This window comes from Lissotriton helveticus, chromosome 5_2 (genome assembly GCF_964261635.1).
Source record: "Lissotriton helveticus chromosome 5_2, aLisHel1.1, whole genome shotgun sequence".
Lineage (NCBI taxonomy): Eukaryota > Metazoa > Chordata > Amphibia > Caudata > Salamandridae > Lissotriton > Lissotriton helveticus.
Window position 1 is genome coordinate 4,100,854 of NC_136066.1, and position 288,358 is coordinate 4,389,211.

Here is a 288,358-nt window from a genome sequence, read left to right on the forward strand (position 1 = left end):
GGGGAACCCGTCCTGGTTTTCCCTGTGAGATGGTCAGTTTCTGGGTATCTCCAAGGTGAAACCAGGCATCCCCAGCATCTGTGGGGGACCGTTGTAGAGATGAGGCAAGCTTAATGCCCAGAGTTGCTGAGTGTGTTACCTGGTTAGAGTAGGCACCGAGGCGAGAATTATCGAGTCCGTTTTGACCTAGGTCCCTTGCCCCAGGCAGCTCATTTTAGCCTACCTACTGGGTCCAGTCAAAGCACATTAGACCAGCTACCAGTCAGTGAAGACCTCACTGATTCACAGAAATCAGAACTTAATAGCATATTAAAACCCTATTCTCAAATGTTTTCAGACCTGCCCGGCCGAACACATTTGATAGAGCATAAAATTGAAGCAGAGACAGGAAAGAGTGTTAAACAGAAAGCCTACAGGATTCCAGCAGCGCAAAGACAAGATGTAAAAAGGGAAGTACAAGACATGCTCAAATTGGGGGTTATACGTCCATCTAGGAGTAACTGGTCGTCCCCCATAGTAATGATACCTAAACCGGACGGAACTACCAGGTTCTGTATGGACTTCCGGGCTTAAAAACAGTATTTCCTCATTTGATGCCTACCCCATTCCCAGAGTAGACGATCTAATAGAACGGATAGGGGAAGCCAGGTTTATCACAACGCTAGACCTCACAAAGGGGTACTGGCAGGTACCCCTTAGGGAAGAGGACAAATGCAAGACCGCCTTTTCTACCGAAGACGGGTTATTTGAATTCAACGTCCTTCCCTTTGGACTACATGGGTCGCCCGCTACATTCCAGCGGTTAATGAACACCATCCTCCATCCCTTTTCCTCCTTCTGTTCTGTCTATCTTGACGACATTGTTATTTTCAGTAACACCTGGTCAGATCACCTAACCCAAATAACTGCTATTCTGAGAGCCCTACACAATGCAGGTTTACACATAAACGCTAAAAAGTCAAGAGCTGCGTGTTCAAAAGTAAAATACCTGGGGTACATGTTGGGGGAGGGCGTCATAGCCCCTCAAGAGGAAAAGATAAAGGCCATTATGAACACCCCCTTTCCCAAAACTATAAGAAAAATAAGAGCCTTCCTAGGCCTTATAGGCTATTACAGGAGGTTCATAGACAACTTCGCAGTCATAGCCGGTCCTCTCACTGACCTCTTAAAAAAGGAAGTTAAACTCTCTGCCATTCTGAAACCTTCTGAAGAAGCCAAACAAGCCTTTAAGAGTCTCAAAGTGGCCATCACCTCCAGTCCTGATTCCTCCCAACTTTAATACACCTTTTTCCTTAGCCACTGACGCTTCCAACACCGGATTAGGTGCTGTATTCTCTCAAATCGGAGAGGACGGATTACAACATCCAGTCCTCTACATTAGTAGGAAACTACACCCTAGGGAGTGCAAATACCCCACGATAGAAAGGGAATGCCTCGCGATACGGTGGGCAAATTAAGGTACTACCTGGAAGGCAAACCTTTCGTACAATATACAGATCATGCCCCACTACAGTGGATGAATAGGACCAAAGCTCACCATCCACGAGTACTCAGGTGGTTCCATTTCCTACAGCCTTTTTCATTTACTATGAAACACCGAAAGGGCCTTGAGAATAGTAGCGCTGATTTCCTGTCCAGACACTCCCTAGTGTAAATAACCCTCTTCCTCACTGTTTCGGCACACCGTGGCACTACAGACTGTTTAGAAATTGTACAGCACAGTAGCACTGGTGTCCCCTGCACTCCGATGGTTTCCCTTAGGGCAAGTATAGAAAGAGACGCCTTTTCTGACGGTCTGTCCTTAATTCCTTTACCCGGCTGAGACCTGCGCTATTCCACCGCAGAAGATTTTAAACCGGCCCTGACAGTACCACCGGAGAAGTTACCTGAAGAGGACATAACCAGAGCAGAGACTGCACCGAGACAGAACCCTACGCCATCACGGATCCCAGGGACTTCCAAAGAGATAGACTGTCAACCAGATACAAAAAGACCTTAACAAAAATAAAACCTTACCTACCCAGATCTAGTCTACGTCCCCTTTCTGGGACCACGCCACACCACTCTATGCCGCTCTGCTCTGAACCACTCCACTACAGTCCACGCTACTCCAATGTACGCTACTCCAATGTACACCACTCCACGTCTTTCCACTCTACTCCACTCTATGACACACTGCATCACTCTTCTAACCACTCCACACTATACCGCTCTACGACACTCTAATCTATACCACAACACTCCACTGTATGACACACGGCTGAAGACTATTTCACTCCACTCTACAACGCATTACTCCACTGTATGCAGTTATATGCCACACCACACCACTTGACAACACTCCGCTCCAGTCTACGCCACACATTTTTAGTCACGTTAAGCAGCAGCCACGGTGCTGTACAACACGGCTAAAACACATTGGCAAAGCCAATAGGTCTTACATAGATGAGGCCTATCAGCTTTGCCAATGCTTTTCTTCTTTTAAACTTTGGTTGTCTGGGAGGTTGACGTCACCCAAAAGGGTGGTGTGGGCATGTTGGATGGATGAGGTGGCAAGGAGATGCGAGAATTCATCAATGAAGTCCTTGTTCTGCTTAGGAGGCCTGAAGAGGAGATGGAAGGCGGCGGTGTGGGTTGCAGAGTGAGAATCGGCACGTCCATGGAGTTCAATGTTATTTGCTGGTCTAGGGTGCAGTAGCAGGAGAGCTTACAGATGGCAGCGATGCGTCTTCCCTTACGTGCACGGTCCACACAATGGATGCTGTAGCCCGAGGGATGGATGACAAAGGTTAATCATGTTTCTGTACTATAGAGGGCATCAAACTTCTGCTAGGTGGTGAAGACTGCGATTATGGTGCGTGGAGTACTGAACAGCGAGCATGAACGAACATGAGATGAAATGTTTATTTTGTAGTTTGAGGGTGTGTGCTAGCTGGCGGGGTGGGATTGAGTTTGAGTCTGTGTGTTGTATAAATGCTATCAGAGTTCTGCATCGTCTACATCGCAGTAATTGTGGGGACTAGTAGTGTTGGGTCCTGGGTGAGGCACATGATTGTATCTGACCCGGTAAGTTTCTGTGGCGTTGGGGAGTTCTCGGCCAAGGTCCCTCCTGGTAGTAACAGGCCATGCCCTTGTGTGTGTAAAATTCCAATAAAAGTGCTCCCTATTCCCTTTTTCAATATTCATACACACATTTGTCTAGGGCTCCCGCAATCCCATTACAGACAAGTACCTTATCTCAGAACAGAAAAGGGGTTGAAACACTGGTCACGTTAAAAACGCTTTATTATAAAAGCAGCATGAGGGGTTAATTTGGAATTCACCATCCTGAGTACAAGACTCAATACATTTATATAAAAGTTTCAATATACATATTAAACAAATGCAAATGTTATCAAAAAAGTAATCTAAAAAGCGTGAGGTGCCACAAGAAATCCATGATCTTCACGGCTGGTCAAGATGGTAAAAGTTACTACGAGTGGTTTGGCCGGGGGCAGGAACCACTTTGTCCTTTCAGAACCTCGGCCCACGGAAAGCAGTAAGAGGCCCCCAAGCGGCACTCTTTAGTCTCGGGTAATCACATGACGACCCTTGTAACCATATCACGATCTCCAAGACAGGAAGCAGAATGAAGCCCGTACCAGGGGCTTCTCAGGCCCATCTCAGGATCTCCAGAATGAGGACTGAAGGAAGCCTTTGGGCAGAGGGATATCCTTGCGTTGTAGACATTGCTGGAAGAGAGCAAAGGTCAGCGTGGGTCAGCTCAAAGACACCAAGCAGAGGTGGAGGGATCAGGTGGTAAGTGGGGAGGGCATCTTAGAAAGAGGGGACAGAACTTACGGTCAGTTGGGCTAGGAAGAGCGAGTGAGGGTAGCAGGGAAGGAGAGGGGTAATACAACAGAAAGAGAAAGGACAGTAGTCTTCAGGAGGGCAAGCAGGAGAGAGAGGGCAAGTGTGAAAAAGTGGGTATAGGAGAGAGGGGATAGCAACAAGCTTAGGAGGCCGGCAGGGGTGGGGCGCGAGTGAAGCAGGGGGCGCGAGTGAAGCAGGGGGCGCGAGTGAAGCAGGGGGCGCGAGTGAAGCAGGGGGCGCGAGTGAAGCAGGGGGCGAGTGTGGTGGACTAGAGTGGCCTAGATGTTGGTGGAGTAGAGAGGCCTAGAGTAGAGAGGCCTAGAGTAGAGAGGCCTAGAGTAGAGAGGCCTAGAGTAGAGAGGCCTAGAGTAGAGTGGCCCAGCGTAGAGTGGCCCAGCGTAGAGTGGCCCAGCGTAGAGTGGCCCAGCGTAGAGTGGCCCAGCGTAGAGTGGCCCAGCGTAGAGTGGCCCAGCGTAGAGTGGCCCAGCGTAGAGTGGCCCAGCGTAGAGTGGCCCAGCGTAGAGTGGCCCAGCGTAGAGTGGCCCAGCGTAGAGTGGCCCAGCGTAGAGTGGCCCAGCGTAGAGTGGCCCAGCGTAGAGTGGCCCAGCGTAGAGTGGCCCAGCGTAGAGTGGCCCAGCGTAGAGTGGCCCAGCGTAGAGTGGCCTAGAGTAGAGTGGCCTAGAGTAGAGTGGCCTAGAGTAGAGTGGCCTAGAGTAGAGTGGCCCAGCGTAGAGTGGCCCAGCGTAGAGTGGCCCAGCGTAGAGTGGCCCAGCGTAGAGTGGCCCAGCGTAGAGTGGCCCAGCGTAGAGTGGCCCAGCGTAGAGTGGCCCAGCGTAGAGTGGCCCAGCGTAGAGTGGCCCAGCGTAGAGTGGCCCAGCGTAGAGTGGCCCAGCGTAGAGTGGCCTAGCGTAGAGTGGCCTAGCGTAGAGTGGCCTAGCGTAGAGTGGCCTAGCGTAGAGTGGCCTAGCGTAGAGTGGCCTAGCGTAGAGTGGCCTAGCGTAGAGTGGCCTAGCGTAGAGTGGCCTAGCGTAGAGTGGCCTAGCGTAGAGTGGCCTAGAGTAGAGTGGCCTAGAGTAGAGTGGCCTAGAGCAGAGTGGCCTAGAGCAGAGTGGCCTAGAGCAGAGTGGCCTAGAGCAGAGTGGCCTAGCGCAGAGTGGCCTAGCGCAGAGTGGCCTAGCGCAGAGTGGCCTAGCGCAGAGTGGCCTAGCGCAGAGTGGCCTAGCGTAGAGTGGCCTAGAGTAGAGTGGCCTAGAGTAGAGTGGCCTAGTGTAGAGTGGCCTAGTGTAGAGTGGCCTAGTGTAGAGTGGCCTAGTGTAGAGTGGCCTAGAGTAGAGTGGCCTAGAGTAGAGTGGCCTAGAGTAGAGTGGCCTAGAGTAGAGTGGCCTAGAGTAGAGTGGCCTAGAGTAGAGTGGCCTAGAGTAGTGTTGTGGAGTGGCGCAGAGTGGAGGGGCACAAACTAGCGTAGAGCTGAATGGATGGCATAGAGTAGACTGGAGTTGGATGTTGTAGAGTGGCCTAGAGTAAATTGGTGTAGAATGGACTGGCATACAGTGGGGATTTGAACAGTCTCATAGGGCAGAGTGTCGTAGAGTACAGTGTGGTAGAGCAGAGAGGCATTGAGAGGAGTGGCGTAGAGTAGCGTGGCGTAGAGTAGCGTGGCGTAGAGAGGCGTGGCGTAGAGAGGCGTGGCGTAGAGAGGCGTGGCGTAGAGAGGCGTGGCGTAGAGAGGCGTGGCGTAGAGAGGCGTGGCGTAGAGAGGCGTGGCGTAGAGAGGCGTGGCGTAGAGAGGCGTGGCGTAGAGAGGCGTGGCGTAGAGAGGCGTGGCGTAGAGAGGCGTGGCGTAGAGTAGCGTGGCGTAGAGTAGCGTAGAGAGGCGTGGTGTAGCGAGGGGTGGCGTAGAGTAGTACTGTTGCAGGATTAACTAACTAGAGCATTAATAGAGACAGCAGATGGGGTGAAAGCAACGTAAATAAGAAACCGTATGTCTGTGTGAAATGTGGGCAACCACATTGAACTAAAGAGAAAGAAAGGGAAGCCTATGGAAGCCAAACCATCGAAAGATTGCATTAAGAGTGAAAACAACTAATGGTATGCTAAAGGTGGGTTGTAAGACCACTGGATTGTAAACAATATCTCTCAAAGCACTGCGCATACTCTGTGTGAACGAGACCTCAAAAGGGGCAGTGGTCAGAGGGCAGCAGGGAGAGAGAGCAGCAGCAGCATAGACGGGAGTATGGAGAGAGATGGCAGGAGGGAGAGGGGCCGAGAGAGATGGAAGAATCACAGCATAGACAAAAGGTGGAGGACAGCAGGAAGAGAGGAGGGACGGCAGCAAGAAGAGAGGAGGGACGGCAGCAAGGAGAGATGGGGGACGGCAGCAAGAAGAGATGGGGGACGGCAGCAAGAAGAGATGGGGGACGGCAGCAAGGAGAAATGGGGACGGCAGCAAGGAGAGATGGGGGACGGCAGCAAGGAGAGATGGGGGACGGCAGCAAGGAGAGATGGGGGACGGCAGCAAGGAGAGATGGGGGACGGCAGCAAGGAGAGATGGGGGACGGCAGCAAGGAGAGATGGGGGACGGCAGCAAGGAGAGATGGGGGACGGCAGCAAGGAGAGATGGGGGACGGCAGCAAGGAGAGATGGGGGACGGCAGCAAGGAGAGATGGGGGACGGCAGCAAGGAGAGATGGGGGACGGCAGCAAGGAGAGATGGGGGACGGCAGCAAGGAGAGATGGGGGACGGCAGCAAGGAGAGATGGGGACGGCAGCAAGGAGAGAGGAGGGACGGCAGCAAGGAGAGAGGAGGGACGGCAGCAAGAAGAGAGGAGGGACGGCAGCAAGAAGAGAGGAGGGACGGCAGCAAGGAGAGATGGGGGACGGCAGCAAGGAGAGAGGAGGGACGGCAGCAAGGAGAGAGGAGGGACGACAGCAAGGAGAGATGGGGGACGACAGCAAGGAGAGATGGGGGACGACAGCAAGGAGAGATGGGGGATGACAGCAAGAAGAGAGGAGGGACGACAGCAAGGAGAGATGGGGGACGGCAGCAAGGAGAGATGGGGGACGGCAGCAAGGAGAGAGGAGGGACGGCAGCAAGGAGAGATGGGGGACGACAGCAAGGAGAGAGGAGGGACGACAGCAAGGAGAGAGGAGGGACGACAGCAAGGAGAGATGGGGGACGGCAGCAAGGAGAGATGGGGACGGCAGCAAGGAGAGATGGGGGACGACAGCAAGGAGAGATGGGGGACGGCAGCAAGGAGAGATGGGGGACGACAGCAAGGAGAGATGGGGGACGACAGCAAGGAGAGATGGGGGACGACAGCAAGGAGAGATGGGGGACGACAGCAAGGAGAGATGGGGGACGACAGCAAGGAGAGATGGGGGACGACAGCAAGGAGAGATGGGGGACGACAGCAAGGAGAGATGGGGGACGACAGCAAGGAGAGATGGGGACGGCAGCAAGGAGAGATGGGGGACGGCAGCAAGGAGAGATGGGGGACGGCAGCAAGGAGAGATGGGGGACGGCAGCAAGGAGAGATGGGGGACGGCAGCAAGGAGAGATGGGGGACGGCAGCAAGGAGAGATGGGGGACGGCAGCAAGGAGAGATGGGGGACGGCAGCAAGGAGAGATGGGGGACGGCAGCAGGGAGAGAGGAGGGACGACAGCAAGGAGAGAGGGGGGACGACAGCAAGGAGAGATGGGGGACGACAGCAAGGAGAGATGGGGGACGACAGCAAGGAGAGATGGGGGACGACAGCAAGGAGAGATGGGGGACGACAGCAAGGAGAGATGGGGACGACAGCAAGGAGAGATGGGGGACGGCAGCAGGAAGAGAGGTCAGACGGCAGCAAGGAGAGAGGAGGGACGACAGCAAGGAGAGATGGGGGACGACAGCAAGGAGAGATGGGGGACGGCAGCAAGGAGAGATGGGGACGGCAGCAAGGAGAGATGGGGGACGGCAGCAAGGAGAGATGGGGGACGACAGCAAGGAGAGATGGGGGACGACAGCAAGGAGAGATGGGGGACGGCAGCAAGGAGAGAGGAGGGACGACAGCAAGGAGAGAGGAGGGACGACAGCAAGGAGAGATGGGGGACGGCAGCAAGGAGAGATGGGGGACGACAGCAAGGAGAGATGGGGGACGACAGCAAGGAGAGATGGGGACGACAGCAAGGAGAGATGGGGACGACAGCAAGGAGAGATGGGGGACGACAGCAAGAAGAGATGGGGACGGCAGCAAGGAGAGATGGGGGACGACAGCAAGGAGAGATGGGGACGGCAGCAAGGAGAGATGGGGACGGCAGCAAGGAGAGATGGGGACGGCAGCAAGGAGAGATGGGGACGGCAGCAAGGAGAGATGGGGACGGCAGCAAGGAGAGATGGGGACGGCAGCAAGGAGAGATGGGGACGGCAGCAAGGAGAGATGGGGACGGCAGCAAGGAGAGATTGGGGACGGCAGCAAGGAGAGATGGGGACGGCAGCAAGGAGAGATGGGGACGGCAGCAAGGAGAGATGGGGGACGGCAGCAAGGAGAGATGGGGGACGGCAGCAAGGAGAGATGGGGGACGGCAGCAAGGAGAGAGGAGGGACGACAGCAAGGAGAGATGGGGGACGGCAGCAAGGAGAGAGGAGGGACGACAGCAAGAAGAGATGGGGACGGCAGCAAGGAGAGATGGGGGACGACAGCAAGGAGAGATGGGGGACGGCAGCAAGGAGAGATGGGGGACGACAGCAAGGAGAGATGGGGGACGGCAGCAAGGAGAGATGGGGGACGACAGCAAGGAGAGATGGGGGACGACAGCAAGGAGAGATGGGGGACGGCAGCAAGGAGAGATGGGGGACAGCAGCAAGGAGAGAGGAGGGACGACAGCAAGGAGAGAGGAGGGACGACAGCAAGGAGAGATGGGGGACGGCAGCAAGGAGAGAGGAGGGACGGCAGCAATAAGAGATGGGGACGGCAGCAAGGAGAGATGGGGGACGACAGCAAGGAGAGATGGGGGACGGCAGCAAGGAGCGAGGAGGGACGACAGCAAGGAGAGATGGGGGACGGCAGCAAGGAGAGAGGAGGGACGACAGCAAGGCGAGATGGGGGACGGCAGCAAGGAGAGATGGGGGACGACAGCAAGGAGAGATGGGGACGGCAGCAAGGAGAGATGGGGACGGCAGCAAGGAGAGATGGGGGACGACAGCAAGGAGAGATGGGGACGACAGCAAGGAGAGAGGAGGCTGAAGAGAGTGCAGGATAGAAAACGAGGGGCTGCAGAAAGGGATACAGAGGACATAGGGAAGGGATAGAGAGGACAGCAGGGAGGGAGATAGGCAGCAGTGGTGGAGAGGGACGGCAGTCGAGGGAGAAAGATGGCAGGAGGAGATAAAATAGCAGAGACCGGGGTGAAGCAGGAAGAGGAGGGCGGCAGAGTGAATAGCAGAGTGAGACTGCAGCGGGGGCAAACATAATGAAAGCAAGGGAGAACGGGAGAGGCATGGAGCGACAGAGTGCAACAAGGACAAGGAGGGATAACAGCAGTGAAAGGGAGGAAGGGGCAATCGAAGGAGAGCAGAATGGGGAAGGAGAGAGACAGGGGGCTGCAAAGGGAAAGAAAAAGACTAACAGGAGACAAGGAAGGAGGTCAACAGGAAAGGAGGAGGGAGGCCAGGTAGAAGGCTGCAGATACTGAGAGAAAGGGCAGCAGGAGTGAAGAAAAGAGCAATGGCGAGAGGAAGCAGCAAAGAGAGAGGGACGCAGAAAGAGAATAGAAGCATAGAAAGAGGGAAGCTGTGGAGGGGTAATAAAGGAGCATGGGTGGACACGAGGCTTGAGTAGGGTGTAATGTACCAGGGAGGAAGAGAACAGAGGGAGGGGAGAGAAACAAGGGTGCATGTCTTGCATGTAAGCTACAAGAAGCAGGCAATGGTATAAAGGGTGAATACAGGGTGGAAAAGGAGAAAGTGGAGGAGTCTGTACCACACCATAAACACGCAGCACAATGGTTACCTCCAGCAACTGCTTCAAGCGCGTGAGAGAACCCATCTGACCCGAGGAGGTGATCTTTTCAATCCTGCAGAGACAGAAAGAGGTCAGAGGGTGCAGAGGACAAAGAATTCTGTGCAGAGTGCAATCATCGGCTGTTGTACTTCATAAGGGGAGGATAATTGCTGCTTCTCTTTAGACTCAGGTTCTATAGTATGAAAGAGCTCAGAGTGAGATCTCTGCAGAGTGTAAGGTTCTGCTATAGGATAGAAGTGTGATCAAGCCAGGCTTGGGTCCGTAACTCCCCAGACTGGACCACCTCAATATTGAAATAAGCAAATAGGATATCTGAGGGGGTTATTTTGATTGGAGTTGAGATAAACCTCAGACCATTAATTCCAAAGTTTTTAAGCTTTATTTCGCTTAGTTTTGATATTTCAACAAAGACATTCATAAATCAAAAGAGAATGTCTTTTCAAAGAAACACATTAGTAAATCGCACAATTCAAACACGTTTGAAATATAACTATATACATTTACATAGTGCAAAAATAGTGAGAAAAAATAATATATGGAACGTTTTTGCAAACAAATAATAACAAATCAGTGATCACAAGATAAACATCAACAACTCATGTGTGCCAGCCTGAAATTAAACCAGTCCTACATTCATATTAACACCAGACACACACTCCTTTTCGAAACACGTGTTTCCTGTCCTGCCTGTGAGGGGATGGGGATACCTACCCTACGGGTGCGTGTTGTCAGAAGCTGCTGAGGGCATGAACATTGCTGCTGGTTTGGAAGCATAGTAGCAAGTTGGATTGATATTTCCCGCAGTATAAAGACAGAATTACAGGAAACAGATACGATTTGGGAGCAGCTAATGTTTTAAAGCGTCCGCTTCAATTATGGGTTTTTTCGATTTTAAGATAATGGACTGACACCACTGAGTTGTCCCACACGTCACATACATTTGAAGTTTTGATCACAATATACGATTTGAAGCAACGTTTCTGGACATCATTTCCTGTGGAGAAACTCCACACCACAATTAAGAGCCAAAATACTAAGTCCAAGTCCTGCAGAGAATCCCGGATTTGTTAGGAATTCGAAACGAGTTGGCTTGGAGCATGGGGGACTGTTGATGGGGTGTGTCGTGAGGAATGTTAAATATTTCCCTCAGCAGCTTCTGACAACACCCACCCGTAGGGTAGGTATCCCCAGGACAGGAAACACGTGTTTCGAAAATGAGTAACTGTCGGTCTGGTGTTAATATGAATGTAGGACTGGTTTAATTTCAGGCTTGCACACGAGTTATTGATGTTTTTCTTGTGATTAGTTATTATTTATTTGCAAAAACGTTCCATATATTTTTTCACACATTTTTTTTACACTATGTAAATGTTGTATTTAGTTCTATTTCAAACGTTTTTGAATTGTGCGATTTACTAATGTGGTGTTTCTTTGAAAAGAGATGCTCTATTGATTTATAAACGTCTTTGTTGAAATATCAAAAATAAGCGAAATAAAGCTTAAAAACGTTGGAATTAATGGTCTAAGGTTTATCACAAATCTAATCAAAATAACCCCCCCCCCAGACATCCTGTTTGCTTATTTCAATAGTATAGAAGATTGCAGAGCGAGGTCGCTGCTTCTCTGCAGAGTATAAGGTTCTGTTATAGTATAGAAGAGAACATAGATAGCTGCTTCTCTGCAGAGTATAAGGTTCTGCTATAGTGTAGTAGGGCACAGTGAGATCGCCGCTTCTCTGTAGAGTGTAAGGTTCTGCTATAGTATAGAAGAGCAGAGTTAAGGTTGCTGCCTTTCTGCAGCGTAAGGTTCTGCTATAGTATAGAAGAGCACAGCGTGAGAACAAGTTACTTACCTTCAGTAAAGATATATCTGTAAGAAACATAGGTCAGTAATAGATTCCTTACCTTAGAAGTACCCTAAGGCGTCAGACTGGATCCGGAAAGTTTTTTCGTCAGCAGTACCTCTGCGCGTCGGAAGGTGGCATCGGTCGGCTACGCGTTCGTCGTTGGCGTCGTGGTTGCCGGGATGATGTCGCATTAGCTACTAAGTCCCTGACGTCAGTTCTGTACACGACTTTCCGCGCCAGAAGCGCAGAGCCCTGCAAGACACTGACCACTGGTGCACAAAACTAGGGCCCTGAAAGGATGTACTTAACCCTAGAAATCAGTTCGCAGAACGGGGAGGATGGGTAGGGCGGTTAGGAATCTATAACCTAACCTATGTTTCTCACAGATCTATTATTACCGAAGGTAAGTAACTTGTTCATTTGAAAGAAACAGTTATAGATTCCTTACCTTAGAATAACTACCCCAGCAATACCAACCCCGGAGGTGGGTATGCGAATCAAGATCACACCAGAAATGCCTGGAGAACAGAACGGCCAAAAAAGCGGTCTCTCTGGACTTGGCTGTAATGTAAATGTAAATGTAAATGTAGTATACTTGTAAAGCGCACAGCTGCCCCAGCAACGGGGCGTCCCGGCGCTGTATAACTCTGGGGAACCCGTCCTGGCTTTCCCTGTGGGATGGTCCCTGCTGGGAGTCCCCAAGGTGGAGCCAGGCATCCCCGGAATTGGTGGGGCTGTTGTGGAGATTAGGCAAGCTAATGCCCAGAGTTGCCGAGTGGAACCCCTGATTAGAGTAAGCACCGAAGCGAGAATTATCAAGTCCGCTGACCAAGGTCCACGACCCTGCCGCGTCGGGAATTGAACCCTGGTCCCGGGCTGACTTCTGCTCTCAGGCCTGCTGCCTCTAACCAGTGAGCCACACTACTCCACTGTAAAGGCAGTAGTGTCTCGTAAATGTGTGCAGTGAAGCCCACATAGCTACCTGACAGATGTCATTTAGAGGGACTCCTCGTCCCAAAGCAGTAGTAGCTGCCGTTGCCCCGGTGGAATGGGCACATAGCCCCACTCGAGGCTCCTCCTTTGCCAGAGAACAGCAGGCTTTGATACACAAAACGACCCATCTGGAGATAGTCCGCTTGTGTACAGCCCGAACTTTCTTGGCACCTATGTAGCGAACAAAGAGCTGATCATCCACCCGGAATAGTTTGGTTCGATCCAGATAAAAGGAAAGCGCACGTTTTGGGTCCAGACGGTGGAGCCTCTCTTCCTCTTTTGAAGGATGCGGAGGCGGACAGAAGGTGGGCAAAGTGATGGTTTGCCCAATGTGAAAGGAGGTGACAACCTTGGGAAGGAAAGATGGATGAGTCCGGAGGACAACCTTGTCTGGATGTGCAGACAGAAAAGGAGGCTTGGATGAAAGAGACTGGAGCTCACTTCTTCTGGCAGATGTGATGGTCACCAGGAATGCAGTCTTAAGAGTTAAAAGTCTTAAAGGAAAGTAGTGAAGCGGCTCGAAGGGAAAGCACATTAAATAAGTCAAGACCAAATTCAAGTCCCACTGAGGCATATCAAAGGGAATAGGAGGAAAGAGAGGAGTTATGCCTTTTAATAAACGATTTACAACCGGGGACTTGAAAAGAGAAGGCTGATCTAGAAGCCGAAGAAAGGCAGAAATAGCCGAAAGATAGCCCTTCACAGTGCCCAGAGCAGAGCCCTGCTGGGCCAAAGAAAGGAGCAACAAGAGAACCTCAGAAAGAGGGGCAGAAAGGGGATCCACAGCCTTTCCTGTGCACCATGCCACAAATTTGTTCCACTGTCAGGCGTATACAGTTGTGACGGGGCGGTGAGCGCCCCCGACATGGAACAGGGGATTGCTACGGACTGGTGGTCCGCTATACCTTTGACACCCCTTTCTGTTCCTCTTGCACAGACTGCTGACACCGATCCAGAGGAATGGTTTCCCACGGAGGCGGAAACGGTGTGGTATGACCAGGAGGGAATGGTGCAGGGTCCCCTTAACTCAGGAACACGGAGACCCATGGCCCCGCCCCCTGATGACGACGCGGAACTAAAAGCCGGAAGAAACACCAAGAGGACGAACGGCGATTCCCAGGAGGTGGACGGAGTACTGGAGTGGAGACGGAGAGAAGACCCGACGAGCAGCAGAAACGAAGAGGACGAAGACGAGCGGAGCCCAGCTGATTCCATCAAGCCAGGAGGCCACCGATTCCGCGACTCGCCCTGCCACGGTCCCACGGGAGGAACGTGGCTGCACAAGGTACGGGGCAAAGTAGCGGCTGGGTGGGGCGTAGCGGACAGCCAGAGACCCTGTAGCCAGTGTATATAGCCTAAAGCCTCTGTGTCCCTTTCCCTTCACGAGCACTGTAGGCCCTGTATATAACTGCGCACTTGGTTTCCTTCACACCCGGCCCTATTACTATTGTTTGGAACGCCCCTTTGACCTCCGCTTTCTCCTGTCTTCTTTTCCGGTCCGGTCGGAGAGCGGCCAGCGAACCAGTAGAGCCAACCCTTTACACCGGCAAGACCAGACAGAGCGAGCCAGTCCATCGGCGAAGACAGCCTCAGCCTGGAGTACTCGGCCTTCCCTCGGAGAGTCAAAACGGAGTCAAGCGAGTTTGCCAAACTGAGAGAGACTAGCAAAAGGAGAAAAGCGTATCTCAAAATAAAACCTTCTTTACGAGCACTGTTCCCTGGCTCAGTCTCGCTTGATACAACTCCCCCTGACCCTGCCCCCTTACAACAGTCTTAGTGGAGGGACGCCCGCTGCCAAGATTACATCACTAACTTCGGGAGGCAAGTCAAATGATGTCAACTGCCGCAGCTCAATCTACACGCAAGGAGGTGGAGGCTGGGCAGGTTCGGGTGGAGGACCGTCCCCCTACTGCTGTAACAGAAGATCCTCCCTAGGAAGTTGGATCAGAGGATCGATGGCAATGTTGAGCAGCTCGGGATACCAGACTCTTCGTGCCCAATCCGGAGCCACCAGAATGACTTGGGCCCGGTCGTGCTTCATCTTCGTCAGCACTCTGGGCAGAAGTGGCATAGGCAGAAAGACGTACAACAGACCGCAACTCCACTCATGACGAAAAGCGTCTCCGAGCAAGTCGGCCTTGGAAATTCCAACGCGCAGAATTGCTGACATTCGGTGGCGAATAGATCTAACCAAGGCTCTCCCCACTGTTGAAAGAGACCTTGCACCACCTCCGAGTGAAGACGCCATTCGTGATCCATCATGCACCGGCGGCCAAGTTCGTCGCCCTGGCGTTCAGGGACCCTGGCAGGTGTTGAACCACCAGGGATATGCCCTGATGTTCTAGCCATCTCCTGAGGCGGAGGGCCTCTCGCCATAGGGTCCACGACCACACCGTGCCTTGTTTGTTGCAGTACCACATGGCAGTGGTGTGGTCTGTGAACACCTGCACTACTCTTCCCCGGACAAAGGGGAGGAATGCCTTGAGTGCGAGACGGATCGCCCGGAGCTCTAGAAGGTTGATATGGAGCCCTGACTCCGCCAGAGACCAGAGGCCTCTGATCTCCGCCTCTCCCATGTGGACGCCCTATCCCAGAATGGATGTGTCCGTCACCACTGTGTACTCTGGTTGGGGAAGGGAGAGGGATCTGCCGTTGACTCAATCCTGGTTCGTGAGCCACCACTGCAATTATTGTGCAGTACCCTCCGAGATCTGTACGCAATCGGACAGATTCCCCTGATGCTGTGCCCACTGGAACTTCAGGTCCCACTGCAGAGCCCGAATATGCCACCTGGCATGATCGATCAGCAGGATGCAGGAGGCCATCAGGCCCAGCAGCCTCAGGGTCATCCTGAAAGAAACCCGGGATAGAGGCTGAAAGATCGGAACCATAGCATGAATATCCCGGACTCGCTGTTCGGGAGGATAAACCCGAAACAGCGTTGTGTCCAGAACCGCTCTGATGAAGAGGATCTTCTGAGAGGGGATCAGGTGTGACTTCGGCACATTGATGGAGAACCCCAGCGAATGCAGGAGGTCGGCCATACTCAGGTCTGGAGGTGGGAGACGAAAGTCCGGGACGAGCCCGCCTTCAACAGCCAGTCGTCGAGATAGGGGAAGACTGGAACCCCTGATCTGCGCAGATGAGCTGCGACCCGAGGGGCGCTGGTGAGGCCAAAGGGGAGCACAGTAATCTGAAAGTGCTCGTGGCCTACCGTGAACCGCAGGTAACGCTGGTGTGCCGGCAGGACGGGAATGTAGAAATAAGCGTCCTGCAAGTCCAACGCTACCAACCAGTCTCCATGGTCGAGGGCAGACCAGACCTGAGCGAGCATCAACATCTTGAACTTATTCTACCGGAGGAAGCGGTTGACGTTCCTGAGATCCAAGATAGGACGCAAGCCCTTATCCTTCTTGGGTACCAGAAAGTAGTGGGAGTAACAACCACGACCTACTTCTGGGGCAGGAACGCGATCGATTGCTCCCTTTGCCACTAAGGAGCCGTGACTTCCTGTTGGAGAAAGCCCATGTGATCCTCTGACATACGGTGGTACTGGGGTGGCATGGCTGGAGGGTTAGCCACAAGGGGGAGGGAGTAGCCCCTTCAGACTATCTGCAAAACCCACCTATCCGACGTGATGGTGCGCCAGTGGGGGAGGTGATGGCGGATCCTTCCGCCCACTGGCGTTTGATGAGCCTGAATTGTCGGATTAGGAAGGTTTCGAGGCTGCTGCAGAGGGGGGGGTTGGTAAACTGGCCCGCTCGCTGGCCCCTTGAACCACGGCGGTGGTTCCCACGTCCCTGGCCGTGCGAAGGTTGGGGGAACTTGCGTCGGCTTGTGGCTCTGGGTGGAACGTAGTGGGGCACCCCTTGCGTAGCCACGAGAGGGGCAAAAAGCAGACTGCTCAGAGTGGCTGGAGAGGCCCAAGGACTTGGCCATAGCCCGTGAGTCCTTGAAACGCTCTAGAGCGGAGTCCGCTTTGTCGCCTAAAAGGCAACAGCCATCAAAGGGCATGTCCATAAGGGTATTCTGGACATCCCCAGAAAAGCCAGTCGATCTCATCCAGCGTAGCGTCTAAGGGCTACCGGCGTGGAAAATGTCTAAAGAGCGGTGGTATCCATCCCACAACGGATGGTAAACTTTGCTGCATCCCTCCCGGCGGCAACAGCTTGGGAGAGCACTGTCTGGGCCTCCTCCGGACACTGAGGCAGCACTTGATCAACAGTGTCCCACACAAAGTGGAATAACGGCCCAATAAACATGCGGTGTTCACCGACCGCATTACCAAGTTAGCAGAAGAGAAAATTTTCTTCCCAAGATGATCCAGCTTCTTGAATTCCCTATCTGGTGGAGCGGTATGGAATGCGCTCTTGGAGGTAGGGTGTTGGGAGAGGAAAGTGGGGTCGCCCGCAGCCGGGCGGTGGCGTCTGGCAATTATCCTATCCACGGGAGCCCCCGTGTTGGGCCTGGACTAGATGCCCAAAAGGACGTCTGTGAGGGCTTCATTGACCGGCAGCAGGGACTCCTAAGACCTCGCTTGTGGTTAAAGCACCTCTGTCAGGAGGTTAGTCCTGACATCCACTGTAGGGAGCTCGAGGTTGAGAGCCTCGACCGCCCTACGCAACACCACTGTGTATGACACTCCCTCCTCCGTAGTCACAGTAGGAGGAGACAACATGCCAAGGTCAGGGGAGGTATCAAGGCCACTGACATCCCCCAGGTCCACTCTCCAGTCCGGATCATACTCCAACTGTTCGGTCAAAAGGGTCACCTAACCCCTCCCATTCCTCCTCCTCATCCTCTGGGTGCCAATCTGGCCTAAAAAGGACCCCAGGAGTGAATAGGGGCACAAAAACCCTGCTTGGCGCCAGATCCAGCAACGCCGGTCTGGCTCCGTATCCACATAAGGATGGAGGCCGGGGTCTATGCCGGCCAGGGGCACTACCGGCGTCTAATGCGGGTGTGGTGCCGGAGGAAGCAGCGCCGTTGGAGGCGTAATAAGGTCAATCGGTGCTGATCCAGATCGAGGCCTGGATCCATGGGGGACCTCCGTTGCCAGAGCTGCTGACGGAGATGGCCTAGGCCCCCCAACCGAGTGGGCCCAAAGGCACGCCGGCGGGTTCGGGCTGCCCAAAGATGGCGCGCATCGCCTCGTAAAATTTACGAAGCTGGGCACTCCGGGTCCTGGGAAGGGAGGGAAACTGAGTCTGCTTTTCAGGATCTGCACGCGGAGCCGCGGGAAGGGAACTGCCCGCATCTCTCGTCGAGTCAGCCGACCGACAGGGAGAAGTCGAAGAGCGACAATGCTTCTTCGACTTACCTGACCCAGAGTGCAAAGACTTAAAGGATGAGTGATGATGGCTCCTTGATCGGTCCCTCGAACTCCCTCGCGACCGGGACCTCGAACGGCATGGAGCAGATTGCCGGCGCACTAGAAGCTTCCGGGACTGCTCCAGCAAAGCCTTCGGAGCCATGGACCGGCAGTCGGAGCGCGACTTGGGGTTGTGGTTGCGCTCCAAGCAAAAGAGGCACAGGCGGTACGTATCCGTAACAGACTTCAGACGAGAACAGGACCCGCAAGCCTTGAAGCTGGGCATCCCTACATTCTTTCAGATAAGATTGTTTAACCCCTTCGGTGCTGCGGACAGGCCCCGGCCATCCCACATGACGTTGGGCATGTGCGGAGGACAGCTGGGGGCCGTCCGAACCCCACCCACTGATTAGAACGCCCGCACAGCGGCGAAATTCATGCTGCGGTCAATGGGTTAAACGTTACACAGTCTAACTCATTGACTTTTAGCGCCAGTATGGTCCCTGAGGAGTGGCAGCGTGCTCTACAAGTACAAGAGTGGCAGGCGATGTTGCCATGGTGCGGACAGCTGATTTGCTACAGGCCTCCTTGGTGGGGTAGAGGTCCGCCACTACCTGGCAGCTGCTGAACTGAGGGTCAGAGTTGGCCTGACTGAGGAAGCCTGCCTCCCAGACTCGTGAACAAGGTGCTGGTCGAGGGTCTCTGGTCGACTCTTACCGTGGGAAGTAATCCTCCTTTATTAGCTGAATCAACTTCAAGAACTGGACCTGGTACTGCTTCATGAGCGCATTCCCGCACACCTGCAAGAGTGAAGAACAGATGAGACGTGGACATGGACAGAAGAGTCTCTGCACCCTACACATGCACACATTAGGACAACGCAAGATGAACCAACATCATCAGGAACCCTCACACACCTGCACATGGACGGAACAGTCTCTGCTCCCTACACACAGACACCCGAGGAGGAAAATGCAAGATGAGCCAACAGCATCAGGAACCTTCACACACCTGCACATGGACAGAAGAGTCTCAATGCTCCCTACACATGGACACCAGAGAAGGACAACAAAAGACGAGCCAACAGCAACAGGAAACCTCACACCTACACAGGATAGAAGAGTCTCAATGCTCCCAACACAGGGACACCTGCGGAGGACAACACAATATGAAGAACCAACAGCATCAGGAACCCTCACACACCTGCACATGGACAGAAGATTCTCTGTACTCTCTACCCACGGACACCTGAAAATGACAACGCAAGATGAGCCAAGAGCATCAGAAACCCTCACACACCTGCATATGGACTGAAGAGTCTCAATGCTCCCTACACACGGACACCTGAGAAGGTCAACGCAAGATAAGCCAGCAGCATCAGGAACCCTCACACACCTGTATATGGACAGAAGAGTCTCAATGCTCCCTACACACGGACACCTGAGAAGGTCAACGCAAGATAAGCCAGCAGCATCAGGAACCCTCACACACCTGTATATGGACAGAAGAGTCTCAATGCTCCCTATACACGGACACCTGAGAAGGTCAACACAATATGAAGAACCAACAGCATCAGGAACCTTCACACACCTGCACAAGGACAGAAGAGTCTCAATGCTCCCTACACAGGGACACCTGCGGAGGACAACAATATGAAGAACCAACAGCATCAGGAACCCTCACACACCTGCACATGGACAGAAGATTATCAATGCTCCCTACACACGGACACCAGAGAAGGACAACAAAAGATGAGCCAACAGCAACAGGAACCTTCACACACCTGCATATGGACTGAAGAGTCTCTGCTCACTACACACAGACACCTGAGGAGGTCAACGCAAGATAAACCAGCAGCATCAGGAACCCTCACACACCTGTATATGGACAGAAGAGTCTCAATGCTCCCTATACACGGACACCTGAGAAGGTCAACGCAAGATGAGCCAACAGCATCAGGAACCCTCGCACACCTGCACATGGACAGAAGAGTCTCAATGCTCCCTATACACGGACACCTGAGAAGGTCAACGCAAGATGAGCCAACAGCATCAGGAACCCTCACACACCTGCACAAGGACAGAAGAGTCTCAATGCTCCCTACACACAGACACCTGACGAGGACAACGCAAGATGAGCCAGCAGCATCAGGAACCCTCACACACCTGCACATGGACGGAGCAGTCTCTGCTCACTACACACAGACACCTGAGGAGGAAAATGCAAGATGAGCCAACAGCATCAGGAATCTTCACACACCTGCACATGGACAGAAGAGCCTCAATGCTCCCTACACACGGACACCAGAGAAGGACAACAAAAGACGAGCCAACAGCAACAGGAAACCTCACACCTACACAGGATAGAAGAGTCTCAATGCTCCCTACACAGGGACACCTGCGGAGGACAACACAATATGAAGAACCAACAGCATCAGGAACCCTCACACACCTGCACATGGACAGAAGATTCTCAGTACTCTCTACCCACGGACACCTGAAAATGACAACGCAAGATGAGCCAAGAGCATCAGGAACCCTCATACACCTGTACAGGGACAGAAGAGTCTCAATGCTCCCTACACACGGGCACCTGAGAAGGTCAACACAAGATGAGCCAATCGCATCTGGAACAGCGTATAAGAAGCATTTCTGCAGTGGCTTCTGGGGACATAATAAAAAATCCCTGAGATTCATGTCATCTGACAGTAAGGTCAGGTGTTGTTTCCCCTGGGACAGTGTTGAGGTTCTTAGCCACTCTAGGCATAACGTCCCAAACACTGTAATGATATCACCAACCCAGACTGTTCTCTTTGTACATAGCGCTGGCAAGGCCTATGGATACTAAACCCTTCGGTGGTACCCCTGAATCATGACTGACACCTATTTGTGTCGATAGGCCAGACCAACCATCCCTTCCAATTGGGGTGAGATGAATTGTACGAGCCATCATGTAGAATGTCATCTAATGTATCCTCACTATGTTATGTATAATTTGCCATCCCTCAAAGTGTTAAAGTGAGGGAATCCATGGTGTGTTCAAGTCTGTTGAACTGTGTCGTTCAGGAAAGTTATCTGATGTCGTATGAGGCATACTCTAAAGAAGGCCTAAATTCCCTGAACCTGCCAATCTTCAGTCCCTGAGACAGATTTTGTGTCTAAAGTGTCCTTCCAAGAGTCGAACCCCTGTACAGAGAGCTGGGAAAGAAAGAAGCAGAGTATATCGGTTTCGTGTTAGTGACCATATTTTTCGGTGCTGTTGTAGGTGCCATCTTATAATATAAAGTGGTCGGGTCTGATGTGTTAAACCCAGAAGAATAAGCAAACGTTTGTGCAAACTTAGCTGAACTACTTTTCGGAGGTGTTGGGCAATGTTCCCATTGATGGTAAGAAAAAACTTTATATGGGATGCTTACTTTGTGCAAGACATGAAGACCGTAATGTTGGTAACAAAACATGGTGTCAAAATTAGATGTATCATCATACAATTCATCGCTGAAAAATGCAGCAGATTGTTCTAAATCAGACAGCATACTATTTACAATTTCCAAAGTCCCAACTATCAGAGAAAGTACTGGAGGTAATGATGTCACTTAATTACATTTTAAACAAGTGTAGATTTTTTTAAAAGTTCAGTTGGAGCATATACATAATACGAAACCCTGTCCAATACTATTCCTTCAGGAGCTGGAACTACTGTAATGTTCACTAAGGAAAGCTCTCTCTGGTCACGGGTGTGTGATGATGCATGCGGTTTCAGGACCAAGTTCACGTGTTGTACTGCAATGCGTTCTGGAGGGTAATGTCCATTCAGGAGCAGAAAAAAAAAAGACAGTCACTACACCTATCCAGAGGATTAGGAACAGCAGAAATATAGCAATCCAGAGCTGTAGCCAGGGAGAAATAAGGTAAGTCTTGTGAGAAGTTGGCCTGATATATGATGTTTCCAATTCTGGAACCACCGTGTATCAGTCCAAGCTTTCCCTTATGGTGTCTGGTTGTAAGTCAACCTTGTAGACAAGCTATCTTAATGGTAGCATAGACTAAGCAGCCTTGAAGGCTTAACTCAAGAGGTCGTGTTAAGCGAGCTGTTTTACCAATCACAGTCCTGTAATATCAAATGAAAGGACACCACACAAGTATATATTATAAAAATATATGTATTTATTACTTAAAATAATCCCCAGTATTCTTTATGAACAAAGGGGCACAAGTGTTAAATCAAAAGCACAGTATAACATACAAAGTTGCACAATTATGGATGAGGGCGAGGGGCCACTCAGACCATATACTAAGAAAGTGGTATAAGAGATACCAATCGAACAGTGGTTAGGCCTAGGGCCTAGGGAATCGCTGGGAGCAGTCGGGACAAGCAATGCTGAAGTCGGGAAAAGCCTGCGGGATTTGGGTGCAGTGCTGAAAGCACACGCATGCACCAATGCAAGTCAATGGTGCGTAAAAGTTACACAAATAGAGTTTTAGGACACTTCTGCTGAACCTAGAAAAACAAAACTTAAGACACAGACACTAGAGGTGTGTACCAGTGTGGGAACACCGGCGTTGCAATGTTACCTCACCCACAGGAAGCGGGTGCACAGGGTCGAAGTAGTGTCGGGTTTCGTCACGCTGGTTCTTGGTGCTTGAAGCTGAAGAGGCTGCAGGCGCTGTGAAGGAGAAGTGTCCGGGGGGATCCAAGGGTGGATCGAAGTCGAAAAGTACCTGAAAGCAGAGGGGACAGAGTCTGGGTCACTCAGCAATGACCAGGGTGGAACCAGGATGGAACCAGGCAATGTCGGGCGCAATCAGGTGGTTGTCGAGGAGCTTCTCTCCGCTGTCAAGTGGGCTCTGGGGCATCTACGAAGTCCAGGAGCGGGTCACGATCTGTCCCACGAAGGCTCTCGCCGTCGGCGCTGCCGGCTTCAAGATTGGAGCAAACAACACTTGGCAAAAGCAATCCACGCGGAACTGGAAGATTGCTTCTCACTCGGACCAGGAGGGTCAGAGTGGGTACTCTTTTTCAGGGGAGTGGGTGCAAATCTGGAGCAACCAGAATCACAAGTCGTATTTCAGTTTTCGTCGGCACAGGGGCCACAAGCTAGCTGGCAAGTGACCGGGCCAACGCGTTGAGCCAAAAGAAGCAGAAGGGCCCCACGCGGCACTCGTCGAGTGTGGAGGGCTGAACTTCGGTGCAAGAGTGGCTCAGGGTTGGGGCTTCTCAAACCCCGGTGTACAGCTTCGAGGGTCACTCGTGGGCTGCACGGTCAGCGTCTCGTGGTCTTTTCAAGATGGCGTGCCCCACGCTTCCGGTCACCTCCACGGGTCTCAGCTCTGCAGGGACTGTGGATCGGGCTGTTAGAAGGCAGGCAAGCTTGATCTCGTCGATCTCTGTCGCTCGAGTTCCGGCGGGAACTGCAACAAAGCAGACGTCGAGGTGCTGGGTGGTGCCTGTTTGCACAGGGTGGTCACTCCTTGACCACAAGGGAGATTCTTCAGTCTTCTACGTTGAGTAGGATGTCGAAGGGTCCAGAGTTTCGTTTCTTATGTTTCATCAGGATAATCTGAAGTGCATTGGCACTGCTCCCACTCTTATTCGAATCTAGGGGGCTGGATTACCTGCTAGGTCCCCTCCTATGGGTGGGACCCAGGAAGGGGGTGGGTACACCCCTTTCCTTTGATCCAGGCCGCGCTGGGACGGGGGCTGGTGTGCCCCAGAACCGGTTTGGCCGGATTATGCAAGGGGCAGCCTTGTGCTCCCCAGGCAGTGTCTGGTTTCTTTCAAACCTCCCTGCTACAATCCACTATCTCCTGTCTGGGGTGGTGTGACACCTCTCTGCGACAGGAAACCCTTTGTCCAGGCCCCCTGGGCTGAGTTTCGGTCAGCTTCAGGGGGTCAGACTTGTGTCTGTGGCAGAAGCATCCATTTTGTGGATCTGAGGCTCTTTTAAAAATCAACCGCATTTCAGCAAAGTAACATGTCTTACCCCTCTAGAGGGGTGGAATGCTATCCCCGTCGCCAGAACTGGCGAGGGGATAGTATTCCAAATCGTATGACACCTTACACGACATGTTTTGATAAAGCCAAACCAAAGTTGCTATATAACCGCAAGGATTATAATGCACTTAATAGTATATGGTATGGCATTATCCTGAAACAGCTTAGGGATTTGTTCCCGACGGCTGCAGACAGGCTCAGCTCATGCTAGAGCTCCATCTCACATTAAACCACGCACTCTGCCTCCAGAATTGATAAGGCCTTCCATAAGAGTGGCTCACAGGTTTATATGTGTCCAGATATAGGTTTAGATATAGGTATACTATATCTAAGCAAGAGGTGATTACACCATCTTGCCCCAGCTGAGTGATCAGCCAGTTGTGTCAATTTAAGAACCAGCCAGGGGTGGCAAAAGATATGCTGCAGCCCCTGGTAGGCCTTGGTGGCACCTATGCCCTGAGCACCTATAGTGCATGGTACAGGGGCTGACAAGGAGTCCATTTCCAATTGTGGTATGTACTAAGGATGGGCGCAAAATCCGTTCCGCTCGCGGATTTTGCGAATTTTCGGTAAATTCGCGATCCGCGAACTCCCGCGAATTTGCCGAGAATTCGCAAATCCGCGAGCGGCGGATCCGGGCCCGGGGCAAAAGTTGAAGCCTGGCCTGTTGTAACTATTTTACGATGGCGCCGGCAAGCTGCCGGCGCCATCCTAAAATAGTTACTAAGTTAGCTTCAACAGGAAGCTCTAATAGATAAAATAAAGCAGGTGCTCGATTTTATCTATTAGAGCTTCCTGTTGAAGCTAATTTAGTAACTATTTTAGGATGGCGCTGGCAGCTTGCCGGCGCCATCGTAAAATAGTTACAACAGGCCAGGCAGGTGTGCCTTCTTCCCAAATCTACCGTCGAAAATCAGCTGTGATGCTGGACAGAGGCCTTTGCATCCTTTTAAACACACAAGAGGCATGTGCACTCGCATGGAAGCCCCGCCCACACACTCGCGGTGTGCACCGTCTTCCCGCCATTGACCCACCATGATGGACAGCTCACCTAAGGGACCCCTGCGCCCTTCGGGGCGATTGCATAGTAACACACACATGGTCGCTGGAACTAGTTGAAGCTCAAATGCAGTGACTCATTCATCAGCCCAAAAAACAATCGTGCTCGTCATCTAGGCTGGGCAGGTGTGCCTTCTTCCCAAATCTACCGTCGAAAATCAGCTGTGATGCTGGACAGAGGCCTTTGCATCCTTTTAAACACACAAGAGGCATGTGCACTCGCATGGAAGCCCCGCCCCAAATACGCGGATCCGCAAATACGCAAAATCCGCCGATTTTGTGGATCCACGATCCGCAAATCCGCGGATCGTGGATCCGCAAAATCCGCCCATGCCTAGTATGTACCTAGGGTACATGGAATCCATTTTACAGAGAGAGCAGATAGCCTGGGGCCCTGATTAGCAGGGAACCAGGCCAACTAAGTCAAAAACCAGCTAAACACAAGGCAAAAAATCTGGGGTAACCATAGTCAGGTAGCCACCTTCCTACATAACCCCCCCCCCAAACGAAAGGAGATAAGGCTATCCTTGGCCAGGTAAGCCTATATTGCCTGAGTGGCCATATAAGGAAGTACCTGCACTAGCATGGTTACCCCCTGTCTCATGGTCCACTAAGCAGTCCCTCACCCTTGGGGTATTAGAGGGTCTCCACCATAGGGAATCACTACCTTGGGTGTGTTTATGCAAAGTTAAAGGCTGGTTTGGATATGGAGTATTGAAGTGAGGCTCTACTAATTTAGGGCTCAGCTTCCTCCAATTATCTTCCACCATGTGTGCCTTTCTTTCTTCAACTGAGTTGAACTGTGCTCTCAGGGTCAACCTCTGGCTACCTAAAGCTGGAGGCTGGGTCCCTCTGTTTGGCTTGCTGGGGGGACAGTTCAGGTTTGGGCCCTTTGGGTCCCAGGTTTGGCTGTGCCCAACAGAATCCATCTGTGGGAGGTCCCTAACTATTTTTAAGGGGGCTCCCTCCGGAGTTTTTAAAGTTTTCACCTCACTAGGGCTACTAGTTTTGGTGCCCCTAATCTGTTGATGGGGGTGCTTTATTTGACAGGGGGCCCTCTGGGTCTAACTGTCCTTCTTGTCCTCTGCAGCCCTGGGCTGACTAAGGCAAGGTAGAGAGGGGCAGGTTACCTGCTCCAGACTGGGTCCCACCTGAGAAGGGTCCACTGACATCAGAGGCTCTGTCAGGCTAGGCCCAACCAACTCTGGGGCAGTTCCTTCATCAGGGGTAAGATCAGTTCCATGAGGAGGCTGATCCTTTCCTAAAGTCTGGTGAGGGGGAGATTTCTCGTCCTCCTCTGTGCTCTCAGTTTGTGTGAAGTTATCCATCATTTCCGGCTTCACAACACACATATCAGTTTCAGTTTGGGCTGTGGCCATCACAGCCCCACCAACCTTTTCAGGAGGGGACTCAGTTTGGGTTTCTGCTGTTATCATAACAGCTTTGCTATTCTGTTCAGGAAGAGCTTCTGCTAAAGAAGGGGCAGAGAGTTGCTCAGCCCTACCAACCTTTTCAGGAAGGACATCTTGAATTGGGGCTGTAGCCATTACAGCCCCACTAACCTTTCCATTGGAATTTACCATTCTAGAATGGGTTTCCTGTTCAACCTCAGCCCAGGCTGAGATTTCTAAATCATTACCAAGTAGGCAGTCTACAGGCACGTTTGGTGACACTGCCACTCTCTTTGGGCCAGTGACACCTCCCCAGCTGAGACTTACTACTGCCATGGGATGATTTGTTTGGATTCCATCAATGTTTGTTACCTGGTATGTGGCACCTGTTAAAAGTTGTTTAGAGGGGACTATACAATCAGCCGCCATGGTGATGCTAGCCCCTGTGTCTCTAAAAGCTTCAACTTTCAAACCATTGATGGTGGATTCTTGTCTATATTTGCTCAAGGTATTTGGGCAATCAGAGAAGTTGGCAAACGCCATGCCAGTCTCATAAACAAGATTATTTGGTGATGGGGACCTGGATAGGCCAGGGTCCACCTGTGCTCCAAAAGTAAACCCACCCAGGTTCCTGGGTGTGCTCCCACTTCCTGGGGGATTACTGCTGACAGTAACAGGAGGTGTTGGAACTGGCTTTGGAGGTATATTCTCTTTATTGCCATTATTGGGACAACAGTTGTCTGTTTAGTAATGCCCAACCTGCTTACAGACATGACAAGAAGGCTTTTTCTGAGTTGAAGAAGTGTCTTGGGACCCACCCCCATTCTTGGAGTTTTGGGGCCCTGGGGAAGTCTTTTCCTTACTTTTATCCCCACCCTTTTCTTGAGGCTTGGTAGACTCCTTCTTCTGGTTACTGTCCTGATTCTTAGGCCTAATCCTGGTTCTGACCCATTTATCTGCCCTCTTTCCCAATTCTTGGGGAGAGGTCAAATCTGAGTCCACCAGGTGCTGGTGTAAGAGCTGGTTCTGACAATTACTTAGGATCTGCTCCCTCATAATCAAATTATACAATCCTGTGAAGTCATGCATTTTGCTGCCATGTAGCCAACCCTCCAGAGCCTTAGTAGCACAATCTACAAAATCAGTCCAGTCCTGAGTCTGTGTCTTCTGGATGTCTCTGAACTTCAATCTGTACTGTTCAGTGGTTAAGCCAAATCCATCTATTAGAGCACTCTTCAGGACTTTGTAGTTTTGAGCATCCTCATGTCTGACAGTGAGGAGCTTATCTCTCCCTTTCTCTGAAAATGAGTACCATAAGATTGCTGCCCACTGTTCCTCAGGAACCTGCTGTACCATGCAGGCTCTCTCCAGAGCAGTCATCCCTTTTGTGGATGTCATCCCCTTCCTTGTAGGGGGGCACAATTTTTGTCAGGTTTCTACTATCATAGGACCTGGGTTTCTCTCTAGGAATTATGCTGCCACCAGTGGCATCTAAGCCACACAATTTCTGCTCTCTTGCCAAGGCAAGTCTAGCTTGAGCCAGGGCTACCTCCTCCCTCTCTATCTGGAGTTTGACAGCCCTCATCCTGGCTCTATGTTCTATCTTCTGAGAGGAAGTCATTCCTCTCTGAGATTCTCTTGAGGCACTAGAAATATGAGAGTCCCCTGATGGAGATCTCACTCTTCTGTTGCCTGGGAGAATGATATTTTGGGATCTGGGGAGGTGCTGGCCCTCTCCATTCCCAAGTAGGTTTAAGTTGGCCTGGTTAAGCCTGGCAACTATAACCTGGCTACCCCTCTGATCCTGATTTTCTGGGTCCTCTACATCTGAGTCCTCCTCCTCTACCTCCTCTTCTTCTTCCTCCTCTGGAGTGGTATCAGTTACAGGGGGGTTCACTCCATCTCCTAAGTCTAGGGGAGCTACACTCGCCTTAGCTAAGTCATCCTGTTCTAGAATGGCTATCAGGGTAGGAATGGTGGGACCTCTGCCCCTTTTTAGCCCTCTTGATATGCACAAGGCACACAAGTCTTTGTGGTAAGTTTGTCATAGCTGGAAGTTGCCTGGTAAGGTCAACTGTCACAGGCAGAGAGCTTGGAGCTTCACCTGTGCCAGACATGACTGCTAGTGTGGTGTAAGTGATGCACCTACCTACACTAAGTGTTTTCCTACTGTACCTTGCTAGTGAGTTGTAGTCAGGGTGTGCTAATCCCTTTAATCTACAACTACTAAGTTCAGTAGAACTTAATATGCTAAGCTTTTGATTTATATGTACCTAAGGTACTTGATGTGATCTTTCAATTTGATAAAAAGATTGCAATGGTAAAACAAAAGCAAGCTCAAATCCGCACCACTGCCACCAATGTGAGAAGTTGGCCTGATATATGATGTTTCCAATTCTGGAACCACCTTGTATCAGTCTAAACAATCCCTTATGGTGTCTGGTTGTAAGTCAACCTTGTAGACAAGCTATCTTAATAATAATAATCATAATCCACATTTGTAAAGCGCACAATCACCCGTAAGGGTCTCTAGGCGCTGGGGGCCGTCGGGAAGATTAAGCAAGCTATTGCCCAGAGTCACATGGTGCTGGACTGACCTGCCGCCGGAGCCAGGGATCGAACCCTGATCCCCAGATTCCAGCGTCAGTTGCCCTGGCCGCGGCGCCACACCTCAGCCCAGCACCATGTGACTCTAGGCAATAGCTTGCTTAATCTTCCCGACGGCCCCCAGCGCCTAGAGACCCTGGTAGCATAGACTAAGCAGCCTTGAAGGCTTAACTCAAGAGGTCGTGTTAAGCGAGCTGTTTTACCAATCACAGTCCTGTAATATCAAATGAAAGGACACCACACAAGTATATATTATAAAAATATATGTATTTATTACTTAAAATAATCCCCAGTATTCTTTATGAACAAAGGGGCACAAGCGTTAAATCAAAAGCACAGTATAACATACAAAGTTGCACAATTATGGATGAGGGCGAGGGGCCACTCAGACCATATACTAAGAAAGTGGTATAAGAGATACCAATCAAACAGTGGTTAGGCCTAGGGCCTAGGGAATCGCTGGGAGCAGTCAGGACAAGCAATGCTGAAGTCTGGAAAAGCCCGCGGGATTCGGGTGCAGTGTGGAAAGCACACGCATGCACCAATGCAAGTCAATGTTACGTAAAAGTTACACAAATAGAGTTTTAGGACACTTCCGCTGAACCTAGAAAGACAAAACTTAAGACACAGACCCTAGAGGTGTGTACCAGTGTGGGAACACCGGCGTTGCAATGTTACCTCACCCACAGGAAGCGGGTGCACAGGGTCGAAGTAGTGTCGGGTTTTGTCATGCTGGTTCTTGGTGCTGGAAGCTGAAGAGGCTGCAGGCGCTGTGAAGGAGAAGTGTCCGGGGGGATCCAAGGGTGGATCGAAGTTGAAAAGTACCTGAAAGCAGAGGGGACAGAGTCTGGGTCACTCAGCAGTGACCAGGGTGGAACCAGGATGGAACCAGGCAATGTCGGGCGCAATCAGGTGGTTGTCGAGGAGCTTCTCTCCGCTGTCACGTGGGCTCTGGGGCATCTACGAAGTCCAGGAGCGGGTCACGATCTGTCCCACGAAGGCTCTCGCCGTCGGCGCTGTCGGCTTCAAGATTGGAGCAAACAACACTTGGCAAAAGCAATCCACGCGGAACTGTAAGATTGCCTCTCACTCGGACCAGGAGGGTCAGAGTGGGTACTCCTTTTCAGGGGAGTGGGTGCAAATCTGGAGCAACCAGAATCACAAGTCGTATTTCAGTTTTCGTCGGCACAGGGGCCACAAGCTAGCTGGCAAGTGACCGGGCCAACGCGTTGAGCCAAAAGAAGCAGAAGGGCCCCACGCGGCACTCGTCGAGTGTGGAGGGCTGAACTTCGGTGCAAGAGTGGCTCAGGGTTGGGGCTTCTCAAACCCCGGTGTACAGCTTCGAGGGTCACTCGTGGGCTGCACGGTCAGCGTCTCGTGGTCTTTTCAAGATGGCGTGCCCCACGCTTCCGGTCGCCTCCACGGGTCTCAGCTCTGCAGGGACTGTGGATCGGGCTGTTAGAAGGCAGGCAAGCTTGATCTCGTCGATCTCTGTCGCTCGAGTTCCGGCGGGAACTGCAACAAAGCAGACGTCGAGGTGCTGGGTGGTGACTGTTTGCACAGGGTGGTCACTCCTTGACCACAAGGGAGATTCTTCAGTCTTCTACGTTGAGTAGGATGTCGAAGGGTCCAGAGTTTCGTTTCTTATGTTTCATCAGAATAATCTGAAGTGCATTGGCACTGCTCCCACTCTTATTCGAATCTAGGGGGCTGGATTACCTGCTAGGTCCCCTCCTATGGGTGGGACCCAGGAAGGGGGTGGGTACACCCCTTTCCTTTGATCCAGGCCGCGCTGGGACGGGGGCTGGTGTGCCCCAGAACCGGTTTGGCCGGATTATGCAAGGGGCAGCCTTGTGCTCCCCAGGCAGTGTCTGGTTTCTTTCAAACCTCCCTGCTACAATCCACTATCTCCTGTCTGGGGTGGTGTGACATCTCTCTGCGACTGGAAACCCTTTGTCCAGGCCCCCTTGGCTGAGTTTCGGTCAGCTTCAGGGGGTCAGACTTGTGTCTGTGGCAGAAGCATCCATTTTGTGGATCTGAGGCTCTTTTAAAAATCAACCGCATTTCAGCAAAGTAACATGTCTTACCCCTCTAGAGGGGTGGAATGCTATCCCCGTCGCCAGAACTGGCGAGGGGATAGTATTCCAAATCGTATGACACCTTACACGACATGTTTTGATAAAGCCAAACCAAAGTTGCTATATAACCACGAGGATTATAATGCACTTAATAGTATATGGTAGGGCTTTATCCTGAAACAGCTTAGGGATTTGTTCCTGACGGCTGCAGACAGGCTCAGCTCATGCTAGAGCTCCATCTCACATTAAACCACGCACTCTGCCTCCAGAATTGATAAGGCCTTCCATAGGAGTGGCTCACAGGTTTATATGTGTCCAGATATAGGTTTAGATATAGGTATACTATATCTAAGCAAGAGGTGATTACACCATCTTGCCCCAGCTGAGTGATCAGCCAGTTGTGTCAATTTAAGAACCAGCCAGGGGTGGCAGAAGATATGCTGCAGCCCCTGGTAGGCCTTGGTGGCACCTATGCCCTGAGCACCTATAGTGCATGGTACAGGGGCTGACAAGGAGTCCATTTCCAATTGTGGTGTGTACCTAGGGTACATGGAATCCATTTTACAGAGAGAGCAGATAGCCTGGGGCCCTGATTAGCAGGGAACCAGGCCAACTAAGTCAAAAACCAGCTAAACACAAGGCAAAAAATCTGGGGTAACCATAGTCAGGTAGCCACCTTCCTACAAGTCTTTTTCAACGAAAGGTAGAAATCACAGTCGTCTGTGGGAAACAGGCGGTGGCAGTAACTCTGGTTCACTTGGATCTAATAAGAAAGTATCGAAATCAATGAAGTAGCCAGACGCAGTTCGATCTATCTCTGGTTGCTCAGCAGGTTTTGTAGAACTGGCAGATGTCTCCTGTCGAGACATGTTGACATAGATGTTGGTATTAAGCCGAATTGAGATCTGTGTTTCATTTGTATTTTTTGTTGTTCAATTTCAACAGGTACGAGTTACATTCCATTGTTGGTAACTTCTTCACTTCTTATAGTAGAGTCTTCAAACGTTATTAATCTCTCTGCTTGAACTTCCTGTACGGTAGTGAGAGGAGATCTGGTGCTACACAGAAGCCCACATGGCCTACTATCTTGTATCGGCCACATAGTATGGTTTGATCAGATCAATTGAGACAAATCTCTTTTCATTTTTTTTGCCGGTAAAGGGTGGAAGTAGTACTGTTATTGTTTCTTTGACAGCCAGGACAGGTACAGATGCTCTGTAAGTTGGCCCAAATTCTTTGTCCACAATCTTTTCTCTGACCAGGTCCCCAATCTTCGGGATCCAGGCAGGTCTTGCCAGTACAACTTACACTTTCCCATGGGTGGGGTGTTTTACTTGGATGTTTCTTTGTAATGTCCGTAATTCATCGAGTTCCTGTAAAACAGCCAAACGATCATTGATGTAAAATGGTTTTTCATCCACCACTGTGCTGCCATAGTCGCAGTCGAGGTCAGGTACCCAAATTCTAATCCCGAACAGAACTTCGAATGGAGTTCGGCCGCCCATGGAACTTCTTGGCATGTTCTTAAGTGCCCTCTGGACCCCATATAGGTGATTGACCCAGCTACCATCCGAGCCCAACACCCTTGCTGTTAAGGAATGCTTTAAGTCTCGGTGCCATGCGTATATCCCTAAAAAGGCTTGCAAATCCTTGATAATAGTTAGGGTGTCGGCCGAGCGCTGAGGCCAAACCCACAGGTATATAGAGAATGAATCCACTGCCATCTACATGTACCTGTAAGCCCCATCTGATTGTAAGGAGCCGCAGTGGTTCAAATAGACACAAGCAAGTGGTCTTTCTGATATCAGTAATGGTGTTTACGGGTGGACGTGCTACAGTGGAACCCTAGATCTGCTGACAGATGTCACACTTAAGGACATAACCATGGTCTGTTTAGTAAGTCCTGTCCACTAGTAACGCTGCTTCAGTAATGAAATAGTTGCAGCAATACCTGAAGGTGCTGAACCCAGACCCTCGTGTGTAGCTAGAATTAAACCTAATCTGAGATCCATGTTTGATATTTCTCTATCCCCACTCCTAGAATTTGAGCATATGGAATATTTTGCGCATCTAACTTGTAGGAGTACTTGAGTGGGAACCCTTTTGGCAAGGCTGAGCTGTTGTTGCGTGTAGCATTCACAACTTATTATCTGTCTGTCTATCCTCTTACTAGAACAAGTGATTGCAGCAACAGCAGCAGTTCTCACTGTTGCCTTGGTGGCTTAATCAGCCAGTGAATTCCTTTCAACGTGCACGCCAACACGCTGATGACTCAATGTGTGACTTACATGAGCCCATGGCAAGCCTTTTTTCAGCTCTGCCACCTGTTCCCAAAGCAACTTGTGCTTTAATGTGCAATATTTGGAACCTCGAAACAGATTCTGTGCCCAATAGTGAAGATATTCATTATATGAATAGACACAGTAAAACGAATCACACAATGATTGTGGGGAATTCCTGATCAGTATTTTTTAGTGCCAGTACTAGGGCTTTTAGTTCTGCCAGCTGTGCAGAGCAATCTCCTAGAGTTTGCGTCTGTGTATTGCTAGGACTGAACTTTCCGTCCCACATACGTCCCTTTACCATCAGACATGCTGCGTTGTATTGCTTTTTACTTCCTACAGCAGGCTGGGCAGACCAGTAAGTGTAAATTATGTATTCATACTGATCTAGAGGCATTATTTCATTCAGGAGAGAATATTCTTGTTCGTACTGCAGAAAGGCTTGTGCTTTCAGTGTAGAATCAAATTTGTAGTCTACATCTGTTGCAGTGAGGGAATTAGCCCATTGTATCCATTGCGGATGCAGTGCTTTTGCGCTCTGAATGCTTCCTTTGGTAACAGCATTTAAGGTTTGTACCGGAGTTACGACAAGTATTTGTTTCCCCTGAGCTAATGCTCTTCCTCGAACTACAGCAGTCTGTACTGCTGTTAGTATCTTTTCAGTGGATGCAAAGCGCATCTCAGCGTTTGTATACAAATGTGATTTGTATGCAATGGGTACCGTTTCACCTTTATTGAAGGTCAGGTAAGTGTACCCGGATTGACCCGCACCAAATTTGTGGTGTTTACACGTGTGTGGAAGCTACAATGTCAGCTTATATGGAATGGAGAATTTGTGTGTGTTCCTGTGTCCAATATCGAACTGAAAAATCAGGACTGATTAGATCATAGAAAGGTTTTACTTTTTCTGCGTAATCCAAAATGTACATTCTGCCAAAATTTAGGAATACTAAAATGGATTGTAATCCTTTCAGAGTTTTTGGAGGTTGGAGCAGCACACATTTTTCTAAAAACAATTAGCTGCCAGGCTTTTCCCTTCACTTTATAATTCATATCCCAAATATAGGACACTGAGGTGAGCAAGTCTCGATTTTTAAAGTTAAATTCGTAGCCCACAGTGGCGAACCCCAAGATTATGTTGTTCACCCTGTGCAAGTAATCAAATAATTCATCATCCGTCCGAAAAATATTATCTACGTATGACAATGCCTCATCACAATTTTGAAGTTACTCTGTTACTCTTGCTGAGAACAACCCGGGGCTATTTTTTATACCCTTGGGGCAGTCTACAGAATTGGCTGAGAGCCAAGCGCTGAAAATGCTGTCAAATTTCTATTCTGGGAGATTTAACTATACACCTGGATGACCAAACAATTAAAAACAGTACTAATCTTGCTCCGACATGGCAGCCATAAACATAAACCTTCATAATCCTGGCCCTACACACAAGGCAGGCCACCTACTTGATCCTAGCTTTTCCAGCCTACCCGACATTCACTGCTCCCCCGCACTACCACTCTGCTGGTCTGACCACTTTCTGACCAGGTTCAGTCTAACACCTCTATGTCCTTCCTTCCTACTCGAAGGATACTAAAAAGAGACTGGAAAAAAAATTGACCTTATTGTCCTAAATAACATCTTGTGTTCCAACATACCCATTTTCGAATAAAGAGTGAATATGCTCTCGGACACCGTAAAAAACTGGCTTCTCAATGCCATAGACATTTTTCTTCCTCTTTCTAATAAAAAGATTAATAATCACAGTCTGCCTGCGCCCTGGTACACTGACACTCTAAGAACAGAGAAATCCAAGTGTAAAGCACAAGAACGGAAATGGAGAAGCGATTACGCTCTTGAATCCAAAAAAGTATGTAAAAAGGCCAAAAAAGATGTCAATCTCTGCAAATCAGCCGGTGCCGAATATGTCGCAATTACCATCTCTGATGCTCTGAACTGCTCCAAAACACTTTTTGGGATAGCCAAGGAGCTTGCTGGCTCATAGACCCTATCTAGGCATCCACCACTCAAACGTCAGTGTGAAGAACTCGCTTCCTTCTTCGTCCAGAAAGTTAAAATCTATTCAGATATTGTCAGCACACAATTTGATAACCCCCTCCTTTACTATCTGCCAATTCCCTTCAACCAGTATTTACATCATACATAGAGGACTATATCCTCTGTGACCAGGACAAAGTGCTTGATACTCCCTCAAACAACCTGGAAAGATGGACCCTACTCACTGCAGACTCCTTCCACAAAATCCCAGAGAGCATTAAGTGCTGGATCAGAGACTCTGCATTGCTCTGTATCACTGTTCACCTTGTCCTTTGGCACTATACTTCTACTTGATGGGGGACATTCCTACGCTACTCTCTTAATACCGACCAATATATGTTACACTTTGGTTTACTGATTCACTCTCCCGATGCCCCCACTCAGTGTTCTCTATACACTAAGACATTGGTATAAGCCATTCACACACCCAAGGTGTACCTGAACACCTCTGTAGTGGGATCAATGATTGGTGCCGTCTTATATTACCTGTTTACCTGTTTGTATATTGATATGTTTTATGTATGTTATTATTATCCTACCATGTCAGTGACTATTATATTGCTTCCGTTATCTCTGTTCATTCCTACTGCCCCTACCCTGTCTTTGTGAAGCGCTCTGATATCTGTAAGGATCTTGTTCGCGCTATATAAAACTTTGAATAAATAAATAAATAAATTAAATCCGGATCACCCAAGGACCCCCTACCTATTTCTGTGCTCAAGCAGCTTGAGCCACCATCTCTGCTTGCCATTATGAACCTTCTAAATGCTTCCCTACTTGAAGCCACAGTTCCACCTGACTTGAAGCACGCAATGGTGACCCCTCATAAAAAAGCCCAATGCCGACCTCGACTTACCTTCCAACTACCAGCCCATCTCTTTGCTGCTGGCCTTTTCAAGATTTTTGGAGAAACACATCCACTCCCAGCTCTCTAAATTTGTTGAAACCAACAAAATCCTCCATCACAATCTGGTTTCAGAGCACGTTTCTCCACGGAAACACCACTATTGGGGCTAACGGAAAGGCTACACCGCCATCTGGATGCTGGAGATACTGCTGCCCTTATTTTACTAGACCTAAGCGCAGCATTCAATACAGTATCTCACACTACACTAATCAATACGCTGAGGTCACTAGTAATTTGCGGCTCATCCCTAAAGTAGCTCGTCTCTTTCCTGGCTAACCACACCTTCCAAATCTTTTCCCTAATAGCCAGCTCCGACATCAATCCCTCCCCCCTCTGGGGTGCCTCAGGGCTCCATCCTTAGCCCACTACTCTTTAACCTATATGTAAAACCCTTAGCAGACATTGCGAAAGATGTTGGGCTGACTCTGTTCTCCTACGCAGACTACTCCCAAATTATCTTCTCTCTCTCCATGGAAAGTACAGAGAGATCATCCCCCTTCAGCTAGGCCTAAGGAAAACTGCATCATGGATGAATACTAATCATCTAAAACTTAACGGGGAGAAAACGGAGGTCGTGATCCTTGGTAAAAACAAAGATCTCTGGGGCCCACAACATTGGCCCTGTGAGATGGGAGCACTTCCTCGTCCCTCCAGTCAAGTACGCAATCTAGGCGTAACCATCGATGACTCGCTTACTATGCACCATCAAGCAGTTAAAGTAACTGCCACCTGTTTCACCATTTTGAAGTGGCTCATAAAGATAATCTGGATGCTGCCTGATTTCACCCAGAGAACAGTAGTCCAATCTCTTCTCACCTCAAGACTGGACTACGGAAACGTTCATTATCTCGGATCCAACAAGGCGGTGACTCGCAGCGTGCAGATGGTACAAAACTCTGCTGCAAGACTACTTTGCAGGGTTCCAAGAGCTACCTCCATCTCGAACCATCTGCGGGACTTGTATTGGCTCAGGATTGAGAACCGCATCAAGTTCAAAGCCCTGAGCTACATGGTCAAAATCAAAATAGGCACAGCTCCTCAGTACTTACAATCTCTAGTCAGCCCCTACGTGCCTACCCGCTGCCTTCGCTCCTCCACTCAAGGGAATTTCTCTGTACCCAGAATCAAACTATCTCGGATGGGAGATAGATCGATCGCCTACCTTGGTCCCTCACTATGGAACTCACTTCCTTTAGCCATCCAAAACGGTCTACGCCCTTTTTCGCAAACCTTTGAATCGGTAATCTCACAAAGCTGCTACACACTCTTTTGGCCTGCTCCGGCAGAGCGAGCGGGGCAAGCGGCAGGGCAAGGAGCACAGCAAAGTGCACAGCACGAGGAGTAAAGCAGGGGGAGAGGCAGCGCGAGGGGCAGCAAAGCAAGGTGCGGAGCACAAGGGGCAGGAGCAATGAGCACAGGAAAGAGGAGCGCAAGGAGCAGTAGCAAGGACCACACGAAAGTGCAGCGCAAGGAGTACAAGAAGGAGCACAGGAAAGAGCAGCGCAAGGAGCACAGGAAAGTGCAACACAAGGAGCACGGGAAAGCCACGCAAGAAGCACAGGAAAGCCACAAAAGGAGCAGAGCAAGGAGCACAGGAAAGAGCAAGGAGAACAGGAAAGAGCAGCGCTAGGAGCACAGCTAAGAGGAGCGCAAGGAGCACAGCAAAGAGGAGCGCAAGGAGCACAGCAAAGAGGAGCGCAAGGAGCAAAGCAAAGAGGAGCGCAAGGAGCAAAGCAAAGAGGAGCGCAAGGAGCACAGGAAAGGGGAGTGCAAGGAGCACAGGAAAGAGTGCAAGGAGCACAGGAAAGGGGAACCCAAGGAGCACAGGAAAGAGGAGTGCAAGGAGCACAGGAAAGAGGAGTGCAAGGAGCACAGGAAAGAGGAGTGCAAGGAGCACAAGAAAGCAGAGCAAGGAGCAGGCGCAAGGAGCAGCTAGTCTTCACCACCGGAGAGCGAGATTAGGAAACCAGTCCCACTCTCAATATCCACACACATATGAGCAAAGGATTACCCTGAAGATTTTTAGGAAAACCATCTGGTTCCCAATTTTGTATCAGGATTGGGTGCCACCTCTGCCTAGTTCTTACTCCTAGTGGGGTATTCAAAGATCTTGGAGTCGACGCCTCACTCACTTATTGTGACATGCTTCATCATCAGCGCCTATCCACACCCTGGTAAGGTGATACTACCAGGGCGGGCTCAACCATAGATGGAATGGGAGTTCTTAGTAAAGCAGGCTGGATAAACAAGGACCCAGAATGTTGATAAATTAAAAAATACCTCAAGGTAAAGGAGCACAAAAAAGCAGAGCAAGGCACAAGTAGCAGCTACTCACACCCCTCAACATTAATCCCTCGCAACCAGTGAGGCGTGAGGGATCATGGGCACTGGCCTGCTGTCCGTCTCTGGCCTGCTCTCTCCGCCTCTTGCCAGCTGTGCAAGAACCTACCTCTGCCAGGCGAGGTGAGGCAGTCGGCAGGAAAGCCCAGCTTCAAGCAGTAGAAGTGTTGGGCCTTCATCCTGTAGTCTGCCCCTGGCACACTAGACCGGTACGGAAGGAGGAAAAATTAAACAAAAAGGTACCCAAATAACCCAGAGCACAATCTTTGCCCGTCTCTCCTCCAGGACATGGAGCAGAGGATTGAAATATTAGGAAACAAGATTGCTTCTCACTGGGACCAATGAAATACATTGGGAGGCACCTCATGTTATATGTGGGAAGCTACAATTCAATGCTCTGTCAGGCAATGTCTGCAATATCCCGGAAGTAGAATGACATCTTGGCTTGTTTGATACAAGCAGGTGTCCAATGGAGTTGATCTAAGAGGATAAGCAAGGTTCAAACTGTTTTACTCAAGTAACACTCACAGATCGGCTGGAAACATTTGCAGAATTAGTGGTTCACGGAGTTAAGTGCATTTGAATCCCTATCCTTGGTTCTGAGTAAAGGAGGAAGCGGTGTGTGCCGTTCGGTATAACCTGTAAAGCTCGGCTTCCATGTGCCGTGTAAGGAGAGTTTAACAGAAGAATCTGAAAGTTTCCGGTTCAGGACTGGCAGAGTCTGTGGAAATCGGAAATAATTTCCGTTAGCATAAGCCAAAGCCATCTTGCTTGTGGCATCCATTTTGTTAGCTATGTAATTCTTCCGTCTTCACTGTTGCTTGCCTTTCTATTCTGCTTGTGTCATCAACTTTAGTTAACTCCTTCTGTACTGAGCCAAAGCAATGTATGTGCTGAGAAAAGGCCTGCAGCTGCTGAAATGCACCTGGTTAAAGATGTAACTGTCAGATATTTTGTGCTGCGTTGAACAGTTCTGTTCCCCCTCCCACTTTGCTGACTAAGTGATCTCCCATCTGCTCATGTTTGTCGGTAACTATTTCTGTGTAGGCCTGTACCTTCTATTTGCATCTACATGCTTACCCTGCAACAAAGTGTGTATATAAGCACCATGGGCTGTGTATTCAATGTACAACCTCCTGGAACACTTGAGGGTGTTGTATGGACGTGGTCCCACACATGAGTGATTAATAAAGGTGTTCTTTGAATTCCAGCTTCAGTGCCAATCTCTATTTTGTTGGTCTACGGACCAGTGGACAGAGAAGGGTGACCACTGCACCGGTGTGCTCATTAAAAGGCACATTTCCACAAGTCCATCAAAGGGAGCCCCTGAGACCTTCCTAAAGAGAGCACATAGTGACCAGAAACTGCAGCTGGTCCGCAAACACTACACACTCAGAGGCGAACCATGCAAACCATGCTCCAGGACACACAGTATCCACCTGGAGAGACAGCCGCAGCAACAGAGAACAGATGAAGCTCACCTCCAGGAAATCAAACAGCAGCGTGGCTGTCACATCCACCAAGGGCTCTGTGTTTAACATCTGAGCGAGCCACTGCCATCCGTGATTCAACCCATGAGGATGGCCCTGCAGGAGAGGATACAGGTACAGAGAGAGTGAGTCAGCAGTTTGCTCCATGGGACACTATAGACACTGAATGAGTCGTCATCATCAAGAATAACTTTATTCGGTTAAAGTTAACCATAAAAGTATAACATACATGAATAACACATGGAAAGTTTATATACATAAAAGTCCAATAAAACCATATAACTCACATATATAAAAAATTGCAGACAGGTTTAAAACACAATTCCTAAAATGTGATGCCAGCATTTGTTTAGATTTCGTATCGTTTGCTTATTAATAGTGCCATCCTGATATAATTTGAAACAGCTATAAAGGTTACTTCAGTAGACAAAGATCACAAAAAGTTAAAACCCTACTGAAAATTAAATGGTCTGATGACTTTTAAGAGTGGTATAAGAAACCGAACTCTTGGGTCCTTGTAAAGTGCGCACAAAAGGGTAAAGTGCAGGGTGCTTTGTTGGGACAGGTTGTCACAGGGGCAGGATGGAAGGTTATTGCACCATCCGGCCTGTTTAGGAAAGGTCCCTAAAAAATGCAATGTGCAAAGCCTAAATCTGGTCAACAGAAATCTGTAATGCACTGAATGAGTCCGCAGAATACCATCCCCTACAGGACACGGGTACAGAGAGTGAGTCAGCAGAATACCATCCCCTACAGGACACGGGTACAGAGAGTGAGTCAGCAGAATACTATCCCCTACAGGACACGGGTACAGAAGAGTGAGTCAGCAGAATACCATCCCCTACAGGACACGGGTACAGAGAGTGAGTCAGCAGAATACCATCCCCTACAGGACACGGGCACAGAGAGTGAGTCAAGCAGAATACCATCCCCTACAGGACACGGGTACAGAGAGTGAGTCCAGCAGCATAACGTCCCCTAGAGGAGATCGGTCCAGAGAGAGTAAGTCAGTTGTATACTACATGAGACACTAACCTTCGTCTAGAGGACATGGGTACAGAGAGAGAGTCAGCCAGCAGTACACTCCATGACACACTAGCCTTCCCCTAGAGGTCACGGGGGAGGGGGAGGGTGGGGAGAGAGAGACAGATAGACAGAGAGACAGCAGCATAAGACATGAGACGAGACGGACAGACAGACAGACAGAGACAGACAGAGAGAGAGAGAGAGAGAGAGATACTCCATGAGACACTTTCCTTCGACACAGGAAACAGTTACAGAGACAGTGAGTGTAAGAAAGTGACTCTGTATATTCTGGACCAAAGTAAGGTACAGTGTGTACAGAGGCAAAAACAACAGGTGATGGACAGAATGCAGAACATTGTCATACATTCACCCCAGTACAGAGATCTGGGCCTAAATCCATCTTTGTTTTGTACTCCACACCACCCCAGGTCAGACATGGCCATATGCAAATCAGCCTTGACCCTGTGCCTCATGGGAACAGTCCAGCCCGAACTGCCAAGCCACGTCTTTCCTGGACCGGAATCAAGCATCCAAGGACCGGTTTCTGGCTATCAGCCGTCATCAGCCTGGACAGCTTGACTCCAGTGGTGTGGAGAGCATGGGACTCACGTCTGAACATACCCATCCCACTCGGGGCGACAAAGGCAAAAACAACAGGTGATGGACAGAATGCAGAACATTGTCACACATTCACCCCAGTACAGAGATCTGGGCCTAAATCCATCGTTTTTTTGCACTCCACACCACCCCAGGTCCTTGGATGCTTGTTTCCAGTCCAGGGAGGACCTGGCTTGGCAGTTCGGGCTGGACTGTTCCCATGGGACATAGGGTCAAGACTGATTTGTATATGGCCGGGTTCAAACTGGAATGGCATGGTGAGCAAACAAACAATGGATTTAGGCCCAGATCTCTGTACAGGGGTGAATGTATGACATTGTTCTGCATTCTGTCCATCACCTGTTTTGCATTTGTCACCCCGAGTGGGACGGGTATGCTCAGACGTGAGTCCCGTGCTCTCCATGCCACTGGAATCAAGCTATCCAGGCTGAAGAGGGCTGAAAGCCCGAAACCGGTCCTTGGATGCTTGATTCCGGTCTGGGAAAGACATGGCTTGGTAGTTCGGACTGGACTGTTCCCATGGGGCACAGGGTCAAGACTGATTTGCATATGGCCGGGTTCAAACTGGAATGGCATGTTGAGCAAAGAAACGATGGATTTAGGCCCAGATCTCTGTACTGGGGTGAATGTATGACATTGTTCTGCATTCTGTCCATCACCTGTTGTTTTTACAGTGTGTACAGAGTCCACAGTGCCCAGAGGTTTGGCAGAGGCCAACGTTTGATATAACCTTACTCTCTAAAGTGGTAGCTTGGTCGAGCAGTAAGGCAGTATCAGAGGACAGTGTAAAGCATTTGTTGTACACACTCAGTCAGCAAATGGTCTCACACACTCAAGAACTGAACTCTAGGCCAATTGTGTTGTATCAAAAGATATCATTGTTTTATTTTAGAACCAACAAGGTATCAAAATATACTTTCTCAGAATAGATTACTTTAGTTAAAAACTTTTCAAATAGGCAATAGACTTTTTGATTACAATAGTTACAGTTTGCTGCAATAGGCAACACAATTTCAAACACAATGCAACATTGAGCTCAATGGGAATTTGTAATTAAATGCAATTAATTACTTTGTAGATTACTTTTCTAACCACAGGATTCAGTCCTGGGACATGTCCTGTAAACAGTTATGTAAAAGTGTTTTGGTTACAGTAGTGATTTTTTTTTAAGGAATATTATTGTATTTTAAAAGTTGACACTTAAAAACTTTTTCGCATAAAATCGCCAATGTTATCCTATGGGAGGAAATTCACATAGCAGGCAAGTAGTGTTCTAATCACTTTTTCTTACTCAGTGCTGGATCCTGCATCCAGCACTGGTGCATCTCCTGTGAAAGAATGCGTTTAAATCAAACAGGCGATTTTTAAGGATCGTACCTTTCGGGTTTTTACACCTCCCTTTGAATCTAAATCCCACCTCATCGAACAGGGAGTTCCGCAGGGTTCAGCACTGAGCCCCACGCTTTTCAACCTTTTTGTGCAGCCGCTGGCTGCTGTCGCCAAGCGTTGGGACCTTACTATGGTGTCCTACGCTGACGACACACAGCTTGCGGTGACACTTAGCGGCAACTCTGATCTTGAGGCCTCTAACTTCCGTGAGGGTCTCAGTGCGGTGGCTGGATGGATGACGGGGAATTGCCTGCAGCGCAATGCGAATAAAACCGAGGTATTGATCGTGGGTAAACAGAGCAGCCTCTGGGGCGACAGGTTTTGGCCAGGTGACCTCGGCCCTACCCAGAGTCCTGCCGTTGAGGTGAAAAATCTGGGTGTTTGGCTGGACTCGATGCTCAGTTTCTCTTGCCACACAAAAAAAGTCGCTGCGACTTGCTTTGGCACTTTACGTGGGCTTAGGCCGGTGTTGAAATTCTTTGATGCTCCGACTCGTCAACTGATTATTCAGGCAGTCATACTGTCCAGGCTCGATTATGCGAGCTCTTTGCTGCTTGGAGCCAATCAGGCAGAAATTCTGAGATTGCAGCGTGTTCAGAACGCTGCAGCCAGGGCCTTAGTTGGCCTTCCCAGATTCTGTTCTGCTAGAAGCACTATTGCCAAGCTCCACTGGCTGCCTGTGCCTCAGAGGATAGAATTTAAGACTTTATGCCTTTCTTTTAAGATTTTAAAACTTGCTTCTCCTCCGATTCTGGAGCACCTTATCCTCCCTTACACTCCCTCCCGCCAGCTGAGATCCTGTGGACAAAATTTAGCTATAGTCCCTCGATTTCTGAGAAGCAGGTCTGGTGGCCGCTCTTTTAGAGTGCTTGCCCCCAAATTGTGGAACTCCCTTCCTGCTTATATTCGTTCCATTGATGACCTCTTGTTATTCAGGAAGGCTGTAAAAACTTTTATCTTCCCAAATAGCTGTTAATTTTTCCCATTTTGTCATTCCTTTTTTTCTGTTCGTGTTGTGTTCCCTTCCAGGCGCAGCGCCGGGACGCCCCTTTGCTGGGGCAGCTGTGCGCTTAAAAAATGGAGTTAACATAACATAACATATTTGTAGTTTCTGATTACATACGGAGTGGAGGTCAGAGTGTGGGAATTTAGCACCATACTGGGGACATTTCTTAAAGGGAGTGCGTTCCATAGACGTCCGTCGTTGCCGGCGCGGGTAGGCCGGCAACATCCGAGCCCAACACCAGATGGCGATCTATGCAAAAGTGTACAATCTGCAGCTCATATGCCTCGAATATATCATTACTGAAGGTAAGCAACTTGTTCATGTGAAAGAAACAGTTCAATAAATTAATCAATCAATCACTTATTTGTAGAGCGCACTAATCACCCGTTAGGGTCTCAAGGCATTGAGCGGGGGTGGGAGAGGCGTGTAGTAGGTGAGACGCTTGTGGAGGTATACTGGTCCGTTGTGTTGTGCTATGTGGGCGAGGATCTTGAAGGTGATCCACTTCTTGACTGGGAGCCAGTGCAGGTCCTTCAGGTGGGCAGTGATGTAGCTGTGGCGGGGTATGTCGAGGATGAGGAGTGCGGAGGCGTTCTGTATGTGTTGGGAGTCTCTTCTGGAGTTTGGCCGGGGTTCCTGCATAGAGGGCGTGGCCGTAGTCTAGCCTGCTGCTGACGAGGGCCTGAGTGACGGTCCTTCTGGTCTCAGTGGGGATCCATCTGTAGATCTTGCGGAGCATGCACAGGGTGTTGAAGCAGGAGGAGAAGACTGAGTTGACTTGCTGGATCATTGAGATCGATGAGTGCAGGATGACTCACAGGTAGCGTGAGTGTGGGCGCGGCTCCCAGGGCGGCTAGCCACCAGGAGTCGTACCAGCCTGAGGGGGTGGATCTGAGGATGAGGACTTCTGTCTTGTCCGAGTTAAGTTTCAGACGGCTGGTCTGCATCCAGCTGGCGACTGCCTTTATTCCTTCATGGAGGTTGGTTTTGGCGGTGGCAGGGTTTGAGTGAGAGGATCAGTTGAGTGTCGTCGGCATAGGAGACTATGTTGAGGTTGTGCGAGCGGACGATGTTGGCGAGTGGTGTCATGTAGATGTTGAAGAGGGTACGGCTGAGGGATAATCCTTGGGGTACGCCGCAGATCTTGGTGGCTTCAGGGCGGGAGGCGGACCCTCTGGGTTCTGTCAGTGAGGAAGCAGGTGATCCAGTCCAGGGTTTTGTGGAGTAATCCTGCGTCGGGTAGGCGTGTGCATAGGGTGTGGTGGCAGACGGTGTCGAAGGCGACCAAGAGGTCCAGGAGGATGAGGGCAGCGGTTTCACCGTTGTCTAGTAGGTTTATGATGTCATCTGTGGCAGCTATGAGGGCGGTTTAGGTGCTGTGGTTGCGGCGGAAACCGGATTGGGACTAGTCCAGGATGTTGTTCTCCTCGAGGAAGTGGGTCAGTTGCTTGTTGACTATCTTTTCGATGACTTTTGCCGGGAACGGAAGAAGGGAGATGGGCCTGAAGTTCTTGAGGTCCTTTGGGTACACTGTGGGTTTCTTAAGTAGGGCATTGATCTGGGCGTGCTTCCAGCTTTCCGGGAAGGTGGCGGTCTCGAAGGAGCTGTTGATGATCTTCCGAAGTTTGGGAGCGATGATGCGGTTTGCTGTGAGGGCAGGGGTCGGTTGGTGACCTGGAGTGAATGGTGTTCATGGTCTTGATGGTATTGTCGTCGTTGATGTGGGTCCAGGAGAGCAGGTGGTTGGTGAGGCTGGGGGGCAGTGGTTCTGCAGTGTTGGCGGCTGTAGGGAGGGTCTGGGTGTTGAAGCTGTTGTGTATGTCTGCGATCTTGGGGTGAAAGAAGGTGGCTAGGGAGTCGCAGAGGGTGGTGATGAGCTGGTCTTCCATGACCTTGTTCCAGCTGCAGTAGGGGATCCGTAGCAGGTGGTGGTGCGTGGTGGGTTTCTTGAAGGTGAAGTGGACGCAGTAGTGGTCGGTCCAGTGGAGTTCGGTGGTGTGAATGAAGGGGACGTGGTTGCTGGGTGAGAGGATGGGGTCGAGCATGTGACCGGCGGTGTGGGTAGGGGTCATGACGAGCTGTTTAAGTCAGAGGTTGGCGAGGTTATCAAGCAGAGCGGCGGAGTTGCTGTCGTCGGCGTTCTTGTAGGAGAGTAGGGTCTGCAATCCTATGATCACCCAGATTTTTGCTTTTTGCTTCACTGGTTTACGACTTTCCCTGGCTGTGGGCCTGCTAATCAGACCCACAGTCTAGCTGTTCTCTCTATTCCAAATTGTACCCAGGTACTGAATTGGCACTGGGCCCTCTCCAAGTCCCTGTACCCAGGGCTGAGGTGCACCCAGAAGTCTCCCAGGGGCTGCAGCATGTATTATGCCACCCCTGGGCTGACTAACTAAAACAGACACAACTGGCTGCACGACAGCTGGGGCAAGGTGGTGTACTCACCCTTTGCTTTAGATATAGTATACCTATATCTAACCCTGAAATGGACACATATATTCCTATCAGTCACTCCTATGGCAGGCCTTATCAATCCTGAAGGCAGAGTGCTTGGAATAATGTGAGATGGTGCTCTGGCATGAGCTGAGCCCGTTTGCAGCTTGCGGAACCAAGTCCTAATAGCTGTTCCATGATAACGCATACCATATACTCTTAAGTGCATTATAATCCTCGCGGTTATATGCCAACTCTGGTATCGCTTTATCAAAACATGTCGAGTAAGGTGTCATACGAATTGGAATACTAACCCCTCGCCAATTCTGGCGACGGGGTTAGCATTCCACCCTTCTAGAGGGACACAACATGTATGTAGCTGTAACCCCGGTTAAAGTTAACTCAAGCCTCAGTTCCACAAAATGGATGCTGCCACCGCGACACAAGTCTGCCCTCCTGCTGCTGGGAGTCCTTCCAGCAACGGAGGCCTGGACAAAGGGTTTCCTGTCAGGGGCGGTGCCAGCACCATCCCAGACAGGATTTTGTGTATCCCAGGTAGGCAGGGCTTTAGAGGAAGGTGACTGCAAGTGGCACCCCGGTGCTCACTGTGCATAGGCCGGCTTGAACCAGTTCCAGGGGCACTCCAGCCCCTGATCTGGGGAAAAGCCCGCCAAAGGAGAGAGGTGTAACCACCCCCCTCCTAGTCCCAACCATAGGGCAGGACTTAGTCGCGTGCCAGCCCCCTTTCCCAGGATAAAGGTAGGAACTGGCCCCCTTCCAAATTAGATCATCTTTGAATCCTGAAACTACTTTCCACGAAAGGAACTCAAGACTTCTTCTCAAGATTTCTCCCTTGTGACTAAGGAGTAGTCACCCTGCAGCAGCAGGCACCATCCAAGCATCGCGGTCTGCTGTAAGTCTCTCCTCCGGATCAAGACTGCCCAGCTCGACGAGAACCGGCTTCCCTGGCACCACTGACCTCTACCTGCATCATCAGTCACGCTGAGATTCGTGGGTGTGACGAGACCTCGAGGGACCGGCCATCTTCAAGACTGCACGACGCTTGTCCAGCACGACCACCGAGTGACCCTCGACTGAGTGCTTTGGGGTAAGAGAAGCCCCGACTCTGAGCAGCTCCAGCACCGAAGTTCAGCCCCCTTGCATCCTCGAGATCTGCGTGGGGCCCTTCTGCTCTTTGCTGCTGTGAGAAGTTGGCCTGATGTGCAGTGTTCACTATTCTAGTGATCACTATATATCAGTCCAAACAACCCTTATTGATGATTGGTTGTAAGTCAACCTTATAGACCAGCTATCCTAGTAGCATGGATACGAGCAGTCTAAGGCTAAGACTCTAGAGGGCGTGTTAAGCCAGCTGTTTTACCATCACATTACCCCTTGAACACCCAGTGAAAGGACACCACACAAGTGTTATGAAAATAAACAATGTATTTATTAGAATCACAACAACCCTGTACTCTTTATGAGGACAGGGTGCTAAGCACACAACAAAACTCTTGTGAAAATACTTAAGTTAGCACGTTATACACAAATGCCCGAGGGGCACGAAAAACCATATACTCTAAAAGTGGAATGCAAAATTACTAGCAGGTAAGTACAGTACTAATAGGCTTTGGAATCGCTAGGACTTGACTAGGGAATCGTTAGATTACTTCTAGGAGACCTAGGGGACTCGGGTGCAGAGTGTGCACTCTCACGCGGGATGCGGGACAAAGTCTATGGAGGCTAGTAAAGGCAAAGTTAGTGTTCACGGGCGAACCCGACCTGGTAGGGAGAAAACGACAGTGGATCCTGACCCTTGGATAGTGAGGCTATGCTGGGACACCGAAGTGCCGAAGTTACCTAGCCCAGGGGCTGCAGCTGCATAGGTCTGAAAAGACGTCGGGAATCTCGTTGCCGGACCAGGAGCCTGGAAGAAGGAAGTTGCTGGCAGGCGACCAGTGGAGAAAAGTTCGATGGATCCAAGCCTGGATCAAGGAAGAAGGAAACCTGAAAGCAGAGGGGACCAAGTTCTTGAATCACTAGCCAGTGATTAAGTGGGCACCAGGATGGCACCGGGCGAAGTCACCGCAGTCAGGTGAGTGGGCGCTGCTGGGCTCTGCAGTCTCTCGGACCAGGAGGCGTTGTCGGCGACCAGGATGGAGGTGCGAGCTGTCCCACGAAGGTTCTTGCTGTCGACGTCGCTGGACCCAGGATTGGGCAACAAGTCTTGGCAAATGCAAGGCCCACGCGGTGGACCTAAAATGGCGTCTGAGCCGGACCAGGAGGGTCCAGGGTACTTCTCCGACGGAGGGAAGCAAGGGCCAGTCTGGAGCAACCAGACCAGCAGCAGTGTTGTCGTCGGGCGTCGTTCGGAAGGCCACAAGCCAGCGGGCTAGTAGCCAAACAACGCGGTGAGCAGCAGAAAGCAGAAGGGCCCCACGCCGATCGTGGAGATGCTGGGGGGCTGCTCTTCGGTGCTGGAGCTGCTCAGGGTGGGGGCTTCTCGGACCCCAAAGCACTCACCAGGAAATTACTCGGTGGGCTTGCTGTGCAGAAGTCGTGCAGTCTTGGCGATAGCCGGTCCCTCGAGGTCTCGTCGCACCCACGGTTCTCAGCTGTGCTGTAGAGGCGGGTAGAGGTCAGAGGTGCCAGGGAAGCCGGGTCTCGTCGAGCTGGGCAGTCGGATTCCGGAGGAAGGACGTGCAGCAGACCGCAGTGTTCTTAGATGGTGCCTGCGGATGCAGGGTGACTACTCCTTAGTCACAAGGGAGAATCTTGAGGAAGAAATCGTGAAGTCCTTTCGTGGAAAGTGGTATCTTGATTCCAAAGATGATCTGATTTGGAAGGGGGCCAGTCTCTACCTTTATCTTGGAAAAGGGGGCTGGCACGCGACTAAGTCCTGCCCTAGGGGTGGGACCAGGAGGGGGGTGGTTACACCCACTTCCTTGGCGGGCTTTTCCCCAGCACAGGGTCTGGAGTGTCCCTGGAACTGGTTTAAGCCAGCCTATGCACAGTGAGCACCGGGGTGCCACGTGCAGTCACCTTCCTCTGAAGCCCTGCCTACCTACAATACACAAAACCCTGTCTGGGACGGTGCTGGCACCGCCCCTGGCAGGAAACCCTTTGTCCTTATCTCCTGCTCTGGGAGGACTCCCAGCAGCAGGAGGGCAGACTTGTGTCTCGGTGGCAGCATCCATTTTGTGGATGCTAAGGCTCTGTCTGACTTTAACCGGGGTTAGGGGTTACATACATGTCGTGTCCCTCTAGAAGGGTGGATTGCTAACCCCGTCGCCAGAATTGGCGAGGGGTTAGTATTCCAATTCGTATGACACCTTACTCGACATGTTTTGATAAAGCGATACCAGAGTTGGCATATAACCGCGAGGATTATAATGCACTTAAGAGTATATGGTATGCGATATCATGGAAACGGCTAAGGGATGGATCCCGAAAGCCGCAGACAGGCTCAGCTCATGCCAGAGCACTATCTCACACGATTCCAAGCACTCTGCCTTCAGGATTGTTAAGGCCTGCCATAGGAGTGACTGATAGGAGATCTGTGTGTCCATTTTTAGGGTTAGATATAGGTATACTATATCTAAAGCAAAGGGTGATTACACCACCTTGCCCCAGCTGTCGTGCAGCCAGTTGTGTCAGTTTTGGATGGCCAGCCAGGGGTGGCATAATACATGCTTCAGCCCCTGGTAGGCCCTGGGTACACCTATGCCCTGGGCACCTAAGGTACTCTGTACAGGGACTGATAAGGTGACTCAGTATCCAATTAGATATGTACCTAAGGTACATGGAATCCATTTTACAGAGAGAGCAGTAGGCCTGGGGTCCTGAATAGCAGGGCCCCAGGTCAACTAAGTCAGAAAACCAGCAAAACACCAGGCAAAAAGTTGGGGGCAACCATAGTCAGGGATCTACCTTCCTACAGCTGCTCACCGCGTTGTCCAGGTCACTTGCCCGTTGGCTAGTGACCCTCCAGACGACGTCCTACATTTGTTTCACCGCTGGTCTAGCTCCTCTGGACTGGCCCTTGTCTCCTCTTGAAGGGGAACTTCCTCGGACCCTCCTGGTCCATGCCAGACGCCATTTTGTGTCTCCACGTGGACTTGCCTTAGCCAAGGCTTGTTGCCTCCTTCACCGGATCCAGCATCGCCAGCAGCAGGCATCCGACGTGGGACAGCTCGCAGACCTCCAGTCTGGTCGACATCAGCGCCCTGGTCCGTGCAGCAGCAGAATCCAGTGTCACCTCTTCACCTGGCTGAGTGACCTCGTCCGGTGCCATCCTGGTGCCCACCTAATCACTGGCTAGTGATTCAGAACTTGGTCCCCTCTGCTTACAGGTACTCTTCTTCAACTGATCCAGTCCTTGGATCAGCCCGGAACATCTTCACTGGTCGCCTGCCAGCAACTTTTACTTCAGGCTCCTGGTTCGTCAACGAAGAAATCCGACGACATTTGAACCCTATGCAGCCGCAGCCCCTGGGCTAGGTAAACCGAGTACCCCGGTGCTCCAGCGTAGACCAACTCTCTAAGTGTCTAGATCCACTTTCGTTTTTGACCTACCTAGTCGGGTTCGCCCGAGAACACTAACTTTTGCATTTACTAGGATCCATAGACTTTGTCCCGCATTACGCGTGAGAGTTCCCACTCTGCACACGACGTCCCTAGGCCTCCTGCTTCTAATCCAAGGGTTCAGCATTTTAGGCCTAGCGTTTCTAAAGTCCATGAGAGTAGTACTTACCTGCTAGTAATTTCGCATTCCACTTTTGTAATATATGGTTTTTCGTGCCCCTCGGGCATTTGTGTAAATTGTGCGACTAAGTATTTCTTCAAGAGTTTTGTTGTGTGCTTAGCTCCCTGTCTCATAAAGAGCCAGGGTAGTCTTGTTATAAATAAATACACTTTATTTTCATAACAACTTGTGTGATGTCCTTTCACTTGGTGTTCAAGGGGTAAATGTGATGGTAAAACAGCTGGCTTAACACGCCCTCTAGAGTTTAGCCTAAAGACTGCACGTGTCCATGCTACTAGGATAGCTGGTCTATAAGGTTGACTTACAACCAAACATCAATAAGGGTTGTTTGGACTGATACAAAGTGTTCACTAGAATAGTGAACATTATATATCAGGCCAACTTCTCACATTGGTGAGCAGCGGTTGGGATTTGAGCTTGCTGTTGTTTTACCACACATATCCTAAGAATATCATTTGAAAGATCACATAAGTACTAAGGTACATATAACTTAGCTTAGAATACTCTGAGTTCTACTGAACCAGCTGTTGTAGCTCCTAGGGCTTAGCACACCCTAAACTACAACTCTTAGCAAGGGATCAGTAGGTAAACCCATAGTGTAGGTAAGTGCACCACTTACACCTCACTAGAAAAGCATGTCTACCCATGGAGAGTCTACTGAGACTCCCCTAGTGGCTAATGACCCTCCACAGGTCACTTCAAGATATGCAGCTCTCAATTTCCAGGAGTTGAGACAAGTGTGTACCTCCAGGAAACTGAAACAGGGGTCTAACCCCACCATTCTCTTTCTGTTAGGTCTCTTAGAGACATATGATGCTAGGAAAGCTTCTCATACAGATGGGAGTATGCCAGCCTTAGAGGGTGCCCTTGGTGATCCAGACCTCCTTGACACTGAAAATGCAGTTGAGGAGGGGGATCAAGAGGAACTCTCTGAGGGTGAGGCAGACAACAGGTCTGAGTTAGTCAGCAGACTCACTAGGGCCAACTTAGACCTACATAGGGAAGGATCTGGGGGACCCACAGTACTGACCCTCATGAGGCCTAACCTTGGAGTTAGGAGAGATAGATCTCATTCTAGGGACTCCAATAGATCTCTGCACTCTAATGCCTCTTCTCAGAGGAGAAGGATTTCTCCCCAGAGGAGATTGACTTCCCCTCAGAGAAGAGAGCATGAAGCAAGGATGAAACAGGCTAATCTGAGGATTGAAAGGGAAGAACTTGCCCTGGCCAAAGAGAAGCTTGCCTTTGCTAGAGAGCAGCAGATGAGTGGGATAGTACCCACTGGTGGCAGCAATCTCCCTAGAGATAAGGAAAGGGGTTTAGATACTAAACACCTGACAAAGATAGTGCCCCCCTTTAAGCAAGGGGATGACATCCAGAAATGGATGGCTGCTTTGGAGAGGGCCTGCACTGTCCAGTGCATCCCCCAAAGTCAGTGGGCAGCTATACTGTGGCTCTCCTTTGAAGGCAAAGGTAGAGATAAGCTCCTCACTACTAGAGCTGAGGATGCTAACAATTACCAAGTCTTGAAGAATACACTGATTGATGGGTTTGGCTTAACCACTGAGCAGTACAGGTTGCTGTTCAGGGATACCCAGAAAATTCAGTCTCAGGATTGGTCTGACTTAGTGGATTGTGCCACTAAGGCTTTGGAAGGCTGGTTGCTGGGTAGCAAGGTTACTGATTATACAGGGTTGTACAATCTGATCATGAGAGAGCAGATTTTAAATAACTGTCAGAACCAGTTGTTGCATCAGCACCTTGTTGACTCAGATCTGACCTCTCCCCAAGAATTGGGAAAGAAGGCAGACAGATGGGTCAGAACAAGGGTCAAGCAGAACCAGACTCAGAACCAGGGTGGTCAGAAGAAAGCAGACCAAAAGGGTAGTAACAAGATTGAACAAAATGACCAGAAGTCTTCAACAGGTCCCCGACAAACCAAAGAGGGTGGGGGTCAGGCTTCACAGCAGAAAAAGAAGACTCAAGAAGGCCAGTCAAAAAGGTGGTGCCAATACTGTAAAAGTAAGTCTCACTGGTTTAGTGAGTGCACCAAGAGAGGAGGGCAAACTCCTACCACTACAGCCCCTAAGGCAACTGCACCCCCTAGTACAGTCAGTAGTGGTAGTGCACCTCCCAAGGGAATAGTTGGGTTAACCTTGGGAACTGAGGGGTCTGACAACTTAGTTGGCACACTCACTCAGGCTGTCCTTGTCTGTACAGGGGATGTGGATATATCCCCTGATGCAAGTCCCAATACTTTGGGCAAATACAGGCAGACACCTTTAATTAATGGAAAGATGGCTCAGGCCTACAGGGACACTTGTGCCAGTGTCACAATGGTGACACCTAACTTTGTGTTCCCTGGACAGATCATGCCAGGTGCAGATTACCTGGTGACCAATGCCAGCAATGTCACTACCAATCACAGTATGGAAATTGTTGATTTCTCCTGGGGAGGGGTAAGTGGCCCAAAGAAGGTTGTGGTTAGTTCAGACCTCCCAGTAGAATGTCTGTTGGGCAATGATTTGGAAACATCCCTATGGTCAGAAGTGGAGCAGAGGACTCACATGGAAATGTTAGGCTTGCCAGCACATGTGCTTGCTGTGACTAGGTCACAGGCCAAAAGATGCCCCACTGAACAGGTGCTGGATCCTGGAACAATGGACCAGACACCTCCCAAGAAGAGGAGCAGTAGGGTTAAGGCATTGCCTTCCCCCTTGCCCCAGGTTGTGGATCAAGTCTCGGAGGAGGCTGATCTCAAGGAACTGAGGGAAACTGAGCCTAAAGAGCTTGAACCTGATCAGGTTGAGTTTCTGGGCTCAGGGGGACCCTCCAGGGAAGACCTGGGAATGGCACAGTTAGACTGCCCCTCACTTGAACCCCTCAGACAGCAGGCTGCTGCTGAGGCTGCAGGGAATGCCACAGGTACCCACAAGGTATACTGGGATGATGGACTCCTGTACTCTGAGTCAAGAGACCCCAAGCCTGGTGCAACCAGGAGGCTGGTCATCCCCTTGTCTCAGAGAGGTTTCCTTCTTACCTTGGCCCATGAAATTCCCCTTGCAGGTCACTTAGGCCAGAACAAGACGTGGGACAGACTTGTCACACACTTTCACTGGCCCCACATGAATGAAGATACCAAGGAGTTTTGTCGCTCCTGTGTCACCTGCCAAGCCAGTGGTAAGTCAGGTGGCCCAACAAAGGCCCCCCTCATACCACTACCTGTGGTGGGGGTACCCTTTGAAAGGGTGGGGATTGACATTGTTGGTCCAATGGAACCCCAGACAGCATCAGGGCACAAGTTTATACTGGTGGTAGTGGATCATGCCACCAGGTATCCTGAAGCTATTCCCCTTAGGACCACTACAGCACCTGTAGTGGCAAGAGCCCTAATTGGAGTGTTCTCCAGAGTGGGCATCCCTAAGGAGGTTGTCTCTGACAGAGGTGCAAACTTCATGTCAGGATATCTGACTGCAATGTGGAAGGAATGTGGTGTCAACTATAAGTTCACCACACCCTATCACCCACAGTGCAATGGGCTTGTTGGCAAGAGCCCTAATTGGAGTGTTCTCCAGAGTGGGCATCCCTAAGGAGGTTGTCTCTGACAGAGGTGCAAACTTCATGTCAGGATATCTGACTGCAATGTGGAAGGAATGTGGTGTCAACTATAAGTTCACCACACCCTATCACCCACAGTGCAATGGGCTTGTTGAGAGATTCAACAGGACCCTTAAAGGGATGATTCATGGACTACCTGAACCTCTCAGGAGGAGGTGGGATGTCCTGATACCCTGCCTCTTGTTTGCTTACAGAGAGGTCCCACAGAAGGGGGTTGGCTACAGCCCTTTTGAGCTTCTGTTTGGGCATCCTGTAAGAGGACCCCTTTGTTTGGTAAAGGAAGGATGGGAGAGACCTCTCAAAAAGCCTGGAACAAACATTGTGGACTATGTACTTGGTCTCCGCTCCAGGATGGCTGAGTATATGGAAAAGGCATCTAAAAACCTTGAGGCCAGCCAAGAACTCCAAAAAGCTTGGCATGACCAAAAGGCTGTCCTGACTGTGTACAAGCCTGGACAGAAGGTGTGGGTGCTGGAGCCAGTGGCCCCAGCAGCACTCAAAGACAAATGGTCTGGGCCCCACACAATCATTGAGCAAAAGGGAGAGGTCACCTACCTGGTGGACCTTGGAACTCCCAGGAGCCCCCTCAGGGTGCTCCATGTAAACAGGCTCAAGGCATATGTCGACAGGAAGGACATGGGCTTGCTCATGGCCACAGATGAGGGACAGGAGGAAGAGAGTGACCCTCTTCCAGACCTGCTCACTCAGAATCCTGATGATGGATCAGTAGATGGTGTTGTCTTTTGTGGCAGCCTCTCTGACCATCAGCAACAGGATTGTAGACAGGTTCTGCAATCCTTTAGACATATGTTCTCTCTGACACCCAGCCAAACTGATTGGTGTACCCATGAAGTGGACACTGGAGACAGTCTGCCTGTCAAGAGCAAAATCTACAGACAGCCTGATCATGTCAGAGACTGCATCAAGACAGAAGTGCAGAAAATGTTGGAGCTGGGAGTCATTGAGCCCTCAGAGAGCCCTTGGGCTAGCCCAGTAGTTCTAGTGCCAAAGCCTCACACCCAGGGTGGTAAGAAAGAGATGAGGTTTTGCGTAGACTACAGAGGACTCAATGCAGTCACTAAGACTGATGCCCACCCAATACCAAGAGCAGATGAACTTATAGATAGATTGGCTTCTGCCAACTACTTAAGTACATTTGACCTGACAGCTGGGTATTGGCAAATCAGGTTAGCTGAGGAGGCCAAGCCCAAGACAGCATTTTCTACCCCTGGTGGGCATTATCAATTTGTGGTAATGCCCTTTGGTTTGAAAAATGCACCTGCCACCTTCCAAAGGCTGGTGAATCAAGTTCTCACTGGGTTGGATGACTTCTGTGCAGCATATCTTGATATAGCTGTCCTTAGTTCCACCTGGGAGGATCACCTGGTCCACCTGAGGAAAGTGTTGGAGGCACTGCAAAAGGCAGGTCTCACTATCAAGGCCACTAAGTGCCAGATAGGGCAGACACAGGTTGTATACCTGGGCCACCTTGTAGGTGGAGGCCAGGTTCAACCCTTGGAGAGCAAGATACAGGCCATCAAGGACTGGGCTCCTCCAACCACCCAGACTCAGATTCGAGCTTTCTTGGGCCTGACTGGTTACTATAGAAAATTTGTCAAGAATTATGGGACCATTGTGACTCCACTTAATGACCTGACAAGTAAAAAGATGCCAAAGAAAGTTCAGTGGACAGCAAGCTGTCAGAAAGCATTTGATGACCTAAAACAGGCCATGTGCACAGCACCTATCCTAAAGAGTCCAGACTACTCCAAAACATTCATTCTGAGTTGGGTGTGGGAGCTGTTCTATCTCAGCTGAATTTTGATGGTAACGACCAGCCCATTGCTTTTATTAGCAGAAGGCTGACCCACAGAGAGAAAAATTGGTCAGCTATTGAGAGGGAGGCCTTTGCTGTGGTGTGGGCCCTGAAGAAGTTGAGGTCATACTTGTTTGGCACTCACTTCAAGATTCAGACCGACCATAAGCCCCTCTTGTGGCTAAATCAGATGAAGGGTGAAAACCCCAAACTACTTAGGTGGTCCATTTCCCTACAGGGGATGGATTTTACAGTGGAGCATAGACCTGGTACTGATCATGGCAATGCTGATGGGCTCTCCAGGTATTTCCACTTAGAGCAAGAAGACTCACCTGGTCAAGGTTAGCTTATTGTCCCAAAGTTTGGGGGGGGGGTCATGTAGGAGAGTAGGGTCTGCAATCCTATGATCACCCAGATTTTTGCTTTTTGCTTCACTGGTTTACGACTTTCCCTGGCTGTGGGCCTGCTAATCAGACCCACAGCCTAGCTGTTCTCTCTATTCCAAATTGTACCCAGGTACTGAATTGGCACTGGGCCCTCTCCAAGTCCCTGTACCCAGGGCAGAGGTGCACCCAGAAGTCTCCCAGGGGCTGCAGCATGTATTATGCCACCCCTGGGCTGACTAACTAAAACAGACTCAACTGGCTGCTTGACAGCTTGGGCAAGGTGGTGTACACACCCTTTGCTTTAGATATTGTATTCCTATATCTAACCCTAAAACGGACGCATATATTCCTATCAGTCACTCCTATGGCAGGCCTTATCAATCCTGAAGGCAGAGTGCTTGGAATAATGTGAGATGGTGCTCTGGCATGAGCTGAGCCCGTTTGCAGCTTGCGGAACCAAGTCCTAATAGCTGTTCCATGATAACGCATACCATATACTCTTAAATGCATTATAATCCTCGCGGTTATATGCCAACTCTGGTATCGCTTTATCAAAACATGTCGAGTAAGGTGTCATACGAATTGGAATACTAACCCCTCGTCAATTCTGGCGACGGGGTTAGCATTCCACCCTTCTAGAGGGACACGACATGTATGTAGCTGTAACCCCGGTTAAAGTTAACTCAAGCCTCAGCTCCACAAAATGGATGCTGCCACCGAGACACAAGTCTGCCCTCCTGCTGCTGGGAGTCCTTCCAGCAACGGAGGCCTGGACAAAGGGTTTCCTGTCAGGGGCGGTGCCAGCACCATCCCAGACAGGATTTTGTGTATCCCAGGTAGGCAGGGCTTTAGAGGAAGGTGACTGCAAGTGGCACCCCGGTGCTCACTGTGCATAGGCCGGCTTGAACCAGTTCCAGGGGCACTCCAGCCCCTGAGCTGGGGAAAAGCCCGCCAAAGGAGAGAGGTGTAACCACCCCCCTCCTAGTCCCAACCATAGGGCAGGACTTAGTCGCGTGCCAGCCCCCTTTCCCAGGATAAAGGTAGGAGCAGGCCCCCTTCCAAATCAGATCATCTTTGAATCCTGAAACTACTTTCCACGAAAGGAACTCAAGACTTCTCAAGATTTCTCCCTTGTGACTAAGGAGTAGTCACCCTGCAGCAGCAGGCACCATCCAAGCATCGCGGTCTGCTGTAAGTCTCTCCTCCGGATCAAGACTGCCCAGCTCGACGAGAACCGGCTTCCCTGGCACCTCTGACCTCTACCTGCATCATCAGCCCAGCTGAGATTCGTGGGTGTGACGAGACCTCGAGGGACCGGCCATCTTCAAGACTGCACGACGCTTGTCCAGCACGACCACGGAGTGACCCTCGACTGAGTGCTTTGGGGTAAGAGAAGCCCCGACCTTGAGCAGCTCCAGCACCGAAGTTCAGCCCCCTTGCATCCACGAGATCTGCGTGGGGCCCTTCTGCTCTTTGCTGCTCACCGCGTTGTCCAGGTCACTTGCCCGTTGGCTAGTGACCCCCCAGACGACGTCCTACGTTTGTTTCACCGCTGGTCTAGCTCCTCTGGACTGGCCCTTGTCTCCTTTTGAAGGGGAACTTCCTCGGACCCTCCTGGTCCATCCCAGACGCCATTTTGTGTCTCCACGTGGACTTGCCTTAGCCAAGGCTTGTTGCCTCCTTCACCGGATCCAGCATCGCCAGCAGCAGACATCCGACGTGGGACAGCTCGCAGACCTCCAGCCTGGTCGACATCAGCGCCCTGGTCCGTGCAGCAGCAGAATCCAGCGTCACCTCTTCATCTGGCTGAGTGACCTCGTCCGGTGCCATCCTGGTGCCCACCTAATCACTGGCTAGTGATTCAGAACTTGGTCCCCTCTGCTTACAGGTACTCTTCTTCAACTGATCCAGTCCTTGGATCAGCCCGGAACATCTTCACTGGTCGCCTGCCAGCAACTTTTACTTCAGGCTCCTGGTTCGTCAACGAAGAAATCCGACGACATTTGAACCCTATGCAGCCGCAGCCCCTGGGCTAGGTAAACCGAGTACCCCGGTGCTCCAGCGTAGACCAACTCTCTAAGTGTCTAGATCCACTTTCGTTTTTGACCTACCTAGTCGGGTTCGCCCGAGAACACTAACTTTTGCATTTACTAGGATCCATAGACTTTGTCCCGCATTACGCGTGAGAGTTCCCACTCTGCACACGACGTCCCTAGGCCTCCTGCTTCTAATCCAAGGGTTCAGCATTGTAGGCCTAGCGTTTCTAAAGTCCATGAGAGTAGTACTTACCTGCTAGTAATTTCGCATTCCACTTTTGTAATATATGGTTTTTCGTGCCCCTCGGGCATTCGTGTAAATTGTGCGACTAAGTATTTCTTCAAGAGTTTTGTTGTGTGCTTAGCTCCCTGTCTCATAAAGAGCCAGGGTAGTCTTGTTATAAATAAATACACTTTATTTTTCATAACAACTTGTGTGATGTCCTTTCACTTGGTGTTCAAGGGGTAAATGTGATGGTAAAACAGCTGGCTTAACACGCCCTCTAGAGTTTAGTCTAAAGACTGCACGTGTCCATGCTACTAGGATAGCTGGTCTATCAGGTTGACTTACAACCAAACATCAATAAGGGTTGTTTGGACTGATACAAAGTGTTCACTAGAATAGTGAACATTATATATCAGGCCAACTTCTCACAGTTCTCAAGGTGGAAATTCAGGTCTCCGAGGAGGATGTCGTTTGCGGACGCAAGAGCATGCGGGCGGACGATGTCTGAGATGGCGTCAATGAATGGGGAGGTCTGTTGACGAGTGTTTCTCTAAGAGTGGTGATGGGGTCAGTGTGGATCTGGAAGTGCAGGTGTTCAGCGGCTGGTGAAGATGCAGTCACAGCAGGTGAAGGGTCCGTGGGTGCGTGTCAGGCTGGCCTGGTTTCAGTTCGATGATCGGCTGGTGTTGAGTCCGTGGAGGAAGTCTGCATCGTCGGGTGTCGTGGCTCTCGCGGGGGCCAGGGGTTCTGGCACTGGGCGCGATCCAGGCGCGGATAGGCGCAGACGGGCTTGCCTTTGGTGTGACCGCGCAGAGGTCTGCATTATATAGGGGAGGGGAGTGGAGGGAGGCTCAGCTGGGAGGCGGGAGAACGGGTAGAGGGGCGGTCCGGGGCAGCAGTGGCGGGGATGGGGGAAGTGTGAGGGGGCAGGTACAGAAAGGAAACAGAGTGGATTCCTTACCTTAGAATAGATACCCCAGCAATACAAACCCCGGCGGTGGGTCTGCAAACCAAGTTCACACCAGAAAGTCCTAGGGAACAGAACAGCCAAAGAAGCCGCCTCTCTGGACTTGGCTCTCGAGGCAGTAGTGTTTTGTGAACGTGTGCAGCGATGTCCACGTAGCTGCCTGACAGATGTCATTGAGGGGGCCTCCCCGTCCCAAAGCAGTGGTAAGCTGCCGTCGCCCTGGTGGAATGTGCACGTAGCCCCACTGGAGGCTCCTTCTTTGCCAAGGAATAGCAAGCTTTGATGCACAAAACGACGCATCTAGAGATGGTCTGTTTGTGCACGGCCTGATCTTTTTCAGCACCCACGTAGCCAACAAAGAGCTGGTCATCCACCCGAATTGCTTTGTGCGATCCAAATAAAATGAAATCACACGTTTCGGATCCAGACCGTGGAGGCTCTCCTTTGGAAGGATGCGGAGGCAGAAAGAATGTGGGCAAAGGGATGGTCTGTCCAATGTGGAAAGAAATAACCACTTTGGGAAGGAAGGATGGACGAGTTCGAATGACAACCTTGTCTGGATGAACAGCCAGAAAAGGAGGCTTAGAAGAAAGTGCTTGGAGCTCACTCACCGTGCGTGCAACAGTGATTGCCACCAGAAAGGCAGTTTTTAAGGTCAGAAGCCTGAGAGGACACTTATGTAGCGCTCAAAGGGAGCGCTCATAAGATATGTAAGCAACAAGTTCAAGTTCCACTGAGGCATTACGAAGGAAACAGGAGGAAAATGAGTAATGCCCTTAAGGAAGCAATTTAAAACAGGGGATTTGAAAAGAGAAGGCTGGTCAGGAAGCCTAAGAAAGGCTGAAATGGCCGAGAGGTACCCCTTTAGAGTGCCCACTACAGAGCCCTGCTGGGTCAAAGAAAGAAGGAACAAGAGAACCTCAATAAGAGGGGCAGAAAGGGGATCCACAGCCTTTGCTGTGCACCATGCCACAAATTTATTCCATCTGCAGGCGTATATAGTCTTAGTGGAGGGATGCCTGGCTGCCAAGATAACATCACAGACTTCGGGAGGAAGGTCGAAAGCGGTCAACTGTCGCCGCTCAATCTCCACGAAAGGAGGTGGAGGCTGGACAGGTTCGGGTGGAGGACGGTCTCCTGCTGCTGCGACAGAAGAACCTCCCGAAGGGGCAGTCTGATCGGAGGATTGATGGCCATGCTCAGGAGCTCGGGGTACCAGACCCTTCGTGCCCAGTCCGGAGTCACAAGAATGACTTGAGCCGGGTCGCGCTGATTTTCTGCAACATTGGGGGCAGAAGTAGAACAGGCGAAAGGTGTACAGGAGGCCAGGCTCCACTCGAGACGAAAAGTGTTGCCGAGCGAGTGCCTCCTTGGAAACTCCAACGCGCAGAACTGCTGACATTGCACGTTCTCTTCGGTGGCGAACAGATCTAACCAAGGCTCTCCCCACTGCTGAAAGACATTGCACCAACTCTGAGTGAAGACGCCATTTGTGATCCCCAGGCACCGGCGGCTGAGTTTGTCCGCCCTGGCGTTCAGAGAACCTGCCAGGCGTTGAACCACCAGGGTAATGCCCTGATGTTCTAGCCATGTCCAAAGGTGACAAGCCTCCTGACAAAAGGTTCATGACCCCACCCCACTCTACTAACTACAGGAAGGGAACTGGTCTGTTTGGTGTGATAGAAAGACCACCAATGTAAGAGCAACTACAGTTCACCAATGGTACATAACTCGCACAATCTCAGGCTTGAGTATGGTTTCCATCAGCCCACCCATTTGGCGGAACTTCGTCATCTGGAAAACCAGGAGAGCGGGGTCACCTCTAGCCAAAGATGGTACTTAGGCATAGATAGAGGGCCTCCTACTCTCAAAACAGTCTCATCCTCTTTGTTTGTTCAAGGTATGGGAGGACTGATTGAGTGCAGTGCAAGTGATAAACGTGTTTGTAATAAAAATGACTAAAAGGACAAAAAATATGTTTATTAGGAATTGTCCTGATGCTATATGTTAAAAACCGCCTGATAGTATAGAATAATTTGAACTATCTATTGGCTACAAGTGGGGTCGACATGTTTCAGCCGTGAAGCTCATTGGCTCGGCTTTCTTCAGGACCTTGTATGTGAAAGTGCTACTGCAAAAACCTTAAATGCAAGAAGTATTGTGTTAATACATTTTGACTGAAAAAATGAAATCAGTGGTTTATTACCACCCTACCAGACATGTATCTCATGTGTAGGTAGTTTGAAAGCTACTTCTTCATCCCTAAGAAAAAGGAAAGAATATTGTGAAAATAAAGCAGCTTAAGGCAATGGGGAACGGCGAAAAAATGTGCTCAAAACAAATAGGTGAATCATATCACACAGTCATTTCAACATTGTATTCGACTGTCCCTTTGTCATAAAGTACTCATTTAGGGGAACAAATATATTAATAATTTGAAAAGTACTCACCCAGCTTTTTGTGGGAGTGAGCCTCACCTCTGAGTGGCATGCTATGTGGTCTTTGGATAGAATTTTTTTAGTGTGCGCATACTAGGGGCACAATAGTAGGATAATGTGATTACCCTTTGTCCCCCTGTGTTCTTTTCTCACTACTAGAGCAGGGCCTCTACCACCGAGCAATTGCCGGGTGAGGTGAGGCTTACTCCCACAAAAAGCTGGGTGAGTGTTTTTCAAATTATTATTTGCACCTTGAAAGAGGGAAGGAGTGCCTTTAGTGACAAGTGAATCGCCCGAAGCTGCAACAGGTTGTATGAAGCCCGGACTCCACTGGAGGACAGACTCCTCTGATCTACGCCTTTCCCACGTGGCCGCCCCATCCCATAAGTGATGTATTGGTGACCACCGTGAAGTTTGGTTGGGGAAGGGAGAGGGATCTGCCTCGGACCCAATCCTGGTTCACTAAAGACCACTGAAGTTGTTGTGCAGTTCCCTCAGAGATCTGGATGTAGTCGGAGAGATTCCCTTGATGCTGTGCCCACTGGAACTTCAGGTCCCACTGCAGAGCCTGCTTATACCATCTGGCGTGATCCACCAGCAGGAGGCCATGAGGCCCAGCAACCTTGGGGTAATTCTCACCGAAATCCAGGATAGAGGCTGAAATATCGGTATCATAGCCTGAATATCCCACAGTTGCTGCTCTGGAGTATAGGCCCGAAACTGCACTGTGTCCAGAACAGCTCAGATGAAAAGGAGCGACTTAGAGGGAGTCAGGTGTGACTTTGGCACGTTGATCGTGAACCCCAGTGACTGCAGGTGGTCCACCATAGTCTGGAGGTGGGAGATGACAGCCTGGGACGAGCCCGCCTTCAAAAGCCAGTCGTCGAGATAGGGAAAGACTGGAACCCCTGATCTGCGCAGATGAGCTGCGACCACCGCCATCACTTTCATGAACACCCGAGGGGCACTGGTAAGGCCAAAAGGGAGCACAGTGAACTCAAAATGCGCACAGCTTCAGTGAACCGCAGGTAATGTCTGTGGGCTAGCTGGAGGGGGATGTGGAAATAGGTATCCTGCCAACGCCATCATCCAGTCTCCAGGGTTGAGGGCAGATGGACCTGAGCCAAGGTTAGTATTTTGAACTTCTCCCCTGCGGTCTAAGATAGGACGCAGGCCTTTGTCCTTCTTGGGCACGAGAAAGTAGCGGGAATAGCAACCATGACCTACTTCTGGCGATGGGACCCTCTCGATAGCTCCCTTGGCCAATAGAGGAGAGACTTCCTGGCTGAGAAGCGCCAAGTGATCCTCCAACATACGATCGAAAGAGAGTGGCATGGAGGGAGGGGTAGTCTTGAAGGGCAGGGAGTAGCCCATTTGGTCTATCTGCAAAACCCACCTGTCTGACGTGATAGATTTCCAGTGGAGGAGGTGACAGCAAATCCTGCCACCCACTGTCCACTGATGAACCTGAAAGGTCGGACTAGGAGGGTTTGGAGGCTGCTGCAGTGGGGGAAAGGGTGGACTGGCCCACCCGCTGGTTCCCGACCTTTGTCGCTGTGTCCCACGTCTGCGGCCACGCAGAGGCTGGGCAGCTTGTGTGGGTCTGTGGCTGGACTGGGTTGGACGTGGTGGGGTGCCCCTTCTGTAGCCACGAAAGGCAGACTGTGGTGGAAGGGAGGCCGCAGCTAGGCCCAAGGATCTGGCCATAGCCCAAGAATCCTTAAAGCGCTCCAGCCTTGTAACCAAACAGGCGACGGCCATCGAAGGGCATGTCCAGTAAGGTTGACTGTACATCCCCTGAAAAACCAAACGTCCTCAACCAGGCATAGCGCTGAAGGGCTACCGACGTGCCAATCGTTCTGCCCAGAAAGTCGGTGGTATCCAGCCCACAGCAGATTGTGAATTTTGCAGCGTCTCTCCCATCTGCCACTGCCTGTGAGAATGGCCCGGGACTCGTCTGGGCACTGAGGCAGCACTTGTGCAACTGTACCCCAGACTGTATGGGTATAGCAGCCCAAGAGGCATGGGGTATTCACAGACTGCAGCGCCAAGAACAGAACATGTGCTTCCCACAATGATCCAGCTCCTTCGATTCACTATACGGGGGTGAGAAGGGAATGCACCCTTGGAAGAAGAGGCTTGGAACACCAAGCTCTTGGAGGAAGGGTGTTGGATGAGGAAAATGGGATCGCACAGAGGCGGGCGATGGGCAAACATCCGTTCCACAGGAGCCCCTGTACTGGGCTTGGACCAAATGCCCAGAAGGACGTCTGTGAGGGTTTCATTGAAGGGTAAGAGGGGTTCAGAAGAAGTTGCCGCCGGCTGAAGCACCTCTGTCAGGAGGTTAGTCCGGACTGTCACTGTAGGGAGCTCCAGGCCCAAAGCCTCGGCTGCCCTGCGCACCACCACTGCATAGGACGCTCCCTCCTCCGTAGCCACGGTAGGGGGAGAAAGCATGCCAAGATCTGGGGAGGTATCCAGACCACTTGCGTCACCCAATTCTTCTCTACAATCTGGTTCTTCCAGCTGGTCAGTTAAAGGGTCCAGTGACCCCTCCCAGTCCTCCTCACCACCCTCAGGGCGATAAGAAACACCTGGGATGAACAAGGGAACAAAAGTACCCTCTGGCGTCGGATGAGACGTCGATCCGGCTTTGGGTCCATCTTGGGGAGGAGGATGGGGACGATGTTGGCTGGGGGCACTGCTGGAGCCGGCGAGACCAGTGCAGAGGAAGGTCGAGCGGCATCGATCCGGATCCAGGCCTGGATCCACGGAGAGCCTCCGGTGCCGGGGCCGGAGCCACCGGAATCAAAGGCCCAGCACCCCCACCAGCTACGCAGGCCCAAAAGTGCACTAGTGGAGTCGGGCTGCTTAAACACATGGTGGAGGGCTTTTACAAACATACGAAGCTGGACCGGGGACACCCCGGCTCCTGGAAAAGGGGGGGGGGGAGCACGGAGACGGAGCCTTGGATCGGTGTGGCTCCGGGTCCCGTATCAGTGAACTGACAGCGGGTATGGGGGGTATGCGAAGTGCGACGTTGCTCCATCTTCTTCTTGTGCTTCGACTTACCCGAGGAGTGCAAAGACAGGGTATGATGGCTCCTCGACCAGTCTCAAGACCTTCCCCTTTAGCAAAACTGGGAGCGACGCAGAGCCGACTGTCAGGCCTCCAAAAGCTTTCTGGACCGCTCCCTTAAAGACTTCGGGGTCATGGGCAGACAGTCGGAGCAAAACTTTGAGACGTGGTAGCGCTTCAGGAACCAGAGGCACACAAGGTGCGGATCAGTCACGGACATCAGCTTGTGACAGAAGTTACAAGGCTTGAATCTGATCCGACGATGGAACATACCTCGGGCACCAGGAGTTGAAGAATCGAGAAAAAAGACCGACAAAGGTCGAAGAATTGACTACGGTGCAGCTCTCTTCCGATCTACGCTAGGCTGGAGCAGAAAAAGAAAGAACAGACGTCAGGGCGCAGGGGCGGCATCTAAGCAGGCACCGCAACGTCATCCCAGCAACCTCGACGCCATATGCAGACTCGACCGACGTCACCGACCGACATGCAGGGATACTGCTGAAGAAAAATTCTCCTGATCCAGTCTGAAGCCTGGGAGTAATTCTAAGGTAAGGAATCTATAACTAATAGTCTCTTTCAGATACAGAGCCTCCTTCTACCCAACCATGGGAATGCAAGTGTGCCTTCTTATCCAATCATGTGAGCCAAGTCCCTTCTGTACCCACTCAGAGGCATTCGCCTTGCTTCACTGCTAAACATGACAATCTTAGGAAGAGAGGCATCCCCTGAAAACAAATGTGAATGAAGCCTTTTCACAGGTGAATGAAGGAGGGCATGGCAGGTGTTCCACAGTGAATCAGCCCACACAACTCAGTGCTGCCCTTGGGGCGCAGCATACCTACCCCTTGTTTATCCCTGTATGGCCATCGCAGCTGTATGATAGCAGCATACAGCCGGATCATTCCCGACATCCGTTTCAAGAAGTTGTCCTGCTGCTCTACATTGCCATCTTCTACCTGGTATCCAAGGGCCCTGTGTTACAGGAGAAAGACAGGTCAGTGCGAACACTATTCAACAAAACCATTTCATGTTATTCAATTTACAGGTTTGTAAGACACAGTTACTGCCACTGTTGGGCCTGAACAGAGCGCCCTTGAAGGCTGTGGCCTTTCTGGGTCATCCTCATCACCTTTATGTATTTCTCTTTTCAACTATGTCCAGTCTCTTTCCTTTTCATCCATGACACCCCTGACAGCTTGTACATCTTCTGTCTGCAGCCATGTCGCTTTCAATCGATTCCTTCTATGCCTATACCCACTTCACCAGACAGCTCCCTCATCCACAGCATGTACCCATGCCGCCATTTGACCGCAACCTCATCTTCTATCTCCACCGATCAGCAGACCCCCCCCCTCCTCCTGACTGCACCAATGTCACCAATCGACAGACCCCTCATCCTCTGCCTGCATCAGTAGCTACTGACAGCTCCATCTTCAGCCTGCACGCATGTCCCTAAGCAGCTGCCTCAAACTCTGCCTCCACTCATGTCACAAGTGACAGCTCCCTCATCTTCTGCCTGCACCCATGACAGCTCCCTTACCTTCGCTTGCATCCATGCCTACAGCTCATGCACCGTCGCCTGCATCCATGCCGACAGCGCCCTCATCTTCTGTCTGCACCCATATCGCTATTCACAGCTCCCTTGTTTTCTGCCAGCCTCCATGCCAACAGCTCCCTCAGCTCTGCATGCATCTATGCAGACAGCTCTCACTTTTGCCTTCATCCATGCCGACAGCTCCCTAATCTTCTGCCTGCATCCATGCACACAGCTCCCTCATCTTCTGCCTGCATCCATGCACACAGCTCCCTCATCTTCTGCCTGCATCCATGCACACAGCTCCCTCATCTTCTGCCTGCATCCATGCACACAGCTCCCTCATCTTCTGCCTGCATCCATGCACACAGCTCCCTCATCTTCTGCCTGCACCCATGACAGCTCCCTTACCTTCGCTTGCATCCATGCCTACAGCTCATGCACCGTCGCCTGCATCCATGCCGACAGCGCCCTCATCTTCTGTCTGCACCCATATCGCTATTCACAGCTCCCTTGTTTTCTGACAGCCTCCATGCCAACAGCTCCCTCAGCTCTGCATGCATCTATGCAGACAGCTCTCACTTTTGCCTTCATCCATGCCGACAGCTCCCTAATCTTCTGCCTGCATCCATGCACACAGCTCCCTCATCTTCTGCCTGCATCCATGCACACAGCTCCCTCTCCTTCTGCCTGCATCCATGCACACAGCTCCCTCATCTTCTGCCTGCAATCAAGTCGCAATTGAGAACTCCATCTTTTGCCTGCACCCATATCGCCATTCACAGCTCCCTCTTCTTCTGCCTGCATCTATGCCGACACCTCCCTAACCTTCATCTGTATCCATGCCGACAGCACCCTCATCTTCTGCCTGCATCCATGCCGACAGCTCCCTCATCTTCTGCCTGCATCTATGCCGACACCTCCCTAACCTTCATCTGTATCCATGCCGACAGCGCCCTCATCTTCTGCCTGCATCCATGCCGACAGCTCCCTAATCTTCTGCCTGCATCCATGCAGACAGCTCCCTCATCTTCTGCCTGCATCTATGCCGACACCTCCCTAACCTTCATCTGTATCCATGCAGACAGCTCCCTCATCTTCTGCCAGCATTCACGCCGACAGCTCTCTTCAGGCTGTAACCATGTCAACAACTGCTCCCTCACCCTTTGCCAGAACCCATGTCATGGACAGTTCTCTTCTGCCTGCATCCAAGATGCCATCGACATCTCCCTCATCCTGTGTGTGAACCCATGCCACCTCTGACAGCTCGCTAATCTACCAGCATCCATATCGCGGACTGCTCCCACATCATCTATCTACGATCAACAGCTCCTTCCTCTTCTTTCTGAACCCGTGCAGTTACCACCGACTGCTCCGGAGCCTTCTGTGTGCAGCCCAGGACTCCCTTGTGTCAACTCCCTCAATATCTTCCCATCCTTCTTACAAAATCTAAAACCTATCTCAATATCAAAAGGTGAGAGCACATTCTGGTTGCATATCACTCCATATTTTTATCTTCCCATTTTGCCAGTAAAAAAATACTGTTCATCTTTGATGACACAACAGAGGACACCGAGTCATGTACAGCGCAACATCTGAGAGCCATATACCCAAAGGAGGTAATCCAGATGCCCAACTAAAACACAATAATAATAGTGGCCCTGAGACAGACAGACCTGCTCCCTAGGCACCCAATCCTGTGCTGATTCAGCCATGGAAGGGCTGTCATTGGTTGCAGTGGAGGGATTCACACCCTCCTCCGAAGGAACCAATTTAAAGGGCAGTTGATAGACAACCGGATGGAAGAGAAGGAGGAAGGTGACCAGTCATCACAGCCACAAGGGGGCAAGGGTCCCCTGGTGCAGAACTAGAGGCCAGAAAGAAATGGCAACATCAACGGAGAGTTCCAGCTGGAACAGAAACCCAACGGGGAGAGGACATGGAGCCCCTCCGAGGAGTCCTAACTATTGGAGTCCACAGTGGAATAATACAAGGCCGGCCAGACAATCAAAGTGATCAGCATGGCATAGCTCTCCATGCCCATGCCAAGACTCCTGTCCTTGCACCAGGCGGCAAGATTCTTCTTTGAGGGCCACAGAATGAAAGCTCACCATTAGACTGGCCGGAAAGATACATCTGCACTGCCATCAGCAGCAGCAGCTCAAGCGAAGTCGTATTTGCCACTGCTAAGATTACAGCTGCAATTATAGGGCAATTACGCTGCCAATTCCTTGCCAAAGCACATAGTTCTTATACAGTTCTACACTATTCACAAAGAAGCAGATGCAATTAAGCCTAGAATATTTGAGATAGTAGTAGGATGCAGATCAAAGGTAGCAGAAATCAAAAGGACTCACTCAGCTACCAAACGGTAACTGCCCGGCTGGGCTTGTCAATTCTAGGGAATTGCAATGGAGTTTATCACATTTTAGTGAATGGTAACTCCTTGGATGGAAATTGAAATTCTTTATTGTGTAGTTAATTAAACCCATTACAATATTGCAAAGCATAAAATATATTACCTTCACGTTCCATTATAAATGATTCAGATATATACAATTAATACCGCATTTAAAATTTGATTTCAATTTACAGGATAGATAGGCCTTTTTTTTTATGAAGCAAAAATGGCAAACGTTGCTACATCATTCTTTCGTTAAATTCTCAAAATGGGTTAAAAATGTACCCATTTTGAGAATATAACGAAACTCCTTGGATGGGTTTGTCTGGCTTCAAGAAGAGAGGAACACATTTGAACCAACCTGTGTGTGATTTGTGCAGACATCTTAATCCCACGTGACAAAAACTATAAATTACAAATTATTTTATTTGAAAAAAAACTTATTTAAAAAATGTTTAACATTTCTCAATAAAAAAACATGCTTATGAATAAGAAACATGTTGACAATAAATATAGATTGGCCAATAAAAAAAAAGACTTATTAATCTGTCTTTAAGAACCTTATGCAAAGTCACTATTGTCACTGTACAATTATGAATGCCTATCTCATGCACAATCGTTCGGTGCAGAGTAAATATGGACAGAAAATCGTTGACGTGTTTCTATGGCCTAAATCGCTATCAGTCCACCTTCTTGAGGATTTTAAGTAATTTATTCTTCCCTCAGTAAATATGTAAAACACATACATCACAAGGTATAACATAGCAAAGTAATATAATATTGCACATTACACATTGTAAAACATGGGGTTATAGCCATCCTTGTAGTATCCAACTGTCCTTACTCTACTCGGCCCCTCTAGGACCTCGTGTCAGAGTAGGATGTATATTTCAGCACAACTAGGAACAGAGAGTGGTCATTTTAAAATATACAGCGGTCATTCTCCTTATAGTTTACAACTGTCCTAATGTTTCATCTGTCCTTCAAAGGCCCTGTAGAGTGATCTAGTCAGAAGAAAGAGGCCCCGAATAATTTATTGGCAACGAATTAGGGGTAAATGATATGAAGCAAACGAACCAGAATGGAACCACACTGCCGCTGATCGCGAATATCTCGCTATTATCTGGAACTGATATCCCCAATATGACCAAGCCATATAAATCAGAAAAGCTTAAATAATAAAGGTACTAGTGCCTGAATGTATACATATTTAAAACAAAACTATTCAAATACACTTTTTTAAACTTTATTTTTCCATTTTTTCATGATGAAAAAAACAACATTACAGCATGCAATAGTTTGTTGGCACTTTAAACAAACTCTATGCAGCCGAGGCCGGCGTGAGAAGTCAGAATCAGTAACATGGTTAACCAATAGGAGCGCATTATACAGTATATCATAATGGACAGTAAGCATTGGGGTAAGCACTCCTTTCATCAATCCGCCTTTGCCCGCCTGTGAGAAAGTGCCATCTTTCTGCATGGTGTGCCTCCACGTTTTGCTGAATTGCAGATGTGCTTTGACTGAGTGTGCCCTGGGCTCCTACTACTCAGGTACCCAGAGCCTGTGTTCATTCCCTAAAACTGCGTTGAAACCAAAATCCAATTGGCATCTCTGGCCACAGGTCAGCCCCTGGTAAAAGGCACCACAGGTACCAAGGGCACTGTGACCAGGGAGGTCTCTAAAGGGCTGCAGCACTTATTGAGCCACCCTTAGAGGTCCTGTACCTTTAAATTCACACACTGCCTTTGCAGGCTGCGTGTCTTGGTGCAGAACAAATGGAAGAGTCAACATGGCACACATTGTTGTGTGCGATGCCTACAACCCACTGCCCTGGCATAGATCAGTCACCTCTCTAGCTGGGTGCACTATACTGGTTGTGAGGGTACAGGTGCGTGAGCCCTGTGCCACTACAGTTTCTAAGTCCATTCTTAGACACTGTAAGTGCAGTGCTGCCATTAAGAGTATATGGTGCTGGGAGTTTGTCATTACGAACTCCACAGCACCATAATCGCTACACTGAAGACTGAGAAGTTTGGTATCAAACTCCTCAGCACAGTAAATCCGCACTGATGCCAGTGTGGGAAGTAATGAAAAATGCACACAGAGGGCATCTTAGAGATGCCCCCTGAAAAATGACCTACCACTAGTGTCCAGGCTGGGTGGCTGCTTTCAGCTGCCACCACCAGACATGTTTCTGGACCCCTAAAAGACACCCCTGCACCCGACAGCCTTGGGTGGCCCAACCGACGGTGCCTAACCAACCCCCCAACTTTCCTCTCCAAGTGGTGGTCACACCCAGATGACCTTCTTCTCGAGCATGCAATGTGTTTGCAAACCGGAGACTCCCCATTGAAAGCTACAGGGGCCAGACGCCAAAACAGCACTCTACACCCGGCCGCCCCAGTGCCACGGAGGGTGCAGCTTTTGTGCTGGCCTAAACCCCCATTCGCCCCGAGCTTAAGTTCAGGAGCTTTGCTTCCACAACCCAGCAGCCTGCTTGCGAGCAGCCACCAACCGGAGGCCCCCTAGCGCCCACTGGACAACATTGGGCCTCAGCACTCTGCACCCAGCCGCCCTAGTGCCGCTGAGGGTGCATCCTTGACACCGGGGGACCCCTGCGTCTAATCCCAGAATACCAACTCCCACAACAAAGTACTTACCTTTAACATCTTGGCAGCGGCGGTAATTCCGCCGCGGAGCTGAGTGGGGAGGAGGAGGTGAGGGGGGGAAGGGGGTGAGGGGGCTCACGCAGCGCCGCCATGCTTGTGACGGACCCACTCCGTCACGGCTCTGCCCACTCACAAATTCGCCCGCACAGGCGGGGAATCAGAGCCGCATGGGCGGAGCGGCCGGGGCGTGACAGAACCACTCCGTCATAAGCACAGCGCACCCGTGGCAGAGTGCTTCCATCACAAGCATGGAAGGAGTTAAACCGATTACACTATTTTCCTCCATAGGATAACATTGACTGTTTTTCTGTGAAAAGTTTCTAAGTGTGGAGTTGGGAAATCAATGAACATTTTTTAAACTGTAACAAAATAACCAAAACACTTTTATTGACCTGTTTGCAGGAAATGTCCCAGTGCAGTATCCAGGCATACTACACTGTGTAAGAAAAGTAATCTCAAAAGTAACTTTCCTGTAATTTTACTAAAAAGCCTACACAAAGTATATGGACTGTATTTCCAAAGCGTTGCATTCTCAGTACCAGTACTGTAATCCAAACAAAGTGCATATACAAATACAACTCGAACTGTTTACAAACTGTATATTTACTGCAAAGTATGTAGCACTCACCTGTGCCAGGCTTGCTTGGTTCTAGAAAAATACAATAACTAAAAGAATATTTTTGTACAAAAACAATTGGTCTTAAGTTCAGTCTTTGAGTGTGTAAATTCATTTGCTGACTGTGTACAACAAATGCTGTCCTCTGATACTGCCTTGCTGCTCGCCCAAGCTACCACAAATAGAGAGTGAGGTGTTATCTACTTTTACCTCTGCTACCTTTTGAGTTCCATTGGACTCTGTGCACACTATACCTCACGTTTGTACAGTATATACAGAGCCAGCTTCATACACCCACTCCTCAGATCCCCCCCGCCCCAATATCATCCGAGCTGAAGGCTCAGTGTATATAGTATTTTGACCCAGCAGAATCTGGGTCCCAGCCTCACGACCCTGAGGACCTCTAGAAGGTAACCTCAGTCGACCGTGTCGAATGCCTTAGCTAGGTCTATAGATACGAGTACCATTTCCTCCTCCCGGTGTCTCACTTCCTACATAATGTGGGTTAGGCGGTGCAAGTTAATCGCTCTGTTGCGGCGTGGTATGAAGCCACATTGGTTCTCGTGTACGAGGTGCGGCATATGAGGTCCCAAGCGAGAGGCTAAGAGTTTGCACAGTACTTCCATGTTAGCATTGATCATGGTGATTGGGCGATAGGAAGGGGGTTCACAGCTGTCCCGGCAGGCTTCAGGATCATACATATGTCGCCCTGTCTCATGGTGGGAGGGAGGATTCCCTTATCGAAGGCCTCCTCAAATACCTGCAGGAGGGTGTAGGAAGCTGGCTCTGTCTATACTATACCAAAGTGAGGTACAGTGTGCACAGAGTCCAGTGGAACACCAAAGGTAGGCAGAGGTAAAGTTAGAAGGCACCTCACTCTCTATTTGTAGTAGTGGCGGTGAGAAGTAAGGCTTTATCAGAGGACAGTGTTAAGCATTTGTGGTACACACTCGATCAGCAAATGATGTTGCACACTCAAAGACTGAACTCAGACCAATCTGATTTGTATAATAATATTATTTAGTTGCATTTATTTCCTGGAACCAAGCAAGCCTGGCACAGGTGATAGTTTTACAGGCAGGTTGAACAATACAAGGAAGCTGAACGAAAAAGGCTTTGTTACAGGTTTGCAAATGCTTTCAATATAGTGGAAAGTACCGTTAGATTACTTTGAATTACTTTGCAGATTACTTTCTGAATTACTTTTTCTATCTAGTGTGATACACCTAGATATCACATTGGGACATTTCCTAGAGAAAAGGGTAAGTAAGCAATGTCTAAGTTCAATACAAAACCAACTCAACACTTGGAACATTTTTCAAGGAAAAACAGTCAATGTATTCCTAAGGAGGGAAATTAAGTTATCGGTTAACAAATAAGTACTTTGTTGTGGGAGTTGGCATTCTGGGGTTAGAACCAGGGTTCCCCCAGGGTCAAGGATGCACTCTCAGAGCACCCTCAGCGGCCCTAGGGCGGCCGGGTGCCGAGTCCCAACTTTATCCAATGGGGGATAGAGGGCCTCCGGTTGGTGGCTGCTCACGAGCAGGCCACAAGGTTGTGAGAGCAAAGCTCCTGGTGTTAGGCTCAGGGCAAAGGGAATCAGAGTTAGCACCCAAAGTACACCCGCAGCGGCGGCTGGGTGTAGGGTGCTGTTTTGGCATTGGGTGCCCTGTTTTCAATGGGAGGTGCCAGTTTTGGATTTTGGCTGCAGACTTGGTCCAGGAAGACTTCCGGGAGGAACCAACACCTGGGCAGGTATGTTGGAGGGCTCGGGCGTAGGTGCACGTCGGGTTCTCTTCTCCAGGGCGCAGGGCGGCTGAATACAGGGGTGTCTTTTGAGGTCAGATTTCACCTTACTGGGCCACTCGCGGTTGGGAGGGTCTCCGTGCAGAGGCTGCAGGCGACGTCGGGGATCCAGGCTAGTAAGTGCCCTGACTTATAACACCTCCCTGTTTAGACACTGTCGTTATTGGGTAAGGGTGTACTTATCTAGCATGTCCCATATATCGCTATGCGTGTCCGTATGTCCAATTCCCTGGCCTCCTCTAATGGGTCCGACCGGTCCCGGGTTTGTACCTCCACCAAGGCAGCCACCTCTGTCCCTAGTTTGCGCTGCACCTGCTTGCGGAACCCACGCGTCAGACTCAGGCACGCCCCTCTCACTACTGCTTTCAAGGCCTCCCATTTGGTGGCCCTAGAAATGTCTGCACCTTCCCGTTTGAGAGTCATATGGTCCGCCAAAGCTCCCTCTATGTGCTGTTTCCCCCGCAGGTCATCCAGGACATCCGACTGCATCCGCCAGACCCTCGGACGTTGGGCGGGAATACCCCAACAGACCATGCAAGTGATCGGGGAGGAAACAGGTCGGGATCTGATTTTGCTACCAGCACTCTATCTAGCCTGCTGTGGCTGTTGAGTGCGGGAATAGATATATATCTTCTGGATGGGGTGTCTCTGCCGCTAAATATCCTGCACCCCTAAATTCCCCATTACCTCTCGGTTTCTGGGTCATTCGGAGTTTTGTACCTCTGAGGTGGGCACCTCTCAAGCTCTGGGTCCAACACGCAATTGAAATCACCCACCCATATAATCGGCACCTCCAGTTCCGAAACCAAGACTTCCTGGAGGGAGTGAGAAATCTGGATCGTCTACATTTAGGGCATATGTGTTTAGTATTACTAGTTCCCTGCCGTCTATCTTCACCCTTACAAGGTTACAAGGATGTATCTGCCATTGATGTCCGCCTCCATAAACTGCAGAGCGAACGGTGTTCCCGGGGCGACCCACATTAGTACTCCTCTGGCGTAAATGGAATACGATGAGTGAAAGACCTACCCCATCATTTTTACACGAGCCTCTGGGCTCTTTGCCTCATCCAAGTGAGTTTCCTCTAGGCATACCACAGATACGTGGTGCCTCCAAAGGAATGAGAGGACCCTGTATCGCGTGGCGCATGAGCCTAACCCTCTTACATTCCAGCTCAAGAGCGTAGTCCCCATTGTCATGGTGGTGTACGGTCCTGATGAACCCCAGCCCCTCCTCAAGCCCAATCGTTCTACCCATTGTATGCTGCCTAACAGAAATATGAACGTGAAACTCCTCGGTGTCTCCGGCCAGGCCCCACGAACCGGACCGCACGGTTGACATCCGCTGCTCAGGTGAGGGCCCCCCTCGGGTACACCCCCCTATCTTTATCAGCCCCAGATTAAATGTGGTCAGCTCACCATGTGAAGCTCATTCTGATTTTTATCGTTCTTGCTCCCCTATAGATTTTGGGCGCTCAATGTAGTTGGGCCCATTTATTAGAGTTTATCTAGCAAGGCGTATGTTTACTCTTATAATATTTGGCGGCTAGATATGTGAGTATGTTACATGATTCAATACCCTATTCTCACCGGGTGACAGGGCTATCACGCCAATAGCTTGCCTGGCAGGTATACTTGTTGAGCTCTTTTTTTATTTTCCTTTTCATTCCTCCTTGGTTCTTTCACTGGCCGGTCACATCTTCTGGCTTAGAATGAACACTAGGATTGAGACGCTCCACTATCTCCTCTCTCTGGAATTTCACCTGTCTTTTTGCATGGAACGCACAGAAGGTGATAAACGTTTCGGGCTGCTGTTTAGTACGATTCCCACATATTTTTAAAAAGTGGGTTGATTTCTGTATCTAAATCCACTGACCAAGCCACTATTCCATTTTTAGGATCGCCCTGTTTTCTTTTTCCATCCTTTATTCCACGCCACTTTGAATTTTGGAACATCACTTATGAACGCCCTGATGAAGGTGTAACCCTTATTGCAGTGGTCACCGAAACAGGCGTTGGCGCAGGTTACACCAAGAGTACAATTTCTGATTGAGAAGCCTACGTTAATATAGACAGGACAAAGTATTGATTAAGACACCTGAATTATACCAACTAGTTCTAAATATATATATTTTTTTAAAGGAACCCATTCAATACTAAGAAACATATGAAGCGTTCGACTGCTCCTCTGTATCCGGATGTTTGGTCTCCTGCTCCTGTTTCTGAACTTGTGAACCTAGATGTGTATTGTGGATACCAAAGGAGGTATATTATATTGTGTGTTAGGTGATATTAGTATGTGTATGGTTTGAGTGATTTTGGGTGTGAGTAGATATGGATGAGTAGTAAGAATGAATTTGTTACGGGATGAAGCTCCAAGTTGTGTCACTTACTGAGTTTAAGTTCTTATCCTTTGTACTTGTATAAATTGTCAACATAAGAAATTAAAGTATATGAATAATTTTGTATTAAATACGTATAACTTCACGCACTAGTATCTTCATTATTTAAACTTTTCTGATTTATGTGGCTTGGTCATATGGGGAACATAAGTCCCAGATAATAGCGAGACATTCCGCCTCTAGCCATCAGCGGCCGAGTGTTTCTGTTCTGTTTGCTTGCAAGGCCCTGTGTCCCTGAAGAATATAGAGGAGGTGCGTTTGAATAAACGGTCTCAAAGCCCATTACACATCTATTGATATTCACAAGCAAACCAGTCGTGTTCCTCTTTAGTGCATTAAGATGCAGTGACTGCGGTGATGGTCAACGCCGCTCTCCTGTTCAATGGTCGTTTCAGTGATTCAATCCGTGTCTGCTCCCTGCACCTGGCTCCTCGTCTTTGCCACTCGTTTTCAGACACGTTGTATATGTTTAGTGCGTATGCCACTCAGTTACAGATTCATTGTTTACACGTATAGGCTGCATGATTAAGGAGATATTGGACCCTTCCATCTCAGAAGGGGTTAGAGTCAACAATACACACTTACCGCTGATATTCCTCCATAGGGGTCCCCTCCTTATACGCAGGGTAAAAAGGAACAGCATAGGGGCACTTCTTGTGCAAGTGAGCGAGCAGAAGGTCCCCGACCTTGGGGTGCAGCTCCCATATTCCAGACGCCACCACAGCGATAGGGAACGCTGCCTCATGGTGAGAGGCCACTTCCTCCTCGCCTTGTTTCTGTAAATATTATAAACCAATTACATTCGGGGAAACAGTAAGATCACTGCACACACCCTCAACAAGGGGTTCCAAGCTCTACAGTAAAACGTTAACTCACTTCTCTTGGAAACACCTGAACACTGGTCATGTCAAAAGGATGCCTGACACGTGTTTCTTCAACGTGTATGCTCCGTCCTCCACAAATCCACCCAGACACTTGCCAAGCAAAACAGTTCCACATCTGTGGGGTTCCCAACACTTTCCCCTTGACAGGCCACCACTAAATGCAATTGAATGGCTTGAGTGAGTAGAACTGCCGCAGACAGTACTGTACTCAAGTAACCTGGAACACTTCTCACGTTACTTTAGGAGGCGTTCGAAGCTCAGGAAAACAGACTAGTAAACCATCTAATGGTACTCAGGAACCCCTTTCTCCAACAGCCAGGAGCCACACCTCCCATGAACCACTTCTTGCACAGTCTGTACAGTAAAGGTATCGAAAGAATGGCTTCCGAGGTGTGGTGTCAGAGTAGTTGGGGTAATGACGTTGGTCTGTCCGTATGGAATGTTGTCTACAGCAGATCTACCCTGAGGACTGGAGAACAAACTACTGCACTGCAGACGCCAAACCGCCTTTGGGGTTACATTTACATCAAGAGTAGATGTGGAGTATCTAGGAAAGTGGGTTTCTGTTACAGTAACCCCCCCCCCCACACACACACACTTTTTGCCAGACTACTGATTCACTTCAACTTGATTTGCCCTGTGTCCCTGCAATCAGGTTCCAGAGACTGTATTCTTTCCTGTATCTTTGTACCCAAAAGTGGCACATCTCTGGCCACAGGTAAGCCCCTTGTAAAAGGTACCATGGGTACAAAGGGCACTGTGGGCAGGGAAGGCCTCAAAGGGCTACAGCACATATTGTGCCAGCCTTAGAGGTCCTGTACCCTGACACACACACTGCCATTGCCAGCTGTGTGTTTGGTGAAGATAAAAGTGAAGAGTCGACATGGTACACATCTCTCTTTGCCATGCCTGAAACCCACTGCCTGGGGCCTAGAAGTCACCTCTTGGGCAGGGTGCACTAGCCCCCAGCTGAGGGTACAGGTGCATGAGCCCTGTACCCCTACAGTCTGTAAGTCCATTCTAAGACATTGTAAGGGCAGTAAAGCCATACATAGTATATGGTCTGGGAGTTGGTCATTACGAACTCCACAGCTCCATAATGGCTTTGCTGAAATCTGGGAAGTTTGGATTGAACCTTCTCAGGACATTAAACCCGCACTGATGCCAGTGTAGGATTTAATGTAAAATGCACTCAGAGGGCATCTTAGAGACGCCCGCTGAAAAACGACCTGGTATGGTTACTAGATGGCTGCCCGCTATTTGCCACCAGCAGACGGGTTTCTGGACCCCCGGGTAGAGGGCCTTGGCTGTCTGGGTCCAGGAACAAAGCCCATCCTGGGCAGAGGTGTCATGCCTCCTCCCCCAGGATGGGCTGCGCCCACGAAGGGTAAGTGTCAAAGGCCTGCTGCCTTTGTAACTTTTCCTTGCTGGTTTTTGCTGCCCCCAGCAACTGGCTCCCACCGGTTCCGACCCCCACTTTGGCTGGTGAATCGGCAGGAAAACCAAGTTAGGAGAGGTGTGCCCACCTTTGCCAACCGCACCCCACAGGTGGGGGAAGCGAGGTGAAGCACACATCTCGGTCCCCGCCATCTTGAAGATGAGGGGGCACAGCCTATTAGAGAGAGGCTCATGCCCCCCTCCCACTGGAGCGTGGGATAACAGGGGGTGTACTCACCCCAAGGAAGAGACCAATTTGGTCCCGACCTGCACACCCCTGTAACGCCCTTAAATGTAGAATTTAGGGGGACCTTGAACCTAGCCTCCCTAGATTCCTGCAACCTACGAAGGAGGACAAAAGAAGTCTCATAGCAGACGAGACAATGGAGAAGAAATGACTTAGCCCCAGCTCTACCGGCCCGTCTGCAGTTTCCAGAGATCCTGCGCCTAAAGTCGTCTTGTCCTGCATCCAGTGACCTCCAGAACTCCTAGGAGGACTGACTGCCTTCAACAAAGACTGGATCTCCTGCAAACAGCTGCTCTGTTCCAAAAAAACTTCAAATTAAGACTCTGAGCCTACTAAGGGCGAAGAAACGTCATGCCTGGAACAACCACTGAAGCTGCAGCTTACGGCCTGAGTCGAAGTGGCCCAACGCTCCCAGCGAGGTCCCCCAGCGCTCCAGAGTCCGGGTCCACCATGGGATGACCCCTCCAGGACTCCCAGACGTCACCTGCAGCCCCTGCAGGGAGACTTCGCCAGCCCCTCCCCAAACCACCAGTGGCCCGGTAAGGTGAAATCCGACCTCAAAAGGCACCTCTGCATCCAGTCGCCCTGCACCCTGCACCCTGGAGAAGAGAACCTGAGGTGCACCCTATGTCCCCGAGCCCTGCAACTTACCTGCTCTGCTGTTGGTTGCTCCCTGAAGACGTCCTGGACCGAGTCCGCATCCAAAATTAAATACCAGCAAACTCCATAGGTTTGAATTAGGTTCCTGACCCCTCCTAAGCACCCTGCACCCGGCTGCCTATGCACCGCTGGTGTTGTGAACTTGGTGCTGACCTGGGAACCCCTTTGCTCTGAGCTTAACCCTAGGGGCTTGGTTCCCAAAATCGAGTGGCCTGCCCGTGAGCAGCCCCCAACCAAGGTGTCTCCTAGCCCCAATGGCTAACATTAGGCCCTGCACTCTGTACACTGCCGCCCCAGTGCCGCTGGTGGTGCAGTTTGTGTGCTTATCTGGACCTTGTGAAACCTTGGTCCTAACCCCCAAAAGCCATACTTGCTGGTTGTTTACTTACCTGTAAAGCGCTTACTCTCTTTTTCCCATTGGAACCAATGTTACGAGATTTTGTTCCTAAAAATGTCCAAATGCGGACCTGTGTTTTGTATGAAAGATAAGTAAGGAAAATGCTACTTACCCAGTATGCATGTGTTCTTGGCCTGTAGAGCTGTAGAGTCAGATGCTGTGCATAGATCGCCATCTAGTGTTGGGTCCAGATGTTTGCACTTTGTTTTTGGTCGAAGAAGTCTTTCCAGTCACGAGGTAGGTGACTCCTCCTTTCGGTGATAGTGCACATGGGCATCGACTCCATTGTTAGATTATTTGCCGCAGAGGGTGATAAGGGAGTTAGTAAGAGATGTTCAAGAATATATGTATCGAAGTAAGATGGTGCTACAACAGGTATGGGTACCCAGGGAGGCGGGTGGGCGCATGCGACTCTACAGCTCTACATGCCAAGAACAGATGCATACTGGGTAAGAAGTATTTTCCGTTTGAGCCATGCTTTGCATAGCCTATACAGCAGTTATCTCCCAAAGCGGTGGCTAACCTGCAGCTGTTGCAGTGGTCTGAACTAGTGTACGTAAAACTGCCTGGCCCACATTAGCTTGCTGTCTTGCTAACACATCTGCACAATAGTGTTTTGTGAATGTGTGAGGTGTAGACCATGGTGCAGCTTTGCATATGTCATCTATGGGTATATTTCCTAAGAATGCCATAGAAGCCCCCAGTTTGTGTGTAGTGTCCTCTAGGGGGAACTGTAAACGTTTGTTTTGCTTTTGCATAGCATATTTGAATGCACTTGACTATCCACCTTGCAATGCCTCATTCTGATATCGGGTTGCCTTTATGTGGTGGAGCAAAAGCTGACAAATAGCTGTTTTGTATTGCGGATAGCTTTTGTCCTTTCTATATAGTAAAGAATTCCTCTTTTCACATCTAAAGTGTGTAACATGTTCTGCCACAGAATCTGGTTGAGGGAAGAACACAGGCAACTCAACAGATTGGCGGATATGAAAAGCCTAAATGACCTTTGGTAGAAATCCCACTTTGTTTTGATGTATTTGTAAGAATGGATCTTCTATGGTTAGTGCCTGAAGCTCACCCACTCTCCCCAGAGATGGGATAGCTATGAGGAAACTACCTTCCAAGTGAGAAATTATATTTCACATCTATATAATGGTTCAAAGGGTGGACCCATAGCCTGGTGAGGACAATGTTGAGATTCCACACTGGAGCAGGTGGAAGCCTTGGAGGAATAATTCTCTTAAGTCCTTCCATAAATGCTCTGATGACAGACACTCTAAAAAGAGACAGATGTTGTCTGTTCTGTAGGTTTGCAACTATTGCAGCAAGATGTAAGTGTATGGAAGAGTACGCGAATTTGGAACTCTGCAGTAAATAGCAAATTATGTTTTGACTGAAGCGTCCAGTGGTTCCATTTGATGGTTTATAAAATATATCACAAATTGCATCCACTTTGCTGCAGAGCTTGCTCTTGTGGTAGGACGTCTAGCCACTTTGATCATGTTCATGCAGTCTGACTGGAGATTAAGGTAGCCAAACTCTAAGCTTTCAGGTGCCAGATCGCAATGTTGAGATGGCTGGGATCTGGATGTCTCATCTCTCCATGGCACTGGGTGAGGAGATTGGGAATGAGGTGTAGTTTTTGGCGAGGAACTACTGAGAGCTCCAACGGGTTGTGAACCAGGGTTGTCGAGCCCATGTGGGAGCAACTAGGATTAATGTGAGGGGCGCCTGTCTGAGCCTGCGAACCACTAATAGAACGAGTGGGAGAGGCGGAAAAACATAGGCAAATATTCCTGACCAGTTCATCCATAGTGCATTGCCTTTGGACAAGGGGTGTGGATGCCGGAATGTAAAGTTTGGGCATTTTGCGTTTAGATGTGTGGCGAACAGATCTATGTCTAGAAATCCCCACATTTGGAAGAATGGGAGGAGACCTTGAGGGTGGAGTTCCCATCCATGAATCTATTGTCTTTGATGACTGAGCAGATCTGCTATCTGATTGTTTACTCCTGGAAGGTGTTCTCCAAGGAAAAACATTCTGAGATGGATGGCCAGTCTCCAGATGGTCTGTGCTGGCTGTAGTGAGTGTGTCCCCCCCTTGTTTCTGTATGTAGTAAATTGCTGTCATGTCTGTATGGATCAGGACAGCTTTGCCTATTAGATGAACTTAAAAAGCTTTGAGCGTTAGTAAAATCGCTAGCAGCTCTAGATGATTTGTGTGAAGCTGCTTTTGCTGCAGGCTCCACATGCCCTGAATTGTATGCGTCTGGAGATGCGCTCCCCAGCCGGTGTGCGATGCGTCTGCTGTTAGCACTATCTTTGGAACCGGGTCGATGAAGGGCCGCCCTTGGAAAGGTTTTGCATGTTCCACCACTACAGACAGCGATGGGTGCGGACGCACACCAACACTAGTTATGATAACAGACCGTAGAGACCTTTGGTGATTTGGCGCTCTATAAATATAATCTAACAAAACACAACATAACAGACCCTGAGCCTGGTTCGACTGAGGTGCTAAGCAGTCCTGAAGGGGACGCATGTGAAGTCTTGCTTAAGGGACTATTAGGATGCAGGACGCCATCATCCCTAGTAACTGCATGAACACTCGCGCTGGCAATGAGTGTTGAGGCTGGAACTGGCAGATTAGAGTCTGCATGTTGCGGATTCTGGCTGGATTGGGATAGGCAAAGCCTTTTGTGTATCTATTGTGGCTCCCAGATGCACCTGTGTGTTGGACGGCTGTAGATGAGACTTGGACAGGTTGACTGTGAATCCAAGATCGTGAAGCAACTGCACTGTTTTGAGAGTTTGATGGAGACAGCTTTTTAGCGAGCTGGCTTTTATGAGCCAGTCGTCCAGATATGGGAAGACATGAATGTGAGGAGCTGCGACTACTGCTAAACACTTGGTGAAAACTCTGGGCGAGGTAGTTACTCTGAATGGGAGCACCTTGAACCGATAATGCTGTCCTGCTACTACGAACCTTCGGTATTTGCGATGAGCAGGATATATTGGGATATGGAAATAGGAGTCCTTTAAGTCCAGAGTGTACAGAAAGTCACCTTTTTGAAGGAGCGAACGCACTTGTTGGAGAGCGACCATGTGAAAGTGGTCTGATTGAATGTCTAGATTTAGTTTTCCGAGGTCTAGTATAGGCCTGAGAGCCGTCCTTCTTGGGAATTAAGTACAGGGATTATACCCCGGTCCCATGATGTTTTAGTGGGACTGGTTCTATTCCTCCTTTTTGTAACAAGAGAGTGAACTTTTTTCTTAAAAGGGTAAGATGTTCCTGTGACATTGCATGTGATCTTCGAAGAATGTTTGGGGGGAGTGTAAGTTCCAGGCAGTAACCATACTGGATAATTTGTAAAACCCATTTGTCGGAGGTGATGTTGTTCCAGACAGGGAGAAATTGAGAGAGATGTCCCCCCGACAGGAGTGGAATGATCGGGGGTAGCGGAAGGAAGTCCCTGTGTGTTATTAGCGGGGGAAGTGCGTGTGGAATTGCCTTTGCCTCTTCCCTTAAGAGTTTCCTCTAAAACCTCCTCTAAAATTTCCTCTTGAAGAGGGCCATTGGTGGTTGTCTTTGGAAGAGGAGGAGGGATTTTCTGTGGTAACATTTTTGGAACCACCCCTGTAAAAGGAACGGCGAAAGGAACCTCTATTAGTAGGTACTTGTGAAGCCCCCATGGACTTTGAAACCTCAGTGTCTTTTTTCATCTTTCCAGTGAGGTGTCAACTGCTGGGCCAAAGAGGTGTTCCTTATCAAAGGTCCGATTGAGAATGGAGGCCTGTACCTCAGGTTTGAAACCTGATATTCTTAACCATGCTTGTCTGCGTAGCAACACACTGGTGTTTACTGCACGTGCTGCTGTGTCAGCTGCATCTGATGCGCACTTGATGGAGGTATTGGTGATAAGTTTTCCCTCTTGTATAAGATCATTTGCCTTACGTTTGTGCTCATCAGGCAGAAACTGGATAAGGTTTTCCAGCTCATCATAATGCGCTCTATCGTATATATGACTAACAAAGCCTGTGCATTGGCAATGCGCCAGTGATCAGCTGCCTGTGAGGCTATCCTTTTTCCAGCGGCATCAATTAACTTTGACTCCTTATCAGGAGGAGGGGCCTCCTGTGGTCTGTGAGTTCGCTCTCTTACGAGCATTAGAGAGCGCAAGATCGTCTAAGGGCAGCTGACCCTTGATGTAAGCAGTGTCAGTAGGTGCTGGATTATATTTTTTCTCAACCCGGAGCGTGAGGATTCTTACCCTGACGGGGTCTTTGAAAACCTCATCTGCATGCTTAAGCATCCCCTTAAGCATTGGTAATGTTTGTGTACTTTTTTGAGTAGAGCTTAAGGTCTCAAACAAGATGTCCTCCTCTAAGCCTCCTTATGTAGCTCCACCCCATGGTATTGAGCAGCCCTGTTAAGAAGCTTAATGTAACCTGTATCGTAATCAGGAGGGTAGGGCCTGAACGGGTATAAGTCAGGGTCAGAGTCTGTATGTGGATCAGTAGCATAATCCTCCCATGGCTCAACATCTTGTGACCGATCCTAAACCCCATTATCCTGTGGATCAGGTGATAGTGGTGAATTCATGGGGGTAATGTGCAGTTGAGGATTAGTAGGTGAAGGAGGTGGCACATAAGGTGGTGAAGGAGGTGGCACATAAGGTGGTGATGGGTGTGTAACCACATTCCTTTTCTTCAGGGGCATGTGATGCTGATCCTGAAGGGCCAATTTTCTTTTTTTCTGACAATTTGGCATGAATATGTCCAGTATCTGGGTTCATAACCAGTTCTTTTTGCTTTGGATCCGGAACATTGGACTGAGGCTTTTTGTCGGACTCCTTTTCTCTTTGCTTCCAGTTTTCGGCGTCAAAAGTATCTCCTCCAAACTCTTCGACACCGAAGATTTAGGCTTAGACAAAGATGGAATAAGGACATGCTTGGTTTTCGGCGTCAAGAATTTTGGCCCGGCGCCGGCATGGGGCCGACTCGAGCCCGAGCCGGAAGTCTTTTCTTTGTGTTTCGGTGCCGACCTTGGCCCGCAAGCAGAGGACGGACAGGAGCCTTTTTTGGTTTTGGTTGTTGGGGCAAGGGGGTTACTGTACTCATGGTACGCTGACCCGGTGTAACTTGCTCATCTTCTTTCATGTCGAAGTCTGCCTCGGACACAGACATGTTCCTCTTCCTCGGCTCCTTGAGCGTGTTTCTTTTCGGTCGGAATCTTTTCTGAATATGTCCGGTACGGAGCCGCCTTGGTGTTGCATCTCGTGGCGTGGAGCCTGGCGGTCACAAAGCGTCTTCTTTGATCGAAACGATCGGCATGCGTCGCAGTCTTTCTCGTCGTGTTCCGGGGAAAGAGATTGCACACTTTGTGCAGGTTGGTGTGCGTAAACTTGACGCGACACCCGGGACAGAGCTTGAATAGAGTCGGTTACATCGACTGCTAGTGAGCCCGGCGCGGGTAGGTCCAAAGGCCCACCATGAGCTTTCCAAACGAAGATTCTTGGTTCGAAACGATAAGCGGAGAATGGAAAACACGATCGAGAAACAAAACAGTCGATTGTAGTGGATTGCGCGTCGAAGGGAAGCCGAGAAACGGTGGCGAACCGGAGCACAGCAATTCACATCCGAACCCTATGGCAGAAAAAAACAATCTAACAATGGAGTCTATGCCCATGCGCACTATCACCGAAAGGAGGAGTCACCTACCTTGTGACTGGAAAAGACTTCTTCGAACAAAAACAAAGTGCAAGCTCATCACCCAGAGCTTTCAGTTACTCAGGAAGAGGTAGGCAGGGGACTGCTGAAACAAGTGGGCATTGATACTATGGGGGAACTGTACCACAATGGCACATTTAGAACACCCAATGACCTTACGTACATTAGCAATCAGACATTACTGTTTCGCTTCACATATTATAGACTACAGGGAGCGGTCAAGAAGTTATACCCCTCTTAACCTGCGGAGCCACCACAGCTGTCAGTGTTACAACTGATTCTTACCGAACTTCGTAACACGCACATGGTACCTAAACTCTACATCAAATTACAGGAGGACATAGCTGGCACCACGCATTAAGGCAATGGAATGATGTTCTGGTGACCCACTTACAGAGGAGGAATGGGCTATATCTTGTCTCCAACTGGTATGCTAACGCCTAATGGAAATCTACGTATGTTGCATTATAACTATCTACACCAAACCTACTACACCCCAGCCAGGCTTTGTAAATATGGTCTGCGTACAGATGCTAGATGTCAATGCTGCAAAGCTGAAGTAGCAGATTTTATACACCTTGCATGGTACTGCACAGCAGTGAATGATTATTGGGTAAAAGTTGCAAAGGTACTAGGTAGTATGGTGGGAGTTAACTTTGTATGTACTATTCGTCCTGGTTTACTGGGCCACGTTCAAGGTGTGCGTGCTACTAAGCCCAAATTTTGCATAATTGCTCTACTCCTAGCTAAACGTAGAATATCGCTACGCTAGGGTAGTAGAGAGATCCCAAAAGTCAAACAGTGGATTCAGGATATGACTTACTGTAAAGACGCTCTGCAAACATATGAGGAGGAGCTGCCCGCTGGTTCCAAGCCCAAAGACTACTGGAAGTCCTTGATCGATTATTTGCAAATGTACCAAGTTGATTAATTGTGCATAGTAGTTGTACTGTGACAGGTGTTATCTGCAGGTGACATTGTCAAATTGCAACATACTGGATGATGGATGTTGTACTACGGTCTGTATGCTGTTCACATGTTTGGACATTGTAGGTCTTTGAAAATACTAATAAAAAAATAAATAAAAAAGTGCAAGCATAGGGACCCAACACTAGATGGCAGACTATGAACAGCATGTGATCTACAACTCACATTGCTCGAACCTGTGCTTTAAACCAAAAAGCGTCTTAACGATTCAAATTTCACTCAATATAGCATTGAAAATTACATTTGACTTGCCTATGGCAAGTCCTGCTCGGTTCTAGAAATAAAATGCAATACTTTTTTTATACTTACCTAATTGGTCTGGATTCAGTCTCTGAGTGTGTGTAATCAGTTCTTGATTGAGTGAACACAATAAGTGCCTAACACACCCTCCTGATAAGCCTCGCTCCTTGACCACACTACCACAAACAGAGCTGTTCGCTATTATCTAAATTAGCCTCGGGGGATCCCCTGGACTCCGTGCACACCGTACCTTACTTTGGTGTAGTATATACAGAACCAGCTTCCTGCAGTGAGGTATTACCTCCTCTAGGCTTTGCTATACCTCAGGGATCCCCTGGGCTCTGTGCACAGCGTACCTTACTTTGGTATAGTATATACAGAACCAGCTTCCTACAGAGTCCACAACCAAGAGCTGTACGGGTGGAGTATACACGAGGCAGAAGATGCACTGCCTCACTGCTGAAGCCCAGCTTCCATCAAGGGATGACCCATCGCTTCAATGTCATGAGGAAGAGACCAACCAGAAATGTGCAGACAGTTTTTATTAGACGAGTGACCGTGATAAAACAGGCTGCATGGCATTAAATAAGGGGCGATTTCATTGCACATTTATGACACTGAATCTAGACGTGACAAGCTTCCATGCCAGAAGGACTTTAAGCAACTCACGGCCATGAGGCTGTGACAAAAAGTAGAAAGTCAAAGAGTACCCTTGTGTTTGGACCACTTAACTAATGACTGGCGAATGAAGTGATGCCGAGATGTCTCAGTGACGAGGACGGAGAAGCTCATGCTCTGCCATTAAACATCTCCCCCACTAATCCCTTTCCCCTTTAAGCGTGATGTGTTTTGGGCTTTCCACATCTGATTGCCTTTTACTTTAATGATTTAGTTTCTGCTGTCATTTCTTGAAAATGTCCTTCATTTATTTCTATTGGAGTGGAGAAGTGTGGCTCAATGGTTAGAGCGGCAGACCCTGATGCAGAGGTCTAGCCCGGGACCAGAGTTCAATTCCCGCCTCGGCGGGTCTTGGGCTCAAAATTCCACGGACCTGATAATTCTCGCCTCGGTGCCTAGTCTAATCATGGGTCCCACTCTGTGACTCTGGGCAATAGCTTGCTTAATCTCCACAACGGCCCCACAACGCTAAGGATGCCTGGCCTCCACCTTGGGGGTGCCCAGGAGTGGACACCTCACAGGGAAAGCCAGGATGGGTTCCACAGCGGTATTCGTACAAGCGCCTTGAGACCCTTGCGGGTGAGTAGTGCGCTATACAAGTATCAATTTACATTTACATTACATTTACATTGTTGCATTTTGGCTACTTCAGTCTGTACCAAAACATTCTGCTAACACCCAATATTCCTCAGAAAGAAAACATTCTCCCTGGCTACCACTCTTTCTTCCCGCAAGTGACTCAGGGCGAGGAGCTTCATTTAACATCCCCAGCACGGAACATCCCCACCCAGTGAACAGGAAATGCAAAAGATGCCGAGGAGGATGGAACATCACTTAACGGGACGCAGAACTTACCACAAACTTCTCTGCCAGTTTATAATGGACAAAGTCGAGGCCCTCCGGGTGCAGAGTCACGCAGACGCTACGACCACCGGACAGGATCGGCTTCCCTAAAAGCAGGTTATTGATCTTATCAAATATCTCCCTCAGCTGCGAACCTGCAGAGAAAAAGAGGAGATATCACACCAAGAGAACAACCCACAATCCACAGCACAACAAACATCTTCAAACAAGAGCTGCTCGGGTCCTTGGAATAAACCACATGGAAAACAGTGTGCCGAGTTGAAGATTAAGAAAAAGAGGCAGGACAATCTGGAAACGGATTCATTTGTCCTTCTCCCCGTCCAGACATTGGTCCCATATTGGAATGCATCTACAGAGCGAGTGGCCATACCGCTCTCTTAAGAACGAACCCACTGACCCCACTGTAAATGGAAGAGGCTGAACACTGCCTTTCGTGCTTTGCGTCCACCTGCTCTCTCCTTCACCACCACTCAAGTACTCTTTCTACAGCCAGAAGTGTACAAAAATGCAAGCAGAGACACCACTAATGAACTCAAATGAAAACCAAATGTGGGGCCTGTGACTAAAGGAATCACTGAAGTGACCCCTGCCATCCGCATACTGAACGCAAGTCAAGAGAAGCCTGTGAATGCACCCAGTCCTGCCGAAAGATGCCCATTCAACAACCAATGTATGTAATGTGAACACGCGTGTTCCCTCTCTGTAACTGTGGACTGCTAGGCGCCTGCAGAATGAACCGACTGCAGAATCACATCCTGTGCATTATCCGGATTAATGATCAGCGTTTCACAAGATGGTGTCAGTCATGGGCATCTTTCTTAAGGGCCCACTGTGCTGCTGCAGCGGCCCCTCGCATACCCTCCCACTATGCCACACTGGAGGAAGCTGCCTCTTTACGTGATATATCCAAAGTTGATACACCATGTAAAGAGTACAGGGGTTCCCTTATGAGTGGACAAGGGCTTGCTATGCAATCCCAAAGCGCTCCATTAGAGGGTAATGTTGTCGAGCAGCCTGAGGCTTAACACAGAGGAGTGCAAGGCATTTGGAAATACACACAATGATTAATAAATAACACTCTACTCAAGAAAGAGGTCCACGCAATTCAAAAAAAAAAACAAGTATCTTCATATATGTTTAGGCATCAGAGAAAATTCGTTCAGGGTAGCACGTTTTTAAATATACATTTTTTCACTTTAAAAAGGGTACAGTATAATTTCTGAGTTCTGCAATGGTATCCTATGAAAGGAAGAACAAGTTTTTTTTTGTTTGTTTTTTTTTTTGCAGAGTTTTATATAGCGCGAACTAGACCCGAACCGAATCAGGTATCAGAGCGCTTTACATATTTTTCCAGTTACGTTACATTTTACGTTTCCAGTTACTTTCATTTTAGGCACGGGGAGATTAAGTGATTTGCCCAGAATCACAGGAGGTTTTGGCGTCGTTACCGAGACTCGAACCCAGATCCCCAGGTCCGAGGTCGAGCGCCTTAGCCGTTAGGCCAACTCCTCTCCCCTTCAAACAGACACAGTACATCAACATACAGGACCAATGTGGGGAGCTGGCTCTTGATGCGATATACCAATAACGGGTTGTATCGTGTAAAGAGTCCAGTGATTCCGCCAGGAGTGTACAGGGCTCCATGTCAAACCAAAGTGCTCCGTTTGTGGTAGTGTGGGCGAGGAGTCTCCGGCCTAACACAGAGGAGTGTAAGACATTTGTTATCCACACAATGACCAATACATGACACCAGACTCAAAGGAGATCAAGACCAATTTTATAAAAAAATAAGCTTCTTTCAAGATTTATTTTAAAACCTTTAAAAAGTGGACACAGCAATTTTTCAGTTTAGCAATGTTAACCTATGGGAGGAAAACAAGAATGCAGTATTGAAGATAAGTACCTGACTTACAAATCCAGTCTTCGGGGTTTCAGGTCAACACCAGGCAATGTTCAATTTAGTACCAAGAGTACACCACCAGCGGCACAGGGACGGCTGGGTGCAGAGGTCAAATTCGGGGTCGGGCATCTAATGTAAACCAATGGAGACTGGGGTTGATTGAAGTTGAGCCGCTCACAGGTAAGTAAAGCGGTGTCAGGGGTCAATCTCCAGGAGTGAAGGTAAGCACGGGGGCACAAGGCAGCACCAAACGTACACCCTCTGCGGCACAGGGGTGGGCGGGTGCAGAGTGCCAACACACATCGGGCACCCAATGCAAAGCAATGGGGAATGGGCTTAGGAAAAAGGCTGCAGGCTCGAGCCAGGAGACTGATCGAAGAAAACCCACAGCTGCCCAGGTAAGTTCTGGTGTTATGGGGCGTAGGGACACCATTGGTCAAGCTGCCCAAGGCCAGGGGCTTTGGGTGCAAGGGTGTCCTTTTGTGTCTGGAACAGCTTACTGGGCAGGTCGTGGTCAGGGGGAGTTTCGGATTGAGGGTGCAGGCGTCGAGGTAGAGTACCGGTGAGACACTTGGACTCGGCCCCGGGCGTCTGGTGCAGAGATGGGTCTGGAGGCAGTTTTGCGGTTCTTTAGGGAAGAGCCCTTCGGTTTTAAAGTTGGTTTCTTCTTGGACAGTTCCGCTGGAGTTTCTTGATATTTCTAGAAAGCAGGCAGTCCTCACAGGGTTTTGGAGGTCGCTGAGCCTGCAGGACGAGTTGACTTTTCTATCAAGGGTGACAGACAGCAGACAGGCCGGCAGGGCTGGGGCCAAGTGAGTCACTGGTCTTTATTTCTAGCTGGGTTGGCTTTTCAGCGACCTGGCTTAGTAGGTCATCAGGAATTTGATTTCAGGGTCTGTGGGTGCCAGCTAATAGTGGGGGTTTGAACAGGGGACTGCAATCTTCTGCTAGCTGCAGAGGTGTGGTGGGAGGGGGGGGTCCGGGGTCGCATTTTAAAGGTGGCAAAGCCTTTGCAGCTTCCCTCTCAAGCACTGTGCTCATAATGGAAGAGGAGGTGTGAAACCTCTGTCTAGGATGGGCTTTGTTTCTGGCCTCAGGCATCCAGAAACATGTCTGGTGTTGGCAGGCTGCCTGAAGCCAGTCCGAGACCACACACGGGTAGGCGGGTTTTAAGGGTGCACCCCTGAGGTACCCTCTAAGCACATGTTTTAATAAATCGAACGGTGGCGTCAGTGTGGCTTTATCAGGAGGAATTGTTTGATACCAAACACTCCTGGGATCTGGGAAGCCTTCACGGTGCCGGGGGACTCTAGCTGTCTAGTTTCCAGCCCATGGGCTCTCTATGGCTTCCCTTGATTGATAATCACAATGGGGTATCCCAGTCACGTGCAGAACCTGGGGTTCGGTACGTTATACGAGCAGTGGTTCTGCCACGATAAGCATCGATACATATCTTACTTAGCCCTCACAGTGGTACGACTACAATTAATGATTCAATGATTCATACCACTGATTGTATAAACCAAGAGACACAGCTGAACTGAATAGTGTTTATTAATAGATTGAAAAAATCATATACTTTAGAGAATAAGTTATACAGAACATGACACATACCCAATATACACAACAAACAAAAGTAGTTTTTTTTTTTACAATAGTGACAAAAGAAAGTGGTTTTTATACATGTATCAACAATGCAAACTGCTCTCTGACCCCATGCCAAACATAGCTGCATCACTACCCTATCGAAAACTTTGTAACAATCTCCCAGATCCCTTTCAGGCTTTGAGGGACAGGTGGCAGGGAGACGTAGGCCAACTTGAAGATGAGGACTGGCAGACAGCACTGATGTCACCAAGGGAGGCAGCTATCACTCTCTGGTTTTTCTTGAACCAGCTAAAAGTCCTCCAAAGAGCATACCTCACGGGAGGGACCCTAGTAAAAATGGGAACCAGACAGAATGCTCTCGGTCTACGTGGCTGTCAAGAGGCAACCTTTTTTCACGCTATATGGGATTGTCCCCTCCTGCGTCACATATGGGAAGGGGCGACAATACAATTGCAAGACGCCATGGGGAAACAAATTGCACTCACACCATCACTGGGGCTTCTTAATATCTGGGATGCTACTGACCTTACAGAAATAGAACAGCAATTAGCCACGCTGGGATACACACTGGTCAAAAGAGTGATAGCAATGAAGTGGGGGCCAGCAGAACGACCGTCGATCAGGCAATGGGAAGCGGAAATGGACAAATGTATGGTTGCCGAAAAAGACGTGTATAAATCTAGAGGATGCCCTAAAGAGTGGAATAAAAAGTGGGGTGGGTGGAACACACACAGAGGCGGTTTTATGTGTATCCCCAATGGTCGAAAAGGACATGTCAAGGCTTACTAATCAGATATTCGCATTGTTAAACCAACTGACTGAAACCATAGTATTGTGCTATGTATAAACAACAAAGAAACTTGAAGGTCTGAACTAGCTGAGTTAAATGGTGTGAGAAGTTGGCCTGATATGCAGTGCTCACTATTCTAGTGATCACTATGTATCAGTCCAGACAACCCTTATTGATGATTGGTTGTAAGTCAACCTTATAGACCAGCTATCCTAGTAGCATGGATACGAGCAGTCTAAGGCTAAGACTCTAGAGGGCGTGTTAAGCCAGCTGTTTTACCATCACATTACCCCTTGAACACCAAGTGAAAGGACACCACACAAGTTATCAAAAATAAAGTATATTTATTTATAACAAGACTACCCTGGCTCTTTATGAGACAGGGAGCTAAGCACACAACAAAACTCTTAAGAAAATACTAAAAGTCGCACAATTTACACAAGTACCCAAGGGGCACGAAAAACCATATACACAAGAAGTGGAATGCGAAGTTACTAGCAGGTAAGTAATACTTTTCTAGACTGTAGAATCGCTAGGCCTACAATGCTGAACCCTTGGATTAGAAGCAGGAGGCCTAGGGACGCCGTGTGCAGAGTGGGAACTCTCACGCGTAATGCGGGAACAAGTCTATGGATACTTGCAATTGCAAAGTTACTGTTCTCGGGCGAACCCGACTAGGTGGGTCGAAAACAAGAGTGGATCCGAACACTTAGGGTGTTGGACTATGCTGGAGCACCGGAGTACTCAGTTTACCTAGCCCAGGGGCTGCGGCTGCATAGGGTTCAAGTTGCGTCAGAAACCCTCGTTGAAGAACCAGGAGCCTGAAGAAAGAAGTTGCTGGCAGGCGGCCAGTGAAGAAGTTCGTGGTGATCCAAGCCTGGATCAGGGAAGAAGAAGACCTGTAAGCAGAGGGGACCAAGTTCTGAATCACTAGCCAGTGATTAGGTGGGCACCAGGATGGCACCGGACGAAGTCACCGCAGTCAGGTGAGTGGGCGCTGCTGGGCTCTGCAGTCTCTCGGACCAGGAGGCGTTGTCGGCGACCAGGATGGAGGTGCGAGCTGTCCCACGAAGGTCTCTGCTGTCGACGTCGCTGGACCCAGGATTGGGGCAACAAGTCTTGGCAAATGCAAGGCCCATGCGGTGGACCTAAAATGGCGTCTTGAGTGGACCAGGAGGGTCCAGGGTGCTTCTCTGAAGGAGGGAAGCAAGGGCCAGTCTGGAGCAACCAGACCAGCGGTGTTTGTCGTCGTGGAGCGTCGTGAGGGGGCCACTAGCCAACGGGCAAGTGACCTGGACAACGCGGTGAGCAGCAAAGAGCAGAAGGGCCCCACGCAGATCTCGTGGATGCAGGGGGGCTGAACTTCGGTGCTGGAGCTGCTCAGGGTCGGGGCTTCTCTTACCCCAAAGCACTCAGTCGAGGGTCACTCGTGGTCGTGCTGGACAAGCGTCGTGCAGTTCTGAAGATGGCCGGTCCTTCGAGGTCTCGTCGCACCCACGGATCACAGCTGGGCTGATGATGTAGGTTGAGGTCAGAGGTGCCAGGGAAGCCGGTTCTCGTCGTGCTGGAGCAGTCTTGATCCGGGGGAGAGACTGGCAACAACCCGCGATGCTTGGTTGGTGCCTGCTGCTGCAGGGTGACTACTCCTTAGTCACAAGGGAGAAATCTTGAGAAGAGTCTTGAGTTCTTCGTGTAGAAGGTCGGTTCAGGATTCAAAGATTGATCTGATTTGGAAGGGGGCCAGTTCCTACCTTTATCCTGCAAAAAGGGGCTGGCACGCGACTAAGTCCTGCCCTATGGGTGGGACTAGGAGGGGGGTGGTTACACCCCTCTCCTTTGGCGGGCTTTCCCCAGATCAGGGGCTGGAGTGCCCCTGGAACTGGTTCAAGCCGGCCTATGCATAGTGAGCACCGGGGTGCCACTTGCAGTCACCTTCCTCTAAAGCCCTGCCTACCTAGGATACACAAAATCCTGTCTGGGACGGTGCTGGCACCGCCCCTGGCAGGAAACCCTTTGTCCTTGCCTCCTGTGCTGGGAGGACTCCCAGCAGCAGGAGGGCAGACTTGTGTCTCGGTGGCAGCATCCATCTTGTGGAGCTGAGGCTATGTCTGACTTTAACCGGGGTTACAGGTTACATACATGTCGTGTCCCTCTAGAAGGGTGGAATGCTAACCCCGTCGCCAGAATTGGCGAGGGGTTAGTATTCCAATTCGTATGACACCTTACTCGACATGTTTTGATAAAGCGATACCAGAGTTGGCATATAACCGCGAGGATTATAATGCACTTAAGAGTATATGGTATGCGATATCCTGGAAACGGCTAAGGGATGGATCCCGAAATCCGCAGACAGGCTCAGCTCATGCCAGAGCACCATCTCACACGATTCCAAGCACTCTGCCTTCAGGATTGTCAAGGCCTGCCATAGGAGTGACTGATAGGAGATCTGTGTGTCCATTTAGGTTTAGATATAGGAATACTATATCTACAGCAGAGGGTGGGTACACCACTTTGCCCGAGCTGTCAAGCAGCCAGTTGTGTCTGATTTAGTTAGTCAGCCCAGGGGTGGCATAATACATGCTGCCGCCCCTGGGAGACTTCTGGGTACACCTCAGCCCTGGGTACAGGGACTTGGAGAGGGCCCAGTGCCAATTCAGTACCTGGGTACAATTTGGAGTAGAGAGAACAGCTAGGCTGTGGGTCTGATTAGCAGGCCCACAGCCAGGGAAAGTCGTAAACCAGTGAAGCAAAAAGCAAAAATCTGGGTGATCATAGGATTGCAGACCCTACTCTCCTACAAATGGGTTATCACCAGACTCGGCACAATACATGTGCAGTACATCAGCTATCACGTGATGGAGAGACATTCAACATAATAGTTTAAGTCCTATCAGCCCACCCACGTGGCGGAGCCTCATCATGTAGGACATCTTGAACTAGGTCTGTGTCCCGAAGCCCAGATGTATTGGCTTTGTATCACTAGGCCGTAGTTCAGTAAATGTAAGTGTATGTAACACAGACCTAGTTATAGACAAAACATCACCATGGGGTCTTCATCAGGACAATGGAACAGTTGTGCATCGCCTTCTGAAAGAATGAAGAGGCAGCGAGCCATGTCGATATTCAGTAACCTGTACTTTCAATTACAGGTGAATAATTTCCAAAGCCCACAGGGACTAAAGATTCTTCACCAAATGTAGAGATTGGAGTAATCTTCCTCCTTAAATCTCTTAAGCCTCAAAAATCGGGTGTGAGTTTTGTCAAAAACATAGGTCCTACTAGTAATAAATTATCGGGGAACACGTGCTCCCATGTAACCTCCGGCGTCACGCGCTCGGAGAATAGTGAAAGGGTGTCTTACACCACTAAAGGCGCACACACTATTGATCCAGCTAGCGGGGCCAGCAGACTCTTCCCGCATACAACATCAGCATTCTGGAGTAATTCGCATACCCTTGACTTCACCGGCATTTCTCACTCTGAATAAACTAACAAAGCACTTCCACTGGCACTTACAATGTTAAGAACATACTTAAATGTTGTAGGGGTAGATCGGCTCATGCAGATATGCCCTCCCTGAGATATAGCGCACCCTGCCTTAGGGCTTGTAAGGCCTGCTAGAGGGGTGACTTATCTATACCGTAGGCAGTGCTTCTTTGACATGGCACACAGGCAGTGTGCAATAGCGACTGTCATTTTTGTCCCCACCAAGGGAAGCAGGCTGCATTGGATATTTTGCATGGTCTTGGTGAGGGGTCCCTAGGAGACCCTCCTAAGTCCCCATGCCCTTTGCACCAGGGGTTTTATTTACTAGGGATTTACAGGGGGACCTGAATTTGTGCCAATCGTGGTACAGTTTTAGGGAAGGAGCTCTGGCACAGGGGACCTGGTTGGCAGAGACCCTGTGCACTTTCAATCTAAACCACTTCATGTTCGAGGCAAAAAGGGGGGGGCTAGTTCAAGGCAAAAAGTGGGGGCTAACCATGTCAAAAGAGGCACTTCCTAACAAGCAATGTCCAGGAGTCAAAGTGAATAGTGGGAAACATCCAAGAAACCACCAACAAAACACCATCAGCGGCACTGGCTCGGCCGGGTGCAAAGGAGTGTTGGGAGCACAATAGGCTTCTATGGAGATTGGTCACTGTGAAAAGAGGCTGCAGGCTCTGGCTGGAAGGTCAGTTGAGGTGAACCAACAGGGAGGTTCAAGGTTTGCAGTGCTCACGGATGTAGGGACACCTGGGGCGCTCCTCTCCGCTGCCCACGAGTGACGGATGTAGAGGTGTCTTTAGGCATAGAGTTTTCTTACCGGGAGCGGTCGCTGTTGAGGGGGGACAGAGCTCAGAAGCAGCAGGTGACGTTGGGGAGTCCATGAGGGGTGAAACTACAATGGATTCAAGCTCTGGAGGACTGGGGCACCTTGCAGACACTGGTGGCCTACTTCAACTTGGGCCAGAGGCGGCGGGTGCAGTGGTGGATTCAGGTGTCGGGTTTTGGCGGTTCCGGAGGCCTCAGTTCTTTCTTTTGGAGCTGCTCAAAGATGCAGGGAACAGGTCTACCTCTGTCCCACTTGAGATCTTGGTTCTTTATCGAAGGCCGGCAGTCCTCCCACGTTTCTGGAGTCAACAGCTGCAGGATGTGTCTACTTTGGCGCAGTTTTCAACGAGGGATCCCAGCAGGCTGCGGGGCTGGTACCAGGTCAGCTGCTTCTCTCCTCTTCGGCTGTACTTCAGTGTTCGCTCTCTATCTTGGTCATCAGGTTCTACTTCTCTTGTGCCAGGCACTACCCTAAATAGTGAATTTAGGGATGTTAGGGAGTGAAGGATAGTAGCTAATGGGCTACCGACCCTTGAGGTCACTATGCCCCCTATATGACCAATTCCTGTGGGAAGAGGGCATAACCCTGTGCCAGAAACCTAAGTATGCCACCACAAAGATGGCTACTTCTGAAAAATTGTGTCCACCTCACAGTAACCCACCATAGGGGTGGTACAAGCCTGGAGATGGCACACCTCCCTGACTAGCTAGTTTGCCTGCCTGTCCGGGTGCCAAATGGGCTCTGGACAACAAGGGGGAGGGGGGGGCTTGTTTGTTTCCCATATAAAGTCATTTCAAGGTGTCTCACTAGAATAGTGGACATCATATACCAGGCTAACTTCTCACAATGTTCTTTCCCTAATACTGCATTGAAGCCTAAACCCAATTGGCATCTCTGGCCACAGGTCAGCCCCTGGAAAATGTTACCACAGGTACCCAGGGTACTGTGACCAGAGAAGGCCTCTAAGGGCTGCAGCACTTGTTGTGCCACAATTAGAGGTCCAGTACCTTCACACTGCCTCTGCAGGCTGCATGTTTTGGTGCAGAACAAAGTGAAGAGTCGACATGGCACACATCCCTGTCTGCCATGCCTACAACCCACTGCCCTGGCATAGATCAGTCATCCCTCTAGCTGGGTGCACTATACCAGTGGTGAGGGTACACGTGCAGGAGCCCTGTACCCCTACAGTGTCTAAATCCATTCTTAGACATTATAAGTGCAGTGATGCCACTAACAGTATATGATACTGGGAGGTTGTCATTATGAACTCCACAGCACCGTAATGGCTTTACTGAGAAGTTTGGTATCAAATTTCTCAGCACATTAAATCCACACAAATGCCAGTGTGGGATTTAATCAAAAATGCACACAGAGGGCATCTTAGAGATGCCCTCTGAAAACTAACCCACCACTAGTGTCCATGTTGAGAGGGCGGCTTTCAGCTGCCACCACCAGACATGTTTCTGGACCCCTGGGTCGAGAGCCTGCTGCTCTCGGGGGCATGAAACAACGCACATCCTGGGACGAGGTGCCAAGCCTCCTCGCCCAGGACAGGCAAGGTCCACGATTTGGAAGTTTCAAAGGCTTGACGCCTTTGTGAGCTTCCCCAGGGCACTAGCTGCTTTCAGCAACAGATCCCCACTGGTTTTGATCCCCACTTTGGGCGGGAGAACCGACGGGAAAAACAAGTGAGGAAGAGAGGTGTACCTCTACCAACTCCACCCCTCAGGTGGGGGAGGCGAGCTGAAGTCCAACTCTTAGTCCCCACCATCTTGCAGAATGGCTTATGCCCCCCTCCCACTGGAGGGTGGCATTATCGGGAGTGTACCTACCCCAGGCAAGGGACCCATTGGTCCCAACATTTTATCTACCTGTAACAACCCTAAATCTAGTATTTAGGGGCACCCCTGAACCTTGCTTTCTAAGACCAGAAGAAACTAAAAGAAAAGAAAAAGGACTGAACAGCCGTGCTGAAGCTGACAAGAGGAAGATGCCCACTGACTTGGCCCAGCCCTACCAGCCTGTTTCCACCTCGAACCTGCTCCCGCGAAATCCCGATGTGTCCTGCAGCCAGCAACCTCGAAAACCCAGGAGGACCCGCCTGCCTTCAACCACAAAGATTGTCTCCAGTGAAAACCGGATTTGTTCATCTGCAACCTGTGGCTCCGGCCGCACACTGCGAATCCACACTAATCTGTGTGGAGTTTGAAAACCTAAAGAAATTCTTTAAAATTGTACAATTTAACAAAAACGCTTTTACTTACCCGTTTACAGGAAATGTCCCGGTGTAGTATCTAGGTACACTACACTGTGCAAGAAAAGTAATCTAAAAAGTAACTTACCTGGTATTTTAGTGACAAGCCCATTCAAGTCTATGTACTGTATTTACAAAGCATTGCATTTCTCTGAAACAATATTGTAAGTCAAAAGGAAGTGCATATACCATTAAAACTGCATATTTACTGCAAAGTATTTATCACTTACCTGTGCCAGGCTTGCTTGGTTCTAGGAAATAAAATAACTAAAAGAATATTTTTATACAAAAACAATTGGTCTGAAGTTCAGTCTGAGTGTGTGAAATCATTTGCTGATTGAGTACAACAAATGCTTAACACTACCCTCGGATACTGCCTTACTGCTCGACCACACTACCCCAAGTAGAGAGTAGGGTTCTATCTCTGCCTACATTTTGGGTTCCACTGGACTCTGTGCACACTATACCTCCCTTTGGCATAGTATATACAGAGCCAGCTTCCTACGTTGGTGGATCAGCGGTGGGATATACAACGTTGCATTTGTTGGACTACTTGGTTACCACCTGATCACACGACAGAGCTCTTAAATTGTCTTCAGAATTCAGATTTTTCAAATTGGCGATTTTTATGCAAAATTAAAAAAAAGTCTTGCTAGGACCTTGGTTAAGTCCCTGTAGAATTTAAGACAAATAAAAAGTCACTTTAGCTAGGGTTAGAAATCTTTTATAACAATGTCTCAAAACAAGAACCCAGCTGTTAGTAAAAATAACCACAATGGCAAAGAGGAAATGGTTGAGGAGCTCAACTTCACCCCTTACCTTCACTTGTCTTTCAAGGTCCCTATGCAAAATAAAAAATATAACCATGGTGTCCCATCTCACCAAACAAAAGCTTAAGGAGCTCAAAGAGGGGGTTTGAACAGGGGACTGCAATCTGCTGCCAGCTGCAGAGGCTGAGGGTCGCTTTATAAAGGCGTCAAAACCTTTGAAGCTTCCCTCTCAAGTACGCTGCTCATATTGGGAGAGGAGGTGTGAAGCCTCTGCTTAGGATGAGCTTTGATTCTGGCCTCAGGCATCCAAAAACATGGTGCTAAGGACCACCCATCTGAAAATGGTGAAGACCAATCAGATGAGGAAGAAGAGGAAGGGGATGACCAGGTAGATCAACCCCTCCACTTCATAGGGAGAAAAGGCCCCAAGTGCCCCTGACTCCAAGAGTAAACCTCTCAGTACCAAGATCCCACACAGGTGGATCAGGTACCACTGAGGACATTGAGGACAGCGTCAATGACGGGGACAGCCTTTTAGCAAGGCTGACCAAAAGACTGGATCTAGAGGCCGGGTTGCTGGCTCTAGAAAGAGAGAGAGCAGAGATGGGCCTAGCACTTATCAATGGCAGCAGGTTATTGGCCTGAAACAGGTAGTGGTCTCTCCAAAGCTACCAGCCGCATGTCTGCTTGGCAATGACCTGGAAACGTCAGCATGGGCGGAGGTTGAACTGAACACCCATGGAGCAATGCTGGATAACCCTAAATTGGTGTGTGTAAAAACAAGAGTCCAGGGCAGAAAAGATGGTGAAAAACAACTGTTGGAGCTTGAAAGTATGGCCCAACACACCAAGAGAAAAGGTAAGAAGACTGGGGAAGCAGCTTCAGTACAGCAAAAGTACCAGGCCCCCTCTCCTCAGGGAGAGGACTTGGATACCCAGAAGGAACTGAGCCTATGGAGCTTGAGCCTTACCAGGCTGGACTCCTGGGCCCAGGGGGACCCACTAGGGAAGAGCTGTGCCTTGAACAGCAGGAATGTCCAAATCTTGAAAGCCTGAGGCAGCTGCTACCCAGGAAAAAGGAGATATCAGTGGCACCCACAGAACTTATTGGGAAGAGGGACTACTGTACACTGAGGCCAAAGACCCCAATTTTGGAGCTACCAGGAGAGTGGTAGGGCCTCAGAAGTACAGGGAGTTCCTCCTAACGTTAGCTCATGACATCCCCCTAGCTGGACATCTGGGCCAAACCAAAACTTGGGAAAGGCTAGTGAGCCACTTTTACTGGCCCCAGAGGTCTCAGAAGGTGAATGCGTTTGTCAGCTCCTGTGTCACCTGTCAGGCCAGTGGCAAGACAGGTGGCAAACCAAGCCCCCCCCCTGATACCACTGCCAGTGGTGGGGGTACCCTTTGAAAGGGTAGGTGTGGACATAGTGGGTCCACTTGCACCTCCCACAGACTCAGGGAACAGATTCATTCTAGTGGTAGTGGATCATGCTACTAGGTACCCTGAAGCAATTCTACTTAGGACTACTGCAGCCCCTGCAGTAGCCAAGGCCCTCCTGGGAGTCTTCACCAGGGTCGGGTTTCCTAAGGAGGTGGTTTCAGACAGAGGTTCCAACTTCAGGTCTGCTTACCTGAAACATATGTGGAAGAAGTGTGGAGTGCAGTACAAGTTTACTACTCCCTACCACCCACAAACCAATGGACTTGTTGAGAGATTCAACAAGACATCTAAAGGCCCGATTATGGGGCTCCCTGAAAAACTCAGAAGGAGATGGAATGTCTTCTTACCATGCTTGCTTTTCGCTTACAGAGATGCCTCAGAAGGGAGTAGGTTTTTCCCCCTTTGAACTTATGTTTGGTCATCCTGTAAGGGGACCACTTTGTCTTGTAAAGGAGGGTTGGGAGAGGCCTCTCCAAGAACCCAAGCAAGATATTGTGGACTATGTGCTTGGCCTAAGGTCCAGAATGGCTAGGTATATGGAAAAGGCATCCAAGAATGTTGAGGCCAGCCAGGAGCTTCAGAAGCACTGGTATGATCAAAAAGCTGCACTGGCTGAATTTCAACCTGGGCAACAGGTGTGGGTTTTGGAGCCAGTGGCCCCAAGGGCACTCAGAGATAGATGGAGTGGCCCTTACCCTATCCTGGAGAAAAAGAGTGAGGTCACTTACTTAGTTGACCTGGGCACAAGCAGGACACCCAAAAGGGTTATCCATGTGAACCGCCTTAAGCTCTACAATGACAGGGCTGACCTCACCATGCTGATGGTGACTGATGACGTACAGGAAGCAGAGAGTGAACCCCTCCCTGATCTCCTCTCTTCCAGCCCAAAAGATGGGTCAGTAGATGGAGTTGTCTTTTCAGACACCCTCACGCCCCAACTGCAGACTGACTGCAAGCAAGTCTTGCAACAGTATGCTAGTCTCTTTTCCCTGATCCCTGGTCTGACAAACTGGTGTACCCATGATGTGGACACTGGTGACAGTGTACCTGTCAAAAATAAAATCTATCGACAATCAGACCAAGTCAAGGAAAGCATCAGAGCTGAAGTCAGCAAGATGCTGGAGTTAGGGGTTATTGAACCCTCTGAGAGCCCCTGGGCTAGCCCAGTGGTTCTAGTCCCCAAACCTCATCCACGGGCTGGAATGAGAGAGATGAGGTTCTGTGTGGACTATAGAGGACTCAACTCTGTCACCAAGACAGATGCTCACCCTATCCCAAGAGCAGATTAACTGATAGATAAATTGGGGGCAGCCAAATTTCTCAGTACCTTTGACTTAACTGCAGGGTACTGACAGATTGGCATGGTCCCAAGAGCAAAAGTGAAAGACTGAATTCTGCGGACACAATTCTCTTTCTCTTTCTTTGGAGGGGGGGGGGGGGGGGGGGGGGGTTGATGAACTTTGACTGAGTGCGCCCTGGGCTCCTGCTAATCAGTTATCCAAGGCCTATGTTCTTTCCCTAAAACTGCATTAAAGCCTAAACTCAACACCAGCCCCATCCCTACAGGACCAGAGCCCGAGACCCCAAGTCTACTCAGTACAGCCACTACTCATCCCTAACACCAGCCCCATCACCACAGGACCAGAGCCCGAGACCCCAAGTCTACTCAGTACAGCCACTACTCATCCCTAACACCAGCCCCATCCCCACAGGACCAGAGCCCGAGACCCCAAGTCTACTCAGTACAGCCACTACTCATCCCTAACACCAGCCCCATCCCCACAGGACCAGAGCCCGAGACCCCAAGTCTACTCAGTACAGCAACTACTCATCCCTAACACCAGCCTTCTCCCTCCAGGACCACAGCTTAAAATCATGGGTCCAGCATCTAGTCTTCTCTAACGCCATTTCCATCAAGTCCCCGCTCCCTTGTGCTACACCAGCGCTCTCCTAACCACACCACGGGTACAGGCTGCACCCCCTTTGAAAGCCTCCTGCTCGCCCCGTGTCCAAGCGATCCGCACCCAGTTCACCGTCAAGTACCCAATGCCCAGTCCCCCCCATTCTATTCACAAGACTAATCCCTAAAGACGTCACCCGAGCTGCTCTCACAGAGGCAAAGGCTGCGCGCTCTGTAAGCCCCACCAGCCTTCGACGCTTCTTACCGGAGATGGTGCTGATCTGACTCACAGGAATCGTTGCTGCTTTCTGTAACTCCATCTTGATCTTCTTTATCTGCAAGAAGTGGGAGAATCACAGATGATTTGGGATGCACTGGACCAGCTCACAAGAAACTTCTGATGAACCCAATGAAACGTTCGAGAGGTTTACCAGATAGAGGAGAGATTGGCGTTCAGCAATGCACAGGGAGAGACCAGGGAGCACAACCCTGAGGATTTCATGCGTCACTCACCTGAGGATCTTTGGGGCTGGACAGCCCGCTGAAGGCAGCGAGGCACTGAGCACAGCTGTCCTGGAGCTGCCTGTACCGCTTCATCACGAGGGAGTTGGGCTTCACACGCAGGCCTGGGAGAGGGAAAAAAAGAAGGCAGGCCATGCGATCACAGCTTGTTCAGACAAGGATGAATGAAGACAGAAAACAATCTGTTAAGTTAGAGGGGTTTCCCAGATCTAAATGATCTCGGTCGGGCTGCTGAAAGATGGAAAGTTAAGGAGCGCTGAAAAGCCAAGTTTTCAGATGTTTCTGGAAAGTCAGATGTCATGGGGACTATGGAGGAGACTCTGAGAGCATTATTAAGATTCATGTTACTGACTTTGGATATTGCCTAGAAAGGACAGGCACGGGAATGCCACAAAGAGTGCCGTTATGTTTAGGAAAATTGATGGGAAAGGGATTACATGGTGGTCAGTCCAAATACGAGGAGTGGATGGCCTGACAGATACAACAAAGATAACAAAATATAGGGTCAAGAAGATATCCCAAACATACATAGGGCTTTTAACTGATTATTGGAGGCTGACAAAGTGTTAAGGAGCTCAGCAGTGTCGGACCACTTAGCCATGTTAAGATGGATACTTCCTCCCGACATCACCCATATTTAATCCTTTGGGATCTGATCTCGCGAAGGCTGAGATGTCTAGCTACAACCATGCATTAATGTCTCTTGCCGGTTCCTTAGCGGCCTGTTCTTCCACCTGGTGCAGAAGCAGCTAGGGTTCATCTAACGCACACCTTCTACTAGGGGCTTTCCTCCAGGATCCTCGATCGGCGTCACTGTGTGAAGCTTCATCTGTTGTTGCTGCTTCTCGGCCTCCTTTTGGCGCTCACTTGCAACCACCGCTGCTGCTGCTGCTGCTTCTGCATCCTTTCGGACCTTCTCTATGGCAGTCGTTAACTCCTGCTGCATGCTGCCCACTAGTCCTCGCATTTCCAGAAGTGCACGCTCTCCAGTACTCACGTCCTCCTGAGTAGGTAGGGTCCGCTGCAAGAAGGAATAGGAAACCAGTGAGAAACCAGCCAGGGAATAAGAACAAAAGGCTAGTATAAGAGGAGAAGCCTAGAAAGGTAAAGGAGGGAAGTCCACAGGTCTATCCCAAGATATAGAAGGTACAAGTACGACAAAGGAGCGCTCAAATGGTTACCTTAGGGTAAAGGCGACCTTTCACAGATATACGCAGGCATACCTGAGGACTCACCAGGGAAGGAGGAGCCCACGGATCTACACAGGGCACAGGAGGCCTCTTCAGGAGAAGAAGAACTCACTCATCCAAGCAGAAAGGGGAACATCATGACAGACAAACTCAAAGGGCTACCCAAACGTCAGGAGGCATTACTAGAATAAAGAGGAGGCCCCACATAGAGGCAAGAGACCTCAATTGACAGGGAGGAACTCTCAAATCTACGCAGGGGTGTAGGAGGCTGCAGGAGGCAGGGAGGCGCTCACAAACCTACGCAAGGTTAAAAAACACCTCAACAGAGATCAACGCAGGCATACGTCAGAGAAGCTAAAAAAGGTACCTACAAGTACAAGAGGACTTAGCAGGACCAAGAGCTCAAAGATTTACCCACAGGTATGAGAGGCCCTCCCCATGGTAAAAAAAGAGCCCACAATCACATATCTAGCAGGGGTAGAGGAAGCATTCATCAGAAGAAAGAGTCACAAATCTACCCAAGGACACCAGAGTCATCACTACGACAATACAAGATCGCATAACTCCCCATGGGTCATTATTTTACAGAAGGATAGGGAAGACCCCAAGAGCACAGCTCACAAATATAGTCAGCGGTACTGGAGGTCAAAGAGACAAAGACGGGGTAGGGAGATCGCATATATACCCGTGAATAGAGGATTCCCTCCAATGGGGACGGAAGATGGGGTTCAAATCTGCTCTGGCGCATTGGAGATGCTTACCAGGAGAGAGGAGTCCTAAATTTGAACAGTGGCATGGGGATGCTCTGGAAAGACAGTGTTACACGAGGCCCTCAGTGGAGCAACGACGGCAATGAGGACGTTTTACATGGGCACAGAAGCCAGAGGCCAAGGTCTGAAATCTGGCCATGAGCAAGGGGCCCCAGGAAGATGCAGAATAAAGCTCCATCCAACAACCTGCCCGGAACACGGTTCCCAAAAGGAAATTAATGTCCAGCACAGCCAGGTCTACGCATCAGTTCCCAGGAGGTGGTACTACCACGATGCCTGGGGAAGACGAGCACTCGCATCACCAGAGGCAAAGAAGCAGAATTCAAGATTAAGTCACCATCTCCAAGACAGGACTCACTAGCACCGGAATAAACTGCCTCTTGGAGCTATGCTTGTTGATTAGAAATAAAACGTGCTGCATTAATCACCCAGTTTCACCCCGGAGCTATACATGAAGCAGAGAAAGGCAGTAAACCCCAGAGAAGCAAAGGAGCCAAAGCCAGACAAACCGATCTCTAGTTACCTCTCTGCTGCTCCGGATGATTCCAGACAGGAGCCCGCAAATCTGGTTGCCACGGTTGCTATATCCGGACATGTCGACATGCAGCACCTCTTTGTGTTCGTATTTTGGGTCAATTTGCTGGTTGAGCTGCAGTACCTCTTCCTGGATGGAGTAGAGGCGTTCGAGCCGGGCACGACCCTCTTCCTGCCTCAGGCGCTCTTGCTCCTGCTGCCGCTGCTTCTGCAGCTCCGCGTCACGCAACTTGAGGTTAATGATCTGAAAAAGAAGCAGTGAAGTCATCCAATGCAGGCGTAAAAGCTCAGCCGAAACCAGGTGCTCCTAGGAACATCGGGCTCTTCTGTGTGCCAAGGACCTTTCTCAGTTGAATCAGTGTGACCCTCCACCACTCTCTCCTAGATTAGAGTCTTCTAAAGTCCTCCCCACCCGTGAGATCCTCCATACCAATTTCCTAATCTTGGGCACTAAGTGCGAACCTCTCTTCTTCCCAGAGATGGCCAGCACACCAACAGGTGCAAAGCAAACAAAGTTCCACAAAGAGAACAGCCTGCCAAAATGTGCCCATCAAACATTCAAGTCCGACCAACATGTGAACCCCTCAATAACCTGCAAGGAAACAAAAGGCCACATACTACACGGTACACACAGGTACCCCCATCACTCCGGCTTAAGGATTATTAGACGCAAGTACACAGTATCACCAGGTTGACCTCGCCACACTAAGCGGGCTAAACACTGGGTATGGTTTGGACATCAATGGAATAACAAAACACCACAAACAACAGAAGGCAGAAGTGTTACTTTGGTACGGTTAATCTCACCATCAGAGAAGTAGGAGTGCAATTTCCCCACACCATTCAGGGCAAACATCAATTCCCATCACACCTCCCACTGCCAATTCGGCTTGGCACATCTCAATCATTTCACTTTATGGCGCTCCTCGTCTCAGTCTGGTGCGTACACAACCAGTCTACTGGCAATGAATGGCCCACTGTACAGCACAGACACCTCATGTCCCGCCAAGGAAGAGCCCTCACTCGACACCATCCAATCATCTCCAGGTCTCTTTATCAACAGCAGCGGTGCAGACAATCTTCACCATTTTAATCCACATCACAAACAACAGCTTCGAATACACAGCTTCTACCGGCCGTAACTGGCATACAGCCCACAAACATCCCTGCAATCCTAAACCAGCAACAACTCCAACTTCCTAACCCTGGTTAAATTCTACCCTCTGGTGTATCAAAACTTGAGGGGGCATCCCTGCAAGGGGTATGGAGGGGCCCCCTCCGAGCCCAATCAGGAGCTCTCCGGCCAGTGTGCTATGCTGAGGGGGACCCCTGGAGCTTGGATGCCCCCACCCAAAGCGGGGGCCTGTCTTACGCCCCTGATTCTACAATCAAGACACGCTGGAAGGAACAGACAATGTAATTTCCCCTATTACACAGAAGAGAGACAGAGGAAAGTCCACCCATAGTCCAGACAACGACAATCCTACAACATATTTGCGCATGAGCGCTTGTACACCTAGAGTCTTCGTAACACTTTGGAATACTAGCTGGGTTTCCACACTTCTCCTGTTCTTCGCCTGCATCTGTAGGGCTAGCTCCTCAGACCTGTTCACCAATCTCTTACTTTCCAAAGTGCATACTCTTACTGGCTGATCTGCTGCCAGCGAGATCCACACAACAATTTCCAAAGTCGCAATCAAAGCCAAGACGCACTCCCTGCCCCCCAAGGGACCACGGCAATAGTCACTATTAACACATACGAACGCGGCTCTCTGGTTGCAACAATGCCTCAAACCAGGGTAAATTGCACATTCTTTACTTCCACAACACTAAACATTCTCTTTCACAATGACCTTCTCACACCTATTTTTGCTCCGATGCAATTAAGATTCTTTACTACTTATTTCGTCCTCGGTAAAGCACTCCTTTTCTACTCTTTCGGCAATAAGGATATACATCCGAAACAGCTGTGCTTCATCTTAATACCTTGAAGGAAGTTATGTTCACCAAAAGATAGTGTATTGTATAGAAAATCTAAACTCCCTTTTCCACCTCCACTTGTCAAAGGCAACTGTACGTTCTCTTTAATCACCAGGACGCTTCTCAAACGGGCCATTACGTTGTGAATAATAAAGTGTGGCTGTCCAGTATTTTGTAATATACGTTTGTAGGAAGCTGGCTCTGTATATACTATACCAAAGTAAGGTATAGTGTGCACAGATTCCAGTGGGTCCTCAAAGGTAGGCAGAGGAAAAAGTAGATAGCACCTCTCATTTGTGGCAGTGTGGGTGAGCAGCAAGGCGTTATCAGAGGGCAGTGTTAAGCATTTATTGTACACACTCAGGCAAGAAATTATGTCACACACTCAACGACTGAACTCAGACCAATTTGTTTGTATAAAAATATTATTTTGTTGTATTTTATTTCTAGAACCAAACCTGGTGCAGGTAAGTGAAATAATACTTTGCGGGAATAATGCAGGTGAATACAGTTGCAATTCAGTTGAATGCATTTGGTTTCTTTAAAGGCAAGTCAACAGTTGAAATTACTTTTCAGTTACTAATGTAATACTGTATGATTACTTTTTGGATTACTTTTTAAGTCACTTTCCCTACTCTATGCCCAGATATCACACTGGGACATTTCCTAAAAAAAGGTGAGCAAATCAGTTTTTGTAAATAAGCAGTTTCTTATGTTTTCATACAATGTCCCAACTTCCCCACAGAAACCGTCAATTCAATTCTATTGGAGGAAATATGTATCTGCAGTACACATGCCTCGAACATGAAGTGAATGGTTTACAGGGAAGTACTTGGTTTTGGGAGTTGGGTTTCTGGGGTTAGAACAAGGGTTCCCCCAGGGTCAAGGATGCCCTCTCAAAGCACCCCCAGAGGCACTAGGGCAGCTGGGTGCAGAGCGCTGAGGCCCCATTTTATCCAATGGAGGTACGGGGCCTCCGGTTGGTGGCTGCTCACAGGCACGCCACATGGATGTGGGATCAAAGTTCCTAGGGTTTAGCTCAGGGCAAAGGGGGATCTGATTTGGCATACAAGGTGCACCCGCAGCGGCAGCCGAGTGCAGAGCGCCGATTTGGGGTTGGGTGCCCTGTTTTCAAAGGGAGTTGCAGGTTTTGGATTTTGGCCGCAGCCTTGGTCCAGGAAGCATTCCGGGAGGAACCAACAGCTAGGCAGGTAAGTTGAAGGGCTTGGGGACGTAGGTGCACCTCAGCTTCTCTTCTCCAGGGCGCAGGGCGGCTGAATTCAGGGGTGCCTTTTGAGGTCAGATTTCACCTTACCGGGTCACTTGTGGTTTGGGAGGGGGGGGGGGTGGTGGAGGGGAGAGGTCTTCGTGCAGTGCCTGCAGGCGACGTCAGGGAGTCTAAGAGGGGTCAACTCACAGTGAACTCAGACTCTGGAGCGATGGGGGACCTCGCTGGGACCGGTGGGCCACTCAGACTCATGCCATAAGCGTCGGGTGTAGTGATGGTTCCAGGCGTCATGTTTCTACGTCCTCAGCAGGCTCTGAGTCCTTTTTTGTGTTTCTTTTGAACAGTGCTGTTGTTCACAGGAGATCCACTCATGGGGAAGGCAGTCAGTCCTCCCAAGGATTCTGGCTGCAGGACAAGGTGATTTTTGGAGCAGGATCTCTGGAAACTGCAGACATGCCGTAGGGCTGGGGCCGAGTCAGTTCTTCTCTGAAGTCTCCTCTGCTGGGCGTCTTCTTTCGTCCTTCGTAGGTTGAAGGAATCCATCTTCTTGGTTCATGGCTGTCCCCAAATACTGTATTTAGGGGGTGTTTTAGGGGTCTTTATGTCAGTAGCCAATGGGCTACTGATCTTAGGTGACTACACCCCACGTGGGGGAGTATGCACAATCCCTAATCCTGATTGGAGAGTGCCTGCCATCTGCAAGATGGCAGGCACCAAGGAGTGGGCTTCAACTCGCCTCCCCCACCTGAGGGGTGGGGTTGGCAGAAATGGGAACACCTTCTGGGCTGTTCTCATTTTTCCGCCTGTCTTCCCGTTGAAAAGGAGGGGAGACAGGAGGGGGGCCTGCTCCCGATAGCAGGAGCGGGTGAGGGTCGAGTTACAAAGGCGGCAAGGACTTTGAAGTTTCCCTTGACACGTCCGCCCAGGAAAGGCTTTGTTTCTGGGCACAGGGAGCTAAGGTTCCCACCCCAGGGATCCTGAAATATGTCTTGTGGGGGCAGGCTGGTGTTTACCAGTCAGGGAACTCACCAGTGGCTGGTCGTTTTTCAGGGGGCATCTATCTCTAAGATGCCCTCTGAGTGCATAGTATAATACATTCCACACTGGCATCAGTGCGGGTTTAATGTGCTGAGAAGGTTGCTACCAAACTTCCCAGAATTCAGTGTAGCCATTATGGCGCTGTTGAGTTCGTAATGACAAACTCCCAGATCATATACTGTTAAAGGCTTTACTGCACTTACAATATCTAAGAATCGGGCTACACACAGTAGGGGTGCAGGGCTCATGCACCTGTATCCTCACCACTGGTATAGTGCACCCAGCTAGAGGAGTGGCTGACCCATGCCAGGGCCGTGGGTTGCAGGCCTGGCACACAGGGATGTGTGGCACGTCGACTCTTCACTTTTCTCTGCACCAAAACACACAGCCTGCAAAGCCAGTGTGTGTGTGTAAAGGGACATGGCCTCTAAGTGTGGCACAATAAATGCTGCGGCCCTTAGAGGCCTTCCCTGGTCACAGTCCCTGGGCACCTGTGGTACCTTTCACAAGGGGCTTGCCTGTGGCCAGGGATGTGCCAACTGACGGTACAAAGGTACAGTTTTGGGAAAGTACATAGGCCCTGGGAACCAGATTGGCGTTGTGCACATCAAGTCAAAGTGCATCAGAAATCTGGCAAAATGTGTGTGGGGGTGGGGGGAGGGGTACTGCAACAGAAACCCAGCTTCCTACAACATTACAGTAAAGTCTCATCACCATGAACAGCAGTTCTATACCATTATCCTGATTAATGACTTCCAATTTGGTGACTAATTGAAAACAAAAATAAATAAACCGCACCAACAGCGGAGAGAGAAGGTATGTTGCTTCATAATATTTATACAGTCAATATGGAATCCGGAGTTTGGACGTCACAGGATTTCTGCCACGCTTGAGAGGAAAGACATCCTTTATGGAAGAGGAAACCTCACACACATAATAGCGTCATGCTTCATCAACTGCATCCTCTCACCTCTCTGGTAGGACAGTGCCACCGGGCGGACTCGACCTCCCCGAAGATATCAAGGGAAGGAGGTAGTTCTTCGATATAAACTACTGGGACAAGGTGGGGTCCAGAATAAATATAAAATACCTCGATGTTCCTCTGCGTTTTACCTTTATTGGAGAGGACACCGCGCATATCTAAAAAAATTTGTGTAGTCAGCAAGCCGAAAAGGCTAGCAAGTAGAATCTTCTAGTTCTCCGCCTAGTACAGCAGTCAGTGCTGTCCTCACGGGTTCACCCCATACCTTTAATTTTCAATAACCATATACGAGATATCTGATGGATATCACGAGTGGCATCAGTTATTGTTTCAATCATATGGTTATAACATGTAATTATGTGGAGACCGTGTTTGCTGCCTACGTCGAACTGGTGAGTAAGCGTTATATTTCACCCACTCCCATTCCAGAATGATACCCACTCTGCCCGTAACTTTGACACAGAAGGACTAGGAGGATATCTTCCTTCACAACTGCAGGGTGGAGCATGGGATGGTCGTCCTGATTCTGGAGCAGTCTGTAGCATCTGCCTAGCCGCTATGATGTCACAGATAGACATTTAATGTCCTGGTTCAAGTCCACTTCCAACAAAAACTAGTAAAGCCTTTCGGTTTAATGGGTGCACCTAGCCCTGTGGATAGCACAACGGCAATATAGGGCCATCAAGAGGGCGGGTACCACAGGGGACGGCATACTGGGTCCTGGCTCACCAGAACGCCTGCTCCCATTGAAACAACAACGAGGCCCCAACAAGGTTATGCAGTAGACTGTCATCCTACAGGACTGCTCCTCACTCACCACAGACTCAAACTTCACAGCTTAGAACACCGCGAACTGCACCAGTGTCTTCAGAGGTTGGAATCTTTGATGTCTGGGTGCTGGGTTTTGGGGTCTAGAGTTTCTAGACTATTTTCCCTTTGGAGTTCTGGCGAATTAGCACCCAAAGCATCTGCCCACCAAGAAGTCATGTCTGGTACCCAGTAAAATAACTTAACAAAAAACTCTCCGTCAGTGCCCCAACAACAAAACAAAACACCTTGCGAGGAAGGCAAGTTCAGAAATTCCAGGAGTCAGCAGTGCCCAGTCCCACAGGTTATCGTAGGCCATCGAGCCAATGCCAAAGAAAACCGAGCACCTCCTGCGAGGTTACTATCAGACCACGGACTCCTCTCTCTGTCCTGGAATGTGGAAGCACCTTCCGGTTCCAGTTTTTAAATCTTCAGTTTACATACCTGTAAATACAAGTTCTAGTTACCTCCCAACATCCAGAACACGCAGCACTATGGAGTGTGATGTAGCATATGACTAAGCCTCTGCTCCTCATGGAGTAAACCTTGTGTCAATCCAGGATCCTTCGCCTCAGTGTAAGCCTTTTAACACTACTTTACCACTCACGAACTGGTGAATACCCAATAAGAGCAACATGATTATTCAACTACAGTGTGTTAAAGGACCAAGCGCACACTGGGTACAGCCCAGTAACTTCTTCCGGGAGTTGATAGGACACACCCACCTTGCTCAGGACCTCAGCATGCACCTCTGAACAAGCACACCCTCCCCCACAACCCTCTATCAGCACTGCTGGTGCTCCAGGAGCCCATGAGATAAACCCACCCCCCACTGGACCCCAGAACAGGCACACCCTCCACGACAACCCTCTATCAGCACTGCTGGTGCTCCAGGAGCCCATGAGATAAATTCCCCCCTCCCCCCCACTGGACCCCAGAACAGGCACACCCTAGCCGACAATACTTCATCAGCCGTGCTGGTGCTCCTGGAGCTCATGAAATACACCCACCCCACTCCAGACCTCAGAACAGGCACACCCTCTGTGACAACCCTCCAACAGCACTGCTGGTGCTCCAGGAGCTCATGAAATACACCCACCCTGCTCTGGACCTCAGGACAGGCACACCCTCCCCAACAATCCTCCACCAGCACTGCTAGTGCTCCAGGAGCTCATGAAATACACCCACCCTGCTCTGGACCCCAGAACAGGCAAACCCTCAGACAATCCTCCATCAGCACTGCAGGTGCTCCAGGAGCTCATGAAATACACCCACCCTGCTCTGGACCCCAGAACAGGCACACCCTCTCAGACAATCCTCCATCAGCACTGCTAGTGCTCCAGGAGCTCATGAAATACACCCACCCTGCTCTGGACCCCAGAACAGGCACACCCTCAGACAATCCTCCATCAGCACTGCAGGTGCTCCAGGAGCTCATGAAATACACCCACCCTGCTCTGGACCCCAGAACAGGCAAACCCTCAGACAATCCTCCATCAGCACTGCTAGTGCTCCAGGAGCTCATGAAATACACCCACCCTGCTCTGGACCCCAGAACAGGCACACCCTCAGACAATCCTCCATCAGCACTGCTAGTGCTCCAGGAGCTCATGAAATACACCCACCCTGCTCTGGACCCCAGAACAGGCAAACCCTCAGACAATCCTCCATCAGCACTGCTAGTGCTCCAGGAGCTCATGAAATACACCCACCCTGCTCTGGACCCCAGAACAGGCACACCCTCTCAGACAATCCTCCATCAGCACTGCAGGTGCTCCAGGAGCTCATGAAATACACCCACCCTGCTCTGGACCCCAGAACAGGCACACCCTCTCAGACAATCCTCCATCAGCACTGCAGGTGCTCCAGGAGCTCATGAAATACACCCACCCTGCTCTGGACCCCAGAACAGGCACACCCTCTCAGACAATCCTCCATCAGCACTGCAGGTGCTCCAGGAGCTCATGAAATACACCCACCCTGCTCTGGACCCCAGAACAGGCACACCCTCTCAGACAATCCTCCATCAGCACTGCAGGTGCTCCAGGAGCTCATGAAATACACCCACCCTGCTCTGGACCCCAGAACAGGCACACCCTCTCAGACAATCCTCCATCAGCACTGCAGGTGCTCCAGGAGCTCATGAAATACACCCACCCTGCTCTGGACCCCAGAACAGGCACACCCTCTCAGACAATCCTCCATCAGCACTGCAGGTGCTCCAGGAGCTCATGAAATACACCCACCCTGCTCTGGACCCCAGAACAGGCACACCCTCAGACAATCCTCCATCAGCACTGCTAGTGCTCCAGGAGCTCATGAAATACACCCACCCTGCTCTGGACCCCAGAACAGGCACACCCTCAGACAATCCTCCATCAGCACTGCAGGTGCTCCAGGAGCTCATGAAATACACCCACCCTGCTCTGGACCCCAGAACAGGCACACCCTCTCAGACAATCCTCCATCAGCCGTGCTGGTGCTCCAGGAGCTCATGAAATACACCCACCCTGCTCTGGACCCCAGAACAGGCACACCCTCAGACAATCCTCCATCAGCACTGCAGGTGCTCCAGGAGCTCATGAAATACACCCACCCTGCTCTGGACCCCAGAACAGGCACACCCTCAGACAATCCTCCATCAGCACTGCTAGTGCTCCAGGAGCTCATGAAATACACCCACCCTGCTCTGGACCCCAGAACAGGCACACCCTCAGACAATCCTCCATCAGCACTGCTAGTGCTCCAGGAGCTCATGAAATACACCCACCCTGCTCTGGACCCCAGAACAGGCACACCCTCTCAGACAATCCTCCATCAGCACTGCAGGTGCTCCAGGAGCTCATGAAATACACCCACCCTGCTCTGGACCCCAGAACAGGCACACCCTCTCAGACAATCCTCCATCAGCACTGCAGGTGCTCCAGGAGCTCATGAAATACACCCACCCTGCTCTGGACCTCATCACGCACCTCAGAACAGGCAAACCCTCCAGGACAACCCTCCGTCGACACACAACTAGAAAGATCCCTCCCCACTCCTTGGCACACACCTTGGCCCTGTGACGATGCTCCTCTTTTAGCTTCTCCTGCTTTCCCAGCACCTCCTTGGAGCTAAGAGGCAAAATAAACATGTTTAGTTACAGTATTTTATGCCATCTATAAACAAATATATAAAGATATGCAAATAACATAAGTACAATCAAAATATACATCAAACCTTTAGAGGCACAAAGAGAATACTCAGGTAGGGAAAGGTCATCAGAAAAAGACTATACCCATTACTTAATCTACAAACCCCAACGTACTTCTAAATAGCAAAATCCTATTAATAATAATGATAATTAGTCTAGTAAAATAAGTAATAAATCCATTACTAATTTTCTGCTAGTGGATAAAAATGTAAGCAAACTAAAAACCGGCAAGTCCTGCAGCCCGCAGCCTCCAAGAACTCTAGGGACCTGCCCTGCCTTACCAAAAGACTCTGCTCTCCCGTGGACACCGGAATTATTCAACAGCAACCCAAACCAAAACTCCAGATCCAGCTGGAACCGAGGGTCATCACCACTCTCCACCTGACGCCCACGGCCCGAGTATAAGTGGCCCAACACCCCAGCGAGATCCCCCCGGCGTACCTTACCTGGGGTCCAGCATTGGACGCCCTCCTCCAACCCTCTCCTCGACGCCTGCAGACTCCTCCTGAAGGTCCCCCCAACCAGTTAGAAGAATGCGACACGAAAAAGCACTCCTGCACCACAGGACACCCCCCCGCACGGGAGCAACAAAGAGCTGTTTGAGCTGCGAGCAGCTGAAACCTACGCAAGTAACCTCATGCAAGCGCACAACACAGGAGATGCATGGACTTTGCCAACATATTACACTCAAGACTCAAAAGCCACTGCTCGATAACACAGCAACACCTCCAGAGAATGAATGCCCCAAACCCCATCAAGTCCACATCTGTACCACTGGATGGTAACTGTCAATGGGACACTGGAGGAACAACTAAGGGAAGTCGGGTGAATTATCAGGCGAAACGCAGATGTCTGTCAGAGCCCTAACTGGCTTATCCCAGGGAGGTCGGTAGCCCTGGAACATGGAAGGATCTATGGCTGGTGGAATTTGTGCAGCAGTTAGCGGACTACCTCAAGATCATTGAGAGTTAAGAGAAGAGAGCCGAGCAGGAGAGGTGGCCACCAATTCAAAATTACCCAGGGCTCAAAGTTCCATAGTTGGCTACAACGAAGGCATGCTTTCACCAGAAAAGCAGGACGCTGAATATGAACATATTTGAAAACATTTCTTCCATTAAAAAATAACAAGCATCGTTAAAGCCAATAGGCCTCTGTTTCAGACAGAGCAGTGTTCTTGGGCTGACTAGACGCCGCAAGCTCTGCTGATACGCAGCTGCTTTTAACTCCTTTTTTTTGTATTTTTAATAATCACCAGATACAATTGTATTGAAACTTCGCCTACCTACCTCACGCTGTGCTTAGCCCCGGTCCGACACGGCCTGTGCCGATTGATCGGAGGGCTGCAAGCACTTACTTCCGCTTTCCGCTCCTATGAGCAGGTTAGCGCTACAGACCTCACAGTCTCATTCAGTATTTAAAACAGCCCTGTCAGCGCAAGCGCAGCGGACGCGCGCAGCGGGCGCGCCAAAGGCAATGCCCGTCTGCGCCGAGACCGGGCCCAGGGCCACCTCCCCTGGTCTATCTACTGTGAAATCATTTATTGCTTATTCAGTAATCCACCTGGACAAAGCTAATCCAGCTTTGTCCAGGTCGAGACAATAACTGCAATATTTTAAAACTTGAGAACATAGATAAACACAAGGAAACAATGTGCACTCGTTGTGATCTCAGTCTACGACCCACTAGAAGGACCACCAATATACTTCTCCCAAACAACATTAAAAACCTGAACATAAGCACAGCTCTCCTAAATGCTCGCTCTTTGGGCAAACATAGGCAGGAGATTGCAGATTTTATTACAGACAGAAAGAAAGATTGATATTCTGTTTGTAACAGAAACATGGACCGATAAGGAGTCCGAGACGGATTTGGTGGTGGCAATTCCGGAAGGCTACACTGTACAAAGGCAGGATAGAGTCAATAGAAAAGGGGGTGGCTTGGCTATAATTGCACGTAACCATTTCCCTATAACAATATCTCATGTTCCCTCCTCCTCATGTGAAGCTGTTCATTTTTCTTTTATGATAACTCCCTCATATAACTTTAAAGGAGCACTCCTTTACAGACCCCCAGGATCACGGACTGAGTTCCCTGCCACTTTAAACACCCTGATGGAATCTCTAGCGATAGAAGATTCTTTTACTATCCTAGGGAATTTTAATTTCCATATGAAAAATATGAACAATAATGAAACTATGGCACTTCTGACTGATATGGAGACGCTGGGTTTTACCCAGCTGGTTACTTCAGCTTCGCATGAGGCAGGTCACATACTGGATGGCATATTCTCCAACTCAAAGCATGTTTATATAAAATATATCATTTCTTTAATATGGTCAGACCATTATGCGATCATATTTAACATACTAGCAAATAACGTAATAGCGAAAAAGGTGGTGGAATATAGATCGGGGACATTTAAGGTCTGGAAAGACATAAACAAGGACCATCTGACAGCACACCCAACTGCCACCAGACCGCTTATCCCGCCTGACCCTAATGCCGCTATTGATAGGTACTCCAACTGGTTAAATGATGCTAAGAATTTGTTGGTGCCAACAAGAGAATTTCTATGAACCGGTCCTCCCCTTCTGCACCCTGGTTTACCGGTGCTCTAAGAGAACAAAGACAAAAGTGCAGGAACTGTGAACGACACTGGCGCAAGTCATACAGTCCGGAGAAAAAAACATGATATAAGGAAGAATTGACCAAATATAAGATAGAATTTTCTTTTTTCCTGAATAATCATCATATCTCCCAGATTGAAGCTGCAAAAAATTCTAACAAACAACTGTTTCAAGTAGTTAAGAAGCTAGCAGGACACCCTTCAGAGACTACCCCTATTCCATCATAACCTCTGTGTGACTCCCTAGCTGACTATTTCTTTGAAAAAGTCAACACCATTTATTCAGAATTCTCGACTGTTGGACCCGGCCTCGTGGCGGGCCCTGGACGACATCAGCCCTCCACAGAGCCCCGGGCGGCCCCTTCCGCCCGATCCTGCACGCACCAACACTACCGGTCCGGTTACCACCACGGGCCACCACACCGGCCTTACTCCATCATGGGCCCATCACGTCCTGAGCACGAGGCCTCGCCCGACTCCATCTTGGGACCACCACGTCACGAACACGTGGCCTCGGCCCCGGCCCAGGCCCCAGCGAAGCCCCGACATCGAGGCGCCAAGATCTACCCAGGTGGTCGAGTGGCCACTCGACAGATCGCGGAGGAAGGGGGGTTTCGATGGGCCTCCAACCGTCCCCGGACGCCTGGTATCGATCACCCCCGGCATCCCTGGGTGCCGGCTCCACCCCCCTGCTGGGTGTCTGGACACCATCTTCCCGGCCCCTCTGGCCCCCAGGCGCGAGGGTCCGGACATCAAAGGACTCCAGTCCTATATCCGGGCAGGCCCCGGAGTAGGACGGCAGTTGTATCCTGGACTGGAAAGCCCTACTGACGCTGTCACGGCCAACCCCAGAAGAACTCATTGTCCCTGTAACCCGAGGATACCCTGAGAGCCTGCTGGCGCTGCCGCGGCCCACCTTTGCCGAACCATCTTGAGAGCCTGCTGGCACTGCCGCGGCCCACCTTTGCCGAACCATCTTGAGAGCCTGCTCGCACTGCCGCGGCCCACCTTTGCCGAGCCATCTTGAGAGCCTGCTGGCGCTGCCGCGGCCCACCTTTGCCGAACCATCTTGAGAGCCTGCTGGCGCTGCCACGGCCCACCTTTGCCGAACCATCTTGAGAGCCTGCTGGCGCTGCCGCGGCCCACCTTTGCCGAACCATCTTGAGGGCCTGCTGGCGCTGCCGCGGCCCACCTTTGCCGAACCCTCTTGAGAGCCTGCTGGCGCTGCCGCGGCCCACCTTTGCCGAACCATCTTGAGAGCCTGCTGGCGCTGCCGCGGCCCACCTTTGCCGAACCATCTTGAGAGCCTGCTCGCACTGCCGCGGCCCACCTTTGCCGAACCATCTTGAGAGCCTGCTCGCACTGCCGCGGCCCACCTTTGCAGAGCCATCTTGAGAGCCTGCTGGCGCTGCCGCGGCCCACCTTTGCCGAACCATCTTGAGAGCCTGCTGGCGCTGCCGCGGCCCACCTTTGCCGAACCATCTTGAGAGCCTGCTGGCGCTGCCGCGGCCCACCTTTGCCGAACCATCTTGAGGGCCTGCTGGCGCTGCCGCGGCCCACCTTTGCCGAACCCTCTTGAGAGCCTGCTGGCGCTGCCGCGGCCCACCTTTGCCGAACCATCTTGAGAGCCTGCTGGCGCAGCCGCGGCCCACCTTTGCCGAACCATCTTGAGAGCCTGCTGGCGCTGCCGCGGCTCGACCTCTCGGAACCCCCCGGCTCGAGGATTGAGAGCTGTGCGCAGGGTATCCCGTCCTACACCCCAACCGAGACTGTCCCGCTACCCTGGCCCCCGAGCCCCGAGACTTTAAAGACCCCTCGGTCTACTTGTACATATCGCTGAGAACCAGCAGCCTTTATTTCCTGATAAAGCTTACGAACTCGACCTCTGGTGTGGTGTCCATTTGTAGTGTTGTGGTTACTCTGCTGTACGATCCTAGGAGAGGGCCCTCACCCAGGAGGCCTCTCAGTAACGCTCGGCTACTTCTTGACAGAGAGGTCAGTCAGACACCTTCTGCCTTCCCCGGGGGTCGCCTTTCTAACATCGACTAACGCTAAGACTAAAACACATTTAACCTCTCCTAGACGCCCAGATCACTGCCTAACGCAATTTGAGGAAGTTAATGAGCAATATATCACCGAAATATTGGAAACTATAAAATCAGGTTCTGCCACTGATCCCTGTCCCCCCACAGTCCTTGGTTCGGTTATCGACTTAACTGCCCCAGTTATTACTCAGATTTGCAATGCCATGTTTTTAGCAGGGACATATCCGGACAAGCTCAAAAACACCTTTCTCAAACCTCTGTTAAAAAAAACCCACTTAAACGCTGAGGACCTCAAAAACTATAGGCCAATAGCTAGTCTACCATTTCTAGCCAAAGTGACAGAGAAGGTGATGAACCGGCAGCAGTCTGAATTTATAGAGGACCATCATCTGTTGGATGATACGCAGTTCGTGTTCCGTAAGCTACACGGCACCGAAACTGCGCTAATTAAAGCTACTGAAGATATAAGGATCATCAGAGACCAAGGAGGCACAGCCCTGCTTGTACTGTTGGACCTTTCAGCGGCATTCGACACGGTCGATCATTCCACCCTGATCGACCGTGTCTCGGCCATAGGCATTCAAGATAGAGCATTCGAACTGCTCTCTTCCTTTCTCACGAACAGGACTCAGGCGGTGACACTAGGTCCCTTTCTATCTACACAACTGACGCTACCGGGTGGAGTGCCTCAAGGCTCATCCCTCAGTCCGACACTTTTTAATATTTATGTGTCGGACCTAGCTAGAGTTATCAAAGCTTATGGGATGAGCCTTACATCCTACGTGGACGACACTCAGTTGGTGTTAGCAGTATTCGATGACGGAGAGAAGGTGGCAGAATGCTTTCAAGAAGGAATGCTGGCCATCAGTAATTGGATGGCCAGCAATTGCTTGAAATTGAACTCCGAAAAAACGGAAGTTATCATCTTCGGAAAGCTTTCTCCGCCATGGTCCAGCTCATGGTGGCCATCACCATTGGGAACCTTACCCAGCCCGGTACCCAAGGTTAGGAACCTGGGAGTCATATTTGACGACAGTTTGAATTTTTTATCTCATACTAACCAAGTATCAGGGGAGAGGGGTTGGCCTAACGGCTAAGGCGCTCGACCTCGGACCTGGGGATCTGGGTTCGAGTCTCGGTAACGACGCCAAAAACCTCCTGTGATTCTGGGCAAATCACTTAATCTCCCCGTGCCTAAAATGAAAGTGTGTCCTCATGTAACGTAACTGGTGCTATGTAAAGCGCTCTGATACCCGATTCGGTTCGGGTCTAGTTCGCACTATAAAAAACTGCAAAATAAAAAAATAAAAAGTAGTTTCCACTGCTTTTTACAAACTCAAATTGATTAAGAAACTGATCCCTTATCTTCCAGAAAGTGCAGGAAAAACTTTGGTCAGCACGTTGGTGATGTCCTCCCTGGATTATTGCAATGGGCTGTTTGCCAATGCACAATGTAGGGTATTTAACAAATTGCAAACGGTCCAGAACACTGCTGCAAGATTGTTATCAGGGACTCCCAAATTTAAACCCATAATGCATGTCATTAGGAACTACCATTGGCTAACGAGAACCGTGTAAGATTCAAAGCTCTATGTATTGCATTCAAAGCTGCACATCAACTAGGCCCTCAGTTCTTGAAAGATCATCTATCCTTTTATTGTCCCAATAGGCAACTCCGCTCAATGACTGCTTATCAGTTACAGGCCCCAAGAGTAGAGACAGTATCTTGGGGAGATCGGCGCTTCGTAGTCACAACGGCCAGACTGTGGAACGCCTTGCCTCCACAGACCCGCTCATGCCAGACACTACTGCATTTCCGCAAGTTGATAAAAACATGGCTGTTCAATCAATAAGCGGCTGCTCTCCTGTAAGATGAAGTGTATTTTGGCCATCTAACCTTCAGCTAGCTCCTGATCCTGCTCAGTCCACAGCGCCGAGACGCCCAAGGGCATTTGTTGCGCTTTACAAGTTTCAAAAATAAATACATTTCAGGACCTATTAGCTACGCCGATGCCTCTTAGCAGTGATATGCAACATCATGTAGATGCTGTGCCACAGTGACGATGCGGTTGCAGCAGACACTTCATTTTGTAGGTCAAGCACGCGTGATGACTTGCGCACACGCATGTTCTTTTCATAAGATCTCTGGTGCCAGCTGGGGAGAAGAATGGGGTCAAGCGCATTAACAAGAGGGCTGCTTGCACCACTCTTGTACACACTTGATGTCTGTGCTAAGTTTGCTAAAGAGAAAGCTTGGCAGCAGCAGGTAGGGGAAAAGATAGGTACAACTGCAGCACCCACAAAAGGCCTGGTGGCACGAAAGATGCCCAGGGACGGCTGCCACCAGCCCCCCGCCCCCAAGGGAACCCTCCAGCGGTGTCCAGAACCGAGCAGCTTCCATCAGGAGTCCAGTGGAGATGCATGCACACCTGAAAATGTTGAAATAACCTCACAAAGTCCAGTATGAGACTTTCCTTCCTACGTGAAAAAAGGGTGTTCCCTCACACCTAGGACTCGCTCTCAATAAGTCATTGAGCCATCATCTAGCCAACAATTTTGCTCCAAATGCATCAATGTGCTACATATATTTCATACCATTTTTAACAAAGCTAATCATCCTGTACAAATAATTCCTGCCTATATACCCCATGCCCAGTGACAAGGCGGATTGACGCATAAGTTGTTTGTACAGGAAGATTCCCAGGGACACCCTTGTCAGGACTCCAGAGAAAAGAAAGTGTCTCCTACACAACTCCCCCTCATCTGCCCTTGCAAACTCAGATACTCCTGGTGCCGTCTCAGTCCTGACCAGGGAGCAGTGATCGAGCGTCACACCTCACTCACCTCTCCTCCATCTGCTCCTGCATGCTCTGATACTCCTGGTGACATTTCACCTCCATCACCTCCTCGAAGCGCTTCAGCTTCTCGGATGCCATTTCCGAGGCAATCCTTCCAGTCTTCTCTTGAAGGGCCTGTCGAAGCCTCAGTTGTTCCTAGACATTGGTAGGAAGCAACTTATTAAATGCCATCGGTCATAGAGCTCAAGGGATAACCTATCAGGATAGATTCCATAAAGGAATGTCATTGGGTTTGGGGGTGGTGTCTCAATGATTCCAAGAAATGGAGGACTAATAGGGAACCAAAAGGGAGGCCTCGTCAGGGTGCTAAAAGGAAAAAGAGCCAATGTCATAAGAGCCCCAGAGAAGTTGGTCTGTACAAGCTGCCCAATGGGAATGGCCCCCTAGTTAGGGAGTGTCAGAGAGAAAGGCAATAGAGCAGACGAGTGAGAGTCCCAGGGGCCCACAAAGGCAGCCGCGGCCTGCTTCAAACAGGAATGTCTCTAGAGAGAAATGAAGGGCCTTGTCAGAGGCAGTTAAACTCTTGTACACCCCTTACACCCCTTACCAAACAACACCTTAAAAGCTTCACCAGCATCGATCACCTTCATCCCAGTAACTGGACCTAGGGCCTCATCTTCACTTCCAGTGCAAGGTTCTTCCACACTCTCCCTTCAACAAAGGGAGAGGCTCCAGATCCCTTCAAAATGAGGCCAAAGCTCCTGCGCATTATCTCTTTACCTGCAGGGGTCCACTCCTGCACACTCACCCTTTAGTCATAAGGTGAGCCACTGATCAATCGACCGTTACCAAAATGGAAGGTTACCCGCACCAGTCACATCCAGGACAAGGCTCCAGCAAATTAACCTTTCACAATCTGCGACTGGCTCTAGCTCTCCGACTTTAACACACAAAAAGGCTACCGCACCTCATCTTAAGCTAGGGTGAAGCTTTGCACCTTTGCACTCGACCAGCGATCAGCTCACTCAGCCTCATATTTCACCCAAGGGACAGGCTATGGATCTAGACTGAACAGCGGAGGCTTGCCACTCCCCAGCGAAGCTTTGAACCTTTACATTCAACCGGCGATCAGCTCACTCACCCTCATGTTTCACCCAAGGGACAGGCTATGGATCTAGACTGAACAGCGAAGGCTTGCCACTCTCTAGTGAAGCTTTGAACCTTCACACTCGACCAGCAATCAGCTCACTCAGCCTCATATTTCACCCAAGGGCAGGCTATGGATCAAGACTGAACAGCGAAGGCTTGCCACTCCCCAGTGAAGCTTTGCACCTTTACACTCGACCAGCGATCAGCTCACTCACCCTCATATTTCACCCAAGGGACAGGCAATGGATGTAGACTGCGAAGGCTTGCCACTCCCCAGCGAAGCTTTGACCCTTCACACTCGACCAGCAATCAGCTCACTCACCCTCATATTTCACCCAAGGGACAGGCTATGGATCAAGACTGAACAGCGAAGGCTTGCCACTCCCCAGTGAAGCTTTGCACCTTCACACTCGACCAGCCATCAGCTCACTCACCCTCATATTTCACCCAAGGGACAGGCTATGGATCTAGACTGAACAGCGAAGGCTTGCCACTCTCCAGTGAAGCTTTGCACCTTCACACTCGACCAGCCATCAGCTCACTCACCCTCATATTTCACCCAAGGGACAGGCTATGGATCTAGACTGAACAGCGAAGGCTTGCCACTCTCCAGTGAAGCTTTGAACCTTCACACTCGACCAGCGATCAGCTCACTCAGCCTCACATTTCACCCAAGGGACAGGCTATGGATCTAGACTGAACAGCGAAGGCTTGCCACTCTCCAGCGAAGCTTTGAACCTTCACACTCGACCAGCGATCAGCTCACTCACCCTCATATTTCACCCAAGGGACAGGCTATGGATCAATGCTGAACAGCGAAGGCTTGCCACTCTCCAGTGAAGCTTTGCACCTTTACACTCGACCAGCGATCAGCTCACTCACCCTCATATTTTACCCAAGGGACAGGCTAGGGATCTAGACTGAACAGCGAAGGCTTGCCACTCCCCAGTGAAGCTTTGCACCTTTACACTCGACCAGCGATCAGCTCACTCACCCTCATATTTCACCCAAGGGACAGGCAATGGATGTAGACTGCGAAGGCTTGCCACTCCCCAGTGAAGCTTTGCACCTTTACACTCGACCAGCGATCAGCTCACTCACCCTCATATTTCACCCAAGGGACAGGCTATGGATCTAGACTGAAAAGCGAAGGATTGCCATTCCCCAGTGAAGCTTTGCACCTTCACACTCGACCAGCGATCAGCTCACTCACCCTCATATTTCACCCAAGGGACAGGCTATGGATCTAGACTGAACAGCGAAGGCTTGCCACTCTCCAGTGAAGCTTTGAACCTTTACACGCGACCAGCGACCAGCTCACTCACCCTCATATTTCACCCAAGGGACAGGCTATGGATCTAGACTGAACAGCGAAGGCTTGCCATTCCCCAGTGAAGCTTTTAACCTTTACACTCGACCAGCGATCAGCTCACTCACCCTCATATTTCACCCAATTGACAGGCTATGGATCTAGACTGAACAGCGAAGGCTTGCCACTCTCCAGTGAAGCTTTGAACCTTCACACTCGACCAGCGATCAGCTCACTCGCCTCATATTTCACCCAAGGGACAGGCTATGGATCAATGCTGAACAGCGAAGGCTTGCCACTCTCCAGTGAAGCTTTGAACCTTCACACTCGACCAGCGATCAGCTCACTCACCCTCATATTTCACCCAAGGGACAGGCTAGGGATCTAGACTGAACAGCGAAGGCTTGCCACTCTCCAGTGAAGCTTTGAACCTTCACACTCGACCAGCGATCAGCTCACTCACCCTCATATTTCACCCAAGGGACAGGCTATGGATCTAGACTGAACAGCGAAGGATTGCCATTCCCCAGTGAAGCTTTTAACCTTTACACTCGACCAGCGATCAGCTCACTCACCCTCATATTTCACCCAATTGACAGGCTATGGATCAAGACTGAACAGCGAAGGCTTGCCACTCTCCAGCGAAGCTTTGAACCTTCACACTCGACCAGCGATCAGCTCACTCACCCTCATATTTCACCCAAGGGACAGGCTATGGATCTAGACTGAACAGCGAAGGCTTGCCACTCTCCAGCGAAGCTTTGAACCTTCACACTCGACCAGCGATCAGCTCACTCACCCTCATATTTCAACCAAGGGACAGGCTATGGATCAAGACCGACAGCGAAGGCTTGCCACTCCCCAGTGAAGCTTTGCACCTTTACACTCGACCAGCGATCAGCTCACTCAGCCTCATATTTCACCCAAGGGACAGGCTATGGATCAAGACTGAACAGCGAAGGCTTGCCACTCCCCAGTGAAGCTTTAAACCTTCACACTCGACCAGCGATCAGCTCACTCAGCCTCATATTTCACCCAAGGGACTGGCTATGGATCTAGACTGAACAGCGAAGGCTTGCCACTCTCCAGCGAAGCTTTGCACCTTTACTCTCGACCAGCGATCAGCTCACTCACCCTCATATTTCACCCAAGGCACAGGCTATGGATCAAGACTGACAGCGAAGGCTTGCCACTCCCCAGTGAAGCTTTGAACCTTCACACTCGACCAGCGATCAGCTCACTCAGCCTCATATTTCACCCAAGGGACTGGCTATGGATCTAGACTGAACAGCGAAGGCTTGCCACTCTCCAGCGAAGCTTTGAACCTTCACACTCGACCAGCGATCAGCTCACTCACCCTCATATTTCACCCAAGGGACTGGCTATGCATCTAGACTGAACAGCGAAGGCTTGCCACTCTCCAGCGAAGCTTTGAACCTTCACACTCGACCAGCGATCAGCTCACTCACCCTCATATTTCACCCAAGGGACAGGCTATGGATCGAGACTGAACAGCGAAGGCTTGCCACTCCCCAGTGAAGCTTTGCACCTTTACTCTCGACCAGCGATCAGCTCACTCACACTCATATTTCACCCAAGGGACAGGCTATGGATCTAGACTGAACAGCGAAGGCTTGCCACTCCCCAGTGTAGCTTTGAACCTTTACACTCGACCAGCCATCAGCTCACTCACCCTCATATTTCACCCAAGGGACAGGCTATGGATCTAGACTGAACAGCGAAGGCTTGCCACTCTCCAGTGAAGCTTTGCACCTTCACACTCGACCAGCGATCAGCTCAGCTCACTCACCCTCATATTTCACCCAAGGGACAGGCTATGGATCTAGACTGAACAGCGAAGGCTTGCCACTCTCCAGTGAAGCTTTGCACCTTTACTCTCGACCAGCGATCAGCTCACTCACCCTCATATTTCACCCAAGGCACAGGCTATGGATCAAGACTGACAGCGAAGGCTTGCCACTCCCCAGTGAAGATTTGAACCTTCACACTCGACCAGCCATCAGCTCACTCACCCTCATATTTCACCCAAGGGACAGGCAATGGATAAAGACTGAACAGCGAAGGCTTGCCACTCTCCAGTGAAGCTTTGCACCTTCACACTCGACCAGCCATCAGCTCACTCACCCTCATATTTCACCCAAGGGACAGGCTATGGATCTAGACTGAACAGCGAAGGCTTGCCACTCTCCAGTGAAGCTTTGCACCTTCACACTCGACCAGCGATCAGCTCACTCACCCTCATATTTCACCCAAGGGACAGGCTATGGATCTAGACTGAACAGCGAAGGCTTGCCACTCTCCAGTGAAGCTTTGCACCTTTACTCTCGACCAGCGATCAGCTCACTCACCCTCATATTTCACCCAAGGGACAGGCTATGGATCTAGACTGAACAGCGAAGGCTTGCCACTCCCCAGAGAAGCTTTGCACCTTTACTCTCGACCAGCGATCAGCTCACTCACCCTCATATTTCACCCAAGGGACAGGCTATGGATCAATGCTGAACAGCGAAGGCTTGCCACTCCCCAGTGAAGCTTTGAACCTTCACACTCGACCAGCGATCAGCTCACTCACCCTCATATTTCACCCAAGGGACAGGCTATGGATCAATGCTGAACAGCGAAGGCATGCCACTCCCCAGTGAAGCTTTGCACCTTTACACTCGACCAGCCATCAGCTCACTCACCCTCATATTTCACCCAAGGGACAGGCAATGGATCAAGACTGAACAGCGAAGGCTTGCCACTCTCCAGTGAAGCTTTGAACCTTTACACGCGACCAGCGACCAGCTCACTCACCCTCATATTTCACCCAAGGGACAGGCCATGGATGTAGACTGCGAAGGCTTGCCACTCCCCAGTGAAGCTTTGCACCTTCACACTCGACCAGCGATCAGCTCACTCACCCTCATATTTCACCCAAGGGACAGGCTATGGATCAAGACTGACAGCGAAGGCTTGCCACTCCCCAGTGAAGCTTTGATCCTTCACACTCGACCAGCGATCAGCTCACTCACCCTCATATTTCACCCAAGGGACAGGCTATGGATCAATGCTGAACAGCGAAGGCTTGCCACTCCCCAGTGAAGCTTTGAACCTTCACACTCGACCAGCGATCAGCTCACTCACCCTCATATTTCACCCAAGGGACAGGCTATGGATCTAGACTGAACAGCGAAGGCTTGCCACTCTCCAGTGAAGCTTTGCACCTTCACACTCGACCAGCCATCAGCTCACTCACCCTCATATTTCACCCAAGGGACAGGCAATGGATCAAGACTGAACAGCGAAGGCTTGCCACTCTCCAGTGAAGCTTTGAACCTTCACACTCGACCAGCGATCAGCTCACTCACCCTCATATTTCACCCAAGGGACAGGCAATGGATCAAGACTGAACAGCGAAGGCTTGCCACTCCCCAGTGAAGCTTTGAACCTTTACTCTCGACCAGCGATCAGCTCACTCACCCTCATATTTTACCCAAGGGACAGGCTAGGGATCTAGACTGAACAGCGAAGGCTTGCCACTCTCCAGCGAAGCTTTGCACCTTTACACGCGACCAGCGACCAGCTCACTCACCCTCATATTTCACCCAAGGGACAGGCTATGGATCTAGACTGAACAGCGAAGGCTTGCCACTCCCCAGTGAAGCTTTGACCCTTCACACTCGACCAGCAATCAGCTCACTCAGCCTCATATTTCACCCAAGGGACAGGCTATGGATCTAGACTGAACAGCGACGGCTTGCCACTCTCCAGTGAAGCTTTGCACCTTTACACTCGACCAGCGATCAGCTCACTCACCCTCATATTTCACCCAAGGGACAGGCAATGGATCAAGACTGAACAGCGAAGGCTTGCCACTCTCCAGTGAAGCTTTGAACCTTCACACTCGACCAGCGATCAGCTCACTCACCCTCATATTTCACCCAAGGGACAGGCAATGGATCAAGACTGAACAGCGAAGGCTTGCCACTCTCCAGTGAAGCTTTGAACCTTCACACTCGACCAGCGATCAGCTCACTCACCCTCATATTTCACCCAAGGGACAGGCTATGGATCAAGACTGAACAGCGAAGGCTTGCCACTCTCCAGTGAAGCTTTGAACCTTTACACGCGACCAGCGACCAGCTCACTCACCCTCATATTTCACCCAAGGGACAGGCTATGGATCTAGACTGAACAGCGAAGGCTTGCCACTCCCCAGTGAAGCTTTGCACCTTTACACTCGACCAGCGATCAGCTCACTCACCCTCATATTTCACCCAAGGGACAGGCTATGGATCAATGCTGAACAGCGAAGGCTTGCCACTCCCCAGTGAAGCTTTGCACCTTTACACTCGACCAGCGATCAGCTCACTCACCCTCATATTTCACCCAAGGGACAGGCAATGGATGTAGACTGCGAAGGCTTGCCACTCCCCAGTGAAGCTTTGCACCTTCACACTCGACCAGCGATCAGCTCACTCAGCCTCATATTTCACCCAAGGGACTGGCTATGGATCTAGACTGAACAGCGAAGGCTTGCCACTCTCCAGTGAAGCTTTGCACCTTTACACTCGACCAGCGATCAGCTCACTCACCCTCATATTTCACCCAAGGGACAGGCTATGGATCAATGCTGAACCGCGAAGGCTTGCCACTCTCCAGTGAAGCTTTGCACCTTCACACTCGACCAGCGATCAGCTCACTCACCCTCATATTTCACCCAAGGGACAGGCTATGGATCTAGACTGAACAGCGAAGGCTTGCCACTCCCCAGTGAAGCTTTGCACCTTTATACTCTACCAGCGATCAGCTCACTCACCCTCATATTTCACCCAAGGGACAGGCTATGGATCTAGACTGAACAGCGAAGGCTTGTCACTCTCCAGTGAAGCTTTGACACTTTCCAGTGACTAGAGCTTACTCAGTGCAAAAAGTGCTAAATGGTAGAGCAGCAGGCCTTCAGCTACGTAGACCATCACAGTGCAAGGAAGGTTGGCATCACTCGCTCAATGAAGTGGCAGGAAAGTAGGACAAAGAGGGGTCTACTGCACTCCAAATCTCACCTTTCCTCTGATGCGGAGGTCCTCTTCATACCGCCGAATGAACGCTTCCACCTCGACGGATCTGGGTGACAGCAGCAGGAATGGAACCTCTGGGGCTGCAGGAGCAGGCCGGGAATCTGCAGGGCTCTGGGACATAACAAATGGTCACGTTACACACTGCAAATTCAACGTACAAACAACCAAGGCTTCATTCACCATAGTAAACTATTCTACACAGTTAGACCAACATAGTGAGCACAGAATTGTCTGTGCAGACGGTGTTACAAAAATGGTCCATAAAAATGAACAAGAAAATATTAAAGAGGCAGGACATTGAGAACAGAGTATTCTAGATGGAGGGCTGATCCTTAAAAGGAGTATTCTATGTAGATATCAGATCCACACAGAAAACGCTTCCTTTAATGTGATCCATATTACTTTTTTATTTGGGTGTTTTATTTAGCTCTACACGTCACTTCCCAGGGCGGAAACATAAAGAGGCAGATACAGTGAAAATTCCTGACTACATGAGTTATGAGTATAGCGAAGGGCAAAGGGTCGTCCTAGATCAGGCATTCAGGCATCACTCTGCTATGGTCCTTGGAATCGAGTAAAAGCCTGTTTGAAAAGTCAATTTTCAGAAGTTTGTTAACTAAAAATAAGCAGCTATAGGTCAGTGATGAAACCCAAGACGCATTTCTGATCTTGGAGGGTAAGTATCTTAAAGATGTGGTTTGACCCAGTGAGTTGAGGAGGAGCATCGTTTCTGATGGGACCAGGGTGGAATTTCGGAAGTGCCAGCACTTCTGTATGCCTGGCATTATACTCTTTCCAAACTGGAGGCCAGAGTACATTACGGAACTCCAAAGGGGCCGTCACCGATCACCTTTGTTCAATGCTCAGTATGGAAAAGGAAGAGGGGGTCTGATTGAAAGAGAGTTGTGTGCGCTTAGCTGTGACTTATGCTTCACTTACTGGTCACTTACCTGGAATACACGAGTAACTCACACCACCAAATTGGGCTCTACTCTTTTTTGAATGGCTTGATCGCAACAAGACACAAAATATTTATAGAAGTACTACTGCATTAGTAGCATTAATTAATTAACTTCAAATTTCTACCAAATATTTTTCTCTGACTGCCGAGTTGTGCCACTACTATAGGCTAGCATAGGTGCCAACATTTTTAACAAGTATTTATATGGCACTGGTGGAGTGGATAGTGACGTTTGCGGTGCTGCCAACTCACTACCTTATGGAAGGATAATTTCCATCCTTAGCTAATTGGTGCTCTAGTACTGCTTTATAACAAATCAAATGCTGCTTTCCATAAGATTTCTGCCAGCTATTGTAGGAAGCTGGCTCTGTATATACTATACCAAAGTAAGGTATAGTGTGCAGAGAGTCCAGTGGATCCGTGGAGGCTTTACATCCCACCGCTGCCACCAATGTAGGAGGCTGGCTCTGTATATACTATAGCAAAGTGAGGTATAGTGTGCAAAGTCAAGTGGATCGCTAGAGGTACAGCAGAGGTTGAAGTAGATACTACCTTACTCTCTTTTGTGGTTGTGTGGTTGAGCAATGTTGGGAGGTAGAACCAAGGAACTCCAAAGTTCAGGTTGGCACTCAATGGGCACCACCAGCAGCACTAGGACAGACCGCAGCAGCGCAAGCTTTTCAACCCCACAGAGCACAGGCAGTATGGGTAACAGCATTACTAGCACACAGGACAAGCAGATGCAGTGCAGGCGTCTCGCACAGTACACATGAGGCAAAGGCAGCAACAGTGCAAGCTTCTCAAACACACAGAGCGCACGCAGTATAGGTAACAGCATTACTACCTAACAGGGCAGGCAGCTGCTGCGCAAGCTTCTCTCATTACACCCAGCAAACATGCAGCGAATGCAGCATCAGTGCAAGCTTCTTTTACACACAAAACAAGCACTGGCGTTGCCAATAGGTCTCGCAGTAGGAAAGTTGGAGCTACTGGTTTTGTAAATGACATTTTATATTTATGTTTTGTGATTTACAATGCCAATACTTTTAACTTTAGCAAATGTGACACTTTTAGCATTTGTAATGCCACATGTTTTGTATTGACGTGACTTAGATGTATTGATATTACAAATAACAATGGCTTTTAATTTTTTAAAATAATTAATACTTAAATAAAAGTGATTGTAATTTATAATGGCAATGGTACGTTTTTGCCAGAGCTATTGGCTTTGGCAATGTATGTAAGCTATGTTCAAGAGCAGCTTGGCTGCTGTGAGGCATGCCATAAAGTTATAATAAAAAAAGTGTTAAAAGCATTTTTGTTACCTTATTTATAACCAAGAAGACATAATGTAAAACTGAAAAATGTTTATGCAACTGAGTTGAGGCCTGTTAAACTACCCACAGGGTAGCCTTTTATCAGGGTTTGTGTGGTATTTGAGCAAAGTAGTTCCTTTCTGTATAAGGTGATAATCAGTTTCACATTATCGTGTTTGATAAGAAGATCAAGGAGTGAGAAAATGAAAAAAGCATACGTAATGGTGGTGAAGATCACTGATATTGCGTGGCCAATGCGTGTAAGGGACTCAAACGTCTCAGGATTCTTTAAGGAACGGTTGCAGCGCAAGGACTAAGTTTACTTGTCTCTGGTGACCTATTCTCATACGACAACCAAACAAGGAAACTAATGATTATCAATCCTGCAAGACCACAAAAAAGCAGCCTTGACCGCCTGGAGCTGTGGGATTGTGATGTACTCGCCGGACGGCTACAACCCCTCACCCATCCCTTTTATTTTGCGAAGTACTTGGTGTTCAGCATAGAGACAGAGGGTGCCATGCGTCTTTGCACAATGACTCGTGTTGACATGGTAATGTGGCAGACATCCCCTAAGCCCTACTGCCCCTCACACTGGCACAGAGATAGATTGGCCTGGCACCATGACAACAATGCATAGCTCTGGGTCACACAACGGCTTGACTGCAGACACCTGAGAGTGTTATAAATGCTGCCGAAAAATGCCCCTTTCTTGCCAGCTGGCTGCATGTTGCATGGTATTACAACAATTGGTTCCTTCGGGTGTACCACATTTCTTTTAACTCACTCATAGTTATATGTAGTGTATAACTATGAGTGAGTTAAAAGAAATGTGGTACACCCGAAGGAACCAATTGTTGTAATACTGAGTAACTTCCCAGGTTCTGAGGGATACTGGGTCAACCCCATTGGAGATTTTGCATGTTGCATGAGCCTGCCAGGTGGCAGAATCTATGCTGGCATCGGTGGAAGGCTGCTGTCATACTGGAAGCCCCAGACAGAGGCCTCTAGGTTAGGCCGGGGTAGGCGAGGAGACACAGCAGAGCCTGCAGCACTCTGGGGAGGTGGAAACACAAGAGCCAGCGTGAGGTGGAAAGAGGGCTAGAGTGAATGGGGCTCGCGATGGGAGGGGAGAGAAAGCGATTACAATGTGGGGGTGGTAGAGTATCTTTGAGAAGAACGAGGGAGATAAAATTAGAAACGACTACTACAGAGACCATCATCAAATGAATGCGAGGAAAACAAGAAAATAAAGGCAATTGCCCAGGTAAATGGGGACGGGTGTAAGAGGGAAGTGAAGAAAGAGAGACAAAGTGAACGAAGGAGCAAAGCATAGAAAATAACAAGCGTTGCGCGCTCTGAGCTGGGGGAGGGGGAGGGCCATTAAAGGAAGGGGGTGGGCCATTAAAGGAAGGGGGTGGAGAGGAGCCGGTGAAAGCTCGGGCTGAAACTTCAAAGGAAAGCGGACATGGAAGGAAGGGTGGGAGGGAGATTTGCGATCGAGCATATGGGGGTGAGGGGGTGTGCACCCTGGTGAACTCCATGCGTTTGCCAGCAGAGGTGGTGCGCGCAAAGTGTCTGGTGGGAAATGAAAGCTGGGCACAATGCGCGTGGTTGTGCCTTGTGCCCTGGCATAGAGGCACAAGATGCCATGTGCCCTGGCATAGAGACAGAGGGTGCCATGCGTCTTTGCACAATAACTCGTGTTGACATGGCAATGTGGCAGACATCCCCTAAGCCCTACTGCCCCTCACACTGGCACAGAGATAGATTGGCCTGGCACCGTGACAATGCATAGCTCTGGGTCACACAACGGCTTGACTGCAGACACCTGAGAGCGTCATGAATGCTGCCGAAAAATGCCCCTTTCTTGCCACTGGCTGCACGTTGCATGGGCCTGCCAGGTGGCAGAATTTATGCTTGCATCGGTGGAAGGCTGCTGTCATACTGGAAGCCCCAGACAGAGGCCTCTAGGTTAGGCCTGCAGCACTCGGGGGAGGTGGAAACCCAAGAGCCAGCGTGAGGTTGAAAGAGGGCTAGAGGGAATGGGGCTCCCGGTGGGAGGGGAGAGAAAGTGATTACAATGTGGGGGTGGTAGAGTATCTTTGAGAAGAACGAGGGAGATAAAATTAGAAACGACTACTACAGAGACCATCATCAAATGAATGTGAGGAAAACAAGCATCAGAAAGGTGGACAGTTAACCTTTGCATAATTCGTTTTTGTTAAAATCTAAAGTGTGCTACAGCTGATGAATTACATGGTTTTATCAGGCTGATTTATCAGGCTTTCTTATGCGAGAAACACAGCTGCTTTAAAATGGCATAATTCCAGTGCCCCTTGACCTATGCAGAGGAAATGCATTTCTCTTGGTTTTACGGTTTAAACTACACGACATCAGATAAACCATTCAAAAGCAGTGCAGCTCAAACAGAAACTAGTAAGGGGGCTGTGCATGGCTCTACTCTCGGAACGGCTGCTGCAATGGCTCTTCCCACTACTGCGCCCGGTTGGGCGGGGATTCTGGAATCGCTGCACTGGCGCCATGCAGGGTACTATTAAAGCCCTTATCTCGCTGGGTATTTATTTACATGAAAGGGATGTGGCTGAAGTCATAGACATAAAGGAAGGACTCAAACTAGTTTTACGTTCCTTTAAAAGACACAGAACTGCAGATTGTATCTTTAAATCACGTAAACGCTATGAGTAAACCTCGTTCCTGTTCCAGATATTAAAATAGTGAGCTGCTGTGTCGGGGCTGTGACTGACATTCTATTAATGCTTATACGGCGGTTTGTTGCACTTTCCTGGTTTCTAACACAGGGCATATCTCCTGACATGTGGCCATGTTCGAACCAGGCAAATAGTTTGCAAGTCATGATCTTCTTTACAATGCGTCGATCTTAATTTCACATGGAGCGTTGTGCTGATAACATAAAGTCCGTGCACGGTTGAAGTCGGGCTGGGGCTAAAAGGTAGCTACTTGATTACACTGAATCGGGAATCGCACGATTGAAAGCGAGGCTGGAGCTAACAAGTTGTGATTGTAAGAAGGGACAGAGAGGAGGAAAGGTGGGAGGGAACACGGCCTGGGGGAAGCTGGCTGGGGAGGGGGGAGGAGAAATGCAAGTAAAGGGTGTGCGCAGGGAGAGAGAGGGGAGGTGCTGGAGCTGGGGAACAGATATTGCAAGTCATGATCTTCTTTACAATGCGTCGATCTTAATTTCACATGGAGCGTTGTGCTGATAACAAAGTCCGTGCACGGTTGAAGTCGGGCTGCGGCTAAAAGGTAGCTGCTTGATTACACTGAATCGGGAATCGCACGATTGAAAGCGAGGCTGGAGCTAACAAGTTGTGATTGTAAGAAGGGACAGAGAGGAGGAAAGGTGGGAGGGAACACGGCCTGGGGGAAGCTGGCTGGGGAGGGGAAAGAGAAATGCAAGTAAAGGGTGTGCGCAGGGACAGAGAGGGGAGGTGCTGGAGCTGGGGAACAGATGGCCGTGAAAGTTTATGGCCCAAAAGCGCGTGCCTGTGGCCACGTGAACTCGAAGAAAACCGTACGAAAAAACCCGTGGTTTCACGAGTATTTTGAGCACTTGAATTCTCGCCATTTCCCATTCCTTTGGAATGGAAAAGGCGAGACCTAAAAATGGTACAACAGTGCACGATTCACTTTCCTCACCAAAAAGCACAAACCATGGAAGTGAAGAAAATGCAAGTTACTCTCTCAAGAACCCAAGCTAGCTTGTAGGGTACATTAACTACTGTTAAGCTCTCCTACACTGCACTGTGACAAAATACGCCCTCTGAAAATGTCCATCACTGTGTTAAACACACAGTAAAAGTAGTTTTTTTCAAAGCCCCAAAGCGGAGAGTCCAGAAAGCTGCTGTGGTTTGCACATGATATATCTTTGAACTTGAGGGCTTTTGGGTCTGATGTCTAAATATTTTACAAGTTAACTTCAAGTCTACAGTCTATGTATTTTGCCTTCATTAGACCCTCATCAGCTGAAATACAGTTCACGTTACTGGCTCAATCACAACCAATACACGCAGAAAAGGCGGCCGCAGTACATGGCGCACTCTCAGACACAGCCAATCGCTGCTAGGGGGCGTCACCTGGCAGCCATGGTGAAGGGGATGGCTTTCAGAGCTGCCCCTGGACGCTCACAGGAGTTAGTGGACAGCCAGGCATGCAGAGGAAAGATTAGCAAGCGCTCTATCACAGGAAATACAACTCCCACATCAGCCTGCACGTTACTTCTAGTTCAGCGGAGAAGACGAAATGCCATTTAAAAAGAAATGGAATTTAATATTTTTTTTAAGCCCCTGGTGTGGGGAACCAGTGGTTCCTGCTTCAAATTGATTAAAGGATCTATTTGGATACAAAAAGAGATTGTACCACCTTGCTCACACCAATATGTTTTGAGATACACAAGCGCGGAGATACCCCTTCGGGAATCGAGTCCTGCGCTATACAAGCATACAAATAAATAAATAAATACATAAAAGTCAGTGCTTTTCTTGTCATATCAACACAGCTCAATCATTTCAATCTAGTGCTAGAGATCTAGTGCTAGAGCGGGAAACATTTTTTTAAAGTAATAAGCTTCCTACCGTGGTAGCAGGCTGAGAGCAGGAGGCGCCCTCACAACCAATCCCTAAGGAAAATATGATCACAAAACCTGGTTTTAAATGGTTTTCTTATTCAACAGGTGAAGTCCATTTTCAGCAGTCTGGAGCAAACACACCAGTGTAAATCACATTACTACTTTTCTGTTTATTGATTTAGAAGGTTTGTGCAGCAAGTCTTTTCAATTGCACCACACAAAATATACTGGATGACAAGGTTGCTTGATTAAAAATTAAAGAAAAAAGCAGAACGCCCTTGGGTGACCTCAGCGCTCCACATACAGTGGGAGAATTTTAAGCCTTCCTTTAAAATTTGGGAGTAAAATAATTTCTATGGGAGTAATACAAATAATTCATTTTATTCAATATATTTAGGCGCGTAAACCTGGACTTCTATATTACATAAGCCATGCTATCTTTGTAGTTGGAAATTCCATAAAGCAAACTGTGTTTTTCAAATAAAGCCCCATTTCAACTCAGGCAGCATCGAAGAAAGAGCATGGTCTTGGGGCCGATCACAGATGATGCTACGGAGCTGAACCGATCACGCTATCTAGTTCTATGAGGCAGATTTCTTCCACTTAAGAGGTCAAATAGATTGCTGCACACCTCGTCTGGCAGACAATGATTTCAATAAAAGCACTGGACAAATTCTTTAGCCGAGCTAACACAACAATGTTTTCAAAATGTTTGCAACCAAATTTCTAAAAGCATAAAGCTCACCGACCCTTAGTCGCCAACACACCACACTGAGCATTGCTCGGATTATCAAAGCACATCTTGTATTATCCCCTGTTCAACATTCCCTCGTTCCCCAGCCAGACTTGCTCTACATGCATAAAATCCATACCTCCAACAGCACTCATTATTCACCCGCATAGTGATCATGTAACAAGTATGTGTTGAACCGGGTCTAAATCATTCATACACCCCAATGGAAGCAGACATAGCTCGATTAATATAGCGGACCAGAAGATTCCACACAGACTCGCTCGTATCATGCACCGTGTCTGCTCTCCCTGTGAGCTACTCCCGAAGCACATCTGGTATTACCTTTGCTCCATGTGTGCCCACGATGGATGGTGCAGAGATGTTCTCTGCTGGAAGGAGGTCTTCAGAAGGAGACTCACTCGTGAGGTTGGACACGCTGCTGCTAGGGCGAGTGCCCTCTTGTAAATCCTGAGCAACCATCCTGTCCAGCACCCGCCCCAAGCTAGGGGACAGCTTTGGAGAGCAGTGGCAGAGGGCCAAGAGATCCTGGAAGAAAGAACAAATTGACACATTTGCTATAAAAGATCAGCTCTAGATGACATCATGAATGCAGGTCAAGACGGTACGAAGAGCTAGAACTTCAACGTATTCATGAAGGGCCAAAGCAAGCATAGTTAATGAAACTAGGTACCCAACACTGCATAGACATGCCATCTGTGAGAAAGTGCCCTCTTTCATGCATGGTAGGCCCCCACTTTTTTCTGAATTGCTGATGTGCTTTGACTGAGTCGGCCCTGGGCTCCTGCCAATCAGGTACCCAGGGCCTGTGTTCCTTCCCTAAAACTGCATTGACGCCTAAACCCAATTGGCATCTATGGCCACATGTCAGCCCCTGGTAGATGGTACCCTGGGTACCCAGGGCAATAGGACCAGAGAAGGCCCGTAAGGGCTACAGCACTTATTGTGCCACCCTTAGAGGACCTATTGTAAGAAAGTGGCTCTATATATACTGGACCAAAGTACGGTACAGTGTATTATGGAGTCCACCAACCCCAGAGGTATAACAGAGGTTAAAGTCAGAACTGACCTTACTCTCTAAAGTGGTAGCTTGGTCGAGCAGTAAGGCAGTACCAGAGGGCAGTGCAAAAAACATTTGTTGTACACACTCACTCAGCAAAAGGTTTCACACACTCAAGGACTGAACTCCAGGCCAATTGTTTTTATATCAAAAGATATAGTTTTATTTTTAGAACCAACAGGCATAAAAAATATCCTTTTCTCAGCGATGAGTGATCTCAGGTTATTGCTTTGCAGAAAGGCAATGACTTTGTAAACACAATAGGTACAGGGGTTGCAATAGGCAACACAATTCTAAACACAATTTAGCATTGAGCTCAATGTTTTTTTTTTTACAAAATTACAGTTGATTACTTTGTAGATTACTTTTGGAAGTCCAGGACTGGATCCTAGATTTAGTCTTGGGGTCTAAGCTGGAAACAGTTAAGTAAAAACGTTTTGGTTATTGCAATGATTTTTAAGAAATAAAAAGGTATTTTAAAAGTTCACACTTCGAAACTTTTCAGTGAAAATCTGGCAATGTTATCCAATGGGAGAAAATTCAGGTAACCGGTAAAGTATGTTCTCGTTACTTTTGTAATCCAGTACTGGGCTCCTAAGTCCAGCACTGGGATCTCTACTTAAGACAGGCAAGTAATTAAGTTTCAGTAGTTAGTACGATTTCTAAAGAATATTTCAAGTTTTCAAAAGTAGACACTTGGAAGAAATTTCACAGAAAAGAAGACCATGGATTCCTATGGAGAAGGTTCAGGTTACTAGTAAACCCGGTTAGGATTACTTTTGCGGATCAGTACTGGGCCACAAGCTACAGTACTGGCTTCCCTCCTGATCACAGGTGAGTACTTCGGAATTCAGGATTCGGCTGATTTTATAAGAACCTTTCAAGTTTTCAAAACTTCACAAGTAAGACGATTTTTCAAGTCAAACCGTCAATGTTATCCAATGGCAGGTAAGTGATTTATCGGTTTCCAGGTAAGTACTCAACTGGTGAAGTTAAGGTTCTGGGCATAGACTCAGGGGTCCCCCAGGGTCAGGTAGGTACAGTTGGTTCACCCTCAGCGGCACTGGGGCAGCCGGGTGCAGAGGTAGGTAGGCCCAATGATATCCAAGGAGGGAAAGGGGCCTTCGGTTGGTGGCTGCTGGCTAGCAGGCCAAGCGGCTGTGGGAGCTGGGCTCCTGGTCACTTGTTCAGGGCAAATGGGGAAGTAGGATAGGGCAAAGGTTGCACTGCTAGAGGCATTCGGGCGCTGGGTGCAGGGTGCTTTTGAGCTGTCGGGCGCCATTGAGCTGTCGGGCGCTCAATGGTATCCAACGGGAAAGGTAACAAGCATTTGCAATGCAATAGGTCTCGCATTAGGAAAGTTTGAGCTATTGGCATTGTAAATGACACTTTTTTATTTATGTGTTGTTTTTGAAAATAGCGAAATTAATAGTTTTGTCATTTACAATCCCAATAGTTATAACTTTCGTAAATGTGACACCTACAGCATTTGCAATGCAATATGTGTTGTATTTACGTGACTTAGATGTATTGATATTACAAATAACAATGGCTTTTAATTTTTTTAAATAATTAATACTTAAATAAAAGTGATGTAATTTATAATGGCAATAGCTTAAACTTTTGTAAATAACTTTTGTGAAGATTATGTTCAGTGTATTTTATTGTGACGAAAATCCAAGAACAGAAGTGAAATATTAACATCTTTTTGTGACATTTGTAATAAAGCTCGATACATTGAGAGAACATATTTGAACCAGTTGTTGTTGAATGGTTGCGCAGATTGATGCTGGAGTGGCGCTGAGTGATGCTGTGGTGGTGCTGAGTGGTGCTGCCGAGTGGTGCTGTGGTGGTGCCGAGTGGTGCTGTGGTGGTGCCGAGTGGTGCTGCCGAGTGGTGCTGAGTGATGCTGGGGTGGCGTTGAGTGATGCTGGGGTGGCGCTGAGTGATGCTGGGGTGGCGCTGAGTGATGCTGGGGTGGCGCTGAGTGATGCTGGGGTGGCGCTGAGTGATGCGGGGTGGCGCTGAGTGATGCTGGAGCCGAGTGATAATGTGGTGGTGCCGAGTGATAATGTGGTGGTGCCGAGTGATAATGTGGTGGTGCCGAGTGATAATGTGGTGGTGCCGAGTGATAATGTGGTGGTGCCGAGTGATGCTGGGGTAGCGCCGAGTGATGATGTGGCGATGCAGAGGGTAGAAAAGCACAAAAAGCGAGTCTAACAGAGGGCAGAAAGGCAGAAAAACAAGGGAAAAATGAGTCTAACAGAGGGCAGAACGGCACAAAAAACGAGTAACAGGGGGCAGAAAGGCACAAAAAACGAGTCTAACAGAGGGCAGAAGGGCACAAAAAACGAGTCTAACAGGGGGCAGAAAAGCACAAAAAACGAGTCTTACAGGGGGCAGAAAAGCACAAACCAGAGATGAGGGTGGTCAACATTTACCTGAAGTTTCCTGTCTCCCGAGCAGATGAGACAAAAGGAGAGGTGTGAACGGCCCTGAGAAGTACGCCCCCTGGACACCACACCATCTAGAAACCTCCCAGCATGTTTGGAACAGAGACATGCAGAAATAAAGGTTAGGCCCTGGCACGGAGGTTAACCAGTGTACCCAGAGGAAGGCTCCCTGTGGTGGCTGCCACCGCCTCACAAACCCCTAATTCAAGGGTTATGAAAGAACTGACGTCAGCACAGCTCTGAGAGCCAAGTGCCATCTGTGGTCTATGGCCCTGCGTACAGCTATTCTGCAACAAACAGGTAGCTTTTAGGAGGCTATGGGTGCTATGTGGGGTGTTTGGGGCGTTAGACCAGGGATGTCCGAGATTGAAGACTGTACTGTGTCAATTCCGGGACCCTTGGCATTCTGGGCAACCTTTAACCGGCTCTCGTGTAGCTTCTTGAAAGCCAAATAGGAAGTACCGAAAGAATAGACTTTCTCGTCTGAGTTCCTTGAAATCTGCTGGCCAAGCACTTCATTTTACATCAGGCCGCTTCCTTGCTCTGTCAGTGTGTTCCTGTCGCCCAGCAGCTCTGTGCCCGCACTTCGGAGCACACTTGGGTATGAGAGCTGCGACATCTCCCCTCCCAGTTCTGTCCGTGGGACCCGAGACAGGTGGCCAGCAGTATCTTTAATATAAGAAAGGACATTCACACCGCACTGGGGCTAATGCCAGCTTCTTTTCCTTCCGACGATATTTAATTAAAAAAGCCTGAGAAAGTAAAGAAAAATAAACAAGTAATTCAAGCGCAGCCGCATTTTACAGTGGAAGTCCTGGAGCTGCCTTTTTGTGAGGTCACTACGTTTCAGCTGCTGGAAACGTACAATTTAACTGCCCAGAGCATATCTGTTGAGTGGGCGACTCCACTTAGCACCTCCACAGTCTATTTTTAATGTGTCTTTTAAGTAGTGTATGCATGCGCTCTGCTGCAGTGTTAGCACCGCCGTATGTAAAATAAACAAATAAGAAAAGTGCGGGGAGGAGCATAACAAGGCATAGGAAGGCGAAAGGCATGCCTCATTCAACTGTAAGGAGCATGAGACTCCCCCACACTCATCATTACAAAAGGCACTATGTAGTAAGGGCGGGATAGTGTTGTTCTGTTAGCGAGCATGGGAAGTGAAGTGCTCCCAACTGAAGTTAAAAAGAACAAGCATGGAGAGAGAACTGTGGATCAGCGGTCAGAGCTGCTGACTCTGGAGCTGGGGACCAGTGTTCGAGCCTTGGCGTAGGCTCAACATCTGTAATTATTAGCGGATCTGGCACTTTTTAAATTAAAAATAAATAAATAAACAACATCTCGGAAGGAGTGGGAGAAAGATAAAACGAGTTAGTTAAAAAAACATGTGACGGAAGTGACCGGCTGTTTGGAAAGTGAAAGCGCAATTCACATGCTGAATGTTGCAGAAAAGCATATTGTGACAGCAATAGGAACAAGTAGATAAAAGAGCCTGGGGGGAGCGAGTGAGGGGAGGGAAAGCATATGGGGTGTAGATAAAGACAATGTTGTAGGGGGGGGGGGGAGGAGAAATGCGAGACACGGCCTGGCGGCCGTGAAGTGTGAAGCAGGGGGCGGGGGTGCAGATCCCTTTGAAGTGGGAGGCAGGCGGCTCGGGAGCAAATGGTAAAAAGCACGTGCATGAGCACATGCACTATACGAAATCCGCAATGGTTTCAAAGCTTATTTGGCCCACAATACTCGTCTATTTATTCCTTGCGGAATAGAATAGTCGAGACCTGAAAAGGTTGGTTAGCTCTCAACACAAAACCAAGTCACTTGGTCCATGGCATGTCCTATGACCACATCACTGACTCAAACTTTCATCAAGAATCGTTGCTCAGCCAAGCAGAATATTGTGATCAATGTATCTTAATTGTTAATACAGCGGATATGAAATTCCACTCATTATCTGGTTTTGTACTTGCTGTTTATCTGTGGAACTGCTGCACCTTTTAAGAATACTACTTCACAAAAGAGAAAACATGGCAAGGGGTCTTCACCACGTATGCACCAGAGATCTGGAAAAATATCCATGCATCCCATGAGGGCCTTCACCACGTATGCACCAGAGATCGGGAAAAATATCCATGAGGGCCTTCACCATGTATGCACCCTAGATCTCAAAAAATAATCCAGACCGATTTCGTAAAGAGATGAAGACACACCTCTTTAAAGAACACTCCATCACAATGCAGTAACAGATTACTTCTGCTCCCAGAACCAAGCTACCTCTCCGGCCACTCCTTGAGCGTCCTTGAGCGTCACTGCCTTGGACAGAGCTCCACTGCCTTTTGGCATTAGTCACACTATACAAATAACGCAGACATATTTTAATGACCTCCTTTGGTTTATACCCTTCATACAATCTGTTGAACAACCTCCATCCATGTGATAATGCTGAATAAATAAAACGCAATCGCTGGGGCTAGCTTTCCAGCCCATTACTATCCTGCCCACCATGGCGCCTCCGATTCGACCCACACATATGCAAATCATTCCTGGTCCTGCCCCATAAGTTACAGTCCAGCCCCAACTTTCATGACAGGTTATGAGCAAATGCTGTTCTGTTGCAGTAATCCACCACCTCCTCACACACACACACACTTTTTGCCTGGCTTTTGATGCAACTTTGTAAAGTACTGGGTCCCTGTTGTCCATGTTCCCAGCTACAGTATTCTTTCCCTGACACTGATCCACAACTGTCTCTTTAGGCCGCCTGTAGGTCCCTGGTAAAAGCTAACCAGGGCATTGGCACTGAAGAGGGTCCCCTAGGGACACCTCATCTAGGTCATGCAGACTGCCACTGCAGCTTACATGCCTGGTGCAGATAAAACAAAGTCACCATGCACACTGCCTGCGTGCCATGCCAACTAGCACTGTCCATGATATAGGTAGGTCACCCCTCTAGCAGGCCTTACCAGCCCTAAGATAGGGTGCACTATATCACAGGCATGGGCATATCCGCAGATATGCCACTACAGAATTAGGGTCCGCTCGGGGGGCGTGGCTTGGACGCCGAGGAAGATGGCGGTCTAGAGCGTCTCTCCTCCCGTCACGAGCTTTTCCATCGGGAATTGGGACGCTTTTTTGAGCCTGCAGCATAGATGTGACCGGGGATCCGAACACCGGATCACTACCTGAATGCGGTGAGCTGTCCTACGTGGCCGTAGCTGCAGTAGAACGGGAATTGTACCGAAAGAGGCTCCGGACGTTCATGGCGGCAGCGCAAGCAGAGGAGAGGAAACGAGGCACGGAGTAATCTCCAGCGAAGCAGTGAAATCCGCCATCACGAAGGAGATTGAAGTATGTGGAAGCGGCAGCGCTCGGCAATGATTTGAGCTGCAGGATGAGGACAATGATCGCGTGAGTAAAGTGCGATCGGCCATGTCGGGCTTCCTTCACCTTAACCAAGATGGCGGCCGCCACTCGGTAATGCCTAAAAGTTTGAGACAAAGTGACTTTCCACACTGCCTTCTGTCCAAATTAGCATGAATAAAACGCCAGGCGAGCAATGCTGGCAAATGTACTAACACCTGGGGAGGAAAATAGGCGCACATTTCCAATCTGGCCATGGGGGCTTCATGTGTGCGCTGAATGCCTGACATCAGACCACAATGAGCTCTCCAATGACACAGTGACCTCTCCACAGTGATTTCCAATCTGGTCATGGGGGCTTAATGTTGCTGCGCTGAGCGCCTGGATTGCCTGACATCAGACCACAGTGTGCTCCACAATGCAACAGTGTTATCTCCAATGATAATAAGTGCCTGGAGTGCCTGATATCAGACACCAGTGTTCTCTCTAATGACACAGCGATCTCTCCATAGTGTTCTCTCCAATGACAGTGATCTCTTCACAGTGATCTTTCCAATGACACCACATCCTCCACGTGCACACCCGGAATGTATGTTTGTGACGCCCTGTACCTCAGATCCCACTTGTTGAAGTGCTATAGCTACCAGTGAACTGAGATCTGGCCGACCACTCTCTTCTATAGATCTGTGTTGTCTAATCTACCCCACGTGCTTGCCGAGGGGGACTTTCAGGGCTCCGTTCAAGGATCTAAGCAGTCACGATGGAGACCAAGGACCAGGGTACCCTTAAAAGACTTAAATCGGAACACTCGAACCCGGGATCGCCGAATAAACCAAAGAAAGTCACTCAGGACGCACTTGATATGATATTGAATAGGCTAGATGAAGTGAAGGACCTAGCCAAGGTCACTAAAGAGGAAGTGGTGGCAATCCGTCAAGATATCCGAGACACTAATGCGCGTTTAACAGAAACTGAATCCAGGATTAGTCGCCTGGAAGACATAGAGGTCAAAAACTCGGCGGCTCTGAAACACCTACACATCTCCTCTGACCAGACTACTAGACGATTGGCTGAGTTGGAAGACAGAAACAGAAGAGGGAACCTACGCATTTTTGGGATTCCGGAGGGGTCCGAAGATTCAGAGGGGTCGTGTATTCGGTTCTTGGAATCATGGTTTGCTAAAGCCACAAACCTGACTTTTACCAACCCTCTTGAATTTGATAGAGCACATAGAGTGCCAGGAAGAATCACCAAGACGCAGAAAGGACCTAGGCCCATCGTCTGTAAGCCGTTGCGCTATCAACATGTGGAGCAAATCCTTGCCTTTGTGCGGAAGCACAATCATATCCTGTGGAGAGACACCAAGGTCTATATTTCTCAAGACTATAGTAAGGAGACGGTAGAAATCAGGAAGGCCTTCTTAGCCCTACGACCACAACTATCATTGAGGGGATATCAATTTGGTTTTGTGGGCCCGGCGAGGTACAGGGTGACAATACGTGGTTCGCCGCACTACTTCACGGATCCTATGAAGCTCAAACGCATGCTGGAGGAATTGGAAGAACGCGATATGGAACGCGACATGGAAACCAACAACCCAGACAATCTGGCGGCCTCAGCTTCGGGATACAAATAATCATCTCTGGGAGTTGGTGCTTTCATCAGGCTATTTCTGCCCTGATAGGTCCGCTGGTCTAGTAGGCTTGTCACTTGCAGGGTAAGGTGCCAGGCTCGCAGACGCCTTCTGTCACTAGACACTGGAAGTTCTACCGTGAGTTGTAATGTGGCGTAAAGGGTTTGGATTAACGTCCTGGAAATCTCTTTACTTTCCATTTCTCGTTATTTGATCTGACATCGATCTACTGTTACTGATCTAAACTCTTTGACTTGAGTTGATTCGCCTTGTATGGATACTACTGTTGCGGGTACCGAGGAGATGTTATTCGTAACGATCTAACTGTGTCCATGTCTCAGCACACCGGCAGAGTGCTTCGGAGTTGTTCGGATCTCACCGCGGCAGTGCTGAGATTCTTTGACTAAGTGAACGCTCATTGGCAGTTTACTGCTTATGCTTATGCTACTTATGCTACTTATCAGTACTGAATAGGCCTAGAGTCTACTAGCCCTTGGGGGCCCTTGATGAAGGATATGATGCTATAATATCTTCCAATGGCCCGTATTGTACTCTATATTGCTTCTATTTACTTTTTTCTATTGCTATAAATCTAGTGAAATATTCCAGATTGTTTCAGGTTATCAAGTTTGCACTTTAGTGGTGCGTTATGGGTTCTACATTGGTTACACCACACCATTTCAATGCTTTCACTGCTTACGTAAATGGTTATATGCATTGTGCACAGTTGTTCCAAGGTTTATGCAAGACTAATATAGACTGGAGGGTTACTGCGGTTTTCCTCACGTCGCCATGCTTCTGTACTACAGTTGGGGTGGGTGGGGTGGGGGGTTGTGGGGGAGAGGGGGGGATGAGTGTTGTGTGTTATGGTTTGCTTTTTTACTTCTCATTCCTCTTCTCTTTTCTTTTCCTTTCTCTTCTAATCTATCCCTTTTCTCTCGACTGGACAAGTTGTATCATTCACATGTTGTATCTGTATACCCACACTCAGATCATTCATGTTCTATCTCTGTGTGCCCAAGCGTCTGCTCACGGTTTCTGTCCGTTTTATCACATATTGGTCAAAGCTGGGTGCTCCTCATATAAGGTGCCACGTGGCACGTTACTTCTTGGGATTTATAATGCACTCAAGATACATGCACTAGTATAAATGTCACATTCCACACTCTCCACTCCGCTTGGAATGACCTCATTTGACCAACTGAAAATTCTGTCTATGAATGTTAAAGGTTTGAACCAACCCATAAAAAAACAGAAGATATTAGACTATGTGCGTAGGCAGAGAGGGGACATTGTTCTGTTGCAGGAGACCAAACTAGACGCTAAACAGTTCTATACTCTGCGTAATAAGTTTTATTCGGAGGTTGTGGGGTCAAGTGCACTGGGTAAAAAGAATGGGGTTCTGATATTATTATCAAAAAGATCCAAGATAGAATTACTGTCTTCCTCATCAGACGAAAAGGGATGCTGGGTCACAGTAAAGCTTGCCAGAGACAACACGGAATTCTTTGTCACGAATATATACGCACCTAACACTAATGACCTAGACTTTTGGCAGGACTTAGTCAAACAGATTGCAACGATACCTGATACGGCAGTACATATACTAGGGGGTGATTTTAATCTTCCATTTGATCCTGCCCTAGACAGAGATTCGAAGTGTGTGTTTAAACCGAACAAATCACATAATGCTTTCATTAAATTGTGTCAACGTTTTAATTTGGTTGATACGTGGAGAATACAAAACCCTACTGACAGGGACTACACATTTTACTCTTCCCCTCATGATTCGTACTCTCGCATTGACTACATTCTCATTACACAAAATGGTGTTGCAAGGATAGAAGATACATCAATAGAGCCGAGAGTACTGTCAGACCACTCATGTATCTCTCTATCCATCAGCAACATCAAACCGTCCCCTAAACAGACGTCATGGAGACTCAATGAGGAAATCTTAAACAAAGAACAACATAAAACTGACATTCAAACAGCCATTCGGTCATATTTGGAGATAAACAGGAGAGGGGACACTTCAGATCTTGTGCGCTGGGAGGCTTTGAAAAGTACCTTAAGGGGGGTGTGCATCAAAATCCGTTCAGCAATGAACAGATTGCAATGCAAAATTGGAAGCGTTAGAAGCAGAGATAGCTAATCTGGAAAACAGACACCAGATGACAAGGGATCGGGAGACACTCAATACCATGACTAACAGAAAATACGAATATAACAAGCTGGTGAGCGAAAGGGCGGGAGTGTGGCTGGACAGAAGGCGAAGATTTAAGCTCTGTGAATCTAACAAGGCTGGTAAAAGCCTGGCTGCATACCTAAAGTTCAAAGTGCAGAAAAATTCTATTAATGTCATAAGGGACTCTGCGGGAGTAGGTCATTCGGACCCCCAAAAAATAACTGAGGTCTTTAAAGACTTTTATGAGGACCTGTATGCTAAAAATGAATCGGTTGCTGAGGACAAAATTCAAGGGTATTTGCAGGAATGTGACCTGCCAAAGCTAGGGCCGGAAGAACAACACAGCCTTAATGAACCGATCTCGGCTACTGAGGTGGAAAAAGCAATCAGGGGGTTGAAATGTGGCAAAGCACCTGGCCCTGATGGCTTTACGGCTAAATTTTTACAAAAGCTTTGCAACAGATTTAGTTAAACCCCTTCTGAACCTCTTCCACGAGTTTACGGAGTCAGGTGAAGTGAGGGGCACATTGGCAGAGGCGACTATCGCAGTTCTACCAAAAGATGGCAAAGACCCGTCGCTACCAAAAAATTATAGGCCGATTTCCCTGATTAATTTAGACTGTAAATTACTAACCATGATTTTATCAGCCCGTTTACAAAAAATTCTTCCTACCCTGGTACACCCATCTCAATCGGGTTTCTTAAAACATAGACTGCCTAGCGATAACACCAGAGTATTGGCCCACGCCCTAGAAAAAGCAAAACTTCTGAATACCCCCACGGTAGCAGTCACACTAGACGCTGAAAAAGCCTTCGACAAGGTAGATTGGACCTTCCTTGAGGCAGTTTTACACAAATTTTATCTAGGGAAGACATTCACTAAACTTGTAATGGTTCTGTATGCCGGCCCTACTGCTAAGGTTAGAGCGGGTGGCTCCTTCTCTTCTTCTTTCTGCCTGAAACAGGGAACAAGGCAAGGGTGTCCATTATCACCATCTCTGTTCTTACTAGCTATAGAACCTTTTCTATATCATATCCGAAATAATGAGGCCATTGCTGGTGTTACGTTTGATGACTGTACTGTAAAATTAACTGCATACGCCGATGATGTGCTGATTTTGACGGAGAAAGCTGACGAGGTTATCCCGGCCCTAATGGACACAATTGATGAGTTCTCTAAAGTTTCAGGGTACAAGCTGAATAAGGACAAAACAGAAGTCAAGCTACTAAACAACAGCGGGGTAAAGAAATACTTGGTTCATCTGGCCTCACCTGGCAGCCAAAAGCTTTTAAATATCTGGGCTTAGATTTTGAAAAAGACTTAATTACGACCCTGAAAGTGAATGAGGACTTAACGTTAAAAAAGATCTCTAAGTTGTTAGATAGCTGGTCACCCACATTTTTTTCCTGGTGGGATAGGGCTCAGACTCTTAAAATGATGTGCACACCTCTGGTTAACTACCTGGCTTGCATGCTCCCAATGACTTTTTCGGACGAATTCGTCAAAAAAGTGGACAGGTTGTTTGGAGAGTTCCTGTGGCGAGGGAAAAAAGCCAGGATATCACTGAAAAAGTTGCAACTAGCAAAAGAAAAGGGCGGCCTGGGCCTGCCCTCGTTCAGGAACTACCAGACGTCCTTCCTCTGTAAGCAGGGGGCTCTTTGGCTGGTCGACTCTACATCCTATACTCCAGTGTGGCTATCTATTGAGCGATCATTAATGGCGCATGCACCCCTCTCGGCTCTCCTCAGCATGGACTTGACCCATGTACCCCACTCCAAATACATTCTACTAAATACCAGAAGGGCACTCCTCAGGCTTGACCAGTCCCATAAAACTGATTAGGTAATTCAAAAATCTACCCTACTCTCGTTATGGCATAACCCTATGATTCGGATAGAGGGGAAGACCCTTTATTGGGAGTTGTGGGCTACACGTGGTATCCATATGGTAAATGACCTTTATGAAAATGGTAGGCCCATACCCTTCTCGACACTGCAAGAGAAATTTAATTTGCCGCCCATAGAATTCTATCAATTCTTGAAATTGAAAGCCGCCATCTCTAAACGTGCCCTCACTACAAGACTTACCATGGCTGCTGACCCGTCTCCGACTACTATACCATGTTGACCATTTTGTATCTAGAATATATAAATTGCTCCTCCCCCTGCCCAAGAAACCTCATAAGTTAACGGAAAGCAAGTGGGAATCGGAACCTAACTCGACAGGCATACCAATAGATTGGGAGGTAATACACAACACTGCATTATCAAATAAGGTATCACCGATTCTATGTCAAACAAAATACATGTTGCTGAACAGAGTGTTCTGGACCCCTCAGAAACTGTTTGAATGTAATCTGAAGGATACGCCTAATTGCTGGAACTGCCAGGAAGCACCTGGAGACTTGGCGCACATGCTTTTTGATTGTTCCCTATAAAGATCATTTTGGAGAAAAATATTTGCATATATTCATCAGGTATTCGGAATCACACCTGTACAGGAATTTGTAGATGTCATCTTGGGCCCTTTAGAAACACAATTAACAGACATCCATGACAGACAACTACTTGATATCATGTTGACATTGGCGTGCAAGGTCATTTTATATAAATGGAAAAATTTAGCTGAAGTCAACTTTAAAATATGGATGGAATGGCTTTCCTTCTTGAGAGGGGCGGACAATCCGGCACTACAGTCGGCCACATGGAAGCCTTCGAACAAAAAACTGTGGTCCTCCCTGGATGCGTCATCCTCCCACTTTGAACCTCCATGATACACACTTCAACAGACTGTCTGTCTATATAGAATTTAGTATCTCTGTTTGGTCCCATATTTTCCACGCTTAAATGCTTTTAACGTTCAAATGCTTTCAACGCTTGAATGCTTTACTGTGTATGTACTTACTTTCGCCTACACTGCGACCCATGCTTCTGTAAACCGATTGCTATTGATATATTGATACATCTGTCCTCTTTCTCTTTTTCCTCCTTTTTCTCTCTTATTCCTCCTTTCCTCTTTACTTTCCCTTTTTTTCTTTCTTTGTTCTTTTGATTATTGTAAGAGTCATTGTGCCAACATTACATCCATCTGTGCATTGGAAGATTTACTGTATTGTCTTCAATTTTCTCCAATCTTCAATAAAAAAGATTTGAATAAAAAAAAAAAAAAAAAAGGAATTAGGGTCCGCTCCTGAATATTCTAAGTTCCAGGGAAGCCATAGAGAGTACACAGGCTGGAAACTTGACAACTTGAGTTCCAAAGCACCATGGTTACTTCACTGAAAACAGGAGTGCTTGGTACCAAACAACTCATTGTAATAAATCTACACTTGTGTCAGTGTGAGATTTATTACACCATGTACTCAGAGGGCACCTCAGAGGAGCCCCCTGAAAACCTACCGACCCTGGTGTGGGCACAGACTGGCTTTAGGCAGCCTGCCACATAGACATGTTTCTGAATCCCTGGGTGGAGTGTGTCTGCTCTCGGGACCAGAAACAATGCACATCCTTAGCAGAGGTCCTCCCCCAGGATGGGCCAGTGCTGGAAGGGGAAGCTTCAAAGGCCAGCCGCCTTTGTAACGTGCCCTCATCCCATGCTGCTAGCAGCATATGGCAGCCCTCGGTTTACCACCCCTCAACATTGGGCAGGAAAACCTAGAATAGGAGGTGTGCCCACCTCTACCAACTCCACCCCTAAGGTGGGGTAGGGGGTGAAGCACATCTTTCAGTCCCCGCCATCTTGAAGATGAGGAGACCCCCACCAATCGGGGCTAGGTCTATGCCCCCTCCCACTGGAGGGTGGCATAAGTTAGGGTGTAGTCATCCCAGGGAAGGTGCCTATTGGGTCTACCTGCTACTCACCTAAAACGACCCTATATTTAGTATTTAGGTGGCTCCTCCAGACCTGAAAACTAGTTCTGCAACGACCTAAGAAGAACAAAGACATTACTGCAGAGAAGCCTGTAGACGACTACTGCTTTGGTCCCAGCCCTACCGGCCTCTCTCCAGCTTCGACGACCCTGTGACTTGTCTTGCAGCCAGCGATGTCTGAAAACCCTGGGCGGACTGCTGCCTTTGAAAAAGACTCCAAACTCTCATGGACAGCCAACCTGTCCAGAAGAACCTAAACTTCACGGACGCCGGACGTAGAAGGATCTGTGTCTCCTGCCCACTCTGCACCAGATGCCCACAGTCTGAGTGGCCTTCCTGCCCAGTGAAGTCACCACAACGATATGGAATCCAGCACCGGTCGACCTCTCCTCCTGACCTCCACCACGGTACCTGCAGTGTAAACGTGAACCTGAAGGCCCCAGGCCCCCCCTCAACCGTGACCCGCCCAGTAAGAAGAAACCTGATGTCTAAAGGCACCCCCGCACCCGAAGCCGCTGGGCTTTGAGGAGCTTGACCAGCGGTGGCACCTGTGACCCTCAACATCCCAACATACCTGTGCTGTCACAATTTTTCTTCCTGCATCCTCCGGTTCAATGCCTGCAGACTGTTTCCCAAAAGAAGATTTTCTATTGAAAGGCATTGGGTGTCCGACACCGAAATGGCACCCTGCACCCGGTCACCCCTGTGCCGCAGGTGGTGTCTGTTTGGTGCTGTCTTGTGACACCCCTGTACTTTCAAATCCCCAAACCTTGGCCCCTGCAACCGATCTAATTACATGCACACAGTGCGGTTCGAAGCACCCCCAGTCTCCATTGAAACGCGTTGGGCGAAAGTCCGAATTTGCACCCAACCGCCCCTGTGCCGCTAGGGGTACAGTTTTGGTACTCCCCTGACCCCTGCTGACCTTTGGTGCCGAAGATTGGAATTGTAAGAAACAAACATTGCAAGTGAAGGAGCACTGTCTATTGAACTAGTTTGTCATACAAAATTCTTCATTTGAATCACATTATTTGCAATGCCAGAGAGTCAATAAATATAATTCAATAACAAAGATTATCTCAAAGAAAGCATCATATTGAAATGTATATTCTTTGTGTTCTTTTATTGCTGGTTTCACATTTATGACAAATGAGGACATCTTGAAGGAGCTCAGGCGGCCAGCCATGTGAATCCCCCCAACATCCGATAAAATATCTCCTTTCTGCGCTGAAATATAATCGGAGGACGTCTGACAGAGTTCCTGACGGAATGAGAGAGCCATCGCTGGTCGCCTCGTCTACTTTGGGAGATGAGAGCGCTGAGGCCACAACCGTGAGGCGTGGCCCAACGAGACGGAGATCTGTATTAGAAAAAAATCGGAGAAGCAGAAGGGTCAGCTAGTGTCAGTGGCGAGGCCTGGTCTCCGGCTAAGAAAAGAGGCGGGAGGCAATGTGCCCGTCTGGACCCAACGACAATGAAGCCGTGAGGACCCAACCCGCGAGCGAGCAAAGATCATTGCGGTCACACCCCGGGACGTGGCATGATCGAGCAGATGTCCGCTCCGCACAGAATCAGCGGCACCGAAAGGAGATATGGCGCCGGCCCACCTGCAGTGAGGGGCGGTCACTGTGACCACTTTAGTGAGAGGCAGAGGCCAGGCGCCTGAATTGAACACCGTAGCAATGCAACGGTGAAACAGAACCGCCAAGAAAGTAAAACCGACAGTGCCGTTGCAGGCCTGCATTAAGGTGAGGCCCTGTGGCTATGAGACCCATGGGGAAGGAAATCAAAGGGGCCAGCACCAAGGGCACTAAAGAGGAGACAGCCCGCAGAAAAAAGCCCCCCTGCTGGGCAAAGGTAATGCCTGTGAAAGCCGTAACACCCTCCCCTAGTGGTGATCACTGAGGGGAGAGAAGTGAGCCGGATCCTCCGTGGCAACGAGAGGAGGGTAAGTGGGACCAGGGTCGTACACGGCTTCCCAGTTGACTCGCTTACGACCCCCACTTGGCTTAGTGGTGCCACCTGCAAGGGAGCTGGAAGGGGGGGGGGTGGCCACACTAGTGGGTGCCCCACTCCCAGCAAGTAGTGGAGCACAACGGACACCACCTTCGAGATAGGAAGGCCAGGTTTAACAGTGGAGATACCTTGAGTTCGGACCGCGACCCGGGGGTGACCCGTCACCCCAAACGATCCTGTGGGGCAGCCAGAGTCATGTCATACGCTAGTCACCCACTGAGAAATTCAAATTGAACGAGCAAGAGCTCACCTACGGCGCAGAGAGGTAGACGTGGTGTGGAAAACTAGCTTAAGACAATGTCGGTGAACACACCAAAAGTTAGACAAATCTGTGCAGCCCAAAACAGATGCTTCAGTAGCAGTGGAAGCCAGGCAACAACAACAGCCAACTACTACAGAGGGAGCCCCGACACTGCAGGACATTATGGCGGCAATACAAAGGTTGCATACAGCATTGGAGAGTAAAATAGACACAGTCACCTCGGAGGTTACCCTGATGCATGCAGACCTACGTAGCCTATGTCCCTGCGTCAAAATCATTGAAGACTCCATAGCCACACTCCAAACCATCACTAAAACACTTAAGGTACAAATTAAAGCCTTGCACACTACAACTGCCACCCTAGAGGCTCGGTTGGAAGACTTTGAGGGGCCGGCCTGCAGAAACAATGTCAGGAATCTGGGGGTACCAGAGCAGGCGGAGGGCCTGACTATGGCCCTGTTCGTTGAAGACCTAATCGTGAAGCACCTTCAGCCACGTGGTCTCTCCAACTACTTTTCAGTGGATCGGACCCACCAAATCCCGGGAGGCCCACTGAGACTTGGGGCACCCCCTAGGCCTAAAGTGGTGTGGATCTGCAGACGGCCAGATCGGCCCCACCACTTAAACTGTAAAATGCTATCATCACATTTTTCTCAGATTTATGGATTAAAGTTCACAAACGGCACAACTCCTTCCTTGAGGTCAAAAGGGCCCTACTTGATCGAGACTTAAAGTATGAGATGCTATTCACGGCCTAACGATGAATAGCAGCGATGGGTAAGACTTGGTTTTTTGAGAACCCTGTGGAGGCCTGGGACTGGCTGGATGGTTGGCGGATGGCAGAGAACCAGCGCTCCTGTACCAGCCGTCAAAAAAGCAGCAAAGACAACAGGGAAAACAACAAAACCAGGAGGCAGAAGATGCAGTGAAGGAAACCTCTGGAATTCTGACCCCCGTAGGGGACCCCAGCCTAAGTCAGATAAAACTTAGTGGCGTTTCACGTCTACAAAAAGACACTGGGGCTTCCTGTGGATTGGCGGTGGCTTGATTGTACTGCTATAGTGCGGTAAAGACTTCACATGCTTAAGGGGGAGGGACAGCGGGCAACAGAGTTGGGTCACGTTCCCCTGCAATGGGACATTAAGGGTGGGATACACAGGCACTCTGCGGTGTTGGGGGGTAGGCAGTTTTGAGTCTACGATGCAGGGAGGGGGCAAGTTAGCTTAAGTAGTTTACCTGTGGTGTTTATGGGTACACGTGTTGATGACCGTGACGGCGACCTACAACGCCTATCCCATGTGGTTAGGCGACGCATATTAATGCAGTACCTCCCTCCCCCAACGCTCCAGGGTGTTTAAAAAAAATAAAGATAGTGACTTCCCCAGCAAGGCGGGACCCCCCAGCCAAGACATCGAGATACTCAATATAGGACCTAATGAAAACTACTCATATACAATTTAGTTTCAAAATCCTTTCCTGGAATGTGACAGGGTTAGTGGACAAAATTAAACCGGGAGTAGTACTACATAACAAAGCGGCACTCAACTGATATAGTTCTTCTCCAGGAAACGCAGTTGCAGGGCACAACTTATGGTTCATTAAATAGGTGGGGTTACAAATCAGTGGCACACGCGGGCTACTCTAGAGGCTCTAGGGGGGTTGGCGTCATGCTCTGCAACTCTTTTCCATTCACTACACAGCATATCACACATGATTCGCACGGACATTTTGTGGCGCTCTATGGGCACTGGGAAGGCCGCTTATTTAACATCTCTCTCTACAACGCCCCCCCTCCCCCCCCCCCGACGCTCCACACTGCGGATCTATCAGATCTGGGCTTGCTTATTGCATGACTATCACAGGGGGGGGGTAACCATAGGAGGTGACTGCAATGCTGCTCTCAGCGGAGAGATAGACTATTGGCCGGTGCAACAAAGGGACCCCTCGGACAAGGTCCTGGCAGATTTTTTCTCGGCTATGGTCTGGTGTGTGGCGTTTGCGCAATCCACTGGCCCGTCAATATACTTTTCATTCTGGTGCACACAACAGAGTGTTGCGCATAGACTATATACTTGCTTTAGGAGTGCAGCTTCCAATGTTTTGTGAATTGCATCATCTCCCAAGGGGGATCTCAGAACACTCCCTAATCTGCAAATATATGGTAGATGAATTGAACCTGGGGGACACGTGGTACCTCTTAATCCCTGGTACTTGATGATGCCTAGTATCCGAGGCAAATTGCAGAAGGCCACTGACCAGTACTTCAAAAAAAACGAGGGTATGGTAGACTCGACTTCTGTGGGAGGCATTTAAGGCATTGGTAAGAGGTCAGGGTGTCTAGCTGATTGCGAGTCACAAAGAAGAAGAAGGAACAGCTAGAGGAGAAAGAGATCAAGAGCCTGGAGACCGAAATGATCTCGACAGACCTTACGGAGGTGCAACATGAACTGCACATCAAACGGAAAGAATATAGAGATGTTACGGAGGACGATTATATGATTATACGAGGTGGGAGATAGAGAGGGCAAACTCCTGGCATGGTTAGACGACGGGAAACAGCAGCAAAATGGGTATTCGAGGTGGTCACGGAGGGAGGAGTGGCAGTAAGAGGCAGACAAGGTATTGCTGATGCCTTCGCAGCATTTTACACACAAATATACACCCCTTCCAAATAATGCCACTACAGAGGAAGCGGAGGATTTATCAGCACCCCCCTCCCAAAATGGCATTGCTAACAGTGACCTACTGGGATAAACTAGATGCAAACCTCACGGGGAGTGAATTGACCCAGGCCATTTGGTCACAAAAAAAATGGGAAAACAATGGACCCAAACGGCCTCCTGATCGAATTGTATAAACTGACAGCCTCCAAGATTGCTACTTACCATGTCAAGATGTTTCAAGAGTTTGGAGGTTGGGAGGCTTCCAGAAGACCAAAGACTTGCTAATATTTTGGTAATACATAAAGCAGAAAAACTACAAGAATGCTATATGTCTTACAGGCCGATTTCCCTGTTAAATGATGAGGTTAAGATCTTGGCCAAGTTGTTAGCAACTTGATTGACCCAAGTGATAGGTACCCTGATCAGTCGGACTTCGTGCCTGGTAGGAACCCCTACACGGGTTGCTAGGAAGGGCAAAATATGTGCAAGAAGATGCCTTGGTGGTGTCACTGGACGCTAGAATGGTGTTTGATATGATAGAATGGCCATTTCTGTTCGCAGTCCTGGAGAGACAAGGGTTCAGGTCGACGTTTCTAGCATGGATACGTCTCTTATACATGGATCCCTAAGCGCAAGTGACAGTATATGGATGTAAATCATGATCTTTCAATTACAACAGGGCATGAGACAAGGTTGCCCCCTTTCCCAGCTGATCTTTGCCTTCGTTTTGGAGCCCCTGGGGGTATGGATACGGGGAGACCCGCTGATCAGGAAGCTAAAAACGGCCCGAGGATAGGATCTCGCTATATGCAGATAACATCCTCCTCTACGTGGTGAGCCCTTATCCAACACTACACAGAATACTTCATATCTTTACCCTATACCAACAATATTTGGGTTATTCCATAGATTGGGATAAATCATTGATCTATGTCCTACATGACGAATCACCACATCTCCCTAGGTCGTGTACGGCAAGGGTGGTGACTGAGGGATTCTAATAACTGGGTATATATTACCAGGGACCCTGCAGTTTTCCAGGAATGCAATATAGAACTCTCCCCACCCCACAACGTCTCCGATAAGATGTACAGCACTAGAGGACCCTGCCCTTGTAGTTGTTAGGAAAGGCATCCCTCTACAAAATGATGGCATTACCTCGGTTTTTATATGACCTCTATAATACAACATACCTAGTCCCACCTACATTTTTTCGAGCAGTAGAAGCGGTTGTGCAAACCCTTTTTTGGGATGGGGGGACCTCGAGAACAGCTTTACAAAAACTGACTACGAGCGGTTATGAAGGGGGATTGCACTCCCTGCGCTTCAGTACGATTACTGGCCAGCAGAACTCACTGTAGTTAATCACTAGGTCCATCTACCACCGAACGAGCCAGCGTATCGAATGGATAGGAAAACATGCTACCAGGGGCTAACTCAGAGCCATTTATGGAGGGAAAGAAGACACCGTCAATTGCCCCATCTTCAGTGAGCATCAGAATTAGGCATGCGTCAACAGCGGCACTGGGATGGCATGATAAGATTACACGAGCCACACTGCTGTGGCACACACACAGCTAGCCCTCCTAGCGAAACACCAGGGATTTGTTAAATGGGACCTTATAGGCCTCTTCTGTGTTGGAGACCTATAGGCTAATGGGGAGGCAAAAACCTTTACTGATCTTCAGAGAGAAAATGAACTGGCACCCGTGGAAACCTTCCACTACCTCCACATACACAATGCACTGAAGAGGGACATTCCAAAAGGGGCAGACCTCCCTGAATCTTCCCTGTTAGAAGACAGACTGCTTGATGATTTTATGCAAAGAAAAGCAATATCCCTAACGTACCGGAAAATATTGCATACCCCCCTGACACCCCAGTGAGGATACGGGATAAGTGAATGGAGGACCTGGGGCCACTGGAAGATGAGTGGTAAGAGGCAATTGCGTCCCCGAGAGAGGTGGCCATACGCTCTCGTTTTCGACTGGTCCAACAAAAGATTCTGCACAGAACATATCATGCATGCACGACACTGGTCAAAATGGGTAGACTGGACTCACCACAGTGCTCCAAGGGCTGTGGCCAAGAGGGCACATTCTTCCACATTCCACATATGGTGGGGCTGCCCCGTGATTCAGGAATATTAGTTGTTAGTGATATACTGCATATTGGCATTGTGTAAAGACACAATAGAGGACTCGCCTCAATTGCGCCTTTTGACTTTTTGGGAAGTAACAGACGTAAAAGCAGGGGAACTACTATGGGTCATACTAGGCCTCATGGTGGCTAAACGTAACACGGCGAGGGGTTGGAGAGCTGTCTTTGAACCAACCTTGAGGTATTGGAAGGCAGATATGGACTGGTGCATGCAAGCGGAAAGGGCGATATAGGAGTGTGGAGGATGCCCAAATAAATGGACAAAGATCTGGGGGAGATGGAATGAAAGTAGGGGAATGCTGTGCACACCCGTTAACAGAACGACACAGTTTGAAGAGGACGAAGTAAAACTGCAGGGAAATTAGGCCACAAGAGACTGGGTGGAAGGTGATAAGTAATTGGAACTATAAGAGAAATTTAAATGATCTAATGATTGATACGCTGTACTATGTAATATTAAATGAGGAATATAACGGCCAGGACTGTCATGTTTTCTTTTTATTGCAATAAAAAGATTTATAAAAAAAAAAATACTGTGAATCTATTGAAGTTATATTGGTCCGAACTAGAGAAATCAAATGCGCATCCGAACCCTCGATTTACCACGGGTTGGTGGAAATAGCCATATTTACAGGATATATTAGGCTCACACTTTAAATGAGGTTATCCCCACTATTCTTGATCTGACGGACCGTAACTTTCTTTACGCTGTATATGCCAGGACAGTTGTGGTCCAACGAGTCAAGAATAAAAGAGATGACCTCATTTAAAGCGTGAGTCTAGAAGATCCTGCAAATACAGCTAATTTCACCAACTCTTGATAAATACAGGGGTCGGATGCGCATTTGAGGTCTCTAGTTCGGAGCGCTAATTTACAAATATAACTTCAATAGATTTACAGTATTGAATACCAAGGACTCTATATTATAGCCTTGAAATGAATAAAAAGTTTGTTTGATTAATTAAAACCTTACAATATATATGCAGTAATTCTTAATTATAAAATAATCAATTATTAAAAAAATGTGGGCATAGAGTTCATTGTACTATTTACATATTATATACATCTAACATTAGATTCTATAAGTTTTTGGTGTTTTAACTTAATTCTCAATTGCGTTAAGAACTTTACAAACGCTGAAGTTAAAAGGATATTGTCAGTATGGGGGCATCTTATCAGAGCTTTCCTGCAACTCCTTATTCCAAGGACATTAAAATGTCTCAATAGAATAGATATTCTTTCAACGTTCAGTTCTGGACAAGCACAAAGGAGGTACATAATGTTCTCCTCACCAAGTTTACATAAGCTACATGTCGTTGGTCCGTCTGTACTCAACCATGGCATTAGATGACATGGGCCCGGAAAAACTCCAAAGCGAGCTTTTATAAAGATTTGTTTGTACTTCACAGACCAAGGAATTTCAAGGTACGGTTGGACTTTTACCTTGGTATAGCCATTCATTAGATGCCACAAATGTTTTCTGTTTGAGAAGGTATCTTTATCCAAGAGAAGTGATAAATGTTTTGTTGTAGTATTATTAACTTTTTTAAATGAGTTCAAGGTAATTAGCAATTCCCAGACCGAGTTTACTGAATATTCCTCTAATGATGTAAATAGATATTTCCACGCCTGGGCTTTTCAATTTAAGTTGATTTCCTGCATAATAATTTGGACATTTGATTTACAGTATCCGTTTTTATCCTCTTCCACACTTTAACAAATTGACCTTATCGCGCAAGTGCCTGGTTAGTTATTCCAAATTCCATTCGCATATGTGCGGGTAATGCATTATGTGGAATTAAAAAGAGGGCTTTATAGATTTTGGGTACTGCATTGTTAATTATGACTGAGTCTTTTCCACACAATGCTTCACTTCCATATGTTAGAGTTGGCAAACGTTCTGCTGATATTACTTATAACAATGGTCCAAAACTCTGCCCTCCTATGGTTTTCTGTATGATTCTGAAAGCCGCTAGCAGTATATTTGCTCTCCGGTGTATGTCAATCTTATGTGGTTGGAATGATCCTCTGTCATCAAATAGTACTCCTAAGTATCTATATGTACTAACTTGTTCTAGTTGTAAATTATCCTAAATCCATTTATACTTATGTTTGACCTTGAGTATTTGTTAACCTCCATAATTTTTGTCTTTGTTTCGTTTGATCACCATTCTATTTTCTTAGAGTAGGTAGATATCCTATTTAACAGGCGTTGCAGACCAACCTACGTTTGACTAAGTAGGTTAACATCATCTGCATATAGCAGGTTTGATATTGGAGTATTGTCTAATTTAGGTGGACAAGCATTCACCTCATCCAGGGCTTGCGTTAGATCAGCTAAAAATACGTTAAAAAGCAACGGGCCAGTACACATCCTTGCTTCAAACCTAAAGCAGGTGGTATTTTTTCTGTTACTGTTAGGCCATCTCCCATCCGGACTCTGACCCGTGTGTCAGTGTAAAGAATTTGGATTAATTTAAAAAAGGGAGAGTGGTATACTTGATCTATCAATTTCTGCCACAAAATATCTCTATGCACACAGTCGAAAGCCGACTTAAAATCCACAAGTATGGTGGTTATTTCTTTGTAATGTATTGGTCCATTAATACAGATAACACAAGGATATTTGTGGTAGTACCGAAGCCTTGTATAAATCCAGTTTGGTTCGGAGGGATTATCTGCTTATCTTTTACCCATTCTGTTAATTTTGATAGCAGTACCCCTTCAAATAATTTAGCATTGGTATCCTGGAGCGTACGTAGTCTGTAATTTTCCAGCAAAGACCAATCTCCTTTTTAGGTTTCGCCTCGCCGAAAGCTGCGCAGCAGACTTTCGCGCAAGCGAAATCTTATGAGTTACAGTATGGATGTTTGTGCCGCCTCTCTGTTCCATTGGCTAGCTCCATAAATGGAGGCTAGCCATTGGAACTGAGATCTGTCCGTCATGGCCGGACCAGATTCGTGGGCGTTCCCGACAGTTTTTTGCATTTTGCTCACGTCATGCGGCGGTGGGTGGTGCTTTTCTTTTTTTTTTTTAAAGCTTTGTTTTCGCCATTTCGGAAGTGTCCTTTGCAGGGGTGGGTTGCGCGATGTCCCGCTGTCCGTTCCCGCCCCCCTCCCGCTGTCCGTGAGCCCGTTCCCACCCCCCCTCCTGCTGTCCGTGTGCCCGTGCTTAATGCTGTGGATTGCTTAACCCGCCCCCCTCCCGCTGTCCGTTTGCCCGTCCCCCCCCTCCCGCTGTCCGTGTGCCCGTGCTTAATGCTGTTGATTGCCTGCTCACGTACTTTTTTCAGGCTGTTTTTAACTAGACGTTTGAAATCTTCTTGGCTGCCTGTTGTCTCCTAACACCTCATAGTAAGCTATGTGGTGTGGGTTTGCTCGCTTGCAGTTCCAGGTCTGCTCACTCTTTCAGTTCCCTCTTCGAGCTTCCCATTTACTTTGATTGCTTCTCGGGTCCACAGCAAGAATGGAAAGGTAAGACGTGTAGATCCACCCAGGAGGGCCCTCCCGCTGTCCGTTTGCCCGTTCCCGCCCCCCCTCCCGCTGTCCGTGTGCCCATGCTTAATGCTGTGGATTGCTTAACCCGCCCCCCTCCCGCTGTCCGTTTTCCCGTCCCCCCCCCCTCCCGCTGTCCGTGTGCCAGTGCTTAATGCTGTGGATTGCCTTCTCACATACTTTTTTCAGGCTGTTTTTAACTAGACGTTTGAAATCTTCTTGGCTGCCTGTTGTCTCCTAACACCTCATAGTAAGCTATGTGGTGTGGGTTTGCTCGCTTGCAGTGTCAGGTCTGCTCACTCTTTCAGTTCCCTCTTCGAACTTCCCATTTACTTTGATTGCTTCTCGGGTCCACAGCAAGAATGGAAAGGTAAGACGTGTAGATCCACCCAGGAGGGCCTGTGCGCTTTGACTGTGAAGGTCTGTCTCTGCAGACCCACAGTGGTCTAACTCCAAATGTGAAGCTGTGTCTCCCTTTGAATTTGTTATTTTTCAAGTCTGACGTAGATTTGAGACCCTAGGAATGATTAAAATTTGGGGCATTAATGATATTCGGGAAATTAAGATACCTTCATTCAAATGTGGTTATTAACGAGCTGTGATTCCTCCGGGGAGCTCTTTTTAACTAGTGCAGGGATTTCAGCAAGTTGCTGAAAAGTGTGGCGGGCAAGTGTGTGTAACAGTAACAATGTCCGTAGGCAATGCTTAGTAACTTCAGGAAAGTCTTAGGACAATTATAACAACCATACGTAGACGCCAGTGGTTACTTTTCAACTACTGTAACTAGACCTGTACTGTATCAGGGTCTGGGCGCCTTAGTGGAAGGATAAAGTGTCAAGTGTGAACACTTCGCTCAAAACCCAGTGTTTGTTTTTTCAGCAACCGTGTTTCTTACTCTGTCCTTGGATGGGGGAAGCACACACAGGGTCTAGGCAGATCGTGTTTGGTGACTGTGCCTTGGAGCAGGCGTCCTCTTTATTTCTGCATTGGGTGAGAAGCAGCGGTTGCACTTCTTGGTGAAGAGGCAGAGGCCCTCCCAGCTCTGGAGAAATAGAGGAAAGCACAGAGAGAGCGAAGTCACATGAGCCATCATGTTTTTTTTTCTTTTGCAGTTTTATATAGCGCAAACTCAACCCGAAGTTATTGTTACATTACAGACTGACACATTCATTTTAGGCACAGATTATGGGCCAGATGTAGGTAATTCTATTTTACCGACTCATAAATACCGAATTTTACCGATTCGGTATTTATGAATCGGTAAAATAGAAGTACCGAGATGTAGGTAAATCCAGATGTGGATTTACCGAATCTTTAAAAGTCGGTATTTACCGATTCGGTAAATACCGACCGGTAATGCTCCATTCATTCCTATGGGCTTTGAAGCCCATAGGAATGAATGGGGCATTACCGGTCGGTATTTACCGAATCGGTAAATACCGATTTTGACAAGGGTGCAGGGGGTGTCACTTTGACACCCTCTAGCACCCCCAAAAAAGGTACGGGGGCCATGTGGCAGGCATACCTGCCCTAAGGGCAGGTCTGCCTGTCATATGGCACAGGTGTGCATGCACACATGTGCATGCACACCTCAATCGGTATTTCACCATCAAATTGAATTTGATGGTAAAATACCGATTTCTTAGGCCTTGTGGGACTCATAAGAGTCCCACCTACATATCAATTTTACCGATTCTGTAAAAATACCGGTCGGTAAATTTACCGACCAGTATATTTACAGAATCGGTAAAATTACCGATTTGCCCCGTTTCTGTCCTCCTACATCTCGGTAGCCAAATACCGGTCGGTAACGGCCGAATTCGGCCGTTACCGACCGGTATTTGGCTACCTACATCTGGCCCTAAGTGTTTTGCCCAGAATCACAGTGTTGAGCAGACGCCGATACGCCAGAGTTGGCAGCTCTGATCGTTACGCCATATCGACTTGGCAGCGCAGCACTGGGGGAACCAGTGCAGTGGCTAACACAGAGGCATGTGCACCCCGGATGTCACTTCGCAGGGGAACTCTTAGATGCATGGGAGGAGGCGCATGAGCCCTCACACTGGGTCAGCACTATGTGTGTGGCTCTGTTGGTGTGGCTCTGTTGGTGTGGCTCTGTTGGTGTGGGTCTGTGTGTGTGTGTGGGTCTGTGTGTGTGTGTGGGTCTGTGTGTGTGTGTGTGTGTCTGTGTGTTTTTGTGTGGCATTTGCCAGAGATTAAACTATTGGCATTGTATATGACAATGCCATTTATTTATCTGTTTTCAAAACCAACACATAAATACAAATTTTGTCATTTACAATGCCAATAGCTCAAACTTTTCAAAAGGCGAAACCATTGCATTGTAAATGCTTGTTTATAAATTGAAGCTATTGGCGATCCCTTTCAAGTTTCTGGTATCAATGATGCCCTTACAATTTCCTTGAATACCTTCGTCAGGATACTTGACCATAAACTGGAATCATTCTTATAAAGTGCAAACGGGATACTGTTTGGGACAGGCGCACCATTTTTTTTTCTGGTTTAACTTACATATTTGTTTGTTCGTTATATCAATATCTTGTATCATTTCCTTCCTTGTTGCTTCGATCATATTCGCCATAACTTTCAGCTGTGTTTTATCCCCACCAGGATTTAAGATGTATAGACAGGAACCTGATCCACTCGTTCTCCGTTAGGGAAGATGTAACAGCTGATCTATTTGGTCGTGGCTAAGCTGTATGTCAATGTCCAGAATTCTCTGGAATTTGATTGTTTACTGCGAAAGAGTACTTTAGTCCAAAGATAATGTTTTTTTAAAATTCCTTTTGTCCCACAATAACTTCTGCAGGTTGCGATTAACCCTTTTTAATTTTAAACACAAATCCATATTTTTAGGATTCTTTTTTATCTGTCTCCTCAATTGATTACGCGATCTTTTCATAATCCACGTCGTTAAAGTTAACGCAATTTTGTTCACTCTTCCTGCTTGCACCTTTTGTTTTTTGAGAGTTTTTTGCTTGAAGGTATTAACAAGTTTTTGTATAAAATCCACCTATTGGTCAATCACAGTTAAGGTGTTCTCTTCAAAACATATAGCCTTGATATTAGGGTTTTGTGCAACAAAGTTGTTGCCCTTAAGAAGTCCTTATGTTGTGGGATGAAGCAGGTCGCCTTTGTCCTCATTTGTCATAAATGTGAAACAAGCAATAAAAGAAAGATTACAAAGAATATACATGCCAATTGTATGCTTTCTTTGAGATAATCTGTGTTACTGATTTATTTTAATCGACTCATTGAGAATAATGTGATTAAAATGAAGAGTTTTTTTATGACAAACTAGTTAAATAGACAGTGCTCCTTCTCTTACAACTTTTCTGACTTTTGTTTATTGGGGTGTTTCAAGCGATTGACCCTGGGAGTAAGCACGTTCTAATAGGAACTATGCAGGGTGTGGCAATAGTGTACCATAACCGTTCTTGTAATTTGACTGGAATTGTAAGTGTTGTAGTTACCTGTTAAACCACATAATTGTTTTCCTCCATATGATAACTTTGACGTGTTGACTTTTTAAAGTGAAAAGTATTTTTAGTTAAAAACGGTCCTACTTTATTGGAAAGATCATGATCTTAAACTAAAACACAAAGCTTATTTTTCTAAAATTGGTGTGGCTCACCTTCTTGAGTCGTGTGTCCATTTTTGGTCAATGTTGTGCAATAAATGTCTTACTCTCCTCTGTTAGGCCGAAGGCTACTCGCCCACATTACCATTAAGAGCACTTTGGGTTTTACATTGAGCCCTGTACGCTGTTGCAGAACCCCTGCACTCTGTGCACAGTATAACCACCTAGTGGCATAACAACAGTATATAGGTAGTGTATGCAGAAATCTGCCAATACATCCCCTGATTAGGCACTCCGGGGGTGATCAATGAATTGATTCATAAACTTGTTAAACTTTTGATGCTTTTATTCAGCAAAAATGTTCAGTTTGATATTAGTTGCATATCAATTGGCGACATGTACTCCATACAGGTAATTCTATGAACAATCATCTCCAATGCATTTCGGGCGAGGGCCCTTGATCACGGAGCGCTGTGGAGGAAGGCAAAGTGGACTGGGTAAGTAGGGTGCTTTGGGTCGAAATGTCGATCTGATACGTGCTCATGGGGTGAAAGTGCTGCTGCATAGACTTCGGTAAAGTATGCTAGTGCTCGTAGTGCTACGTGAGGGTAGGGGTTAGTGAGGGAGAAGTTAACACGTGTGGTTCATAAACACGCGTTTAACAGATAACGTACTAGTAGGCGTGCAGCCAAGGAGAACGGAGACTTACTTCATAGTGTCGGGTGGCTAGGGATGCCGTCCGTGTGCTGTTAGGAAACGCTGCGCGGGGTTCCGGCAAATGTGCACTGATATATGTCGCTGGGGGTTGTGACGTGGGGTAAAAAAGTGAAATAAACGACGGACTGATACCGATACGGTACGGTCGCGGCCATCTTGGAGTGTGGTGAAAGTGACGTGTAAGGTACACTAAAGGATAAGGAGAAGGGAGCCAATGTAAATAAACAGTTACAGTGTTAAGTAAACATGATCATGGACAATGAATAATGTGTAAACATTACAGATAACAACTGTATTCGATGCGGTCATTAAGACCGTGTGGCTTCTGGGTCTGTAGTCGATAGATCCATTCAAGTTCACGTTTTAGCAAAAGTTTGTTATTGTCAATGCCTTCACGTTTAGTAAGAATTTCAAGTACAATGTATTTGAGTTGTGCAATGGTGTGGCGAGCCTCTGCAAAGTGCATCGCAACATTGGATTTTTCAGCTTTCAACCTGATGTTTGATTTATGCTTGTTAAGACGAGTTTTAATTTTGCGTTCAGTTTTACCAATGTACAACTTCCCACAGGGGCATTTCAATGCGTAAATAAGGTTCATGGAATCGCAGGTAGCGTCAACTTGAAGCTTGATGTTATGCCCTTTCATTGGATGCTGGATATGGTTGCCTTTGATAACACTATTGCAATGGTTGCAATTAAAACAAGGTCTGGTTCACCACCTACTCGTCAGTTTTGAATAACAACAGTATAACCACCTAGTGGCATACCATATACAGAGCCAGCTTCCTAAACAGGTCATCTCTGAACCGGAACACAAGAAACCCAAGACAGGTTTCGGCCTGATTCAGCCTTTTCAGTCGGTTCTAGCTTGGCACAGAGTGCACGAGATCCACATCTGGACATACCCTTGGCCACTTAGGGCAATAACAGCAAACATACAAAAGGTGACGGCAGGAATACTTGCAATAAAACTTGTGGTCCCTTCTGGAAGGAGCTTCATCTGGAAGTTCAGAAAAGACTGTTGACATGCATAGCAAGGGTGGTACTGATTTGCATAAGGCAGGGCTTTGTCTAGAATGGCATGGTGGGTGAAACATAATGGACTACAATATGGCCCGAGTGATTGCCAGTAGCTGGGATTAATTTAAGTGTTTCATCTATCATCTTGTTTTTGCATAGCTAAATAAAGCAGTTTCCTAATTTAACAAACACTCACGATAGCTTGCACCTTCAATAAGTGACACTCCTGACCTCGATCTGGCACTGGGCTTATTATGATGATTCTGCAGCCATGAAATTTATAAAATGACCAAAACGCAGTCTGAAAATACCCAACTTCTGAACAATAAATCTGTAAACCATTAACAACATAATATGCGGACAATTAAAATGGAACACGGAAACATCTACATGCATCATCGGTGGTAATGAACATTGTCGACAGGCACAACTGGACAAGATGCAGCACTTTTGGATAAGCATTAGAGAATAAAACCTTGTCCAATGTGTGATTAGGTCATTGATATTCCCTTTGATGGTCCATTCAGATATTACACTATTTAACATGCTTCCTGACCGTTCTATCCTGTTTTCAGGTAGTAACCATGGGTGTCAGTGACTCAGACCCGTCAATTTGTATGATCACTTCTTAGTCAGTCTGTTCGGTTCCAACTTCCACTGATAAATGATGAGAACCCGCTTACCCATGTATACTGCTGGCCCTGGGTTGAGAGTTTGCTTCAGCGTGGACTCCTGAATGTTTTGTAACTACATTACTGCATTCAGGAAACATAATCGGACTCTAGGTACTTGGAAACTTCAGAGTATCTCAGTGACGGTCCTTTGCTTAAACATGGTTTAAGTATCTCCCTGTTGGCTTATTTAACTGTTTAAAATAGGCCATACCAGTATGACGCAAAAGATGCAGAAGTGGTTTTGTGACAGGGTGGGTCTCCGGGAGCCCCTAGTGGGGGGTCGGACCACAGACTGGCGGGTCCGACCCCACTGTCTCACCTGACTCCGTTCCCTCTCCACAGCCGCCTGACCCTGACGTGGACTCGGACTGGAGAACCGGCGACCCTGAATACTGGTGGCCAACGTCGGACTTGGACGACACCTATACCTTTAAGGGGCTGGACACTGCATGGGTAGCCCCGCCCCCGGAGGATGACGCGCCGGCGTCAAAAGGAACCCGGAACACGGAAGTGGCGGACAGCGTTTCCCGAGAAGCGAGCAGAGGAGCGTGTGAGCAGTCGTTGTGAGGAGGAGAAGGACGTTAGCCAGCGGAAAGCGGAGGAGACGGAGAAGCCAGGAGGCCAACGATTCTGCGAGCCGCCCCGCCACGGTCCCACGGGAGGAGCGTGCCTACAACAGGTACGGGGTCGTATGGCAGGGTGGATGGGAAGTAGAGTCCCGCCTGTTATCGAGTGACCTGTACAGCCAGTGTAAAGTGCCCCTAACCCCCCCCCCTCACGAGCACTTCCTGTCCTGACACGAACTGTATATGCCACGTTGCACGGGTTTCCCTCACTCCCGGTCCCTCACTGTGTCGTAGCTTACCTAGTCCTGATACTCCTCTGTCTTCTTCTCTTTCATACGGAGACCCTGGGTTCGGAGGACGTGTGGAACCATCTCTAGAGCCACCCTGGATCAATCCCGCCCTCCGGCCTATGACCCTGCGGCGTTCGCCAGAGAACGCATCACCAGCCGAAGGAGAAAGACTTACACACAAATAAAACCTTCTTTGAGAAGCCTATTTAAGTTCTCTGCCTCTCCTTCCCTTGAGGTACCGCGTAGCACCGTAGAGGATAGTCTAACTCTCGCGTCCCCGGACACCCCGGGACAGGTTTAAACGTCATACTGGGGCTGCAGTGCAGATTTACAGTACCTGTAAGTGAATGGGTGCAGGCGTGCCCCGATACTCCGAATGGCTGTGGAACTGCTGCAGCGAGCACATATTAAAGACAAGCATTTGCAATGCAATAGGTCTCACAGCATTAAAGTTTGAGTTATTGGCATTGTATATGACAATGTGTTGCATTACATTTTTAGCAAAGTCTGTATGAAGCTCTCGCATCACCACCCTTTAATCCACCGTTTATCGTGCGCACAGCACCACCACCTTCAAGCCACCATTCCATGTGCACACAGCACCACCACCACCACCTTTAAGTCTCTGGTCCTCATGCACACAGCACCGCCACCTTGAAGTCACTGGTTCTCGTGCACACAGCACCACCACCATGATGCATCTGGTCCTCGTGCACACAGCACCTCCACCTTGAATCAACTGGTCCTTGTGCACAAAGCACCACCACCTTGAAGCCACAGGTCCTCGTGCACACTGCACCACCACCTTGAAGCCACTAATACTCAGAACAGACATTACCCCCGAATTATCTACACACCACAGTCAACTGCAGTGCAATCTGTCAGGAGGTTGCACCCCAAAACAGAGATATCTCCTGTAGCCCGCTACACACCACCCTGCAGTCACCAACACAGGACAGACCCCCCTACAGCTGGGGGCGTGGCCGGGTGTCATGGGCCCTGGTGCAAGAGAGGAAATGTCCCCCTGGCTGCTGTTTGAACCATTAGATAGATCAATACTCAGGGTTCAGTCGGAGCCCTCAGGCCTCTGGGTCGCGGTATTACTGCACCTGCTGCACTAATGGACACTCAGAGTCGTTCCTTGCGATCCCCGGTACCCCATACAGCCACCTGCAGGACTTTATCTGGAGATTTCACCTCAGAAAAGAGGCACAGTGGTGTTCTCAATACTCCAGCGTCCCTTATTGCACCCCAGAAATAATACACAAACCACACCCATCTGATCGGCGCTCTGTCACCCTCGGAATGTTTCAGGTCACCGGCTCTCGTTGTCGCGGTGTCTCATTTATAGTGAAACCATGTGAGCTATTGAGTTCTTCACAATTTGTCAAAGCGCGGCGTTCTGCAAGCACGCACTCTAGGCGCAATACAAACCCACGCGGATCCTGTGGAGATATTCTGACAAAACTTTAGGCAAAGCGCTTGCTGCCAAAATAATAAAAATGCTTACAAAGGCAGAGGCATAATATTTAACTTAAATTCCTGTGTGTTGCGATCCGACAATCAGTGTGGAGGTCCCCTGACATATACATATAATCTGTGCTGAACATTACTTTACTTTACCGTGATAAGATACGAAAGCAGAGCGACAGAGCTGCTGAACAGGAGAGCGAGCCCTTCTTAAAATGGCCAATGACTGCAATATGTGCGCCCGCCCTCGAAAACGAAACCTAGCGTGGGGGCGGGACTTCCGTCTTGTGCGCGAAGCCCGCGCCCACGGAGTTCCTGGTCCGAGGAGCAGTGGTGACGCGGGGCTCCCATGCCTGAGGGAGAGCCCCGCGGAGGCGACAGAACACCGGATTGGCGGTAAGTGGGCCTTGGGGGGCGCTCGTGTGTGTGTGTGTGCGCGTGTGTGTGTGTGTATGTGTGCGACGGCGGGGGTGTCTCTGTATGTGTGCGTGTATGTGCGCTCCTGTGTGTGTGTCTCTGTGTGTGACGGCGGGGGGTGGGGAGTGTCTCTGTGTGCGTGCGTGTATGTGGGCTCGTGTGTGTGTGTGCGCATGCGTGCAGGGGGAGGTGTGCCTGTGTATGTTTGCGCTTCCCAGGAGACAGCCACGGCGAGCGTGGAGCGTGCCAGTTTCAAATCGGCTCCAAGCGATGCGCGCAGCCAGGATTGTCTCCTGGGAAGCAGACACGGCGACAATAGGTTCTCGGCGAGAACGCGCTTCCGCGCGCTTAGCCGAGACCTAAAAAACATAGGACATGAATAAAAGCATACTTTTCAGATTAAGAATGGAGCGCGGAAACCCATGGTGCCAGGGTGCAGGCCCTGTGAAAGTGGGACTCGTCCAATTTGTAATTGCCATGTCCCTGCACTACCCAGACTAGCAGCGCTGTCCAACTGTGTAGTTTTCTGAGCAGGTACCTGTTTGAAAACCCCACTTTGCATTAAAAAATTAATTCCACAAGTTGGTCACGGTGCAGATGCAGGAAAAGTTAAAACATTGTTGTAATCTATCAAAAATTCTAGTTCATCTGAAGTCTACATTTTGTTTAATATGTAGCCCGCCTGAGCCTTTGAGCTTGGGCAGTAATACATTAGACAGGTTCTCTGTTTGAAGGGGTGAAATGCTATATGTGGGAACCAAATAAAGCGGGACCGGCCCTAGCAGGCAGGAGGCGTGAAGCTACTCTTTAGCAGAGTGACAGTGATAACTACAGTGGTGGGGTGGCCTCCCCTCTAAAACACTCCTCTGGGCTCCTGAACTTGGCTTCCTTTTCAATACATGATTGTGATGGAAATAATGCAATGGTTACAAAACCACCAGGAATGGCTGACTTGCATTTTAATGTTAACCCTTCTTAGCCTCATCCACCTGCCCTCTCATTCGTGTTGGGGTGGTGATTGTTTGGTCCTTGGAGTTTGCTACTGTTCTGGTTCTGCATCAACTCTTGACACACTGCTCTGAGTGAAGCTGCCTGGGAGTGGAGCTCAGATGAATGGAGTGAATGTGATGGTTTCTGGAAAGGGCTGTGATGATTCCTTGCGGTGGCAGTCACCCCCCCCCCCCCCCGAAGAATCCAACTCCACACAGAAACACTAGCAAGAGAGGCCGATTAGACTTCACTTAAGCCGCCTTCTCTTGGATTTCGACACTTACACAAGTGCCACCAGTGCCTACGTCACGTTTGTTCTTGTGTTTGAGTGTCCTCCATTTATTGGAGCATTATACCTCTACTTGTACTTTGTAGCCTTTGTAACCTGCACACGTCACTTTTGCCTCATGTAATGTAACTTTTGCTTTTGTATTTTCTCTTGTAATTTTCTCCTCTTGTTTCAGTTCTGTTCCTATTGTGAAGCCTCTGACACCTTCGGGGAAAGTCCACGAAACACAAAAACGCATAAAATAAAAAATAAAATAAATTAAAATAACACCCCCCCGGGACCCCCCTCTCACCTCTCCCCGCCGCAGCCAGTCCCGGTCGTACCGCAGGCGGCCCTTGGGCGAGGCCTTCAGCGCCTCCAGCGTCTCCCAGCGCCGCTCCACCGCCATGACCGACAGAGCCGGTACCGGCGCCGCCGACAGAGAGGAAGGACTCACCGGTAACCAGGGGAGCCACACACCGGGTTTAATGGCATGGACATCGAGGAAGGACAAGAGTGCTCCTGGGCGGACTCAGACAGAAGGGAAGGACTACAATAGAAGAAGGACAAGAGTCCGCCGCAGCGAGCGCAGACAGAAGGGGAGGACTACAATAGACGACGGACGATACCCCTTAAGAGACAGAAGAAGAGAACTACTATAGACGACGGACTAGCGTCCCCCCTCAAGAGACAGAAGGGGCTGGACTACAATAGACGAAGGACAAGTGTCCGCCGCAACGGGCTGAGACAGAAGGGGAGCACTAGAAGAGAGGAAGGACAAGCGTCCCGCTCCAGTGGATTCAAACGGGAGCACCGAAACAGAGGACGGACAAGAGCCAGGCTCCCCTCAGGGTCATGTCTGCACCGGCGGCGAGGAGGAGCCTTTCTATCTTCACTCTTTATTGTACAGCAACTTCAAGGTTTTTTTTTCTTTAGAAACTTTTTTTTTATTAATCGCTGATTCCAGCTCATTCAAGGTTAACTTAAAAAACAAACTAAAAAAAACACACTTTAAAAAAAAAAAAAATGTTTTTCTTGGTATTTACAGGTTACATGTAACAGATATAGCAAGCATTTTTGGATGTTCAAGTTCAAGTTCAAGTTCAGGAATTTGTATAGCGCACTACTCACCCAGAGGGTCTCAAGGCGCTTGGAGGAGGGTGTGCATTATTTATCGAATAGCCAGGTTTTAAGTTCCTTTCTGAAGGAAATGTGGTTCTGTGTAAGGCGGAGGTGACTGGGTAGAGAATTGGCGGGTGGGGGTGTAGAAGGACAGTCGTGTGTTGAGGCATTCGGGTCCTAGGTCGTAGAGGGCCTTATGTGCGTGGGTGAGGACACGGAACGTTATTCTTTTGTTGACGGGGAGCCAGTGGAGGTCTTTCAGGTGACCGGTAATGTGAGCTTGGCGAGGGATGTCCAATATGAGTCTGGCTGAGGCGTTTTGGATGCATTGGAGTTTTTTCTGTAATTTGGCTGTGATTCCGGCGTAGAGGGTGTTTCCATAGTCCAATCGGCTAGTGACCAGTGCGTGGGTGACAGTCTTTCTAGCTTCGGTGGGGATCCAACGGAAGATTTTTTTGAGCATACGAAGTGCGTTGAAGCAAGAAGATGAGACGGCGTGGACTTGTCTGGTCATCGAGAGGGAGGAGTCTAGGATGAAGCCTAGGTTACGTGCGTGGTCTGTGGGTATGGGCGCAGAGCCCAGGGCCGATGGCCACCATGAGTCGTCCCAGGCAGAGGGGGATGAACCTAGGATGAGGACTTCCGTTTTGTCTGAGTTAAGTTTTAGGCGGCTGTTTTTCATCCATTCGGCTATTTCTTTCATGCCTTCGTGAAGATTGGTTTTGGCGGTGTTAGGGTCTTTGGTGAGCGAAAGGATCAGCTGGGTGTCGTCAGCGTAAGAGATGATGTTAAGGTTGTGTTGTCGCGCGATGGATGCGAGGGGACTCATGTAAACGTTGAAGAGGGTGGGACTGAGTGATGATCCTTGTGGTACTCCGCAGATGACTTCGGTGGCCTCTGATTTGAATGGGGGGAGTTGGACTCTCTGGGTTCTCCCGGCGAGGAACGAGATGATCCAGTCCAAGGCTTTTCCTTGTATGCCGATGTTGCTGAGGCGTTGTATGAGGGTGCCGTAACAGACTGTGTCGAAGGCGGCGGAAAGGTCGGGTAGGATGAGGGCAACTGTTTCTCCGTTGTCCAGTAGTGTTCGGATGTCGTCTGTCGCTGCAATGAGGACAGTCTCGGTGCTGTGTTTGGCTCGAAAGCCGGACTGTGAGGTGTCGAGGGAGTTGTTGGATTCAAGGAAGGCGGCGAGCTGGCTATTGACGGCTTTCTCGATGACTTTGGCAGGGAATGGGAGGAGGGAGATGGGGCGGTAGTTCTTAAGATCTGAGGGGTTTGCTGTGGGTTTCTTCAGGAGGGCGCTGAGTTCGACGTGTTTCCAGCTTTCTGGGAAGGTAGCGGAGTTGAGGGAGCAGTTGATGACATCACGGAGATGGGGTGCGATGATGGAGTCTGCTTTGTTGAAGATGTGGTGGGGACAGGGGTCGGTTGGCGAACCTGAATGGATGGAGTTCATTAGGCGAATGGTGTCTTCAGTGGTGATTGGGTTCCAGGCGCTAAGGTTGTTAGAGGGCGGTTTAGGTTCGGAGGTGGGTGAAGTGGACTGTTCTTTGGAAATGTTATTCGCTGACCTTTGTATAAAAATAAAGAAAAGAGACATACAAACATAAAACATGAAACATAAAACCCAGAGTGGGGGTGGTTTGTTGGGCAGGAATGTGGCCGTTGTCTGTCATGGGTCGGTGGGCCTGAGTTTGTGGAAGAGGTGTGGCTATGGTGGTTTGAAGGTGTCCATGTGTTTGTCCAGTTTGGTCCACATAGCTCGGTCGTGGTGTCTACCTGGCGTGTTTCTGAGGGTGGTGGTGTCCGCGCCCCTTAGTAAGATCACCCAGTTGAGCCATCCTTTAAAGGTGGCTTTGGCTGTATTCTTCCAGTTTGTGAGTATGATTTTTGTTGCTGTGGTGAGAAGAAAATCAAGGAGGTTCTTGTCTTCTTGCGTATTGACTTCTTGTGAGATCTGTGCTGTGGCTAGTGAGGCGAATGTGAGCTTAATGTTGCTGCCTAGTATGTCATTGGTGAAGGCCAAAACCCGTGTCCAGAAGTTTTTGACTTTAGTGCAGTTGAGAATGATGTGTTCTAGGTCTCCCTTTTCTGTGTCATTGTTCCAGCATCTATCATTGTCTAGTAGTCCTATTGATGCTAGTCTTGCTGGTGTCCAACAGACCTGGTGTAACAGCCAGAATTCTGTCTGCGCCAGTACTGGCGATATCATATTCCTAGAAGGGGAAGCCCACAGGATGTGAAGCTCTTGTTATGACAGTTTTGTCTTAGTATGGGTTTCCCAATAGGCCGTTTTTTTGTCATTTAGTTTGGACGCGCCAGGTCGGAGCAGTTTATATAGAAACAAGACTTGGTGGCCTGACTGGTTTATGTTCTCCATTAGTTGGAAGATAGAGGGGGTCTGTCTGTGAATCTTTGCCTTCGTTAGGGCTGTTTTGATGGCTAGAAAGTTGTAAAGTTCTACGTCAGGCAAGTTGTGTTCTTCTTTGAGGTGGTTGAAAGTGTAAGGTACTCCATCAGTGTAGGAGAGTAGGGTCTGCTATCCTATGGTCACCCCAAATTTTTGCTTTTTGCTTCACTGGTTTTCGACTACTGAGGCTGTGGGCCTGCTGATCAGACCCCCAGCCTGCTGTTCTCTCACTAAATTACTGACACATGTGCTATAGGCACATACCAATTGGAAATGGACTCCTTGTCAGCCCCTGTATAATGCACTATACGTGCCCAGGGCATAGGAGCCACCAAGGCCTACCAGGGGCCGCAGCATATCTTTTGCCACCCCTGGCTGGTTCTTAAATTGACACAACTGGCTGATCACTCAGCTGGGGTAAGGTGGTGTAATCACCCCTTGCTTAGATATAGTATACCTATATCTAAACCTATATCTGAACACATGTAAACCTGTGAGCCACTCCTATAGAAGGCCTCATCAATCCTGGAGGCAGAGTGCGTGGTTTTATGTGAGATGGAGCTCTAGCATGAGCTGAGCCTGTCTGCAGCTGTCGGGAACAACTCCCTAAGCTGTTTCAGGATAATGCCATACCATATACTCTTAAGTGCCTTATAATCCTCACGGTTAAATAGCAACTTTGGTTTGGCTTTATCAAAACATGTCGTGTAAGGTGTCATACGATTTGGAATACTATCCCCTCGCCAGTTCTGGCGACGGGGATAGCATTCCACCCCTCTAGAGGGGTAGGACATGTTGCTTTACCTAAATGCGGTTAATTTCTCCAAAGACCTTAGATCCACAAAATGGATGCCTCTGCCACAGACAAATGTCTGGACCCCTGCAGTTGACCGAAACTCAACCAAATGGGTCCTGGACAAAGGGTTTCCTGTCACAGGAGGGTGTCACCGCCCTCCAGACAGGAGATAGTGGATTGTAGCAGGGAGGTTTGAAAGAAACCAGACACTGCTTGGGGCGCACAAGGCTGCCCCTTGCATAATCCAGCCAAACCGGTTCTGGGGCACTCCAGCCCTCGTGCCAGGGCGGCCTGGATCAAAGGAAGGGGGTGTATCCACCCACTTCCTGGGTCCCACCCATAGGGGGGGACCTAGCAGGTAATCACGCCCCCCAGATTCGAATAAAAGTGGGAGCAGTGCCAATGCACATCAGATTTCCTGGAAGAAACATTTGAAACGAAATTCTGGACCCTTCGCCCTCCATCTCAACGTGGAAGCCCGAAGAATCTCCCTTGTGGTCAAGGAGTGACCACCCTGCAGCAGCAGGCACCATCCAGCCCTCGACATCTACTTAGTTGCAGTTCCCGCCGGAACTCGAGCGACTGAGATCGACGAGATCAAGCCTGCCTGCCTTCCAACAGCCCGATCCACAGTCCCTGCAAAGCTGAGACCCGTGGAGGCGACCGGAAGCGTGGGGCACGCCATCTTGAATTGACCACGAGACGCTGACCGTGCAGCCCACGAGTGACCCTCGAAGCTGTGCACCGGGGTTTGAGAAGCCCCCACCCTGAGCTACTCCTGAGCCGAAGTTCAGCCCTCCACACTCGACGAGTGCTGCGTGGGGCCCTTCTGCTCCATTTGGCTCAACGCGTTGGCCCGGTCACTTGCCAGCCGGCTAGTGGTCCCTGTGCCGACGAAACTACGAAGAAGACTCGTGAATCTGGTTGCTCCAGATCCACACCAGCTCCCCTGAAAAGGAGCCCCGACTCTGACCTTCCTGGTCCGAGTGAGAAGCAATCTTCCGATCCCGCGTGGATTGCTCTTGCCAAGTGTTGTTTGCTCCAAACTTGAAGCCGACTGCACCGACGGTGAGAGCCTGCGTGGGACAGATCGTGACCTGCTCCTGGACGTCGCAGATGCCCCAGAGCCCCCGTGACAGCGGAGAGAAGCTCCTCGACGACCACCTGATTGCGCCCGACATTGCCTGGTTCCGTCCTGGTTCCACCCTGGTCACTGCTGAGTGACCCAGACTCTGTCCCCTCTGCTTTCAGGTACCCTTCGACTTGAGTCCACCCTTGGACTCCACCGGACACTTCATCTTTAACCCGCCTGCAGCCCTTTCAGCTTCAAGCACCAAGAGCCTGCGTGTCAGAACCCGACGCCACTTCGACCCGGTGCACCCACTTCCTGTGGGTGAGGTAACTTTGCTCCGCCAGTGTTCCCACACTGGTGCACACCTCTAGGGTCTGTGTGTTAAGTTTTGTTCCTCTAGGTTCAGCGGAAGTGTCCTTTAACTTTAACTTTACAACTTTTACGCACCATTGGTTAACATTGGTGCGTGCGTGCGCTTTCCGCACATCTCCCGAATCCCGAGGGCCATTCCCGACTTCAGCATTGCTTGTCCTGACTGCTCCCAGCGATTCCCTAGGCCCTAGGCCTAACCACTGCTCGAGTGGCATCTCTTATACCACTTGTTTAGTATATGGTTTGAGTGGCCCCCTGCCCTCATCCATAATTGTGCAACTTTGTATGTTTAAACAGTGCTTTTGAATTAACGCTTGTGCCCCTTTATTTATAAAGAATACTGGGGATTGTTTTTAGTAATAAATACATATATTTTTATAATATATACTTGTGTGGTGTCCTTTCATTTGGTACTACAGGATTGTATGTGGTAAAACAGCTCGCTTAACACGACCTCTTAAGTTAAGCCTTTAGGCTGCTTAGTCCATGTTACCCCTAGGATAGCTTGTCTAATAAGGTTGACTTACAACCAGACACCATAAGGGATTGTTTGGTCTGATAACAGGTGGTTCCAGAATTGGAAACATCACCTATCAGGCCAACTTCTCACATTGGTGAGCAGCGGTGCGGATTTAAGCTTGCTGTTGTTTTACCATTGCAATCTTTGTATCAAATTGAAAGATCACATCAAGTACCTCTAGGTACATATAAATCAAAAGCTTAGCATATTAAGTTCTACTGAACTTAGTAGTTGTAGATTAAAGGGATTAGCACACCCTGACTACAACTCACTAGCAAGGTACAGTAGGAAAACACTTAGTGTAGGTAAGTGCACCACTTACACCTCACTAGTAGTCATGTCTGACACAGGAAAAGCCTCAGGGTCTACTCCTGTGACAGTTGACCTTACCCAGGCAACTTTCAGCTACGACAAACTAACCCGAAAGTACTTGGTTGCCTTGTGCAAATCAAGAGGGTTAAAAAGGGGCAGAAGCCCCACCTGCCAAATCCTGGTAGCCATCCTAGAGCAGGATGACTTAGAAAGGGCAAAGGAAGCTTCCCTAGAAACAGGAAATGGAGGGAACCCCCCTGTAACTGACCCCCCTCAGGAAGAAGAAGAGGAGGAGGAGGACTCAGAAGTTGAGGACTTAGAAGATCAGGATCAGAGGGGTAGCCAGGTTCCAGTTGCCAGGCTTAGCCAGGCCAACTTGGACCTACTGGGGAATGGAGAGGGCCAGCACCTCCCCAGAACCCACCATGGTATTCTCCCAGGCAACAGAAGAGTGAGATCTCCCTCAGGGGACTCTCATATTTCTAGTGCCTCCAGAGAATCAGAGAGAGGCATGACTGCTTCTCAGAAAGCTGAGCATAGGGCTAGAATGAGGGCTGTCAAACTCCAAATAGAGAGAGAGGAGGTAGCCCTGAGTCAAGCTAGACTTACCTTAGCTCAAGCTAAACTTGCCTTGGCAAGAGAGCAGAAATTAAGTGGCTTAGATGCCACTGGTGGCAGCAATTTTCCAAGAGAAAAAGACAGGGGCTATGACAATAGAAACCTGACAAAAATTGTGGCCCCCTTTAAAGAAGGGGATGACATCCACAAATGGATGACTGCTCTTGAGAGAGCCTGCATGGTACAGCAGGTACCTGAGGATCAGTGGGCTGCAATTTTGTGGTACTCCTTTTCTGAGAAAGGGAGGGACAGGCTCCTCACAGTTAGACCTGAGGATGCCAAAAACTACTCTGTTTTGAAGAGTGCTCTTATTGAAGGGTTTGGCCTAACCACTGAGCAATACAGGTTGTTGTTCAGAGACACCCAAAAAGCACAGACTCAAGACTGGACTGATTTCGTTGAGTGTGCCACTAAGGCTTTGGAGGGTTGGTTGCAGGGAAGTAACGTTTCAGACTATACAGGATTGTACAATCTTATGATGAGAGAACAGATCCTTAATAACTGCACAAACCAGCTGTTGCATCAATACCTTATTGACTCTGATCTGACCTCTCCCCAAGAATTGGGAAAGAAGGCAGACAAATGGGTCAGAACAAGGATTAAGCAGAAACCCCAGAACCAAGGTGGTGACCAGAAGAAAACAGACCAGAAGGGTGGTAATCAGAATCAGAAAGATAAAGAAAAAGACCAGAAGTCTTCAGGCCCCCAAACTAATGGTAAGGAGGGTGGTTCCCAAAATGGAAACAAGAAGAAGAAGAACAGAGGTCCAAAGACACCTTGGTGTAATACCTGCAAATCAGTTTCACACTGGGGCAGTGAGTGCACCAAGGCAAATCCAGTCTCCACCACTCCAGCTCCTAAAGCAACTGCAACCCCAAGTACAGTAAGCAGTGGTGGAACACAGTCCAAGGGTGTAGCTGGGTTGACCCTGGGTATTGAAGTAGGATCTGGCCTAGTCAGAATCCCTACACAGGCAGTTCTCCTGTATGATGTGGACATTGAGTTGCCCACTGCAGTGAGCCCCAGTAACCTGGGCAAATACAGGCAGACTCCCTTAATTAATGAGAAACTGGCTCAAGCCTACAGGGACACATGTGCCAGTGTCACAATGGTGACACCTGACTTTGTGGACCCTGGACAGATTGTACTAGGTGAGAGCTACCTAGTGACCAATGCAAGCAACTCCACTACTTCCCATAGTGTGGCAGTTGTGAACTTCTCCTGGGGAGGAGTTGATGGCCTAAAGAAAGTTGTGGTGAGTGCAGACCTACCAGTAGACTGTCTGTTAGGCAATGATCTGGAAAGCTCAGCATGGTCAGAAGTGGAGTACAGGACTCATGCAGAAATGCTAGGGATTTCAGAGCATGTCCTTGCCATGACAAGGGCTCAGGCTAAGAAGTGCCTTCCTGAACCAGTGGTGGATCTTGGAACAATAGACCAACCACAACCCAAGAGAAGGAGCAAGAGAGGAAAGGCTGAGCCTTCCACCTTGCCCCAGGTTGAGGATCAAGTTTCAGAGGAAACTGATTCTGCAGTCCAAGAGGAGACTGTCTCTAAGGAGCTTGAACCTGACCAGGTTGAGTTTCTGGGGACAGGGGGACCCTCAAGGGCAGACCTGAGGCAGGCTCAATTAGATTGCCCTTCCCTTGAACCCCTCAGACAGCAGGCTGCTGCTGAGGCTGCTGGGGATGCCCAAGGTACCCATACTGTGTATTGGGATGATGGACTCCTTTACTCAGAGGCTAGAGACCCCAAGCCTGGCATGACCAGGAGGTTGGTTATACCTCTGCAGTTTAGGGGGTTCCTTCTTACCTTGGCCCATGATATTCCCCTTGCAGGACACTTAGGCCAGAACAAGACGTGGGACAGGCTTGTTTCACACTTTCACTGGCCTCACATGTCAGAAAATGTCAAGGAGTTTTGTCGCTCCTGTGTCACTTGCCAAGCCAGTGGTAAGTCAGGTGGCACAACAAAGGCCCCCCTAATACCACTACCTGTGGTGGGGGTCCCCTTTGAGAGAGTTGGAATTGATATTGTGGGTCCAATGGACCCCCAAACAGCATCTGGGAACAGATTTATACTGGTGGTAGTGGATCATGCCACCAGGTATCCAGAGGCTATTCCCCTAAGGACCACCACAGCACCTGTGGTGGCAAAAGCCCTCATTGCAGTTTTCTCAAGAGTGGGCTTTCCAAAGGAGGTACTATCAGATAGAGGCACAAATTTTATGTCTAGCTATCTGAAAGCAATGTGGAAGGAATGTGGAGTAAACTATAAGTTTACCACCCCATATCATCCACAATGCAATGGGCTTGTGGAGAGATTTAACAAGACCCTTAAAGGCATGATAAAAGGATTACCAGAGAAGCTCAGGCGGAAATGGGACATTCTTTTACCCTGCCTGCTCTTTGCTTACAGAGAGGTCCCACAGAAGGGGGTTGGCTACAGCCCTTTTGAACTTTTGTTTGGCCACCCTGTGAGAGGTCCATTGTGTTTGGTGAAGGAAGGATGGGAGTTACCTCTCAAACAACCCAAACTAGACATAGTGGACTATGTACTTGGTCTCCGCTCCAGGATGGCTGAGTACATGGAAAGAGCATCCAAAAACCTGGAGGCCAGCCAAGAATTACAGAAAGCTTGGCATGACCAAAAGGCTGTGCTGGTAGAGTTCCAACCAGGACAGAAGGTGTGGGTACTGGAGCCAGTGGCTCCAGCAGCACTCCAAGACAAATGGAGTGGACCCTATCCTATTATTGAGAAGAAGGGAGAAGTCACCTACTTGGTGGACTTTGGAACACCCAGGAGCCCTCACAGGGTAATCCATGTGAATCGCTTGAAAGCATTTGTAGACAGGGAGGACATGAGCTTGCTCATGGCCACAGATGGGGATCAGGAGGAAGAGAGTGACCCTCTCCCAGACCTGCTTTCTCAGAACCCTGATGATGGTTCAGTTGATGGAGTAGCCTTGGCAGGCAGCCTCACTGACCAGCAACAGATGGACTGCAGACAAGTTTTGCAGGCCCACAGGCATTTGTTTTCACTCACACCCAGCCAGACTGACTGGTGTACCCATGTAGTGGACACTGGTGACAGTCTGCCTGTGAAGAATAAGATCTACAGGCAACCTGACCATGTCAGGGATTGCATCAAGGCTGAGGTGCAAAAGATGTTGGAGCTTGGAGTGATTGAGCCATCAGAGAGCCCATGGGCCAGCCCAGTAGTCCTGGTGCCAAAACCTCATACCCAAGATGGAAAGAGAGAAATGAGGTTTTGCGTGGATTACAGGGGTCTCAATGCTGTCACTAGGACAGATGCTCACCCCATTCCAAGAGCAGATGAGCTCATTGACAGATTGGCTTCTGCCAAGTTTCTGAGCACATTCGATCTGACAGCTGGCTACTGGCAAATCAGACTAGCTGAGGAGTCAAAAGCCAAAACAGCATTCTCTACCCCTAGTGGTCATTATCAGTTTGTGGTAATGCCCTTTGGTTTGAAGAATGCACCTGCCACTTTCCAAAGGTTGGTGAACCAAGTCCTTACTGGGTTGGATGACTTTTGCGCAGCATATCTAGATGATATTGCTGTCTTTAGCTCCACCTGGGAGGATCACCTGATCCACCTGAAGAGAGTTTTGGAGGCCCTGCAGAAAGCAGGCCTAACTATCAAGGCCACTAAGTGCCAGATAGGGCAGAGTAAGGTTGTATACCTGGGCCACCTAGTAGGTGGAGGCCAGGTTCAGCCACTGGAGAGCAAAATCCAGGCCATACAGGACTGGGCTCCTCCAGTTACCCAGACACAAGTCAGAGCCTTCTTGGGCCTGACTGGGTATTACAGGAAGTTTGTGAAGAACTATGGGTCTATAGTGACACCATTAAATGACTTGACATCCAAGAAGATGCCAAAAAAGGTTCAGTGGACAGTTAGCTGTCAGAAGGCATTTGATGACCTGAAGAAGGCCATGTGCTCTGCACCTATCCTGAAGAGTCCTGACTACTCCAAACAGTTCATTGTACAGACAGATGCTTCTGAGTTGGGGGTGGGAGCTGTGCTCTCACAACTTAATCAAGATGGTCAAGACCAGCCTATTGCTTTCATTAGCAGGAGGCTGACTCCCAGAGAGAAACGTTGGTCAGCCATTGAGAGGGAGGCCTTTGCTGTGGTTTGGGCATTAAAGAAGTTGAGGTCCTACTTGTTTGGAACTCACTTCCTGGTGCAGACAGACCATAAGCCCCTCTTATGGCTTAATCAGATGAAGGGTGAAAATCCCAAACTGCTCAGGTGGTCCATTTCCCTACAGGGGATGGACTTTACAGTGGAGCACCGCCCAGGGACTGACCATGGTAATGCAGATGGTCTCTCCCGGTACTTCCACTTAGAACATGAAGACTTATCTGGTCAAGGTTAGTTTAATGTCCCTGCGTTTGGGGGGGGGGTTGTGTAGGAGAGTAGGGTCTGCTATCCTATGGTCACCCCAAATTTTTGCTTTTTGCTTCACTGGTTTTCGACTACTGAGGCTGTGGGCCTGCTGATCAGACCCCCAGCCTGCTGTTCTCTCACTAAATTACTGACACATGTGCTATAGGCACATACCAATTGGAAATGGACTCCTTGTCAGCCCCTGTATAATGCACTATAGGTGCCCAGGGCATAGGAGCCACCAAGGCCTACCAGGGGCTGCAGCATATCTTTTGCCACCCATGGCTGGTTCTTAAATTGACACAACTGGCTGATCACTCAGCTGGGGTAAGGTGGTGTAATCACCCCTTGCTTAGATATAGTATACCTATATCTAAACCTATATCTGAACACATGTAAACCTGTGAGCCACTCCTATAGAAGGCCTCATCAATCCTGGAGGCAGAGTGCGTGGTTTTATGTGAGATGGAGCTCTAGCATGAGCTGAGCCTGTCTGCAGCTGTCGGGAACAACTCCCTAAGCTGTTTCAGGATAATGCCATACCATATACTCTTAAGTGCCTTATAATCCTCGCGGTTAAATAGCAACTTTGGTTTGGCTTTATCAAAACATGTCGTGTAAGGTGTCATACGATTTGGAATACTATCCCCTCGCCAGTTCTGGCGACGGGGATAGCATTCCACCCCTCTAGAGGGGTAGGACATGTTGCTTTACCTAAATGCGGTTAATTTCTCCAAAGACCTTAGATCCACAAAATGGATGCCTCTGCCACAGACAAATGTCTGGACCCCTGCAGTTGACCGAAACTCAACCAAATGGGTCCTGGACAAAGGGTTTCCTGTCACAGGAGGGTGTCACCGCCCTCCAGACAGGAGATAGTGGATTGTAGCAGGGAGGTTTGAAAGAAACCAGACACTGCTTGGGGCGCACAAGGCTGCCCCTTGCATAATCCGGCCAAACCGGTTCTGGGGCACTCCAGCCCTCGTGCCAGGGCGGCCTGGATCAAAGGAAGGGGGTGTATCCACCCACTTCCTGGGTCCCACCCATAGGGGGGGACCTAGCAGGTAATCACGCCCCCCAGATTCGAATAAAAGTGGGAGCAGTGCCAATGCACATCAGATTTCCTGGAAGAAACATTTGAAACGAAATTCTGGACCCTTCGCCCTCCATCTCAACGTGGAAGCCTGAAGAATCTCCCTTGTGGTCAAGGAGTGACCACCCTGCAGCAGCAGGCACCATCCAGCCCTCGACGTCTACTTAGTTGCAGTTCCCGCCGGAACTCGAGCGACTGAGATCGACGAGATCAAGCCTGCCTGCCTTCCAACAGCCCGATCCACAGTCCCTGCAAAGCTGAGACCCGTGGAGGCGACCGGAAGCGTGGGGCACGCCATCTTGAATTGACCACGAGACGCTGACCGTGCAGCCCACGAGTGACCCTCGAAGCTGTGCACCGGGGTTTGAGAAGCCCCCACCCTGAGCTACTCCTGAGCCGAAGTTCAGCCCTCCACACTCGACGAGTGCTGCGTGGGGCCCTTCTGCTCCATTTGGCTCAACGCGTTGGCCCGGTCACTTGCCAGCCGGCTAGTGGTCCCTGTGCCGACGAAACTACGAAGAAGACTCGTGAATCTGGTTGCTCCAGATCCACACCAGCTCCCCTGAAAAGGAGCCCCGACTCTGACCTTCCTGGTCCGAGTGAGAAGCAATCTTCCGATCCCGCGTGGATTGCTCTTGCCAAGTGTTGTTTGCTCCAAACTTGAAGCCGACTGCACCGACGGTGAGAGCCTGCGTGGGACAGATCGTGACCTGCTCCTGGACGTCGCAGATGCCCCAGAGCCCCCGTGACAGCGGAGAGAAGCTCCTCGACGACCACCTGATTGCGCCCGACATTGCCTGGTTCCGTCCTGGTTCCACCCTGGTCACTGCTGAGTGACCCAGACTCTGTCCCCTCTGCTTTCAGGTACCCTTCGACTTGAGTCCACCCTTGGACTCCACCGGACACTTCATCTTTAACCCGCCTGCAGCCCTTTCAGCTTCAAGCACCAAGAGCCTGCGTGTCAGAACCCGACGCCACTTCGACCCGGTGCACCCACTTCCTGTGGGTGAGGTAACTTTGCTCCGCCGGTGTTCCCACACTGGTGCACACCTCTAGGGTCTGTGTGTTAAGTTTTGTTCCTCTAGGTTCAGCGGAAGTGTCCTTTAACTTTAACTTTACAACTTTTACGCACCATTGGTTAACATTGGTGCGTGCGTGCGCTTTCCGCACATCTCCCGAATCCCGAGGGCCATTCCCGACTTCAGCATTGCTTGTCCTGACTGCTCCCAGCGATTCCCTAGGCCCTAGGCCTAACCACTGCTCGAGTGGCATCTCTTATACCACTTGTTTAGTATATGGTTTGAGTGGCCCCCTGCCCTCATCCATAATTGTGCAACTTTGTATGTTTAAACAGTGCTTTTGATTTAACGCTTGTGCCCCTTTATTCATAAAGAATACTGGGGATTGTTTTTAGTAATAAATACATATATTTTTATAATATATACTTGTGTGGTGTCCTTTCATTTGGTACTACAGGATTGTATGTGGTAAAACAGCTCGCTTAACACGACCTCTTAAGTTAAGCCTTTAGGCTGCTTAGTCCATGCTACCCCTAGGATAGCTTGTCTAATAAGGTTGACTTACAACCAGACACCATAAGGGATTGTTTGGTCTGATAACAGGTGGTTCCAGAATTGGAAACATCACCTATCAGGCCAACTTCTCACAATCGGGTTCTAGTTGAATTGGGAAGTGGATGTCTGCGCATTTCCATGCCTTCATGTCAGGGGTTTTACCTCTGTATTTAATCTTGTGGTTCCCCCATAGTGTTTCCCATCTTGAATATCTGATGCTGACCTCTAGTTTCCGGTCTATTGTCAGTAGCGCTTTTTTTGTGAGCCTTAGGATGGGGTTGTTGTTGAGTGCGTGTTTGTTTGCTGTTAGTATAGTGAGTGATGCAGAGTTGTTTAGGATCGCTCTCTCTATGCTTAGCCACGTGGGTGTGTATTTTTGGGTGGGAAGCAACCAGTGCATTCCTTGTCTAGCTATGAATGCTAGTTGGAACGTTTTTGGGTCCGCTATGTTTAGCCCGCCTAGTTTTTTTGCTAGCCGGAGCTTGCGTAGGCCTATTCTCGCTTTCTTGCCCTGCCATATAAATTTGTCGATCATTAAGTCTAATTTTTTGTGGAAGTCTTCTGTAAGGAGCAGTGGGAGCATGTCTGCTAGATAGTTAATTATTGGCGTGACCATCATTTTGATTGTTTCTAGGTGATAAACTTGGGTGACCAGGAATCTAGCAGGGTTTTAACTTTGGTCAGCGTCACTGTTTCGTTTAGTTCTAGAGTGCTTCTTAGATTATTTTTGAATTGGATGCCCAGGTATTTGATGGCTTTTGGTTGCCACGCCAGGCCTATATTATCTATTACGTCTCTGGTGGTATGGATGTTGAGTGGCATGCAGTCGGATTTGTCCTTGTTGTGTTTATAGCCTGAGTGTTTGGCATATGTTTCTATTGTGTGCATGAGTGCTGGTATGGATTTGGCAGGGTTGTTAGTCAAGATTAAAAGGTCGTCAGCATAGGCGGCTATTTTGGGCAGTCAAGTTGTTTATTGATATTCCTGCTATATGTCTGTTCGCTAGGATATCCGTGATCAGGGGTTCTAGCGCTAGAAGGAATAGTAGCGGGGATAGAGGGCAACCCTGTCTCGTTCCTCTGTCAAGTACGAATGGTGCGGAGGATCCTCAGTTTATGGCGATCTTTGCTATGAGTTTTGTGTATAGCGCCATTGCTTTCATCGTGTATTCAGTTCCTACGTTGTATTGGTGTAGGCACTTCTCGAGGAAGTGCCAGGAGACTCTGTCAAATGCTTTTTCCGCGTCAAGTGTGATAGCTACGGCTGGGTGCGTCGAGTTTGAGGCGTGTTCGATCATGTGGATTAGTAGTCTGGTGTTATCATGTGACATACGTGATTTCATGTACCCTACTTGCGTGTTCCCGATTAGTTGCGGTAGGAATTTGTTGAGTCTGGTGGCTAGTATTTTTGCGTATATCTTGCAATCTAAGTTGATGAGAGATATGGGGTGGTAGTTTTTGGGCCATTGTGTGTCTTTGCCTTCTTTGGGGATGACTATGATATCAGCTTGTGTCATAGTTTCTGTTGTTGTGCCCTCTTTCGCGCATTGATTGAATGTTTTTGTCAGGACTGGTGCGAGAAGTTCTTTGAACTTTTTGTAGAAGGGTGCTGTGTAGCCGTCTGGCCCTGGTGCCTTGTTGTCTTTAAGTGAGTGTATGGCCGTAGCTATTTCGGATTGCTTGAAATCCTGACCTAATGCTCTAGCTTCCTCATCTAGTAGTTTGGGCAGGTTGAGTTTGTTTAGGTAGTCTGTGGTGCCGTGTTCGTCTATGTTGTTGTCTTTGGTGTAAAGCTCTTTGTAGAACTCTCTGAAGGTCTGTAAGATACTCGTATGGCTTGTGTGTGTTATGTTTTGTTTGTCAGTAATGTTTGGGATGGAGTGTTGTCTTTGTTTGCGTTTGAGGTATGAAGCTAGAGTCTTCCCTGGTTTGTTGGCTTCGCATAGGTTGATCCGTTTGTATTTCTTGATCCACAAACCTGCCCTCTCACTTAGGATTCTGTTGTATTCATATTTCTTAGCTGTGAGGGTGAGGAGGAGGTCTGAGTTCGTCAGATCATCTATGTGTTTTGCTTCTAGTAGCTTGATGTCATTGTCTAGTTTATTTAGTTGCGCTTTTGCTTCTCTATCTCTCCTGGCTTTAATTTCTATGGGGTTACCTCTTATAGTCGCTTTAAGGGCTTCCCATAGGCATTTTGGGTTGGTGCCCCCAATGTAGTTTTCTCTGATGTAGTTTTTGATCGCTGTTTCTAATGTTTCCTTGTCTTCTTATCTAGCTATGGTTATGTTGTTGAATCGCCACTTTCTGGTGATGTGGTCGTTGTGTCTGCCTGTTAGGTGTAGACTTATGCACGAGTGATCTGAGATCGTCCTAGTTGCTATCTCTGTGTGTTCAATCAGGTGCGTGTGTGATTTAGAGATGAGGATGTAGTCAATTCTGCTGTAGGTATTGTGCGGGTTGGAGTATAACGTATAGTCTCGAGTGTCGGGGTGCTGTAATCGCCATGGGTCTTGTAGCTGGAATCTATTGCAGATATTTTTTAAGATGTTATGGAAGGCAGCTGGTGTTGTTTTGGCGTGTGATTGTCTGTCTAGAGTGTGGTCTAGGACTAGGTTGAAATCCCCAGCTACTATGTTTAGATCGTTCGTGTGGTGTCTTCCTAGTACCTTGTTTACTTTCTCCCAGAATGGTGGGTTCTCCGTGTTGGGTGCGTATATGTTTGTTACCGCTTTTGGCTCCTCTCCTCTCCTCTCCTCTTTTGAGTTGTGTGTGCAGAATTCTGCCTTCCTCATCGTGTTCTACATTTTTGATTGTCATTTTGGACTTAGAGCTCACCATGGTGACCACTCCTCTCTTTTTTCCTACTGCTGGTGCGCATGCTAGGTGGCCTATCCATCACGCTTTCAGCGTGTTCGCATCTTCTGCCGATAGTTTAGTTTCTTGCAGTAGGATGATGTCTCCTTTAGTTTTTGCTAGATAGTCTAGTATCTTTTTTCTTTTGACCGGGTGGTTCAACCCCTTAACGTTGTGAACCTCTGGGTCTTCAGGGTCGACCTGATGCGGGTGAGGACCGCCCCAGATAGGAGCGCAGGATAGCTCGCAAGTTTCCTAAGCTATGCGTGTAACAGGTACAAACACACAGACAACCTTGATGCAAAGAAATGATAGGATGTTTAATGTCACATCCGAGAAAGAGCATGTATCAGAATATACACAAAAGGAACATAAGGTCAACGTTACCCAATACCGGACAGCAACACCTTGCGGAACCCCTCCTCGGCCGACAATGCCGAGCGAACCTGAGGGACCAACCGTCCTCCGCAAGAGCACCCGTCCAGGTAGCTCACTGTTAGAAGGCGACCCCAGGGGAGGGCAGGAGGTGTACCTGACCACCCTGGGATCCACATCCCTAGTTACAAAGACGAGCACTGGCGGGAGACTTCTCAGGGGGGGGAGAGTCTAGAATCTAGGATCGTACACACTACACAAGCACCACACGACAAAGAGACACCACACCGTAGCTTCTTGAGAACGTTTCTTTATCTCGTGATTCAAAGGATCTTTATGATCGGCAAAGGCAGGTAGTTACAAATAGAGCAAAGGCTCAAGAGTCTCGGTCAGGGTAGGGGTAGCGGGACAGTCTTACGGGATCAGTGTCAATATCGGTGCGTATCCGGCGCACAGCTCTCAATCCTCGAGCCGGGGGATACGATGCGATCTTTGGGGTCCAGCCGGACCAGGAGAGTCAGGGAGCCGCGAGTCACTCAGCAGGGCTCAAGCAAGATGTCGGAGGTCTTACGATCTTCAGGGGAGCCGCAAGTCACTCAGCAGAGCTCAAGCACGATGTCGGAGGTCTTACGATCTTCAGGGGAGCCGCGAGTCACTCAGGAGGGCTCAAGCACGATGTCGGAGGTCTTACGATCTTCAGGGGAGCCGCGAGTCACTCAGCAGGGCTCAAGCACGTTGTCGGAGGTCTTACGATCGTCAGGGGAGCCGCGAGTCACTCAGCAGGGCTCAGGTGTTCCAAAGTTGCAAGGGAGCCGCGAGTCACTCAGCAGGGCTCAGGTGGTTCCAGCAGAGTCCTTCTCTGCCAAGCGAGCCGCGACCACGTTAGCAGGGCTCTCGTCGTTCCAGAATCGAATCTCCTCGATAGTCCCGGAGCATCCCCAGTTATAGGACGGCTCCTCTTTGATCTCCGGAGTTCTGGTATCCTGGAGTCTTAGCACCTGGGGGCCACTTGTTGGGGTCTCCTGCCACGCGGCCCTTTGATCCATTCATGTCAGGTTCGGGAGGGGTCCCAGACACACAGCAGGCGTGGAGCCAGCCCTCAGGGTGGCCGGAGGGCGATTGAAACCCATCTCTCGAGGGGGGGTTGGAGGTGTGAGAGAAACTGCTCCTCTCTCTCTCACTCAAGGGGAGCGCGCTGTCCTCCAGCCAAGGTGGCGCCTCTCGGCCTAGGCCGCGCTGGATCGGGCGGCCATCTTAGGGGTCGGGAAGTGGGCACGGACTGTGGTAAATAAATAAATAATACCTCTATTTTTGAATGGATGAATGAATAACAGATAGCTCAATAAATAAGAGTCAAGATTCGAGGTAGTAGGAGTTTTGCAGGTTTATTACAGCATAAAGGACAGGAACAGGACAACCTGCATAGGAATAGGATGGCAGGGCCCGGCAGGGGGGCCGGATTGGACTAGCGTGGCCCGGCAGCTGCCGGGGCTGGATCTGGGATGAGCGTGCTAACATTTAATAACAATACACAGGCATATATAGAAAAACAGTTGCATTACAGTACATATGATAGGCGGAGCAGTGGGTGGAGCAAAGGGTGTGACGCGTAGCAGTCGCGAAAGATAAGGGTGAAAGTGGGTGTAACAGGGCGTATACATAGACATGTGATGCAAACGTAACAGAATATGTCATGAATGGGGCGGAAACATGGAGGGGGCTACCTAAGGAGCCGGGACCTCTAACCTGATGGTGCGCGCAAACTGGCAATGACGTGTTACTAGGAAAAGCTGGGGGCTACGAACTCTGTGCTAGGAGCAGAGACTAAAGTCTGGAGAGTCAGGGCGACATGTACCTAAACAGTATCTAGTATCTGATGTTTAGAGAACATGTTGATATAAACTAGAAGTCAGGAGGGGAAAGGCTAACAGACTCTAAGACTGGAGCATACATTATTCTACATGTAGTGCGTGATGAAGAATATTAAATGACCATAAATACAGTATTTCTCTTACATGGAGACGTAAAGGCTAGACAATGACGGAAACTATTGATGCGGTTCAGTAGCTTAGGAATGCAGAGAAGGAGGGCTGGACTGATAACTAGAATCATAACATACTCTTGGCAGACTCAGAGGCAGAGCCAGGCTGAACCGGGCACTGCAAGGCAGGAAGTAAGTGAAGGGTCAGGGATACAGGTGGGGGCTGTATCGCTCCTCAGCGAGGGCTTCAGGAGACAGGAGCTGAATCTGGTGTCCAGGCCCTTTTGATGCCTAGAAACGGGGACTTTATAATGAAATAACGTGCACACTGGGAAACGTGGCAACGTAACTTTACATAGGCCTAATATTCGTAGTATTCACGAGAACTGGAAATAGACATACTAGAGATGGACACAACTGTAATTGCGTCATTAATCGAACATGGGGGATACATATGCATATTAATCATGCACAGATAACATATGATGGAGGACGCGTAGGGACACAGAACATGGCAAAATTTACTTTTCCACAGGACGGGGAAGTCCGGGGACGTGTGTGTGTAACATGGAGGCAAGGGTCGGCTAGGCTGGGGGACTCAGGGGTCTGTTGTGGTGTAAAGCTGGGAAGGGTGTTGCTACGGGTCAGGGAGGACCACGTCACGAGGCCGGGTCTAACATGCGTCCCCCCCAGCTGAAAGTCGGGGAGAACTACCCATCCTCTTGGGGGTTCTCTTCGCTGAGGCGGAAGAACCTGGAGAGGCCGTCAGCGTTGGCGTGGTTGGTACCAGGGCGATGCTCTACAGTGAAATCCATCCCCTGGAGGGAGATCGACCATCGCAGTAGTTTGGGGTTCTCGCCCCTCATCTGCATCAACCACCGCAATGGTCGATGATCCGTCTGGACTCGGAAATGGGTTCCGAACAAGTAGGGCCGTAACTTCTTTAGGGCCCAGACTACTGCGAACGCTTCTCGTTCGATGGTGCTCCACCTCCGCTCTCTGGGGAGTAGCCTCCGGCTAAGGAAGACTACAGGCTGGTCTAGACCTTTCTCATTCAGTTGGGATAGTACGGCCCCAATGCCGTGTTCCGAAGCATCAGTCTGTACCACAAACTCTTTCGAGTAGTCAGGGGCTCGTAGCACGGGGGCAGTACACATGGCTTTCTTGAGGGCGTCGAACGCCTCTTGGCAGGCGGGGGTCCACTGCACCTTCTTGGGCTGCTTTTTGGACGTCAGCTCTGTGAGGGGACCTACTATGCTGCCGTAACTCCTGATGAACCTCCGGTAGTAGCCAGTGAGGCCCAGGAAGGCTCGGACCTCTGTTGGGGTGGTTGGTGGTTCCCAGGTTAAGATGGCGTCGATCTTAGGCTGTAAAGGGGCGATTTGCCCTCTTCCTACCTGGTGTCCCAGGTAGACCACCGATCCTTGCCCAATCTGGCATTTGCTAGCTTTCACTGTGAGGCCTGCCTGGTGCAGGGCCATCAGCACCCTCCGGAGGTGCCGGAGGTGCTCACTCCATTCTGAACTGAAAACCGCGATATCGTCCAGATATGTGGCACTGAACTCTTCCGCCCAGCCAGGACTCTGTTTACCAGTCTCTGAAAAGTGGCCGGGGCATTTTTCATCCCGAAGGGCATCACGCGAAAGCGATAGTGCCCATCCGGGGTGGAGAAGGCGGACCGCTCCTTGGCTCCCTCTGTGAGCGCAATTTGCCAGTATCCGCAGGTCAAGTCAAAGGTGCTGAGAAATGAGCAGACCCGAGACGGTCAATGAGCTCATCGGCGCGGGGGATAGGGTGAACGTCGGCTCGGGTGATGGCATTGAGCCCCCGGTAGTCCACGCAAAATCTCAGTTCAGGGGCGACACCAGGGGCAGCGGCTTTCGGGACCAGCACCACTGGGCTGGCCCAGGGGCTGTCTGAGGGTTCGACCACCCCCAAGGACAACATCTTCGAGACCTCGGCCTGGATGCAGGACCGGACTCGATCGGGTACTCGGTAGGCTAGGTGTCGCACGGGCTGGCTGTCTCCGGTGTCCACGTCGTGGACACACCAGTCGGTGACCTTGGGCATGAGGGAAAACAGGTCAGAGAACTGCCCCAAGAGCTGGCGGCAGTCTTCGCATTGCTGGAGAGTGAGGGAGGAGGAGAGGTTCACTCCTTCCACGGAGCCATCTTTCTCTTTGGTGCACAGGAGGTCAGGGAGAGGCTCTGTTTCCTCTTCCGCCCCGTCATCTGTGGCCAACAGTAGACTCAGCGCCGTCCGCACAAAGTGAGGCTTGAGGTGGTTCACGTGCAGGACCCGCAGGGGGTTCCGGGGGGACTGGACGTCTACCAAGTATGTGACTTGGCTTTTCCGCCCGATCACCTTGAAGGGCCCCGTCCATTTATCTTGGAGGGCGCAAGGTTTTACTGGGGCCATGACCCATACCTGCTGGCCCGGCTGGAATTCGTCCAGAGTGGCATTCTGGTTGTGCCAGCGCTTCATTTCTTCCTGGCTCGCCTCCAGGTTGGCCTCGGCCAGCTCTCGGAACTTCCGAGTCTGGTTTCGGAGGGTCAGAATGTACCGGAACACCTCCTGAGGAGGGTCTCGGGGTGCCGTCTCCCAACCTTCTCTGACCAGGCTGAGGGGCCCCCAGACAGGGTGTTCGTACAGTAATTAAAACGGGCTGAACCCCAAGGATTTCTGGGGGACTTCCCGGTAGGCGAACAAGAGGCAGGGGAGCAGGACGTCCCACTTACGCCGGAGGGGCTCCTCTAGGCCCATGATCATCCCCTTTAGAGTCCGGTTAAACCGCTCCACTAGGCCATTTCCTTGGGGGTGGTACGGAGTGGTGAACCGATAGGACACTCCACATTGCTGCCAAAGGGACGTCATGTACCAGGAGATAAAGGTCGTCCCGCGGTCGCTCACGACCTCTCGGGGAAATCCTACACGGGAAAAGATTCTCATCAGCGCCCGGCCCACCACGGGGGCCGTGACGGTGCGTAGGGGGATGGCTTCAGGGTATCGAGTGGCATGGTCCACTAGGACGAGGATGAAGCGGTGACCTTGAGAGGTCTTGGGGTCCAGCGGCCCCACAATATCAATTCCAACCCGCTCAAAGGGGGTACTGACGACGGGGAATGGTTGGAGGGGAGCCTTGCGCTTTCCTCCGCTTTTTCCACTAGCCTGGCACGTGGGACAGGACTTGCAGTGGGCCTCTACGTTTGCTTTCATTTTGGGCCAATAGAAGTGCGTGACTAGGCGGCTATACGTCTTGTCTTGGCCCAGGTGGCCTGCTAGGCCCCAGCGCTCTAATCCCCAGCGCTCTAGTCGTGCATAAAAGGGGACGGTCATGCATCCGCGCAGCGGACGCGGGCAGCGGACACGCCGGACCTGTGCCGGAGTCGCGCCAGAGTCCTGCCCGTCTGCGCCCGTCCGCGCTAAGGAGGCGCTGGAGGCCACCTCCCCCTGTGTTTACCCTTCTCATGTACTGAGGGATCTGGAGTGTGTATCTGTCGCATTACCCCCACGGACATCGGACACTATCTCGGCCCTTGGTATTGCACGGTATGTACCCCCTCCCCCCCTTGCACTGAACAGCCATCTGATCCCAGTGTAATCGAAACACGTATCCGGGCTCTATACCAAAATACACGCTCACTGGTCAAGCATCAGATTGATCTCTTTCTCCTCCTTACCAATGAAAGACCTGATATTCTTCTACTTACCGAGACCTGGCTGAATGATGATTCTCTCCCCGACATCTTAGCTGCTCTGCCCACCGATTACTACCTGCTCAATACGAATTGACCTTCTGGGCGTGCCGGTGGCGGGGTGGCAGCTGTCATCCGCAAGGAGCTTAAATTTACTTCCACGTCTTCTTTCACTCTCACTGACGTGGACAATCTCATCATCAAGCTAGAGACTGGAGAGGGCGTTCTTACCATTATCATCCTCTATCGTCCTCCCTACCCTATGCCTTTGTTCCCTGCTGCCCTCAGTGAACAGCTAGCCAACCTACTTACGTCATCTGCTCGAGTCGCCATTTTCGGCGACTTCAACTATTGGTATAACGATAAGGAAGCTGGCCCTCATGCGGCCGAGCTATTTGAAGTCCTCACCAGCTTCAATATGAACCAACACGTCACCTCCCCCACTCACACCGGCGGTCATATCTTAGATCACATTTGGACTCATAACCTCATTCTCTCCTATCCTGTGATCACCCCTTGTATCTGGTCCGACCACTATCTGATCGACACAGCTATCACAGTCAGAGGTTGTAGTAAGGTCCCTCCTATGGCCGGCGGGACTGCCCGGAAATGGAGCACTCTTGACTCTCAGGCATTCCTCTCATTCTTGGCTGAGACTCGTCCTTCGCTATCTAAAACTGCGACTGTCCACTCTCTGGAGGAAGATCTCACTGGCTGGATCATCAAAGCTAGTGATCGCTTTGCCCCTCCCTCCAGTTTTCCCCGTTCTCTGCACAGTAAGTCCCACAAGTGGTTCAACTCCACCCTAAAAGCTCAGCAACTCGAACTACGCCAAACGGAGCGTAGGTGGAGACGCAATTATCTGTCCATCGACAGAGAGCTATATATCGCTGCGAGGAAAAAATATAAAGATGCTATCATTGCAGCTAAAGCTCTCCACATTTCGGAAAGGATCCTCACCGCTCATAACAAATCCCAGGAAATCTTTTCAATCATGAGGGAGCTTACGTCTGATGCAAGGACTCTTCCGTCTCAGACCCCGACGCAGGAATCTTGTAATGCATTAAATAATTTCTTTATCGAAAAAATTGCCAAGATCAAGAATACGATTCCTTCAGTCCTCCCTGATGACATGCCAGCTTCCCCCCCTGAAAACCCGCTCTCCTTGCTTTCCTTCCCTGCCCTTGACCCCAGCACTCTGGCCAAACTTGCTGCTCGAGTCAAATCTGGCTCACCCAACGACTGTTGTCCTCCCTCTGTCCTCCGCGACATCTGCCTATCCATACCGGACTGCATCTTGCCCTTATTAAATGCCTCACTGGAGACAGGAGTAGTACCTAATTCCTTCAAGGAGGCTGTCCTTGTGCCCCTACTGAAGAAGCCGGGAGTTGACCCGGACGACCTCGCCAACTATCGGCCTATTTCTCTCTTGCCCTACCTATCCAAACTCCTGGAGGCACATGTCACTAGCTGCTTATCTGAATTAATCGAGCGCTCTAACTTCCTCGAACCTAACCAGGCTGGGTTCAGACCAGCCCATTCCACCGAGGCTGTGATCCTGGCAGTTATGGATATGCTTAGGGCTAATGCCGACAAAGGGACATCACAGGCGCTTGTCCTGTTGGACCTGTCGGCTGCGTTCGACACGGTGGACCATAACATCCTTATCCACCGTGCCAAGCAAGCCGGCATCCGAGGCCTGGCCTCTGCCTGGCTCAAATCCTTCCTGTCGGGCAGAATGCAGGCGGTCCGGCTGGGCCCCTTCACAGCCGCACAGGTTCCATCTATCTGCGGAGTGCCTCAGGAATCTTCCCTGTCCCCTTTGCTTTTTAATCTTTATCTTCAGCCGCTTATCTTTTCCTTGAAGAGGTGGAATATCACCGTTTTCAATTATGCAGACGATCTGCAAATCATCTTCCCGCTTAACACCCCCAATGCAGCCCTCGATTGTCAAGCAGTGACGCTACACATCCAACACTGGATGAACTCCCACCAGCTTAAATTGATCTTTCTCTTAAGCCTCAGATTGGTGCGGTTGTGTCCTTTTGCATGTTCCAGCTCAGAAAGATCAGGAAAGTTTCCCATCTCTTGACACCAGAGGCCCTGATACAAGTCCTGATTGCCCTGGTGCTCTCCCGCTTGGATTTTTCGAACTCCCTGTACTACGGCCTACCTAAATTCCTCCTTAGTAGGCTCCAGATTGTACTGAACCAAGCGGCAAGGCTGGCCTATAAAATCCCGAAGTGGCAATCTGCGAGACCTCTACTTCACAGACTCCACTGGCTGCTGGTGGAGCAGAGGACTGCATTCAAGATCGGCTGCTTGACCTTCAAAGCCGTGTTCGGGACCTCCCCTGCCTTTCTCAAATCACTGGTCATCCCCTACCGTCCGGCACGTAATCTTCGTTCCTCCCATCGCCTCTTGCTAGCTGTCCCTGCTACCAAATAAAAAAAAACGGCGGTCGGAGATTTGCCTACCTAGCCCCCGTCCTTTGGAACCAGTTACCTCTCCCTCTTAAATCTGCCAATTCCCTTCTGGCTTTTAGAAAACTTTTGAAAACTCACCTCTTCACACAGACTGGCTAGACCCTTGTCTCTCCATCTCACCGGCACTCAGCCATCGCCAGGAAACCTTTCGGTGTCAGTGCGCTATACAAGTCTCCCCTAATATAAAAAAAGATAAGATACATCATGGGCCAAGCCCAGGAGGAAGTCTCGGAAGCGTAGGGGTACCACCAGCACCCGGGCTGATCCTAGCTCCGCTGACTTCTGTTCGCTGTAAAGGAGGTCATTCTCCCAGTACAGCCAATGTGTTCCGGATTGGTCGCCCGCGGTCTGGGCTTTGGCCTGTTGCCGGGGTCCGACCAGGGAAGGACAGGTAGCTTGCTCCCGGCAGAACTCCTCTCGGGAGGGGCTCCCCTCGTGGCGCCACTGTGCCAATTCGGGCAGATCACCCAGCTCGGTGATCTGTGCGGGGTCGGGGTGTATGGATTCGTTGTCAGCGACATCTTCTCCTCGTGGGGAGAGGTCGGAGGTCTCGGCTGGATCGCCCCCCTGTCGCCATCCACAGGGGGGAGGCTGGCAGTGTCGTCCTCGACTTCCCCGTCGGGGGGCAGTCGGGCTGCTATAGATCGGTTGGTGGCGCACACCCACTCGGGAAGACCCATCATCCCGAGATGGGTTCGGCGCTCGACCTGCTTCCATGGAGAACTTTCCAGGTCATTCCCCAGGAGGTAGTCAACAGGCTGGGAGGTCCGTACTGCTACTTTTAATTTACCTGCTACTCCTTCCCACTCGAATGGTATCAGGGCTACCTTACACAAGCTCTCAGTGTTATCTACTGAAATTACAGGGCACAGGACATTGGGGAGGATCTGGTCTTCTCACACTAAATGGCTAAGGACACCTGTGATGCTGGCTCCGGTGTCACGGAGGGCCTCCACTCGGTGGCCATTCACTGTTACTAACTGGCGGTACTTCTTGGTGTTGGTAGGCAGGGCTTTCCCGGGGACCATCTCCCTATCTCCCAGGGATACTAGGGTCATGGCAGTAGGTTCCCATTCCTCGGTGTCCTCAAACTCCTCCCCTAGAGCTACATTCGCCATCTGCCTAGCCGGGGGGTTTGTGGTAGGGATACGTGGGGCCATGGGACACTGGGGATCACTGGCGTAGTGCCCGGGCTTTTGACATCTAAAACATGTGATGGTCACTCGGTGTTGTCTACCTGGGGGACCGGCAGTAGCTGGTGGAGGTGCGGGAAAATTCGGCGGTGGGTTTCTTGGGGGGCTACGCTGGGGACCGGACTGGGCTTCCCTGGGTCCTCCTTGGTTTCCCCCCCTCTCTGGCGGGGTGGTTCTTGACTGGTGCGGGGGTAGTCTCCTAGGGGGCCCCGGGAGACCCGGGTGTTCACCCAGCGATCCGCCTCGACGGCCAGCTTCCTCGGATCTGCGAGCTTGCTGTCGAGCAGATGCTGGCGCGTAGTTCCACAAAACAATTCGCGGACAAATGTTCCCACAGCATGAGGTCAGTTAGTTCTTCCACGGTGGTCACTTTGCTGCCCTTGACCCATCCTTCGAATGCTCTGCTAAAAAAGTTTACGTATTCTACCCAGGTGGTGCCAGGAATCTTTTTGCAGTCCCGGAACCGCTGGCGGTACATTTCTGGGGTGAGGCCGTATCTTGTCAGGAGGGCCTCCTTCATGTGGCTGTAGGAAGTCTGCACGGAGGACGGTAGATCGAGCAGGGTGTCTCTCCCCTCGCTCAGGAATCGACCCCACAATCCGGCCCCCCAATCTTTCTGTGGGACTCGATGGGAGGTCATGGCAACTTCGTAGGCCTTGAACCATTGCTGGATGTCGTCATTTTTGTAATATTCTTTGACCACATCTTTGGGGATGTGGACTTCTGGCTCTGCCGGGGGTCCGATCTCTCGGCTTCCCGGGGGCCGGTTCTCCTCGCTCCTCGCCTTGAGCTCGAGCTCCCTCAAGCTTCGCTCGTGCTCCAGCTGAAGTCTCTTCCCTTCCTGCTCCCGCTGGAGTTTCTTCTCTTCTAATTCTCCTTGTACTTTCATTTGCTCGACCGCAAGTTTCTTTTCTGCCAATTTTATTTCGCCTTCGATCTTCAGTTTTGCCATCTCGAGCTCGTGGTGGCGACTTCTTTCTCGATCCGCGAGCGTTTCCGGGGATAGGCCCCCATCTGGTACGATGCTTCGTACCTCGCTGCTGCTGCTTTCTGTCTGGGGGAGTCCCGGTTCGTCTGGCTGCGCCGCCGCTCCTTCTGTGCGGGGGACTCCGGACTCCACCCAAGCTTTCAATGCTTTCTGCATGTCTTCCTTTGTTTTGAGGCCAGTGGTAGCGATTCCCAGTTCTTTGCAGAATTCCTTTAGTTCTTTGTGTGTGTACTCCTCCAGTTGTTCTACCCGGAATGCAGTACTCGCGTCGACTTCAATGGTACTCATGGTGGTTTCTTCTGTTGTCTTTGCTCGGTAGTGCATTAGTCGTGTACTGTACGATCTCTAGATTGCGGCTCGTATCCCGTCGCTTGCCACCAATGTTAGAAGGCGACCCCAGGGGAGGGCAGGAGGTGTACCTGACAACCCTGGGACCCACCTCCCTAGTTACAAAGACGAGCACTGGCGGGAGACTTCTCAGTGGGGGGAGAGTCTCGAATCTAGGATCGTACACACTACACAAGCACCACACGACAAAGAGACACCACACCGTAGCTTCTTGAGAACGTTTCTTTATCTCGTGATTCAAAGGATCTTTATGATCGGCATAGGCAGGTAGTTACAAATAGAGCAAAGGCTCAAGAGTCTCGGTCAGGGTAGGGGTAGCGGGACAGTCTTACGGGATCAGTGTCAATATCGGTGCGTATCCGGCGCACAGCTCTCAATCCTCGAGCCGGGGGATACGATGCGATCTTTGGGCTCCAGCCGGACCAGGAGAGTCAGGGAGCCGCGAGTCACTCAGCAGGGCTCAAGCAAGATGTCGGAGGTCTTACTATCTTCAGGGGAGCCGCGAGTCACTCAGCAGGGCTCGAGCACGATGTCGGAGGTCTTACGATCTTCAGGGGAGCCGCGAGTCACTCAGCAGGGCTCAAGCACGATGTCGGAGGTCTTACGATCTTCAGGGGAGCCGCGAGTCACTCAGCAGGGCTCAAGCACGATGGGTTCCAGCAGAGTCCTTCTCTGCCAAGCGAGCCGCGATCACGTCAGCAGGGCTCTCGTCGTTCCAGAATCGAATCTCCTCGATAGTCCCGGAGCATCCCCAGTTATAGGACAGCTCCTCTTTGATCTCCGGAGTTCTGGTATCCTGGGGTCTTAGCACCTGGGGGCCGCTTGTTGGGGTCTCCTGCCACGCGGCCCTTTGATCCATTCATGTCAGGTTCGGGAGGGGTCCCAGACACACAGCAGGCGTGGAGACAGCCCCCAGGGTGGCCTGAGGGCGATTGAAACCCATCTCTTGAGGGGGGGTTGGGGGTGTGAGAGAAACTGCTCCTCCCTCTCTCACTCAAGGGGAGCGCGCTGTCCTCCATCCAGGGTGGCGCCTCTCGGCCTAGGCCGCGCTGGATCGGGCGGCCATCTTAGGGGCCGGGAAGTGGGCACGGACGGGGAAGTCCGGGGACGTGTGTGTGTAACATGGAGGGAAGGGTCGGCTAGGCTGGGGGACTCAGGGGTCTGTTGTGGTGTAAAGCTCGGAAGGGTGTTGCTACGGGTCAGGGAGGACCACGCCACGAGGCCGGGTCTAACACTCACCAACGGAGGGCACCGTACAAAGAAACGGCCGAAAATGCCGCTCGAGTCCCGCTTGCTACGGTAGGGTAATGGTCAGGCTACAGGGTTGAGGAACCCACGGTTAACGTCACCGCCTGGAAAGCCTTTGTAGTCTCTGATGGTATCTGCTTGGGAATGCAGTTAACAAGTCTCGCCACTCTTTCAACCCCCTTGGCAGCAGGTAGGCAGGCTCTGGGTTAATTATGCAGGGCGTAAAGGCTCCGCGCTCGTTACGGGCAAAAATGATCCTGGAAGCGTTACAAGGGTCCAATACAAGAAAGGGAGACAAGCGCGGGCCTCGCGCTTCTCCCGAGGAATGCTAGGCTCCACTAGCGCCCGGCAATGTCCGACGCTATTCCTTACTGGCGGCTGCCATATATGCCGAGACTGGCACTCGCATGCTTTGCGCATGCGCCACGCACTGCCTCCTGGGTAGTGTAGTTCCAGGCAGCGATGACGCAGCCTGTTCCCCGCGCCGCTGGTCGTGAGGCTTAGGTTCGTGACGGTGGCTGTTGCAAGCGCTGTGCACCCGGCATTGGAACCAGGTATGGTGGGGGGAGGGGGGGCTGGGCTGTGAACCTGACAGTACATCCCTCTCCCATCAAAGGTCCAGCACCGGGCGGGCCTTAGCAGGGTGCTTCTTGTGGAACGCTCCCACCAATCGCGGAGCATGTACTCCCGAAGCAGGTTCCCATGTCTGTTCCTCAGGGCCATAGCCCTTCCAAGCCACCAGATACCACAACTTGCCCCTGCTCCACTTCGAGTCACGTATCCCTGCCACTTCGTATTCTTTCTCCGCGTCCACAACCACCGGACACAGGACCTTCCGCCCGACTGATGTCGAAGGTTTGAGCAGTGAGACATGGAATACCGGATGGATACGTAGATGAGAAGGCAGGCGCAGCCGCACATTCACTGGGCTGACGCATTCCGAGATGCGGTACGGACCCACGTACCTCGGGTGAAAAACGCTGTGTTTGTGGAAGTGCAGGTTCTTGGTTGACACCCAGACGTGATCCCCAACCCGGTACAGCGGCCCCGGCCTCCGGTGTTTATCGGCGGAGACCTTGTAAGCTGTCTTGGCTTTGTCCAGGTTCTTTCGCAGGTGCAGTAGAGTGCCTTTCATGTGAGCCACCCTCCGGGTCGCCTCAGGTGGACTGTGGATTTGGGTCGGAGGCAGGAATGGCAGAAACCGCGGATGCTGTCCGTAGTTGCTGTAGAACGGGGTTGCCTTTGTTGAGTTGTGCGAGGCGTTATTGTACGCGACTTCCGCAAGACACAAGAAATCAACCCACTCCTCCTTGCCCTGGTCCACAAGACACCGCAGGTATTGCTTGAGGGACTGATTGAGACACTCCGTTTGGCCGTCCGTCTGTGGATGGTAGCTTGTGGAGAGCACAGTGCGGACGTGGAGGGAAGAACACCACGCCTTCCAGAACTGTGCCATGAATTGAGAACCCCTGTCGGATACAATCACGCTTGGCAACCCGTGTAGTCTTACCACATGCATCAACAGCAGTTTGGCCAGTTGTCCTGCAGAAGGCACTTGTCTACAGGCCACAAAATGCCCCATCTTTGTAAGGTAGTCCACAACTACCAGAATTGCGGTACAGCCTTGATCCAACGGTAGCCCCACTATGAAGTCCAACAAAATGTTCTGCCATGGCCTTGAGGGGGTCGGAAGGGGTTGCAACAGTCCCTGTGGGCGGCGGTGATCGGATTTCACAGAGGCACATGTGTCACATGCCTTCACCCATTCCGTGGCATCCGTTTTTAAGGAAGGCCACCAGAACTGCCTGGAGAGGTATTCAACAGTTTTTTGCACCCCCTGATGACCAGCACTGGGTGCATCGTGATACCAGCGAAAAGCCAGTTTCCGCAGACGCAAGGTGGGAACCAACAGTTGCCGTCCGTGTATGGGTATCCCATCCTTCACCTGCCATTCCCTGTGGCATCGCAGCCATGTCTTCCATGCAAAGGTCTGGACACCCCGATGCACTCCTCGTAGAAAAGCGGCTGGTTGTATCACCCCCAACACCTTGGCAGGGTAAATGATGGGACCGATCGTCGAGGAGGGATGTGTCGATCGGTCTGATTGACGCGACAGAGCGTCTGCCTTCCTGTTCTCCGCACCCGGTCTGTAGGTGATGCTGAAATGAAAACCCGAGAAGAAAAGCATCCACCGCAATTGGCGGGGAGTGAGGAGTCTAGCCGCTGTCATGTACTGGAGGTTCCAGTAGTCCGTGAACACCGTCACCACGTGCCTCGCCCCCATCAACAGATGCCTCCAATCTGTGAACGCCTCCTTTATGGCCAGAAGCTCCTTCTCCGCGATGTGGTAGTTTCGTTCAGCATCGTTCAGCTTTCGTGACATGAAAGCCACCGGGTGCAGTACGCCCGTTGATGCATGCCTCTGGGACAAAACGGCCCCTAAAGCCACCGCCGAGGCATCTGCCTCCACTATGTAGGGTTGTTCCGGGTCCGGGTGCGCAAGGATCGGAGCCGTTATGAAAGCCTGCTTCAGTTCCAGGAAGGCTGCTTGTGCTTCAGAGGACCAAAGAAACGGCTGTGACTTGCGTAGTAGCTGAGTAATCGGAGCAACGAGACCAGAGAAACCTTCTATAAATCTCCTGTAAAAGTTGGCGAAGCCTATGAAGCACTGCACATCCCTAACGCTTTGTGGAGCCGACCAGTCCTTCACCGCCTTGACCTTCCTCTCTGCCATCTCCTGCCCGTCTGGGCTCCGCATTACTCCCAAGAACTCCACCGTTGTGACGTGAAAATCACACTTGGTGAGTTTACAAAACAGCTGGTTCTCTTGCAGGATCTTCAGGACTGACGACACATGCCCAACGTGGGCTTCCACCGTATCCGAATATATCAGGATGTCGTCTATGTACACCACTACATAGACGTCCAATATCTCCCTCAGCACATCGTTCAAGAAGTACTGGAACGCAGGGTCGTTACAGAGCTCAAAAGGCATCACCAGGTACTCGAAGAGACCGTATCTTGTCTTGAACGCTGTCTTCCACTCGTCCCCTGTCCGCATGCGAACCAGGTGATACGCCCCCTTGAGGTCGAGCTTCGTGTAAATCTTAGCCGTCTTTACTTGCTCTAGGAGGACGTTGATGAGCGGAAGGGGATAACGGTTCTTGACCGTAATGGCGTTGAGGGCTCTGTAGTCCACACAGGCGCGCAACTCCCCGTTGGCCTTTGGGATGAAAAAGAGGGAGGACGCCGCCGGAGACTTGGAAGGCCTGATGAAATCCAGGTCCAGCAGTTTGTCTAGATAGGAGCGCAGGTGGAGGTTCTCGGTTTCTGTTAGAGCATATAAACGTCCACTTGGTACACACGCTCCTGGTACCAGGTCGATATGGCAATCGTACGGCCTATGTGGGGGTAGCACCTCGGCTTGGACTTCATCAAACACCCCCTGATACACATGGTACTCTCCTGGAAGGCTCACAGCCTTTTCTGCTGCCGTGGCGACCTCCTGAGACGGGGCTTGTGTTGGCCTTCCCCTGTTCAATGATAGCCCGCAATGCCGCAGACAATAAGGCAAATCCAGGACGACCTCTCTGGCAATCCAGTCTATTGAAGGATTGTGTTTTTGTAGCCAGGGCAAACCCAGTATGACTCCGTACTGCGGGGCCCGTATGATGCTGAAGTCTATTGCTTCTTGGTGTCTTCCCTTGTACTTGACTTGTAGCTCGCCTGTGTGTTGGCCAATCGGTCCCGAGACCAATCTGCGCCCGTCCACTGCGTACACGTCTTCTGGTACTTCCTTCCGTAACAGGCAAACGCCTAGGCGACGTGCCTCCTCAGCGTCCATGAACAGGCCTGTGGCCCCTGAATCGATCATAGCCGCCGCCGAAACCCATTTGTTCTGCACTAGCAGTTTCAGGGGGATGAAGAGGTGCCATTGGTTCAGCTGGTCAGTGTTGAGCAGTGAAGGGATGTAGCTGCAACTCCGAGAAGCCCCTTCTCTTTTCCGGGAGTCCCTCCTCGGCCGACAATGCTAAGCGAACCGGAGGGACCAACCGTCCTCCGCAAGAGCACCCGTCCAGGTAGCTCACCAACGGAGGGCACCGTGCAAAGAAACGGCCGAAAATGCCGCTCGAGTCCCGCTTGCTACGGTAGGGTAATGGTCAGGCTACAGGGTTGAGGAACCCACGGTTAACGTCACCGCCTGGAAAGCCTTTGTTGTCTCTGATGGTATCTGCTTGGGAATGCAGTTAACAAGTCTCGCCACTCTTTCAACCCCCTTGGCAGCGGGTAGGCAGGCCCTGGGTTAACTATGCAGGGCGGAAAGGCTCCGCGCTCATTAAGGGCAAAAATGATCCTGGAAGCGTTACAAGGATCCAATACAAGAAAGGGAGACAAGCGCGGACCTCGCGCTTCTCCCGAGGAATGCTAGGCTCCACTAGCGTCCGGCAATGTCCGACGCTATTCCTTACTGGCGGCTGCCATTTATGCCGAGACCGGCAATCGCATGCTTCGCGCATGCGCCGCGCACTGCCTCCTGGGTAGTGTAGTTCCTGGCAGCGATGACGCTGCCTGTTCCCCGCGCCGCTAGTCGTGAGGCGTAGGTTTGTGACGGTGGCTGTGGCAAGCGCCATGCGCCTGGCATCAGAACCAGGTATGGTGGGGGGGAGGGGAGAGGGGTCCGGGCTGTGAACCTGACAAACGTTCAACGATACCACCTTGAGATCCGATTGTAGAGTGTCCTTCTTACTCATTGTGTCTTGGTTGTGGTCGCTCTTACTTGGTCTCTAAGTGTCTGGGAAGTGTATTGTGTGGTCTGTCTTGTCGGGTGTCAAGGTGCTCTTGGTGCGTAAGGTTATGGGCCTGACTCCTGTCCGGAGTTGTGCATTGGGTGTGGTGTTGACTAACATGACTAACATGACGAACGTGACTAATACTGCAAAACATAAATGACGAATACAGGTGCTCACCCCCCTCTCCCTTACTGCCTATCCCTCCCTCCCCTCCCCCCTCCCTACTTCTTCGTTCTGGAAGCGTGCGACAGCAATGTCCTCCGCTCCCCCGCTTCCCCAGGTCTCTACTATGGTTGGCGATCTTGTTGTGAATCGTCTTTGGTGCGCCCTCCTATTTTCTTTGGCTCTATTAATATTGACTTGGTCTGAGGCATTGGTCTAGACTGTACATTAGAAAGGATATGCGTCGCTTTACTCTTGTAGTTGTTCTTGGGTTCTTGGTGTACTGCTTGGGCTTCTCGCGTTGTCCAGATGTTGGAGGTGTGCACGTTGACTTTGGTGAGGTAGATACGTTGCCTGGCTTATTCAGTGCTTGGTAGTGGTAATGTTTTAAGCCCTTGTCTGAAATTGGTAGATATGGTTGGTTGATCGTGTTTGAGGTAGATCTGGTTCTGGGCGCCTATTCTGCGTTATCTTGTGATGCTCTTCTTTTCGCCGACGTTGTTGCTAGTTCCAGAGCTTGTGGTGTCGTTCCCCTTAGATGTTGTGCTAGTTCATTTGGGTCATCAAAAATTAGTGTTGCGCCGTTGCTGATTATTCAGAATTTTGTAGGACCGACAAAGGAGTATGTTATGTTTTTTCTCCTTAAATTTTCTCTCTGTGCGAGGAAGCTTTTTCGGATATCTACTGTTGGTTTGGAGAAGTCCTGTGTGAGTATGCTCTTGTTACCCCTCCCATTGTAGGTTTGTGTTTTTTCTTGCCACTCCGAATATCGCTTCTGTATGGTGTGAGGGTAGGGGTTTGCATATTATTGGCCTTGGAGTTTGTCTGTTGCCTTGTTTCTGCGCCGGGATTCTGTATGCCTTGTCTAGTTCGAAGGGGTTTTCGAACTTCAGATTTGTCAGTTTCGGGATATGGTCTTGTAACATGGCCACGCACAAGCCCGCTTTGTCTTCTTCACCTTCTGGGATGCCCAGGATTCTTATGAAACACTTAAAAAAACACACATAAAACACTATATTACCCTTTAACATAAGGGAGGGTGCCCATAGCAACCATTAACCAATAGTATCACAGTCAGGGAGAGTGTCCATAGCAACCATTAACCAATAGTATCACAGTCAGGGAGAGTGTCCATAGCAACCATTAACCAATAATATCACAGTCAGGGAGAGTGTCCATAGCAACCATTAACCAATAGTATCACAGTCAGGGAGAGTGTCCATAGCAACCATTAACCAATAGTATCACAGTCAGGGAGAGTGTCCTTAGCAACCATTAACCTATAGTATCACAGTCAGGGAGGGTGTCCATAGCAACCATTAACCAATAGTATCACAGTCAGAGAGAGTGTCCAGACAACAGATTGTAGCAGTCACAATTAAAAATTTGCGAACATGCGTGACAAGAATTTTCAATTCTATTAAGGACAACGGAGGCGAGGATTATGTCATAGGGTCTTGTGACCGTGCGCGCTGTAGAAGGCGGCAAAGGTAAATAAAAGTGTAACTTGGAGAGAACCTAATGCTAAACTTAAGCAACATGAGGCCTGCTGCACGAGATAGCCCGAGGCCTAAAACTGGTGCTAACAGCCAGACAGAGGTCGTGTGCATGCAGAGACTGAGCAATGGGGAATGATGCCAAATCTGAGGCATGGTGCACACAGAATTTAAGGCCTGGGCGCACTGTATGCAGTTTGAAGATTGCTACACACAGACATCCAGCTGCATGTAGGCCGAGTCTGAGAGATGAGGACTGAAGCCTGCTATCTAAGAAGGTCTGCTGCACACAGCTACACCATGTACACAGACACAAGCCTCCTGCATGCATACAGCATCGTACACAGCTACACCATGCACACAGACACAAGCCTCCTGCATGCATACACCATCGTGCCCAGCTACACCATGAACAGACGCAAGCCTCCTGCATCCATACAGAATCGTGCACAGCTACACCGTGCACACAGACGCAAGCCTCCTGCATGCATACACCATTGTGCACAGCTACACCGTGCACACAGACGCAAGCCTCCTGCACGCACACAGCATCAAACAGCTGCAGACTCTGTGGTGCCCACAGCCACAGACAGAATGAACCTGCAGTCTATAATACACAGACAGTAATGCCTGCTGCCAAAAGGAAGCACAATAACTGCTAAACACTTTGAGGCCTTCTGCACACAGGGCAGAATCCTGACGCCTGCAGTGTTCCGAGTCAGGCATAGATCAAGAGCACACCAAACTCAGCAGTCACTAGTCTTTCTGAAAAGTTGTGTCACTTGTTTAATTTACTTTCAGAGGAGCGCATGGGTGTAATTTTTTATATATATCCATATATGTTTCCCTTGCCTTCATTGCTTGATTTTGCTTGCGAGAAAGTGTCACTCATAGTCGTTGAATGTCACTCATAATTACACTGAAATTATGAAAATGTCACACTTAGCAATCTAAAACCTTGGCAGCTATGTGCTTCTCATTTCTTTGCTTTATTACAGCAACCAATAAAACAAGCATTGGCATAGCAAATAGTTCTCGCTTTTGGAACCTTATAAGTGTTTAGTTATCCAGCACAATATCCTTGGTGCAACAAAATTAGCTGTTGCGTGGTTAAACCTTATAAGGCCCCAAAGGCGAGACCTATTGGCTATGCCAATGCTTGGTTTTGTTTAACATCTCAAAGAAGAATGAAAATCGGAATCTGCCCTGCCGGATTTGAACCTGCAGGTTCCCACTACTGGGTTGGGATGATAACGTCAGTTGTTAATTAACAAACAGAAATTGCCTGCCTGAAGCAGAAAGCATGATAAATGTGAATGTCATCATCAGATGGGTTGGTGTATGTGATGGAGCAGAGTTCATCTGCAGTCAGGCATTGTTTTATTTTTGTGCTTCAGACAGACTGAATTTAAATTGCCACGCACATTTTGGTGCAAGTTAAAACCATGGCACATGAAAAACATGGAAGTGAGGCCTATTCAGTCTGAAATGCTTTTGCTGAATTAACATGTGTTTTTGCAATGTAGAGAAAAGTGGCCTTTTTAGCTTTGAAGATTAATAGAATGTGTTTCTCTCTTCCCAGCTCATCCCTTGCAATCTAAATTCACTATTTCTGTCTTAAAAGACTTTGACTTGTTGCATATTTTGATAAATATTTTCAGTTAATAACACCTCTTTTTATAATGTGTGTGAATTAATAATGCACCAAACTCTACACAGGGGACTAAATGCTTTTTGCATGAAAAGCTATCTAAAACACTAAAGCATGTTGCTGTGTGCGCTGTATTAACTGTGTGTGTGCTTTTAAATTTTACACTAAAGCATGAAAATGCTATGTTGCACATTTCACATTTATTTTGCATGTTGCCATAAATAATAGAAAAGCTGCTTTTCACTAATAGCTTGGCTAGGTAAACATTTATAAGGGGAGGGAGGGAAACATAATGGGCTGATTTACATGAAATTAATATTATCTTTGTGTTTGTTTTATTTTTGGGGCCTACACAAAACATGGCTGCCTGTGAATCCATCAAGGCTATGGCTTGCAATTTAATGAGAAGGGAGCATGCGCAGACTGTGGCAGCTTTCCTCATGACAAGAAGTGAAGGACATCTTGAACTGTAGATTCTTGTGACTGTGCCAATGTACCAGCTAACTAAAGTATCCATCTGATTGCGCTGAGAAGGGAAGGAAGAGAATTAGAATGAAACCTTTTTCCTAGTAAATGTTGCAAATGATTACAAATGTAGTTATTCATGTATGCTTCTTTTGTTAAAACTGGTAAAGTCAGGATTTTAGAATGAGTCAGGGTATTGAGAACTCATGCCATCATGACTGACCAATCACGTACAGGTTTTCCTGAAAGATGCTACATCTTTGTGTAGTCTGCCAATAATTAGAGTATAAAATAATGTCCTCTCTGGATGGGGGCTGGCTTTCTCAGCTCAGCTGGCTTCTAGGCTCATTAGGGGTGTGTGTGAGCTCTTGAGAGAAGGAACAGATTAGGCCAGACATCCTATGGGTTAGGTACGAGATCGTCACGGGTGCATGGACGTCCGAGGAGAGTCAGGGGGAGGTTTCTTGCTTCCACATCATATTTTGGCACTGCAGGCCACATTCCTTTGAGGCCTGTGAAGGGCGGGCTGTCTGCTCCTTGTTTCCTCTTTAGACACAGAAATGCACAGAGCAGCAACAGATAGAAAGGCTCTTTAGATTTAGATGCTAAACTTTAAGTTTATGCTTTGACTAATTAATTAGGTCTGAAAAGATTTATTTGTCTTATGCATTTATTTCTCTTAATGGGAGATTTTTGCCAACTATTTAATTATTGATTAGCTTTGCAAGACTATTTTTCTTAGAAACTCTTTAAGAATTTTGACTGATATTTTGCGCCACATTTTCTTCCCTACATGTTATGCTTATATGCAGACTGTAATGTGTTCTTTATTAATGCTATGTTTCCTGTTCTCCAAATTCTGTAACCTGATTGATATTTTACTAATGAATAAAGGGTCAGAGAAAAATTAACTTTTGACTAGAAAATAAAACCCTTTAAAATACTCAACAACTCTCTTTATTGACTTAAAATAATAAATTGCATTTTTGACCAGGTTTATTTAAAGTCTCCTGAAGGTAATACATGGTATGAAGGGCCCAACACCTTTTGAGCGGTAAATTAGAGGTAGCATGAGGGTTTTACATTGAGAAATTACCAGAAGAAATTACCGCTCCGTCATATGTACATGAACTTTTTAAAGAGTGTTCCTCATATAAACAAACGCCTGTACAAATACTAAAAGTGTATATATACCTGGCCTTCTTTCACTAGGGCATAACAGAGCACAAAACGGAGTGCATCTCAGAGGGTACATCCTCAGTGGCTAACAATGGCATAACTTGCATTTTGTTTTCCGCCTCAGAGCCTGAATGTAAAAACACCAGCTAACGTCTTCACGCATAGTGTCTGAGAACTATAATCTTCCAAACTCTGAAAAGATTAGTGGTTTCCTTAAATTACATGTTACCAGCGTGCAGGAGACAAGTAATTATTATGCAACTTACTCGATATTTTGTGTTTAACATCCCAAAGAAGGATGAAAATCGGAATCCGCCCTGCCGGATTTGAAACTGCAGGTTCCCACCGATTTCTGCAGCAGGTTCATTCAAGTGCCTATGGATCCTGAAGTGTTAAATCTGTGTGTTAGGTGAAGAGTTTGTATTTGCACGTGTTCACAGTTCTGGATATTTGAAAATAAAACAATTTCAAATGAAAAAGAAGGACAGATATCTTGGCGCCTTGACTACCCCTTGCTCTAATCAACCTGCAAATCACCAGCGTCCTAAAAAGCCAGCCTTACAAGTTAGAGAAAGTCGGTAAGGTTAAGTTTGGGTAACTCGTTACTCAAAGATGTAACTTACAGCGCTTTGATGCCACACACACCTAACAGTCTGCACTACATAAAAATACAGCTTGGGTGTCTTTGAATCACTGATGTCGGTACATTGTGTGAACAACTGTTCCACCATCTGTGACACAGCTTTCAATGTGCGTGACTTGTCACGCGCATGCGCTGTTGCAATTTACATGCGCAAAAACAACAATTGATGGACGGAATGTTGCACAATGGCAGAACATTTGTGGAAAGAAGGGGGCCTCTGCCTCAAAGGATAAACCCTGGCAAGGAAAAGGCACTTTTAGAAAAAACAAACAATTAGCACCGGGTTTTGTGCATATTTCTCGATGAGAGCAAAGAACGTTATATAAATGGAATGATTACCAACTTATATGTTTTTGATATTGTGAGAAGTTGGCCTGATATATAGTGCTCACTATTCTAGTGATCACTCTGTATCATTCCAAACGACCCTTATTGATGATTGGTTGTAAGTCAACCTTATTAGACCAGCTATCCTAGTAGCGTGGACAAGAGCAGTCTTTAGGCTAAACTCTAGAGGGCGTGTTAAGCCAGCTGTTTTACCATCACATATACCCCTTGAACACCAAGTGAAAGGACACCACACAAGTTGTTATAAAAATAAAGGATATTTATTAATAACAAGTCTACCCTGAACTCTTTATGAGTCAGGGAGCTAAGCACAATACAAAACTCTTACGAAAATACTACAAGTGGCACAATTAACATAAATGCCCGAGGGGCACGAAAAACCATATACTCTAAAAGTGGAATGCGAAACACTAGCAGGTAAGTAACACGATCCAGAGGCTTCAGGACCGCTAGGACTACCTTATTGAACCCTCCGGTTAGGAGCAGGAGGCCTAGGGAACCCGGGTGCAGGGTGGGAACTCTTACGCGGGATGCGGGACAAAGTCTATGGATGCTGGTAGTTTCTAAAGTTACTGTTTCCGGACGAATCCGATTAGGTAGACTAAAAACAAAAAAGGATCTGGACACTAGGATAGTGAACCTGTGCTGGAGCACCGAAATGCTCGAGTTACCTAGCCCAGGGGCTGCGGCTGCATAGGGTTCAAATGACGTCGGGAATCCTCGTTGTAGTCTATGGAGCCTGAAAGAAGATGTTGCTGGCAGGCGACCAGTGAAGATGTTCGGTGTGATCCAAGGCTGGATCAGTGAAGGAGACGACCTGAAAGCAGAGGGGACTCAGTTCTCAATCACTAGCCAGTGATTGTGTGGGCACCAGGATGGCACCGGATGAAGTCACCGCGATCAGGTGAGTGGGTGACGCTGGACTCTGCAGTCACACGGGCCAGGAGGCGTTGTCGGCGTCCAGGCTGGAGGTGCGAGCTGTCCCACGATGGTGTCTGCTGTCGGCGATGCTGGATCCAAGATTGGAGCAACAAACCTTGGCAAAGGCAAGCCCACGCGGTGGAGTCAAAATGGCGTCTGGAGTGGACCAGGAGGGTCCAGGGCACTTCTTGTTGGACAAGGAGCAAGGGCCAGTCTAGAGGACCTAGACCAGCGGTGAAAACGTCGTGGTACGTCGTCAGGAGGGCCACTAGCCAACGGGCAAGTGACCGGACAACGTGGCAAGCAGCAAAGAAGCAGAAGGGCCCCACGTAGATCTCGTGGATGCTGGGGGGCTGGACTTCGGTGCTGGAGCTGCTTAGGGTTGGGGCTTCTCAAACCCCAGTGCACTCACTCGAGGGTCCCTCGGCGGTCGTGCTGGTTAAGCGTCGTGCAGGTCTTAAAGATAGCCGGTCCCACGGGTCTCGTCACACCCACGAATCTCAGCTGGGCTGATGATGCAGGTAGAGGTCAGAGATGGCGGGGAATCCGGGTCTCGTTGAGCTGGGCAGTCTTGATCCGGAGGATGGACGTGCAGCAAACCGCAAGCGCTTAGATGGTGCCTGCTGGTGCAGGGTGGCTACTCCTTAGCCACAAGGGAGAGTCTTCAGAGAATGACAAGAGTTCCTTTCGTGGAAAGTAGTTCAAGTTTCAAGATGATCTCATTTGGGAAGGGTGCCCGCTCCTACCTTTATTCTAAAAAAAAAAGGGGCTGGCACGCGACTAGGTCCTGCCCATGGGTGGGACCAGGAGGGGGGTGGTTACACCCCTCTCCTTTGTCCGGTCTCCCCCCAGCTCAGGGGCTGGTGTGCCCCTGGAACTGGTTTGAGCCGGCATATGCACAGTGAGCACCGGGGTGCCACTTGCAGTCACCTTCCTCTCAGCCCTGCCTACCTGGGATACACAAAATCCTGTCTGGGATGGTGCTAGCACCGCCCCTAACAGGAAACCCTTTGTCCAGGCCTCCCTCACTGGAAGGACTCCCAGCAGCAGGAGGTCAGACTTGTGTCTGTGGTGGCAGCATCCATTTTGTGATGCTGAGGCTTGAGTTAACTTTAACCGGGGTTCACAGTTACATACATGTCGTGTCCCTCTAGAAGGGTGGAATGCTAACCCCGTCGCCAGAATTGGCGAGGGGTTAGTATTCCAATTCGTATGACACCTTACTCTACATGTTTTGATAATGCTATGCCAAAGTTAGCATTTGACCGCGAGGTTCATATTGCACTTAAGAGTATATGGTATAGCGTTATCATGGAACAGCTATTAGGACTTGGTTCCGCAAGCTGCAAACGGGCTCAGCTCATGCCAGAGCACCATCTCACATAATTCCAAGCACTCTGCCTTCAGGATTGATAAGGCCTGCCATAGGAGTGACTGATAGGAATATATGTGTCCATTTTAGGGTTAGATATAGGAATACTATATCTAAAGCAAAGGGTGATTACACCACCTTGCCCCAGCTGTCGTGCAGCCAGTTGTGTCAGATTTGGGTGGCCAGCCAGGGGTGGCATAATACATGCTGCAGCCCCTGGTAGGCCCTGGGTACACCTATGCCCTGGATACCTAAGGTATACTGTACAGGAACAGATAAGGTGGCACAGTACCAATTGGTAAATGCACCTAAGGTACATGCTTGTCAATTTAGAGAGAGAACAGCTAGGCTGTGGGTCTGATTAGCAGGCCCACAGCCAGGGAAAGTCGTAAACCAGTGAAGCAAAAAGCAAAAATCTGGGGTGACCATAGGATTGCAGACCCCACTCTCCTACAGATATATTCTATTTTATTCTTGTAAAAAGATTGTTATTTTTTATGCATCTTTTTGTCTTTTTTCTCTTTTTTTAATTATACAAAACATCACATAAATTGTTTTACATGCACGTGTGATTCTGTGAACAAACAATACAAATTTACAATCACAATACAAACAAGAAACTTTCCATAAAACAGTTCATCAATTACAGAACCAAAATCCCATTCTACGCGTTTCGGCGTGTGCCTTCCTCAGGAATTCTGTAGATAGTGGTTACTAAAAAATTGAAAAAAAATTAATACAATAAATTATTCATGAACTGCACCAAATAACAACGTCCAACTCTATTCACTATTTACATTACTGACATTTGTCTATGTCTCTTATATTAATAAAAAAGGGACTTCTCTTGTACCGTAGAGGAATGGTCCAGTTAAGCCAACAAGTCAAATTCACCCTATTGCCATCACAGTGCTATACACATTACTATAATGCTATATATATTTACAATACATATTTACAAACATATTTATAGCCCACTACATTGATAACTTCCTATATACATACTATACATTAATTACATATATTTGTAATTCATGGATTTTATAGATCTGTAGCTCACTCAAATTGACACAATCGGTGCTTACAGATAGGATCGATCCCAACAAGGGCTGTCCAACCAATATCTGCTGGCAGAATATTAAATGAATAGGATTGGAACAGCTTTAAAAACTACTGCTAAATATTTATTGAGGTAACTAATTTCAAAAGCAATGATCTTACACCAGGTTGTGTGAGCTCCCATTCTAACAACCGTTCCTGCTCCCATGGTTACTCACTTTTTAGAGCAGAATCACGCACCCGAGAATATGTCCTGGTACATCCTAGAAAGGATTCATCCAAAGATAGGATGTGACCAGGACAAGATTCGAAAATTGCGGGAAGTGTATTGGATTTTTCTATTGGGGACAGCAGTTAATGGATTAAATGCAGAAATAGCATGGGAACAGGCCATTACGTAAATACAAGTATATGCAATGTATCTTTTGGTTCTTGCTGCTTCAATATACTTATTGAGAGATTTTATTCATTATGTCTGGGCTTACAGATAGTTGATTAATCCCATTAGCCATTTGAAATATATAAGATAGGTTCATTATAACTACTAACATGTTCCTCAACACAGATAGTTATGAGCTTTCTCAGAGCTAGAAAACATAGTGATTCTAATTGAACATATGAGCCCATCGTTCTGGGATTATCTTTACTAGTTTAATATGTTATTCATAGAGTTGGACGTTGTTATTTGGTGCAGTTCATGAATAATTTATTGTATTAATTTTTTCAATTTTTTCAGACGTGGGTCCCATGCTCTCCACGCCACTGGAGTCAAGCTATCCTGGCTGATGACGGCTGTAATGCCAGAAACCGGTCCTAGGATGCTTGCTTCCGGTTCAGGGAAGACATGGTTTGGCAGTTTGGGCTGGACCGTTCCCATGAGGCACAGGGTCAAGGCTGATTTGCATATAGCCATGTCTGAACTGGGGTGGCTTGGTGAGCAAAATAACGATGGATTAAACCCAGATCTGTGACTGGGGGTGAATGTTTTGCCATTGTGCAACATTCCGTCCATCATCTTGTGTGTTTTGTTGCAATTTACAAGCATGCTCGACTACAGGCTAAATTAAAGAATCTAGGCTTCAAATAGGAGACCGGTGACTCGCCTCATAGCTCAGTAATTGCATTGCCATCAGGCCGGGGCAGGATTGTTTCTCGGTTCAAGTTTAAAAACTATCACTTTTAATAGATAGCCCTCAATGCAAAGATACAATCTGATGTGCTAAATTAAAACGCTTCCGCCAGTTAAAGAAAGACACTTTTTTTTAAAGACACATTATCAAGTGTTACACGTTTGTTGCATGGTTTTCCTACCAAACATGTCCAGGGCACTCGTCGTTCTCGGGCTCTTAGAGCCAGAGATGACCCTTGGCTCGGGGCCCTTGGGTCGTGACCCTGGGCTCGTGACCCTGGGCTCGTGACCCTGGGCTCGTGACCCTGGGGCTCGGCTGTCTGTTAATTTGTTGACCCACCCGCCTCAAACTGGAGCGCAAATAAGTTGCAGACATACAGATGAGTTTTCCTGAAATCAAAACTGTGGCCGGCCTTAGGTGGCGATTATGATCGGGGTTGGATTGGGGCCCCAATTTGACCCGGGCAGCCCACAAAAAGTGACCCACAGTCGCTGATGTATGACGTTACAACGCATGCTTTTACCACGCATGCTGTTACAACGCGGTTTTTACAACGCATACCATTACAACGCATATCGCTTTGGGGTGCTGGATAGTGAATAGTTTAATTTACTATTCCAACAACAGTCCCCGTGGATAGTAGGGAAGGTGTTGGATAGTAAATTAAATCTATTCCCTATCCTAGAGCGCCCCCCAGCGCAATGCGTTGTAATGGTTTTTGTTGTAAAACCTGCGTTGTAATAGCACTGCGTGGTAAAAGTTGCGTTGTAAAGGATGTTTCCCCACAGTCGCCGATCTCAACATTTCGCGAAACACTGCTCGGTTAGACTAATGGAGCTAAATATTGTCAAACATTTGCAGTAATTAAAGTGTTTAAGGGCTTATAGGTCCAGTACTTTAATTGGAAATTAACATTCCAATGGAAAAATATACATTGGAAGCTCAGAGTTATGTTACCCTTAGTTTGCTGTGGATGGTTTCATTAATGTCCGCTGGGAAACAGGACATTGCACAGCCCTAGACTGCCTTTAATACTCACCCTAGGCTTTTTAGATAATCACTTAAGAGGGACCCTTCAATGCCCCGAGACTGGTGAAAGGTGTATCTTTGTTTCTTTGCTAGCAACAGACGTAACTTCCGACAAATGGAATGATGCTAGTGTGTAAATGCAAAAATAAGGGAGAAAAGGTGGCACTTTCCTTACATACTGGCAGTTGTATATAGCACAAAATTGGCCCAGAGAGATTGGAGTGCTTTCCACGAGCACCAGATAACATTACAGATGGTTAGATGTATTTTTTGGGCCCAGATGTTGAGCCGACGCTTCGACTCAAACCCAGTTTTAAAGTGGGTTAAGGCCACAACCTCTCCCTCTCGACTGCAGGAATTGAATTCTGGAAGACAAAGCAGAAGAGCAGATACTAATTTATCTCTGCCTACAGCATTGGGGCACGTGGTTTAAGATAGAGGGGACCCCGTAAACAGTAGATAGCGCTGATCCGCGCAGGCCCCCATCGCTGTCCACAGGACCCACTGATGTGCTGTGTGCGCGAGAGAGGTACTATCATCTTACCTTGGATGGGTGATGGCAGTGCTGGTCACCGTCAGATGCCAAGCGCTATATTGGCCGCAGTCGCACACCGGATGCCCGGAATCGGGTCCCGTCTCCCTCCCGGAAACAGTATAGCGCCTACAACTGAAACACGCAGATGCAGTAGAACAGACCGGGCGAGGGCGGTAGAAGACATATGTAGGGGCAGGTAACGTGGCCCTGCTCATGCAGACATCCCCAGGGTGGTAATGTTACAGACCATGATGAATGAGGAAGCGAGAACTAGAGAACTATGGGGCATATTATCAAGGGGGTTTTATCTCCGCTTTTTAGGCTTTAAAAGCCAAGAAAGCGGAGATAAAATGATCTCCCTATTACCTAGCTGTCGCTAACACCAGTTAGCGACAGCTAGTAGGAGATAGCGACCATCTTGGGCCCCACTTTGCATGTCAGTGATATTTATCACTAATGACATGCAAAGTGGGCGTGCCAAGATGTTAGCGACTGGAAACAGTCGCTAACATCGCTATCTCCTATTACCAACTTTTGGAGATATTCGCGCTAAGCGCGAATATCTCCAAAAGCTAACACCTGCCCAGAGCAGTTCTTAGCCATGTTATCCAATGGGAGGTGGATAACATGGCTAAGAGCATTAGCTCGGTAATGCATGAATATCGCTGACTTTTCAGCGATATTCATGCATTGCGGCCGTTTTTTATCGCAGTTGCGATAAACCTTGGTAATACCAAGGTTTATCTGCGATAAAAATCGCCGCAGCTCAGCGGTAAAATTTTGTCTCTAACCAAGCAATAGCGATAATTATCGCTATTGCTTGGTAATATGCCCCTAGTTTGCCATCCATAGCGCCCTCCTCTACCACCGCAGCATGGCTGAACTCATTCCCACCGCGGTCACCTTAGTTCACATGTTGAAAAAAGTCCATTGTGCGGGCAACACAACCTAGGGCCAGTCCCTCTCTCTCACCAATATACTGTAAGTCCTCCACATGTTAAATTGTATTTCATGACGGGACTGTGACCCAGGGATATGGAAAGATGGCAGACTTTAGGCGTGATGCCTCAAACACGGTCACAAATCGGTTAAACCCCTCCAAAAACGTTCATTTTTTTGAGGTCTTACAAAAGGGAAGCCCTCCTTAAATGTCTGCGGTGATCCCATCTATATATATAAAAACCAAAGTTCGTCCGTTTGTCCTTTATGCATTACTACACCATTCATCCGATCGGCATGAAACAGAGAAGTTATTGAGTACACTCCCGCGAAGGTTTCTGGCTAAGAAAAAAAAATAAATTACATTTGTTGAAAGTTGTTGAGTACACTCCCGCGAAGGTTTCTGGCAAAAAAAAAAGAACAATTTGTTAAATATCGGCCCACCGGCCACTAAGGGCCCTCATAATCTTTCCAATACTGAACGTTTACACTTTCCGGTGCGACTCGCTTTTGCACTGACCATCAACAAAGCACAAGGACAATCGCTGCAAGTGTATGGACTAGATTTGGAGAATCCGTGCTTCTCACATGGACAACTGTATGTGGCCAGCTCACGCGTCGAGAAAACCTTCTGATTTATTCGTCTACGCACCAGATGGAAAAACAAAAAATATTGTGTATCCACAAGCACTCGAATAAAAAACACAGAATTAAAACAACACTTTGAAATGTTTTCCATATTAAAATGAATAAGTTTCAATAAAAATGACACAATGTAAATTGAATGTTATCATAACAAGTTGCCTTAAATTTCCTTTCTTCTGAGATCGCAGCAACACGCGACGGGTAAGCTAGTTGTATATAGAGGCTGACCAGGGCACATTCCTGTGAACTTACTGGTGTAAACACATAGAAGTGATCCTAAAACTGTAGGAGACACCCTCTTCCCCCCACACCTCCAGCATTTATATAAGGGGTGGCTGCACAAAGAATGCTGTGCCCGGAGGGGTATTCTCCTTCAGTAGATGGGCCATTGCAGAGCTCACTCGACGCAGCTCCTTGCATCTGTTAAAGAAAGGAAATAGTCCCAACCCCCTCTTTAATTGCGGCCAATTCCTGCCTTTTGTCCACTGAGAGGGCGTTGGTAAAGACAGCTCTGCAGGACGTCCACACCTCGGGCCAGCGCCAAAAACAGAGAGGACTCTGAAATGGAACTACACCTATGAGCCAAGAGATAAACTAACGTATGGAATCAATCATTCTAGATCTATTTAGAAAGAAACTTGATTTGAAAATATCCAACAAAATATAGTATGCTAAACCAGCTTTAGAAGGAGAAAGAGGAATTATGGTAAATCGTGTCTTTGTTCTAATTTACAAATGGCAAGTATATCCAATGCTACCTAGTGCAGTATGTATGCACATGTATTAGCATCAATTAGGTAATAATGACACAACTTGTTTTGCCATCTTTAAATATTCGTCCCCGTCTCAACGGCATTTTCATTTGATCAGTTTCTTAAGAAATACCATATTGATTCAGCGCTGCAGGGGTTCAACCTGATGCAAAGCAGGCCACATGGACGTTTTACAGACAAGCATTGGCCGCGCCGCGAAATTAAATAAAAAATAAAAAAACGCGAGTGGTGACGCGAGTTGTGCGCGCGACGGGAAAAAGTCTTGTGCACGTCGCGCGCGCTTGTGTGCATAATAGCAAGCTGGTGGCCGGCCTGGGTAGCACTTTTAAACCACCTACTAAATTTCTCACAAGAGCACGTGTGCGCTGACTCTAGCGAGACCTAAAAACGATCTTTTTTATTCAATAAATCACAATAAACCACAAATCCCATGAGCACCCTGTACTCTATAACCATAGAGACTGTGCTTATATAATGTCCAACCGAGGCACACACGTCCTCTTTCTTTGCGAAAACGGCAACTATTAAGTCCAACACTGTCAACATAACACTTTCTTGAGTTCTGTCCATAAGGAGAACTTTTAGAAGAACCAAACATCACGAAGACCAACAGGGAAAACTTCAAATCCGACGGACCAGCTCCTGCTTGATAGTCCTGGTGAACGATCGCCACACATGGAGAAAGGGAAGACCACTCCCAGCGGAAACGTGAAGCAAACACGTGTATTTCTCACTTGCCTTTGGAATCTGAAATAGAGAGGAAATTACGTAATAACGGACATCCCCGAACTATGTGCATTCAGCAAAATCTCATAACAGGGGGGGGAAGACATCCAACATAATGCAATTGGAATGCTATACAGTCAATATGTTTACATTCACATTTATGAATCACGAAGATAAATACGTAAATGCCGTGTGGGATAATCCTCGCCTCCGTTGTCCTTAACAGAATTGAAAATTCTTGTCACAAATGTTCGCAAATTTTTAATTCTACGTCAGGACCGGAGGCTCCGATTATGCTTGTTCAAAGCTGAGCTACCACCACTGATACAACATCCACAATAGATTTGTAATAGAAAGATTTAAAAGAAGATTCCGTTGACCAATCGGCCGTATTCATGATGTCAGTAAGGCTTACTCCTAGTGAAAAAGACTTAGACACCATTGCGCCTCAAACAGAATGGGCGCCAAACTTAGAGACATCAATGCCTGCTTAATTCATGAACCAACGTACCCATCTTGCTAAGGTAGCTGGAGTCACTGGCTCAAAAGGCTTTTGTAATGCAATGACCTTGCATATCTGAACAAAATTTAGATGTACTTACCTCGTATGCTTTTAAACATTGCACCACACATAGTTTAGGGTTATCCAGAAAAACTGGATAAGACACCGAGGTAGAGTTACATTTGGTGCGTCTAGAAATAGTAAAAGTGACCCCTTCCGGAGAGAAACAACGACCAGCCAGGTCTAAAGCCCTGATGTTGGATACTCTCTTGCAAGAGACTAGACATAATAGCATAGCCAATTTGGCTGAAAGTTGCTTTCGCAATAGGTATCTGTTCCCTGGCCAAGTCTCTAGGAATCGGAGGACCACTGAAACGTCCCACAGGAATGAATATTACGGGCACAGTGTTCTGACCATCCGAAAGCCTCTAAGCAGTTTACAAACCAAGGAATGTTCCCCCACTGGTTTGCCCTCAAGTTGGGCGTGCCCCGGCGAGATTGCTGATCGAAAATTATTTACTGTCCTATACGCAGAACCCGATGAAGCCAAGGAAGCTAGGAAATTCATGACCATGGAGACATTAGCTGTAGTGGGATCGGCGTCCTGTTGAACACACCAGCTACACCACTTATTCCATGGTGATGAATACCGCTTGTGGGTATTAGTTGACCATACTAGTTTGATGAATTCAGAAGCGTCCGCTGAAAGGCCTGGGACGTGCCATCTGTCCTGGAAACTCACCACGCCACCAGGGGCAGCTGACCTGCGTCTATTAGCGGATGAGGGGTCTTGTGAGGGTCCAGCTCTGAGGGAGGAGGACTGGTACAGCACAAAACATTTCCAAAACAATTGGGAACCATGCCTGTGCTCTCTACAATGTTGTGACTAACACCAGTTCCGTCTGTTGACGTCTGGCCTGGGACAGGACCCTGGTTATCATGACAAAGGGCGGAAGGCGTAGCAAAGGACTGGGGGCCAAGTCTGAAGAAACGCATATGAGGCCAGAGCCTCTGGATCTGGGCGCCAGCTGTAAAACTACGGGAGCTGTTTGTTCAGACGTGACACAAATAGATCCAACTTGCAAGGACCCCATTGGAGGTTCAGCATCCAGAAGACTCAAGGGTGCAAGCGCCAATCGCTGTAGTCCCGTAGGTAACGGGAATGCCAGTCTGCAACTTCATTCCTGCGTCCCGGGAGATATTCCACGTCTACTGACAGTCTGTGTTGTAGACAGTAGTGCCAAAAATCCTTGACAATTTCCGCTAGGATACGTGACCTCGTACCTCCCAGTTTGTTCACGTATCGAACCGCTGATACGTTGTCCTTCCATAATAGGATGCAACAGTCTGTCTTCTGCGGAGAAAGGCTGTGGATGGTGAACGAGCCTGCCAGCAACTCCAGGCAGTTGATGTGGAGAGAGAGCTCCTCTGGAGACCACCGGCCCCCTGTCGAGATAGGACCGCAGCGGGCACCCCAGCCCCAACGGCTGGCGTCCGACTTGATCACCACCTCGGGTTTTGAACCGAATATGGCTCTGCCATTCCACGACTCCATGTAATTTAATCACCACAACATTTCCAAACTCGCGTCCTCTCAAAGAGGAATCTGTTCGGCATAACCGAGGCCTTTGCAGAGATGTTGAATCTTCAAGTGTTGGAGTGCGCGGTAGTGAAGGGGACCTGGCAATATTGCCTGGATCGAAGAGGCCAGTGTGACAACCACCAAGAAAAGACAACCCGGACTCCAGGCGGTGATTGAAAGATAGTCTTTATTGATAAGACTAGAATTAACGCGACCTCAGCCACAGCCTCAATTCTTCGAACCTGTCACACAGTCCGCGGCGCTCGCCTTGGAACGCTGGTCGCGGTGACATTCTAAGTGATGTCACCGCGAGCAGCCCCATTACATGCGAGTCGCCGGGGGGGGTTTGATATGGGAGATACCACACATCCCCCTTCCCTGCGGAAATAAAAACATGAACATAACGAAACTTGAGCATGCACCAGGTGAGACAAAGACACCCAACGGGGGCGAATGACCATCATTGTTCCTGGGCCTGGCGAGAGGCTAGACCAAAAACAGATAGGGTGACACCGGTTACATCATTACATACTGATCAAAATGCCTAGGAGGTCTGGTCACCCTCCTGCTAGACCTGATGCTTGTGTGGGGGACCACGGTTTGCCTCTTAGTGGTGGAACTGAGGTCCAGCCTAGGATCTCCCTCCCGTCCCCTTGAATTCCCAGGGTCTCTCACTGGCGGATGGTACTTTACAACCCTCCCAAGGTTCCATATTTTCCCCTCTTGTGTCTTGACTGCATTTTTGAATAGTTTTGTGATCTTGGTAGGGTTGGTGTACTCTGACCAACTTGCCTTCCCCGTTGGAGCTCTGATCTTGATGCTGTCTCCCACTTTGAATTCTACTTCACGCGTGCCCTTGTGCCGGTCATATCCTTCTTTCCTTCTTTCCATGGCTTCCTCTTGCTTCTTCAAGCTTTCAACTTCTTTAGTTCGATCTGACCACCCCTTGTGCCACTCCATCCATCCTGGGGTTAGCTTTGTGTTGGGTACCCTGGCGCGGAGCAATTCAAACGGGGTGACTCCCGTCGTCTGATGTGGTGTGAACCTGTAGGCTTCTAGCCGTCTCCATGCCTCTTCCTTCCAACTTATTCCGCTGGCTCTGGCCAATTGGATGCTCTCTTTGAGGGTTTTGTTAAAACGTTCGACCATGCCGTTTGTTCCTGGGTGGTAGAGGGCGCAACGCTTGTGTCTGATGCCTCTTCCTTCCAGGAAGTCTTCCATTTCCTTCGAACATAGTTGTACACCGTTATCCGTCAGAATGTTGCTAGGTAGCCCTTCCCGGATGAACACCTCCTCTAGGAAGTTGATGACAGTTTTTGTCGTGACTTCGCTGACAAACTTTATCTCTGGCCATCTGGAGTATAGATCCACAAGTACCAAAATGTAGGGTGTCCGCTGTTCCCCTGACATGGGGCCCACGATGTCCAGTGCCAACTCCTCCCACGGTCCAGAAGGTGGCGGCCTGCTCACCATGGGGGGCGTCTGTTGCCTCAGGACCTTGTCACTGTTGCTGCACGGGATGCACTCTCTGATTTTCCTTTCAGTGACCAGATCCATGTTCGGCCACCAATAGCTCTCCCTGAGTCTCTGCTTGGTTTTTGTGATGCCCAAATGCCCTTCGTGGGCTAGCTCGACCAGGTTGTCTCTCACAGTTGCAGGAGGTACAAGTCTCGTACCCCTGAATAGACATCCGTCTACTATGGATAACTCGTCTTTAATGGCCAGGAATGGACGCAGGTTTTCATCTTGTTTGTCGCTGTGCTTCCAACCGCCTTTTACTCTTTTGTAGATCTCCTCCAGGATTTTGTCTTCTTCTAATGCCTTTCTCCATGTCTCTTCTCCCAACGCCCTCTGGATGGCGCAGACATCCTCCATCTGAAGGTCCTCCTCCTCTTCATCCGCCTTCTCACGCTTCTCTCTCGTTCCTTCATCCCCGACGAGCCTGGATAGACAGTCAGCTGCGAGGTTCTGTGTCCCAGGGACATACTCGACACCAAAGGTGTATTCTTGAAGGCCGACTTCCCATCTCCTTATCCTGCTGGAGATGGCATCCAAACCCTTCTTACTGAATACTTCCACCAACGGCTTGTGGTCAGTTCGGAGGGTGAACTGAGTTCCCCAGAGGAAGTCTCTGAATTTTCCTACTGCCCAAGATACTGCCAAGGCCTCTTTCTCGATCACCGAGTAGTTGTTCTCGGACTTCTGTAGTGACCTCGAGGCAAAGGCTATGGTCTCTTCTCCCTCTTCTCCAACTTGGGTGAGAACGGCTCCCACACCTTTCGCGCTTGCGTCGGTGGTGACTACTGTCGCTCGGTTAGGTATGTACGACTTCAAACTGGGGGCCTCAGCGAGTGCTTTTTTTACGTCCTCGAACTCCCTCTGGCACTCCTGACTCCACAGGAATTCATTCTCCTTCTTCAGCAGTAGCCTGATGGCATATGTCCTTCCCGCCAGGTTCCTTATGAACTTTCCGTAGAACTCTAACATTCCCATAAATGACTTGATCTCGTCCTTGCTCTTGGGGGGTGTCAGGTTCACGATGGTGTTTTGCAATTCAGCTTTCGGACGTATGCCTTCTGTTGTCACCTTGTGCCCCAGGAAGTCCAGTTCAGCACAGCCAAACACACACTTGTCTCTTTTCACTGTGAGGCCCTGCGACTGGAACCTCTCCAGCACGCATCTCAGCCTACCATCGTGCTCCTCATGGTTCTTAGCAAATATGAGCACGTCATCCTGATAGCACATGACGCCTGGGATCCCCTTCAACATGTTGCCCATGATTCTCTGAAACACGGCGGCCGCCGAGACTAGCCCGAAAGGCATTCTTCTGAATTTGTAGGCGCCCATGGGTGTCACGAATGCTGTGAGCTCCTGAGACTCCTCGTGTAGTTTTATTTGGAAATATGCTGAGGTAAGGTCAAGGGTGGAAAATACCTTGGCGCCTTCTAGCATGCTCATCATCTTTGTGATGTTGGGTAAGGGATAACGGTCGACCACGACCTCCTTGTTCAAAGCCCTCAAGTCTATGCAGAGCCGGACCGACCCATCCTTCTTCTTGGCTGCCACGATGGGGGCCAACCATTCTGTTGCTTCCACCGGTTCGATGACTCCGGCCTTGCACAGTTTCTCTAGTTCGGACTTCACCTCCTCCTGGATGGCAATGGGGAGCTTCCTAACTTTAGCCACGACAGGCCTGGCATTCTCCTTTAATCTTATTTTGTGGCAGTAGTTTTTTAGGCACCCTAATTCTTCGCTGAACACCTCTTGGAACTCTGACACCACGTCTGCTTTGTGTTCAACAATCTCTTGTATCAGGATCTGGGGGTTACAGTTGGGATTCAAATAGACCCCTAGCTCTTTTTGTGCCTGCCAACCCAGAATGTTGTCTCCTACCGTGGATACATACACCTTGGTGACCGTAGTCCTGTTGCTGTATTCTACTTTCCCTAGGAAGTACCCCTTCATGGAGATGGGGCGACCAGCATACCCCCCTGGCCTTAGATCCATTCTTTTCAAGGTTATCGTTCCTTTTGACACACGTGAGAACTCTTCGGCATTGATAATGGTAATTCTTGAACAGGAGTCAAATAATGCTTCCAACTCGACCCCCCCAACTTTTATGGTGTCCTTGGGACTACTAACTTGTCCTCCCTCGACCTGCACCACTATCTCTGCACATACAGGGTTGTTGGGACTGGGGACTTGTGACTCTTGTACTTGCACAACAATCTCGTCACACACTACATTCGTCCTTCCTCTATTCTGACTGCTGGCTCCCTCCCCGCTCTTGCAGTACTGCTTGAAATGTCCTTTCTTCCCACATTTGTTACACGTGAATCTGAGAGCAGGGCATTCTCTGTCATTGGCTAGGTGCCCTTGCTTGCCACACCTATAGCAAGAACCTTTGAACGTTCCCCCTTTCCTGCCTTCCTTGTATTCTTTACTTGCCATCTTCTGACCTTTGACTACCGACACTGCCTCACACTCGTTCACAACTTCACTGACACTTGCCTTTTCATCAAGCTTCTTATCCCCTGCGTCTTGTTTTATTTCTTTGACGCACTGGAGCATATGCTCCACCTGCTTGGCTATAATGAGTACCTCCCGCAGTGGTGGGTCGTCCTTGAGCCATAGCTCAAGTCAAAGTCAAAGTTTTTTTATTTTGATTCGGTACTCTTTCGAGGACCACAAAATTATATAAAAGAAATTCATACTACATTTATGGACAAATTAATACATTTTCAGAGTAATTTAAAAAAATTTATAAATCTTATTGCAAACATACTCGTTAGGAGGCTTAACACATACGGAGATAAAATCCCTTGAATTAGTGGTCCGACAGGACCGATGTATCGGCTCAAGACATGATGACCTGGCGGTGACAACGTCTTTATTCGGACATATAAAGAGCAAATGCTCTAAGTTCTGTTTACCCCCCAAACACAGGTTGCATTGTGAACTACTCTTTACGTTCCAAGAAGAGGTAAAAGATAATAAAGGGAGTATGCCCAAACGTAGCATCATGATCGTACGCCTTGCACCATGGGTAAGAGTATATTCCAAATAAGGCAGTTTTTGCTTATATTCTTGGGAGTCAGCATAAGATTTATACATAGATAATTTTGTGCAGTGTAACTGATCGAGCTCGTAACTCAATTTTGGTGAAAAGTTTTTTAAAAACAGCTTGAGTTGTGCGGGTGTCCAAGATGATAACATTTCTGCACTTATTTCTGCGAAACGGAAAGCCTCTCTCAAATTTTTAACAAATATAGAGTCGGTGGTTTCCTCACTAAAGGACTCGATTTTTAGCAGATGTCGAAGCGTACCCTCTTTGGAATGTAAAAGGTTATAGGCCCACCTAATGAGGCTTGCTATTGATATTGCAAATGCACTTGTGATCGCACATTCCAGTCTTAATGCCTGTACTGGGGTTGAATTAGAAACTTTCAGTAGCTTTTTTAGGATTTTCCCTTCGTTCAAGTCCATATAACTCCATTGTTTTAGGGGAATATGTTCAGAGGCGTAAGATAGAACCGGGGAGATCTTGGCTCTATAAATTTTTATTAAGGCTGAAAAGTGCCTGCTTCCGGTATTCGCATATAAGCGTGATATTGCCCCCGCATGTAACTCACATTTCCTTTTTAAATGGATTATCTGTTTACTATTGCTCATGTTATGTGGGAATATTCTTCCGAGATAGGTATATTCCTTTGTCTGTTCCAAGGTCTCCTCTCCCAGTTTCCATTGGTATTTCACATCTTTCTTATTCTTTGTAAATGCTACTACTTTAGTTTTACTTACATTCGGGGTTAAAAAGTGATTTTTTGAGTAGTTATGTAATGTGACTAGGAGGTTTTGAAGACCAAAGGGTGTCAAATCGAACAAAACTATATCGTCCGCGTACAGCAAACAGTGTATCCGTTGAGCTGCCATTTTCGGTGGAGTGCATTGCCCTTGTTGTAGATGCAATGGCAGGTCACTCAAATATAGGGAGAATAAGAGCGGAGCCAAGAGACACCCTTGCTTTAGGCCATTGGGTGTATGTATTATCTTTGACAGGCCCTTCTCTCCCCCCATTTGGACTCGGCACCAGGTTTCACTATGTAAGTTCACAATTAATTGTAGCAGAGTTTCTGGGATACCCATTTTTCTTAGTTTCATCCATAGCGTCGGCCTGTCAACCCTATCGAACGCTGTAGAATAGTCGATGAAGGCTGCGTATATTGGTAGGGATTTGCCTGTTACATATTTGTCTAATAAGAATTGGAGGGTAGCTATATTATCAGTAACTGAATGGTTCGACCGGAACCCTGCCTGAAACATAGGGATTAATCCCTTTGAAAATGCCCAATGTTTCAGTCGGTCTAGTATTTCCGCCGCAAAGATCTTTCCGCCAGCATCCATTAAAGCAATTTGTCTGTAATTGCCGGGTATATTCCTTTTTCCTTTTTTGTATATTGGAATTATTGTACTTCCTTTCCACGAGTTTGGAATATTTCCAGAATCGAATATATAGTTGAATAATGGCGCTAGCATCTGACCCCACGCGTTTTTGTCAGTCTGATAAACCTTGATCGGGATCTGGTCAGGACCTGATGCGCCCGTGCTTCTTGCCTTTTTAATATTCAAGGCCATTGACATTGCCGATACCCTGGAGAGTTTTATATCATTGGTTATCTTTTCTTGATCGATGTCCTTTCTCACCAGGTCATTCGTGTTGGGTTTGTACAAATCATTTAAAAATTTGCCCCAGTCTTCTTCTGAGACAGGAATTGCTTCAAGCTTCTTTTTTGACCCTGTCATCTTGGCTATCAACGACCAGTATTTTCGTTGGTTGCATTGCTTTGCTGCAATTTGGATATCAATCCAGTTACGGTCCTGCTTCAACCTTTCTTGTTTAGCCCGTTGTCTTCGGATTTGATTCTTCAATTTGTTTATTTCAGCTTTATATGTTGACGATTTACTCAGGTACTGAGCTCGAATCATCCTATTCAGCATTTTTATAGTTTGCTGATTACAATTTTTGTACTTGCTGGCACACTTTCTTTGTCTTGGTCTGTCCTGTTTTGATTTACTTAGTATAGCTTGTTTGAGTTCATTTAATACAATTTCGTAGTTCTTAATTGGATTTTCTGAATAAGAGGCGGTTAACAGTTTGAGTTGTGTGATGAGTTCATTTAAATAGTCTAGATTTTCTGCATCCCAAAAGATCCGGCGTTGGACTTGATTTACCTCTATTTTGGATTTACTAAATATCGGATCATTCTTGAAAGTGTTTTGTGGCATCCAGAATGTTGTTAGGCGAAGAAGAGCATGATCACTTTCCTCATTGAACTTGATGGACAGTTGTGAGATTTGTTCTTTTAACTCATTCCCACATATAATATAATCCAGAATAGAGGGAGCTCCATTTCCTTGCCTAGTAAATGAAGCTGGCTTGTCTCCATTGATATTTCCGTTTAATATTGTCCCGTTTATACTTAGAAGGAATGATAATAATAAACTTCCTCTTTTATCGGCCTTAACTCCTTTCGGGAATTGCGGGAGCGTTATTTCCAATGATTCTTCATTAAATAATGTAGACCATTTCTTTATTTCACTGTTAGATATTTTGGCGTTTAGGTCACCCATGATAATATACGGTAGATAATATTGATCTTCGAGGATATTGGATATGGTCTCTAAGAGATGATCAAACAGAGGGTCATGATTTTTACTTGGTGGTGCGTAGATGTTAAAAAGTAGTATTTTATTTTGAGCAGCTGCTGGATGTAATTTGAGTTGTATTTTGATACATTGCAAGTTGTGCGAGTAGGTATCGATTATTTCTTGTGACCAAGAGTAGTCTTCTTTCAGCAGGATTGCCATTCCTCCTTTCGCGTGACCCCTTTTAGATTTAATTGCTGGGTTTTCATAAACGTAATAACCTTTTTGCGTAAAGGTAGTGGTAAACCATGTTTCCTGCAGAACAAGAATGTCTGGATTATCTTTTATTGCTTCTTTCATTTTATTCGCGGTTTTCCCGGCTATATTCCATAAAGATAATTTCAAACCATCGCTATACCTGACGTTGTTGCTCGTTGTCCATTTTTTTACTATTTAATACTTCTGGTAACCATGACCATGATAGTATGTTGTTCTCCTTTTCTTTTGGATTAGTTGTCCGGGACCAAACCGACCTTTCACCTTGTGTTACTTGAATTTTTAATATATCGGTTCTCATGTTGTTTAAGGTATATTCCTCCCTTTCTAAACTGAGATTATTTTCAGTCTGAGATTGTCTAATTACTACTGTATTTTGTAAGTTAGTTTTGATGTCTGGAATAGAGATTACATCATATCCATGTTTTTGTAAAATTTCCTTCTCTCTTAGTATTATTCCAGGGAGAACTGGGGAGAAAAATAACACTTGTGCAAATTTAATGTTTTCTTTTTTTGGAAAACGTACTAAGTCTATTTCTTTACTAGTCAGACACTTCAAGGAAGGTATTTCTTGAAATAGATTAACAATTCTTCCTCGATTAAGCGGAACATTGTCGGTGGGAAACAGTTCCTCAATTGTTAGGTATTTTGATTGATGACCATCCCCTTGCCAAGTTTTGTGGACTTGAAGGTTTTTTGTATTATTAGTTTTATGCTCTGTTAATTTACTTTCTGGTGGCGGGCAGTATTCTTCTGCTATTGGATTCAATGGCTTCGCCAGCATTGTTGTTTGAATCGATGGGTTATTCACCAAATTAACAAAGGTATGTTTTTGAAATTTAAGTTTGTTCCCTTTTTTCTTTTGGATTCTTCTTAGAGGTCGCCCTCGCTTTTTCTTTCCCTTGTGTACCTTCACTTCTTTGTTTTTTATAATTTTTCCCATCTGTCTTGTTTCATTTTCCTCGATATCCTTTTCTGGGGGTATTTTATTTTCAGGAAATATCGCACCTTGACCTTTCTCAGTTTCTTTATTTGAAAAGATTGGATAGTGCTTTATATTAGTTTCAGAGGAATAATCCTTTTCTTCTCTGAAGAGTTTTTTCAGAGAGTAGATTATGGGAGTTTTTACCTTTTTTCGTCGTTCCTTAGAATCAGTCTCGTTTTTTTTAGCGTCCGATGTTTGCGTACTTGCATTTTACATTTTTTGGGGTTTTATGTTTTTATTACAACCATCTTCAGACTGAGCAGGATTAGCCATTTCTGGTTTATCAGTTAAATCTTTAGGTAATGCTTTCTTCTTTTTTTCTTCCACCAGAAATTTGAGAATACCTATTTGAACGTCCAGGGTATCATCTGAGTTGGCTAAAATTTGACCTAGATGAGTGAGAACTGATTCCAGGATTTCTTGAAGTGAAAATAGTGCTTTTGACAGGGGAGGTGTAGTAGCTGCCTGGGCTAAGTTAGAAAAACAAAGGTCAGTAAGTTTAGTTTGGTTAATATACAGTTTAGATGATTTATCTGGGGAACTGGTAAGTGGTTGGTTATGTCTTAAGGGAGTCTCTGATTTCTGGACTTCGATCTTCGTAGTATTACTCACTAAGCCCTCCTTGGCTAATCCATCATCATGCTGTTTAATAGGTGTTATTTGAGACATCTCTAAGATTGATTGATTATACTCTTCCAACAGGGAGATCCTTGACAGGTTAATCTCTGGATTTGATAGTACCTGAATTTGATCATTTGGTTCAAGTGATTGTATTGACTGATGTTCACAATTGTTAATTGAGAGGCTTTGCTTTTTTTCTTCTTCCAAGAATGGCAGAAAAGTGTGGTTTTTCTCCGAGAGAGTAGAAAAGTATTTGGTTATTGCCGGTGTATTGGAAATTTGTCCTGGTTTCATTGATTTATCTACACAATTTCTAATAGCTGCATCAGTTCCCATGCGTTTCATATAAATTGTTCTTGAACGCAGTTTTTTTAGAGCCATCATTTAGGAGTTTGTGATCTAAGTAATCTGGTGGTCCTAGTCTCTTAGAATCGAAGTTAGTGGGGGGGCCCGTCCCGTCCTCGATCGTCCTCGGACGGCCTCAGACGGTCCCGCCCTTGTCCCGGGCTTCTCCCGGGCGCTACCCGCGCGCTCCCGCGCAGCGGTATACTGACACGCTATTTGTAAATTGCAAATGAAAGGGGGTGTGGCCTACAGGGAGAGCGTCACCAGGTGGGATCGGTGATAGAAACTGCTGGGACTCTTGGGAGTTGGAGTCCAGCAGTATGCTCGCTCGCAGCCCTGTCAGCCAGAAACCCTTGATGCAGTGAGGTCAAATGTCAGCAAGATTCTGCTCCGTGAAGCGGGACCCGCGGAGCGGGTCCGGCGAAAGGTAGCGATTTACAAAGCGCTTCTGATGAGCCTCGGCGCACTTCCACTGACCTCCAGCGCCTGACACAGTCTCCAAAACGGCAAGTAGCAAAAGAATGATGATATCCGCAGCTGTTTCTGATCCGGAGCCTTTTCACTGAGGAGCGGGGGGCGTGGCCTACAGGGAGAGCGTCACCAGGTGGGATCGGTGATAGAAACTGCTGGGACTCTTGGGAGTTGGAGTCCAGCAGTATGCTCGCTCGCAGCCCTGTCAGCCAGAAACCCTTGATGCAGTGAGGTCAAATGTCAGCAAGATTCTGCTCCGTGAAGCGGGACCCGCGGAGCGGGTCCGGCGAAAGGTAGCGCCTTACAAAGCGCTTCTGATGAGCCTCGGCGCACTTCCACTGACCTCCAGCGCCTGACACAGTCTCCAAAACGGCAAGTAGCAAAAGAATGATGATATCCGCAGCTGTTTCTGATCCGGAGCCTTTTCACTGAGGAGCGGGGGGCGTGGCCTACAGGGAGAGCGTCACCAGGTGGGATCGGTGATAGAAACTGCTGGGACTCTTGGGAGTTGGAGTCCAGCAGTATGCTCGCTCGCAGCCCTGTCAGCCAGAAACCCTTGATGCAGTGAGGTCAAATGTCAGCAAGATTCTGCTCCGTGAAGCGGGACCCGCGGAGCGGGTCCGGCGAAAGGTAGCGCCTTACAAAGCGCTTCTGATGAGCCTCGGCGCACTTCCACTGACCTCCAGCGCCTGACACAGTCTCCAAAACGGCAAGTAGCAAAAGAATGATGATATCCGCAGCTGTTTCTGATCCGGAGCCTTTTCACTGAGGAGCGGGGGGCGTGGCCTACAGGGAGAGCGTCACCAGGTGGGATCGGTGATAGAAACTGCTGGGACTCTTGGGAGTTGGAGTCCAGCAGTATGCTCGCTCGCAGCCCTGTCAGCCAGAAACCCTTGATGCAGTGAGGTCAAATGTCAGCAAGATTCTGCTCCGTGAAGCGGGACCCGCGGAGCGGGTCCGGCGAAAGGTAGCGCCTTACAAAGCGCTTCTGATGAGCCTCGGCGCACTTCCACTGACCTCCAGCGCCTGACACAGTCTCCAAAACGGCAAGTAGCAAAAGAATGATGATATCCGCCATAGCTCTTCTCGCACCCTTTCCGTTCTACATGCCAAGACAAATTGGTCCCTGATTCTTTCCTCACTTGCCTCACCAAATTTGAAAGTGGCGGCTAACTTCCTAAGGTCCGATACAAAATCCTCTATAGATTCTCCCTCTTTTTGTGCTCTCTTCCCAAAATGATACCTCTCCATGATCATGCTAGTCTTGGGAAGGTAGTGTAAGTCTAATTTCTTAAGGCTCACCTCAAACTCATTCAGACCCCTTGCCTCCTGTGCCCCTAACTCTGGGAGATGTTCGAGGACCTCTTCACCTTCTGCACCTAGATAGTAGGCTAATAATGCGACCTTCCTTTCTAAACCCAGGTTTGGCCCACAAACAGTGGCGTAATTCAAAAACACTTTTTTCCATTTCTTCCACTGGATATTGGGATCCCCTGGGGTGGTCAAGAAAAAAGGTGGAGGGGTCACACTCTGCATGCTAGGTGCTAAACACTACTAAACAAATGAACACCCCCACTAGACACAAATGGCACTGAAAAGGAAAAGGTAAGTTAGCATGAGTTATAGAGGGTACACATTCCTCTGCTGCAAGTCTCCCTAGAGACTTCAAACGGGAACAGACAGAGGGAAAAAATGCCAGCACAGTCTTTCGAGTACAGGGGATAAGGTGCGGGAGCTTCGAGTGAAGGATGGTGCAGGCAAGTGCTGCTACTTTCTCTTAATGCCCTACACAACGCTCCACTTGTAATTATCTTCCATAAGTGACAACCAACTTTAGCCACGTCTGTGCGCATATGGCAGAACACACAACTCAGTACTAAGTCCCTATGCAGGCAATGTTTGATGCAGAATGACGTCACTGCGCTTGTACTCTACAAGGTGTGCTTCCCAATTTGCTGTTCTTCCTCGAGTAGTAATACTCTTCCCACGCTGCTCTGTGACTTTATCACCAAGGCTTAAAGTTCATTGTCGAAAGTCTCTACACAAAGGTTCTGTTATGCTGCGCCTGTGTGATCATACTGCCTCCCACGTCGCGCTCATAGGATGTCTTCCGAAGTGTTCCTCTCATTCATTCTGGCCACTGCGAATGCACCTCGTTATCCCCCGCAGCACTCTGGTTCAATCACACTTCACAGCCGCCTGACGTACCACACTCCGACATCAAACGCAGTCGGAATTCGTCCCTTTTCACTCCGTTAGCTTTTTTCACACACTGCCCTGTGCGCACCCCCTGCAGGTAGGCGTGAAAGCTGTCACACACTTAGACAGAAAGGAAAAGAGTCTCTGAGGCGGGGTGACGGGAGGTTTCACACGCTCCTTCAATTATGCTTCTATTCGCTGTCCTTTTGCGCGATGAGGAGACGCACGTTATTACTTTTTAAGTCTGTTACTGTGGCGGCAAACAAGTACAAGCGGAACTCGCGCCTACGTTTCACTTTTCACAATGCGCGCATGGGAGGTCACCTTACTTCTCGTCAGGAGCAGGGCAGTTTCCGTCACGCAGTCCCCTGACACAGCTCACAGCTGTGTGCCGCCTGATAAACTTCAGGGCTGCCACTCTTCCTAGCCGCTCGGAAATCGGAGCTATCTGCAGGCGCCCGCTTCCTTTTTCTCCTGTCAGCTGTGACTCCAACTCGTTCCCCGGGCGTGTTGAGGTCGCGGGAAGTTGTTACCCTCGTCGCCAGTGTGACAACCACCAAGAAAAGACAACCCGGACTCCAGGCGGTGATTGAAAGATAGTCTTTATTGATAAGACTAGAATTAACGCGACCTCAGCCACAGCCTCAATTCTTCGAACCTGTCACACAGTCCGCGGCGCTCGCCTTGGAACGCTGGTCGCGGTGACATTCTAAGTGATGTCACCGCGAGCAGCCCCATTACATGCGAGTCGCCGGGGGGGGTTTTGATATGGGAGATACCACAGCCAGTAACCCCACTACTTGGGCAATGGACCTCAAGGACACAATCTGCCTGCTCACAATCAACTTCAATTCTTTCTTGATCGCCCTGATTTTGTACGTGGGCAGGAGAAGCTGGTAGCTGCAGGAATCTACCTGAAAACCCAGAAACTCTATAGATTGTGTAGGGACCAGGACTAACTTTTGGGGATTCACCACAAATCCTAGGCTCTGAAGGAGATGGATGGACCATTCCAGATGTGTAGTCACTAACTGAGGAGACTGCGCCATGAGACTGACGTCGTCCAGATAGACGATCAGTCGCACTCTGTGTGTGCGCAAGGACTCTACCACAGGACGAAGGAGTTTCGTGAAGCACCATGGTGATGACAAAAGTCCGAATGGAAGGACCGTGTATTTGTAATAAACGCCTTGCCAGAGAAATTAAAGGAAACGCCGATGCGGGGCATAGATGGGAACGGACAAATACGCGTCTTTCAGGTCCAACCTGACCATCCAATCCTCTTCCTGTAGAAGGTCGCGTAGCAGATGAATGCCCTCCATTTTGAAGTGGTGGTAGACGATCCACCCATTGAACTCCTTGAGATTCAGGACCAACCTGGACCCGCCCCCTTTTTTCTGGACCAGGAACACATTGCTGAGAAAACCCTCAGGGTGACATTGAGTGGCAACTATTGCCCCTTTCTCCAGGAGGGAGCTTATTTCTTCTGGGAGGGTGTCTCGTACATCTCCAGCTTGTACCCCTGCACCGTCTCCAAAATCCAAGGATCCTGCGAGAGGGTGCGCCAATTGTGTTGAAATAAATGAATACGTCCCCCCAAGATCACCTCTGAACATAGGATTAGTCTCACCTGTAGTTCCGGCGTCTTGGTGGTTTACTTGGTTGCCACCGAACCTTCCCCTGCGGAACTGGTTTCTCGCTCTCCGGGAGGGACAGAAGTTAGGATTGCCGGAGGAGTCGTTCTGGTAACCACTTCTGTGATGTTGCTGGCCACGTGGGGCGCCTTGGTTGTTTCCTCGGCCGAACGACCGCCCTCGATTTTGTCCAGCCCTGGTGAAAACCAGTTTGAATGCGCGGTGAAGAGACTCATGCGCCTTGTCCAGGCCACCGAAGGTGGCTACGAACTTGGTCAATTCTTTTAAGAATGGTTGACCGAAGAGGAGGCCCTGGGCCACGGGACCTGCCTATGACTAGGACAATTCTGCCAATTTAGGGTCGAGCTTGAGGAGTATAGACCTCCTCCTCTCGCTTGACATGGCGCAGTTAGCGTTGCCTAACTGGCACACCGCCCGCTGTGCCCATCCAATGAGGGCATCAAGGTTTATTGGGGATTCCTTGGCATGGAATCCCATCTCAAGAATTTTTGTTAAGGGGCCTGCAAGGTCAAGAAGTTTATCCTGGCAAGCCCGCCAGGCACGGTCTATGCCTTTCTTGGGATCCATGGCATACTTTTTTATGTAGGTGAGCATCACTGGATCCACTTCTGGTGTTTCCGCGACTCGAGCCGCCAAATCCGGTATGGGACATTCCGACCGAAGCCGGGCCCTGATGTCCTTATCAAAAGGACGGCGGAAGTGGGATTAAACGTAATCCGCCACCTCTTGCGGTGGGAGCTATGCGGTAGAGTTAGGATGGACAATATCCGCTGGGTCAAAGGTCAAAACTTTGAGTTGTGGAGGCTCTGTGTGATGCTCTTTTCTGAGCTTTTTCGCTGGTTGAGGACTCTCTTCCTGATCCGAATCTGAATCCGTGCTGGTGGAGGAGTCTCCCCGGTCTCCTTGGGTAGACTCTGTCTGGTCTGCTGGCGCAACGTATGTGTGGTCATTAGCCAAAGCTTTGGAGAGCCATGCAAAGTCCTCAGAGTGAGGTTTGGAAGCTTTCGGGTCTTTAGCTTTTTGACGGACGGTTGCAGCCAGAATCCACCCTTGCGCCCAGCCAGGGAGGCTAACCTGCTCCCCAACTGCCGCACACGCGACCGGAGGCGCTACCAGAAGGGCTAAAGAGAGAGCGCGGCTTGAGCGCTGCGGAGTACCATCGCTTCAGGTACGCTCAAGCAGGGAGCCCTTTAGAGCACGAGCGCTCGTCAAAATTGCCACAAACCAAGCTTGCAACTAACCTAGGGAAAAACCTGAACGGAGCGAGGTGACACACAATAAAGCATATAACATAAGCATAATTATGCGCAAACAACATACAGTGCCCCTAAAACCCATACACCACAAGTACAAGGAAAGTAGTAAGGGAGAGGCACTTAACTTGCTGCGGAGCAGCAAAGAAAGAGGACGTGTGTGCCTCGGTTGGACATTATATAGGCACAGTCTCTATGGTTATAGAGTACAGGGTGCTCATGGGATTTGTGGTTTATTGTGATTTATTGAATAAAAAAGATAGTTTTTTTATTGGCTGCTGTAAAAAGCAAAGAAATGAGAAGCATAATCAGAGCCTCCGGTCCTGACATAGAATATATATATATATATATATATGTATGCTGTGGAGCGCACGAAAACCTGGCAAGGATTGGGGTAGCGCAGCAGTGACTGCAGAGGCTGGGCTAACATTTACTTCAATCAGAGTGAAATGTGAACCTTTTTTAAACCGGCCCCCAGGTGAAATCACACCGCTTGATGGAACAGGCACTGAAGAAAGCCGTCAGGCTGAAACGCGTCTGCCTAGCATTTCAATCAACATTTTCACCCTGAGCGCTTGAATTCTGGAAATAAATCTAGCTGTCAGCACTGAGCATGTGCCGGACCCGTTTTCCAGTGAAAAGTGGGATTGTATTCTATATTTCTATATATATATATATATTACCTACTGGCGGTCGCCAGTAGGTATATATAGTTAGGATTTTTTCTCTATGGGTTTTTTGAAAATTCTATGTCTAATAACTTTGGCGTTTGTGGACGGAATTGGCTGAAATTTTCAGGAAAATGGCACATTTTGTTTCTGAGCAGCCCCTGAAAATTGGGGGGGGGTTCGTCCAGGGGGGGTCGAGAAAAAAGGGGGGTCCCAAAACGTGTTTTTAACATTGAGTTTTCCATAGGGCGGTTGGCCTCACTTTTAGCCCGAACGGCTGAATGGATTTGCACGAAACTTGGCAAAATTGTAGGGACTGGTAGCCCGATGTGCCTTTTGTAGGTCTCAATATATGTGCTACAGTGGATTTTGAGAAATTAACGTTTAAAAAAAGATATATATCTGTAACAGCGGACCGGGCAGCGCTCCAGGACGCGTACTTTTCGCGCAACGGAGCTTTGTGAAGCGAAGCTGATTGGTTCTCCGGCGTCTGTCAACATTCCAAACAGTCCGTAGCGGCCGCCATCTTGTCTCTCGGTAGGATCGAGAGACAAGAGGAGGCCAAAGCGAAGGGGCAAATGACCATAAGGGGGAATAGTAGATCCTCGCTGACCCCCTAGGTTTGATGTGGAGGTTTTAAAAGGGCCCCGCGGGGCAACAAAAAAAAAATAATAATAATAATCGAACGGCTGAATGGATTTGCACGAAACTTGGCAAAATTGTAGGGACTGGTAGCCCGATGTGCCTTTGCTAGGTCTCAATATATGTGCTTCAGTGGATTTTGAGAAATTAACGTTCAAAAAAAGATATATCTGTAACAGCGCACCGCTTCGCGTACTTTTCGCGTTACGGAGCTTTGCGAAGCGAAGCTGATTGGCTCTCCGGTGTCTGTAAACATTCCAAACAGTCCGTAGCGGCCGCCATCTTGTCTCTCAGTAGGATCGAGAGACAAGAGGAGGCCAAAGCGAAGGGGCAAATGACCATAAGGGGGCATAGTAGATCCTCGCTGACCCCCTAGGTTTGATGTGGAGGTTTTAAAAGGGCCCCGCGGGGCAAAAAAAAAAAATAATAATAATAATCGAACGGCTGAATGGATTTGCACGAAACTTGGTAAAATATTAGGGACTGGTAGCCCGATGTGCCTTTGCTAGGTCTCAATATATGTGCTTCAGTGAATTTTGAGAAATTAACGTTCAAAAACAAGATATATATCTGTAACAGCGCTCCGCTTCGCGGAGATAAAATTATATCTGTATTACCTAGCTGTTGCTAACACCAGTTAGCGACGGCTAGTAGGAGATAGCGACCATCTTGGGCCCCACTTTGCATGTGAGTGATATTTATCACTAATGACATGCAAAGTGGGCATGCCAAGATGTTAGCGACTGGAAACAGTCGCTAACATCGCTATCTCCTATTATCAACTTTTGGAAATATTCGAGATAAGCGCGAATATCTCCAAAAAGTAACAGCTGCCCTGAGCAGTTCTTAGCCATGTTATCCAATGGGAGGTGGATAACATGGCTAAGAGCATTAGCTCGGTAATGCATGAATATCGCTGAGTTTTCAGCGATATTAATGCATTGCGGTCGTTTTTTATCGTATTTGCGATAAACCTTGATAATAGCAAGGTTTATCTGCGATAATTTCTGACGGTAAAAAAATCTTTGCAATGCATCGTTAGGGATAAATATCGCTTAACTTTGGTAATATGCCCCAACGTCTGTTAACGTTCGATTCGACGGAAATCAGGAAGTGTTGAAAAACATTGTCTGCGCCATCTTGTCTTTTTTCAAATGCCACACTTTTGTCGTGCACGGCAGCCATTTTAGATGCCTTGACCAGACCCACTCTGTGCACGCTGTCGATCCTTAGCATGGCTCCCCACCCTCGCAAGCATCTCACCCAGGCAGTGGTCACCCCCGCTCTCTGTCTTATGCATGGGTAATAAACCTCCCCCATCTGCGCTGCTCTTCCCTGAGAATCACACCCTGTGCCCGCCCGACACCTCCCTTTCGCCCTATTCACTACCGCACCCTCTGACACTCCTTTTCCTCTGTGTCCGATTGTCCAGGCCGGTCCTAGGCTATCAGCTAGCCCTGCAGATGTAGTTTATGGCCACAGCTGTAAAGAATCACCCCTCTTCAAAGGAGTTATAGTAGATCAAGGCCCACACTCGATGAGATCCGTCACAGCAGAAGCGTTGCTATTATCTGAAAACCATCCTGTATTGTGATTGGGGAGGGGACCGAGCGTGAAGCGGAAGATTCCAGGGATGACTCTTTGTACATCAAAGTTTTTACAATTATGTGTCACATTAAAAATATATAGCACTCCGACAAAGTAGTAAGATTATAAAACTTTAATAATTTATAAATATATGCAAGAAAACAAAAATAGTAATAACATATAAACATTTTTAGGGAAAAACAACGAAGTAGCGGTCGGCTGTGCGAATAGTCCCAACGCAGCACAACGTCCAGATTTCCGGCGTGGGGCGTCGCGGGTGGTGGGTCATCAGTAGCAAACTGTTGTGCGAATAGTTCCAAGGCAGCAGAACGCGCCGAAATCTAGATGACACGAAAGTGATGTCTAGTAAGTTGCCACCCAGCAAATAACGGCGTGGGGCGTCGCGGGGGGTGGGTCATCAGTAGCAAACTGTTGTGCGAATAGTTCCAAGGCAGCAGAACGATGGCACCAAGGTGATGTCCAGTAAGTTGCCGCACTGGTTTTGGTATCCTACAATGCTGCTCCGAATAACGGCGTGGGGCGCCCCGGGGGGAGGCGGCGTGAACGGGCCTCTCCAGGTGGAGTGTCATCTATTGTAGTGGGGCGCCCCTTTACCGTTTCAGTTGCCATTCCGTCCGTTTTTGGTCCACTGTGTCAAAAGCCGCAATTCAGCTGAGTTGCGCCCACTCTTGCGGTGCAGCGATAGGCGGCTGTCACAGGACTCTCAAAATGGCGGCAGGCTCTTTCCTTTTTGGGCCTGGTCCACTGAAATGGCCCTGGGACACCTTGGAAATCGGACGCTTGTCTGCTAGGTCTTGGACCCCATTCTCGAAAGCGTCCCCTCCGCCTTGAGAATTCATCAAAAGTTTTGGGGGCCCCGACTCCTGCAGGCTTCTGGTGGGGAGCGGCTGCCATGATTGCTCGCGGAATGACCACGACGGAGCTACGAGATGGTGGTGCTCTCATGCTGACGCCAGTTTAGTCTGAAACATCCAGAAACAAGGTGGGGCTTTCATCGTTTGGGAAAAAAAAAAAGTTTTCATCCAATGAAAAGTGTTGTTTTTAGGTCATATGATCAAGCCTTCCATCATTAGGAAACCAAAAGTAAAATGAACCAATGAAAAGTTTTATAAACAAGTCACATGACCTGTTATGCGGCATAGGGTATAAAATGCGGAGAAAATACGTTGGCACGTGAGGCGGCGTCAGTAGCGGACCGATGTGCGAATAGGCCGAAGGCAATACAACGCGCCAAGATCCGGATGGCACCGAGGTGGTGTCCAGCAAGTTGCAGCACTGGTGTGGCCATCCTACAATGCTGAAAGTCGGCGTGGGGCGCCCCGTTGGCCTGTGATTTTGCGTCAGTAGCGGACCGATGTGCGAATAGGCCGAAGGCAGCACAACGCGCCAAGATCCGGATGGCACCGAGGTGGTGTCTAGTAAGTTGCCGCACTGGTGTGGCCATCCAACAATGCTGAAAGTCGGCGTGGGGCGCCCCGTTGGCCTGTGAGTTTGCGTCAGTAGCGGACCGATGTGCGAATAGGCCGAAGGCAGCACAACGCGCCAAGATCCGGATGGCACCGAGGTGGTGTCTAGTAAGTTGCCGCACTGGTGTGGCCATCCTACAATGCTGAAAGTCGGCGTGGGGCGCCCCGTTGGCCTGTGAGATGGCATCAGTAGCGGACCGATGTGTGAATGGGGCCGAAGGCAGTGCAACAATATTTTCGGAATAGAAGACACCACTAGGCGCTGAGATGCCAAGATCCGGATGGCACCGAGGTGGTATGTAGCAAGTTGCCGCACTGGTGTGGCCATCCTACAATGCTGAAAGTCGGCGTGGGGCGCCCCGTTGGCCTGTGAGTTTGCATCAGTAGCGGACCGATGTGCGAATGGTGCCAAAGGCAGCGCAACAATAGTTTCTGACTGACACCACAAGGCGCTGAGATGCCAAGATCCGGATGGCACCGAGGTGGTGTCATAGTTGAGAGTTCTGAGCAGCGGTTGTAACACTGTCTGAAGCTTATTTGCAGCTGCTGCAGCTTCACTACGCGTCAAGATCCGGATGGCACCGAGGTGGTGTCTAGTAAGGTGCACTGGTGTGGCCATCCTACAATGCTGAAAGTCGGCGTGGGGCGCCCCGTTGGCCTGTGAGTTTGCGTCAGTAGCGGACCGATGTGCGAATAGGCCGAAGGCAGCACAACGCGCCAAGATCCGGATGGCACCGAGGTGGTGTCTAGTAAGTTGTCGCACTTCTGTGGCCATCCTACAATGTTGAAAGTCGGCGTGGGGCGCCCCGTTGGCCTGTGAGATGGCGTCAGTAGCGGACCGATGTGCGAATGGGGCCAAAGGCAGCGCAACAATATTTTCTGATTTGAAGACACCACAAGGCGCTGAGATGCCAAGATCCGGATGGCACCGAGGTGGTGTCTAGCAAGTTGTGGCACTGGTGTGGCCATCGTACAATGGTAAAAGTCGGCGTGGGGCGCCCTGTTGGCCTGTGAGATGGTGTCAGTAGCGGACTGATGTGCGAATGGGGCCAAAGGCAGCGCAACAATATTTTCTGACTGACACCACAAGGCGCTGAGATGCCAAGATACGGATGGCACCGAGGTGATGTCTAGCAAGTTGCTGTACTGGTGTGGTCATCCTACAATGCTGAAACTCGGCGTGGGTCGCCCCATTAGCCTGTGAGATGGCGTCAGTAGCGGACCGATGTGCGAATAGGCCGAAGGCAGCACAACGCGCCAAGATCCGGATGTCACCGTGGTGGTTTCATAGTTGAGAGGCACTTCATCTGCAGTGGGGCGCCGAGATCCGGATGGCACCGAGGTGATGTCTAGCAAGTTGCTGTACTGGTGTGGTCATTCTACAATGCTGAAAGTCGGCGTGGGGCGCCCCATTAGCCTGTGAGATGGCGTCAGTAGCGGACTGATGTGCGAATGGGGCCAAAGGCAGCGCAACAATATTTTCTGAAGAGAAGACACCAAAAGGTGCTGACATTCCAAGATCCGGATGGCACCGAGGTGGTGTCTAGCAAGCTATGCAGTTGAGTTGTGTGCGCACTTGCGGCGAATAGGTCGAAGGCAGCATAACAATGTTTTCTGAATAGAAGACACCACAAGGCGTTGAGATTCGGTTACCACCGAGGTGATGTCTAGCAAGTTGCCGCACTGGTGTGGCCATCCTACAATACTGCTCCGAATAACGGCGTGGGGTGCCCGAAGGGGGGGGAGCCGGCGTGAATGGGCCTTCCTAGGTGGAGGCTCGTCTGCTGTAGTGGGGCGCCCCTTTACCGTTTCAGTTGCCATTCAGCTGAGTTTCGGCTGCTCTTGATGCTACAGCGACAGGCGGCTGCAAGAGGACTCTCAAAATGGCGGCCTGTTCTTTGGATTTGGGCCTGGTCCACTAAAATGGCCCTGTGACACCTTAGAACTCGGACGGTCGATTTTTTTTTTCCTTTCCTGTACCTGCAAAAAAAGGTAAATGCCCGGTACGTTACACGCTTCATCTGCCACGATGAACTCTCCAGAGGAACCGAAAAAAAATATAGTTGTGGTAACTATACCATGCATCGTCATATGGAGAGGTGGCACCAATTAATTATAGTGCTGCATAAAAGAGAGATTTGGAGGAGAACCCCTGACCTGCTAGTACATTCATCAAAGAAGTGGCACTGAGAGCTTCAGAGGCAAGGGAAACGGTCCCAAATATTTAGAAGAACTTTGGAAAGATTAAAATGACATGTTTAGATTGTGGCAAATTAATTTCATGTGGACAGATGAGTGTTACTCTAATAAATACAGCATATGAACATCATCATAGTCGATGGTTGGTAGAGACATTTTGACTATATCCTGGACCTGCCCGTCCTCGCCCAAAATGGCGCCGGAATAAATGGGACTCGTAACTCCTTGTTGTGTACTGGTTGCAGAACCTTGAAATCACGAGATACGTATGCAGTTTTGAAGCACATGGCGGGCGGGGACGAGAATTGATTGAATATTTCGACATCCCTATTGATATTAAGTTCTGATGTGTTATTGATTACTGTACTGTTGAAAGTTCGAATTAACGTCACCCATGGTACTTGCCCGCAAATGTATATCTAGATAATTTTATTGTAACTGGCCCTGTCGTATTTTAATTATAAAATGTACGTCCACCGATTCCGTAACTGTTAGACACCTTAGTTCTTGCAACCTAATGGCCCGCCCGTTACGTTCCTCTACAGTGTAAATGTCTATTCATCATATACGATTACAGTTTGCTCCGTGGCAGGCCCACGTGGTTATAGGCTCGTATTTGTATAATGAAATTTTCACAATAAAGGTTTTTAAAAGAAAACATGGTAGTAGTATATACATTGGTAAAGTTTTTAATAACAGTGACTGTTTTAGAATCATTAAAAGGCAAGTGAAATAAAGCAGACCAATTACATGAAGGGTAAAAGGTATAATACGAAGGAACGCAGTAAAGATAAATGGTCAAGGGCTGTTGTGTTTTCTATTCCTGCAACATAAAGTGATCGATAAGAATCTCATATTCAGGCGTATCGGCGACTAAGACAGCAGGTCGACCCTCTTTTGCTCAACGGCTTCGTCATGGGACGAAGAAACGCTCTTTTTCTCGAAAAAAGAATATATTTTACTTGCAGGACAGTTGTAAAATTTCCGGGAAAGTACATTAGCCTGGAACATTATAACATATATTTAAGAAAAAATAATGTTCGGAAGTAATGAAAAGCGTAATTTTTAGGTCATATGACCAAGCCTTTCATCATTACAATAAGAAAAGTAAAATGAACCAATGAAAAGTTTTATTAACAAGTCACATGACTTGTTATGCTTACGTTACGCGCTGCGCGCCCCGGATGACTTCCGGATGCGCTAACGCGGCGCGTCATATGACGCATTACGCGACAACGCAGGTACAGAATATAGTCAAAATGTCTCCACCAACCAGCGGTCGGAACACAACCCCTTTCAGCAGGCTAAATAGTTCTGTTAAATGACAACAGAAGGGACAGGCAACAAGAACTATCAGTCAAAGAGGGGAGGGCTAGTTCTTCTCTACCGGGTTACATTGGGGCGCTACCGGAACTGATCGAATTGGTAGTCTACAGTGTTTCTGGATGTTTCAGACTGAAGCTGGGGTTAGCATGAGAGCAGCACCATTTCGTAGCTCCGTCGTGGCCATTCCGCAACCAATCATGGCAGCCGCTCTTTATCGTTATTTTGGGCGGGGTGGGTGGCGGAGCCGAGCTGTTTTGCAGCCATCATTGTGTGGAGTTCAGTTCATCTCACTAGTTTTGTATTTGTCATGAGGGGTTGTTCCTAATGTTTCTATTTTAGCGAGGTCAAAAAGAGATCCCATTAGTGGCCTACTGATTTTGCTCGATTCCTTTTCTTTTTTTTTACACGATTTTTCGTTATCTGCAAAGACTAAACAGAGTATTGCGACTCTGTGTTTGTTTGTAAATAGAGAATGAACCAAAGAGAACTAATTCTAAAACAGTAAATACTTGGATAACAATCAATCAAATGGAGAGAGAAGCAGGCACGACGGATTACAACGGGGGCAAAGGCCTGCGTTAACTACCTTTCACTATCTGCAAAGAGAGAGTACTCCTAATAGAAATGAGGGGGGGGGGCACCATTCAAAGCAGATCAGTGTGCATAAACACGAAAATGTTTTCACTTACCACGTACTTGACATTCGACAGCTTATGATATTTGCTATTAAAAAACCATTGAAATTCACTGAAAAAACCATAGGTTATAGACCATATATAGTTAGGAATTAGCATTTACAAAACCTTGAAAATTCACTGAAAAAACCATAGGTTATAGACCATATATAGTTAGGAATTAGCATTTAAAAAACCTTATTTTACTCACACAAAACCATTGAAATTCCATATATAGTTAGTTGCACTAACTATATATCGCGCACCCGCAATCCACTGCTGATCATGTCACATATTACATCATTCATGACATGGTCAGTGACATCACTGATGACATCACTGATGACATCTCAAATGACATCACTGATGACATCACTGATGACATCTCAAATGACATCACTGATGACATCACTGATGACATCTCAAATGACATCACTGATGACATCTCATTTGACATTACTGATCACATCACTGATGACATCATTCATGTGATAATACGATGAACCTCTTCAGACTCTAATATAACCTTAGATACACTCAGTGTAAACAGACACTCATAGACTGTCACTCATCCATGGAGTTACTCAGACACTTAGTCAGTCATGCAAAGAATCAATCACACCTCCATTTCCTCAACTATACAGTTATACACACCTTACTTATTCAAACATATACTAAAACATATTTACTCACTTATACAATCCTGGATACAAGTTCACAATGATCCATACAGCCACTCACACATTCACTGGCTCTTATGCACAGTTATTTATATATGTCAACTCTCACATGTACTGTGTTTTACATATGTACTTACTTTGACATGTAGCACTGAGATATCCATTCACTCACCAATACACTCATGCACACAGTCAACCGCCCATACAGCTGTTTCCACATGCACTTTTGAACCCATACATCTAGTCAATCAACTGCTCACACATCTATGCAGAGAGTCATACACCTCCCAGCCACCCAGACACACACTCAGTCTCCCATACAAATGCTTGGGCAACCAATCAATAACCCATACAGTTAATCATATAGCTAATGATCAACACATGCAGCAGTTTACAGAACAACAGACATAATGATGCACAAATTAAGACAGTTTAGTCACTAACCCATGCACTCAGTGAGACACATTTAATCAGTCACTCATACAGTCAGCCATGCCCCTACTAAATCCTTCATCAAGACACTTATACATCCACTCATTCTTCAATATGTAAGACATATTTTAACTTTACAGAATTATACAGTCACTGGATGTAGTCATCAGTGATGTCATCAGTGATGTCATTTGAGATGTCATCAGTGATGTCATCAGTGATGTCACTGACCATGTCATGAATGATGTAATATGTGACATGATCAGCAGTGGATTGCGGGTGCGCGATATATAGTTAGTGCACTAACTATATATGGAATTTCAATGGTTTTGTGTGAGTAAAATAAGGTTTTTTAAATGCTAATTCCTAACTATATATGGTCTATAACCTATGGTTTTTTCAGTGAATTTTCAAGGTTTTGTAAATGCTAATTCCTAACTATATATGGTCTATAACCTATGGTTTTTTCAGTGAATATATATATATATATATATATATATATATATATATATATATATATATATATATCTCTCTCTCTCTTTCTCTCCCTGTCTCTCTTTCTCCCGTCTCTTTATCTCTCTCTCTTCCTCTCGCTCTCTCTATATATATGTATATATATATATATATATATATATATATATATACATATATATATATATATATACAGGCTCCAGTTTCCCAAAAATACCCAGCCGGGTTTACAGGAAAGAATCAGCACTCACACGGGCAACAGCAGCGATATTAAGCAGAACGGTTTATTCACAAAAAGCAGACGCGTTTCGGGAATGAAATCCCTTCGTCAGTGTTACCATCAGAGCGCCATACATTACACCCTTATCTATGTTCATACTTTACATCAACACAAACGATGGACCAATGCATTCAGGTCTGTACAGCGCGCCATCTTCAAACGCTTACATTCTATACATTTTGTCAGCGTGGGATACTAAAAATACACCATCTTTAAATTGTATTTAAAACATCCATAAGGACGTCATGCGTTTATACAATAAGCAATCTCGCCGTGTATCGGCAGGAGTTATGATGGACAAATAAGTCCAAAAACACACATAAGCCTGAGAAACAAGGCATTTAAAAGAAATGCACAATTAATGCGAAAATCGCCATGTTAAACAAAATGCTTTTCTAAGCAAAAATCTTGCCGTGGATCGGCAATTGCAACCCAATATCAGGTTGCTAGATTCTAAGGCCAATGAAAAAACAAATCACAAATCCCACACTGACATTAACATTTTGTTTCAATATATACATCTTCAGAATTACACCCAGTTGTCACAGTTAATTTTTCACAGTTACTCACATACCATGTCACCGCATGATCTTAGCCCAAGTGAGAAGCAAGTTCTTCCCCCATATTCAGTCCCTTTGGTGCCCTGCTCTCAAGATCTATAATAAATCTCGATTCTAATCTTCTTAGAACCTGTAGTCGATTGCCTCCTCTCGGATTTTCAGCTACTTGGTCTATGCAGAAATATCTCAAAAGATTCCTGTCACTCTTATGCTTGATGGCAAAATGCCGTGCTACTGGATAGCTGAAATCTTTATTAGCAATCGCCCGCATATGTTCTAATATTCGGAGTTTAACAGGATTGATGGTACTCCCCACATACCTCAACGGACAAGGGCAGACCAAACAGTAAACTGCGTGGTCTGTGTGACAAGACATAAATTTTGTGATTTTCTTGCCACCTTTGCAACCTGGCACATCATAAACTAAAGTTCTTTTGCTTGCCGAACAGGCTTTACATTTTCCACACGGGAAAAAACCTTTTGCATCTTTCAGGGTTCCTAACTGTTTTTTCTCAGGTGGTAGATAACTATGGACCATATCATCTCGCAACGATCTTGCCCTTCTAAAGGTAATAGAAGGCACAACAGGAATATCTGGACCTACAATTGGGTCCGATTTAAGGATGTGCCAATGTTTAGACAAGATAGATCTTAATCTAAATGAATCCGCAGCAAACCGTGTGATCATGCGGAATTGAACCTCTTTAGAAGGGGTAGTTCTTTTCTTTTCAAACAATGTGCTGCGCGGTATCTTTTTGACTTTATTCAGAGTTTCTTGAAGTAGGTTAGAGTTGTATCCTCTGTTGCGGAACCTCTCTATGCTATCTATGGCAGCTTGTTCAAAGTCTTCATTGTGAGTGCAATTACGTTTTAATCGTAAAAATTCCCCGTAGGGGATATTGGTGATAAGTTTACGGGAATGGCTGCTTGAAGCGTGTAAAACGCTATTGCCAGCAGTCGGTTTACGATAAAGTTGAGTGCTGATCTGCCCATTTCTCACACTCACTTGTAAATCCAGGTAACTAACCTTTTCTTTGTTAATTTCCCCTGTGAATTTGAGGTTGCACTCATTATCGTTTAGCACTACAATATACTCATTAGCCTCTTCTATAGACCCATTCCACACTAGGAACAGGTCGTCAATGTACCTGCTCCAAGCCACTATCTTGCTGTTCCAAGCGGCATTACCAGGGGCCCAGGCTACCTGCTCCTCCCACCAGCCTACGAATAAATTCGCATAGCTGGGGGCGAAGCAGGAGCCCATCGTCGTCCCAGAACACTGTCGATATATAATATCCTGAAAGAGAAAGATGTTATTATAGAGACAGAATCTTATGAGTTCCAACAACATCTTGTTGTGCAAAGCAAATCTCAGTTCTCTTTTGTTCAGGAAAAATTCCACAGCGGTCAATCCTTGTTCATGGTCTATACAAGTATACAGACTTGTTATGTCCAACGTAATCAGTATATATGAAGGTTGCCAAGCAATAGACTCTACTTTCTCAATGAAATCCGTGGAGTCTCTTATATACGATTTCAGAGACAGTACAAAGCCAAAAAGGAAATGGTCTAGGAATTTAGAAAGGTTCTCAGTGAGACCTCCTATGGAGGAAATGATGGGTCTTCCAGGGGGATTGTGGATGCTCTTATGAACCTTGGGCAGATGGTAGAAACAAGGTAAAATTGGGTTCATGGTTTTCAGAAAAAGATATTCGTCGAGTTCGATCATCTGTCGGTCATGCCACTTTTTAAGCAATTGATATAGTTCTTCAATGCTTGTCAGATAATCCTTCTTGGTAATGACATTGTAGCATGTTTGATCCTCAAGTTGTCGTTTTGCTTCTGCAACATATTGTAATCTAGACATAATGACTATGTTGCCTCCTTTATCGGAGGGTTTGCAAACAATCTTTTTGTCCTCCATCAGGCACCTCACCGCCTGCTGTTGTTCCTTGGTAATGTTATGGTGTTTCCTTTGAGGTTTAGATTCTGTCCTCATAATGGCCAGATCCCTGGCAACCACCTCTGCGAAGATGTCAATTGCATCCGGTGCAGTTTGGGGGACGAATCTTGAGGCAAGTTTGAAAGTACTCTTCGGTGCTTCTTGCTCTACACTAACATTGTCCAATCTTTGAGTTAAAGTATTATCTATTGCGTTTGTCTCCATGTCACCATCTTGTCTAAGATTTTGCAAAAATTCACAAGCTGTAAGGTCATTTACCGTTAAGAGATCGGTATCTTTCTTGTTTCTCAAAAATTTTGATTCCTTCATAGTTGGCTTAGTCTTAAAAAACGTATGCAATTTGACTTTCCGAGTAAATTTATATAGATCTATACGTGTCTGTGTATATTCCATATTCTTATTCGGACAAAAAGTGAGTCCAAGTTTTAAAACGGACTCTTCTGTTGGTGTTAATGATCTTTCGGACAAATTCACAATGGTGAGCATAGAGAGGTTCCGCAACAGAGGATACAACTCTAACCTACTTCAAGAAACTCTGAATAAAGTCAAAAAGATACCGCGCAGCACATTGTTTGAAAAGAAAAGAACTACCCCTTCTAAAGAGGTTCAATTCCGCATGATCACGCGGTTTGCTGCGGATTCATTTAGATTAAGATCTATCTTGTCTAAACATTGGCACATCCTTAAATCGGACCCAATTGTAGGTCCAGATATTCCTGTTGTGCCTTCTATTACCTTTAGAAGGGCAAGATCGTTGCGAGATGATATGGTCCATAGTTATCTACCACCTGAGCAAAAACAGTTAGGAACCCTGAAAGATGCAAAAGGTTTTTTCCCGTGTGGAAAATGTAAAGCCTGTTCGGCAAGCAAAAGAACTTTAGTTTATGATGTGCCAGGTTGCAAAGGTGGCAAGAAAATCACAAAATTTATGTCTTGTCACACAGACCACGCAGTTTACTGTTTGGTCTGCCCTTGTCCGTTGAGGTATGTGGGGAGTACCATCAATCCTGTTAAACTCCGAATATTAGAACATATGCGGGCGATTGCTAATAAAGATTTCAGCTATCCAGTAGCACGGCATTTTGCCATCAAGCATAAGAGTGACAGGAATCTTTTGAGATATTTCTGCATAGACCAAGTAGCTGAAAATCCGAGAGGAGGCAATCGACTACAGGTTCTAAGAAGATTAGAATCGAGATTTATTATAGATCTTGAGAGCAGGGCACCAAAGGGACTGAATATGGGGGAAGAACTTGCTTCTCACTTGGGCTAAGATCATGTGGCGACATGGTATGTGAGTAACTGTGAAAAATTAACTGTGACAACTGGGTGTAATTCTGAAGATGTATATATTGAAACAAAATGTTAATGTCAGTGTGGGATTTGTGATTTGTTTTTTCATTGGCCTTAGAATCTAGCAACCTGATATTGGGTTGCAATTGCCGATCCACGGCAAGATTTTTGCTTAGAAAAGCATTTTGTTTAACATGGCGATTTTCGCATTAATTGTGCATTTCTTTTAAATGCCTTGTTTCTCAGGCTTATGTGTGTTTTTGGACTTATTTGTCCATCATAACTCCTGCCGATACACGGCGAGATTGCTTATTGTATAAACGCATGACGTCCTTATGGATGTTTTAAATACAATTTAAAGATGGTGTATTTTTAGTATCCCACGCTGACAAAATGTATAGAATGTAAGCGTTTCAAGATGGCGCGCTGTACAGACCTGAATGCATTGGTCCATCGTTTGTGTTGATGTAAAGTATGAACATAGATAAGGGTGTAATGTATGGCGCTCTGATGGTAACACTGACGAAGGGATTTCATTCCCGAAACGCGTCTGCTTTTTGTGAATAAACCGTTCTGCTTAATATCGCTGCTGTTGCCCGTGTGAGTGCTGATTCTTTCCTGTAAACCCGGCTGGGTATTTTTGGGAAACTGGAGCCTGTATGTATTACGCGAACACCATCGCGTTATTCAGCACCCGCCTTGAGAGTGACTCACGCATTTGGTGTTCTGGAGCTTGGATATATATATATATATATATATATATATATATAGATCGCATGTCACACAGTCCTTCCTCTTTCTTCACTGCTGTGTCAGTTAAGTCCCTTGATTTCTTTCCTGCTCTTTGGGGGAGTGGTTTGAGAGGCATTCACTGTTATTATGTGTGATTTATTTTCTCATTTGGGTGCACGTTGCTGCCATGCTAGCTTGACTGTTTGTTTATGGCCGCGCGGTGGGCTGTAGCCCCCTAGGTGTGCTGTTTCATCCACTAACGGGTCCTGCCAGACGCACCTGGGAGCTGCTTTCTCCTGCGCTCCTAGCGCATCGCTGTTTGAGTAATGCCTGTCCCATTACAAAGGGGGCTTTGTCCCTCTCTCAGGGCATTTTCCCCACCCTCCCTCGACACCGCAATCGCCATAATACTCCTGGACGGCCTGTCCTTATGCCACCTGGTATCTGTTTTGGTGTATAACACCTTTTAGAGCACCTGTGAGGGGGCTGCCCAGCCTAACATCTTCGCTGCGGCGGTTATTCCGCCGCAGCGCTAAGGGGGCGGGGGGGTCGCGCGGCGCGCCCATGCTGGTGACGGAACCGCTCCGTCACCAGCCTCGGTTGAGCTGTGCTCATGACGGAGCGGTTCCGTCATGGCCCCGCACGCTCAATAGAACGCGCCGCGCAGGCGCGAAATCAGCACCGCACAGGAGCTTCGGGCGGGCCATGACGGAACCGCTCCGTCATCAGCACAGCGCCCCCGCGGCTGATGACAGTGCGGTTCCGTCATCAGCATGGAAAAGGCTAAATAAGGGTGCATTTTGCTTATTTAAAAAAAATCGTATCAATAAAAAAAAGTATCTTTTTATAAACATGTTTATACGTTAGTTCTTTTGATGTGCTTCATATTTTTGTGTTTCTAGAGTTTACATGCTTGTCTAATAGTATCCAGTACTGTGCCCGGCACAATTTACTTTCCAAACTAGGGATCGCTCCTCCTGCTGTTTCTTCCACCAAGGCCCCAACAGAGAAAAATGCCTGCCGAACAATGGCTAGAACGACGGCCACCAGGGAGCCTTCTACCCCACCCGGGGAGGTGGCAAAGGCAAGGCCCACCACTCCAGATGAAGGGCTAACGCTTCAGGAGGTTACAATGGTAAGCACCGTCCTTTCCCTCCCTAACAGAATAGGGGGGAGGCTGCGATTGTTCGCACACAAGTGAGCGGAAATCACTTCAGATCCTAGGATCCTGGAAACAGTAAATGGGTACCCCATAGAGGTCTTCGAAACTCCAGTCAAGGCCACTACCTTTGATTTTTCCCCAAACAGGATTCAGATCTAATAGACCTGGAGGTGCAGGAGCTGCTCTCTAAAGTCATAATCAGAAGGTCAGTACTGAGGTGCCGGGTTTTTAGGAACCCGGTGGTGCCAGGGGGTAGCACCCGAGGACCTCTGAGTTCTCCCTTGTTCCGGACCACAGAAACACAGAGTCTTCTAGTTACCGTCAAAGATCAAGTTTTATTGGTAGCTACCAAGTAACACGTGTCCCAGAAGTACACTGCACGGAGAGTAGGTTCTCGGGAGACTGTTCATTTTTACAGAACCAGCCGTCTCCTTATATACAAAATTAATAGCTGCAAGCAAGAATTCCTGAGTTTATGATATGGCTATACACATATTTCTACAATAATACAAACAGCAGGGTCATGTAAGCAAGCCCATATTTTAGATGTCCAGTTTGTTGATAGATTACCCAGTTAGGCCTGGAACTCCCATCAGATATCGATGAAACCTTAATAAAGGAAGGCACAACCCAGTCATAAACTGGCCATAAACAAGGAATGTGGACAGGTGCATGTTTGCAGAAAGCATGGTCTGTATGTGTGAATGGTTTGTGGAATGTTATGTATTGATGCTATCGTATTCGGCCACTGGGCGAGGAGCTGCCCAAACAGGTTTGGCCGAAGGCCATGGAGTCAGTTGGGACAGGTCAGGGGGAAGTCACGAAAGGGTGAACGTGTCCCTTTTGATCAAGCTCGACCTTTAATTGACTTAACATGAGGGCAAGATGCAAGATGGATGTCGTTCACAAAATGGAGTTTAAGGGATGGGGACGGAAACTACGATTTTGGGGTGTTGGCAACCCTCGATTGTGACGCAAATACATAGGAATGATGTCCTAATTATTATCGGTTCGTAGATACCAAAATCGTCTTGGTGCGTTGAGGTTTTGTGACACGAGTATTGGACCTCGATATCGGGAAAACACCAGGGTCCGGATTTTTGAGAACCACAGGCCCTCCTTTTGCCCTCATATAAGGCAATAACTCATGCTAATCTGAGTCCAAATCGGTATGAAGAAATTCGTGGAGATGTTGCTGTAGCATCATTCTGTTACTCAGCTCGTCCCGTGACACAGGCTTCCGTACACACGAGGTAGCACAGAGGCCACATAGTGCAGGAGCACACTGTATACATAGGCAATACATGAACAGAAGTGCCAAGGTCATCCCAATGAAGATCAGAATTTTCCATCCCCAGGCAGTGATCAGCTCCCAGAACCACCCCAGCAGGGACCAATCCCCTTTCTCAACGTGAAGGGAACCAGATATTTCGTGTAGTTTGGAGATGGCCTGGTATACCGTCGGTGCGTTATCAGGGATGAATATGCAACAACTGGATTGGATGACTCTACACACACCACCACGATCGGCGAGTATGATGTCTAAGGCAATTCGGTTCTGAAGGGTCATAAGTCGATCCGACTGAAGCTCGGTTGTCAGATTGCCAAGTGCTCCGGCCGTCGTAGTCACGGCGGATTCAACTATCCTCGATAACTGGCGAATATTTCTGCTGTTCACCATAGGCCCCCAAAATGGCAGAAAACCCTTTGCGAAGTCAGCGAATTCCTGACCCGCGGTGTCGTCTTTACTCACGACACCCCTAGCTGTCCTTGTCCGATGGTAATCTGCTCTGGCCGTGTAGGTGGGAGGCAGCAGAAATGAGATAAAACATGTACCTGAGAAATCAGGGGGCAACCACGTGTAGGCTTGGTCGTGGCAAACGAAATACGTGCCTTTGGCTGCCAAAAGTATAGGGGAAGTTCGGAAAGTAAATACGTATGTTTCCGTGCAAATGCTCTTTCCTAACTGTGCTGTGGGGTCCCTACCAATACCCTGTAAGCATAAGTGACCTCGGTGGGGCACTATCCAAACTGGGCGGGATTTCTTTGCTGCCTGGCTCTTGACCAGGTAAACCCCATGTTTGGTCACGTTCCAACGGGAGTAGGGGCTGAGTTCATCTTTGGGCATTGTCAGATATGTGTCGATATCCCTACTCATATTCCTTATCCCTCCAATTAGTGCCTTGTTATTGGAATCGCTCGCAGTGGAACGGGTCGGGTATGGTTCTAGGGTGAATAGGAACATGGTCTGGAAAGCCCAGAGAGAACCATAGTAGCTGAATGGCAAAATGAAGTATGGGATCCCCTTATCGGTTGTGTGTGGCATAAGTCCGCATATCCAACAGTTTGATGCGTTCATTACGGACTGGTGTTGGTGTAGGAGCTGAATGAAAGAATTGTTTACAAATTCGAGTCTTCGGACAGACTCGTGTTCAGGTAGAGGGTGAAAGTAGTGTGGAGAAATAGTGGGAGGAGATGGTGGCTGGGTGTCATTCGAAAAAGTAACTTTAAATACGAATAGAGTATAACCAGTAAAAACCACAAGTATGCTACATAACATTAAAACACATAGTATCAGGAATCTTCTTTTGGACAGTATTGTGCATAACTGTTTTCCGAAGTTCGTGGGTCTGATAGGTCTCTCTACCCTTGGAAACTCCATCCTCTATTTGCTGCCCGCGGTGGTTGATTGATTCTCCCAGGGAGCGCGCTCTGCTCAGTCCGGGGTAACTCCCGTGGACCAATCAGAACCGTGGACCTAGAACTTCCCAGTTGCACTCCCCAGACTTCAACCGCGACCCTAGCAGCAGAACCGTATGGCGGTTCGGAAAATCAAAAATGAGCTAGTTCCCCTGGGACGAGAGAGCTAAAAAAATCAAAAAATAGTTCTTAGGGGAAAAGGGAAATCACATTACGTCAATCGTTTATTAGTCTCTTTGTTTAGACCGCAGGTCGTACCGTCATTTCCCAGGTATGGTGTGGTCTTCAAACAGCGTCTCAGGTTCGGTAGTGTCCAATTGCATAGACGGCGACACAAGTCCTTGTAAAATATGATCACTCTCCTTTTCAGTACTAGTTTCTTTCAAACGTGCATCGCTGAAAGGGATGAAGCGAGGTACGGATTCGGTCTCGGAGTCGGCAAGTCCTTTGTTGGCCCACCGGTCGTATTGAAGGGGCAGAGGGACCCGTTTGCAGTGGGTCCCATGTACCCAGTTCTTCTTGCCTTCCACCCGAACAGCAGATCTCGTTGAAAGCAGCACTAGGTGCGGTCCGGTCCACCTCGGCTGTCCGTTGTTGGTGCGCTGGAAATTCCGCACCAAAATCCACGAGCCGGGCTCGATGAGGTGACCTGGATCGTCAGAGGCTGGTGGAGAGGAGCTGTGAACCTGTTGGTGTAAAACACGCAATTTAGTTGTCAATTCGCACAAATAGTCAAGTAGTACGGGGTGTTCTATCTCACTTAGTTTCTTGGGTCTTGGCACGCCCCAGACGTTGGCTGGGCGGCCAAACACGATCTCATGGGGGCTAATCTGGAGTGGACAGTCATTCTGGTTGACAAAAGCGCTAGAGGCAGTGCGTCAGGCCATTTAAGACCTGTACTGGCTTGGATCTTGGCTAGTTTGAGTTTTAGAGTGCCATTGTAGCACTCTACTAATCCAGCTGATTGGGGGTGATTTGCAGCGTGGAATTTTTGGTGGATGCCTAAACACTCACACACTCTCTTCATCACGCATCCTACGAATTCACTTCCATTATCACTCCAGACAATTCTAGGCATACCGAACCTCGGAAAGAACTCTTTGACGAGTGCTTTGGCAGTTGATAAAGCGGTATTGTCCTTGAGGGGGTACGCTTCCACCCATCTTTAAAAGGCGCAGACCACAACGAGCACATACTTTAGGTTGTGGCACCTCTCCATGTGGATGAAGTCGAGCTGTAAAACCTCGAACGGGTACGTTGGAGGCGCAAAATGACCAGTTGGAGTTGGGGTTCCCCTCCCGGGATTGTACTTCAAACACACCATACACTTTTTAACCACATTCTTTGCATATTTTGGGATATTGCTATTCTGCCATACTGGGGCCAAAAGTTTACATATTCCTTTCGAACTGATGTGCGCAATTCCGTGAGCCATCGTTACTACTGCAAGTACGTATGCATTAGGTAATAGCCATCGCTGGTGTTCTGATAGTTCGACCCAACAACCATTCGCATCCAATCTACCTGTGCTTTCTCTCCATTCATTCACCTCGTTCTCAGTGGCCTCAGCTTGTATCGATTTTACGCTTTCAATGGTGTCCTCGCACATTCCCACATCAGCAGTCCATCTAGCGGGACCCATAACATACATCCGACTCATTGTGTTCCTTGCAGTTTCTTTCGCAACCTCATCTGCCAATGCATTTCCGCGGCCAACATCATCCTGAATCTTTTGGTGTGCACTGCATTTTATAATGGCGACTTGTAGGGGCAAGGTGAGTGACTCAAGGAGCTCATTAACTAGCTGGCCATGTTGTATCTTTGCACCATGGGACGTAAGGAACCCACGTTCACGCCACAATCTCCCAAAACTGTGAGCCACACCAAAGGCATATTGGCTGTCAGTGTACACATTCACTCGCTTTCCTTTCGCCAACACACATGCTCTAGTAAGCGCAATCAACTCTGCAGCTTGTGCAGAATTGTGGGAAATGCGTGCAGTCTCTACAATGGTGTATAATGTCGTTACGGCGTATGCTGTGGTCGTATCACCATTCGGCAACTTGAAACATGAACCATCAACCCACAAAGTATCATTGCATTCGGGAAGGGGAGTGTCCTGTAAGTCTACTCTCCCTTTTGTCTCTTCTTCTGTCCTGAAACAGCAGTCATGTTTGTCAATCTTGTCTGTCTCTGTCGGGATGGGTAATAACGTAGCGGGGTTGAGTGTATCACACCTTTTTATGTGGATGTGACTTGCTAGCAGGGTAAGTTCGTAACTGGATAGTCGAGCGCTAGTAAGATGTTGTGTCTTGGTCCTATTTAGCAAAATGTCAACTGCATGCGGAACCATAACGATCAGAGTGTTATTCATGACTAGTCCAGCAGACTGTCGAATGCAGACAGCTGCTGCGGCCGTTGCTCTTAGACAACTTGGCAGTGCCTTAGCCACTGGATCCAGAGTTGCCAAAAAATACGCGCATGGGCGCTGTTTGTCCCCAAAGTGTTGCGTTAAGACTGATAATGCACAACCTTCCTTTTCGTGGACATACAATGTAAAAGGCTTACTGTAGTTGGGGTTTCCCAACACAGGGGCCGAACACAATGCATCACGCAACTCGTGGAAACTCGTCTGACAATCTTCAGACCAAGGCATAGGATTAGGCGTGTCTTTGCGGAGTAGTGCCAGCAAGGGCTTGGCTAGTAGTGAGAAATTCGGTATCCATTGTCTACAGTACGATGTAATGCCCAAGAAGGCTCGAACCTCTCTCTGTGTCCTTGGGGCACTTAGTTCTGTAATTGCCTGTATTCTTTCTGGTGTCAGTCTCCTTCCCTCTTTCGATAAGATGTGACCTAGGTAGGTTACTTCTTGTCGGCAAAATTGCAGCTTTGAAAGGGAGACTTTGTGCTTCATGTCACATAAGTTACGCAATAATAACAACGTGGCTTGTTTGCAAATCTCCTCAGTGTCTGCGGCGATCAGTAGATCGTCTACGTACTGGATCAAAGTTGACCCATCTGGCAGCACAATTGTGTCTAGTTGTGTTTTCAGTGCCTGACTGAATATAGATGGGCTTTCGCAGTAGCCTTGAGGAGCGCATTTGAAGCGGAAGCTTCGTCCTCCTAAATTGAAGCCAAAAAGGTCTCTACTCTCTTCGGCGATCGGGATGCTGAAGAAAGCGTTCTTCAGGTCAATCACCGAGAACCAGTCTGCTGAAGCTGGAACCATTGTCAATAAAGCAGTAATGTCGGGGACAACTGGAAACTGTGGGATAACTACCTTATTTACCTCTCTAAGGTCAATCACAAACCTATACACAGGGGGCTGTGAAGGATCAGTACGTTTTAAGACCGGTAAAACTGGACTGTTACAAACGTTCCCTGTTGTTTCTTCAATAACATCTTTATCGATCAAATCATAAATGATCGTTAACAACGCCTTCTCGCATTCGTTAGATATCTTGTATTGAGGAATACGTGGCAATACGACGTTGGCTTTCAAAGTTATGACATACGGTGCTATCTCCAAACGACCTACGTCATTGAAACCATTAGCCCACAGTATATCAGGAAGTGATGATAATTCGGTTGGAATACCTTCTTTCGACAAATACATTGGAGAAATGACTTTTTTCCCTAACGTAAGTTGTACTCCCGAGGGAGAACAGTACAAAGTCGCATACAACCTTTTTAGCAAATCCAATCCTAGCAAATTTTCACCGCAACCTGTTGTAAGAATGAGGGGTGCTTCTAATTCGCATGGGCCAATAGAAAGAGATATAGGACTAGAGATCGGGTTTCTAACAGGGGCGCCAGAGAAACCTACTGAAACATTCATTTCACCAGACAAAGGTGCGCCAGGAAGTTTTGAGTGCATAATAGAACTTTTTGTAGCACCAGTATCCAGCAGAAATGGCTCTGACACTCCTGATGTAATTACCTTGACATAAGGTCCATCTTGGTCTACTGGAACTGAAACAACTCCCTCTCTTTGTCCATGGCTGTCCTAGCAATCGTTACCCTCATTGTCGTGTTCGCTGTAATAGTCGTCAGCATAGTACTGAGCTGACCTAGACGATGCGTTATTCTGTTGGTCAAAGCTATTCATGGAATTCTGAGGCGGAAAAGAAGCTGTGTACTGGGAGAAATTTCCACGGCCCCTACCTCTGGGGGCATGTTGAACACCTCTCCCTCTTACACCTGAAACACCGTTTAAGCGTCGCGCAAGAGCCGGACAATTATTCCTAAAATGACCCTCTTCCTTGCAATACGCACATTGATTCGGGCCATACGGAACACGCTGGTGGGAAGACTCGTTTCCTTGCGCGTCTCTAGAATACTGCTTATTCTGTTGACAATTGGGCTGGCTAGCCATACGAGGCGGATAGGCCTGTTGGAGAAGAACTTTAGTTTTTAGATCTTTCGTCTTTTTGTCTGCCTTGTCTAGCTCGTCTTTGCGCCTGTTTTCGTAGTACTGAGCTGTTGCTAGAATCTGTGCTGACGTAGAGACAGCCCAAGCACTCTCTGAATCTTTTAGTTTAGCACACAGTTCGGGAAGCAGATTGTGTACAAACTTGTCTACAAACAATCTTTGGCCACCCTCGGTAGCCATATCCTGACCACTATGGTCAGTGAAAGTTTCCTCAAATCTCGTGAAAAAGTCAGACACATTCTCGTCTTTCTTCTGCTTGCACGCGGATAGCTTGTCCCAGTTTACGCGTACCTCAGGCATATGTGTCTTCATGTATGCAATAATTCTACCGGGAAGTTCAGCTATTAACGGCTCAGGCTTGAAACCACCGACTTGTCTAGCATCTGTAGTCGCAATGTTCGCCCACGAGTCACCTAATTCTTGGTCATGATCTGCATGACGTATCTTACTCCATAAAGGATGTGGAACAACGTTCCCAAACAACATGTCTATATCCGCTAAATTCATTATACATGAGCTGGCAGTTTGGGACAACTCCTTATAATACCCAGTCGGGTTTTTACGGGGATCGGGTAGTGTCTGCTTGAGTGCTAAAACTTCGGATCTTTTCCAGGGGACATGTACCCATACACGCTGGAAATGAGGCAGAACCGGTGGAACTGCAGTCGCGTCACCTTCCCTCCAGACCGGAGGAACCTCTCTCATGGGGTACTGTCTCGCTCTTTTCCTGCTGGATGTACCACTGTCAGAGGATGACCCAGAATTACCACCCGTACTTCTATGTGATAATAATATCTCAACTGCTTTTTCAACGTCGGGACCTACAATCATACCCTCCCCAAATTTAAATCGTACCCTACACAACTCTTGCTCGTTGGTCTTCTGACCATTATCTACCAAATCCTCACACAGAAAAACACACATCTGCTCAAAGACGTATCTTTGCGTTGGTTCATCCCATTGACGGAAAACGTTCATGACAGACTCTACATCATATCTTGCTGTGTCCATAGCCCAATTTCGTGCTAACTTATTCAAACATTCCCTTTCCTGATAATCGGGCATTTGGCTTCGTAATTGTCTTCGTTCCGTGTTAGGGGTCGTTTTAGGCGACCGAAAAAGTGGTGAAGGAAAGTTAGTAACAATGATGGCCATTTTATGCCAGACGAAAGGTGAAAGTGGGGGAATAACTGGTGGTAGAACAGAGTCACGCAAAGTAGAAACAGAAATGTTCGTAGAACGAGTATCAGAGAGACTAGAAAGTGTGCTAGGCGAAATTTTAGAAGGAACAGTAGGAGAAGTAGATGTGATCGGTGAGCCTTGAGGAGGCTGCGCCAGATAAACAGGAGCCAGCTGAAGAGTAGCCGGTGAGTGCGGTAAAGGAGCCTGTATAACAGCTACCAGAGGTGCAACTAAAGGTTGCGGAGGTGCTGTGGCATTTTGTGCATAGGGTGGTGGCGAACTTAGCAAATGAGCCATTAATGGATCTTTTTCACGCTCTTTTACTGTCTCTCGCTGAAGAGATGGCAAAACGGGGTAGCATTTATCTATTGCCATTTTACGTTGCCTGTGCAACTGCTCACTTATTCGATCCTCTTCGTTGTCTTTAAATTTTATCGCGGCTTGCATTACTGAAATACCTCTTTCCCTCTTATTCTTCTTTTCTAATTTAATTTCCTTCTGTTTGGCCTCTTTACGCCATAAGCGGAAAGAGTCAAACATCGCCGGTCGGGCTTTCTTCTTGAATAGTTTGACTTCTAGGTTATCTAAAACTTCTGAGTCGAAACTACCGTATTGGGGCCATTTTAAAACACCATCCTTGCGGGTGTATTTTATCCATACTTCGTTATATGTTATAGGACCTACGCCGTGCTTTACATAGAGCTCATACGTTGGAGTTCCAATTGGAGGAACCGGACAAGATTCCTCTAATCGGGAGTCCTTACTACAACCAAGACAAAACAAGTTTCCAAGTCTGCTAAAACCAGGCATCTTTGCTCACTAGTCTAGCTTCAAACTTCAAAGGATTATCTGTTTACGATATATCTCGTGAATACACGAGTCCTTCGGCTTTGGGGCTTGCAAGTACCAAATCAAAGCGTATCTCAAGGATACCAAAAACTAAGGACAAACTAAGGACTGGGAGACGCTCCACTTATACTTAACTGAAGTATTTGAAGATCTGTGACGTCGCTAGAAGACTCGTCTATCGTTTCGCTCTACCAAAGATCACTGGGTCCAAAACAAGGCGATAGTCAGGGCAGCAGTCCTTCGTAGCCGTCGGGACGCGAGGAACCTCGCAGCAAAGACCTTCGGAACCACGTCGACATACAGGGGTCGCTGAAATGGCTGGCCGTCCTCCGGAATTTTCACACGAAGCTCCTCACGAACATCTGGCTTGGACCGTCACCGCTTGATATCGCCCCGAGTTGGGCGCCAACTGAGGTGCCGGGTTTTTAGGAACCCGGTGGTGCCAGGGGGTAGCACCCGAGGACCTCTGAGTTCTCCCTTGTTCCGGACCACAGAAACACGGAGTCTTCTAGTTACCGTCAAAGATCAAGTTTTATTGGTAGCTACCAAGTAACACGTGTCCCAGAAGTACACTGCACGGAGAGTAGGTTCTCGGGAGACTGTTCGTTTTTACAGAACCAGCCGTCTCCTTATATACAAAATTAATAGCTGCAAGCAAGAATTCCTGAGTTTATGATATGGCTATACACATATTTCTACAATAATACAAACAGCAGAGTCATGTAAGCAAGCCCATATTTTAGATGTCCAGTTTGTTGATAGATTACCCAGTTAGGCCTGGAACTCCCATCAGATATCGATGAAACCTTAATAAAGGAAGGCACAACCCAGTCATAAACTGGCCATAAACAAGGAATGTGGACAGGTGCATGTTTGCAGAAAGCATGGTCTGTATGTGTGAATGGTTTGTGGAATGTTATGTATTGATGCTATCGTATTCGGCCACTGGGCGAGGAGCTGCCCAAACAGGTTTGGCCGAAGGCCATGGAGTCAGTTGGGACAGGTCAGGGGGAAGTCACGAAAAGGTGGACGTGTCCCTTTTGATCAAGCTCGACCTTTAATTGACTTAACATGAGGGCAAGATGCAAGATGGATGTCGTTCACAAAATGGAGTTTAAGGGATGGGGACGGAAACTACGATTTTGGGGTGTTGGCAACCCTCGATTGTGACGCAAATACATAGGAATGATGTCCTAAATATTATCGGTTCGTAGATACCAAAATCGTCTTGGTGCGTTGAGGTTTTGTGAGACGAGTATTGGACCTCGATATCAGGAAAACACCAGGGTCTGGATTTTTGAGAACCACAGTACTACATCCCAGAGGATTTCTCAGCAACCTCTACTTGGTGGAGAAGAAGGACAAGAGGTTCCACCCGGGGATCAATTGCAGAAACTTCAACAAGTACTGGTGTATCGCCCCTTCAAAATGGAAGGTATCCACATCCTGAGGGATCTGTTGGGACAGGACGACTGGCTAGCGCGCCTAGACCTCAAAGACACCTACCTCACCGTCATGATCTTTCTCCCACATTGTCATTTCCTTCAGTTTGAGTGGAGGGCTCAGATTTTTGAGTTTCAGACACTTCCATTCGGCCTGTCCTCAGCACCATGGTGCTTACGAAACTCCTCAAACCTGTGGTGGAGGTGCTAAGGACGAAAGCTATCAGGCTAATCATCTAACTCGATGACATCCTCCTGCTTCCGGATATCTCACTCGAACATAACTATTGCGCTCTTTCATAACTTGGGATTAGTCATCAACCAGAGTTGCTTCCTACACAGGCCATAACCTTTCTGTGGTTCAACATCGACTCCAGGTCCGCTACACTGAGCCTACCGGAACAGAAATTAAATTAAATTAAATGAAAATAGGTATTTATAAAACGCACAGCTACTCACAAAGAGTGTCCCGGCGCTTAACTACCAGAAACCACAAACACACTAAACTCGACCTTACCTACCAGAATGCTATTGCTGAAACAACCATGATTTTAGTTGTCGCCTAAAAAGCCATAAGTTCTGGACCTGTCTGAGATGTATAGGCAGATCATTCCACAGACGGGCTGCTAAGACCTGGAAGGAGCCTCCCCCTGCCCGGGAACGGGCAAACTTAGGAATGAGCATGATGAACTGCCCTGAGGACCTCAAGGTCTATTGGAGCTTATAGTGTTAGATCCTCCTTCTCAGATAAACGGCACGAGCACTTTGGAATGTACGATAGACTAACACAAGTGCTGTAAACTGAATCCTCTTTCTGACCGGGAGCCAGTGTAATGCCTTCAGGTGAGGTGACATATGCGTTCTGGGATTAACCATAAGGATAGCTCAGGCTGCGGTGTTCTGAACGACCGGCAGTCGATTAAATAGATATTCCGGTATGCCCAGATATAAGACATTAACATAGTCCAACTCGGATAAAATGATGGCTTGCACTACGGTTTTACGATATTCAACTGGTAGCAGAGGGAGAACTTTTTTTTACCATTTTGAGCAGACCAAAGCATGTGCCAGCAACAGTTTGAATTTGAGTCTTCATCGCTAAATTGGCATCCAATTTAACACCCAAGTTCTTAACCAAACTAACTGGAGCAGAGGGGGAAGACATGTCCCGGGGCCACAATTGGCTTCAATCCTCACATGGTGGACAGCCGAAAAAAGTGATTTCAGATTTTTCCGGATTGCAATTGAGTCGATTGTGTCGCATCCAAGAAAAAACCTCTGACAAACATCTATTAATCTCGCTCCCTCTGAAGTTCGTCCCTTTGTCGCACGTGAACAGCAGTTGCGTATCATCTGCGTAAGAGATAATATTCGCACCGTGTGATTCTGCTAAATGAGCAAAGGTGGCCATATAAATGTTAAAGAGCAAATTGCACCCTGTAGAACACCCACCTTCATGGGTGGGATTGCGGCTGATAGAGGAGGGGACCAGATTTCCTTCTGCCGCTCGCTCAGAAGATTGTAAAGATCAAGAAGGTGCTCAACAAGGTGCTCCGGAGGGACAGAATTTTCCTCAGGCGGTCGGGCAGGATTGTTGGCTTGTTATCATCCACCATTCATGCCATTTTCCCAGGACCGCTACATTACAGAGACCTGCAGCAGTTGAAGGCGACTCATCGACGGAGGGGCATCACTTACTCAGAATTGATTTCTCTGATGGCGGAAGCTAGGAGGGAATAGCAATGGTGGATAGACCACATGAAGGCATGGAATGGCAGAGCCATCTTCGGATCCCGACTGGACTCATCATAGAGTCCGATGCCAGCCGGCAAGGCTGGGGAGCCAAATGCGGATCCATCTCCATGAGAGGGAGATAGACAGAGAAAGAACTGAATCTCCACATCCACTGCCTCGAACTCCTGGCAGGCACCTATGCTATCTGATAGTTGACGAGGGACATGGTCTCCTGTTGCATACTTCTGCGGATGGGCAAGCATTGGCGAAACTGACCAAGGACTTCTGGAACTACTGCCTCCAACAGCAGATTTCAGTGATGGCGGAGAACTTGCCAGGCTCCCTGAACACAGTGGTGGACTATCTCAAGGATGCAGCAACTGGCAACTCGACCCAGATGTTTTCCAGGCCCTGATGAACAGATGGGGTCCGTGCAATGTGGACATATTTACATCCAGGCTGAACGTCCAGCTTCCCCAGTAGGTCAGCTGGAGACTGGACCCTGGAGCGGTGGCGTTGGATGCTTCCCTACAAGACTGGTCGACAGGCCAAGGTTATGCCTTCCTACCATTTCTATTGATTCCCAGAGTGACAGCTCATGTCCAACAATCCGAGTGCCTGCTTGATATTGATAACACCGCTATGGAAGTCTCAGGCTTGGTGCCCCGCCCTGCTCGAACTGTCTTGGATGGCACCTGTGCATCTTCCATCCTTCCCCAGGACTCTTCAAGATCTCCTAGACCCTCCACATCCTTTAGTCCTGCAGGTACCTACCCCTCACGGCGCAGAGAATTTCAGGACACTATGGAAAGATGGCAGACTTTCAAGGGCAGCTAAGGACCTCATTTAGCTGGCTTGCACGACAGGAACTTCCAAGAGGGTCATTCTGCATGGGGACGATGGGTTCGTTGGTGCCTGGAGAGACACCTAGATCCGGTGGGATCCGACATTAGAGGAATCCTAAACGTTCTAGTAGACTGTCCATAGAAGGGCTCGCTTAATGCACTATTGATTCTATGAGGCCGGCTGTTTCATTATACTGTTATTTCATTCTCCACCAAGCACATGTGACATATAGTACCAAAGCAAAGATAGAAATGGTATTAGACAGCGAGGGAATATCCTTTTAGTAACTTGGCGGTACATCAGAATGCGTATCAGATAGTGTCTCGGCCGCCTGTAACAGGAGGTAACTCTGAAGAGGGCCCCATATGTCCTTAGGTCTGCATGTCCGCGGGCGAGTGTCGGCATAAACGGTAAGTTGTTCTTGGCAGTACACTTGATCATCCAAGCATTGCTTGAATTTTGGGGGTCGCCCCCTACCCCACCTGCAGGCTACTCGGCGTTTTGCCAGAAGCAAGGAAAAGGTAACGTATTTACGGTGTGACTTAAGGATCTGTGCGGTGTAACCCAATACCGCCACTAATGGTGTGCATTCCAATGAAAGCCCAGCCATCTTCTCCAGCGCCTCAAAGACCTGTGCCCAATAGTCTCGTATCTGTGGGCAATCCCAGGCTAGAAACCCAGCCCCTGGGTGGTGGCACCTCTCGCAATGATTTGTATCTTTTAGGTGGAACCTGAACAGCCTTGCGGGGGTCTGATATAAGCGCTGCAGGAATTTGTAATGTATACCACGGAGTCTGCAGCTACCTGAGATATGTGCAGTTTGTAGACAGCAGTACTCCCACTGTTCATCTGTTACCACCTCCCCCAGTTCCGTGGACCATTGTGTTTGCAATGCATGATGGGGATCTGGACTGTGTGTGCGGACGCTGCGATATAGTGAGGACACCAGGTGCCTTGGCGCTGTTGTGCTCAACATTTGATGTAATGGTGCAAGTTGCGCAGGTTCCTGCGGGAACTCCGGGAAGAGGGAGCGCAGCCCCTGATGTAGTCGTATATATAAGAAGAGGTCTAGAGAAGTCGTACGCACCCCGTGGAATATTCGATCAAAGGAGCGGAATGTGCCATTGTGAAAGAGGTCCCCCATTTGGCGATGTTTGTGCGTTTACCTAAATTGTGAAAGCCTCTTTCTTGCAGCAGGGGCATTTGAGGGTGATATGTCAGGGGTAATAGCGATGAGTATAGTATGGGAGATTGTATTAGACCTAATATGCGGTGGCATGCGTCTATCGTCCCCGTGATGGTGGTAGGTGTTGTACCTCGTGTGCTGGGGGGTGCATGTATCAGCCCGTCTATCGGTATGGGATCTGCTAGCCAATGTTGGCTATTTGAGGCATGTAGAGTGGAGGGTTAATCCAGTAGTAGCTATAATGTGCTTGGGCGCATGTGAAATAGAGTTCAAAATCTGGGATGCCAAAGCCTCCCTGCGCATATGGCCTCGTGAGTACTGCCCACTGTGTGCGTGGCTGCTTGACACCCCAAAACAGCCGTATCAATTCTGTTCGGAGGGACTTAAAAAAATGATGCCCAGGATGATAAGGTATATTCATGAATAAATACAAGAATTGTGGGAGCACCACCATCTTTATCAGGGATGCCCTGCCAGCCATCGAGAGGGGCAGGGAGATCCATCGCGGGACATTACTAGTGAGGCGGTCGATAGCCGTGCCATAATTTAGACGGATCAGCTCATCCCGATCCTCTGAGATTTGGATCCTGGAATATCTTAAGTCTGTGTCACACCATTCAAGCGGGTAGACTAGGGAAAATCTGGTGTCTGCAGGCATTAAGGGGAAGATCTGCGATTTCGCCCCATTTATATGGATCCCAGAGAGCTTGCCAAAGACGATGAATTCCCGTAGGAGGGGATTTATATTTTGCTGGGGGTCCCGTACATAAAGGGTTATATCGTCTGCATATAAGGAAAGAAGGATTTGGCATAATTGACACCGCAGCGCCTTCTCCTGATGATGTTGGCGCAATCTGCACGCCAACGGCTCAATCGCTAGGGCAAATAACAGCGGGGATAACGGGCATCCCTGCCTCGTTCCCCTTGGGACCGAGAAGGAGGCCGACAGGTGGCCATTTATAAGCACCTTAGCTGTGGGGTTGCGATATAGCAAGCGAATCCACTCAACGTAGAGAAGAGGAAAACCCATGCGCTGCAGCACTCCAATAAGGTAGTCCCATTCTACCGAATCGAATGCTTTGGTGGCATCTAAAATCACGGCAGCCAGTGGCAGATCCGGGGTTACATTTTGCAGTACTGAGAAAAGAGTGCACAGGTTATGTGAGGTGGCTCTGCCTGGTACGAAACCAGACTGATGCGGAAGTACGAGTTTCTCCATTAATAGAATCAATCGATTGGCAAGGACCTTCGCTAATATTTTCGTGTCGCAATTTATGAGGGAGAGGGGTCTGTAGGAATCGCAGGAGGCTGGGTCTTTACCAGGTTTCAGTAGAGATGTTATCAATGCCTCCCTCATCGAGGGGGATAAGGAGTCGCAGTCCATGGACTCCTCATAGAGCAAGACCACTGACTCATTGTCAGTGAAATTGCTCTCTCACCCTCGCAGCTCCACCATTAAGTGAGGTGCCCCTGCCCATGCACTCTTGAGTGTTGGTGATCGAGGCCCTCCTCCACCCGCAGGTTTCCCTGCGCCTCATCCCTGGTGGTCCAGTGGACCTCTGTCTCCTTTCTTTCTTTCTGCTCCTTCACTCGTTTTTCTCCACTTTCTATCTTTCACCTTTCTGCACCTCTGCTCTTTTGTGCCTTATTTCTGCCCATTTTCCCTTTCTCTCCCTCTGCTCCTTCACTCGTTTTCACTCGTTTTTTTACCCTGTCTATCTTTCACCTTTCTGCTCTTTTCTGCATCTCTGCTCTTCTGTGCCTTATTTCTGCTTATTTTTCCCTTTTTCTTTATCCCTTCTTTCCTCCCTTTACCTTTCCCCACCGCTGCTGCCCCCGCGGCCCCTCCCCCCCCAGCACGACCGGCCCAATCCAGCTCCCCTCCCCGCTCCCGCCTCCCAGCTGTCCAGCCCTCCCCGACTCCTACTTAATGGCGGCCACAGCTGCGGGCGCGCCGCTGGTGCACCGAAGGCGCGTCAAAGGCAAGCACGTCTGCGCCCGTCTGCGACCCATCCGCGACCAGCACCAGGAACCCTGGACCTCCGCCCCGCCAACGCTACGACCCAGCAGCACTCCACGCACTCAACCCAGGCTGCAACAACAACTGCAAGCTAGCATCACCAGCCGACACCCATGGACCCTTCAGCTGTCACCGCTGCCGGCACACCAGCAGCACCGCCAAGAACACGGATCCAGCACAACCCGCCCACAAGAACACAACCGAACCGAAGACCCTGCAATGCATCCTCCTGAACGTCCGATCCCTCCACAAACACGCCACAGAAATCTGGGACCTCCTCGACAGCACAACCCCAGACGTAGCATTCTTCACCGAAACCTGGACCAACACCACCTCGGGACCGGACATCGCCATCGCCATCCCCCAAGGATACAAGATCTCCAGGAAGGACCGCCCCATCCACCCAGGAGGAGGAATCGCCATCGTCCACAAATCCAGCCTCCGCCTGAGCACACTCCCTGACGAGTCCACAGAACTGATGGAACACCTTCACTTCAAGATACTGGCCGGCCCCACCGCAGCCCTCCGAGGAACCCTCATCTACCGACCCCCTGGACCCCGCAGACCCTTCGCCAACTCCATCACGGACATTATCTTCCCGCAGGCCATCGCATCCACCAACTATACCCTGCTGGGAGACCTCAACTTCCACCTCGACAATCAACTGGACCCCAACACCACATCCCTCCTGGACAACCTCCACAACATTGGACTCCGCCAGATCGTGACCGAGCCCACGCACTCAGCAGGACACACCCTCGACCCCCTCTTCACTACAGGAAACTCCATCACCTTCAGCCACACCACCGAACTCCCATGGACCGACCATCGTTGCGTCCACTTCACCTTCAGAACACCCACCATCCACAGACACCAGCACCTGCTTCCACAAAGAAACTGGACCAAGATCACCGATGACCAGCTCACCTCCTCACTCAACAACTCCACCCCAACCATCGCGGAAAACGACGACCCCAACACCGCAGCCCGAACCCTGCATAGATGGATCTCGGACAGCACCAACACCATAGCCCCACTCAAGAAAAACAACAATACCCGTGCCAAGAAAGCCAGATGGTTTACCACCGAACTTCGAGAGTCCAGGCGCACATGCCGCCGCCTCGAAAAGGCCTGGAGAAACACCAAATCCACAGAAGCCCACAACAACTTCAGAGCCGCCACCAACGCCCACCATCAACTCATCAGAGAAACGAGGAAAAAAGCGATTGAAGACAGAATCTCCACCCACGCACACAACAGCAAGGAACTCTTCAGCATCATCAAGGAGTTCGCCCAACCCACCAGCGAGTCTACCGACATCCCTCCCTCACAAGACCTCTGCGACAAACTCAGCATCTTTTTCCACCACAAAATCAAGAGCATCTACGACAACTTCGACGAAGACAACCAACACACTGAACCCTCACCAACCACCCCCGACACCCGGAAACCAGCGATTGATGACTGGACAGCCCTCACCACCGAAGACACACTGAAGACAATGAAGTCAATCCACTCAGGGGCCCCCACGGACCCCTGCCCCCACCACATCTTCAACAGAGCCGCCAACACCATCGCACCCATGCTCCGCCAAACCATCAACCGCTCCCTGGCGACCGCCTCATTCCCCGACGACTGGAAACACGCCGAGGTCAACCCCCTCCTAAAGAAACCCTCAGCGGAGCCCACCGACCTCAAAAACTACAGACCCATCTCCCTGCTCCCGTTCCCAGCGAAAGTCATCGAGAAAGCCATCAACAGCCAACTCGCCACATTCATTGAAGAACACAACATCCTCGACTCCTCCCAATCCGGCTTCAGAAAAAACCACAGTACGGAAACCGCCCTCCTCGCCGCAACAGACGACATCCGCACCTTACTGGACAAAGGAGAAACAGTAGCCCTCATCCTCCTCGACCTATCAGCGGCGTTCGACACAGTCTCCCACCGCACCCTAATACGCAGACTCTACGATGCAGGAATCCAGGACAAGGCCCTCGACTGGATCTGCTCCTTCCTCTCCAGCAGGACGCAGCGGGTCAGACTCCCCCCTTTCCTCTCGGACCCCACCCCTATCACCTGCGGAGTCCCCCAGGGCTCCTCCCTCAGCCCGACGCTCTTCAACGTCTACATGGCTCCACTTGCCCCCATCGTCAGAACCTACGGACTCAACATCGTGTCATATGCAGACGACACTCAGCTCATCCTCTCCCTATCCAACGAGCCCAACACCGCCAGACGCAACTTTCGGGAAGGCATGGAAGCCGTCGCCAAATGGATGAAAAACAGCTGCCTACAACTAAACACCAACAAAACAGAAGTACTCATCATGGGCCCAAACCACGACGCCTGGAGTGACACCTGGTGGCCCACCGCCCTCGGAAACCCGCCAACCCCCACAGACCACGCACGCAACCTGGGAATCATCCTGGACTCCGAGCTCAAAATGGACCGCCAGATCAACTCTGTCTCATCTTCCTGCTTCCACACCCTCCGCCTCCTTCGTAAGACCTTCAAATGGATCCCCCTCGAACACCGAAAGACAGTCACTCACGCCCTGGTCACCAGCAGACTCGACTACGGCAACGCACTCTACGCCGGAATAAACAAAAACCTCATCCGCAAGCTACAGAACATCCAGAACGCCGCCGCAAGACTGGTCCTCAACCTGTCAAAACACTGCCACATCTCCCAGCACCTGCGCACACTCCACTGGCTCCCCGTCGAGGCGAGAATCACCTTTAAGATGCTCACCCACGCACACAAGGCCCTCCACGGCACCGGACCAGCATACCTGAACAGCCGACTCAAATTCCACGCACCCCAAAGGACCCTACGATCAACCCAGCTTTCCTACGCCGTGGTCCCCCGCACCAGAAAGACCAGATCGGGAGGCCGCTCCTTCTCCTTCCTCGCGGCCAAGGCATGGAACGCCCTTCCGCTCCACCTCAGACAGACAACATCGCTCCCCATCTTCGCAAGAAACCTCAAAACCTGGCTCTTCGACAGACCCCCTCCTTGATGGAATGGAACCTGCACCCCCCCAACTCCCCCCCCCACCCCTAGCGCCTTGAGACCCTTACGGGTGAGTAGTCGCGCTTTAACAAACTCCTGATTGATTGATTGATAGAGCTCCTTTAGGATAGGGGCCATAATATCGACGGTAACTAGACAAAATATCGAATTCAAAATATAGAATTACCAAAATATCGAAGTCAAAATATAGAATGAACAAAATATCGAATGGAGAGGTAAGTAATTTAATATCGATTTTCAAAATATAGAAAGTCAAAATATCGAAGTATATAATATAGGTATTAAAATATATCGAATTTTTTATAATATAACATTTTTTAAAGTGTTTTGTATGTTAGTATATGTGTGAAAAAAGTATATTATGTTTGTAATTTATTTTAAGTAATGAATTGTATGTTATTTAATTTTTGCGTAATTTAATTCTGTAGCAGGTTGTGGGTTTATAGGGGAATAGAGTGGGAAGTAATTTAATTATATTAAATTAAATATTAATTTTTTGAAATGACTAATTATTTTTAATTAAATTTTGCGTTTTAGTTCTGTAGCGGGTTGTGGGTTTATAGGGGAATAGGGTGGGTAGTAATTTAATTGTAATTAATTAAATATTTTTATTTATTTATTGGTATTCATTTTGAATTGTTAATTTTGAATTGTTAATTATGTGTATTAATTGATTAATTGATAATTATGTTAATTTTAATAATTTATTTTCTGTAGCAGATTATGGGTTCATAGGGGAAAAGGGTGGGAAGTAGTTTAATTGTAATTAAATATTTTTATTTATTTATTGGTATTTATTTTGAATTAATTGTTAGTTTTGAATTGGTAATTAATTTTTATTAATTGATTAATTGATAATTATGTTAATTGTATTAATTTATTTTCTGTAGCAGGTTGTGGGTTTATAGGGGAATAGGGTGGGAAGTAATTTAATTGTAATTAATTACATCTTAAAATAAATTTTGTGTATTGATAATTAATTTACTGTTAATTAATTATTAATTGGTATTAATTGTTATTATTAATTAGTTTGTGTTATTGAAAATTAATTAGTTAATTAATTATGAATGGGTAAATAATTTTAATATCTAATATTTATTTGCATTTATAATTGATGAATTATTACATAATATTAAATTGGCAATTCATTTTAATTAATGTTTTATTGGTATTGTTATTAATTTATTTTTATTAATATATTAAATCATTACTTTCCCTACTGTTAAACTCACTGGAGTGGGAATAGTAATTTTTACCCCTACGCTATCCAACATTTTCCCTACTGTTGCACTCACTGGAGTGGTAATAGTAAATGTTACCCTCCCGTTATCCTACAGTAAAAATATTGTATATTTTTTATTAATATTATGTTAATATGTATATATATATATATATATATATATATATGTATTAAAAATAAAATTGTATGTTTTTTTATAACTTAAATTAATCATTTAATAATTTTAATGTTATTTAAGTATTTTAAGTATGTTTTAGTTAATTATATTTATTATTTAATTAATTTTAAATTACTTTAAGACATTTAAAAAAATTCGATATTTTGACTAACTATATTTTTTAAAACGATATTTTTGTACTTACCTGTTTGTAGATAGGAATTCGATATTTTTGCATTCTATATTTTTTCTTTGATATTTTGGTAATTCTATATTTGTGTATTCGATATTATGTCGGTGATCCAATATCGACATATGCTTTATAAAATTCAGCGGGTAGGCCATCTAAGTCTGGTGCTTTGCTCGACTGTAGCTGCATGATTGCCTCCTGGATTTCATCAAGTTCAAACGGGGCACTCAGAAAATCTCTTTGTGTGTCTCTCAACCAACCCAACGCTATGTCCCCTAAGAAGCTGTCCAGTTCAAAGTTATTGCGTCGCTGTGAGGTGTAAAGCTCTGTGTAGTGTGTAGTGAAGATGTCGACTGTATCGCGGTATGTGTGCCCGTCAGTTCTTGTAATTACTAGGATGTGATTGGAGCATCGAGACTTTCGGATAATTTCCGCCAATACCATGTGATCTGAAAAGGTCCTAGCCAGGTGTAGAAACATCTTTTATGCAGATGCCCAGGCCACGCGACAGCAAACAATAGTCTATACGAGACCAGGTTGCGGCTTGTGTTGTATAGTGTGTGCCTTCCCGGGTAGCAGGGTGGGTACCAAGCATCTAGTAATCCACCCTCCTCTAAGATCCCTCGGCGGGTTCCCTGGTCCTTGGTATAATGGTGCGGTGCAGCATTAGATCTATCCATGGACGTGTGAGAGCAGCTTTGAGGTCCCCTCCCCAGATGATATGAGTAGATCCTATGCTGACTTTCTTCCCCCAGAGGCTGGTGAAAAAACTTCAGTATGTCTGTGTTGGGACCATAACAGCTTATTAGAGTGGCTGAGTCTCTGCCCACCCTCCCCCATGCAATTGCATATCTGCCCTGCTGGGCTATCACGCTGTTAATTGGTGTGTATGATGTGCGCCTTTTTATCAAGATAGCTGTTCCTCTTGCATAGGACGAGTATGAGGAGAGCACTGTTTGATCTGCCCATTTACTGGCGAACATGGCTGTTTTTTGCGGGTTAATGTGGGTTTCCTGCAGCACCGCTACTTGTATTTGGTGCCGGTCCAAATATGCAAGTATCTGTCCGCGCTTCCGCGGATCCCCCAAACCCTAACATTCCATGACAGTAGCCTCAATTGTTGCATATTCAATACATCAGCCCCACTCCCCATATTTGGTATGCCAGGTAGGAACCAGGCCCATCTTTAAAACGAAGAGCTCGAGAATGTGCATAAATGTTTGTCTGTAGTGCTTAACTAAACATTCACAAAAACTGTTGAAATCTACCGCCCCTACCTCCCCCTCCCACTGAAGCATCCCAATCATGCCAGTATTTTCTACCCCACCCCCGCCCACCATTATCCCCACACTAGTTGACACAACTTTACGTAACCAAAGAGTCAAAGATTACTATGGGGATTACCCGTTGGGGGAGTCTGCTAGATGGCGCACGGGGACTCCTCTCTCGTCCATGGGGGTATGAGTTGGATCCGCCCACCCCTGTTAAGGCATGAGGGTGCCTGGTAGCATTCATTCTTTGTTACCCATTCTCATGAGCCTTGTGTACATATGATGCCGTTTACATACAGAGCCGCGTTTGTAGTATAACGTCTATGGTGACTGTCGAACAGCAGCGTGTCTTTGATTACCATACAGATTGCAGCTGACCCCTTCTCATATGGCCAGTCAATCTTGATCTGGCGAGGTAGGTCTTGACAGGTCCTCAAGGGTGTTCGTGGTCGCCTTCTGTCGTTTCACATGTTTCAGGAATTCTTCCACCTGCATAGAAGTACTGCTTTCCTTGATGAGTAATTCTGAGTTTAGCTGAGTCCAGCAGATCTATTTGGGCTTGCCGTAAATTTGCTTTACAGGTAAAAAATTACATCTCTCTTCTTACACCGTTGCCGTGAAGTCCGGATACATAGTGAACTATATTCCGTCGTAATTACGTTGTTTCTTCTCCCTGGCAACTCTAAGGGCGATGTCCCGGTCCCTTTAATTGAGGATGCGTGCAATTATGGGACTCGGTGAGCCTCCAGGTGGGGGCCTTGGGCCAGGGAGCGATGGGCGCACTCCACTAAGAAGTGAGGGGAGAGACGGTCCGCCCCCGCCGCCTCCTGAAGAAGCTTCTCTATGTACTCCTCCATTCTGCCCGTGTTTGTGCTTTCTGGTATGCCTAGGACGCGGATGTTATTGCATCAGCTACGCGCTTCGATGTCGTCATTCTTTGCTGCTATGACTTTTAGCAATTTCACCATTTGGGTTACAGGACTTTGTACAGTGGTCGCTGTATCCTCCGCATCTGATATGCGGCGCTCTGTTTCTTTTATATGCTCCTCGTGGTTGTTGAGTTTGCACACTATGTTATCCATGCGCGTAGTCATGGGGTCCATTTTGTTAGCAATGGTGGCAAAACCTTGTCGGACTTCCAGGAGGAGTGTTTGCCCCTTCTCTGTTTCCGGTTGCTGTAGCCGGGCGTTCTTTTTGGCATTGAAATTAAGACGTGGTTGTTGTGCGTCGGGCTTACCCATTATTACAGTCTTTTGGGGCAAATCGCTGTTACTGCTGGGTAGGGCGGGCTTTTTTTCCCTAGTTTGGGATTTTGCACTGCTGAAGAGTGGGCCCTCTGCCGCTAATATGCCAGCACCTGATGCCGCTGGCGCCTCACCATGCCGCTCCCAATACCCAGCGCCCCGCCAAGGGGCCCTCGCCAGAAAACCAGTCTAGTTTTTCACACAAATGTTGAAGCACCCTTCACGATGGATCAGAGCCTCAGGAAAATGCTGTAGCCCAGGACTTTTAACCCAGTTGCTGATGCTATCAAATGTCTATGGCAGTGTAAGCCACTATGAGCCCCCCAGGAGAGTATAGATCGAGTACAGCCCAATATGTTCAGATACTGCGAGTCACCCTCAGCGCGGCTCGCACCTCTCCCATCTCCCTTCTACCGGTGTAGTCCCGCTGCTCACAGCAAATTCGGTCCCTTAGCTGAATAGCAGCCAGCTTGGCGGCCCCGCGCGGCACCAGCCATCCACAGAGAGGGCTGTCCCGTACTCTTGTCCACGGGTATCTCCGCGCATCACTGCGACAGGTTGGCGCCTCCCGCTTCCCGCAACAGTTCCGCCCGGTATATATTGTGGAGAAGCATGGCTCAAATGGTTAGAACGGCAGACCCTGATGCAGAGGTCTGGCCCGGGACCTGGGTTCAATTCCCGCCACGGCGGGTCTTGGGCTCAATTTCCTCGTGCCTGATAATTCTCGCCTCGGTGCCTATTCTAACCATGGGTCCCACTCTGTGACTCTGGGCAATAGCTTGCTTAATCTCCACAACGGCCCCAACAGCGCTTGGATGCCTGGCTTCACCTTGGGGGTGCCCAGGAGTGGACATTTCACAGGGAAAAGCCAGGAAGGGTTCCTAAGGGGTATACGGACAGCGCCGGGACACTTTCGTTGGAGGTAGCTGTGCGCTTTACAAATGCTGGCATTTTATATTTATTTTATATTTTGATAATGTGACCCCTGTGTACGGGCAAGGGGACCCGCCGTCTGCCGCCTTGTCCCTGGTGTGTGAGCCACCCTCCTCTCACTGCCTTTATCGCGATGTGATGCCAGCACCTGACAGCACCGGTCTGGCTAAAGATGAGTCAACTGCCCCTCATTACTTCTGTGAACAGCCCCTCGCAGTCTTCTATTGCGGGCGCAATTCCGGACTCACCACCTCTTTTCTCGTGTTTGCGCTCCGTTTCCTCCAACGTGTCGCAAAGGCCTGCACACCTCGTGGGGAGCCGCGGCACTTGCGTAGCAGTCCGTCCCACTCACCCACTCCGGCCCATCCAGCGCCACAAGCCGGTTCGTGTACAGACTGCTGATTTCAGCCCCGCTCCTGGTCGGATCCCTTACAAACTACCACAGTTTGTGCTCCGCTGTTGTAGCTTTAAGAATCTGCTTTTTGCTCGCCTCTACGGCCATCCGGGCAGGATCATCAGAAGGATTGTGGCACCAGACTGCGGGAGCCTCACAAGAAGTCGACCATTCCGCTTGTGCGCCACCTAGCACTCCTTCCTTCTTAGATTTATAACTCTGAGTACCGGCACTTCTCTACTGCCGTGGAGAGTACCGGTACTCATGCGAGGTAGGCTCATTGCCTTTGCTGGTGAGCAGGAGTGGGATGTGTCTCTGGCAGCTAAGGCGCCGCTTCGGCAGCCCCCGATCTGAGCCCCAGCTGAGATATCCAGCAGGGCTCATTTGAATAATGTCCGGGTACTCACCATCACGCTGTGCTTGACAGAGCAGGGTCCATTCAGGCCCTGTGCTGTCAATCACATTCACACTATCCTGTGCATTCCTGCAATCACAGGAATCATGTCAGTGCCCTGGCAGTGGCAATCAGGCTACGGCCAGTCCGGCCCTGGTGGCAATTAAAAAAGCCATGGTAGGAGAAGAGAAAAGATGGCTTTTATCATACTGGACGGTACAAAAAGGGGTGGTGATGGACGGAGCATCTGAACCAATCAAATACTCACACCCAGTCAACAAATCTGGGTTTAATCCATCACCGTTCTTTAGCCCACTCTGCCACCCCAGTTCAGACATGGCCATATGCAAATCAGTCTGACCCTGTGCCTCATGGGAACAGTCCAGCAAGAACTGCCAAGCCATGCCTTCCCTGGACCGGAAACAAGCTTCCTAGGACCGGTTTCAGGCATTCCAGCCGTCTTCAGCCCGGCTTGCTTGAATCCAGTGGCAAAGTGAGCAAGGGACTCACGTCTGAGCATACCCTGCCACACTTATGGCAGCCAAAAGCGGTACAAAAGGGGGTGGTGATGGACGGAGCATCTGAACCAATCAAATACTCACACCCAGTCAACAAATCTGGGTTTAATCCATCACCGTTCTTTAGCCCACTCTGCCACCCCAGTTCAGACATGGCCATATGCAAATCAGTCTGACCCTGTGCCTCATGGGAACAGTCCAGCAAGAACTGCCAAGCCATGCCTTCCCTGGACCGGAAACAAGCTTCCTAGGACCGGTTTCTGGCATTCCAGCCGTCTTCAGCCCGGCTTGCTTGAATCCAGTGGCAAAGTGAGCAAGGGACTCACGTCTGAGCATACCCTGCCACACTTATGGCAGCCAAAAGCGGTACAAAAGGGGGTGGTGATGGACGGAGCATCTGAACCAATCAAACACTCACACCCAGTCAACAGATCTGGGTTTAATCCATCACCGTTCTTTAGCCCACTCTGCCACCCCAGTTCAGACATGGCCATATGCCAATCAGTCTGACCCTGTGCCTCATGGGAACAGTCCAGCAAGAACTGCCAAGCCATGCCTTCCCTGGACCGGAAACAAGCTTCCTAGGACCGGTTTCAGGCATTCCAGCCGTCTTCAGCCCGGCTTGCTTGAATCCAGTGGCAAAGTGAGCAAGGGACTCACGTCTGAGCATACCCTGCCACACTTATGGCAGCCAAAAGCGGTACAAAAGGGGGTGGTGATGGACGGAGCATCTGAACCAATCAAATACTCACACCCAGTCAACAAATCTGGGTTTAATCCATCACCGTTCTTTAGCCCACTCTGCCACCCCAGTTCAGACATGGCCATATGCAAATCAGTCTGACCCTGTGCCTCATGGGAACAGTCCAGCAAGAACTGCCAAGCCATGCCTTCCCTGGACCGGAAACAAGCTTCCTAGGACCGGTTTCTGGCATTCCAGCCGTCTTCAGCCCGGCTTGCTTGAATCCAGTGGCAAAGTGAGCAAGGGACTCACGTCTGAGCATACCCTGCCACACTTATGGCAGCCAAAAGCGGTACAAAAGGGGGTGGTGATGGACGGAGCATCTGAACCAATCAAACACTCACACCCAGTCAACAAATCTGGGTTTAATCCATCACCGTTCTTTAGCCCACTCTGCCACCCCAGTTCAGACATGGCCATATGCAAATCAGTCTGACCCTGTGCCTTATGGGAACAGTCCAGCAAGAACTGCCAAGCCATGCCTTCCGTGGACCGGAAACAAGCTTCCTAGGACCGGTTTCTGGCATTCCAGCCGTCTTCAGCCCGGTTTGCTTGAATCCAGTGGCAAAGTGAGCAAGGGACTCACGTCTGAGCATACCCTGCCAACCTATGACGAACAAAGCGGTACAAAAAGGGGTGGTGATGGACGGAGCATCTGAACCAATCAAACACTCACACCCAGTCAACAGATCTGGGTTTAATCCATCAACGTCCCCAGAACTGGGGTGGCAGAGTGGGCTAAAGAACGGCTCATCCATCTACCCTTTCACTCCTTCACTCATTTATCCATCCTTTTGTCCATCTACCCTCCCTTTCACTCACTCGTCCATCTTTACATCCACCCTTTTACTCATCTGACAATCCATTCACCCTTTCACCTCTCAATTTATCAATCATTTCACTCATCCATCCACCTATTCACTCGCCCATCATCCACCCTTTCACTCATCCATCCATCCACCCTTTAACCCACCCATCTACTCTTCCACCCATACATCCATCAATTTACCTTTTCTCTCATCCATCCTTCCACTCAGTCATCCATCCATCCTTTCTCTCATCATCCATCCATTCACCCTTTCATTCATCCATTCACCCTTTCAGTAATCTATTCAGCCATCTGCCCATCCCTTCACTTACTCACTTGCCCACCTTTTCATATTAATTATGACCTGAGCCTTTGTCGGCAGAGTTGCAGACAGAAGAAGCCCATCAAGAACTTCACCCTCGCTGTAGTTCCTAAAGCAAGGGGTGGGGTGGCGGAGGGTTCACTATGCCCCTGCACACAGGCAATCTGAAAAGTGGAAGGCATGAGTCATGCATGATGCACAGTGCCAGGCCATGAGGTGACTGTGGCATGGTGTTATTTCCAGGTCTTTAAGTGGGATGAAATAACTGAGGGCGGGGGGGCTCTCCAAAGGCGGGTGTTCGATGTAATTAAGGGCGTGGCTTAAAACACCTAAAAAAAGATTTTTAAATCTGTGCTTAGCATAGTGAGCCGCCCGAGGGTATTTTGCCTCTGCTGTCATTGTATCCAGATATATAACACAAGTAATGTTACACCTACAACAAGCAAGAATTGTTGGCTTTGTCAATGGTTGTTAGTTGCATTAAATAAAAAAGCAGCATGGCTTCCTTAAATATAATATTGAAAATGCATCAGTTTTAAAATGATGAGACTGAAAGCACTCCAGCCCCTTCTTTTTAACTTCTTTCACCTGTTTCTTTTGTTTAACTGGATTCTCGTGTAGCAGCAGACAGAACGCGCTGCCCTAGACCGAGGCTGGGGGAGGCCACCCGTGCTTTGCAGCCCAGACTGGACCATTGTCATTCTGTATGTGACAAACAGCCGCAGACAGAATGACAAAGGGAGGGGTGAGGCTGCTCTTGTGCTCCGAGGAGGAGTGCTTTGAGGTGGTCCCATCACGGAGTTGAGGCTTCATGCAGGGGAGCAGTGCTGTTCCCTGCAATGCCCAAAATTACAGACAAACGGTGTCCGTAAAAGGGATCCTCGCGGACAATGAACATGAGATCCAAATTACGGACGGTCCGTGAAATTTACGGATGTTTGGTCACCCTAAGGGGGAATACTAAACATCCAGCGATTGTTTCACACATGCCAACAGGGGAAACAACCTTTACAACGCAACTTTTACAACGCACTACCATTACAACGAAATTTTTTACAACGCAAAAACCATTACAACGCATGTATTTACAACGCATGTTGTTACAACGCAGGTACCTTTACAACGCATACCATTACAACGTAAGTATTGGTAAGTATATAATTATATTTTACATTTTATATGTATGGGTTTTTTTTTAAGGGGTATTTTTAGAGTTCAGGGTCAGTTTTCAGTTTTTGGGTAAAGGGGTATTTTTAGGGTTCAGGGTCAGTTTTCAGTTTTTGGGTAAAGGGGTATTTTTAAGGGTTCAGGGTCAGTTTTCAGTTTTTGGGTAAAGGGGTATTTTTAGGGTTCAGGGTCAGTTTTTAGTTTTTGGGTAAAGGGGTATTTTTAGGGTTCAGGGTCAGTTTTCAGTTTTTGGGTAAAGGTGTATTTTTAGGGTTCAGGGTCAGTTTTCAGTTTTTGGGTAAACGGGTATTTTTAGGGTTCAGGGTCAGTTTTGGGTTTTTGGGTAAAAGGGTATTTTTAGGGTTCAGGGTCAGTTTTAGTTTTTTGGGTAAAAGGGATATTTTTAGGGTTCAGGGTCAGTTTTGGGTTTTTGGGTTAAGGGGTATTTTTAGGGTTCAGGGTCAGTTTTGGGTTTTTGGGTAAAGGGGTATTTTTAGGGTTCAGGGTCAGTTTTGGTTTTTTGGGTAAAAGGGTATTTTTAGAGTTCAGGGTCAGTTTTGGGTTTTTGGGGTACAGGGGTACAGGGTAAAAATAAAATAAAATTAAATTTAAATTAAATCAATTAAATAAAATTAAAATAAATTAAATTAAATTAAATTAAATTATTATTATTTTTATTATTATTAATATTATTATTATTATTAATATTATTATTATTATTATATTATTATTATTTTCAATTATTTTAAATTAAAAAAATTAATATATACTTACCAATACTTACGTTGTAATGGTATGCGTTGTAAAGGTACCTGTGTTGTAAAAACATGCGTTGTAAATACATGCGTTGTAATAGTTTTTGCGTTGTAAAAATTTCGTTGTAATGGTATGCGTGGTAAAAGTATGCGTTGTAACGTTATACATCCGCCAACAGCCACAATTTAGGCAGGAGACTCCTGGTTTTCTCAGAAAAAATGGCTTTATTTTAGCAGTCTCCTGTCTAAATTGCATTTTCTTCAAGTCAATGGGGGGGGAGGGGGAATGAAAACTCCTGATTTTCTATTCAAAATGTTATTTGGTGAAAGGGAGGCCATGTGGCAGAGTGAACAAAGCTGCCCTTTGCAACTGGGGGCCATGATCCTGGGCAAATTAATTAATTTCTCTCACCCTAAAAAAAAAAAAAATCTGTCCTGGTGTAATTTAATCTGGTGGTCATGTAAAGTGCTACCATGCTCTTGGGTCGCGTTTGCACTATATAAAACTGCAAAAGGAATACAAGAGAGCATTTCGGTCAAAAGTAATTGTTTTTGTGGTATTTTACCACATACTTAAACACTGCCTAATACTTAAACCTTCATTTAGAGTGTTTTTAAAGCTCCACATATGTGAGTGTTTTTGAATTGCTGCATATTAGCGTTTTCCAATTAGAGAACATTTGCTGTTAATAATTTACTGAAATGTGACAAAAACTACATTATAGTTTTTTTTTAAAAAACACGAAGCTTGTCATGTCCGTGCAAAAGGTTCCTGTAACTTTTGTGCCTTAATCTGTAAATCTATTGTCAAGGCATCACTCCTATTTAGTCATTTATGGGCCAAAGAGTCTACATTGAATAATACCCATGAGGTACATTGTATATATATATATATATCCTAGCTACAGTAATGTAACTGCTTTGTTGTGGTATTACTCTTGATTTAGTTCTACTTTGTGATGAGAGCCTTAGAGTAAGAACGCCTCTCAAATAGACACTTCATGTATGTAGAACAATAAACGTGTGAGCGCGCGTGTGGTATCCACATGTGAAACGTTTCTAAGCCATTCTTTGGCTTTGCCATTATTACCAAAACGAGCAGTGTCAAAGGCAATAGATTTGGCTTTTATGGGCTGCAGTCACTCAGGTACACCACTCATCCTCCTCTCACAAAGACACGCCACCCACTCAACACTCAACACCCTACACTAACAGAGACACACTACCTACCCAGAACCCACCCCAGTACAGGCCTCACTCTGCACACCCAGTGCACCCCTCTCATCCTGCACTATCACAGACACCAGCTTACCCTGAACCCACCCCAGTGCAGGCCTCCCTCTGCACACCCAGTGCACCCCTCTCACCCTGCACTATCACAGACACCAGCTTACCCTGAACCCACCCCAGTGCAGGCCTCCCTCTGCACACCCAGTGCACCCCTCTCACCCTGCACTATCACAGACACCAGCTTACCCTGAACCCACCCCAGTGCAGGCCTCCCTCTGCACACCCAGTGCACCCCTCTCACCCTGCACTATCACAGACACCAGCTTACCCTGAACCCACCCCAGTACAGGCCTCACTCTGCACACCCAGTGCACCCCTCTCACCCTGCACTATCACAGACACCAGCTTACCCTGAACCCACCCCAGTGCAGGCCTCCCT

The 288,358-nt window shown here is 48.6% G+C and overlaps 1 protein-coding gene across 2 annotated transcripts; it reads right to left on the reverse strand.

Annotated features, from left to right (window-relative positions):
* Nucleotides 1-3,267: 3,267 nt before the first annotated feature.
* On the reverse strand, nucleotides 3,268-175,139 carry GLE1 (GLE1 RNA export mediator). 2 transcript variants are annotated; one of them, XM_078646607.1, is made up of 17 exons: nucleotides 174,913-175,048; nucleotides 165,482-165,628; nucleotides 139,754-139,957; nucleotides 131,778-131,903; nucleotides 124,300-124,448; nucleotides 116,644-116,704; nucleotides 107,546-107,800; nucleotides 105,834-106,083; nucleotides 105,054-105,166; nucleotides 104,806-104,875; nucleotides 89,552-89,694; nucleotides 78,022-78,212; nucleotides 66,849-66,978; nucleotides 40,196-40,300; nucleotides 18,722-18,804; nucleotides 9,843-9,906; nucleotides 3,268-3,731 (listed from the first exon to the last, which is right to left on the reverse strand). In XM_078646607.1, exons 3-17 carry the CDS (start codon nucleotides 139,889-139,891, stop codon nucleotides 3,663-3,665), a joined length of 1,947 nt encoding a protein of 648 aa, XP_078502733.1. In that variant the 5' UTR covers nucleotides 139,892-139,957; nucleotides 165,482-165,628; nucleotides 174,913-175,048; the 3' UTR covers nucleotides 3,268-3,662. The 2 variants fall into 2 exon arrangements, with proteins under 2 accessions (XP_078502733.1, XP_078502732.1); XM_078646606.1 differs by lacking the exon at nucleotides 165,482-165,628 and having other exon boundaries at nucleotides 174,913-175,139.
* Nucleotides 175,140-288,358: the final 113,219 nt, after the last annotated feature.

What these genes read in the sequence shown, in the direction of transcription:
- GLE1 (XM_078646606.1), bottom strand. Translation starts at nt 175,008, where the DNA reads ATGGCGGTGGAGCGGCGCTGGGAGACGCTGGAGGCGCTGAAGGCCTCG. An exon ending in AGGAAAGCCCCTAGTAGAAG is followed by an intron (nt 105,167 to 105,833) that starts GTGTGCGTTAGA and finishes TCCCTCTCCCAG; the next exon opens with GCCTGCGTGTGAAGCCCAAC. An exon ending in GCTTGAAGCAGTTGCTGGAG is followed by an intron (nt 3,732 to 9,842) that starts GTAACCATTGTG and finishes GCTCTCTTCCAG; the next exon opens with CAATGTCTACAACGCAAGGA.